The sequence below is a fragment of the Pseudorasbora parva genome, chromosome 25 (assembly GCF_024679245.1).
Source record: "Pseudorasbora parva isolate DD20220531a chromosome 25, ASM2467924v1, whole genome shotgun sequence".
Taxonomy (NCBI): domain Eukaryota; kingdom Metazoa; phylum Chordata; class Actinopteri; order Cypriniformes; family Gobionidae; genus Pseudorasbora; species Pseudorasbora parva.
Window position 1 is genome coordinate 24756515 of NC_090196.1, and position 288358 is coordinate 25044872.

General features: G+C 37.3%; 14 protein-coding genes and 1 long non-coding RNA gene across 26 annotated transcripts in view; 7 read left to right on the top strand and 8 right to left on the bottom strand.

Annotated features, from left to right (window-relative positions):
• Positions 1 to 6707, bottom strand: part of LOC137065031 (uncharacterized) — a 16256-nt gene extending 9549 nt beyond the window's left edge. The window contains exons 1-5 of the mRNA XM_067436598.1: positions 6480 to 6707; positions 2386 to 2640; positions 1932 to 2210; positions 1427 to 1708; positions 1058 to 1340 (exon numbers count right to left, since the gene is read on the bottom strand). Of these exons, the coding sequence (XP_067292699.1) occupies positions 1058 to 1340; positions 1427 to 1708; positions 1932 to 2210; positions 2386 to 2640; positions 6480 to 6630 (1250 nt within the window). The 5' untranslated portion in view covers positions 6631 to 6707. The remainder of the gene's footprint in view (positions 1 to 1057; positions 1341 to 1426; positions 1709 to 1931; positions 2211 to 2385; positions 2641 to 6479) is intronic.
• A 5463-nt stretch (positions 6708 to 12170) lies between these two features.
• Positions 12171 to 22013, bottom strand: LOC137065445 (aminopeptidase N). The gene is made up of 20 exons (XM_067437079.1): positions 21462 to 22013; positions 19736 to 19878; positions 19151 to 19284; positions 18887 to 19013; positions 18545 to 18699; positions 18336 to 18449; positions 17496 to 17639; positions 17337 to 17402; positions 17175 to 17240; positions 16793 to 16965; positions 16631 to 16707; positions 14969 to 15102; positions 14824 to 14879; positions 14564 to 14711; positions 14353 to 14444; positions 14078 to 14188; positions 13107 to 13274; positions 12888 to 13028; positions 12697 to 12778; positions 12171 to 12566 (listed from the first exon to the last, which is right to left on the bottom strand). Exons 1-20 carry the CDS (start codon positions 21989 to 21991, stop codon positions 12414 to 12416), a joined length of 2814 nt encoding a protein of 937 aa, XP_067293180.1. The 5' UTR covers positions 21992 to 22013; the 3' UTR covers positions 12171 to 12413.
• Positions 19808 to 52690, top strand: wu:fa25f02 (uncharacterized protein C11orf24). Of its 2 annotated transcripts, none has more exons than XM_067437081.1 (5): positions 19808 to 19933; positions 47028 to 47068; positions 47624 to 47800; positions 50375 to 50530; positions 51039 to 52690. In XM_067437081.1, the coding sequence occupies exons 3-5, from the start codon at positions 47653 to 47655 to the stop codon at positions 51956 to 51958; spliced, it is 1224 nt and encodes a 407-aa protein (XP_067293182.1). In that variant the 5' UTR covers positions 19808 to 19933; positions 47028 to 47068; positions 47624 to 47652; the 3' UTR covers positions 51959 to 52690. The 2 variants fall into 2 exon arrangements, with proteins under 2 accessions (XP_067293182.1, XP_067293181.1); XM_067437080.1 differs by lacking the exon at positions 19808 to 19933 and adding an exon at positions 46162 to 46453.
• anpepb.1 (alanyl (membrane) aminopeptidase b, tandem duplicate 1) lies at positions 22461 to 32077 on the bottom strand. The gene is made up of 20 exons (XM_067437078.1): positions 31487 to 32077; positions 31262 to 31404; positions 30292 to 30428; positions 30048 to 30174; positions 29173 to 29327; positions 28967 to 29080; positions 28721 to 28864; positions 28554 to 28619; positions 28379 to 28444; positions 28123 to 28295; positions 27923 to 27999; positions 26345 to 26478; positions 25140 to 25195; positions 24908 to 25055; positions 24735 to 24826; positions 24539 to 24649; positions 23454 to 23621; positions 23227 to 23367; positions 23056 to 23137; positions 22461 to 22970 (listed from the first exon to the last, which is right to left on the bottom strand). The coding sequence occupies exons 1-20, from the start codon at positions 32065 to 32067 to the stop codon at positions 22821 to 22823; spliced, it is 2865 nt and encodes a 954-aa protein (XP_067293179.1). The 5' UTR covers positions 32068 to 32077; the 3' UTR covers positions 22461 to 22820.
• On the bottom strand, positions 33789 to 45893 carry ap3s2 (adaptor related protein complex 3 subunit sigma 2). Its single transcript, XM_067436041.1, has 6 exons — positions 45715 to 45893; positions 45192 to 45283; positions 44941 to 45052; positions 43437 to 43508; positions 36641 to 36748; positions 33789 to 34287 (listed from the first exon to the last, which is right to left on the bottom strand). Exons 1-6 carry the CDS (start codon positions 45781 to 45783, stop codon positions 34162 to 34164), a joined length of 579 nt encoding a protein of 192 aa, XP_067292142.1. The 5' UTR covers positions 45784 to 45893; the 3' UTR covers positions 33789 to 34161.
• Positions 52691 to 58378: 5688 nt separating the features above from the next.
• Positions 58379 to 129861, top strand: lrp5 (low density lipoprotein receptor-related protein 5). Its single transcript, XM_067437271.1, has 24 exons — positions 58379 to 58598; positions 68695 to 68895; positions 69899 to 70118; positions 77019 to 77216; positions 81032 to 81228; positions 83276 to 83407; positions 86262 to 86658; positions 86759 to 86930; positions 109930 to 110146; positions 111189 to 111478; positions 113844 to 114070; positions 115442 to 115626; positions 115729 to 116052; positions 117957 to 118153; positions 119341 to 119543; positions 121193 to 121383; positions 123025 to 123234; positions 124587 to 124712; positions 124817 to 125053; positions 125831 to 125941; positions 126053 to 126286; positions 126389 to 126531; positions 126711 to 126808; positions 128193 to 129861. The coding sequence occupies exons 1-24, from the start codon at positions 58517 to 58519 to the stop codon at positions 128452 to 128454; spliced, it is 4854 nt and encodes a 1617-aa protein (XP_067293372.1). The 5' UTR covers positions 58379 to 58516; the 3' UTR covers positions 128455 to 129861.
• Positions 129862 to 134969: 5108 nt separating this feature from the next.
• ppp6r3 (protein phosphatase 6, regulatory subunit 3) lies at positions 134970 to 150601 on the top strand. Of its 9 annotated transcripts, XM_067435837.1 has the most exons (27): positions 135516 to 135706; positions 136585 to 136730; positions 139054 to 139232; positions 139328 to 139561; positions 139706 to 139892; positions 139983 to 140120; positions 141429 to 141494; positions 141679 to 141791; positions 141927 to 142040; positions 142127 to 142256; positions 142586 to 142738; positions 143044 to 143202; positions 143298 to 143362; positions 143479 to 143594; positions 143671 to 143756; positions 143878 to 143964; positions 144169 to 144266; positions 144633 to 144687; positions 144792 to 144922; positions 145008 to 145129; positions 145252 to 145426; positions 146173 to 146270; positions 146348 to 146531; positions 146842 to 146859; positions 147694 to 147804; positions 149855 to 149941; positions 150025 to 150601. In XM_067435837.1, the coding sequence occupies exons 4-27, from the start codon at positions 139335 to 139337 to the stop codon at positions 150074 to 150076; spliced, it is 2772 nt and encodes a 923-aa protein (XP_067291938.1). In that variant the 5' UTR covers positions 135516 to 135706; positions 136585 to 136730; positions 139054 to 139232; positions 139328 to 139334; the 3' UTR covers positions 150077 to 150601. The 9 variants fall into 9 exon arrangements, with proteins under 9 accessions (XP_067291939.1, XP_067291938.1, XP_067291937.1 ...); XM_067435838.1 differs by lacking the exons at positions 135516 to 135706; positions 136585 to 136730 and adding an exon at positions 134970 to 135119; XM_067435836.1 differs by lacking the exon at positions 136585 to 136730.
• An 18355-nt stretch (positions 150602 to 168956) lies between these two features.
• On the top strand, positions 168957 to 170901 carry LOC137065504 (uncharacterized). Its single transcript, XR_010901658.1, has 3 exons — positions 168957 to 169091; positions 170106 to 170230; positions 170522 to 170901. It is a non-coding gene; the product is annotated as an uncharacterized lncRNA (long non-coding RNA).
• A 725-nt stretch (positions 170902 to 171626) lies between these two features.
• gal (galanin/GMAP prepropeptide) lies at positions 171627 to 176913 on the top strand. Of its 2 annotated transcripts, XM_067436185.1 has the most exons (7): positions 171627 to 171770; positions 171858 to 171938; positions 172600 to 172654; positions 173002 to 173073; positions 174313 to 174399; positions 174578 to 174649; positions 176657 to 176913. In XM_067436185.1, the coding sequence occupies exons 2-7, from the start codon at positions 171858 to 171860 to the stop codon at positions 176716 to 176718; spliced, it is 429 nt and encodes a 142-aa protein (XP_067292286.1). In that variant the 5' UTR covers positions 171627 to 171770; the 3' UTR covers positions 176719 to 176913. The 2 variants fall into 2 exon arrangements, with proteins under 2 accessions (XP_067292286.1, XP_067292287.1); XM_067436186.1 differs by lacking the exon at positions 173002 to 173073 and having other exon boundaries at positions 171631 to 171770.
• A 67-nt stretch (positions 176914 to 176980) lies between these two features.
• Positions 176981 to 182289, bottom strand: zgc:110339 (uncharacterized protein LOC550490 homolog). Its single transcript, XM_067436184.1, has 6 exons — positions 182076 to 182289; positions 181928 to 181979; positions 178875 to 179062; positions 178569 to 178724; positions 178361 to 178471; positions 176981 to 177294 (listed from the first exon to the last, which is right to left on the bottom strand). The coding sequence occupies exons 1-6, from the start codon at positions 182217 to 182219 to the stop codon at positions 177181 to 177183; spliced, it is 765 nt and encodes a 254-aa protein (XP_067292285.1). The 5' UTR covers positions 182220 to 182289; the 3' UTR covers positions 176981 to 177180.
• A 140-nt stretch (positions 182290 to 182429) lies between these two features.
• Positions 182430 to 191090, top strand: tesmin (testis expressed metallothionein like protein). The gene is made up of 12 exons (XM_067436183.1): positions 182430 to 182703; positions 183280 to 183654; positions 183804 to 183911; positions 184008 to 184097; positions 185781 to 185958; positions 186404 to 186513; positions 188144 to 188211; positions 188303 to 188362; positions 188561 to 188663; positions 188769 to 188906; positions 188992 to 189110; positions 190701 to 191090. The coding sequence occupies exons 2-12, from the start codon at positions 183298 to 183300 to the stop codon at positions 190894 to 190896; spliced, it is 1527 nt and encodes a 508-aa protein (XP_067292284.1). The 5' UTR covers positions 182430 to 182703; positions 183280 to 183297; the 3' UTR covers positions 190897 to 191090.
• Positions 191091 to 199350: 8260 nt separating this feature from the next.
• Positions 199351 to 200857, top strand: cox8b (cytochrome c oxidase subunit 8B). Its single transcript, XM_067436187.1, has 2 exons — positions 199351 to 199710; positions 200618 to 200857. The coding sequence occupies exons 1-2, from the start codon at positions 199600 to 199602 to the stop codon at positions 200726 to 200728; spliced, it is 222 nt and encodes a 73-aa protein (XP_067292288.1). The 5' UTR covers positions 199351 to 199599; the 3' UTR covers positions 200729 to 200857.
• Positions 200858 to 202882: 2025 nt separating this feature from the next.
• psmd13 (proteasome 26S subunit, non-ATPase 13) lies at positions 202883 to 212619 on the bottom strand. Its single transcript, XM_067436754.1, has 13 exons — positions 212416 to 212619; positions 211829 to 211907; positions 211711 to 211745; positions 211224 to 211279; positions 211071 to 211114; positions 210901 to 210987; positions 207596 to 207767; positions 207315 to 207394; positions 206692 to 206817; positions 206533 to 206595; positions 206278 to 206358; positions 205770 to 205886; positions 202883 to 203104 (listed from the first exon to the last, which is right to left on the bottom strand). Exons 1-13 carry the CDS (start codon positions 212514 to 212516, stop codon positions 203009 to 203011), a joined length of 1137 nt encoding a protein of 378 aa, XP_067292855.1. The 5' UTR covers positions 212517 to 212619; the 3' UTR covers positions 202883 to 203008.
• A 1151-nt stretch (positions 212620 to 213770) lies between these two features.
• On the bottom strand, positions 213771 to 233611 carry ric8a (RIC8 guanine nucleotide exchange factor A). Its single transcript, XM_067436414.1, has 10 exons — positions 233380 to 233611; positions 229076 to 229123; positions 222848 to 223474; positions 221373 to 221467; positions 220219 to 220369; positions 218250 to 218345; positions 217853 to 217997; positions 214773 to 214917; positions 214563 to 214682; positions 213771 to 214482 (listed from the first exon to the last, which is right to left on the bottom strand). Exons 1-10 carry the CDS (start codon positions 233467 to 233469, stop codon positions 214350 to 214352), a joined length of 1650 nt encoding a protein of 549 aa, XP_067292515.1. The 5' UTR covers positions 233470 to 233611; the 3' UTR covers positions 213771 to 214349.
• A 13776-nt stretch (positions 233612 to 247387) lies between these two features.
• ehf (ets homologous factor) lies at positions 247388 to 257831 on the bottom strand. 2 transcript variants are annotated; one of them, XM_067436225.1, is made up of 9 exons: positions 257627 to 257831; positions 252987 to 253095; positions 251834 to 252091; positions 250786 to 250842; positions 250547 to 250606; positions 250334 to 250402; positions 248565 to 248594; positions 248164 to 248359; positions 247388 to 248066 (listed from the first exon to the last, which is right to left on the bottom strand). In XM_067436225.1, exons 2-9 carry the CDS (start codon positions 253084 to 253086, stop codon positions 247967 to 247969), a joined length of 870 nt encoding a protein of 289 aa, XP_067292326.1. In that variant the 5' UTR covers positions 253087 to 253095; positions 257627 to 257831; the 3' UTR covers positions 247388 to 247966. The 2 variants fall into 2 exon arrangements, with proteins under 2 accessions (XP_067292326.1, XP_067292327.1); XM_067436226.1 differs by having other exon boundaries at positions 250547 to 250603; positions 257627 to 257830.
• Positions 257832 to 288358: the final 30527 nt, after the last annotated feature.

The window sequence follows — 288358 nt, forward strand, 5'->3', positions numbered from 1 at the left end:
TCTCTTTTAAGCGGTGATGAAAGATTTATTATCTTGTAAATACGTGCAACCGTACGGTGCTCTGCAGTGGTCAAAAAGGATATAAACAGTTAATGTTGAAGCAATCTTTTCTTGAAAACTCGGCATTCGGACGGAAAATAAACCACACGATATCAACCTTGGTGTTTGTCTTAAAACAGTAGGTAATTTGGCCAGGGATTTTTATGCGGCTGGTGGGAGAAAAACACTGATATTCTGGATTTGGACGGCAATAAAATCACAGACTAGCCCTTATAAATAATAAAAATACCTTACGACCCCACGAGAAACAATTACCATCCGAATAGGGCTTAAGACATTTTTATACAAACATCTAAATGAATATGGTATACTACACTCTCAGAAAAAAGGTGAAGTGGAAGTACAATTTTGTTCCTTGGGGGGAAAAACGTATAAATGTACCTTTAAAGGTACCAAATTGGTCCTTAGGATACAATTAATCCATTGTTTTCTCTTCTTAGAGGAGGGGTAAGTTCGGTCTTAGTGAGCCACTGTCCTGCAGAGTTTGGCTACAACCCTAAAAGACATCTATAGAAACTCTTATGAACAGAGGTTTAGATGTTTATGTTTAATTGAAAATGTTTGGTCACCATTATGGTGATCAGTGTTTCATTTGGTTGGGCAGTTTGACTCTTGGCTTTTTATGTGAGTATGTGGTTTTTGTTATAGTGTTAACAAAACACATAATCTGTTCAAAATCAAATCAATTCTTCACTGACTAAAAATTTTAATAAATAATATTCAGCAACAATACTTTCTTGCCACAGACATTCTGAATTCTGATTTTTAAATACAGTCTAGGGGGAAAAGGTTTAGACGCACACAGATATCAAGAATCTGCATATGAATCTCAACAATGGTGACATATCTAATGCTGCAATGCATGCTGGGAGCCATGGGAGTTTTATACTGTGGTGGCTTAGTAGGGTTGGAGCTAAACTCTGCAGGACGTCAGCTCTCTAGGACTGAACTTGCCTACCCTTGCCTTAGAGGTACAAAACTGTACCCTTAAGGATACCACCCCAGCAGTGACAGCCAGTTGTACCTTAAAAGCTGCAATTTTGTACTCTTTTTTGAGTGTATATATACCAAATTTAGGATATATACATACCGTCTAATCGGAATAGCTGAAATTTCGATTATGTTGTTCTCTGAACCCATATCTATTTTAATTATTTTCTTACCTGCCCGTCGTCTTTTCCATGCAGTTATCGCAGTTGTAGCCCCAAACACCAATGTAAGAGCCAAAACCATCAGAACTGAAGGAATCACTGATTTAAATGGTTCCCCGTGATCATACTCTGAAACATGAACCACATACTCAGAGACTGACTTTAATTATTTTTGTTTTGATTGTTAAATTGTGTTTTCTGTAAGATCTCATTACCCAAAGTGACGTCGAGTTTGTTGTCCAGACTGAGGTGTGTGGCAGAGCAGGTGTATGTGTGTTTGTCTGCACCACTGATCTCCAGACTCTTCCTCATCTGGTACGTCCCGTCACCATTGGGCAGCAGATCTCCTCCAGTGATCTCATGATCGGATACAGGCTGCCCATCTCTCAACAGGGTCAGGTTGATGTGACGAGGGTAAAATCCTGTTGCCAAACAACTCACACGAAACCCTCCAGAATCAGAGTTTGCTTTCTGAATGAGTCTGACTCGCGGTTTCACTGCAGAAGGAAACAATAAGAGAATATACCTATACATATACAATATACCTATACATAACTACATAATATATGTAGTTAATTAATATTACTCAGTACTTAAATGTACAATTATACTGTAACAGAAAGAATTGTGTAACCATGAATTGTAACTGTATGTAATTATACTATCATTTCATTTAACTTCAGATAGTTTTTCTCTAAATTAAAGAAAATACATGAATACCTTTTCTGTTTACTTGAGTTCCTCTCTTTTTAAGGAAATTCTTCAGGGTTTGTATGCAGGCTGGGTAGAATATAGTCTCATGACGCCACATGGACAGTTCCAGAGATAGTTTTATTTGTTGTGCCGTGTAATTTAAAGAACTCTGATATGTGAATTTAGCGTCCAGAAAATGCAGTTCATCAACTGTAGAGCCTCTAAAAGCATTTTTGGTGATCATTTGGCCAGGTTTATCATTTTCAAGCTGTTCACAAAGAAACATCACCTGATAAACTACATGACCTGTTTGGAAAGGGGAGGGGAGGTATATGTCAACACGAGTCTAGCTTAAGATAACACATTTTATTTAATAACAAATAACAAACTTTATTTATTTTTCATGTGTCTGTTTCATTGTATCTATCATTCATAGACACACAACACAGTCACAGAATAAGCAGTGATATGATGAACTTACTTTCTGTGTGGTTGATGGGTTTCAGGTAATGTGATCTTCTCATAAAATGAGCAATCATATAATTACTTATGGTATTGAGGTGATTTGGGTCAACCACATCATCTTCATTTGTAGTATTTCCTCTTGTAGCATAGCTTCTTGTCTCCGAATCATAATATCCTACTATGATATCATCCAACATAAATGTGCCAGCTAATTTAGGAAACTGTGTTTCTCCCTTAATGTACGTTATAAGCACCCACAGAGAGTGAGAACCTGTACAAAACAATAACAGTGAAAACAACTAAAGCCTTTTTTTATTAAAACAATTTTATTGTCAGTAGATAGTGGACACATAACATATTTTTAGCAAATGATTTATAAGATTTTTAAGGAAAGTCACAGTCATTAGATATTATTGAGAAAACCTCAAACATAAAACCCTTCAGTCTCACTTTTTAAAAAACATTAAAAAAAAAAAACATTTTATTTTAAAAAGGCTTGCTATTCCTTTTTATTCATGGGGGCCACATCACAAGCGGGCCCCTGGTGACGAAGTAGGATATTGTGATAATAAAATATCTAATGAAATGTACTGATTTGAGATCCAAAATCACACATCATTCTTGCTCTACCGCTTACTGTTGACCATTTCGTAGTAAATCAGAGCAAAACAGAGTGGTGTGACGCTCTGCTCAATCTTCTGCTCTATGCCAGCGTGCACCACAATTCACTCTAAAATGTGAATTGTTTCATTTAAAATAGAAATTTCAAGCTTTCTTTAGACATATGTTTCATAATTGTGTGATAAGTATTCGCTGAGTTTCAGTTCATCTTTGAGATGTGTGTCAGAAAGATTCTCTCAGAGATCGCTGAAAACGCACCCTGTTTTATTTTATTACCCTGATTTATTTTACAAAAGCACAAAGTTTTGTTGTCATGTGAGTGTACATAAATAAAAGTTGACAATTTATGCCTCCATTAGGGTGGTCAGTGTTTGCTTTATTTGGGCTCGTGAACCTTTTCGTGAACCTTTTGCTCGTGAAGCAATTGCAGAAATGTTTAATGATAAACATTTGAGAAATGCAGAAGTGAAAGTTTGAAATCTGTCAGCATTTTCTGCTTTTAAATGAACATCATAAAGTAATATTTACCAGTAGTAAATTCTCACTTATATCTGTATTTTGTTTATTGACTGAGATTCAGGTAAGTCAAAGATGTAAAAAAAACAAAAACAAAGGTTTCCTATTAAACAATTATTCCCTTTTTGAAGATCATCAATACTTACAATCCTCAACAGTGCTGACTAATGAGTAATTATTTAAACAGCAGTGAATGCTGGGATTTTTTTATATGGTGATACCCAGCATGCATTGAATCATAAGATGTGTCTGAGTAAAACAGTAATTTGAAAATATTTTATGCACTACACAGTTTTAAAATTACACATAATAAATTATTGCTAAAAAAAATTTCTTCCACATGCTGTAGTTTCACAGGCTTGGTAACGCAAAACCTTGATGTAGTATTTATGACAAAACAATGATTAGAGATGCAAACAGGGCAGGTTTCTATGACTATATAGTCACTTTAAAAAATAACCAACCTCATCTGATTTCACTGATTTACAACATGTGTAGAGTGAAAGGTCAAGAGCCCAACTAAAAAAATAAACAGTGATCTCCAAATCACCATTATGGAGATCAGCAAACACTGATCTCCATAATGGTGGCATTGTATTTTTACCAATAAAACATCAACATCTAAACCTGTGTTAATTCGCAATAAGAGCTTCTGTAGACATCTGACAGAAATAAAGTCAGTATGGTTAGTAATGTGTGAAGCTGGTAATGCTGTTTGTGGAGTTGTTTAATCCTCCTCTGCTGAGATCTTGAGAGATTTAATGTCTTCTTTTATCTTCATTAGGTTTCTTCTAAAGCTGTGGTTGAAGTTGTAGTTCTTGTATTTCTCTTTTCTTCAGTGATTCTTGTTAACAGCTAGCCTTACGTGGTCATACTCAATTCTAGTCAGAATATGAGTCTGAAACTGCTCCATTGGGCTGTGATTATGGGGCGTGTTTCAACCAAACCAGGAAATACATCAATTGGCTAGACCTACAACAGAACTCAACTGCACTGTGTTGCCAAGTCTGCGTTTTTTTCTGCGGTTGTTTTCTATGTCCGCGGGTTAAAGCGACTATTATGTGATATATAGACCCATGAGTGCGAATTTTAGAAGGCAACCTTGCCAAAATAACACACATTTTACCCCCCGAGAAGCTATTGTTTAGGGCTAGTAGTTGGCTGGTTTTGTTGTAAAAAACTTGGCAACCCTGTCTGCGCTGGAATAAATGATCTTTGCTGGTGTTGTAAAAAAAATAAAAGGACTTGAGGATACACAGAGTACTTACCCAACATGATCATCATTTTTGAGAGAAATTGTGAAGGTGAATGCATATACAAACAAGCTCTCCGTTTAGGATTCGAACAAATATAATCCAAGCGCCTTTGATGACGTGCATGATTACGTTACGTTACTCTTGATCATCAATGATTTCATTGGTCCGAACAGTTTATGTTCGGAGATAATTACTCCTCTATGGATCGAGGCCAGACTGAACCGCCCGACCTAAAAATGTTGTGGGCGGGGCTAAGTTTGGCTGGTATCCAGGCTAGTTAACAGCATGTGTTCATCATTAATCATCACTTTATTATCTCTTTTTTTAACATTAGATAAGCATGCATTAGAAACTCAGTTAAAGCAGCCAAAGGAAAATAATGATTAGGAGTCAAGGGTCAAGAGCCCAACTAAAGCAAAAACTGATCACCATAACAGTGACATCAAACGTTATTATTTTCAATAGAATATTAACATCTAAACCTCTAAATTTAGTGCTCAATAAGAACTTTAGTGAAAGAAATAAAGTCTGGATAGTAACAAGTGAAGTTGCTAAGATCTTGAGAGATCTGTTAATGTTTAATGTTCTGTTGGGATTTAAAGGGTTTCTGTGTGGTCTGTTTATGGGTCACCATAGGTGAAGAGCACAGAGCCTGTGCTTCAGTCCAGAATGGGCCAGTAAACACGGCATAATGTTGCATGTTGCTTTATTTAATAAAGAGGCAATAACTGTGTAGTTGCTGATTGAGCGACAGTTACATTAAGTCATGCGTGTGATATTTCTAGTAAACTGCAAGATATTTTCATTTGTTTGTTAGTAACAATTTGGAAAATATTTTATAAAATAAGAGTGTTTGTACTTTATTTAAGTTAGGGTATTTTACATTCGTTTTATGGGTTGTGTTTGGCAGCACTGACAGTCCGTTGACCATTTTTTGAAGATTATTTTTTACAGTGAAGGTATTTGATTGTAATAATTCAGGAAACACCTTTAAAATAACGGTGCTTTTTCTCTAAAACACTCAAATTTGTTTTATGCACTTTATTTAAATTACTAGTTTACTTTAATTGTACGATTTTTGTTTAGCAGCTGTAGCTGACCTTTTTTTCCAGTGTAGTGTCACTGTAAAGTATGGGACATAAAACATTGTTTATATGTTTTAAAGATGTTTTGTTTGTCATGTTTTTAAAAAAATGTTTTTAGATCATTATCTGACTGCAATACCCTTGATCTTTGGTATTTGGTAAAAATAAAATAAAAAATAAACGAGAACCGATAATCGAAGCTGTGGAACCTAAATCTCTGTGAAATTGTGTCATACAATTTCTTTATTAATTAATCACATTCCTTAGTTATGTTTTATAATAAGGTAAAACTTGTACAGTTATCCCCCCCCCCCCCCCCCAATCCACCCGACCTCACGCATTAGGTGTCATTTTCACTTTCAGTTTTTAAATGTTCAGGGATATACTTCACTATAGCAACAATGCAAATGTATTTCTTCATGTCAAATAGGCTACAACATATAAATTAAAATAATAATAATAATAATAATAATAATAATAATAATAATAATAATAATAATAATAATAATAATACTCAAGGTAACGTAAGGCATTCGCTAAAAAGCATAATAAAGAAGATTGTTATCAGTGCTATTAAAGTCACCTAAATGTCTGCATACGTTTCATGAAAAAATTTATATCATAACACTTACCTCTTGGTGAAGCTGCTTGAAGTAAAATGCTGATAATCAAAAGAATTCTGTCCATAATGGCTGGAATTTTCCAAGGAGATGTGCGCTGTGCTTTTTTAATGCCAGTAAACCAATACTGTACTGTCTTGGTCAGTGGTGTAGTCGGGGCCATACGCACACACGCAGTATAACATTAGTTTTTGCCCAGGGCTATCTGCGTATTAAGACTTCTAATGATCTTTTTTTTTTTTTTTTTTTTTTTGCGTATACCCACTTGTTGCGTCGAAAGTCCGTGTCGTGTTAGCTTCCCCTTTAACTCCAATGCGGCTGCGTAAACTCGCTATGCGAAAGTGGACTTCACAGGGTATGCCGCTATCTTAACTGAGATTCCAATCCGATAGCAGTGAGTGTACATGTTCAGTTCGAAGGGTACTTGCTGCGAACGGCGTAGGGAAGAAGGGAACATCGATGCATCATTTCACAGGAAGTGGAGAGTGAAAATCACCCAACTGTCATTGCATTTTTCGCGTCTTAACTGCAAATTGTACTTTTTGTAATTCACAACCAGAGACTTGGTTTGAGCTTTTCATTTTTTTTGAGAAGCAATAAAAAATAAATAAAAAAATAAAAACGTTCTTTGATTATTTTGCTTGCAAAATATTTTATCCACAAATGCATTTTCACTATAGATTTACACTACCGGTCAAAGGTTTTAGAATAGCCTACTGAAAATGTTTTTAAATACGTCTCTTCTGCTCACCAAGGCTGCATTTATTTGAACCAAAATACAGCAAAATACAGTTTTACTGTAAAATATATTTTTACAATTTAAATTATATTTTAATATATTTTAAAATGCTATTTATTTGTGTGATTCAAAGCTGAATTTTTAGCATCATACTCCAGTCTTTAGAATCACACGATTCTTAAAAGTATTCTAATATGCCGATTTGCTGCTCAAGAAACATTTATTATTATTATTATTATTATTATTATTATTATTATTATTATTATTAGGCCTATTATTATCAATGTTGAAAAACAGTTTTTTTCAGGATTATTAAATGAACAGAAAGTTCAAAATAACAGCATTTATTTGAAATATAAAGATTTTGCAACATTATAAATGTCTATACTGTCACTTGATCAATTTAATGCATCCCTGCTAAATAAATGTATTAATTTCTTTAAGTTATTTCCTCAAAAAATATATAAATAAAATTCTTACTGGATTACATCATCAAATATATCAGACTATGGGTGCGTCTCAATCAGCTCCCTAGTTCAGTAGTCAGGGCACTGATAAGGACAATTCAGTGGACAGCGTAGAACCAAATTTTGGGCCCTGGGTACAAACCATCTTGTTGGGCCCCCTTACCAAATACTATAGTGGTACCAATGTGTGGGGTATTGCGTTTTTATCATAAAAACACTTAAAATGTAAACAAAATAAGCCACACTCTGATTAATGTATATGTATGTATAGAAAACTAACTTCTAAGGGCCACCCCTGCCTCGGGCCCTGGGTACTCGGTACCCTTCTCTGGTCTTCTGTGGGCCAAGAAGAATCGTGTCACTTCGACATGGGATGCATGCATCTCACTTGCACCTGAACCTCATCAATGGCGTCAATGATGCCTGGCTAGATAGATGTCTCCATCATATTTTATGGTGCACCACTTTTGATATCCCAATTTAGAAGAGTTTCTTAGAAGAGGGTTACCATCATGGTGGAGTAGAGCATGAGAATTCTTAGACTATACTATGTCACATATTAGTTCAGATGGATAAATGCAAACTATGAATAAACAAATTAATTAATAAAGTAATTAAATAGATCAGTTGATTATAACCTCAAAATGTTACAATATTAAAACAAACATTTAAAAATACCAAAATCTTTAATTTGCTCTCTCAGTACCCCCCGGCATCAACTGTCCTTGTTTCTCATCAAAATAAAGGCACATATGACACTGTATACATAGCCAGACAGATTCCCAAATGAAAATACATTGTATAACAGCAAGGACAATCTTGTATGAATCCACAAAACAGTAACAATCGAATATATAGCCTACACTGTAACGTACAGAATGAGCGTTCCTTAGAAACCTGTTTTGGGGTCTCCCAAATCTTGGAGTATGGATGAGGCTATGCCATTCTGGTTTTGTGTTTTGTAAAATATAAATCTATTAACAAACATGTATACTGTGAATCACTTCACACACTATACACTGTAAAAAAATAAAAAATATTTCAGGTCTCCAATTGAATTTTCTAGTGATTGATCACATCTAAATTTTTCAGTTGGCCAAATTTAATTTCTGTGAATTGATGCAATTTAATTCACATAAAATCAATTTGGCCAACTAAAAAATTTAGATGTGATCAGTCACTAGAATTTTTTTTACATTACAGTGTATAGGTTACAGCACCATAAAAATACAAAGTTACATTTAAATTCTTTGTCAACGTAAAAAATATTACATATTTACACAATCAGCACTTAGTGTTCCCCACTAAATTCACTATTCTCCCATCCGAGAATATAAATCTCAATTTAAAATCTCACAGTTTATTGAAAACAAATATTGCATTGGCTCAGATGGTGTAAATATACAAATCTCAGATTATTATTCCTTCATATGTGAAGGTGTCCAGTGAATATAATAGAAGATGTAAAGGTTTGATCTTCATTCAAATCGATGGCTAATGGATGGATGTCTTCAAGCTACAAAACATTATTTTCATCTGTAAATAAATATACATGTAATTTAATAATAAGACAATAATCTATAGCTGTTATTCATTTCTAAGGATTTTACAGTAATAATAATTTGTATCGAAGTCACAATGAGGTTTATAGTCATTTTAAGATTCAGGATTCAACTGTGATGTCTGTGATGCAGACATCAACATTTACGAATTAGATTTGGTTTCCTCCGCACTGATTAATTCTGGTTCCCTTCATTGATTTTTTGGCAACTTTGATCATCACACATATCAATATCAGGACAGCAACAACAACAGTGGCAGCAACTCCTATGTGAAGTCTGTATTCTTCTAAAAGTGGAAAAAAATAGAATATGATCAAAACATTTAAGATTATATCTGATACTTTCTGTTTCTGTAAAACTCCTTACCCAAAGTGACATCCAGTTTATTGTCCAGACTGAGGTGTGTGGCAGAGCAGGTGTATGTGTGTTTGTCTGCAGCACTGATCTCCAGACTCTTCCTCATCTGGTACGTCCCGTCACCATTGGGCAGCAGATCTCCGGATGTGACGAGGGTAAAATCCTGTTGCCAAACAACTCACATGAGACCCTCCAGAATCAGAGTTTGCTTTCTGAAAAATTTTGATAATTGGTACTGCTGTGGAGCAAAAAAAGAGAGTGGTTATACATCAAAGAACTATTGACAACTTGTTAATGTAAGGATTTTAGGTTAATATTTATCATGGCAGATATAAAAAGTATTTCATGGTCATCATAATCATAAAACGGAAACAAATAAACACTAAAGAAATTTATAGGATAAAACATTTGACACTTTTAACACAGTTTACATGTTTGTCATAAGAAAAATCCTTTACCCTTTCTATTTACTTCATTTTGTCTCTTTTCAAGGTACTTCTTCAGAGTATTTATACACACTGGTTGATAGTAAGTAACATATTTCTGCTTAAATTCTTCCAGGTGAGGTTTGAGCATATCTTGTGTAATATTTGAAATCACTTTATAAGTAAAAGTGTTGTTAAAGTAACAGAGCTCATCTGTGGTGGCCGCATCTTTTGTTATCATCTTTCCAGTATTGTTAGGGTCCAGCAGCTCACAGACAACCAGAGTCTGATAAACATCAAGACCTGTGAGGGAAATCAGGGAGAAGAATTTCATAGACTGACCTCCTTACATGCAAACTACTTTCAACAAAAGTTTCAATAATCACAAATTATGACAGTTGTCTTTTTTTTCTTCTTTTTTTTTTCTTTATGCCTCCAATAATATAAAATATTTTATTGTATGTGGCCTACATATGGTGTTTGGTAAGTTACTCTAAAAAAGTAATTAATTGCTAGTTACTAATTACATCTTCAATAGTGTAATAAGATTATTGTACAAATTTCTCTCTCCAAAAGGTTTTTAATTACTTTCGAAAACATCGATTAGTTAAGTGATTCAAGGATAGACATGAAACGGCTCTTTTAATTCATTCAAATACAAAATATAAAACTACATCAATTATTCTTATTAACTGACCAAAGTTTCAGAAGTGAGAAGGATAGATAAAAACATGCATTTTAACAAAAAACTAGTTTTGAGATTAATTCCACTATTGTATTATTTATAATTGTTATAGAGTCTATATTTAGTTCAATTACATGCAAAGTAACTGTAATTAAATTGCACAAAAACTAAGAGTAATCCCTTACTTTACTTTTTCAAGGGAAAAGTAATTAAATTACAGTAACTAATTACTTAGTAACTAGTTACACCCAACACTGGTGGCCTATAATCTGATTAATACAGGAAGACAAAAAATTGCGTCGTCGTTGGCTTATGTTTAAGTATACTTACTGTCATTTAGGCTGCCTTGGCTTATCAGTTTGGATCTTCTCAAAAAGGAGCTATACATGTATTCACTTATAAACTTTATGTTATCTGAATTATAGCCACATCATCCTCATTCGTCGAATTCCCTCTTGGAAAATATGTCCATGACTTATAGTCGTCCAAAGTTGTTGTGTAACTAAATTCAGGAAACTGTGTTTTCCCCTTAATGTAAGTTGAAAGCAACCACAAAGAGTGTCCTGAACCTGAAACACAAAATGCTTGTTGTTGTTTTAACAGTAAATAGTGATTTTCTATCTATTTCTCCATCTAAAATGTGATTTGACTTGACCAAGGACCATGACTATCACTTTCATTTTACATAATGCACTATGAAGATTAGTAGGGAGATAACATGAACAATAATCTTTAGTAGAAGTAGGCTATACATTTTAACAATTCAACCTTTTTGAAACTTACCATTTAAAGATGTTGGAGGAAAAAGCACAAGTAACACGAGGATTCTCTCCATGTCCTGCCTTCTTTCAGTCTCTCATGTTTTAGAAAAAGATGTGCACATTTTTAATCTAGTATCTCTCAATAGATAACACTGTGTACGTTTTTAATCGGGTGTTGCTGTCGAATACGAAAGAAATGGATCTTCAGGTTCCTCTTCACATTCTGCATTCCATTCTATTTTGAGCGTTAAATCACACATGCGCTGTTGTTACCACACCTGTCCGCACAAGCACACATGTCATTATTTGAGCGTTTGCTAAAAACTTAATAATTAAGTTGAAAGGCAATGCTACTGTTTTACAGTATTGTAGAACTTTAGTCCCACAAAACGCTTTCTTAGAAAAAAGAAATGCAATATGTTTAGAAGTGTTTAGGCCTACACAAGAATAGTTATAGTATAGTATAGTTATAATATAGTATAGTATAGTATACAGTAGTATAGTATAGTATAGTATAGTATAGTATAGTATAGTATAGTATAGTATACAGTAGTATAGTATAGTATAGTATAGTATAGTATAGTATAGTATAGTATAGTATAGTATAGTATAGCCCTTAGAAGGCTCTTGGTAGAAATATTTAAGATTTTATGTTATTTAAGATTCTTTTTCATACATGGTACAGGAATGTTCAGTAGCCTAAATGTGGTTCTTTTACGAATGTTTCACTCACATTATTTATTTAATTACAGACCAAATTTTTATTTAACAAACAAGCAAAATCATCTGGACAAACATTGAAATATTTGCAAAGTATTTTTTTCTCCACAATATACACAATCCACCTTTGATTTGTGGTTAACCAAAAATGTTATTAAAATGTTATTTTCTATATAATCACACATATAGATACATATGAGAATGACATTATTTGTGCAATGTGTAATATTTTAAGCAGATTCAGCCACCAGCCAGTCTGTGATTTCTCGCTGGTTTTCAGACACCCATTTGATATTTGCTTTAGTCTTCTCGATGGCCTGTTCCAGAGCTGCTGTCCCTGATCCAAAGCCGATCGCTGAATTGTCACTCTTAAACTGCAGAAGCTTTTCACATGTAGAGATATGTGGGAAAAAGATAGGAAGCCATGAGTTTAAATAGAGTGAGTGTTTCAAAGTTTGGTCAGCTGTTTGAATTACAATGATATTGTTTTGTGAACCAATAGAATATACACACCTGCTCAAGTTCTGATTCAGTTGAAAATGTTTTGGTTACGCCACTTATAAGGCTGGCAAAATTAAAGGACCCAATACCATACCTAGGGACACAAACACATTTGTTCATCACATTACTACATTTAAACTGTATTTCAATTAAATGTTTATGAACATTTCTGTATAAGCATGTGTGTAGTTCATAAAGCTCACTCTGTGAACATGTATGCCCAGTTCTTCCTCACAAAGTCCCAAGCCAATGTCTGACCATCTCGGTTGCCAGCAATATCCACGATGACAGATGTAGCGTCCTGTTTGCGTATCATTGATGCATTGAGCGTGTACCCAAGGTACCTATATTTATGACAAAAAATGTATTATTCCTATTGCTTAAAAGTCTTTGTATGTTCCCAAAAATACTATCTCGCAAACCTTTCTAAAAGCATGTGATCTTTTGCACAAGCCAGGGATGACATGAGTTTGTCAGCTTCTATCGCGATGGTGGCGTTCTTAAACATCTGCCAGCCAAAGTCCCACTCTTCGGCGCCCCCTGTGGCAATAGCACTGCAGTACACTGTAGACCTCAAGTTGGGGTGAATCCTTTCAAAAAGAGAACTTAATTACATCTATGGAAGAAATGTGGATGGATAAGACTCCGGGCCTTATTTTAATGATCCGGGCACATGGTCTGAAGCGCACGGCGCAGGTGCACTTAGGGCGTGTCCGAATCCACTTTTGCTAGTTTATCGACGAAAAAAATGCTAGGCATGGCATGTGCATGGTCCAAAAGGGTTGTACCTATTCTCTTAATGTGTCATGGGTGTGTTTGGCGTGTAACATGGAATAAACCAATCAGAGTCTCATCTCCCATTCCCTTTAAAAGCCAGTTGCACTTGCACCATGACGGATTCACTATTTACATGGCAGAATTTACGAGTGTAAAGACTGAACACTTATCCAGAGAAGAATCTGTTTATTTTTAACATTAAAAAATGTTTGTGTGCTGCTGCGCATCCCTGTGTGTGTAATAAGCAGAGTGTACGTGCGTTGTGTACCTGCTTATAGATGAATATTCCTAACGCGCCCTTTAAATAACACAAAAAATACTGCGCTATTGACTTTAGACCAGGTTTTAGTTGGTCAAAAGCACAGTTGATTTCAGTTGCCTCAAAATAGTAATCGCCCTGAATACACCTTGTTTTCAGACCAGCACGGCCATAGGCGAAAAGATGAGTGCGAGTGCATTTGCTATTTAAACATTGTACCGCTGGGCATGAAAATGATAATAGCCAAAAACACTTACGTCGCGCCTTTTGTTTGTCTTATTTCCTCAATATAACATTGGATTGCTTGCCTGGAAGATCAAAATAATAAGTGCCCTAATGCAGAGTGGGTAAACTTACGGGTTGTGGTTTGGTTGGTCCATCCACTGTCTGTACCAGTCTGTAGTGAGATTTTGACATTCATCTAAACCAGTGCTGCAAGCAAATCTAATGGCATTAACTTGATTGTACCTGCAGAGTTGAAAAAGAATAACAAATATAGGCCAATTATTTATGATGTACCCCAATACACAAAAATCATTTCAGCAACAAAAAAGACATAAATAAATTAAAAAATTGACATGAAATGAAAATGTCATCATTTATTAATTTAAAAAAAAGTTATGGACACTTACTGGTCTGTATGGCTAGTGGGCACACGGGCCCAATCTTCAGTAAGAGCCTTGAAATGTTCAAAAAGGGGGGTCACCTGCTTCTTGGTGTAGTTCTGCAACATGAAATTCAAAATTCATATTAATCTGAAATCAATATAGCCTATATCTCAGCCACATTTTATAAGGAAGGATATGTTTGTTCAATATACAGTATGATAAGTATTTTACAGACCTGTAAAAGTTCATAGACATCAGTTTGTGTAAACATGAGGTAGAAATAATCCAGATTGTTGAGAGCAGACTGCCATGGCATATATTCCCTTTCTTTAAATAAGTATTTCGTAGTTCTTAGTGCTAAAGTGACAGGAATTATCTTCGCCCTTTAAAAAGAATTATGATTTAGTATGGAACTTAATTTAAATGTGCATATATTATATTGTTATACAATTATAATTGTACCTAATTCTCTTTATTTTTGCTACATCTTTTTACCTTGCAAGGTTAAATGCATCATCCACTATCTGAGCTCGGTTTATGACTGGAATTACCTTTAAAAATAAAGAAAGAAAAAGATAAATATGGTCAAATGTAATAATTCGAACTTGGTCTGTGATTTTAATCACGTCTCCGTCTTTACCTCATGGTTCTCAGTCAGTTGATTCAGGAGACGCTCCCAATTCTCAGTGTCATAGTTCACTCTGTAATATCCTGTGATGTTCAGGTTCACCAGCACCCACTCATTTCCCGTTGTCTTCATTTCATTGTGAAAAGCTACAATTAGATAATTATTTTAATCTGTTAATTATGTTACAGAGCTGCCAACTCTCACGCATTGGCCGTGAGACACACGCATTTGATTGGTTTCACACGCTCACACGCCACACCCCTTATTTCTCACGCTGAAGTGTCAACCCTGTCGGTCAAATGCCTGAAAGATAAGTTTATCTATAGATCTACCTGATGAGCAACTCTTAATCAGAGCCGGTCGCCTAGGGCCCCGCCTTATCTTGGGATGCCCCGTCGAGAGCGCATTATTGCAGCGCGAAAGTACATTAATGTATGTAGTGCGCGAGCGCGAATCTCTCTGCTCGCGCGCGGAATATAATGCGCGAGCGCAAATTTCTCTCTTCTCGCGCGCGGAATGTAATGTGCCGAGAGCGAATCTCCCTGCCCGTACGCGAGAACTCTGCGTGCGCTCTCAGATACGCTGCACTTGGAAGATTTTTCTCTGGGCTCACTCAGAGAATATGCCTGCACTTAAAACGTGTCCAGTGCAATCGCGAATCTCTGTGTGTGTTGGAGAGAGATGCACGCAAAAAGAACTATACCAAACTAAGCTACTGATTTTAGTTGGTCTGAATCATGGGCGGCCAACTAAAATGGTCTAAATCAATTCCATTTGTTGCCTTCAGTAAATTAAATAGCTCAGTTTTTTTCTGCCTGTATTGGGCATAAGATTAGTAGCCTAATGAATGTGTGCATATTGTGAATTAATTTAATAAACGTAGTCACCTTTCCCAGTAGCCTTCAATAAATTAACGTGTCTGCAAAAATGATTCATAAAACATAAATATCAGTTAACCAGATTTACTTTCTTCACTGACGAAAATTGTCCTTGACATGGTTTTTAAGCTATTGTTATCAAATTTTTTTGGTCTTCAGAACATATTAAAATGCACATATGTAGATCATAGAAATCAAAATTTTCTCGGGGGTGCATGCCCCCGAACCCCCCTAACTAACTCACCTTTGGAATCTCAGTGATTATAAAACTGTGCCTTTATTATGATTAAGGGATGTAGGTCCTATACAGAATAAGGCCTTAATATTTGATTTATAAGTGGCAATAAACAGCCAATATCCTAATATAGAATTGGACCCTAAACTAAAGTTTTACCATTTTTGTCATACCCTCACTGGCCTCACTGGATCCGTCATTACTAAGTTACGCCACTGTCTCTATAGTGCTTTAAAATTGTGTGTGTCTATAGGATGTATACAAACCGCCATATAGATGCAAAAAACAAACAAACAATAGTACCCCATTTAAATGCAGATGCATATATAGAGAGAGCTATTGTTATTATTTATTTGTTTATTTATTTTTTGCAATTTTTGCTTTGTACGGCAACATTTTGGTTGGCACCACCAAATCTCACTCTAAGTTTTTTTGAAAAGTTGGCAGCTCTGATGTTATATAAGACTAATGACAGCAAGTTTGTCCTATTCGGTGCCAGTTGAAAGGACAAAATGACACAATAAAAACTAAATAATTGGCTATTTTTGTTGTTGTCCATACCAGTTCTTTCCAAGAGCCAAAAGCGTGACTGCTTCACATCTGCCTTCATCCAGTTGATTGGTATAATCCATTCATATCTATAAGAATCAGTAAAAATAGACATAACACTAAAGAAAACAACACTATCTGCTCAGGTAGCTTTGGAGATGAGTTTGGGCCTACTTGAATGGAGACGACCTCTCCAATGAAGACTCGGGATCCAGAAGGAAGTGCACCTGAGACACCTGGCCTGTCATAGTGTTGACTGTGACGACAGGGAAGCCCATTTGAAGAACCCAGCGGTCCATGATTTCTTTGACACTTAAGGGAAGAACTGTTCCAGTTTTATCAACAGCCTTGAGATGTTAAACGAGAGAGATGAATCAACCAATAGAGGGCAGTACTGACAAACTTTTTGAGTTTGTTTGGCGTTCTGAGAACATTTTATTATTATAGCCTATGTAAATATTAGTTAAATAATTGAATATTATTAAATATTAAATAAGCATGAGAATTTTTTTACTGTATTCTTGATGCGTTTTACTGTATTCTTGATGCAACTCACAGTTTGAAGGTGATTCCACAGATCCTCACCGACTGTATTTTGATAGGCGAACATAGTAAGATATGTCTTTAAGATAGGGGATATCAGAGTTATCAGAAATTAATTAGAATAAAAAAAGGAGTAATTATCTGATGGAACATAACTGCATTGTAATTTGCTCACATTTAATCCTTGTACGAACACAGACTCGGTAAGGAAGTCTGACAGCATTCTCAACACCGACGCCCCCTGCAGGTAAACAGGGGAAAACACTGATTTTCCTAGTAATGGTCAATGTAACTTATTTCAAACTCAAAGGGAAGGCTATCATACGCTAAGTACCTTACTGTAGGAGACCGTATCAAACTGCTCATTGATCTCCTCTGGTTTTATAATATCTTCCTCCTTAGAAGACAGTGGATGGGAGGAGGCCAAAGAATCCACAGCAAAAACACGGTGTACATCTTTAAGGATGATCAAGTCTTTCTGTGGGAGCGTAAGAAATAAATGAGAATATGTCTATGGTAAGTATTTTCTAATATACATGTTTTCATGCTTAAGAATATGTCCATAATATTGTTTTCATAACTTTCAAAAATTAGAAAAAATAGAGAGAGATGGTATAACGAGAAGAACTCCCAGCTGCTGGAAAACACCGAAAACACTCACATCAGCGTTTTATTTTTGTAATCTGATCAAATATTATATTGTATTAAGTATAGTGTTATAAATTTATATACGTACAAATAAAATAAAAATACATACCGTTACATGCATACAAAATAAAAAATATGTATAACCGTTTAAAACGTCATCACAGTTTGAGGAAAATTACAAAACGCGCGAATTTCTCCGATAAATTCCTCCCCTAAAGTTTTTTCCCCCATTAGTAGAATGTAAAAGGTCTCAACACACAGGTCACCAAAACAAAGATGTGTCACCATGTGTGTCACAATAGGCCGCATTTCATCGACGGTATGTACATTGTTTGCTTCAAATATTCAAAGGCAAACGGCTAAACTACTCATGTTGTCATGTGAACAGGAAATTTGTTTAATACAAAATGCACTTTAAAAGATGTAAATACATTTTTATGACTGGCAAATGCTCTCAATTGGCAACCCATTGGCAAGTGCAGCATTGGGTCTATTAAGTGTGTGAACTGTGAATGTGAACACTAACCACATTCCAGGACGGTTCAGCAAAGTCTGCACCAAGATACGACACATAAGAGGCGAAACCTTCATTCAGCCAAACTTCATTCCACCACTTTAGAGTTACAAGGTTGCCAAACCACTGACCATAAACACAAACAAGCCACATTATTATTATATTACACATATAAGCCATTTAAATCCTATTAGATCATATTTTTTTATAAATACGAGTACCATGTGAGCCAGTTCATGGGCTATAATGGTGGCCGTTCTCTCTTTGTTTGCATTAGAGGAGATGACTGGATCGTATAGAAGGTTTGTCTCCCTGTATGTCACCAGCCCCCAGTTCTCCATCGCCCCAAAGTAGAAATCGGGCAGGGCAATCTGGTCTGGAAGGTAGAGAATGTCCTTACATATTTTCACAGTCAATAAACTTCATGAGATTTAGATCATGGGATTGTCCAATCCTGCCAATTAAATCCACATGAACCAGCATGGAGGCTATGTGTTGAGGTAAATTGGAGCTAAACTCCAGGAGCAGGTTTGGATGCCTGTGGTTAAGATGTTTAAACGTACCTGATTTGGAGAGTGGATATGGTACACTGTAATAGTTTTCAAAAAACTTCAGGATTGGCCCAGTTATATTCAGAGCATAATCACCATGGCCGTCCTCAATAGCTTTCTTACGAGCCCATATTCGTATCTGTTCAGAGCAAACATAATTTAGTCATATGCACCATGAGCAGATATGCTGTAAAGCTCATTTTGTGGTCAATAAATGTCAGATTTTTATCTTTTAAAACGACTGTACTGCTCATGAAAAGCAGCCGTTGGCCGTACCAAGGTGTCATTCGCTGATGTAACATTTGTGTAGTCACTGACAACCAGTGCCAATAGATAAGAGGGCATGTTTTTTGTGGGTTCAAATGTTGTCACAGTAACAGGTTGTCCATCAAGAATGGTATCCACTTTCTCTGAATGAGGAAAACAAGCAGTAAATTAGTAAATTCTATCTATCTATCTATCTATCTATCTATCTATCTATCTATCTATCTATCTATCTATCTATCTATCTATCTATCTATCTATCTATCTATCTATCTATCTATCCATCCATCCATCCATCCATCCATCCATCCATCCATCCATCCATCCATCCATCCATGACATATGCAGCATTTAAACTTCAAGGCTTTTTAAACCATTCATTTTAAGATAAAACTTGAATTCAAAGTTTATCATGATAATCCTATAGCTGCCAATGACCCCCAAATATTTATATTACAAGTACAAAGTAATTGACTTTTTATTGTCATTGCACTTTTTGTGTATTATTAAAAAATTTATAAATATACATCGATATTGTATCGTTTACATTATATGGTAGATAACATAGTGTGTGAAACTGTCTTTACTAAAACTGACCAATTTCCATTCCATTTGACAGGGCCACAGTCCCTCTGTCATGGATGAGAGTGATGTGGAAAACCGCTCTCATTGCAGGCTCATCGAAACACGGGAAGGTCTTCCGAGCATGTGTGGGATGCATCTGGCTGGTGGCAACTATCCTGGAGGAAATAATTAGCAATATATCTCTAAGATAAAGTGTTCCTAACACCAGAGGTAGGTACATACCATAAAATAAGCCCTGCGTTATATGAGTATACCATTTTGAGAAACGGTATGTATTTTCTGTGTCCAAACAATACACTTACATAATGATTGAATCCCCCACACATGTGAAATCCTTTGATGTTTGTTATGTAATGTTAAAACGCATAAAAAGCTGCTTTATGGGTCCAGTAAGTAATCTTCCCCCTGTATATGATGGTACAAAGGTTAAACAGAAATAAAGCAGCAAGGGGACTCATCAAACAAACATGTGACCTGCCAACTGCAATAATCTTGATGCTGATCTGCCACAGAGTTTATTATGCACAAGTTCCTGACTGTTGGTATTGCATCAGTGTTCAGATCTTAAAAATCCAGACTGATCTCATGAAATGGTGTATGTATGACACTCCTATTCGTATGCCATTTTGGCGTGCTATCAAGACGCATAATCGCTTTTTTAATCGCGTTTATCAATGCCGTTTCATTCCATCCCCCTACACTGCCCATACCCATCACACACACAGACACACACACTGCACTGCCCCTAAACCTACCAATCACAAGAAACATTCTGCATTTTTACACTTTCAAAAAACATAATTTAGTATGTTTATAAATCCATTTACCTTGTGGACACACACACAGACACATTTTGAACGCGTAACTCAAACGCTTCCCTAAACCTACACATTTGTGTATAATAAAAAACAGGATAACAGGCAGATACGACTGCAGGCACAATTTATTCAGAAAGCACACATATTCCAAGTGTTCCGAGGCCAAACGATTGATTTGTGTGAAGAAAATCCACAAAAGCGATCAGTAACGTCGAATCCATCCGCCAAAGATTAATAATACATTTCAAAAATTGCCGCCTGAAAAAACGTCACGTCTGCTTTGACAGCATTGGCTGTTGCATGTCTCTTTTCTGAGCTATTTTTTAACCAATTATGTCAGCTTTGATTATAAAACGGCATTGGCTCTCGTGTGTCTCGTGACCGATCGCGTCATGCTAAAGTCTAGAGTCGTCTCGTATATCATTTGAATGAGAAATACGAACTAGTGCGTGTGTTCTCTTCACAAAGACCGATCATCATTTCAACGACTAAAACATTAAGATCAACTCTTTTCTTCACATGAAGATATCGTATGACTTCAGAAGACTTGGAATGCGACATGAGTTAATACTATTATACTTTTTTTGGTCAGTTTTTGCAATAAATACATGTGACTGTACATTTATTTTTCTGTTACGTGTTTTATATTGTTGAGAGGGGGTAGGTTTAGAGTAGGAGTGGAGTTGCTCCAAAATATAAAATTATATTGGTGGTATATTATATTAGGTTGGTGGAATCACACGGCATACATACACGCGGAGATAATTTTTCGTTTTAGCGTAGACCTACACGTGGAATCACACCACGTAGACATACACACGGATAGCTCAAAATGCGTACAGATAACACGGCACTTGGCTTTAGAAAGTGGTGTGTATGTTTACGCAAAGACATGTTGCAGAAATCACAGCTGGACTTACTTTTTCTCTCCATTCTCATAATATTCACTCCGGTAGAACCCTGCCAGGTCATCTGCAAGTTCTCCCACAAACTCTGTGTGAAGCTCATAGAGCTCTCCAGCTTTCAGTTTGCCCTTCAACTGTATGACAAGGTACTGCGTCGTCTCCTGCAACCAGGTTTTCTGTATTGAGGGCGCTACTGTGGTACCAAGCGCAGAGAGTTTGGCCAGATATCCATCTGTTGAGGTCAGGTTCAGCTTATTGGAGTGAATGAGGATGAGGTCGGTCTCCTTCAGACAATTGAAGACCACACGGGACTTTCCAGTGAACATAAAGAGGCCATAAATGTTCGGCTGAAGTCGAGGCCAGAGAGTGATGTTGTAGTAGTCTGGAACCAGAGTGTCTGGTAGACGATATTCGTTCCAGGGCTCAGCAGGAAGTCCTGTAGAAGGAAGGAGTTGAATGGTCCACAACCCAATAATGGTGGCCAACGATGCCATTCCCAGTAAAGTACATCCGACGCACATTGAAGTAAAATGAACTCTGGCCATGTTCCCTATCACCACAGGTCAGCAAAGATCAGACCACACTGTGATGGCACTTTATTTATTCTTCCCAACCTTCTCTCCTCCCAAAGAGTATAATGGCTCATCCATTAAAACTGAGACTGGCCAGTGAAAGAATCTGGTATCCTGATAAGTTGAGGTGCACTGAGATAATATATTATGGCATGTGTCTTCCCTGACATGTTTATGCAGCCATTACCCTTTAGTAGAATGTGATGCTGAAAATCGTGGGAAGAAACTTAGAAAAACAAGCATGGCAGCGGCACAGCATGTGAAATCATCTGATCTAAAATGTTTTCAATTAATGCAGAGTCGGTGTTTAAGTTTTAAATTATTCATAGAAAATAATTTTGCATTCTACAAAAAACTATGGATATTGTTTACCATCTGAAGGACATAGTGACATATAAAGTACTAAAATATAAAAGGTTAGATAAGTACAAGATAGTTCATGGATTGAGATGTTTATTTTCATTAGACAAAATATCAAAATGATAAATACCAAAGAGTTCTGTACTGTTTGCATATTCAGTTCATTTGAATTCATTCTACAAGAAGAATGAATTTTACAATAAAATAATCGAAGGAAAAAATTAACAATTATGGCATGAGGCACACTTGAACAAAATATATGTATATACTGTACATCATCATAGGAAGAAAGTATCTCTGGAAAATATTGCAATTTAGAACATCCTGAATAATAAATAATCATTTTCTTTAATGCTATAACCCTCTAGGTCAAGTGAAACAATGTCCCAGTGTTACTCTCCTCCTCAGAGCAAGCAAACTACAGTATGCTCAATTTTTAGGGTTACGATGGATTTTTTAACCATTGTGAGATGGCATCTTTGTTCTGTTCGATCCATTTGATGTTGGCGTTAGTCCTCTCGATGGATTGCTGAATGGCAAGGCTTCCTGAACCGAAACCTATGTTGGCGTTGTCGTCCTTGAACTGTATCAGCTGTGTTTTTAAAACAGATTCAGAAACATTCAGATGTAAGTTTCTGTTGTACAGATAACAATAAATAAAGGTGGCGATCACATACCTGTTGCAGTTCAAACTCAGTTGAGAATCTCTTTGTGACACCGTTGATCAGATTGGAGAAAGAGAACGATCCACCGCCATATCTAATGAAGAATAAAAAGTAAATATCCAGCTAAAGAAAACTGCTTATTTTTAAGCAAATAATAGCATAGTCCCCAGTATTTTTTCTTACTGATTGAAAATGAACTCCCAGTTGGCCCTAACAAAATCCCACGCCAGCGGTTGGCCGACCACGTTGCTTGCTATGTTGATGATGGTAGAGGTGGCATCTTGCTTCCGAATCAGTGTTGAATTCAAAGTGTAACTCAGATACCTAGAACATCAGTGAAAGGACATGTGTTTAGCTAAATGCAATGAGAGATGCATGCTATTGTCAGCATTATCCTGCAGTGAGCTCACCTGTTCAGTAACCAGGGCTGGGTGGCACATGCCAACGCACCTCTCAGTTTATCTTTCTCTGAAGCAACATTGGTTTTCATAAACATGTCCCAAGCAAAGTCCCACTCCTTATCACCACCTGCAGCAATGGCACTGCAGTACACTGTAGATCTCAAGTTGGCCTTAATACTGATGCAGAGGAAACAATTATAGTGACAGATTATTAAAAATTACAGTTAAATAGCAATCTGTTATTTCAAGGTAATCAGCTGATATTTTTATGATCTATAAAAGTACTGACATACTGCAAAGTATGATGGATATATTTTAAGTATTTGGACATGTATAAAATAAAATAAATTATTTAAATGCACCAGGTGTCAAGTGATTTTAAACCTTTTCTAAAAAAAATTCTGAGCCATTTTTTAACATAATTTATAACATTTACTGATATGGACAATGTCTGACAACCAAAATGTGACTAAATACATTTTGTATTACTTTTTTAAAGATATGTATTTCTTTATACTTTAAAAGCAAAAATATATCTATTTAGTTTCTAATGCAATGACAGTAAAAAACATTTTTAAGTGTGACTTAAATATCTAAATACTTTTTGGGGCAACTTTAAAATGCATTAGGACAAATACATTAAAAACATTTATAATAATAATAATCTTTTAAAAATAAGAAGTATTTTCTTCAATACATATACTTTACAATTATATACTTTAAAGGGATAGTTTACCCAAAAAAATTGTAATTATGTCATCATTTACTCACCCTCATATTGTTCAAACCCTTTATGTATTTCTTTCTTTTTTCTGTTGAACAAAATGATCATTTAAAAAATGTTGGTAAACAGACAGGTGATTGCACCAATTGACTTCCATAGTATTCTTCTCCTACTATGGAAGTCAATTGGTGCCATCAACTGTCTGGTTACCCACATTCTTGAAAATATCTTCTTTTATGTACAACAGAAGAAATAAACTCATACAGGTTTAGAACAACTTAAGAGTAAGTAATGACAAAATTAACTTCCTATGCAGGAAAGATCATCAGACACTCTTTAAGATTTCTATTTACTCCTGATCGAAACTCACGGGTTGACATTTGGATTGTCCATCCACTGTTGGAACCATTCTTTTACTAGATCCGTACAGCTTTCCAACCCAGTACTGCAAGCAACTCTGAGCGCATTTACTTGATTATATCTGCAGATAGGAAGGCACGAATACAGTGAATAAAGGCTTGAGAGCAAATCTAAGCATTTATCATCTCTATATGTGCATAACTTACTGGTCAGTATGTCCTTTTGGCACATCTGTCCAATTTGAACTAAGCTCTTTAAAGTATTCAAACAAAGGTTTCACCTGTTTTCCCAAATACACCTGCAGGTATGAAATAATCCGATGTTAGAATTTAAGGCTCAGTTCAGTTGATGTTCTGAAATATCCAGAGATGAAGCTTACCTGCATAGGTCCATATAGCTCTGTGCGATCAAACATGAGGTAAAAGTAGTCCAGATTATCGAGAGCAGCCTCCCATGGCATGTACTCGGTTTCTTCTGAGAGGAACAGTGTGGTTCTTAGAGCCAATGTTGTTGGTTTAATTCCTGCTCTGTAAAGTGTGGAGATGCTTTTTAGAATTCGGATTGACTGGAAATTAAACTCCTAACTTTGAAGAATGAAATTTGGATCTTACTTGGCCAGGTTAAAAGCATCATCAATTATTTGTGCCCGGTTAATAATTGGAATGTTCTAAATGAAAACAAATGAAAAAGTTGCTGTCAATTATTATGCTAAATGATAAACAATCCAAATGTTCAAACACTGAGGGCCCTATTTTAATGATCTAAGCGCATGGTCTAAAGCGTAGCGCACAGTGCAAGTGCACTTAGGGCGTGTCCGAATCCACTTTGGCTAGTTAAACAACGGGAAATGGTCCAGAAGGGCTGTCCCTATTCTCTTATTGAATCATGGCTGTGTGTTTTGGGCGTAACAAGAAATAAACCAATCTGAGTCTCATCTCCCATTCCCTTTAAAAGCCAGTTGTGCTCACACCATGGCAGATTTGCTATTTACATGGCAGAAACAGATCTGCACGTCCAAAGACGTCACACCTGCTTGCTCGTCATTACAGCAAATAGGTACACTCTTAGAAGAAAAGGTTCTATCAGCGTTACGTATTTGGAACCTTTAAAAGGTATAGTTGAGTATACTCCAAAGAACCTTTCATGCTAAAAGGGTTCTATAATGACAAGAAAGAACCCTTTTATGGACTTAAAAAGGGTTCTATATAGAACACTGCAAAAAGAAATGCATTTCTTATTTTAAAAAAAATGAATTTCTTATCTTAGCAAAAACTCACTTAATTTTGAGTTATTTATAGAACCTTTTCTTCTAAGAGTGTAGGCTAATTCGGATACATGCAATGACTATCCGTTAAGACATGTAGGCATTTTTATATTTATGTGCACAATAATAATCTTTTAAATTTGAATCCTTAAATTTTTCATATTTAAAAATGTTTGTGCGTTGATGCGCATCCCTGTGTGTACTAAGCAAAGTGTTAGCGCATTGTGGACCCTCTTATAGGTGCATATTACTAATATGCTCTTTAAATAACACAAAAAATACTGCAATACTACAATTTCAGTTGACTCAAAATAGCAACGCGCAAACAATGCACCTGAACACACCTCATTTTCAGACCAGAACAAATGGGCGCAAATGCATTTGCTATTTACAACATGGCACAGGACGGGAAAATAATAACTGCGTCAGGTTGAAACTATTAAAAAATACTTGCGTTATGTCTGACGCCGCATTGCACCAGGTGTATGATAGGGCCCTGTAAGTATCTTTAACAATATTTCCAGCTTTTTAAATAAATGAATTTCCTCTTACCTCTCTGGATGTCTGAAGAACATTAAGTAGGCGTTCCCAGTTATTATCATCATAGTTAACCCTGTAGTATCCGGTCACATTGATGTTAGCCAGAACCCACTCATTTTCATTTGTTTTCATTTCATTTACTTGATCTTCATTAGAAAAGAAAAGAAGAAGTACATGGGTTTATGTTAAAGCATACAATCGTGTCCTTTATTAACATTCAATGATAATTTGTGAATATAATTAAATGCAAAGTTCACGCAAGCTTGAAAAATCTGTCATTGTTATCATGGCTTTCCTTTCTCAGTGGAACATAAACAAATACATTTAGCAGAACGAAAAGCATTTATTGAAAGTGAATGTTGACCACAGCTTCCAAGTAAGATTTGCAGTCAATAATTTTAATTTCAATCTGTTTTTTAAACAAAGTTATCATTTGTCTTCAGAAAATTTGGAATATAGTATACAACTGTTATGGAATGCTTTTATTTAGCTTTTTATTCATTAGCGGGTATTCTGCTAAACGTATCCTGTGGAGTTCCAAAAAAGGAATGTGGGTTTAGAACAACAAAAAGGTAAATAAATAATGACCGAATTTAAATTTTTGGGTGAACTTTCATTTTCACAACAAATATAATTGTGAATGTCACTAGCCAGTTTTCCATTACAGGCTTTTGCAATATTTTCTAAATGTTGCTAAAATACAATCAATGTTGCAATATGACAGCATTTCCATTAAACAATGTTATGCGACTAAAACTAAATTACAAATCCTCTTGCGATAAGTCATTACAAATATCATGGCAACATTATGTTCGTAGGTTTAAGTTTATTGCCGTATTCCACTAGCCTAGAAATCTAGATGCACCCTATCGGCAGCAAATCTAATCTGCCTCGAGTGTCGTCTAGCAACTCTCAATACACTTTTGAGCTGTAAAAAAAACAAAACTCTGGTCGGCCCAATCTCATCGCGTATAGGTCGGTAGGTCGGTAGGCGGGGCTTAACATAATGATGGCCGAGTTGCGCTTGCGTGCTTCTAGTAAACACAGAAGCTGGCAAACGGCGGTCTTTCGAATCAGCTTTGACCCAGACTCTGGAAGACTTGGAGTAAAGAATGGCACTTAATTCATTCTAAAAAAGGGAAGATGTGTCCAGAGTTTTGCCGACCGGATACCACGAAATTTTAATCTGGCAACTAGCTCCACTTCACATTGCTCTTGTTGGTTGTAGCATTATCCAATCACGTGCAGAGGGAATTTGAAAGAGCCGTTTATCCCGCCCCTTAGATTGAGCCCTGTCAATGGTGAGTTTCCTATCTTGAAGTGGGTCTGGCTTGTCAAGCTATTATTTAACTCCACTAGCCATTATTTTTAACTGAAGGGAAAATCCAGTATTTCCATGATTCTTTTGTCTTTTATGAGTTTAATAAAGAACTCTGTCTTGTCTTATGTTTAAACATACCACAACATTGATTGACTTTTGGATTTTGCATTTCTTGCAAAACTGACATTGGGTGTATTTTCAATTCGCAATTTCAATTTGCACAGTTTGAAAGGTAATGGAAATGCAGCAACTGTCATCTTAAAACTCACCAGTTTTCTTTAGCAGCCATTTTGGGGCTTGTGCTGTTCCTGTCTTTGTCCATTGAATTGGTACAAACCATTCATAGCTAAAAAATAAAGAACAGTCTTTTATAGTAACAAAACCTCAACACAACCTTGTCTTAGAGGGTCCAAAATCGAAATCATTAATGGGTGCTTTTTGATGATTTTTTTTTTTTTTTTGTACATACTTAAACTCTGATGGCCTCTCTGGTTTAGAGTTCGGGTCTAGGAGGAAATGCTCCTGTGTGATCTGGCCAGTTGCAGTGTCAATAGTGATCACAGGGAAGCCCATCTGAAGCACCCAGCGGTCCATAATGTCTGCAACACTTTTGGGCAGGGAATGGCCAGTCTTGTCCACAGCCTACAGTATTTCAAATATGAGTGCTTGTGTTTAACAACAAATCCAGTAATTATACTTCTGAACATTGTTTAATGGCAACATACCTGTTGAAGATGGTACCAAAGGTCTGTGTACACTGTGTTGTTGAATTTGAAAGTATTCAGATAGGTCTGTTAAAACAAATTTGTTGTGAATGTACAAAAGCATTCTCCAAATCAAAAGCATATTCGATTTTTATTGTACGGCACAACAAGGAATAGCAATACAAAGGGAACTTACTGTGAGGCCTTGAGTAAACACTTCCTCAGTCAGAAAATCAGATAGCATCCTAAGTACTGATGCCCCCTAGAGGAAGAGATTGCATGCTATCAGACAAACCACATGCTATCAGCATGTTCTTGATTATGAAACATCACTGTCAACTTAGCAAACAGTTCCCACGCTACCTTACTGTAGGAGATCGTATCGAACACTTCACTAATTTGCTCTGGTTTTTGGACCTCCTCTTCTTTAGATGACAAAGGGTGAGACGAGGCCAGCGCATCTATGGCAAAAACTCGGTGCACATCATTAAGAACGATCAGATCTTTCTGTGGGATAGAAATAGAGGAGTCAGTTATGTTTTCATCTCCTCTTAGGGATAGCTTTTAGCATCTAGCATTATTGCCCTGGCTTTAGCTTCAAACACTCACAATGTTCCATTCCGGCTCAGCTTTATCTGCCCCAAGGTATTCTACATAAGATGCAAAACCTTCATTGAGCCAAAGGTCATTCCACCACCTGATAGTCACAAGGTTACCAAACCACTAAAAAAGAAACAAGAAGTTGGTGAAAAGGACTTCTCTAAATAATTTTTCATTTAGAGATTCAAATTGGAAAAAAGGACTCCTGATCGTACCTGATGGGCAAGTTCATGGGCAATAATTGTAACAATTCTCTCTTTGTTTCCATTTGAGGATATTTCTTCATCGTAGAGCAGCGCCGTCTCTCTGTATGTGATTAAGCCCCAGTTTTCCATTGCACCAGCATTAAAGTCTGGCAGAGCGATTTGATCTGTGCAACAGTTTGAGGAATGAGTTAAACTTCTAAAAACTAGGAGTGTACCGATATTCAAACCAAACGAAAAACCGCAATGCCCTGCTGCCCTGGCTCATTGTTGAGGTTGTCACAAAGCAAATCTTTCTTCTTTGACATTTGGTTAAATAGTATTTAGGAGTGTGACGGTAACAGATTTGTCCCACAAATTTTTGTGTGTCTTATGTGTACATGATCAATACAGTATTGAAGCATATACTGTACTCCGGGTTTTGCATACTCCGGGTTTTGTAACTTTCTGTAGACCTCAATAAAACAAGTCACTCAGTCTCCACAGATTATTAGTTTACTACAGAAATGAACTTTTCCACTAAATAAATGCACTATATTAGCCTAAATATTAATTATATTTTACTTAACTTGTTAGTGACGTCTTAATTAAACTGTGTAAATGGTTATATTTCAACTATAACATTTAGAAGTTAAATGCAAAAACTTCAATGTGCACTAGTTTACTGTACATGTTTGTATACAATTTATTTGAGTGTTGAGTTTATGTTTTAAGTTGATTTAAATAAGCAAGTTTAGTTTTATTCACCCGTTACACACCCCAACCAAAAACGGTCCAAAAGGTTTTAGTAGCATAATCTTATATAAAGAAATGTCATTACCTCATAAAATATAGGTCACAATAAAACTTTTTTCATAATTTCTTGAGCTCTACTCATATTCTCTTACCTGATTTGGGCAGCGGATAGGGGACTTTGTAATAATCCTCAAAGAATCTGAGAATCGGTCCAGTCACATTGAGCGCATACTCTCCTTGTTTTGCATCTATAGCTTCTTTGCGGGCAAAAATTCGAATCTGTTTGTATAAATGACAGTATGGAATTTTTTTAATAAATGAACACATGCTGTATTCGAAGTTATCTTGGTGGGCAATATAACTTTGTTTTCTCTGTAGACCTGAAAAGATAATTACCTGCAGATCTTTATCAATTTGTTCAATGAATTCAAAATCGCTGACAATAAATGCCAACAAATATGTTGACATTATTTCTGTGGGCGCAAATGTTGTTTTGTTTACAGTTATCCCATCCATTATCACCTGAACGTCGTCTGAAAGTCAAAAAGAGATATTTCTGATAAAACACTGTTATGTAAGTTTTCATTAAATTTTCTTGAACCCAGTTTAACGGAATAAAGCAAACTGATTAATCACACTTCTCTATAGTACAGTTAATCGTTTTTATAGACAGTAATGGACCCTTTTCATATTTTCAGGGTTTTCAGAAACGAAAGTCATTATAGTTGAGTAAACATCTTGGGTGAATGAGAGCTGACAGCAAATATCATTTTTGTATTCCCATTTGCTCCAATATCAAAAAAATAAATAAATCTGTGATAGCGTTTTCATGCCTTTTCAGAGAGAAAAAAATATCAAGATATACATTGGTCAGAAGAGAGACAGATGTGAGCTATCACTCACTTATGTTTTTAAAAACAAATAAAAATTTAAAAACTTGACTTGATTTGCGATAACTGATTTGTTGATAACTGTGGAAATGTGTCATCACAGACTGAAAAGGGTTCATCATTTTTTTCCAGTAATAAACTACTTTATCAAATGAGTATCTGTGTGACACTATTCACTGTCTATAAGCTAAAGGAATAATCAAACATGTTAACTGTCACGGTTTTCTCTCTTTTACATATAGCTTTACTAGTGGGGAAAAAGTCGAAATTCATTTGAGTGAGCAGGATTGTCCTGAACGGACATTGTAACTCTCATTGTAATGTCTAATTCATTCTAGTGTTTCTGTTAGAATAAATAATTAATTTGAACTAAGTTCAACTTTTTCAAATTATAAATAGCTTGTAGCTTGTGCAAACTACGTTTTCAAACCAGTTTCCCCAACACTGTTCCTATACCGAATAAAGCGTTCATTTACCTATCACGATGCCATTGGAGAGGGCTATGGTTGCTGGATCATGGAGAATGGTGATGTGGAAAACAGCTTTCATTGCAGGTTCATCAAAGCAAGGAAACGCCTTCCTGGCATCTGTTGCCTGCATCTGGGTTGTTGCGACCACTCTGAAGAAGAACAAAAAGATTTAACTATACATGAAATGTCTTTCAGAACAAGAAGAGCAGGCAGGACAGATCAACTTCTTACTTCGTAATGCCATTCTCTTCGTATTCACTTCGGTAGAAGCCGCCCAAGTCGTCCGCAAGCTCGCCCCTGAATTCTGTGTAGAGCTCGTAGCTTTCCCCAGCGGTTAATTTACCTTTCAGTTTAATCGCCATATACTGTGTTTTTGGGTACATAGTCTCTGAGTCAATGGCAGGAGCTGGCCTGCTTCCATGCGCTGTCAAGGTGACTTCCTTTGTCATGTTCAGCTTGTTGGAGTGAATGAGGATGAGGTCTGTCTCTTGCTCACATCTGAAGATCACGCTGGACATCCCTGTGAAGATGTAGAGTCCATTGTGATCCGGTGTGAGCCGTGGCCACAGAGTGACATTGTAGGTTCGTGGACTAAGAGTTTGAGGAAGGCGCCACTGGTCCCATGGTTCATTGGATGGTGGCGTTGTTGGAACGGATGTCGTTGTTACTTCAGCTGTAGGTTTAACCTCATTGTTCTTGGATTTCTCTTGGGAGTAGACCACAGAGAGGGCAATGATTGTGGCTACTGCTGCAGCACCTACCACAATCAGTACTATCCCGACAGTTTTACTGATGAGGAAACCCTTTCCCATGCTTGAGGATTGACGGGATGAGAGGAGTGAAACTGACAATCTGCACAACTTTTTTATTTAAAGAAGGGAGGTCTCTCCTCCCACATGACTTAATGGCTTATCCATTAACAGTGTACAAGAGGGCGTTTTATATATCAGGGGATCAGAAAATCATTGATGCCTGATGGGTTATCGAATGTGTTGTTGTTACTCACTGTTTTAGACTTTTTTAGGTGTTGTGATCACATCCATATGACTAAAAATATAAAAAATATATATATTTTAGTTTTTTTTTTTTAAATAATATGGGGGAATCACTAAAGTATACTAAAAATACATTCATATAAATATATTTTCTTGATACATGATATGAAAACATAAATGACATGTTAAATATATTTCTTTTGATTTTGAATCAGATGCCCCACACAGAATCACACAATATACTCTTATGGCAGGTCATACTGCAAAAAAGCATCTAAGTGCACTGTTTTAATGTAAATCCGTTCAAGTTGAATGCCATTTTCTGGCATAAACCTGCACTTTACAAAGCTTGTGAGACACTTGCTGGTGTAACTGTTAAAGGATAACTACACGTCACTGCCATACAACTATACAGTTTTAGTGGAAAAATACAGTTTAACTAAATTACCTTGCAGTTACAGGAGCAAAGGATGGGATTAGTAACAAATGAACTTATAAAAATACCTCTCTCTGTAGTCGTCAGGCTGGACTTTAAACTGCAATTCCCAAAAATTGTAAAAATTAAACGATGATTTTGGCCTTTGGAATATGTTTTTTATTTTTATGGTGGAACATTGTACTAGGGATGGTGTTCATTATTAAGATTAGTATCTCAATAACAATATTTGTACCTTTCATTTGTAAATGCATAGTTGTAATGCTTATCAGTCTTTATCATATTTCCCTATATCAGCTATAAATGAGGTATTCAACAAATCCAGCAGACACTATAAAACTCACCTTAGCAATCTCAAAGCTTTAATATTATCTAATTTTATTTGACATGTTATAAATTACCTATAACAGGCAATTTTAGACACACACACACACACACACACACACATATATATATATATATATATATATATATATATATATATATATATATAATTTTAAATGGGCTTCATCATTTTGTTATTTCCTGAATGCAATACATTTTCAAGAACCTCAGCAGCGACTTCCCCTTTCTTTGAACAGCATCTTTTTTCTTTTCTTTTTTAAATTGATAACATGAAATCTAGTCTTGCTATTAAACATTCTTCATTTCAAAAGAAAACTCGTAACTCAATGACTTCATCTGATGGCTCCTGACCTTTGATAGCCTGCTGTCTTCATAGATAACGGTATATGATATCAGAGATTTCTAGATATGCTATCACTTTCTTTGGCCGTATGATGTAAATGCTATCTTTGTACTTTTTTTGTTGACCACACCTTTAAGGACCTCAGTTTCCAATGCAATAAAGTTGATTTTATAACATTGCAAATTCATGGTGAAACCATCAATGCAACCATGATTAGTCAAAAATGTGCTGACATCGCATGAAACACACCTTGTCCATGATTGTTATATTTTCAGAGGCAATAAATAAATAAAAGTATTTCAACTGGTGACACTGCTGATACATTCTGTAATGTACATTCTTTAAATCATAAGTTTAAAAAAACTCTAAATTGTAAATAAAAAAGCCCAATTTTGAGAAAAACGAAGACCTAAATCTGGACAAAAAAACATTTTAATGATATAGTATAGTATAACATTAAATATAAATTATTAATGTGTAACATTTATAGTTTTAGTAGTTGGTCTGTTGGCAGAAATTACACGTTAGTATCATGAAATGTCGCTACATTACAGACAAAATACAAAACAACACTATAATCAAAATTGAAACACCGATATGTCTACAAACCACAGTCTGAAATGAAAGTTACGTTGTAAATGATTGGACTCTGTAGTGTGCTTTGGACATGTATGAGTCCTCATGTGACGGTCAGTCATGAGTCCATAAATGGCATTAGGGAGACGGTATCTATGGCAATGAATGTTAACAACAACAACAACAAAACACAACAATCAGACATGCAAACTCAAAACGGGGAGAGACTGGGCACTTTTATATTGATGTCCCCTATATTGATGTTACGGGGTATTTCAGGAAGGTTCATATTTTTCACAGCAGAAACGGCTCGTGCTGGTGCTGCAGACAGACCACCCTGCCAAAAACAAAAAAAATATCAAACCATTATTTAGTGCAGATTAACACATCTGTGTATAATATCAAGAAAGATCTATAGGCTACTCTTTAGTCTGTTAGTATGTCTCTGTATACTAAAACATTGAGCTATAATCTAAATTACCTCTAGTGTTCTCTTGAACTATCACACTGCAAATATTATATAGCATTAAATTGAAGCCCAAATGCGGCCCATAAACAAAATCCTGGGACCCAATGCAATCAGTCAAGTCCAGTGGAAATTTTAAAGTATTTTTTTTTTTTTACCCAAAAATGAACATTCTGTCATTACTCACCATATTTTTGCTCAAATCTGAGAGCTTTCTGACCCCTCCACTGATATTTACCCATCTACCACTTTGACCCATCAAAAACTTCATGGAGATCATAAATCTAATCCATATGAATTGAGCGATCCTACATTTCAGAAGAGACACGATCACTTTATATGATTAACAGATTGAATTTAGGTTTTTATTCACATAAATATTAATCAATTCACACATAAGTAAATGGAATCTCAAGCATGTTTACTTGACGTATGAGAACCAATGAGGTTCATTCTCGTGTTACGCAGCACGTTTGAGCTACGGCAAGAACCAATGAGGTTCATTCTCGTGTTACGCAGCACGTTTGAGCTACGGCAAGAACCAAAGAGGTTCATTCTCGTGTTACGCAGCACGTTTGAGCTACGGCAAGAACCAATGAGGTTCATTCTCGAGTTACGCAGCACGTTTGAGCTACGGCAAGAACCAATGAGGTTCATTCTCGAGTTACGCAGCACGTTTGAGCTACGGCAAGAACCAATGAGGTTCATTCTCGTGTTACGCAGCACGTTTGAGCTACGGCAAGAACCAAAGAGGTTCATTCTCGTGTTACGCAGCACGTTTGAGCTACGGCAAGAACCAAAGAGGTTCATTCTCGTGTTACGCAGCACGTTTGAGCTACGGCAAGAACCAATGAGGTTCATTCTCGAGTTACGCAGCACGTTTGAGCTACGGCAAGAACCAATGAGGTTCATTCTCGTGTTACGCAGCACGTTTGAGCTACGGCAAGAACCAATGAGGTTCATTCTCGTGTTACGCAGCACGTTTGAGCTACGGCAAGAACCAATGAGGTTCATTCTCGTGTTACGCAGCACGTTTGAGCTACGGCAAGAACCAATGAGGTTCATTCTCGTGTTACGCAGCACGTTTGAGCTACGGCAAGAACCAAAGAGGTTTTTTCTTGTGGATCAAGCAGGTTCGGTTGAGCTTCTGTATATATTCGCTGATCAATGTTTATATGTGAATAAAAGCCTAAATGAAATATGTTCATCATAAAGCATCATAAAGCAATCTGAAGTCTCTTCAGAAAATGTGAACTAAACTGCTAAATTTAAATGGGTTAGTTTTACAGTCTCTTTATGAATTTTTTGAAGCGTCAAAATAGTCGTGTAGCTGCCAGTGGAGGGACAGAAATCTCTCAGATTTCATCAAAAAGATCTTCATTTGTGTTCCAATTAGTAAATGATGATAGAATGACAGAACTAATCTTTAAGGCAAAACCCAGCACAAAACAAGATATAATAAAAATAAAATAAACAAATACTTATATATATATATATATATATATATATATATATAAAACATTATATTGATTTTTTTTTTTACAGATATTTCGAACACAAACCAGAAGTTATACAAGAGAACCTGGTCCTAACAGATCTGTTGAACGCTACATTTTCAGGTCAAAGTCTATAGTGGAGGTCATGAAGCGCCACCATCACGTTTCTACATCATTAAACTAAACATCATGGAAGTTCCTTTGTTCTTAGCCATGTGCACTTTATTGTCTCGTGTAACATTTCCTCATTTTTAACCTCTTCCATTTATACATGAGTGTGCGTCAAGTGTTGTCAAACATTATTGATCGCTTTAACTCCAGATAAGACATCAGGTGACTGTGAATCACTGATATCTATCTGCCCAGACACCTTTCCCTATTACATGATATAATTTTATGCCGTTCACATGATGTGCAGTTACCAAGAAATTTGCAGGGAAAAGAAAGTGATACTAATAAAGACAGATATACAAAATGTCTTTTGAGATATCATGCATATTTGTAGTTTCACAAGCATTCCTAAGGCTCTGGCAGTTAAAAATAAAATGTATGTTATTATGTTGATATGACTTTATGACTGTGTTGTTTGAGAACTGAACTGAGCTGGATGATGACATTTATTTTGCAGAACTGCTTTGTAGATTAAATAAACTATAATTGTTTATTTTTACAATGGAACAGATTAACCACTGAACTGACTTCAGCTGAATATGTAAATGTGAACTCACCTCCGATTTCTCCATTCTATTCTGAAGCTCCACTTGAGCGACTATTTCATTCATGTTCGTTTCCAGAACCATCCCACCCATCACAACTTCCTGGAGAATGTAATGGACCTGAAAAAAACACCCCAAAAATTCAACCTAAAACACTATGAGAATCCGGTTCTGCCTTTGCTACAACAATGATGTTTGAATAAAAGGCCTGGGTAAAAATACACATTCCCAAATTAGTATCCGTTTCATTAGGGTATATTAAAATACATACATACAATACAAAATACATTAAAATATTCTATTACTGGTGTCCTTCTGAATGATTCAGTAAAAGTACCAGCTTAAAAAAGTCACTTGGCCCTAAAATGGACTACACTTTGTGCACAGAATGTTTTTGATTCACTAAAAATAACCTGTTCATATGAGTAATTTAATCATGAATATACCTGTTCTGGTTGCACTGGATGTTTTTGATAATTAAAAAGAACTGGTTCAAAAGAATCATTTGTTCATGAATCAGACTGGTCACCCTGTGGCTGTGTTGGACATGAAGTGGCACTGAGCAGACCAATTGGTGTATGACATCAAAGTACTGCGAGAACAGTGCGGCAGTACGGTTTTACACAACGCCATAAACAGCTCAGCTGAGTGAATCGAAGCATGAAACAGGACTAGGCCATAACACTAAAAATGCACACGAGCACAGGACTACTGATGCGCTTTTTATCAAACATCAGAGGTTGTAACGAACATCTTTACTGGGGATCAATGTGCTCAACATCACACTACATCCGGTATACGTACACAGCGTATTACATCATCACGTATTACGTATCACAACATCCCCCCTGTTTAACATAAGTGTGTAACATTTCAGGTAACCAAGACAATTCGATTGATTTTTGATAGGGTGCACACTATGACAATAATGAACAATAACAACCTGTTTAGTTAAGTGTGCAGAAATAAGCATTCAGTCTCTATTTGGTACTATTGTATTGCTTGACATTCCATTCAGCTTCACACATAGTCCTTGTATTGCACTGGCTTGATTATGATCCGTCCAGATCTTGTGCATTTTGGTCTTGTTGTCTCAGTGCCTGTGTTGTCAGTTTTTGTTTCAAGAGGTTGTGTGACTTTGTTTTCAGCTGGATTCTTGTGGTTTTGTTCAACCACATCTTTTTTTGGTGTTTCGGCGAACTGTACCTTCTTCTGGATTTTCTGTGTGTGTGTAGAATACATTTCACGGAGGTGGCTCCTGGTACGTCTGATTGTGTTTCCATTTGGTGTTTGGATTAGGTAACTTCTTGGCTCCTTGCATCTCTCCACAATAGTCCCTGGGCGCCATGTTTTCCTCTCCTTGTCCAGTACTCTTACACACTGTCCACGAAACAATGGAGGTAAGTCTCTACCACTGCATTGATCATGATGTGTTTTCATCCGTGTCGTCATTTTTTCCAGGTGCTGTCTGTGTTCCAGCTTACCCGGATCTGCATGACTCGGTAGCAGTGTGGTGATAGGTCTACCAAAGAGTAGTTCTGCAGGGGATGGTAGCTCACAGTCAATGGGTGTCGCCCGAACTTGCATTAGAGCCACTTGTACATCTCCTTTGTGCTGTATTGTCTTTTTGATGATGGCTTTGATGTGTCTCACATGTCTTTCAATAAATCCATTGCTTTTTGGATAATGTGGTGAACTTGTGGTGTGTTTTATTCCCCAGTCGGCTATGAATTTCTTGAAAGGTTGTCCTGTGTACTGTGGTCCATTGTCTGTCATTATTTCATCTGGACGACCAAATAAAGACATGTAACTTTGCATTTTTTGTGCAACTGCATGGCTGCTTACTGGCATAGGCATTTCATCAACCAATGGATACTTGGAATACCTGTCCACGGTAAGTAGGTACTGATGTCCATGAATTTCAAACATATCAGATGATAGGTATTGCCATGGCTTTGTGGGTGTTTTGTGTGGAATGAGAGGTTCTTTTGGTTGTGCATCTTGATTTTCTGCACAGGTACTGCAAGATCTGCACATTTTTTCGATGTCTGTATTTATCTTAGTCCAATATACACTTTCTCGAGCCAACCTGCGTGTTTTTTCAATTCCTTGGTGGGCTGCATGGAGTTGAGTCAGGATGTCGCTGGTCATGCATTCTGGTATAAGAACTTGTCTGCCTTTAAATACAACTCCTGCTTCTATGGCAAGTTCGTCTCGGAAAGGCCAGTAGCTGCGTAGATCTTTTGGCAGGTCTTGAATCCTGTCTGGCCATCCCTGATGGATGATTTCTTTCAGAGCACTGAGCTTGGGGTCTTTTGCGGTCTCATGTCTGAGAATCTCCTGCTTGTTTGGGGAGAAGTTTACAATTGCAACAGTATGATGCTCAGGGTCTTCAAATTCTGTATCCAGCCCATCAATGCGTTCATCAAGTTCAATGTCTTCATTGTTTTCAGGGTTTGGCAGGCGGCTGAGAGTGTCGGCTAGAATCATTTGGCTTCCAGGACGATACACGATGTTGTAGTTGTATCCCTGTGTTTTGATCAGCATGCGTTGTAGCCTGGGGGGAGCAGAATGCAGAGGTTTTGTGCATATGGTGACGAGAGGTTTGTGGTCGGTTACTACGATGAATGATTTGCCGTACAGGTATGTGTGGTATCGCTGCATACCATACACAATAGCAAGCATTTCTCTTTCAATGTTGCTGTATCTTGATTGACATTCAGTTAGCGTCTTTGAACCAAAAGCAATGGGTCTGCTGTCTTGCACCAGTGCTACACCAATGCCTCTCTGTGATGCATCCACCTCCAGTGTGAGGGTGATTGCTGGGTTGTAGTACCGTAAGCAGGCATCAACAGTCAATGTTGTCTTTAGGTCATCAAAGCATTTCTGATAATCAGTGTCCCATGTCCACTGTGAGTCGCTTTTTAGCAAACCTCTCAGGTTGTGGGCTTTATCCGCAAACTTTGGTATGTAGGGTGACAGGTAGTTTAGCATGCCCATGAATCGATGCAGGTCATCTTTGCTTTGTGGTGTTGGCATTTTTTGTATATCATGGATTTTGGCTGGATCTGGTCTGATGCCTTTGTCTGTGTACAGGTTGCCGAAGAAAGAAATGCTTTGCTGTTTGATGACACACTTATCACTGTTAAACACCAGGCCTGTTTCCACAGCTCTTTCCATTAGGCTTATCAGATTCCTGTCGTGATCCTCTTCGTCAACTCCGCATACTGCAACGTCATCTGCTATGCTAATTACACCATGAAGACCTTCAAGAATTTGGTCCATTTTGGCTTGGAAAAGGTCTTGGGACACACTGAGACCGAATGGTAGACGTCTCCAGCAGTATCTGCCAAAAGGGGTGCGGAACGTAGTTAGAATTTGTGACTCTTCGTCAAGATGTATCGACCAGTATCCAGCTTTTGCGTCTAGTTTGCTGAACACTTTTGCGTTTGCAAATTTTGGGTTTAGTTCTTCCACAGTTGGAATTTTGTGAGGACACCTCTTCAGGCTCGCATTTAGTTTCTGTGGGTCTAAGCAGATTCGAAGTGAACCGTCTTTCTTTGTGCTGAAGGCAAGACTCGAACACCAATCCGTGTGCTCTTCAACTTTTCGCAGGACTCCCTGATCGATAAGTTTGTTCAGCTCATTTTGAAGCTTGTCCTTGATGTGGATGCTGCATTTGCGTGGTGGGTCGATGAATGGATTGGCACTTTCCTTGAGAATGAGCCTAGCTGTGCCGCTGAAATTGCCAATTTTGTCAAATTGGTCTGGATATTTCTCTTTTAGTTCACTGATGCTTTTTATGTGTCGTTGGGTACTCTCTTTTGATTGTCTTCCTTCATGTCCATTGTTTTCCCGTTCAGACATCACATCGACGTTTACTGTCACGAGGTTGAGAAGCTCACTTGTGGGTAGTCCAACCACAGCTGGTCCAGGTACGTCAACAATATAGAATTTTGCATCTATCCACCTGGAGTTTTTGTATTGGCATGGCATATTGATGGTTCCAAAGCAAGCAATCACATCACCAGTGTATGATGTTAATTTCACATTGGATGCTGGTTTTAGGTGCTCCATGCTTTGTGGTGATGCACCATACATCTGTTTAAATGTACGCAGTGGAAGTGTGTTTCCAGATGCCCCAGTGTCTATTTTCAGGCGAAGCGTATATCCATGACCTTGCAGGAGAGGTGGTTTAACATTCAGAGTTGTAAATGCCTCATCTCTGGGTGGTTTAACATGGATGCTATGCATGCACTTTGCACTAATGGTGATGGAGTAAAAGTGTTTTTGGTATGTATACTCATCATCGTTTTTAGTGCCGTCTACAACATTGATGCTGTGTTCGTCTCTGGGTTTGTAGTCTTTTCTTGCATTTGTTTGGCTTTGGTATCTGTTGCGTGTTCGTGACTTACTTCTTCTGAACTGACTGGATTGCTGTCTCGGTCGTCTGCTCTTTTTGCAGCATTTTGCCCAGTGGCCTCTGTTACCACACATAGAGCATGTATCATTGTATGCAGGGCACTGCCTTGGCTTGTGATTTGTGTCACAGTTTTGACATGTTCGTCCTCTTGTTATAGCATGGACATTTTCAGTGTGTGTCATGCCAAGCTGCTGTATCTGTTCATTACCAGCTGCTAAGGCTTCATATTTTCGCCCGTCTGCTAGTACGTCAGCAATGGGGTGACCTTTAGGCTTACTATATAGATCATTTCTTAAAGCATCAAAGGGAGTACTGGCAATGATAAGTTCAACTAGACGTTCATTGAGCTCTTCATCAGTGAACTGACATTTCAGTGCTAAAGTTCTAGCTCTGGTCACAAAGTCATCGATGCTCTCATTTGTTTTTTGTCTATATTGCATGAGATGGAGCCTGTGGATTCTGAAATTCACATTTATCTTTAGTTGTCCTTCAAAGAAATTCCACAAGGTGTCAGGTTTTCTCTTATCTGCATCACTAAGCCCACTCGCATTGAGTCGTTTTAATCCTTCATCACCAATGCCACGACATATTTTCCTAGCTTGTTTTGCTTCATCTGATATTTCTTCATCTTCCAGGTAAAGATTCATTTTTTGTCTGAATAAGGACATTGCTTCACTCAGATCAGGGTCAGACCAGTTCATCATTGGTAGGTGTGCTGCCATGTTAATGTTTATCTTTTACTCACGTTGAAGGTAGTTGTATAGTGTTGTGTTCTCTGGACCATTAGCAATTATCACGCAGACAATAGGCTTGTTTGAGATGCGCCTTGCCTCGCCTGAAATAAAGGCGAGACTAGGCGGCTGCAGTGAGGGGAGGAGTGAAAAAAGTGCAGGCAAGCCGGACAATTCTCTCTTCTCGTAGTGGATCAGACACCAGCGAGAGCAGGTGTGTGTGTGTGAGATTAGAGTTCTCTCTTCTCGTAGTGGATCAGACACCTGCGAGATCAGTTGCAGATATCGCGGGATTCACACTTGTGCGCTCTGTTGCTGATAAACTGGATGTAATTTAAGTTCTGTTGCTTTTATATGAAAATAAATATTATGAACAAGGCACCCAAAGTTTTTGTTATTTATTTCCTTTCGAAAGGCCTGCTTATCAAGCATTTTTACTTTAATTACACACATGTTTTTATATATTTATGACAACAATCACATAACCCACAGAAAGACCGAGAGTTTGAGAATATGCACACATAATTTATACACATAAAAACATGATACCAGAGTTTTAAATTCAAATATATTAAAAAAACAACCTTGCATCACGGTTATTTAAACCAATGAGCATTAAGCTGTGTCGTCAGCAAGTCGTTTCCCATCATGCTTTTGCTCCGCGCAGTCGGTGGAGAGCAACTGCGCTCGACTGCAGAATCCGACACATCCGCCTCGCCATCGCGAGAGATTTTTGACATACGTCGGCATGACATCAGAGCAAGGCGGACCGCCCTCGGACACATTTCTAACCGGCGTGCATCTCGCGCTGATCACCGGTGATCGATTCTGCGCAGATTTTGCTCATCTCAAACAAGCCTAATGCTCGTTCACGATCCCACAGACATACAAAAGACCGCGTCACGGACTGATCTCCCGTTTAGGCGTTCAGCACAGCTGGACACGATTAAGCTAGCGTCACTTTGCTTACGAACACAACATATGCGCGGATGATAATACGGTTGTTTACCGCTGCCACCATGAAGTATTACTGGACAGCATCAGAGGTTGTAACGAACATCTTTACTGGGGATCAATGTGCTCAACATCACACTACATCCGGTATACGTACACAGCGTATTACATCATCACGTATTACGTATCACAACACATGTCGCACCTGGTGAATTCAGAAACAAATGTATCACGTTACCGTAAAACATTTCCCATTCATTTCTCTCACTCATAAAACATTACTGATTAGATAACGAATGAAGCCAGCATAGTGTACACTACGCATTTTACAATGGTGCAATAATCCAACAGGCCATTATCAGAAAGGAAATTCTGACATGCATATAACCGTTCTCTTAAATGATGGATCGAATTATGACCCTCATTTATTCATGCCCTAATCTAATGAACATTTAAAGGGTTAGTTCACCCAAAAATGGGCATTTTGTCATTAATTACACACCCTCATGTTGTTCCAAACCCGTATGACTTCAGAACACAAAATGAAGGTTTGGTTTGGAACAAGATGAGGGTGAGTAATTATGACAGCATTTTTATTTTTGGGTGAGGTAACCCTTTAACAGCACCAAAGAACACATTTTAGCTAACCAAGGAGGTAAAAAGTCCTTATGAAATGAACATTGTAGACCTGAAAACTGACCTTATCCATGTGAAAGATTAAGTCCAGCTCACACACATTCTCAAAGCACTTGTCCAGGGTTTCCACAAAGACCTGCATGATGAAATTATACACAAGAGCGAATTACAACATGTTCTTTCACAGAGCTTTCCAAAAGACTTCCCAACGTTTCGTGTTACACAAAACAAAAAGCATCAAATCAACCACTCATGTAAAAAAGTACTGTGGCAGTAACATGGTATCAGATGGCAGTATTATATACTGAATGCCTGGTATTTAAATAGGACATAAAGGTAATATTAGTATTGTACAGTGAGCATTAATGCATCCTGATATTAAAACGAAGAGTTGCGAACTTTGCCTTGTTTTTATGTATGCCTTCAAAAAATATACTATACTGCCAAAAGTATAGGGACACCCCTCCAAATCATTGAATTCAGGTGTTTCAATCACTTTCATGGTCACAGGTGTATAAATCATGCACTAAGCATGCAGACGCTTCTACAAACATTTGTGAAAGAATGGGTCACTCTCAGGAGCTCAGTGAATTCAAGTGTGGTACTGTGAACAACAGCAACTCAGCTACAAAGTGTTAGGCCACGTAAAATCACAGAGCGGGGTTAGCGCATGCTGAGGTGCACAGTGCTCCGAAGTCGGCAACTTTCTGCAGGGTCAATAGCTACAGAACTCTAAACTTCATGTGGCCTTCAGATTAGCTCAAGAACAGTGCGGTTTCCGTGACTGAGCAGCTGCGTCCAAGCCTTACATCACCAAGTGCAATGCAGATGCAGTGGAGTGAAGCACACCGCCACTGGACTCTAGAGCAGTGGAGATGTTTTTTCTGGAGTGACGAATCATGCTTCTCTGTCTGGTAATCCGATGGACGAATCTGGGTTTGGCCAACTACATTGTGCCAAGTGTAAAGTTTGGTGGAGGGGGATTATGGTGTGTGTGTGTTTTTTTTTTAAGGGTTGGGCTTGGCCCCTTAGTTCCAGTGAAAGGAACTCTTAATGCTTCAGCATACAGAGTCCTTTTGGACAATTTCATACTCCCAAATTTGTGGAAACCGTTTGGGGATGACCCCTTCCTGTTCCAACATGACAGTGCACCAGTGCACAAAGCGTCCGTCCATAAAGGCATGGATGGGTGAGTTTGGTGTGGAGGAACTTGACTGGCCTGCACAGAGTCATGACCTCAACCCGATAGAACACTTTTGGGATGAAATTCGAGCCAGGCCTTCACGTTCAACATCAGTGCCTGACCTCACAAATGCGCTTCTAGAAGAATGGTCAAAATTAAACCTTGTGGAAAGCCTTTCAAGAAGAGTTGAATCTGTTATAGCTGCAAAGGGTGGGCCAACTCCATATTAAACCCTACAGAGGATGTCATTAAAGTTCATGTGCATCTAAATGCAGATATCCCAAAACTTTTGGCAATATAGTGTATGTAGGCAATATGAAAACCATAAAATACTCCCTGGTAGCTGTAAACCAGTACTATAACATGAGAAGTGCAGTATGTTCACCTGTATGAGATCTAGAATCCCCAGCTCACTCTCTGATGAGTCCACACAAAACACAAAGTACAAAGTGGCATAGTGTCTGTAGATCAGCTTGTAGTCTGAGCCGCCAATCAAACTAAAATGAAGAGCAAAACTACAGTAAACAACCTTTGACAGCATCCATCTTTATACAGCCATGGATACTGAAATATAGATGTAAATCGTAGCAGCAAGCCCTTTTGTGCAAGTTATTTTAGCAAAAACCCCCCTGTCACCTTCCGCCCTCCAGGAAATTGCAGACATTATCGTCTCTTTTGGACACCAAATGAAAGGTCTCCCTAATGATCTGCTGCTGCATGTCTTCTGCCTGTGAACGAATCATGATAAACTGATTTAAACACATAAACTAATTACATATTAAAAATATACAAAGGAGAAAAGCAAACACTAGAAGCATACAGGACAAATAAATGGTTTAATATTACATAGCAATGACTATTATAAACATATTATATCGTTAGACTATTACATGTATAGAGTGGATGTCATATAGGCCACTAATAATTGTAAAAAGTAGGAACCGACTTTCCTGTAAAAATCTGGAAAAACAATCAGATACGAGAATACATATTCCTTACCACGAAACATATTTGACATAAATACCTTATCTAAAGTTAATACTGTATGGTTAACTACAAAACATTAAATAATTCACAATTAATCTGCTAGTGTCTCAATGGTAACGAATGGCAATAGCTGGCAAATGCAGTTTCAGTGTCTTTTATGCACTTATCTTACAAAATATTGGTAGAATCTGATGAGCCTGGGTTTCCCATGGTTGTTAAAAATAAGAATAGCCTTGATCATCCTTGTTTTTGTTTTGTTTGGTTTTTATGGGGTTACTCGTTTATAGCGAAGCTTCTGCTTGTCATTAAAAATGACTCTGGGTACTTCCGTGTCACGTGCCTTCGGTTTTCCCATAATAAAAGTCTTTAAAAAGAATTAAAATTTCCAGAGTTCGTTATTATAATTATTAATTATTTTGTTCATTTTAAATTACGAATACATATTTAGTCTGCGTTATTTGCTAATATTCATATAAATCAAAGGTGGACATGTGATCCAACTTCAGAAACTACGACTACCATGGTAATTTTTAAACGATTTTATGTTAATCAATGTCCAGCTACGTACAATAAACTCAAATTGAATGATGAATTTATAAGACGAGTACCTTTATTTTGACGTGCTCACGTACCCTAACGTGACCAGGAAATCCTGCATTTCCTCTTGTCGCATCACCCGTGTGTCGTGTCTGTCAGCTAGCTGCTACTTACATAAACAGCCCGAATTAAAATATGAAACATTTGACAGGAGAGTGACAATAAACGCACTGCATGAGGAATGAGACGCTATTCATTTGCGTGCGTTTGTACACTACGGTAAAGCGAGTGCTCTGGAAACGCTGCTGTTTACATCTAACGTGTACAAGCTAAGTGTGTTGTTGGCTGAAAAAGAGAAGCTTTGTATTTGTTTGGTAAGTGCATCCTCGTGAGCTTTCTTTATATTGGACAATACTGCTTTAATAGCTAAGCTAATTTTATTGTGTTATATACAAGTGCATGTGTAATTAAGACAGTTTGTAAATCGCGTATTTAATGTTTATATTTTGATTGTAGGAGGATGGGTGTGTCTTTAAAAAAATATAAATCTTGATGTACGTGAGTTAGAAAACACATGTTCCATTGTAAACGACAAAACAATGGTGTTTTTTGTGTCTGGTCACACTCTGGTTAACTGACCTACATTGCCCTAACAATGACGTTAAAAGTGTTGGTAACCATAATACACACAGATAAGATATTATGTATGATTTTTGAAACCTACCAGCTTGCAATTGTATATTAACCTTCATTATGGTATATGTTTAATGACCCCAATTAGTGACAACCAGCACCATGTGTGTCTTAACCCTTTATATAAATAAATGCATATACCTGTTTTTATAAATGGATTCAATAAAGTATGCAGATTATTATTTCTGCGTGATTTTAACCCTGCTTGTTTTCAATAGCTACAAACAGTTTTATTTCTTGTCTGTTTTATTCCAGCTCAGGACGGACCATCCGTGAATAATCTGCTTCATCTCTGAGTGAGTTTCATTCCTTTTGTTTAAGCCTCGATAAAAGTCATATGATCCGTACATCCTGGAACGGGTTTAGTGAGCACTTCAGTGCTGTTTGCAGTGGCGGCAGTAACCAGGCGTTCTGATAGGTGTGGCAGAGATTTCTTCGCTGCACCCAAACCCTATTTATTCACTTTTGACACTTCCTTATACTGAAAAAACGGTCTGTATAACTGCAGCAAATCAGCACATTTTCTTGCACTTTCAGGATTTTAGACCTAATGTTACTTTAAAATGGGTGCATACATGAAGGACAAAGGTAACTGTATATGATCTTTGTGTTTTTATAGCACTTATGGGCTAGTCTTAGTTCAATAGGATTGTGAAACAGCCATTTGCAGGCAGACCAGAACAAATTTCAACATTTTCTCTTGTAGTGTTGTGGAATTTGTACTAGATGGCGCAATTGAATCACATTTATGTTCATTCTCACACTTCCCTGATTCTATCTATCTATCTATTACTAAGATACTAAGAAAATAGTTACAGTTTTATAAATCATTAATTTTGTTTATCCCACAGATGTTGGGGATGTGACCTTCTCTCACAATATGATCATGACTGTCCACCCTGTCCTGGTCCTGCTGCCCATTCTTGGGCTCTTTATGCTTCCATGTGCACCCATGCATTTGAAGGACGGCCTCCAGATTGTGGCTAATATGACTATGGATAATCCAGAGAATTGTACCACAAATCTTTGTAAGTCTGTTTCTAGGGCATCTGAAATATAATTTTGACTGATTTCTTTAAACTGCATTATTTACAATAATTGTTATGCATTCATTATTTCTTTTTCATTATATTCTTCTGTCTTCATTCAAGTACTAAATGACAGAATGTTGGGATTTTTTTTTTTAAATAGCATTTGCAAGATATACATGACACATCAGGGCTTTTATTATTTATACTATTTATATTTTATTATTTTGTAGTGATAGGTTTTATTTAATGTAAATCTTTTTTTTAATGCAAAAAGTAACTATTTAAAAATATATTTATATAACTTTAAATAATATGTAATATTTCAAATAGATAGTTTTTCTCACAAAACCGGCAAGCCATTTTATGAGGAATTTGCTAGAGCAATATTCATTATGTCTGAGAAAATGATGTTTAAAATGGATAGTTCACCCAAAAATAAACTCTAAATTCAATCACTAAACCGGTTTCTTCTGTGGAACGCAAAAGACAATATTTTAAAGAACACTGGGAACCAAACATTGACTTTCAGTGAATGGAGAGAAGAAGAAAATCGTTTTAAAAATTAAAATATCATCTTGTGTTCTATAGATGTCAGTCAGTTCTGTCTTGATAAGGCAAGTAACATTTCTGTGACCATCTATATTGTTAATCCCTACAAATGCATAAGACAAGCGACAAATGTAAATGAACAGATTTGTTTGATTCTTTTCCACTATTTCCAAAAGTTAAATTGGCATTTTTTTTCTTTGCATTTGATTTTCAGGCCCTCAAATAAACAATCTGTTTTACCTTCAGAGATGAAACCGGGTACCTGTGGAATATAATTTTTTTTTTTTTTTTTTTTTTTTTAAGTAAAGCCATATGTTTTGTTTTGTGTTTTTATATATCACGTCTTTCCCTTGAAGAACGTGCACTTTCAAAGAGGGCCATGTGTTTCGCATTTAAGATGAAAGAGAGGCCTGGGCTGGCTGTTCTGCTTATGCGCCAGGCGCTGCTTCAGTACCCTTCTACATGCTTTTTTTTTGTTGTTGTTTAATTAAATCACTTTCTTTTCCCCCTCCTCTTTCTTTGGCCACACACGTTGAACTTGACTATCTCGCCACCTCTGTAAACACGCAGACATCTGAAATGACCCGGGGCGAGCTGGCTTTGTGTTTGTGGGTAGAGCGGCTGGCCCTGCCCCCGCCCGATAACACGCGTACACAGTCGGTATTGAGTTTCCATCGCGTTAAGCGTATGGAGATCGAAAGCAAGGTCAGAATCGCCACCGCCATCTGGAAGTCTGAAATGTTTGGAATGATGGGGAGCTATAATAAGCATTCCACATTCCAGCGCAGGGAACGGTGTGTTTTCGACACGTCAAAGACCTGACGTACTATGCAGTGACCGGTGGCGACTGCAAAAATCTTGCCAGGTCCTCTACGACTTCACACCGTACTCCGTTCGCCTCTGGTTTCATGACTTTTCTTCTTCAAACAGCTGGAGAAGTGTTTAAAAGGGAAAAAATGCACACGATGCAGCTGGCCTGTCGATTTAGTGTGTCAACGTTGACCAAGAGATGATTCAACTGGGATTTTTCACCTCACTGAGGTTGGTTATTGATTCACCTGGAGCTTTAAACGCTGGATGAGTGTCCGTAGGTTCGGTCCAAAAAGGGAAATGGGGGCATTTTGGAGCATTCTGTGGTGCCAGCGCAAGCAAATTCTTTATAGCCCCGTCGGTCCTGCCGTGCTGCAGCCACCTGGTTAAGTAATCAGGGGAAGTGGGAATAAGGGAACGAGTGGAGACGGATGTGGAGGTTGAGGTGTGCTGTACCTAACGCACACATGGCTGCTGGGAGGGGATCAAAGAGAGGTGCGGCAAGGCCTGTTTTTCCTCCCAGACGTTGCTCGTTCCCGAAGACTGCAGAGCTCAGGATATGCAGTTTGACATCCAGTAATGAGCATTCAGGGAATGTCTCTGTCCCAATGAAAACAACTGAGGTTGATGAATCGCAGATTGCACTGTTCATTTTATTTCGCATTTTAGAGCAGGCTGTAAAATATATTTGGCCTTGACACTCTAAAAACAGACTTTAGAAACTTAGTTTAAGTTATCTGTCCTCTTGAATTTGTGTGGTAGCACAGTGTCTTTTTTCTCTTCTATTCAATCATTTATGTATATTGGAAATTTTGATGATTCTACTCTGGGAATTGATGTAATAGAGGAAGTAATGTACAGTATATTTCAGTTGTTTATCTCTTGTGCATACATTTGCATATGATACATTTAATTTAGTAACTTTACCTCCTATTTTGGAAGGCTTCAGACGGATATTAATTAAACGGGTAAATCATGAGTCTTTTGAACTTCATTTGTTTGTGAATTTAACTACAGGTTTTTGTTTTTTCACATTCAATTCAGTCTGTATACTCGCATCCACAGTTCTGGTAGGGTGATTCTTTTGCTGTGGCACTGATTCATTCACTCAGCAGTGACAATTCAGCAATTTTGCTTTGTTTTGGATTCAGTCGAAAGTGACTGCAAGCAAGCTTTATTTTATTGTTGATTTGTTTGTTCTTCATTTTTCAGGTCCTCCAAACAAAACCTGTTCGAAGGCCATTATTAATGAAGAACACTCTCTGTGTTTTCTGATCAGCTGCCCAAATAATACCCAGAGCTTTTGTGACGATGTCAGCAATTACAGCCATCTGTTAGATGTGACCACAACTGCTAATACCTTCCTTGGTTTGTCTGAATTTGTTTTGGTATTTTGTGCTGTCATCTTTTGTAAATATTTTATTTTTGTTCAGTAACTTTACCTCTTATTTTGGAATGATTCATTAGTAACAGTTACACTGATTCAAAACAGTCACTTGTGAGTCTTTCTGAATGATTCATTAAAGGAATTGACTCGTACGAGTCATTTTTTTTTTTTTTTTTCTCTCTTTTTTTTTTATTATAAATGTATGTGCTGGTTCTTTTTAAAGAATGTCTAGAACAGTGTAGTCCAATTCACACACAAATGACTCTTTAGAATCTTTTGTTTGCGACTCGGACTACACTAGTTGCATGTTATATGTTTGACGTATTTAAAAGAATGAGTAATTTTTTTTTTTCTGTGAATCTGACCACCACTCAATAGAATGTTTTCTTATGATGTATTCAAGTTAATAAATTTAATTGTGTTACAAAGATTTGCAATAACTTGTAACAGAATGTCAACCATTTACCAACTCAAATTTTGTTTTTGCAGAGCCTGTCCCTGTGGACAATAATCAGACTGGTGATTCTGTGCTTTCCCAACAGTCTTCTGGTGCCAAATCCTCCCAATCTTCATCTAATATCACACAAATATCAGCCTCTGAAGCTAACATCTCCATTTCACAAAATGACTCAACGGCTATAACAACCACCAACCTGCAGAACACCTCAACAGAGAACGCCACCACAGCTGATGCAGTGCCAAAACCAGCGACAACCGTACCAACAATATTAGCCATGGCAACAACCATTCCAACGAAACCAGCCGAGACAGCGACCATTCCAATAAAACCAGCCGAGACAGCGACCATTCCAACAAAACCAGCCGAGACAGCGACCATTCCAATAAAACCAGCCATGACAACAACCATTTCAAAAACACCAGCCATGACATCCAGAACCACAACTACACCCATACCAACCAGAACCAACTCTTCAGCAACCACCAGCACAGTCACCACCTCCGCAACAGTTGCACAAACCATAATTCCAAAAAAGCCACCTTTACCATCAGGGAGCAACATGTCCGACAGCATCTCACCATTAGTGCCTACAACACTTCCATCCAGTTCTTCCACTAAACCAGTAAAAACTTCTCCCATTCCAACATCCTCAGATAAGAAGCCAACGCCAACCACGCCAAAAACCTCAATGAGCCCCTTAGTAGTGGCACCAACACTACCTAAGGACATTCCCAGAAAGGACCAAGCCATGGTTGAGGCAGCCGGAGACACTTTGACCAGCCACCTGTTGAACACGAGCTCTCTTCTGGCCGTTCTTCTGTTTGGCCTCCTCTTTTTCGTGGTCACGGTGGCGCTGTTTCTCAAACAAGCGTACGAGAGCTACAAGCGAAAGGATTACACTCAGGTCGACTATCTCATCAATGGAATGTACTCCGATTCGGGGGTCTGACCGGGATTGAGTGGTTTACATTTCAGTTTTTACGTTTGGTAGCAGATTGACTTTGGTTCAAGACCCCTTGGTAGCACTCACTCGCATTTCAAACGCTCGAAAGCCCTGTAGTTATGGGAATCCAGCTGGTGCTTGAGTGAGTTGGTGTGACATGTATCTATTGTTTCTATGCAGATTTAGCTTCCATAATTCTTGGCACATGGGGCTGAAGCCTTAGTATTAACTTAGCCCTCAACCTTCGTGTAACGAATGTCATTATAAGGGATTCATAGTGCAATATTTGGAAATGTTTTGTCTAACCTGTCATGTTCAGTGTTTCATCTGCAGCTGATGATTTGGCTGCAATAATTGCCTTTTTATGTTTGTCCGAACAGTTCAGGAACATTCAAAGAATTATTAAATAATGCCTTTTTTGTTTCCTCCTACCCCCCCCCCCCCCCCCACTTTTTTTTTTTTTGTCCTTTTTTTTATTTGCTTTTTGTATGTGTGAGTAAGTGAGGAATAAATGCCAAAACATGAATTGTGGCACAGAAGCACATTATTGTAAAGCCAAGGGAATAACTCAGCCATTGTGTATTTAGTGTCTGGAACAAAGAACAGATGATGTTGATCATGTTAGTTGAGGATCAGTGTACGGTATGAACTATGAGAGTTTGATATGTGCCAAATTGATTTTGTAAGTCTTAATAGCTGCACTGTTAAAAAGATGTATAATAAAAAACTTACTTTGCCCTCTGTCTTTTTTTATTTTTGTTGTGTGAAGTATCAAATAGATCTTAACAGTGCTCAATGTATAGGTAAAATCTGGTCACTGGTTTAAAAAAAAAAAAAAAATTTTTTTTTTACTTCCATCTTCATGGAGCTTCTTTGTAGTCGATTTAATATATTATATTATGGAGATGGTTCACCCCTCAAAATTTAAATGGTCTCTTTAGTTACACATTGTCATGAAAAAACTATCAGTAAAAATCAATGTTTCACAAACCGGAAGTACAGAGTTTCACACAAACTCTTGGCTCATTTAAAATTAGAACTAACTCGGTTCAGTGAGGAATCGGGTTTTAGCTCAGTGGCTGCATCCAAAATAGCATAGTTCCCATATGCAAAACCGCTTCCAAAAATGTTGGGACACTGTACAAATTCTGAATAATTAACAAATCTATATAGTGCAATAGTTTACAAATCTCATAAACTTATATTTTATCCACTATATAATATAAATAACATCAAATGTTGAAAGTGAGTCATATCAAACATTGGCTCATTTTAGATTTAATGAGAGCTACGCATTCCAAAAAAGTTGACACAGGTAGCAATAAGAGGCCGGAAAAAAAGTTAAATATACATATAAGGAACAGCTGGAGGACCAATTTGCAACTTATTAGGCCAATTGCCCAAATGATTGGGTATCTAAAGAGCCTCTCAGAGTGGCAATGTATCTCAGAAGTCAAGATGGGCAGAGGATCACCAATTCCCCCAATGCTGTGGTGAAAAATCAGAAAGGACTTTCTCAGAGAAAAATTGCAAAGAGTCAAGTTATCATCATCTAAAGTGCATAATATCATCCAAAGTTTCAGAGAATCTGTCACAATCTCTGTGCGTAAGGGTCAATGCCTGAAAGCCGGATGAAGCCATACTGGAAAAATACTATGCACATCAATGGGGTCCCCCATGCTCACCTGTCTGGTTTCTGACATTCCTCAAAATATGTTCTTTTGTGTTCAGCAGAAGAAAGAAACTCAAGCAGGTTTAAATCTATTTTACAGAATTCAGATTTTGCTTTAAAATCAGCACAGAAAATGATTCTGTCTTGGCCTGTTCGTGACCAAGCAGAAATGGACGCACAAGTTCAAGGGCTCCATCGCCTCGCTTTTGGAGCCAGTGGGCCCCATGTTTCCCATGGTTTTAAAGTGTTTTATGAGTAGTGCATGTATCAGTCAGCCTTTGGAGTAAACAAGATGCCACACATAAACAAGCCACATCTGTCGGACAATAATTGCACCTTGGAAATGTGCGATGCACATTGTCTAATTTTAAAGGTCTGGAAGTTTAATTGGCGAGGAAGAAAATAACGAGTTGGAAGGAAGGTGGGCCGACACGACACCTTTACAACAAGCTCACCAGGGGACGGTTTTGTTTAGGGGTGGGGGAGCACAACAACATTTACGTGAAATGTGGGTTTTATTAGAGAAGCAAGAGACAGAACATGGAGTCCATGCACTGTTATCATCTCCAAGCGGTTTTGACTAGTTGCTGACCCGATTTGGCCTTAAAAACCATCTTTTCACAACCTATGATTACCACATTTCTTGTCGAGTGCTGCATGTTCGCATTTCTCCAAGGAATTGTCCCAGGCCTCAAAATTTCCCAATCTCTCGCTTTCTTTTGGCATTTCTACATCCTAATTTTTTACTTCATGCCAAAAGAGAAACAATACCGATGAATTTCCAATAAAAACGTTAACCTCGCTCTCCAAATAAAACAGTGGGCCTCTCGTTTGTTTTGATGGTTTGGTATTGATACTCGGTTATTTGCCGTTTATTTGCTACAACTTTCAGCACAATGTTGCTGTTTTCTATGGTTGTGTAACTAAGTGGCAGACACATATTTCAGCACGGCTTCAGGCCGACTATGAATTTCCAGTGAAAAGTAGGTAGCAAGCAACAGGGTTAGTGCAAAGCACATTGACATGATGCCTCTATAAACCCTTTGTTTTAAGAGGACTTGTTCCAGATGGCATCTGTTACGCGCAAAATATGTCTTGCATTAAGTCTTGGATGCATTAATACGAAGTCTAATATTCAAAAGTAACAACGGGCAGTGGAGAAAGTGATTTTTTATTTACGCGCCGTGCTCGGCGGATCAAAGAGAACGCCGAGAGCTAAATTGCACAGGTGACTGTAAAGGCAGGTTTCATTACAGCATATTTCTCAAGGCCCGGGAATTACTGCCTGCTTCGCTCACACGCACTACCGCGCACATATGCTTTCACTTTGGATTTGGAGTTGCTTGCAGAACTTTACCATTCAACCCAATGAGGGCTTTCAGTCCGCCAGGGGTTCAGTTTGATCCTTGATGTTTACAGCACCTTAGGACTCATGAAAGAGGCAGAGATGAATTTGCATCATTGTATTTTACTCTTTTATAAGATGAGCTTTCATATGAGCATAAAGAAATATAACAGGCTAGCAACGGAGAAGGCTGTTCCAAGCTTGGAGTGTTTAAGCTGCCGTTTTCTGAAGTACAAAGTGTTACTGAAGTGTCAGTAACTTACAAAGCATGTTTTGTGCATATCAAGAGATCTCTTTAATGTCTCCATTGTTTCTTAGATTGTTCCCCAGAGAAAATGACTCCAGAAGACATAATCTCACATTTGTCACTGTATAACCCGAATAAGTTGGCAAAACTCAAAAACATTGAGGCAATCAAACGATCAATTGTTTCAAGTGAAGACATTTTAAGAACTCATACTCTTAACTTTAAATATTTGAGTAAGTTTATCAACTTAAATATTTTTAGTAGTGGAAACATGGCTATCTTAGCTAATTTAATAAATGCAACCTTACTAATTGGTAACACAATGCTTAGCATTAGCGTAGCATAGCACATGTGACAAATACATTGTATGGGTCAAAATTATAGATTTTTCTTTTATGCCAAAATCATTAGGATATTAAGTAATGACCATGTTCCATGAAGATATTTTGTAAGTTACCAAGTATATAAAAATGCATTATTATTAGTAATATGCATGGCTGAGAACTTCATTTGGACCCCTTTAAAGGAGATTTTCTCAATATTTAGATTTTGTTTGCACCCTTAGTTGCATCTCGGCCAAATATTGTCCTATACTACCAAACCATTCATCAATGGAAAGCTTACTTATTCAGCTTTCATGTGATGTACACATCTCAGTTTCAACAAATTATACCCTTATGGCTGGTTTTGTGGTCCAAGGTTATATATATTATAAAAATCCTTCAGGGAAATAAAAAGAGACAGAATTGAGTCAATTGATAATATACCAGAAGAGTCATACGAATTTACTCTTTTTATTTCCCTAAAATATTTTTATAATTCTAATAATTCTATAATTCTAAATCTTGATGATTCTTCTACTAAAAATCCCCTGAAATACCAGAAGCCGCATGAGTTCAGAATACGCAATAAGGTCTAACATCACTTCACTTTCACTGAAATGAAAACATTTTATATTTCCCTTTTTTTTTTTTTACACAGAAAAAACTTAAATGAAACTATTAATATAGTCGTCATGTCATGCCTCTCACTTTCCCCCTGTAGGCTATACCATAGTGGACCTATAGTGGGCCCCCTTCATCAAGGCCCAGTACAAGAGATCCCATTGTCCTTCCCATTGACAATCTTGGCTAGAGAGTTTGCTAACATCTATATATATTCCATTGATATATATATATATATATATATATATATATATATAGATAGATAGATAGTCCTGTGATTTAAGACATCGCAATTAGTCATTGTACATTCTTATTATTAAATATAACTAATTGTGACTGATTTCAGAGCATTCTCAAAGACTTAACAGTATTTTAAATACATTATAATTGAGTATAACATGCTCTTTAATATCTTTTAATATCTTTTTAATATGCTCTTTTTACATTAAGGAGTTTATTTCTGAAAGTCAATTTCTGTGTAGACACAAAACGTAAAGTCTTGGCTACAAAGAAAAAAAAAAAAGAAAAAAGAAAAAGCCAGTGACAGTGTGGATGTTTGTTGACTATATTTATTAACTGTATATGTCAATAAATCATGTTAATACCAGCCTATTTGAGTGATTCCAATCTGTTTTTACTGTTTGTTCTGATAACAAATGTGATTAAATCAAATGTGGACACCCACATTATAACATAACGGAAGATCACGGTGATACACACACAAACATAAAACACCATCATGGTAACACACGACATTATAATAAAGCAGTAAATATTACCTAAAAAGTAAATACAGCATAAAAATAAGAAGATAAAATAAAAAAATATGAAGAATGACAAAGACATAAGACACTCTTTAAAAATTATATATATATATGCATGCTTTGATATATATATATATATATATATATATATATATATATATATATATATATATATATATATATATATATATATATATATATATATATATATATATATATATATATATATATATATATATATATATATATATATATATATATATATATTTTTTTTTTTTTTAAAGGGAAATATAAAATGTTTTCATTTCAGTGGAAGTGAAGTGATGTTAGTTATTTTATGGAAATAAAAAGAGTATGAGTAAATTGCTATTCTGTATGACTCTTCTTATCAATTGACTCAGACTCAAAATGATTTCAGCCTCTTTTTATTTCCCTTAAGGATTTTTACAATATATGTGACCTTGGACCACAAAAGCAGCCATAAGAGTCTTTTTTATGAGATGTATATCACATTAAAGCTGAATAAGCTTCCATTGATGTATGGTTTGATAGGATAGGACAATAATTGGCCGAGATGAAACTAAGGTTGAAAAACATTTAATATTGAGAAAATCTCTTTTAAAAGTTGTCCAAATATATATATATATATATATATATATATATATATATATATATATATATATATATATATATATATATATATATATATATATATATATATATTTTTTAAAGGGAAATATAAAATGTTTTCATTTCAGTGGAAGTGAAGTGATGTTAGTTATTTTATGGAAATAAAAAGAGTATGAGTAAATTGCTATTCTATATATATATGCCTATACAATTTTTTGTACAATAATTTTTAGAGCTTCTATATATATATATTTTTGTATAATACCATATAATAGCAGTCAAACATTTGGAAACATTGCTATTTTTAATGTTTTTGAAAGAAGTCTATTCTGGCCTGCATTTATTTGATAAAAAATACAGGAAAAAAAATAAACAAAAAAAAAATGACCAGTAATATTGTGAAATATTATTAGGCTACAATGTAAAATAATGGTTTTATATTTGAATGTACTATAATTTATTTCTGTGATGCAAAGCTGAATTTTCATCAGCATCATTATTCCAGTATTCAGTGTCACATGATCCTTCAGAAATAATTTTAATATGCTGATTTATTATTAATGTTGGAAACAGCTGCGCTGATTAATATTTTTTAAATACCTGTGATTTTTTTTTTAGGATTCTTTGGTGAATAGAAAGTTTATTTAAAATAGAAATACTGCTACTGAAGTAGCCTATTCATAAGTATTTTTTCTCTCTCCAAAATTGCAAACAGTGTGTGGGTCTTCTTCGGTTCGCTCGACTAGCCTACTCCAGTGGACTCTCCAGGCGAACGCGCCACAGCGCCGCACAATCCCACTTGATGACGTCGATCAGTTTCCGCTGTCAGTCATTCCCCTCCTCGTGCCTCCTCTACTATCGCTTGAAGAGTCGCTCGGGCGAAAAAAAAAGTCCGACTGATCGACCTACGGACTACAAACTTTCTCCTAACACCAATACCTCGAAGAAATGGAGCTGGGATTATGGAATTAAAGCCCGGAGCGCTTGCGATGGAGATTTTATTGCTGGAACTGCTGCTTTGTTGTAGTCTGACGGTGATTCGTGGTGAGTGAAGTAGTTTTTGTTGAGTTTTTCCTACAGCTCTGAGGTGTTGGAGTCATTATATCACAGCGAACAATGTGATACAAAGTAAAACGCAGGAGCTCGAAACTAACTAGGGCACGATTGGTTTCGTGCAAGTTTTTGCGTATTTTGTTTTGTCTCGCACGAGCATGTAGCCTATTTTATAGAAGATGTGTAAAAGTGCAACAATAGTTTGAGAAGTTACTTTAGTGAGTTAAGTCTGCGTATAGTTGATTTAAACTATTGTGTGCGACGGGTCTGTGAACCCAGATGTGCACTTCTTGAAGCTTTAAAACTAAATTCAACATTTTGTGATGTCTGCATAAAGTATTTTACATGTTTGGTCGGAGTTTTTTAGCTCTCATGACGCGTAAACTGCCCTGGTTGTGTGTTATGGAGGCCTCGGTGGTGTCGGATGTCAAACAGCGAGAAAACAGTGTAAAGTTATTAAAGTGAACTTTTAAAACCATTTTAAAGTCTTGTTTTACCCGAACTTCATCTAAATAATATTACTGTTGCTAAACTAACATTGCTGAAGTTTAAGAGTAAAAAAGAAAGTAAAAAAAGAGAGACTCTCAGAAAGCCTAGATATATAAAGAGCTAGATTTGTTTTCTAACACTTTTTAAAATATGAATTCATTACCCTAACTTGCATTACTTGTTCATAACCGGTCATTCATTTGAAAGTTAGACATGAGATAGTAGGTTATCTTAATGGGTAGTTAGTGTCCAATATTATTTTTAGGTGGAAATGTACATATTCTGTATAAATTGTATGTCTTGCCTGTAAATAGTCTCAATTTCATTTAAAAAGGACCTGCATAGGTAATAAGTGAATTTTTAAAACTATAGTCTTTCAATATCTTAAGCTGCATGAATAGTAAAGGAATAAGCTAAATATGTCTAAAATACTTTTGGTGTACTAAATATATGTCAATATATATGTCCTTTTTAAATATATATACGTCAAATCCCTATAAAGGCTATTGGATAAAGTATGAAATGTCTATTTTGGAAAAAAAAAAACCTGTACAAATGATTAATATAAGAAAGTTTCATAATGTTATTGAGCAGCATTGCTGAAAACTTTGCTGTTACAGCTACTGGTGAGAAATGGGCGTTCAAACAGGCCTGTGCTTAAATATTTATAGTTTTAGCACCATGTACTCATTATTGGTTTGCTGGGATGTTTGTATTCACGCCTAGTAAGAGAGAGAGGGACTGAACTCAGATTTGAATGCACATGAACATTTGAGCAAAATTCTGGTTAAAAACAACCCAAGTTGGGTTGGAAATATACAAACTCAGTGATTGGGTTGTATTAACCAGGTGGTTGGGTTAAATGTTTGCCCATCCTGCTGGGTTTGTCCATTTTCAACTCAACTTGTATTGTTTTTAACCCAGCATTTATATTGTAGTGTATGCAAATTCTTATTAAAAGTTATAATTTACTGTTACCATTGTCAAAACAACATGAATCCTGTTCATTCCAATACTATAAAAAAGTAAAGTTAGATCTAAAAATAAAATGTTTTACAACCTGATTGTATTGGATAACCTTCAATAAGTTCCACAAAGAGCATTTTACTTAAATTTTCTTAATTATAATCTTGGTTTATGGGTGCTTTAAAGCACACGTATATAAATGGCTTTCTTACAGTGCAAAAAGCTTGTAATAACAAGAATTTGCTGTTGAAGAGTACCATTGGAGGACCTTTAATTGTAAAATTGAGGGAACAAAACCTCCTTCTTCTTGGCTGAAATGTACCAAAATTATTGCAGGCTTCTTGTATGCAGCTGTTGTTGGATTATTACAAGCTATTATATTGCAATTATGAGAACAGACAGACCGCCATATTGTTTCTTTGGAGTGTGGGCTCTGTGTTCTTAAATGTTTGGTGGAAAACCTGATTTATTCAGGTCACGTCAATAGCAAAGTGGTTCATTTGTTGACATGCCACTAAGGTTGGTAATGTCTGCCAGCGAGCATAACTGCAAATGTCAGAGCCTCGACTCGTTCTAGCAGTATAATACAGTATGTGATTTTCAACCTTGTTTCAATTTTTATGAATTCTAAGATAAAAGTCATTGAGTAAAATCGGTTGCATGTATTTCTAATTTAACATGCGTGAACGGCAAAAGGCCTTGTTGAATTTTAGCATGACAAAACCCACAAAACTTTTGATGCAATTGTTGAGCTCCTACTGCCAATGTCAATCACTCCTTAAGCTAATTAAACTAGTTTGCATTTGAATAAAAGGAGTTATTGGGGGAAAATGAAGGAAATGTTACATCCAGTTCCTGGTTTTATCCCGTTATGGGTCAGTGTGTCTATTCTCGAAAAGATGCATTTTGAGAATTTAAACATGTCTTTTAGTGTGCGTTATTTTATTGGGATCATAAGAAGGTGTCACAGAGTTCACATTGTTTCGTTTTGTTTTTTAACGCTTTGCGTGTTTGCATACTTGGATGTTTTCTTTAACGCAATCTCTTTGCTTTACTGTATGGTCTCTTGCTGATATGGGTTGGAGGAAGTGAGCGACCGGTTTTGATCGTAATCAGACAGCTCAGGTAGGTAAAAGGAGATTGAGGACGGAGGAAGAAAGCCGAGATGGTGAATGAGCTGAGCAGCTTTTCATTTGAAGCTCTTTTACCCACTTTCCAGCACTCTTCACGTGTTCGTAAACCTCTAGCCTCCTTTGTGCTCCTCCCTTCTGTAGACGGTTAATTCTGGTGACAAGCTCAGACTCCTTCAGCTGTTTCTTTGTGCTCTTCTTCTACAAAGGAGGAGCCCGGTGGGCCCAGGTGCTCTCAACTACCCCTCCTGGCACTACAAAAGTCAGAGAAGAGCGGAAGTTCCTAAGTCATATGGGTGCTTGGTTATAGAGTGGAAATGAGTTCTCCTAGGGACTTCTGTTTAGGGAGATTAGCGATCTTTACACTGTGGCTGAAATTTATGGCTGGACTTTTGCTGGATTTTTGTTTCCTTTAGTAAGCCGCAGTGTTTAAATGTCTTTTGAAACCAGGCTCGCTTTGCTTTTGTCCTCAGATCTCTGGCCCTGTTGAAACCATCTAAAACCATTATGAAGTTGCTAATGTTCATCTGGTATATCACTGTCTTGTCTGTCTATCTGTGTGATCTATAATTCTGTCTGTCTGACTGTCTATCGTCTGTCTGTCTGTGTTAATCTGTCTGTCTGTGTCAGTCTATCGTCTTGTCTGTCTGTTTCTTGTCTATCTGTGTCGGTCTATCGTCTTGTCTGTCTGTTTCTTGTCTGTCTGTGTCTGTCTTTTGTCTTGTCTGTCTGTCTGTCTGTCTCTATCGTCTTGTCTGTCTGTGTCGATCTGTCTATCTGTTTCGGTCTGTCTGTCTGTGTCGGTCTATAATCTTGTATGTCTGTCTATCGTCTTGTCGGTCTATCGTCTTGTCTGTCTGTCGCTGTCTATCTGTGTCGGTCTATCGTCTTGTATGTCTGTCTGTCTCTGTCTATCTGTGTCGGTCTATCATCTTGTCTGTCTGTCTGTCTGTCTATCGCCTTGTCGTCTGTCTGTCTGTGTCGGTCTATCATCTTGTCTGTCTGTCTATCGTCTTGTCTGTCTGTCTATCGTCTTGTCGGTCTGTCTGTCTCTGTCTATCTGTTTCGGTCTATCATCTTGTCTGTCTGTCTGTCGTCTTGTCTGTCTATCTATCTTGTCATCTGTCTGTTTGTGTAGGTCTATCGCCTTGTCAGTCTGTCTGTCTGTGTTGGCTTATCGTCTTGTTTGTCTGTAGTTCTCATTCTGTCTGTCGTTTTATTGTTCTATCTGTCTCTGTCTCTCTGTCTGTCTGTGTCAGTCTATTGTCTTGTTTGTGTCGGTCTATTGTTCTGTCTGCTGATTTATTGCTCTATCTGTGTCGGTCTATCATTCTGTCGTATCTGTCTGTATCTGTCTGTCTGTGTTGGTCTATCGTTCTGTCTGTCCGTGTTAGTCTGTCTATCTGTGTTGGTCTATCGTTCTGTCTTACCGTGTTAGTCTGTCTGTCTGTGTTGGTCTATCGTTCTGTCTGACCGTGTTAGTCTGTCTATCTGTGTTGGTCTATCGTTCTGTCTGACCGTGTTAATCTGTCTGTCTGTGTTGGTCTATCGCGCTGTCTGTCCGTGTTAGTCTGTCTGTCTTTTGGTCTATCGTTCTGTCTGTCTGTGTTGGTCTATCGTTCTGTCTGTCTGTGTTGGTCTATCGTTCTTTTGGTTTATCGTTCTGTCTGTCTGTGTTGGTCTATTGTTCTGTCTGTCTGTGTTCTTCTATCGTTCTGTCTGTCTGTGTTGGTCTATCGTTCTGTCTGTCTGTGTTGGTCTATCGTTCTGTCTGTCTCTGTTGGTCTATCGTTCTGTCTGTCTGTGTTGGTCTATGGTTCTGTCTGTCTGTGTTGGTCTATCGTTCTGTCTGTCCGTGTTAGTCTGTCTGTCTGTCTGTGTTGGTCTATCGTTCTGTCTGTCCGTGTTAGTCTGTCTGTCTGTCTGTCTGTCTGTCTGTCTGTCTGTCTGTCTGTCTCTGTTGGTCTATCGTTCTGTCTGTCTGTGTTGGTCTATCGTTCTGTCTGTCCGTGTTAGTCTGTCTGTCTGTCTGTGTTGGTCTATCGTTCTGTCTGTCCGTGTTAGTCTGTCTGTCTGTCTGTCTGTCTGTCTGTCTCTGTTGGTCTATCGTTCTGTCTGTCTGTGTTGGTCTATCGTTCTGTCTGTCCGTGTTAGTCTGTCTGTCTGTCTGTGTTGGTCTATCGTTCTGTCTGTCTGTGTTGGTCTATCGTTCTGTCTGTCCGTGTTAGTCTCTCTGTCTGTCTGTGTTGGTCTATCGTTCTGTCTGTCTGTGTTGGTCTATCGTTCTGTCTGTCTGTGTTGGTCTATCGTTCTGTCTGTCTGTGTTGGTCTATCGTTCTGTCTGTCTGTGTTGGTCTGTCTGTCTCTGTCTTTTTTGTGTTGGTCTGTCTGTCTCTGTCTGTCTGTGTTGGTCTATAAAGGCATATCCTAGTTGCTTTTTGTCCATTTGTTTTCTTTGCACATATATTTCATTTGAAGACGACGTGATTAAATATGTGCGCATACTCGCTGCTGGTTCATGTTTAGAGCATTACTAGAGTATATGAAATATGTTCAAAAAGACTTGAAACGCGCTCGCTCCATTCCAGACAAACGCAAAGATAACCAATTTGTTTATAAAATGTATGAGTGCTTTTAGCATTTTCGGTGATGCGCAGCCTGAACATATGTCCACATCTCCATAAATGTGTTTTGGAGTTTCATGACCCTTTAAATATAGCCTAGCTATCCTTCAACTAATGTGTTTGGTTTTGTCCATAACTGGAGGTTGAAGTTCTGAAATGATGTAGAGTGAGTAATCTCATCTCTTTGGATGAAGATTGTGCTGGGGTGGCCGGTCGTGGTTGTTATGCATCATCATGCTGGTGGTGGTGGTGTTTCTTCTTGCACGTTTAGGCTGCAGAGGTCTGTGTGATCTCATAAAACAGTGCAGCTGTTGGGACGAGGTTATCTTTTTAATCCTCACTGCTCTGTGCTCGCCGGGGAAGGAGGTGTCCGAGTCCTCCCAGGCTCTGTCGGACCATTCCAAAGGCTTTTCTGTGCAGATGGAAGCATATGCTGCAATTATGCTGTTTGAATGGCATGTACTTTGCCAATAGTCTCACCAAACCAGCGCTGGCCGATTAAAATAATAACGATAGTTATCACGGTGTATTTTATAAGTTTGATAAGTGTTTGACATAAGTTAATGCACTACACAAATAATTCTGTGCGTGCTTGTTTCAGACCTTTGCACTGTTGACAATTACTGATAAACGCTGCCATTTCTGTTGCATATGAGAAACATTATATGGCAAATGTGGCAAAAGCAGAAACAGAGCTGAACCTTCATCAGTTGGGATGGAAATGAATACACTTGGTGCTTTTAACACAATGCACAGGACAGTGCTTACATCTGAATAAAAAGGGCTTGCACTTTGTCAGCGACTAGATATATTTAAAATAATGAAGGCCACTTTTTTACTGGTAACAAGACATTTGCCATCAGGGCCCACAAATGTTCCCCCATTACATTAACATTATATATAGTAATTTAATGTAACACTGACACAAACTCTGTAAACCCCTTACATAGTAAATATGCACAATACATATTGTCACTATCCAAAATACATACTCTTGCGTTTTTGAACTGTGATATGATATATTGTTAAACCCCTAATTTATACTAAATGTCTTTAGGCTGCTGTTTTTTTATATATAAGAATTACCATACACTGTAAAAAATATTTTAAATAAGTTACCTGCTTGCCTTAATTCTGAGATTATCAAAGAAAAAAAAATTGAGTTCATACAATGAACATTTTTGAGAATCGACAACCTTTATTCAAATATTATTAAACGATTTGGGGTAATTGTGTGTTTTATTTGTAATGATGCAGTGAAACATGCCAACTTGTGCTATTTACATAATTTCTCTTTTTTTTATGTGGTTCAGATACAATAGTATTTTGAGTTTCTATTAATTAAACCAGTTTCCTTCATTGTATCAACTCAAATGTTTTATTTTAATCAACACAACATTTTAAGGCAGCCAGGCAACTTATTGTTTTTAAGTTAATCCAACAATATTTTTTTACAGTGTAGAAACCATAAACCCTAGTTTCTGTTTACCATGGTTGTGAGGTGGTTTTCGCTGTGGTTAACATTATCCAAATACTATGGAAGACCAAATTGAACCCTATAAATCTTAATCCTTTAACAATTGTTACAATTTTTACAGCTGTTCCTGTTTTTGTAAATGAACATAAATTTACATCTGCACCCCAACTCAAGCTACTTCAAGCTGTCAAATGTGCATTTTTAAGAGAGAAAACATGGCATATTCATTTGTGAAATGTTCACCTGTTTGGCAAGCGTTTGTCATGTTCTGATGATAAAAGCACAATTAAATGCCTGGTTTCTACTACTTTTATTCAGGAGCAAAAGTCAACCTTTAAACTTGAAAGAGATAAAGATTTGACATTTATCGTGATAATTACGATATTGATATATATATATATATATATATATATATATATATATATATATATATATATATAATCTTGTCTCTTTTTTTTTACTGTGATAGCTTTTTTGGTCATATCGTCCAGCCCTACACCAAACTGAGTAATATGTAAATGCTTAAAGAAACTAAATGATAAGAAGAAAGAATAGACCTGCATCTCCTTTTCAGAGCGATTCCAGTTGGTTGGACTCTGCCTTTGATGTAGTTGGAAAGCTAGAAGAAAGGAGTTAAAGAAGTGGACCAAATGAGTGAAGGAACAATCTGTGGGCCAGGCGAAGTGAGGACAGACAGGGGCCTTGTGTTTGATGTCCGGGGTCTGTTGTTGCTTACAGCATGTGTACATTCACGCCTCTGTCACTGTTTAATAGACGGAGTGCTGTGTTTGTATGAAGTGTATACAACTGTAAATCATGCTAAAGTTACGTTTACACTTGCCAAATAATTGCAAGAAACTTCCTGTGGTCATAGCCGGCATTCAGTTTGTGAAAAGTAAGCTGAAAGGTGTTGTTTTGGTCTCATTTTGATGTGTCTACAGTAAATTTGTCCTGGAATCAATGGTCTTTAATAGAATGGGAAGTAGGATTGATTAAATCCGGTTTCTTAGACTAAAGTGTCGTATGTGGTAATTACTAAACTATATGCATATGTGTGTTCTTAGCAGGAAGTCAGTGATATTTAAATGATGTGACTAGTTAATGCTGAGCATCTGGTGTATATCTTCATTACTTTCAAGGTTTTTTCCTTTTGTTAACTCTTTAAAGTTGGATTTTCAAAATCAAACATTGTCACAACTATAGATTCAGGTTTTTAATCACAACCTTTTACACTAGTTTAATTTATTTTATTTAATAAATTGTTTATATTTAAATTAACACATTTAATAAGGCACCCTGACTTTTTATTTGAATAATTTCTATAGTATGCCTATTAAAAACTACTCACTTTTCTGAAGCCACTTTTCCTAATGGTTTTAGGAATATTATCTTAAGGACTTATGTTGCAGTTATGTGGCTTAAAGTATCTTCATTTTAGGCTCCTCAACATTTGGTACCACACTTTTTTTTAGTAAAATCAACCTATGAATAGCTTATTTATAGTTACCTATAATTTAAAAGACCTTGTTGTTTTATTCCTGCTGGCTAGTGAAAAAATATCCCTCAAGCCCAAAATTGCTGCGGTGTTTGCTTTTAGATAGCACCAAATCACATATCATGCACTGTTTAGTCTCGTAAGGCTGCTTGCTTAGTGGATAGCGGCCTGGGCAGAAAACTGAGATCACATGATTGAAAATGCCACTTTAGGACCATTAAAATCTCAAAGTAACCAATTGCTATTACTTTTGCTCAAACTTTAGGTTGGCATCTAAGCAAACCTCTAATCACAGGCATTAAACTTTGCTGTGTAACTCCTCCTGCAAAGTTGGTGCTACAGACATGAGTAATACCTGAAATTATGCAGTTTGTTTAGGAGAGGCTATTACGTTTGTAAGTGATGATCAGACTTCGTTTTTACCTGAGTGAAGAGAACTTTCTTTAAATAGCTCTCCTTCTCACAGATTTAAACCAATTTCCCAAACTCTCTAAAGCATGACACAAATAATAGTCAGAAATATATATATTTTTAGTCAGAAATATCATCTTTCTTTTAAATGGAACTTTTTATTGAACCTTTAGTCGTAATCTAAATAGGGATTAATGGCTCATATATTATGCTATAAGTTAGTATGGATTTTATCGAAGGAGGAAAAAACTCCAGAGGTCTTAACTGAACAATATGCATTATGGCCATTCTTCATTCTTGGTATTTATATGGCAAAAAAGTTATATGAAATTCTGATAGCTTGTATTGTTAATGAATGAGATCTTTATAAACGTATAACACAAATTTTATAATATATATATATATATTATATATATATATATATATATATATATATATCAGTTGTCACTATATTTTCCAAAAATATGTCTTGGTAAGTTAATATTTAAATGCTTAGTAAGTTTTATGGATAGGGGGGAAAATATTGCAATGTAATACATAGTTGAGAGATGTACAAAATGCTCCTCAAAAACCTGATTATAAACATTTTAACATGATTTAATAATAATATAATGTATGGATGGTTAACTAAGTGTTCACCCTGAAATATTACTGTACAATATCAAAGTTATTCTTGCATTTACATGCAAGACCAACCTTGAGGTGGATGTTTTTACAATTACGCTAAATTGCCTTTTACTTGCTAAAAAAGACTATAAACTATCAGAAGGCATGTACTAGATTGTGTACAACAGGTTTTTCTTGTTGCTAATTTAGAGGCCTTCGTAAATTGCTTATCAAATATAAATTTTGTTTGCTTTATAGGGTTAATATTAATCCTTGAGGAGTTTGAAGTATTGTTATTAATAGCATTACCATGATTCTCAGAAACCCGCAGTTGCTTGCCGATGGTGACATGGTTCTTAGTAAAGCGGCATGCTGGTAAACCACAGCAGGACGTCCCAACCCACAGCACTCTAACCATAGTCATTGTGTCTGCATCTAATGACATCATATGTCCTCCCCCCCACCCCCTAGAAGTCATTGACTGCGACGTGAGTGGCACTTGCTGGCACATGCGGACGGGTGCGAGGTGCCAACTGGCAGTCCCCGTGGAGATATCTGGGTGCCAAAATGAAGGGCAGACATTTCCGTTGTTTCCTCTGCTATTCCTTCCCTAGAGAGCGTCACATGTGCCTCTCATTTAGCGTGATGAGTTCATGAAAAACACTGATTATTTAGAGACCGGGAGCATGGATTGCTGCAGACAGACGGAGTGGATTACCAAACACGTTTTTTTTTGAAAGGGCAGATTCCTTGGTAGCAAAAATGCAGAGTCATAATTTGTAACGAAAATGTTATTGTCTGTTGGTCCGATATTTTTTTTGTAATGATGATTTAACCCAATGAAACCTTGCTACCATCTCTTTGGTCACATCTGAATTTTCACCACCAGGTTCTCCTTTGCTGCTCTTCGCCAACCGGCGGGATGTTCGTCTGGTGGACGCGGATGTGGGCCGGTTGGAACCCACTGTGGTCGTCAGTGATCTTGAGGATGCGGCCGCAGTGGACTTTCTTTTCTCAGAGGGCCTGATATTCTGGACGGACGTCAGTGAGGAGGCCATCAAACAGACCCACTATAACCTCACTACTATCTGTAAGATCAGTGTTTTGTGATTTGGAATTACTGTCAAGAAATTTTTTTGAAAATATACTTACCTGTGGGATTTTATTTCTTCGAGCACACTGCTGTTTTCCATACAACTACAGATGCACTGCTATTAAAATGTTATGTATTTAATGTAATGTTATAATGTAATGTAATGTTATAAATGCTATTAATGTTATCTGAACGATAACAATAAGCTGATAAATAGAAATGGCTTATATTAAAAATCTATACCCTTTTTCTAAAAATAACAGGCATGAAATACTCAAAAGAAAGTAATAAAGTAATAATAAAAAAAATTGCTCACCAAGGCCGAATTGGTGTAAAAAAAAAACCCTGGAAAAACAGCAATATTGTGAAATATTATTACAAATTAAAAAGTGTTTTTCTATTTTAATATATGTTGAAATGTAATTTATTCCTGTGATGCAAAGCTGAATTTCCAGCATTATTATTCCAGTCTTCAGTGTCACGTAATCCTTAAGAAATCATTCTAATATGCTGATTTTTGCTGCTTAATATTTTTCTGGAAAGCGTGACAATTTTTTTTTTCAGGATTCTTTGAAGAATAGTAAGTTCTGGGGGGAGCATGTTCTCTTCAAGAAATTGGATAATTTAGATGAAAAACGTAATGTAAAAATAGGCAAAGAACATTAAATATGCAATAGTAGTTACTATTAAATCAAATATTAAAATAATTTAAATAAATAAAAATTGGTCAATAACTGCAATGGTCCCAATATAATCTCATTCATGGTTCCACGTAGTAAAAATGTGTTCAAGTTTCAAGACAACTGAGAATCAAAGCTGTTTGGCATCCTTTCTCAGTCATTCAGGACATTATTTGAATATGAATTAATTTTCAAGGGAAGCAACCCTGCTATAGCACAGCAAAAATGTTGTATCATTATCTGGAGGCAGAATGAAACATTTGAGGAATGCTTAAACTGATAATAGTGTTATGGAACTGAATGGGCGCCTTGTTTTTCAGCTATGAAGGAGGCCACACTGGGCAGAGGGCAGACGGTGGTGGTATCAGGTCTGGATTCTCCCGATGGCTTAGCCTGCGACTGGCTAGGACGCAAACTCTACTGGACCGACTCTGAGACGAACCGCATCGAAGTAGCCAACTTGGATGGCACCTCTCGTAAGGTGCTCTTCTGGCAAGATCTTGACCAGCCCAGGGCGATAGCCCTAAACCCTGCTCATAGGTGAGTCCCTTCCTCTCTGGTCTCATTTCCTTTTTCTCTTATCCCCATTCTCCATTCAGTGGGTGGTCTTCACATGTGTCCTTCCACCCTTGACCCCCCAGTGTTCATTAATATGTGGCCTAGTTGTTTATTTATAGGCCATTAGAAACACCCCCCACACCCCCAAGGGATATTGGGATGCAACGTAGCGTTCAGGCTGTTTCCTGTTGTTGTGTGGCGTGAAGATCCTGCATGACAAACCTTCCCTCTTCTGGTGCCGTTTGTTCACCACGAAGTAGACTCCACTTGTGTGTCCACTCTGACTTTGCTGGCAAGTTGGTGTGTTTATATGCAGCTTGTAACTTGAGTTCTGAGAGATCGCTCTCACTTACATTACTTAAGCCGTGGCTTAGCATGTACGCACGTACTTGGCTTGAGACATGTTAGGTAATTTGAGTCACAGTCTGTGCCGTGTCTTGGGGATAGTTGGAGGCTAGTAACATTTTTAAGAATGATATCAACGAATTAACTTTTTCAGAGGTTTTTTTTTGGCTAGTTTAAGCCTGTTATGATTTTATGCTATGATGTTCACTGTCAAATACAATAATAATATTTCATCATCACTGTTCTCTACCAAGGTTTCGGCACGCTCTTGCACCGCGGTTCATCTTAAATTTGACGCAGAATCTGTAATATAGTTTATTAGAGAATAACAATGTGTGAAACAGACAGAGTCTGGTTAATATTTGTTTCTGTCGATGGAGACACATTCTGGCTTCTCAATACATTACAACAGTGATGATCAAAAAAGCTTAGCTGTGGCCGCTTAAAAGCGCTTCTTACTATGATACGAAATACCCGCGGAAGTGTTACTTGTATCTTATTTCACAAATAGTTTGTTTCTATATTAAATGTTTTAAATAATATTGTTCCTTTATTATGCTTGTTGTTGTCGTCTGCTGACATTGTATAAGCAGAATGTGACGGTTCGTCGGTGTGGTATTTGTCCCGCCCCTCCTCCACGGTGATGGCTGGAAAGGCGACAGTTATGAGCACAGAATGTTTTATCGAAAGTTGAACATTCTTCAACTCTCTGCGACCTGTAAAAAATGCAGAGAGCTTCGCGCTTCAGCATGAAATAGATGCTCAATAGACGCCACGTTGGCGCTGCTGCCGTCGCAGAGAGTTTAAAAACGTGGTGCCCCCATTAAAAACAATTGGAAAAATAGCCTTGAGATAATACACTTTGGTGGACACACAGCCTAGTCTTGTGCTCAAATAGACAAATTTAAACACAAATTGCCTTGGCGAGTATCTTAGCAAATGTAACTGGCCTGTTGTCTGCGTTGTGTTTTGTGTGTTGGCAAGAACAGGACAGCATTCGGCAGTTTTCTTTATTCCTGATAAAGAACAAATAAAAGCAACCTCTTGAGTCACCCTTGTTTCCTCTTTATTTATTTATTTATTTTATTTATATAGCACTTTTACAATCATAATTGTGTCAAAGCAGCTTCACAGTGTCAAACAGGACAGTATTGCAACAAAATTAGATTTGGCTGTACAGTCGTTCTGGAGAAAACAGTGAAGTTATCAGCTTATTTTAATTTATCATACAGCGACAATGTTGGCAGATCTGTATTATAGTTTATAGACTTAATTAAAACATAATTCATTAATTTTATTTGTATAATTAGTTGAATAACTGATCATAATTTAGTGTCCCCAACTGAGCAAGCCAAGCCAAAGGCGACAGTGGCAAGGAACCAAAACTCCATCAGGGCATGATGGAGAAAAATAAACCTTGGGAGAAACCAGACTCAGTCGGGGTGCCAGTTCTCCTCTGGCCTATTAACACGCCGTGTATGATTATTATTCTGCAACCTTACAGGTCAGAAATCATATTAGATCGGAATATTCAAAATTTCAGGGTATCACGCAAGAGACGGGTTTATTTAGAATGGTGCGTCGATTACACAAGAGTATGAATACATGAAAGATCGGAGTTATTGCGCCGGAGACTCTTCAGTGCATCACCAATGCAAAGATGAAGAGGAGGGGACAGAACAGGAAATTATATATTGACACATGATGTCATCGCCACAATTAAAGGGGAAGGCAATTTCATTTCAGTTAGGCAGTCATATCAGGTGTATATAAACCAACAATTTTGGGAGAATTGTAACTTAAAACAAAATGCATTTAAAAGGAACCTTTCCGTACCTGTTACACAAACATGGTAGGTTATGTCTTAAGTGAACGTAAACAGTGGAGAAAGACAATGCATGTGAACAGTATCAGCGTAATGGATCAGTGCCTTCAATGTCTTAATGCATTGAGAACACATGTTGTCTGTGTTTTTAATGTGAATCAAACAACAATAGACAAGGAAATCATTCTGTTCTTGACTGAATAGCTTTTGTAACTTAAATAAGGATTCATCTTTATTTATACAGTGAAGATTATATGCAATGTTATTTGACATTTGATTACTTTATTCAATGTCTGTACCTGAAACCATGATAAATTAAACCATAATTTTAATTAAAGTAATTTTAACCGTTAACATAAATAGCCCGGGCTGTTCTTTGCTGATAAAACGTCAAGGTCCTTTTTATCGTGACAGCTCAAGTCTAGGTTAAAAAGGCTAAATGCCCTGCTTCTGAACTGTGCTTTTCACATTTTTATCGTTCATCTAGTTGTGAGCACAGGGCTTTCAGCTCATTGTGTATTTATGACACCCAAGAGCTAGGACATTTTTCCCAGAATGCATTTCCCTTTGTACGGTGTATGATGAAGACATTAAAAATGGAGCCAGACACTGTTCCTGGCCTGTAGCCTAAAGAAACACATCCATACCGGTTGCTTTTTTTCAAAACATTAGCTGCCTGTTTTGTGAAGTTCATTGCATTTGAAAGAAATTGTCGGAGTGAGAGATCCGTTCCGATCCAAAGATCCCGTTACTCTGCAATCCTAAAGTTAACGTCTGGCATTTTTAGCAGACATGTTTAATATAAGCTTTGTGCACTTTTATTTTCTTATTGCAACCGCCTGAGAGCTTTGAGTTGAGATTTACCGTGGAGATCCAAGACCTCGGTCAGGGCCCTGCTTCAGATCACTGAAAGGGGGGCTCTGCTTTTTACAACCCCCTCAGAGTGAGAGCAACCGCATGCAGGGGCCCCTGAATTATGTTTGTCTGTTCTCGAGACACGTTCATTGTTTTCACATTCTCCAAAAGAGGTTTGGGAGGAGTGAAAAGATGAATTGCCATCAGATGAAAAGAATGGCTGTTTTTTTTTAAATTTATTGCTGTGTTAAGTTTGCTGACTCTTCTTGAATTTTAAAGTATGACCAAAAAAATACAGTTTTTATTGCCAGACAGACATGGCGCATCCAAATATCTGACAGAAGTGTTTTATTTGGAGTTATATAGCGATGAGGTACCTGATATTTAACGTTTGGAGACGTTCTGCCGTCTTCTGTGCACATTCCACCATTCATTTCATTCAGTTCATTGGGTGGCTCCGGTTGATGTTCTCTGTTGCGTGGCCAAGCGTCAGGTTTGTATCTGCGTATAACACACAGACAGAATCACAACAAACTCGCTCGCACGCACTCCAGAGATACCAAACGCTGGTTGTTTGTCTCCTCTGACGTCTTTGCATGAGAGATTTTCTTTATTGTGATATCTGGTTTTGGTAGCAACAGCAAAATGAGACTGCGTTGCTAAGCTACTTTAACTTCTTCACTGTCTGTGGTTATAAATAAGGTAAAATGTGTTTAAGACCCCCTGTGGTGAAAATCAAGTCTTTAATGTTTATATGTCTATGTGGTATTTTCAGACAAACCATGTGCAAATTCACAAGTTAATGTCGTTGATAAGTATTTCCTCATCAAAACTGCTGTGAACCATAAGCCAAACTTTCCCCAGGAACTAGAGACTTTAGGATGGTACTCTGTGTGTTCTGACTGCAGGAACTGGGGTCTAAATAAAGTTCCAGGAAAAAAAAATTCCCCTCAAAATGGCCTTTCTTATGAGGTAGTACTTTTTCAAAGTTTAGGAACTTTCCGCGGCGGGACTTCAGTGCTGAACATGCTGATTGGTTGAGTTCACGCAGCATTTTATTTCAACCTTTACATACGTATGTTGCGGTGTGTGCAGTAAGTGTCATTTGCTATTTGTATCAACAATGGAGTTACAACAGATTATCCGACGACTAGGTTCAGGCTTTATTAAGCTTATATGCGCAAGACGAAATCGAGTGGGAACTGGAAAGCCACACGCAGTCCTACGCCACTGGACTAATCTTCACGGTACTTTAGACCACGATGGAAAGAGGTCTCAGGAAAAAAAAAATCCTGGGACAAATTGTTCCAGGTAATTTCTGTGAAAACGGGGCTATAGAGAGTTTCAAAAACATGGTTTGAAATCGCTGGTGTTTCTGACCACACAAACTACCTTGTATCCAATCACGTCAATCAAATTTGCAAATGTATGTATCTGCAGATAATAAATGAAGCAGGGTGTAGTTACATTCAATATGTTTTAAGGCACGAAGAAATGTTTTTTTTTCACAGGAAAACAACATTTAAATGTAATTTTGGTGATCAAAGATGAGTTTTAAGGGATACAATTGACTACAGGGGGACTTAAAATGGACATGAGTACTGCTCTCTTTGTGGTAGCTAAACACATCGCGCATTAGCTTTCTAATGGATTTTTATATGGCTTACATTAGGCGTAAAACGTTTTATTTTTTTTTTTTTTTTTTTTAATGCTCAATCATAGTAACATGATCAAATTCCTGTAACTGTACAAACTAACTAGCCATTACACTAACTTCTGCCAGACTTAAGATTATCTAACGTTAGCAAAATCTTGCAGGCAAAAAAAAAGTGCCTATTAATAGTGTAGTGATGTCTAAACCACAGCTCACGCTGAATTTTCTGTTGGTCACCTTGGCAAGGTCCACGTTGGGAAATCTTTGGATTTCGAAATCACATGGGTTCCTATCAAAATGACTGGAATAAGAAAGCACAAATTTGTCAAGCAACAGTAAATGTGACTGCTTCACCACTGAATTGGACCACATAATTTCTCCTATTTGGTAGCTGTAGCTATGGTGTTTTAAAGGCCGTAAATTTCTCAGAGTGGTTTCTTAGATGGCTAGTCAATTAGTCGAGCATTGTGACTCCTCCCTAGCTAATAAGTTGTTCAGTTTGAAGCCAAAGTCCTAGTTATAAACCTCACTACAGATTAACATTCAAATAGTTATTGTCCTTGTTACGGCCTTCTTCAAAACCATCGTTCAAGCATCTCTTTGTTCTGTCAGCCGTCAGATTTCAGCAGTGGTGTAATGCTGAAGTTCCTAATTGAGAAAAATACAGCACAACCGTTGGAGCCGCAGGCAGGCTAATAGGATGCATCTCGGGGGAGGAAGGGCTGGTTGAGTTTTCATGCTTGGTCTCCCTGCTGGCATGAGGCTTGATAAGTGTTTCCGTTGGCGACACGCTCGCTGTCGTAGCTTGTACGCTACAAGTAATCACGGCTTCTCTGGGCGAATGCTTCCCTTGATGCATTTTTTTCTTCTTCTTGTCAGTTGTCTTTTTTCACCCCCTTCCCCCTGTCTTCATTCTCTTTTCTCCATTGGCGGTTTGCTTTTTTTGTGTGTGTGTTGATTAGAAAACTGGATTACATTTTGACACATATTATGGATGTAGTTTAGCCACACAACTGTGCCATAGCCTAACTTTTCAGATTTCATGTTCCCTCACTAATAGGCTAATAGTCTATACTTGACCTACAAGCTCACACACATGATGCTTTACAACATGAAAAAGGGCATTGTTCTGTTTAAGGAAAGCATAAAACAACTTAACTGCAAGTAGTTAAGCCTGTCGACACCACGTAACAATACGCTGATATGCCATCAAGTTCCTGAACTGTACTTCAGTTACAATATAAAGTATTGTAGCATGAGCTACCCATAATTCCATGAGAGGTGTAGTTTGACTTTACCTGTGATACGAGTGATATTCGTAAAAAACACTTTATTCAAATTAAAATGTACTCGTCCTCATTCTCTTTCTTCTGAGAAACACAAAAGGAGATATTTAGCACAGTGTCATTGCTGCTCTCTTCCATACAGTGAAAGTCAATGGTAAAGGTGCTTTCAAACTGCAACAATGAGAAAGAATTAACATAAAAGTGGTCCATCTCGATTGTACACTATTCCAAGTGCTCTGAAGTAAAAAAATGTAGCTTTTTGTGGAAAAAAATAAATAAAAAATATTGAATTAAAATTTATTGAAATCAAAATAAGATATATTTGTAATGTAATATTTCACGTGAGGAGCAGCATGTGCAAACCGAGCTGTCCTTTGTTGGTATATATTTGATATTTGTCAGGATAGTATGGCTAGTTTACGCTCCTTTTTGTTTTCCATGCACATTTGAATTGGCTGCTAGGATTTCCTGAAGACATAAAAAGGCCTTTTGCCAGCAAAGAAGATTATAGTTGTTGAGCATGTGCTTGGGTTTGGTTGCCGTGTTGTGTTTCCCTCATATGAAGTGTTTCAAGCGAGACAGGCTCTGGCAAATATAACGCTGATATGGTTTGCTTTGAAAACAGCCTGCTCTTGAAACGTTTGTTTAGTCTAACTCTAAATCCATGTTGCCTAACCTTGAGCAGCTTCCAGTCAATACGTAAACCGTTGCAAACTCAATGTCCCTCCACACTTGAAGTTGTGCATCTCTGTTCTTTTTTACTGATTGCATGTTATACTCCTTGCAAATAGGGATGTGAAAACTACATATTTTCATCGTCTAGTCGGTGGGTTGTCTGAATGACTGGTTGACTACTTTTGACTGTTTTCTCTCGGATAATGGAATCCAGCTGACGGACGCCTTGTTTTTCTTCTCAGGTACATGTATTGGACAGACTGGGGGGAGGAGCCGAGAATAGAGAGGGCGGGAATGGACGGAAGCAATCGACAAATCATTGTCCACAAGCAAATCTATTGGCCCAACGGACTGACCATCGACCTTGAGGAAGAGAAGCTCTACTGGGCGGATGCCAAGCTCAGCTTCATCCACAAGGCCAACTTGGACGGAACAGCTCGGTCAGTGTCCTTATTTTTTCTCTTAATTTATACGTCTTTCACTTTTCCATCCGGTTTTAAGTTGAATGGTATGGAGTCTGCGGCCCAATCCAAACACTCCCTGCACGTAGGCCCGGCTCGAGACCCCCCCTCCCTACTTCCGCCCACTCTTAACTTGAGATGACCTCCGTGCCATATACCACTGTAACATGATCCTGCCTGGCATTATGGGTATGATTCTGGCCCTCAAGCCAAAGGGTTACATTTCCTTTTGTGTATGTAGGATTTCATAGCAACTTCAATAAAGAAAGGTATGTCAGACCCTCTGCTATGTTGAGCTTTGCATTTCTAGTCAATCTGCCAGAGTCGTATGGTCTGACTAGGCCTGTAGTCCAGCAGACGTCATTGAAAGAGGAAGCTGACCTATATCTAGAGACCAGACTATCATAGAGACGTATATGATTTAGTCTTGTGATAATTACCACTGTGATAATTGATTCCTTCAGTTGTTGTTTTTTTCTAAATTGGCCTTCCATCCTTCGTTAAAAAATGTTTTTAATTTAATATATTTTTCTTATATACATTAATCAACTTTAGGTGGCATTTCTAGTATGCCAACAAACAAAACATATTAATAAAAAAAAAAAAAAATTTTTTTAAGTGGTATTCCTTTGTCACCTAAATTAAATGTCACCAAAATTATTTTTTCTTTTTGAAAAATATTTTTTTTTCATTTTTGTTTTAAGTGGTCTTCCTATTCTTATAGAAGAACTATAAGAAATCAGGCCCCACTTTATATTAGGTGGCCTTAAGTACTATGTACTTACATAAAAAATAATTACAATGTACTTACTGTGTTCAAATTGTATTGCAAAACATTTTTGCTGATATTGAGGTGGAAAAGGAGTAGAGTTATGGAAAGGTGTGGTTTATGGGTAAGTTTTAGGGTAGTGTTAGGGGTAAGGAAGTGCCAACTGTGAAATTAATAACTGACGTAATTACATGCAGGTATTTTTAAAAATGTAAGTACAATGTAAAAACATGTATGTACACAATAAGTGCATGATATCAAATGATTAATAAAAATGTTAGTATATAGTAGTTAAGGCCACCTAATATAAAGTGGGTCCAGAAATCAATATAATGTTGATTATAAAAAATGTTTTATTTAATTTTAATTCATTAAAAATTGATTTATGAATGTTTTTATTCCATAACCAGTCTTATATTTATCAATCTGAAACATTACGTTTTTTAAAATGTATTATTATTATTAAATTGATAGTTGGCTCCCTCATTTATGTGGCAAACCTTATCTGCCAAAAATGTAACAAATTTTGTTATTTTAATTTTAGAATTTCAATAAATAATAGTATATTCATTTTTAAATTCTGTTCCTAGTCATAGAGTTGTCAGTCTAAGAAAATGTAATGATGTAAATTATTTTTTTAATTATTAAATTGCTAATTGGTTCCTTAATTTTTTAAGACATATTCCCAGTCTTCCATCATTTATGTAGATGTTTTTTTGTTTATTCCATGTTTTTATACCCTTACTGTCTTCATGTTTACTTTCAATTTATAATTTACTCCGCTTGGTTATTCTTTGCCCACATTTGTGTAACCTGAAAAACAATGGAGAGGATCTAGTGTAATTCTCTCAAAGGTCTTTTTGACTGAATCAGACTTGAGTAATTGCAGTTATCTTACAGCTGTGGATCAGCGCCAGCGGTGCCCTCTTTGTTCCGTTTTCTTAATGACAATTGCGGCATTAAACCATTAATTTAAGGTACCGCTGTCCTCATGCAGAATTGGCTGGAGAACAGACGCTTTGTAGCGATTCTGCACACTGTCACATCTCAGTGTAAAATGGCTAATGCTTCTCTTTAAACATTTACCTTCAGTTGTTTTTAAAATGAAAAGCCCTTCGGACACCTTTGTTTAATAGGTGTTTGAGTTTGCTTGCTTCAAACGCTCCCGCTAATACCAAGAGCGCGTCAAAATCTGTGAAAAATCTGGTTGTAATTACATTTTGAGAGCACTGACCCCCCCAACTATACCTCCCCTCATTCTGCTGTTCGTCACACGCTATTAAAAATCAGGAGGGTGAACAACATGTCAAGTCTAACTCTTCCATGCACGCTCACGCACACGACTCCCTTGACCTAACCAAGAAAATTTATCCACTCTCGACCCACTACAGCTTGGTGATTGATGAGTGGCGTTTCTCTGAATATGGCGGCATTATGGTTCTGAACACTTGTTGCTTTGATCTGCGCCGTTTATTTATGTCAGAAGGCCGTCGTTTGGCCGGACAAACGCGACAAGCGCCGCTCCGATGGACTCCGAGGGAACTTCACTTAATAAGGGCAGCTGTACAGTTCGAGCACGGGGATGACTCCCTACTAACGACCGAAACAGATGTGGTCTTACAGGTCGATGACAGCCTGATTTGTTTAATTCCCCCCTCTTCTTGGAAAAGAAGTTCTATGGGCCCCCCAAAGGCAGGGGGGGTTTGGTTTCGCATGAGCTCCAGATTTCCTGAAGGGTCTAAAAAAGACCTCAGTCCTTGGTTGATGTTATTGGCTTGTTGTTGTGGTCTTAAATTCACGTTCTATATGCCTTTTTGGAAAGGGTAATACCTGTAGGCCTCCTATGTCTTTGAAATTAAGGCATGTAGGACAACCAGAGTCCCTAACTTACATTTACTGGAATTATTTCCCATATAAAGTATTCCGACTGGATTCATAAAGCATGCTGGCTTGGAATGTGTGTTCCCTGCTGAAAAGACCAGCTTAAAGCATGACATTTCAAGCTGGTCCAGGCTAGTTTACCCATTAGTGCTGATCTCGTTGGGAATTTTGGTTGAAGAAAATGGTTTTGAACAAGTAAAACCTGGAAGTGATAGAGTTAGGGTATAAGGGGTAGTTCATACACACACACACACACACACACACACACACACACACACACACACACACACACACACACACACACACACACACACACACACTAAATCAGTTCTGTTATCATTTGCTCGATCTCGTGTTGTCAAACCTGTTTGACTTTATCTTGTGTTATGAAGAATGTTTTTGTGGTCCAAAACAATGGAATTTAAATTGTTGGGTGAAATTACATATAATGTTTTTATTTATTTATTTATTTTATTTATTTTTATTAAAGGTGCAGTTGGTAATCTTTAGGAAGGTCTATTGACAGAAATGCAATATAGGCTAATATATGGTGTATAAAGGCCATACATAATGCCATTACCATCTACATACACCATGGGTCTCCTTACAGTGGTCACCATTTTGTTGCGCCATGTTTCTACAGTAGCCCTAAGCGGACAAACTGCTGCTACTCTCTGCTGTCTCAGATGACATCTTTGTCCTGTGTTGGTCACCTTAGCTTCTCTATGTGCTTCTAAAGTGAGCGGTGGGAAGTTGCATTTCACAACCTCACCTCTAGATGTCGTTAAAATATACACAGTGTACCTTGTAAATTAATTTTTTTGTGTTTTTGAAAGTCTCTTATGGTTTGCAAGGCAGCATTTATTTTATCACAAATATAGTAAAACAGTATTTACTATATTGTTATTTTTACTGGTTTTTAATTTTTTTTAACATTTAAAAAAAGTTTTAAATTCAAAGTTTTGCTGTTACTTACGATCAATTTAATGCATCCTTGTTGAATAAAAGTATTCTTTAAAAAAAAGAGAGACCCAAACTTTTAAATGGTGGTGTATCACTATAAGGAGATCAGACATCTAAAACGTAACTTATGTTGCCCATTGAAGGAGGCTGTGCATTTACATATATTTGTTGATGCTTACAGGGAGGCCGTCGTGGAGGGTTCTCTCACCCACCCATTCGCCCTTACTCTTTATAATGAGACTCTCTACTGGACTGACTGGCAGACCCGATCGATCCACGCTTGTGACAAACACACCGGAAAGAAGCGGAGAGAAATTCTCAATGGCATTTACTCGCCGATGGACATCCAGGTGCTCGGCCAAGAGCGGCAGCCCAACAGTGAGTCTACACATTACAAAAACTGAAAACACTTTTTGATAGATGGTCTTTTTTGTGTGTCAAACCAGAAGAATGTTTTATTTTATCCCAGGATCAATGAGTTATGCGCTGTCTAATGCGCATCAAATTTTCACAAATCATGTTTGTTCAGTGTTGCACTCAGGTCAGGTTCCCTCAAGAGATACTTCACATTCCATGTTTTAATTTTTTTGTCCTTCTTTCAACACTTTCTGTACAGTCTCTTTGTAAAGGTTTCGGCCTTTTGGCCCACGAGGCAATCTGAGTAGAATAGTTCTCAGGGAATGAAATTTTTCAAGTGTCCTGCATTCCACTCTGAACAAATAAACACAGCTCCTCAGTGGAGACAGGGAACAGTCCCAGGACGAACCCACCCCCACCTTAGTCTGTGTGTGAGGATGTGGGTGTGGATTGCTCTCAAACATTTAACAGCCTGCAAAAACCTCACTAGGTAAACGTTTGTTATGCTGTAGGTAAGATAATAAAGAAAGGATGAAGGGACCATCATGCAAACAAAGGATGAAGATCTAGACCAGTGATACCCATCAAGTAAGCCTGAAGCAGGTTCCAAGGGAAACTTGGAAAAAATATACACACAGAAAGCTCAAAAGAACAGTGTTTATTTGAAACATTTCATAACATTATAAATGTCTTTGTCACATCGATTTAATTCATCCTTGCTGAATAAAAATATGAATCTGACTTACCACTGACATTTGAACTATAGTATACATTTTAATTAAATTAAATGTAATCATAATTTGTGTGGATATTAACATAATGTCATTATTAATATTATTGTAATTGTATAGCATTGTTTATTTTAATATTAATAAAATGTATAAAACTGCTAAACAATTAAAGAAATTATCGGGATTAATATTAATTTAATCGTGATTAATTTGTGTGGAATGGATGACACTCATAGCAGAGTATGTCATTAATATTATCATTTATTATTAATATTAAATCTACGTTTGTATTAATAGTATTACTAAAAACACAGTTGCATAGCTGATCATTATACTCTGTCCTCAAAAATGTGCCAGTATCAATATTTAGTGAATTTCCTCATGTGTCCCTGAACTGTGGATTAGTCAACAGTCGATGTGCTGGGCAGGCACCACATCTGCAAGCAGCATGGAGAAGAAGGCGGATAACAAGTGTTGGGTCATCAGTATTTAGAAAATTTCCTCACGTGTCCCTGAACTGTGGATTAGTCATCAGTCGGTGTGCTGGGCAGACACCACATCTGCAAGCAGCACGGAGAAGAGGGCGGATAACAAGTGTTGGGTCAGGGACGCCTGTGTTTTCCTGATGGGAGCAGATGCATTTTCTGAGAGGCTACGGCGAGCAGAGCGTGACCTGGTGGAAATGGAAAAACCTGTCACAGGAAATAAAATGTTTTTGCTGCCACCTGCTATTGTTCAAGGGCTGCAGTTTTGTTTGCGGACTGAGCAATGCTGCTTTTTCGAGTCACAGGTGAAAAGGAAGTTCATGGCCGTTTGGTACCAAATACTGCATGATAAGAGGCGAATCTCAAAAGAGTTCCCCGAAAATAGCGAGTCCTCCTGTAGCAAAGGAAAATCACAAATTAGATCTGTTTATTATCGTAATGGTTTCTCCAAGACATAAATGTAATTAAACCGAGACCTGCTCCTGTTCCTGCTTCTGATATTCTCAGATTCGCCATGATAACATTCAGTTGGTATATCTAAATTAAGCAATACATTACTATGACCTCCCTTAAGTCTCCTGAGCAACCTTCGAGCCGGGTTAATCTGTTCAAGCCATGGTTATTTATATACCAGACATGTTATTTACAATATAATTCACTGCTCGAAAACATTAATCACCCTATCTGATGAGCTTTCTCAAATTAAGGTGAAAATGTGGTGAAACATTCACACAGTGTTCAGATCGCTCTGTTTTCTGGTCATTTTTTAACCTGGAGGTCATTGCTCTTTGCAGTAATGTCTAATAAACAACAGTTTTATAGCTCTGCTCTTTCCTTGTCATTGCTCCACAGTTCAAACTCCATGCAGTGAAAGAAACGGAGGCTGTTCCCACCTGTGTCTCCTCTCTCCCATGCCACCCTTCTACAGCTGTGCTTGTCCAACAGGGGTTAAACTTCAAGAGGATGGAAAGAATTGTCGACCAGGTAAAAAACATGGATGGATAGATGCATAGATAGAGCTCTTTTTTCTTGAGGAGAATGGAGGGGTTGTGTTGCATTTATAATTTTATTATGATGTCCCCGCTTTCAAGCGTAAAATTAGATTTTTATGAACTGTGGCCCTTAATGGGCTGGTTTTGGTATGAGGATTGGCATACTGTGCATCTATAAAACATTTGCATGGTGTCCCGCGCAGAAAACCATGACAGAGACTAATGTTTGACAGATGGCGGCCCCTTTGAGTTCACAATTCAAAATCACTCTCCTCGGATTCAGCAATCATGAATCATAACCTTGTTCCATAACATCTGACAAATGTCCCTCCGTTTTCTGATTCTCTCAAGAGTTTCAGCCTAGAGGAAGAGCTAGTGAAATGGAAAGTTTGGGTCTTGGTGGACCTGTGTCAAGGTAACGATTTAGGTGCTAACAATGTTAGTCAATATTTGTGTGTGTTTAGGTCCAGTTTATGAAATCTGTTAGTTTAATTTACTCAGGGTTTTGTGTTCTTTCCTAGCCTGTCGTGGTCATACTCAATTCTAGTCAGAATATGAGTCTGAAACCGCTCCATTGGGCTGTGATTATGAGGCGTGTTTCAACCGAACCAGGAAAGACATCAATTGGATAGAACTTTTTAGGTCTATCCAATTGATGTCTTTCCTGGTTCGGTTGAAACGCCTCATAATCACAGCCCAATGGAGCAAACCAATCAGAGCAACGAAGCGACATGTCAAATGTCAACAGAGCTCAACTGCACTGTGTTGCCAAGTCCGCGTTTTTTTCCGCAGTTGTTTTCTATGTCCAAGGGTTGAAGCGACTATTATGTGATATATAGACCCATGAGTGCGAACCTTGCCAAAATAACACACATTTTACCCCCCAAACACAATTTTTCCCCCAGAGAACCCCCCGAGAAGCTATTGTTTAGGGCTAGTAGTTGGCGGATTTTGTTGTAAAAACTTGGCAACCCTGTCTGCACACGCGCTGGAATAAACGATCTTTGCCGGTGTTGTAAAAAAATAAAATTATTTATTGATACACAGAGTACTTACCCAACATGATCATCATTTCTGAGAGAAATTGTGAAGGTGAATGCATATACAAACAAGCTCTCCGTTTAGGATTCGAGTAAATATAATCCAAGCTCCTTTGATGACGTGCATGATTACGTTACTGTTGATCATCTGTCCGTCATCGTCTAAAGCCCGCCCTGATGATTTCATTGGTCCGAACAGTTTCTGTTCGGAGATAATTACTCCTCTATGGAGCAATGCCAGACCGAACTGCCCGACCTAAAAATGTTGTGGGCGGGGCTAAGTTCGGCTGGCATCCAGGCTAGTTCTTTCCCATTCTCTCCACACTCCTTAAGGAATGCCCCTTTGCTCATTGTAAATTGTTGATGAAGTCATTGTGGGGTGCTTGGACTGTAAAAGTCTGTAAAAGTCATGGAAATGGATAAAATCATAGGAATTGTCTGTTCAAATTGTTGCTTTTTACCAGCTAACAAATTGGTCTGAATATTAAATTAAAAAAAAAAAGAAAAAAAATTGGGATTAAAAAAATCTTGGAAATGTCCTTAGTAAAATATAATAATTGTTACAAAACTAGGGACAACTGAAAGATTGAGGTGTATTTGTGTGTCCAAAAAGGACTCCACCAAAGTGAAATGTATTTGACTGATTTAAATGCAGTTTTATTGTTCTTGATCAGGGTGTACATTAAGAATTAAGGGCTACTCTAAAATCAGGCTTCACCCCTGGCTTGCTTAAGGTTTTTTTTTCCCTCAGCCCCTCCAGAACAGACTCATCCATTGTATCTGTGCACCCAGCCCGTTAACGACAGACTGCTCTTTTATTAGGAAAAAAAAAATTACATTCGCCCCTTCCCAAGTTGCTCTGCCTTTCTACTTGGATTTATAACTCCTTCATGTTTGAGGTAGTGTATTCCCAGGCCAGGAAACAATAAGATGTATTATTCAAGTCCTCATTCCAGTGGTGCAAGTGAAACATGTAGCTGTCCAGAATTGCGTTAGTGGAGGTCGTCTGGCCAAATGAAACATATTCCCACTGACCTCAGGATTAAGCAACCCTCTTGAAAAGTTGACAACTAATCAGAACTCAAACAATACCCTATTGTACTGGACTTTGATTAGCGGTAAAGCAAGGGCACAAGTGGGTCCAGTAGGACAAAGGATTAGCATGAGCAAACGTCCACACATCATACTTGTTTAGCTTGGGTGCCTAAATTGAAGGCATTTGTTTTGGTTTTGTCAGACGTCCACTCACTTTGATAACATGCAAGGCAGAACGAAGGACAAATTAAAACCAAAAGGAGCAACAAAAAAAACCCTAGAGGAGCTGTTTTTCCCTCTTCTTATTGGTGTCAGCGCTGATGGATGTCACTACTTATTGGGTGCCGTGGACCGCAGCTGGTGTTGTGGGTACTGGAGCGTGCTTGGTTACAAAGAGAGATTAAATAAGGACAAGGTTGGACCTAATTGCTTCCACAGATTGGGTCTAGACAGATTCTACTGTTGGTATTTAAACCTGGCATGCGGTTTTGTAATGGAGCAATGCGATCTTGCAGTGCAACGTTTGCAGGCACAACTCTGCAATTCACGCTACTAATTGCTACTGTCAGACTCTGTTTTCTTTGACGAGTTGAATTTATGCCCTAGGTATGATAGTGGTCTTAATGCACATCTTTGTAGACCTTTTTGCATGATGTTTTACCAATTCCTGTCATCCTAATTAAAGTAGACCGTGCAGGTCAAAGGCCACGGCATCTCAGGTACTTCATTATCATGCTCAACCATATGAGCAAATCTCAATCTTATTCCTAGGGGCAGAACAGGTGCTTCTACTGGCTCGCCGTACAGACCTTCGGCGGATATCCCTGGACTTACCTGACTTCACGGACATCGTCTTACAAGTCAGCGACATCCGGCACGCGATCGCCATTGACTATGACCCGGTTGAAGGATACGTCTACTGGACGGACGATGAGGTGAGGGCCATCCGCCGTGCCCGAATCGATGGAAGCGACGCCCATACTTTGGTCACCAACGAGATTAATCATCCAGATGGAATTGCAGTGGACTGGGTGGCTCGCAACCTCTACTGGACCGACACTGGCACCGATCGCATTGAAGTGACCAGACTCAATGGCACCTCTCGACGCGTCCTCATATCTGAGAACCTGGACGAACCTCGAGCCATTGTATTGGATCCCATAAATGGGTACTGAACTCCTGTACATAATTTCAAGGTCATTTCTAAGATCCCATTGGAGATCCGCTTTAAAATAACATGTAATTTACCTGTTGATTCTGTTGTGCAGATACATGTATTGGACTGACTGGGGGGAGATACCCAAGATTGAACGAGCAAATCTGGATGGCACTGACCGGGTGGTGCTGCTCAACAGCTCTCTTGGTTGGCCAAATGGTTTGGCCATAGACAGTGTCGCAGGAAAGCTTTACTGGGGCGACGCCAAAACGGATAAAATTGAGGTAAGTCAGCTATTTACTTTAAAGGAGATTTGCTGTGCTGTGGTGTCATACCTTCACTTAAAGCATATACGAGTAGAAATTACATTTTATGGTGTTCCATGCTCAACAAAGAGGTAAATTGAGACTCTAACATTGGTGCTGATTGAATGGTCTGAAGATGTGGAGTAATGAGAGGGAACCTGAAGACTGGCAGTGAGTCCAAGGGCGAATTCTTTGTCGAAAGTGAGCAGCTAGTCCTTCAAGTACTTCACTGAAGTGATCATCCTCATGGCCTTCGAAGGCCATCGAAGTGTCTCTCTCGAAAAGATCCAGTTGTTTATTCGAAACTACCATTCTTTCTGCAGTGTGCAAAATTGCATTTTGTAAGATTCTCGTGAGACTTGAGAGTGCATTAAGTGCACATTCTCCATTGACACTGTCAGTTTATCAAGCTGTTTCAATGTGAAGTGGTTTTGGAATCTCAGACTAGTTGTGTAATATCTCAAAAAAAGAGTGACACCAGACATCCGGTCAGTTCCCGCACTTTTGTTTTTGTTCGAAAACCCAACCATTGTGAAACCTCAAGTATATTTGAAAGGATTTCCTGTGTAAGGTTTCATATTTAGCGGGATTTTTTTCTTCTGTTTTAGCATTCTAACTCAGGCCTCAGACCAATCGTCTTGATTTATTCTGTCATAATTTCTCTCCGTATGTTTTTGTTTCCTCAGTGTCTGTTCTTTTGTGGCACAGGCTTCGTGGTCTGGGCGTTTTCATGGTTTTGGCATTGTGTAATTAGTCAGCTACCTGTAGGCACAGGTCCCTGGGTGTCATAATACAGAGGTTTTTTCATTCAGTCAATATGCCTGAAAGCCTGTCGTGTAAACACAAAAGAAGCTAAGGAAACATCCCCCTCTTATTTTCTCGCTCTCGTTTGCTTTTCTTCTCATGCTGACTCTCAACAGTCTTTCCAAACTTGGCTCTCTCAATACTTTGGCTAATATTCTCTTACGGATTCCATTAATATTTAATTTACTAACATTAGTTTCTTCATTAGGTATCACAGCATTTTCACAACTTTTTCATAGCATTTAAGTTGTTCACTGTTAATTAACTTTTGTTTAAAGCTGCAGTCCGTTGCTTTTCCTCTTTGTCGCCATCTCTGTTCAAAAACTGCATTTGCAGTGCGGACGAATCAAATGTGCAGCTGTCAGGAGAAGCGCTGTCAGTCACCCGGTGTGGATGCTGTCATTCACAATAACAGACTTTACTGTTTGAAAGTATGACCGACATAAGAATGTCATCTGAACAAGTAAATAGCTCATCCTCTTTTATTCTTACTAACTAAAGAGAAAAAAAGCCTTGCAATACATCGCGATGATTAATCTATCGATCGTTTATCATATCACGTCAAATTGCAAATTATACTTTTTCAAACTGTTAATGTTATCAGGATTGTGTGACTACATTTTTATATGTATGAGGGTTACCTGTAGTACAGTTTTCATTTCTGTGCAGCCTAATTTCTAATCGTCATATACCAACACATTAATGTGGAGTAGAGGTGACGCTCCCTCTCATAGCAAGCACAAAATAACTGATGTTACCGTAATGCACATAGCAAAACGAGAAAGGCACAACAAAACTCCTTAACTGCATGAATTAAGCGAACAGGTGTGCTACTGTTACATAGCCTAATTCAACCATTGAAATGTCTTACCTGTTCAGCAGAAAAAAAGCTGAAAAAACCCTTCAAAACACGGAGTTCACGCCACCTTTAATTATCCTTGTTTTCGCATCGCCCGGGTGAAGTCTCTCTTTTTTCACACCGAAGTCCGAAGACTTTTGCATTTTACAACGGATGAATCTCCAGTTGTCACTGGTGACTGTCGTTTGAACCTTTTTGGATCCGCCATCAAATTGATACGTTTAATTATATCAAGTGCTGTGAGAAAAGGCTAACTTCACTTCCAACATCCTCACATGCGATAGCCTGCTAACCGGGACACCTTCTTTATGTGTACAGATGTGACATAATGACGCAAACATATGCTTGAATTTCCCGGGGAAATCCACCAGTACCACTGGAATTAAAAATATTATTACAAGCTTACTGCTGTAAATCGAGCTACGGTAAGCAGATAGTTTTGAACACTGGCTGGTTATGTACTTACTCAAAAATTTATTTTGGACAATTTTTAACCCAAAAAAGTTACGGACTGCAGCTTTAAAATCTGTCTATAATTCATGATATTCATAATGTGTTTTTAAATAAAATTTTAAATGTCCGCCATTGTTGATATGCTGGAGCAGATTGGCGTCGAAGCGATTGTAGTGTTCTGTTCTTGGTTGTAATAATGAACACAGCAGTCATTTTGATGTTCCTATATCCGAACCGCTGACGACGCAGTGGCTGAGTTTTGTTTTCGTTAAAGCTTTTATGTTTACGCGAACCACAAAGCATTTCTCACCAGAATGCTGTATAACCGAGGGTCAGTGTAAAGCAGGTTTTGCTAAGAAGCTGCTACTGAATAAAAATCTGTACCAGCTATTTGTGTTTCTGCTGCCCCTCCAGAAGTGAGTGTAGTTTGAAATGCTTTTGAAACATGAAGAATGCAGCTAAAGTGGGTAAGTTAAATTACGGCATGCTTTCTATGTATGACGTTCTCAATATAATTCATAATCCCACGTTTATAATGAACAACGTGTTATGGTTATTGTGTTATTACACACTGTGTATGCTGGTGTTAAACTTTACGTGGACATGGTAACACTACACTAAGCTTAATTATGTAACGTTAGATGGTTTATAGCGGTGTCTGTTACTGTAAAAAAAAAAATTGTGTTGTAACGGTTTGTACAATGCATAGATAAGGTTACGCATCACTGACAAACCGACATTAACAGAAAAAAAAGTTTTTATTGGCATTAGGTGTAACATCAATCTCTCAATGAACTAACGTATACATCAGTAAACACAGCATTCGTTTCTCACTACGCTAACGTTACCCTGCCAGTACATAAATACAGATCAAAGTGACATTACATTAACCAACTAGTCAGAAACTTCCTGTTCAGACCTTAATTGTCGAATTTCGTTGGAGCTCTCGTCTTGTCCTCAAATTGATAGTTGCACAGATGTGTCCTCAGAGACTCATCGCCATTCTTTCGCCTTTACTGTTGTCAAGGGCAACGGGTGCTGGCCCACAGAACAGAGGGGCGGGGTGAGCAAAGCTCATTAGCATTAAAAGGCACATGCAATGATATGGCTTGGTGAAACAAGCTGTTTTTGACCAGGACAAATTAGTGTTTTCTTGCAATACTAATGAGAATTTTTAATTAAAGTAAATTACAAAGTTTTAATTTAGACACTAAAGAATCATAATAACTTGTACAAAAATTGCATAATAAGACCCTTTAACAGATTTATAACAAATTACGTGTATTATGGATCAATCTGGAATAAGTGCATAACCATACAGTTGATTTACATGTTATCTAAGCCAATAAACCTGTTAACCTAGGTGTGTGTGGCAAGTTTATGTAAGAGCACTCAAACTGTGCCATTAAAGGGTAGGTATTATTTATTGATGCACTGAACTCCCAGCGAGCAGCCAGCTTTGGACATTTTGCGGACAGTCACAGCTAGCAAAATGCCATCACAACTAACCTGTTTGTAACCCAGGGCTTTTTTTCAGTCTGTCAGGTTTCCTGCTGTGGCGTTTAAAGAGAAGGGGCAGTAGAACAGGCATGCCAAGGGTGAACAGCAGGGCAAGGGCAGCCTAAAAACCACCACGACTCTGCACGAGTCCCTGTTTACGTGCACTCTGCTTTACTCTCTCTTTGAGATGCGGAGGTGTTTTCTGTGGCCATCTTAAGGGAGGAGTGAGGTGGTGTTTTCCTGTGTTAAAGCCGAGCTGAATGAGTTGAGGATTAAGGCACTCCTGCTGACAGATCGAGTTCGGTAAAAGGCCAGATGCTCATTGAAGTCCACGTGCAACACCACCTATTATCCTCTCCAAATCATCCCAATAAAGGACTACTGAGTACTGTTACTTGCTTTAAAGCATGTTTCCTATAGAATCCAGAGGTTGCTTTTTCATTCCGCAGGAGATTTAAGGAAGAGTTGTTATATTTCATTGAAATTATAATCTTCTCTCAGATTTTTCTCAGATGTAAATGCCTTGGGAGAAATAAAATAAACACAAATAAGATATTTGTTGCTATAAAATGTATGTTGTTTTGTAGATAATGGCACATTATTTCATCTTGGAAGAATTTGATGAAAAATTGAGTTCTGCAGGCCAAACAAAGTTTGGAGGTCTAATTGGTGACTTCTGCAAACTGTGCACCTCAGCATGTGCTGACCCCGCTCTCAGATTTTTTTTTTTTTTTTTTTTTTTAGTGGCCTAATACTTTGTGGCTGAGTCGCTGTTTTTCCCAATTGCTTCCACTTTGTCATAACACCACTAACAGTTGGCCGTGGAATATTTAGTAGTGAGGAAAATTGATTTTTTGCACAGATGGCAACCTATCACCGTACCATGCTTTAATTCTCTGAGCTCCTGAGAGTGACCCATTCTTTCACAAATGTTTGTAGAAGCAGTCTGTATGCCTAGTGCTTGATTTTATACATCTGGGGCATGGAAGGGATTGGAACACCTGAATTCAATGATTTGGAGGGCTGTCCCAATACTTTTGGCAATAAAGTACACCTCATTTGTGATTTTTATTTTATTTTATTTTTTTATGCTGCTTTGAAAGTGTTCTGAGGGGAGATTCGGGGTGCACTCTTTCTCCTGCCTGGCTGAGGAGGGAAGCCCTGTGGTCATGTGTTCAGAGCTGACCCCCTGCTTACTCCAGAACAAAAGCTGCACAGAATAGAGGCAAAACCTCACGGAGGTCCTCCTCAATCCACACACGCTACCCCACCCCTGCACCAGATGCACTTTTTGGGTGGCTGCGCCACATTCCCCAGGCTCCTAGCAGCTGACAAGTGTGTTCTGTTCTCCTTTCTCACAAGGGTTCTTCAGATTCACCTTAATGGAGGCGGAGGCCATTCTTTAGCTGGCCCACTTACCCTCTGAAAGGAAGAAAAGCCCTTGAAGTGCTAATCGCCGGAGTTGCAGGACGGCCTGGCCATCAGTAATTTCTCATTAAAGATTCTCTTTTTTGCATACTGATGCTCGCTTACCTCATTTCAGCTGCCCTTTTTGTTTTGAAAGGGCCGATTCTGGACTGCCTCTGAACAGAGTCACATTTACATGTTACTGTTTGCCTTTTTTTTTTTTTACCCGCTTGGTTCCTTTTGGTTGATGGTGGGTATGAGGGAGGGTGTTTCTTATTTAGGAGCTGAAAACAACATTAAGTTTTAAATGAGGAGTTTTGAAAAGTGCCTTCTGGCATTTGGAATGTGGCTGCTCACTGCCTGAATGGTTATAAATAGAGGAATGGAGGCTTTCGGGCCCTCCTCCCTCCCTCTTGCCTTCTTGCTTTTTTCCCCCCTTTAACACGGCTGGTGATAGGCCATGTCTGAAAAGGCTTTCTTTTACCTTCCTCCTTGAAAAGTTGAATTGCATTTGGGGCTAAGGACATTACCATTGTTAATTTTTCGTGTTTGTGAAAGGACCCATGTAGCCGTTTCTTCAGTTGGTTTTTGAGACGTGTTTCTTTAAAAATGGTGTCAAGTTTTTTTTCTGTCAAAATGGGCCTAATAGGAATAATTTACACAAAAAACTTATATTGTTAAAACAGATTTGGCTGGTCACTCTTTTCCATGCCATGGCAGTTCAAGCTTTCCAGCATTGAAAAGATGCAAAAGCACCATAAAAGTAGTAGTCTTAAACCATTTAATAGTTTGTGTGTGTGTGTGTGTGTGTGTGTGTGTGTGTGTGTGTGTGTGTGTGTGTGTGTGTGTGTGTGTGTGTGTGTGTGTGTGTGTGTGTGTGTGTGTGTGTGTGTGTGTGTGTGTGTGTGTGTGTGTGTGTGTGTGTGTGTGTGTGTGTGTGTGTGTGTGTGTGTGTAACACTTATATTTACATTACTACTATTAACTGAAACTCTTGAATAAATTAGGATTGAATCACTTTGCTATTTTTTAATGGTTTTATTATTGGTGTTTCATGCCCTTTAAAGGTTTAGTTCACTTAAAAATGATTTGAGTTTAGTTTTTTGAGGAAAACATTCCAGGATTTTTCTCCACTTAATGGACTTCTATAGCAACCAACGGGTTGACGGTCCAAACCAAGGCAGCTTCAGAGGCTCTTCACGATCCCTGCCGAGGAATAGGGTCTTGTCTAGTAAAACCTTTTATATATACTTTTTAAACTCAAATGCGTGACTTCTGTGTTGTTCTTCTTCATGACGTATGATGCCATCACATTGGAAAGGTACATACATGGACATACATGGAAGTACCATCCCAGTGCCGAAAAACTCCATCTCATATTCTCCCCGACTTTAAAATTGTTCAACACCGAACATGAATCGCGCGTTTGAGGTTAAAAAGTATATAAATGTTGTTTTTTTGTGTGAAAATGGCCAATGGTTTCGCTAGATAAGACCCTATTCCTCCGCTGTGATCATGCAGAGCCCTCTGAAGCTTTGAAACTGCATTGATTTGGACCTTCAACCCGTTAGTTGCCATAGAAGTCTATTATGTGGAGAAAAATCCTGGAATGTTTTTCTCAAATTTGTTTTATTTATTTTCAAATTAAAATATAAAGACATGGACATCTTGGATGCGATGGTGGTGAGTAAATTATCAGAGAATTTTAAAGCATCTCTGCCACAATCATGCACACTCAAGCAGACATCCGAGCTCTTGTGTGCTCATGAAAGAATTAGCGATCTTCAAATCTATCTTTTAATGAAATAACTAGAGTCAGTAAATTATATTAAAAGGTTTTTCTGTTCCTCGCAACAAAGCTATTGACTTGGTATGTGGGGAATGAGTCATATGAACCACTTTTATGATGCTTTTTGCCTCCTTTTTGAAGCTTGAATGCTTCAGTCTCCTTTCATTGTGAATGCATACAAAAGTGCAAACTGAACAGTCTCCAGAATTTCAATGTAAGTAAATTATGACACAACTGATGGAATGTTCAGAGAAGCACATCCAGGGACCTTTGCATTCGCCGTCATCCACCTGAAATGTCCTCACCTTCACGATACAGAGCTCCAACTGGTGTTTCAGGTTCACAGCATGTTTTCAGATTGTATTGAATCCGTGCCAAGAGCATCCCCTTTCATCTCAGGTCCTGCATGTCTGAAAAGGAGACTTGATTATTGGCACTTTCCACTGGAAGTTTTTTTTTAAAACAGTATGGGAATTGTGGGGCTTTCATTTCTGTCACTCTCCGTGTGTTTTCGCCTCTTTACTGTGTAGTCAAACTCACCCCCTTCTTCACCCCGCCCCTTTGAACCCTTTAGATGTCGCCGCAGACCCCCTCAACTCACCCCCTCGGTGTAGAGATGTTTAAGATAACTCATTTGACTGATGTGCCGTCCTCGGTTTAGTGAGTCCCTTGCTTTGTTGGGGCAGTTATGTAGATTCTGCTTTCACAGAGTCTTTTGTGGCACTGATTGCGAAGTGCTATGGGTGCCTTCTGGGTTCCCATAAAGGCAAATATGTAGAAAAGAGTGAAGCAGAACTTGAGCAAAACAGGAGAGCTTTTTTGGGGGGTCATCTCAAGAAGATGTGTTAAGGGAAACGATTAGTTTATTTATTTTAATATATGTTTTTAATGGTATCGGGTGAGCCTAAAACCCTAAAATTTGTCGACTAAAATTCGTTGTACATTCCTTTTACATTTGCATTCTATAATAAATAAATTAAATTGTAAATTAAATTTGTTTTATACCAATCCCCTTTTATTCAGTTTATTGGTTCTGTATTGTCCAACATTGCTTAAATAGCCTGTGAAGTCTTAATACCTTCATTTTTCCCTTTTTCCCTTCTCCAAAAGTCTTAATTTTTCTCACAATAAAGCCATTTGACTACAATGAATCTTGAAGTGCATTTTGATGGCCCTTCAGTATGGCAACACCGTGACAATGAAAAGCAACAGCTTGAAAGAGGGCTTTTATTTGCAGCGGAACGATGTGAGGTGGCCGAGGGCTCGTCTACTGATGGATGCTGGCAAAAAAAACATAAGTGTGAAGAGGATCAATAATGCTTTTCTCTAAAGTCCCCCAAAGCGTTTGCTCCAATGGCCCTGGCACATTGTGGCCGGCGGGATCCGTGAAACTTGATTTGCACAGGGTTTTTCCAGCGAGGGGCCTCTCGCTAAAACATTGGCCATGCTAATGATTGTTCCTTTGTTAATGAGTTAGCGGCACATCCAAGGCCCATCAGAGCAAGTTCTGTTTTGATTTGGACGGTAGTGGTAGAATAAGCTGTGAGCTCCATATGCAGCTCTGTTTACATGGAGTTTGTACAGGTGATGGATGTCCCACACAGGTCTGGCAGACTTCCCAGAGAACTTCCTTCCCAGGCAGGAAGTTGGCATGCTATATTTGTATATTATATTATTATACTACATCCAAAATAAGCTATATATAACTCATTTCAGATGTTAGAATCCTAAGTAGTCATATTTTAGTGTTGTTTCAAGAAGTAGCTTTTATTTTTATTTTTTACTTTAAAATAAAAATGTCCTTCACTGGTGTTGCGTCTCCTTATAGAATGAATCATCATAGGGTAGGGGTGGTTGGGGTGATTGGGGTGTTTTTTATGAAGACTATATCTGGAAGAAAAAAAAACATTACAAAAATATATTAATACAATGGAACAAAAATACAAATTAAGTAAGCCATGCCTTATGTTTTTCTGGTAAATCTAACAGTATGTACATACAGAAATTAAATCTTTACTGTATTAAGAAAATATGTTTTATCTTTTTTAATCCTCCAAAGTGATTTCCTGTTTTGTTTGTTTAACATCGTTGACAAACAGCTGCGGGTATATTAGGGTACTGTCACTTTAAGGCGAATACACAAATCCAGTATAATGATAAGCATCTGTTTTCATTCTGTTATTTTTGGCACATAACCAACTGTATTTTCGAGAATACGCAAATCACCTGCATTCCGATCCGGGGAGCAGCTAGCCTAGACGGATCGACTACGATCCCTAGATCCCGATACTTGACATTGCACATACTGCGATTTGACTATCGCGGATGCGCGCACATTGCGACATAGATGCTAAAACGATATATAGTGCAGCCTAAGTTCAGTCTGTATTTCACACAGCACATTACATGAGGGTTCACACTCTTCAGAAAGAATCACAGAATGAATATTGGCCAGAAAAACCGTAACAGAATCAATGCCCATCATGTAGGTAACAAAGAGTTTTCTCACTAGAAACTGCTCAAAAGCAACAGAATTGCAAGTTTGCGCCTTTGTGCGGGCCAAATCCAGCCAGTGGTAGTCCAAGCCAAACAGCACTATAGTTAATTGCCTGGTAACAGTTTGTTGCTGTTGCTGGCTGTTTCACTATGAGGTCTTAAACTTTGATGTTCCAGGCTCCAAGGATACACGGTTTCACTTGAATTATAGGGGTATAAAAGACACCTGACTTTCGTAATATTTTCCATCTCCTGTGGCCAGCACTATGCACACAATCCAGCAATTCTTTCACTCATGCTGGATTTTTTTTTTAGTAATTTTGTTTGAGAAAACAAAAACGCTCAAAAGTAAGATTTTTACAGGCAAGCAGGGTTTTGACAGACTGCAGAAATGCTTGAGATGGATCTTAGTCATGGTAATGTAGATGAATAGATTGTGTGCGCATTAAGTGTATTATGTGTGCTTAAAAAGCAACAGTGGACAAGCTCTTTCTTTTATTATTTTAATTATAAATAAGTCAAATTAGCATGTGATGTTGCTCTTGACGATTCTTTTTCCATATCTATATACATTACGTTTTGTTTTGGCGTGTTTTAATTGGAATCATCTGCGCTCCAACATGCTGTGGAATTGTTTCATGCACTAATAAGCAAAAAAACGAATTATTTGGGGGCAGGAATAATTTTTTAGCAAGCAGTTGTCAGATTGGTCATGGGGTGGGATTATCATATGTGCATATGGACAAGCATATTTTACCTGTTGTATTCCAGTGCATTGCATTAATCCACCTGTAAAGATGCCCTTTTGGAGCTGTTTTTAGACTTGTTTAATATGCTGATCAATGTATACTAGAAAAGACCTTTCTAACAATATGACATTGACATTTTTATTACCCGTTTTACTGTTTATATTTTGTTACAGAAACGTTCACAATTTGAAACCAAATTAAAAAGCAATAGTTAAGACTTGATCAGATTGCTTGTAAGCATTGGGTCCAGTTTCTGAGCTTTCGGGAAAAGGGTTAAAATGCCAAATGTAAATGAATCCGTTGTCTTGCAGTTTATTATCTGCTATCATATTTTACCTAGAAATGCTATGGGTGCTTCATGTTTTTGCAACAGTTTTTTCTTTCTCTGTCACTCACATTACAAGTGAGACTTGTGAAAGTGTAACGTCTGCCACCCTTGGCCTGGTTTCACTCAGCTGTCCTAGTCGTTCCTGTCCTGTAGCTTGGTTATTGTCACCGCAATCCATCTCATTTCCTGAGGGATGTTCACCACTGTCCCACATCTGTCAGCGGGAGGGTGGTGAAGGGGAAGTCGGCCAGCTCTCAGCTCCTGTTCTGGAGATGTTCATGGATTATTAACGTAATACAGCAGCAGTCCCAAAAGGTTTTTTTTTTTTTGTTGTTGTTTTTTTTTTTCAACAGTAGCAGCAGCAGTGTTGTGGTAAGCAGTCAACGACAGCTGTCTGCTCACAATGCATCCCATATGTACCCCAGAGAAAACACATTGTTTCTGAATTTACAGCCAATTGAGACACTATTTCAACTTGTAGCGTTCTGCACGGTTTAGACAAACCTTTGGCTGTCCCAAACAGAACAGCATACTACTGTAGACAGATCTGCATGGGAACATTTCAATTTTACATGAGTCAAAGAACATTACGAATCAATTAATTTTCAGTGGGAGTTTCAGGTGACCAAACCATTACAGAAACACACAGTTACATCAGGCTTTAAGTTTACAGACATGTTGGATAACAAATGAAATACAAAAAAACTGTAATATTGTGAAATATTATTAAAATATAAAATAAGTTTTCTATTTAAATATGTTTATATATATATGTGTGTGTGTGTGTGTGTGTGTGTGTGTGTGTGTGTGTGTGTGTGTGTGTGTGTGTGTGTGTGTATACATACACCATTTTTTGGTTCATATTGAGATGTATGCATTTTTAGTTTACACCACGTTCACTGTAACACTGGTAAATCTGATCTTCATATTCATGTAATTTATTTTTGGCAAAGAGAATATGATTCCCTTTTATTGTTTCTGCTGCCGTAATGCTGTCTATAAACTGAAATGTAGCATTTGTGACAGTTTAGGTAAGATGAATACTTTCCTCTCGACTGTCTGACCTTCTCATCTTACTGCTCTTTGTCAAAACATAAGAGCTCCACTCCCTGAGTCTGGGTGTGTGAGGGTTTTATTTTTTTTCTCCCAAAGAAGCGTTTGGGCGTCTGAAAGTAATGTCAGATATCCACCGGATGTTGATTTATTTACTTATGTTGGCCTGTTTATGAATCGAGTAAACAGGATGCAAACATTTTTGTGAAGTTGGTCTACGTGTCTCCTTACATTCGGAGATGGTGCCAGCAAGATTCAAAAGTGTGTGTGTGTAGTATGTGCATATATGTTTTCCATATAACAGTCTCCAGACTGTTAGAACAGCTTTTTTGGCGTGAGAAAGTATTTAGATCGAATATCATTCTAATATTACTTTTATCTATCAAAACAGCCAAAAATGATGTCTCAAATCTGGCTCTTATAATAAATATCTGAGACCGACTGTTTAACATGCTGGTTTCTGTTGCCTGCTGTCAGTTAAGGCCATGGGAATGATAACTTCCCTCTCATGGCTCCAGTTGCCCATGGGAGTCATCAGTAAGCGGATGACCTGCAGGAACATGAGTCAATATTTTTGCAATTTCACAACCGTCAAGTCGCATCTTTCATTCATTTTTTTTGATCCGCCAGCATTTCTCATCAACTTTCTCAGCGCTCGTCTTCCCAAGCTCATTCAAAGTGGCAGGAAGTGCAGACGCAGCGCCGAGCAGAGCGAGAGATGAGGGTTTTGACACATGGGTTTAAAAAAAAATATATAAGAGAAGGAGAGTGGCCGATCATTCTGTTTGAATTAAGGCAGTGCTGTTCTTGGCCTAGCCAAGCAAACAACAGATAAAAAGATAATATCATCCACAGCTGAGTCGGCCTGTCAGAAGAGCGGGCCAAACCTCAGGTGAAATCGTATGATGTTTCAAAGCTCGCGCAGAAAGGGGAGGTTATTTTGCAGGATTTTATTCTTGACTGGGTAATTGAAAAAATCTGCCAGGTGACTCCTCAGGGTTTGGCATCCCTGTGCAGATGTGTATATTCTGTTACAAGGCTTCACATTCAGCGTCCCATCACACACTGTAGTCCTATAGACGACAAAGAAAACAGACGTCCCTCTCCTGTGTCAACGTTCTTGTGTGTTTATCAAGAAATCATTGTTTTTTTCCTCCTCAAATGGAATATCTATCTATTTATCTATCATTTGTTCTGTCTACTGTTCTGCTGTTTATTCTGTCTATCATTCTATTTATCTATCGTTGTATAACTTGTTCTATCTATCTATCTATCTATCTATCTATCTATCTGTCTGTCTGTCTGTCTGTCTGTCTGTCTGTCTGTCTGTCTGTCTGTCTAACCTCTATCTATCTAACCTCTATCTATCTAACCTCTATCTGTCTGTCTGTCTGTCTGTCTGTCTGTCTGTCTAACCTCTATCTATCTAACCTCTATCTATCTATCTGTCTGTCTGTCTGTCTGTCTGTCTGTCTGTCTAACCTCTATCTATCTAACCTCTATCTATCTAACCTCTATCTATCTAACCTCGATCTATCTATCTATCTATCTATCTATCTATCTATCTGTCTGTCTGTCTGTCTGTCTGTCTGTCTGTCTGTCTGTCTGTCTGTCTGTCTGTCTGTCTAACCTCTATCTATCTAACCTCTATCTATCTAACCTCTGTCTGTCTGTCTGTCTGTCTGTCTGTCTGTCTGTCTGTCTAACCTCTATCTATCTAACCTCTGTCTGTCTGTCTGTCTGTCTGTCTGTCTGTCTGTCTGTCTAACCTCTATCTATCTAACCTCTATCTATCTAACCTCTATCTATCTAACCTCGATCTATCTATCTATCTATCTATCTATCTATCTATCTATCTATCTATCTATCTATCTATCTATCTATCTATCTATCTAGCTATCTATCTAGCTATCTAGCTATCTATCTATCTAGCTATCTATCAAGCTATCTAACCTCTCTATCTAACCTCTCTATCTAACCTCTCTATCTAACCTCTCTATCTAACCTCTCTATCTAACCTCTATCTATCTAACCTCTCTATTCGTTCTATCTAACATCTATCTAACCTCTCTATCTATCTATCTAACATCTATCTAACCTCTCTATTCGTTCTATCTAACATCTATCTAACCTCTCTATCTATCTATCTATCTATCTATCTATCTATCTATCTATCTATCTATCTATCTATCTATCTATCTATCTATCTATCTATCTATCTATCTAACATCTATCTAACCTCTCTATCTAACATCTATCTATCTATCTATCTATCTATCTATCTATCTATCTATCTATCTATCTATCTATCTATCTATCTATCTATCTATCTATCTATCTATCTATCTATCTATCTATCTAATATCTGTCTGTCTGTCTGTCTATCTATCTATCTATCTACTGATCGATCGTTTGTTCTATCTATTGTTCTGTCAGTCTATATTTTGTAAATGTTAAAAAGCTTTTTTTTCAGACATCAACACCTTGAAAGTTTCAAAGCAATCATGGTACATTAAACAACCTTTATGAGTTTAACATCTCTGTATTATAGAAGTGTTTTATGATGAGCTCAGCCTTAATTTAATTCTGTCTGCTGTGTCCCTCTCTCTTTTTCAATAGCTCTCTGTTTTCAGAGGCCATGCTGTCACCTCGCTTGCCTTCATATTGAATTGGCTTGGCACCCTGGTGTCAGAACACTTTTTACAATCTGGCTTTGAAGAAACAAACCCAGCATCTTGACTTTTTGTCGTTATTGATGAGATTTTTGGGAGCTTTGTTGTGTACGTTTTATGTTTTCCTTCATCAAAATTAGGGTTTCGCACTCTCTATTCTCAGTGCATAATTCTCGGTGAAGTGGAAAAAAGGCCGTCAAAGAGGAAAAAAAGACACACCCTTCTTTCAGTTTCGATGGCCATGTCTAATTGTCTCTGAAAATTGAATAGCATTTTTGTAAGCAAAAAGAAAGACTCCCGCTGACAGGAGGACCATCAAAGTGCAAGTTTTTTTGGTACAATTTATTAGCCAGGCCATGAATGGAGCAGTGTGCAAAACTGATTTTTTTTTAATTATTTTATTTTTTTAACTTTATTGTAATACATCTTTTAGGTTTATTAATTATTTAACATGTATGCATATTACCAGTGCAGCATTTATTTGAAATAAATGGGTAAAAAATAAAAAAATACAGGCATACAAGCACATTTATCTTCTCTGTAAGTGTTCTGTGTACCACTAGTTTTTATCATTGTATCTAAAGCCTTCAGTCCCCTCAGCATTTGCTTTTGTGTGTTTGGGTGACCTCAGAGACCTTCCTGGGTTTGCTGGGGTCTAAAGGGGGTTCGGCAGCTGGCCGCTCCTTAAACACACACCGCCTCTGTGTGCACTGGCAGCCATGCGTTTCTATAGGCCTCACCTTCCCCCCGAAGGTTTCCCCTCATTTCACTCTCCCATCCCCCCCTTTAATACTCCAGGAACTTCTCTGGGGTTCCAGATTGATCAACTGCAAACTTGATCTCTTGAGCGAACATATATGGTTTTGCGAGAAGTCAGCAAATTAGTTTTGTAGCACTCCACCCTTTCCCTTTCACTCAACTCCCGCTGAAACGAGCGAGCAAGTTTGATTTCATAGAGCGGGATTTGAGGAATGCTGCTGGGATGCAGTGGTGGAGTGGACAGGAGGGGTCAGTGCAAGAGGAACAATGTCCAATGCTGCGCAGCAAAGGGGAAACAGATGTCGGCAAGGTATGCCATCCAATAAAACTCCTGATTACACAAGTGGAAAAAATTCCTACCTCACTCCAAGGCGGCCATGGGAAAACTGGACCAAACCTCGTTTTTTGTTGTACTCAAGCTTGAGAAAAGAATACGTTATGTGTTTAAGACCATATAAACTGTGTAAGGTTATCCTGTGCCAATTTTGATTTGTTAAAATGTTTGGGGTGTTTGAAAGAAGTCTCACAAGGGCTGCATACATTTAATGTAAAATACAGTAAAAACTGTAATATTGTGAACATTTTCAGCATCATTACTCCAGTCTTCAGTCACATGATCCTTCAGAAATTATTCTAATATGCTGATTTGCCACTCAAGAAACATTTCTTACTATTTTAAAGAGTTGTGCTGCTTAATATTTCTGTTTTACTGACCTCAAACTAAATGGTAGTGAGTATCATACCACACAAGGCCTCCATGAAAGTCCATGGGTGTGTTTTGTGTCTCCGTTGGTGCCATAGAAACACCATTTTGTCACGTCATGTGTCGACGGCTTTGTGAAGGAGGTGGGAAAAACCAAATACTTTTGTAGTCTGGGGCCCCTCCTCCGTTGAAAACCCTGTCGTGGCCTTTTCAGAAGACAGGAGGCAGCTTGAAACGCATGTTCATATCACCTCCTTTGGGGAAAAAAGTATTGTGGTGGTACTGTGTTATAGTTATGGTATCAGATGCAACTCCTGGGCCTGGCCCTTCACATCCTGCTTCTCTCCTTCATGCACTGCTGTAGGCCTCTAACCTTTCTCCAGGGTTGAGAAAAGTCTGCATCCCGCAGGAAGGCGCCCGGTTTAAACCCTCGAGACGTCTATGTGTTAGGAGGAGTATAAGAAAAATGCACCATTGTGGTTTCAGCCCACTGTCTGTGTCTGTTAGCATTCCTCCAGAGTGTCAGCGCCTCTGCTGTCTCAAACTGTGAGGAAAGAGGAGGCTTTCACAATAAGTTTAACTTTAAGTATTAAAACGCCTCAATCCATCCTTTTCTGTCAGAGACAGAGGCTGTGTTCAGAGTCTAGTACTAACATAGTATATTCTTAACAATATCTACCATAATGTATTAAAAAAGTAATATGTGTATGCAACATGGAACAATAATTTTTTTACATAAAAGCATTACACTCTCTTGTCTATAATTTACTATTTCCGGCTGCTCATTCAAAAAGATGTTGAAGATAAAATATGCACCCACAACCATCGGCAATGTGTTCATTAAAGGTGTCATGAACTGGCTTTTGACATTTATTTTATACTGTTGTTGGAGGTCAACTAATGACGTTTGTGTGATTTTTACATTCAAAAACATCATAACTAATAAGTAATAGGCAATTTTCTACACTGGTTTTAAGACTCTGCTGAACGCTGGGTTTTAATGGGCGTGCAGCACTGAAGACTTGGAAGTAAACGCCCACGGCTAGGATTGGAGAAGATTTGCATATTTAATGAGCTTCAGCTCCCCTGTCAGTTCAGATCACACGAGGTAGAGATTGTTTTTAAAACGGCTACCGGAACGAGTCTCTCGATAACAGGGGTCGAAAACGTCTTTATCAAACAAACACAATAATTTATTTCTCATCCACCCGCGATTGATTGAAATATTATTTTTGTATTACTTGGCCTGCCCGATCAGTGGATATAAGCGCGAACTGCACACGCCGCACTGGCCTGCCGACAGGCTTACGTTTTGGTAGCCTGTCTGGAAAATACATAGCCCTGGGACTACTATTGCATATAAAAAAGACTTTTACTCACATAAGTGTGTTGCACCATTCCTGTCGGATCCAATATAGTAGGCACAGAATTGTTTTAATCTCAATGGCCCTCATTTATCAATCTTGCGTAGAAACAGGCGTATATGTTGGCGTAAGATTATGCTTACACTCCTCTCACCGCCTGATTTATGAAACTGTGCGCACCTCTGCAATTCAGGTGTACGCAATACTTGCCCTTGATAAATCCCGCGGCTGAAAACGATCGTCATTAGAATAACACACCCCTATATATTCAAGTCTCCGCCTCCCGCACGCCCTCATTTTACGCCATGGACACACGGAAGACGGCAAAGAAGCGAAACTTCTCCGACGTGGAGATCGGGCGCGCTCTATCATCTCACTAGTCCACTAGTCAGGGCACTGATTAGGACATGGGGCTGACTAAGTCAATGGGCTGACTCCCTGATCAGTGCTCTGACTACTGAACTATTGAGATGATTGAGACGCACCCATCGAGATCACCAGGGAAGTGGAAAAAAAAAACGAAATTGTTTTATTTAAGAGTATAAAGAGTGGGAATAAAGGCACCCACAAAAACAAAATATGGACCCAAATTACGAGTAATTACGAGCTGAAATACGAGCTCATATGAGTAATAATATGAGTAGTTTGAAATACGTTATAACATTACGAGCTGTTAATAGTGTGGGGGTTGAGAAGCGCACCCCAGCAGTTTAAAGCTGTTTGGATAAGAAATTACCATCCCAATGCATTATTTTACAGCACGTTTTGAAACAATTAGGATTTGATTTCGTATTGGTGTGTACGACAGTGATGATGATGTGATGTGGAGTATTCATTCACATTAATAATTACATGACAATTTGTAAGATTCTTCTTCTTCTTCTTATTATTATTATTATTATTATTATTATTATTATTATTATTATTATTATTATTATTATTATTATTTTTATTATTATTATTAATGACGCTTGTTATTTAGAAGAAGAATGTCGTTTTTATTGATTTTATTATTATTTAAAAGAAGAAGGTCATTTTTATTATTTTGTCAGTCTGAATTATTTTAGTCCCAGTCCGTGCGCAGCTGCTGGGCCAGGCGGGCCGGTAAAGCGCACAGGCTCGCGACTGTAGGAATACATATGCCTACAAATCAAACTCTTTGGTAAAGTCACACAAATTAAACATTGACGTTCATGTTGCACAAAAATAAACACTGAATGTTGTTGTTGTGGTTTTTAAGAGTGGGTCATATAGCATATCTTGTCAGTGCGTTTTGTGTTAGGAATTGTTTTTCTGCGCATTTTCGCACTAACTCAAACGTGCGTACACCACCTCCTGAGCTGGCGTAGGATTTGAGCGTGCCGTACGCCAACGTCCATATTGATAAATCTCAAAGTCACCGTGGGTTTGGGTGTACGCAAGGTGTACGCTGGAAATTTGGTGTACGCACTTTTGATAAATGAGGGCCACTATGTCTGCAAATCCAGCTCAACCTGAGACATATTTACAAACGATTCTACAGTTAAATGATGCAAACACACGTCTTCCCCATGTGAGCTGGAACGTCATTAAAAATAAAATAAGTATCACACATTCCCAAAATTAGGATCCGAAGGAAGCTTATGCTGCTACTGTGTTCTTCCACTACCAGGAAAAGCTGCTTCGGCATGTTTATTGCTGTTGGCTAGCCCGATCCAAAAAGCTACATGAGTCGGTGGCCATGGCTTCTAGGGGTTCGACTTCCAATTTTTTTAAGTCGACATTTATGTGGTGAAAGTCAAGTCGACGTCGACTAGTCACTGATGACGTCATTAATAAATAAATAAGGCTGAACCTTGAGCTGAGACGCGAACACGGGTCTTCTTGTGCACAAGACAGCTATAGCATATGATATAGCACTGCCCATAAGGTTATTGGTCCTACATAACATCTTTTGTATCAGTTATTTTGTCTTTTGGTCATTATATTTCTTACAGATTTCTGTATTCTGAATAAGATACAAACAAAGTAGCACATTAAAGAGTACATGTATATGAATGCATAAGTAAGTATTTGCATGTGAATTCATATTACCTGCCAGCGTCTCTCTACTAATAGTGAAGCTATAAGTTTTAGTTATCAAGAAATAGATGCTAAAACTTTTCTAAGTTTTTTTTTTGTGGATAAATCACAGAACATTGTTGACAATACATTTCTGCACTACACTCTAAAAAATGCTGGGTTAAAAACAACCCAAGTTGGGTTGAAAATGCACCAACCCAACAATTGGGTTGTTTTAGCCCAATGGTTGAGTTGTTTTAACCCAGTGGTTGGGTTAAATGTTGCTTAAGACAACCCAATTGCTGGGTAAGAACAACTCAACCATTGGGTTAAAACAACCCAATTGTTGGGTTGGTGCATTTTCAACCCAACTTGGGTTGTTTTTAACCCAGCATTTTTTAGAGTGTATGGAAGGGTTTAGTGTGAGGCGCACGCGTTCTCAGCGCAATCGGCTATGTGTGTGCGTTGTAATGCAGCGCGCATTAGTTTAGCTCGATGATTAACTTGCATGTACAATAAGCGTGCATTCTCCCGATCAATTTTGAGCATCCAGGTGGTATAATCAAACATGTCTTGTGGAGAGCTCTCAAAGTATGCATTTATTTGTCATTTTTAACAGAGTCTGCATTAGGAAATTCCTTATCCAGTTGCGCCCTCTATAGGTCAGCGACTACTCAACGTCCATCTTAAAGCGCCATGGCTGAACATTAAAGTCGCTTAGTCGGTGCAACCCCTAATGGCTACTGAATTCGACCTGCTTATTATTCTGTAGAGGCGGTGTTTTGTCACAGGATGACATCAAGATGCGGCACATGATCATTTTCTGGACCTGGTGTCTATAAAAGCTTTTCTATGACTAACAAGGAAGTTTTCAGCTCTGATATCTTCTTATATTACCATAACCTTTTATATATCAGAAGCGCAAGGGAAAGTTTGTTTCTTAGTTCATCACCCCTTTAAGATGTTTGTTATACCATTTAAGAAATGTAAAGACTCTATGTAATTTTTCGCCACTAGATGTTGCTTATTCAAAACAAAGGCGTAGCTTGATGATGCCTGGATTCACAAAGATTTTATTATGCAGCAGGCGACCACATCTGCTGCTTCCGGTCATGCGTCTGTGAGTAACGCAGTGTTGTTTTATTATATTCGATAAAATAAATTTTATTTTATTTGAGTGTGCTGAAAGTTATGTTATAATGCTACTATGAGTCACTAATTGCATACTGCAGTAAACCAGCTCAATATTAGGAATGGTAAAACATGGTACTCGCGGTAAATCATGAAAACTAGATTTAAACACTAAGACTAACTGTGTTGAGTTATATAACATTGATTAGTTTTCTTTTGATAAATGTATCCAAACAGTTGCTCACCTGTATAATAAAAAGCTTAATATATTAAAGCATTCTTGGTGTTTCCATGGTTTATACAAAACAGAAAACCAAGGGTAATGTGGATATGATGTGTCCTCGTAAAAAAAAGGCTTATTTCCATGGATTTAAACATTCTTGGAAACATTTGGGATAAACTAAGTACACAAGTCGACAAACATAACATTGTTAAATTGTTCTTGTGGCTTTTGGATATTTTAATCAAAAAATCTTACATATTGTGCCTTTAAGACTTTTTATATACTTAAATTTCATAAAGACTTTTTAAGGACCCATGGAGTCCCTCAATCAATCAACTCTCAATCTGTTTGTTTGTGTGTGTGTGTGTGTGTGTGTGTGTGTGTGTGTGTGTGTGTGTGTGTGTGTGTGTGTGTGTGTGTGTGTGTGTGTGTGTGTGTGTGTGTGTATATGTGTATATGTGTATATATATGTATATATATATATATATACATACATATATATATATAGCGCTTTTACAATGACAATTGTTTTAAAGCAGCTTCACAGATCACAGTGTCAAACGAGACAATATTGCAACAAAATTTTATTTGGCTGTACAGTCGTTCTGGAGAATACAGTGATGTTATCAGCTTATTTTAATTTATGATATAGCGACAATGTTTGCAGATCAGTATTATAGTTTATAGAATTAAATAATTTAGTGTCATATCATAATTCATCATAATTTTAGTGTCCCCAAGTGAGCAAGCCTAAATGCATTTTGCATTTCTCACATAGTCAAAAAAGTGAGTGAAACAATTGCACTGTCAAGCATTGGGTGTGCATAATGCCTTCTGCAAAAATACTACTCATTGTGTGTTTTTATGCGACTTCCAACATAGTCTTTGCCTTCTCGGGGGTGGCAAATGTACCAGCTTCTCTCCCAACCCCCACGAGATTCCACCATATTGCCCAAATTACTAAGAAAGGAAGGTGCTAATTTAAAATAATGTGCACTTATTTCTTTTCCATCTCTCTTCATGCTTTCTTCATGGAGGAGAGTCAGCCACTCCGCAGGCCTGCATTACAGAAATAAATCAGGTGGACACTCCTCCCTGGCAGCCGCTGGCAACCGCCCCAATCTCAAACCCCCCTCCACCGTTCCTCATAGGAAGAGCTCTGCGTTGGGAAAGACGGCGCACAGGAAGTCTTTGTTCGAAGAGCTACTTTACCCTGGAACAATATGCTACATTAATACGCCCGTCACTCAATCTTGACCTGCTCGTTTGAGCGTTTATAATCTCATTCATCATTCAGGGAGAAGACACGATAGAGTAAACTGTCATGGGTTTCATTCGGCAAACAAAGACATCTGGCTGCAGGCGGTTTTAAAATAGTAAAAAAAAATAATAAAAGCCTTCTGCATTTCTTAGTGTCTGATTGCACAGGTATAGGATGTCAAAAACTCCCAACAACTTTTGCAACATAAAAAGGATGGATGCTTTCCCAGTAATGACTTCATATTGAGTATGTTGCACGTATTAATAAAAATGAATGTAATCTATCAACTCATAATATTAGTTCAATGAAGTGGTGAACCGGTGGTTTTGTTATTGGACAAAGACGATGCAAGTGTTTGAACTCAGATCAGTTGCAGGCTTTCGTAATAAGCCCGGAGAAAGTTGGTAGCTTTCGAGGTTTTTTCGTTTCAGTTTCCAGTTTTTTCCAGAATGTATTTGATTAGGTGGGCAGCATTTACTGCAACTGACACCCGTTCACTAAATGTGAAAAATGGAAAGCCGTCTATTTTGAGAAGTAGTAATGTCAGGACTGTTTCCAGAAACGGTAATTGCAACCTTTTCAGAAACAAACCCAATTCCCAGCAACCCACTTGGTTTCAACCTCCCATCTGTCACTTTCTCTTGCTCGCGCTCTCTCTCTCTCTCTCTCTCTCTCTCTCTCTCTCTCTCTCTCTCTCTCTCTCTCTCTCTCTCTCTCTCTCTCTCTCTCTCTCTCTCTCTCTCTCTCTCTCTCTCTCTCTCTCTCTCTCTCTAAAGATTCAGGCATGTCCTGGCTCCACTCCCTATATCAGTTTGCGTTATTTTCCTCCCTGTAATGCAACCCTTGTGACTGGAATCTTATTTTGTCACGTTCACTGGAATAGGAACGATTGTGTTGCCTTTCTTTAGTGAAAAAAACACTAAATGTAGAGATTCAAAGAGTCATGCTCAAGCTTGCGTACTCTGTAATGACTTAAAATAGCTACTCTTTTGGCAGTTACATATTTGGTTGGGGATTTTTTTTTTCTTCCACAATTGGGAAATCCTAGCTGGTTTGGATTAGGATACTGCAATTATGGCAGTTCAAATATCTGAGTATTTGGAGATCTGTCCAATGGTGCATGTGGTGTACAGCTGTTTGGCGAGCGTAAACCGATTCAGGCTGATTTGTTCATTTGTTTCCTGTTTTGTGCTGTTAATTGAAATCTTTTGATGTGGCCACATACACTTGTCAGTTTTTTTAAAGAGATAGTACACATAAAAATAAAAAATGCAGTCAACTACTCATCCTTATTACTGTAAGATGTTTAGCCACTGCGGTGCTCTTTTCCATTCTGTGAAAGTGAATGAAACGTGTGACTAAACCAAATTATTCCTTTTTATTCACAGGTCATAAATGTGGATGGTACTAATAGGATGACTATTCTGGAGGACAAATTACCTCATATCTTTGGTTTTACGTTGTTGGGAGAGTATATCTACTGGACTGACTGGCAGCGGAGGAGCATCGAAAGAGTTCACATTGCCAACGCCACCCGTGAGGTCATCGTCGAGCAACTCCCTGACCTCATGGGTCTCAAAGCCACAAAAGTCACAGAGACCTCTGGTAAGATCTCTTGACTTTAATGGTTTAATGGTCTTTGTAATAGGTACATGGGAAAAAAGGACAGTGAAATCAATAAGTTTTTTTTACTTTTGTATTATCTAATAATTATATTCTTTGTATAATAAAGTAAAATAAAATAAAATATGAAATAAATTATTATAAATATATACATAATTAATAAAGCAAAACTCGTTCATAACATAGTAATTTCAATATATTTGTTAATATAAAAAAAAAAAAATCTGTATTCCTTTCCTTTGTTTCAAGTTTTGCTTTATACATTTTATACTTTGTATAGTAAAGTAAAATGAAATATAATAAATATAACATTTTATTGTTTATTGTTTATTATTTTAAAGTTTCTGTTTAAATATTATATATAATATTATTATAATATAATATTAATATAATACAATTATTTTAATATTTAAATTATAACTATATATAATGTTCATTTTATTAATACCAATGTTGTCATTAACTAAAACTGTTAAATATGATTTCGTTATTTGATAAAATCTGGAATAGGTAAGGTTTTTGTAGGTATTTCAAAAAATAAAAATATTGGATAAAAACAATATAAAAATATTGGAAAGAAGGATAATAGAAATATTGCCTTAATTTGAAATGCTAAAATGACTAAAGCTAAATCTGAAATAAAAACTAAATTAAAGGTACAATCAAAAATAGAAAAAAAAATGACAAAAGTACAACAAAGTTACTAAACCTTAAACTAAAAATAAAATGAAATGAAAACTGAAAATATAAAAAGAAAAGCTATTTCAAAAGAATAATATAATATAATTAATACTAAAATAACACTAATAAATATAAATTCTAAAACTAATTGTAATAAATATTATTGTTTATTATTGAAGGCAATTTTGTGTAATATTTATTTAATTTATAAATAATTTATAAAAACAAAAATGAAAACCACTTTCTGCCTTAGCTAGGAGTGCTTCAAACTGCCAAAGTATATCACTGAGATCAATGCATGTCCATGAAGCTGATACGTAGATCTCCATCTGTGTGTGTTCAGGCACTAACGGCTGTGCGGACAACAACGGCGGCTGCAGTCACCTGTGCTTCCATCGGCCTCAGGGTCTAAGCTGCGCCTGTCCCATGGGCTTGGAGTTGCTGAGTGATCTGAGGACTTGTGTGGTTCCAGAAGCGTTCTTGCTCTTCACCAACCGTGCTGACATACGCAGCATCTCTCTGGGCACCAACAGCAATGACGTGCCCATCCCGCTCACCGGGGTCAAGGAGGCCTCCGCACTGGACTTTGATGTTTTAGAAAATAGGATCTACTGGACCGACGTCAGCACCAAGGTATGGACTACTTTTGTGTTCGTGATTTTAACTTGGTAATTCAGTGCGTCTCGCCTCATTTTAAAACAGAACGTTGTGGCGGCGAGTGATTCTGACGTTTTTAAGCGTATGATTGAACATTAAAATCAAAGTAATGGTAAACCAAGGATTATACAAAGTTTAACTGTCAATTTTTACCTCAGCAGTGGAGGATGATAAAACGATGCCATCAGCTTCTAACCAAAAGCAGCTGTCAGGCTCAGATATAAAACGTCAGTAGGAAAGAAGTCCAAGATGTTTCACCTCAAAAGATCTGAAACAGCATGTCTTTGAATTTTGTCAAATATTATATTTGTTTTATGATTTTAAGAAAGAGCATTATCTTTCCTTGTAAAACAGTAAGAATGATATGTCAAGCCCAGAAACATCAGGGCTTGACATTAAGCATGTTCATGTGCTTGTCCTTCAGACAAGTAAATCGTTCATTCCCTTGTCCGAGTAAAAAATTAGCTTGTCCTGAAAAAAGTTTTTATATATTTTATTTGCGTCTACGCGTGCGCGTGTGCGCGTGTGTGTGTTGTAACTATAATTTATTCTGAAGCAATATTCTCACCAGTGTTCAATCAGCTTTGACATATTTAAATCTGCATATTTGTGAATTTGTTATTTTTATTTTTTCATTGAATCATTTCAAATTTGTGTTATTTTTACCTTTTATAAAGGGCATTTCCCACCTTATCTTATTAAATATAGGCTATGCTTCAGGTTTAATTTTATATTGTTAAATTTGATCAATACCTTAAATTAAATTAAGACACTATAAGGGATGTTAACAATAAAATTAAATAATTTACACTGAAAAATTACAACTGCATTAAATAATGTTTTGAGATTAACACACTAAACCTCCAGTAGGTGGCAGCAGGTGGCCGTATTAATGAGTCAGCCATTGAGTCGTTCATTCAAACGATTCATTCAAACACTGAATCGGTCAGTAACACACTTGTTGCTGTGAGACGCGTTACGGTTCTGCTGTGTGTGAACGATTTTCGCTGCTGAAATCGAACAAAAGCACTCAATATTGCATCTAAAATGTAAGTGACTTTAAGTGAATGTAAATGTAAGTGAATGTTAATTAATTGTTTATAAAACTGTCAAATGAAACTGTCATTTTCAGTCGTGATGATATTCAGGAAACAGCTTAAACGCTCTAGAGTTGTAATTTCTCCTCGAGAGGTTGCACGAGCGTCAACAGCGTGACCTTATCGTCAGTTCATCTTATATAATTATCCACCAATATCGATCGCCACTTACACTAAATTAATGCACAATCATTCGTGCATTTTGGTGATTTGCTAGTTATTTTTTGTTTTCAGGCTCTTGTCTGTCGGGCAAGTAAAATTCTTTTTCACTTGTCCCTTCAAAAAAACCACTTGTCCCGGACAAGCGGAGAAGCGTTAATGTCGAGCCCTGAACATTGTTGTGCTGGTGAACTATATGGCAATGCTAGTCGACCAGATTAACCAGCGTTAACTAGCAAAAACAATCTTGGTCCAGCATGGAAATTCTTAAGCTGGACTTTTAGAAGGTATGGGTACTGACACGCATTTCATGATTCAATTCATTGCGATTAGTTTAGTTTACAAATTGTCTCAAGAAAAAATAATTCTCAACTAATGCTGTGAACTATAAATTAAAGTCATTTGCAACAATATTGGAGGTTATAATTCATTGATTTGTATACAAACACTAAAATTACACTCAAGGAGGTTTTTATAATAATAAAGTTATAATACTAACTTTACAACTACTTAATAATGTTTCTTCCTCAGTTTGTGGGTAAACATTTAAAGGGTGGCGGTCATAACCTGAAGGATTTATTCAAGCATGCATTAAATATTGAAGAACATTAAAAATGATAATGAATGATAGGGGTGACCCCGAATAGTCGAAGATTCGATGCATCGATATGTTTTCATTGAGTGTACCCACACGTTTGTGTGATGTGCTGTATTTCGATCGCGGCTTTAAAATGTTATGAGAGAACTCGTAATAAAATGAACATCATTTGGACTTTGTTTTCATAGCACAAAGATATTCTTGGGATTTAAGAATCGATAACGGTTCATAAAAATGAGAATCTTTTAGGCTTTTAAGACAAGAAAACCTTTTAAAATGTGTTTTAAAGTGTCTTTTACAAAGCAGCATTAATTCACTTTAATCAATCTCAAATGCTCTAAAACTGTTGGACCAATTGTTTTTTTGAATGTTACAATGTTACCTTTATATTGTATGGTTTTAAGGCACTTGCCTTAAGAGAAATATTTAAATAGTAAAAATGTAAAACGCTTGACGGTTTAGTCACTTGATTACTTTTCTTCCTCAGACTATCAGCAGAGCCTTCATGAATGGCAGTTTGGTTGAACCAGTCATTGAGTTTGGCCTGGACTATCCTGAGGGAATGGCTGTGGACTGGATGGGTCGAAACCTCTACTGGGCTGATACCGGCACCAACCGAATCGAAGTGGCGCGCCTGGACGGACAGTACCGACAAGTCCTGGTCTGCAAAGACCTGGACAACCCTCGCTCTCTTGCCCTGGACCCTGCCAATGGGTAGGATCACTGGCTTTAAAATCTGTCCTATTCTAGCGACAGTTTTGACCTTTACATTCATTGCATAGCACTTCGATCCCGTGTCTGCCATCTTACACATTCACTGCACTGCTAAGTGTTCACCCATCCGCCTGTGTTGGTTAACCATAGGCTTCCTACATGTTTTAGCCCTCTGGAAGTATGCTAATCAATAAATACCACTAGGTAAATATCTGATTTAACGCTCACATACTCAAACACAGACACGTTTATTGGTATTACAGCGCTTCCTCAGGCCATCAAGTTGTATGTATTGCAGAAGACAAGTGCCAACATGCCGCAGCCCCTGCATGTGGCTGAGAGGAGTGAAGTCATGTCCTCCAGCGCCCAGCAGGCATTCCTGTGGCTTCTGAGGCATGACTGCCTCTATTAGCCAACACATTCTTCTGCATTGTCTCTTCTCACCTTAACACTGAGAGGTGTTGACTAAGTTGACTCTTAGCCCAGTGGTGTAATGATGAGTGGGTTGAGGGATTGGTCTGGTGTGCCTTTCACTGCTTGCTTACCCAATTGGGGGAAAAGTAGCATTTGTGTTGTTAAGTGTAGGCAGTTTAGCCTTGCTATTCCTTTAATTTGTTGTTGTTAATTTTTATTAATTTATAGTTTTTTAAATAAAATATTACATTCATATCAATGTGTATTAATTGATGTATGATTAATAAATATAGTGTATAATTATATAACAAATAAAATGGCTAATAAAATATGTTTACTTTTTAATATATTGTTATATATTTAGTATTAAGTAATATTTTTAAATATGTATAAATCACATTAATAACGTAATAGTTAAATAATAGCATATTTTTAAAAAATGTTAATGCTTAAATGTTAAATATAATTAATAACTATATTAATTATACAGCAAATAAAAATATTAATATATTAATAGTACATGTATAAAAAAATTATATTTTATATTTAGTTTTATTTGATGTGGCCATATTAAACATTTATTCATTGTATTTGAATAAATTAATGTATACTTATTTTTTCAATATTCTATTTGTTATTAATATTATTCAATGTTTTTTATTTATTTAAATATATTAAGAATTATATGTACAAATGTATATAACTTTAAATATATACTTGTTTATGTAATTTATAATATAATTATATTTATGACTAATAAATAAATAACTTTATTTATTTTTATTTAATTAATATGTCTAGGATTTATAGAATCTGTCATTGTAGGGTTTTCTTGTTAATATCAACCTGCCTAGGGACAGCAGATCACAATAAATGAAATGTGTCCGTGTGATGTCTGATATAGTTTATTCTAGTTTTGGTAGATATGCAGTCTAGTAAATGTAATTGCGTTTTCAGGTACATGTACTGGACTGAATGGGGAGGTCGACCTAGGATAGCCCGCGCTCACATGGACGGTAGTAACATCGTGACTTTGGTAGACAAGGTGGGCCGAGCCAACGGGCTTACGATTGACTACATCGACCAGCGGCTCTACTGGACAGACCTGGACACCTGCATGATCGAGTCTACAAACATGCAAGGTGACTAAACATAGGTTTTGAAAATCATAAATGCCAGTTGAATCATTGACGGTATTACACCATCCTACCTCCTTTATTAAACTATAAAACCATTGTCCTCAGGTTTGCAGAGGGAGATAGTGGCCGACGATCTTCCTCACCCTTTTGGCCTGACCCAGTACCGCGACTACATCTACTGGACCGACTGGAACCTGCGCAGTATTGAGCGGGCGGACAAGCGCAGTGGCTTGAACCGAACGGTGGTTCAAGGGCACCTGGAGTATGTCATGGACATCCTGGTTTTCCACTCCTCTAGACAAGATGGCGCCAACGAGTGTTCGCAGAACAACGGCCAATGTGCCCACCTCTGCCTAGCATCGCCCTCTGGAGCCCAGTGCCGCTGCGCATCCCACTACACCCTGGAGTCAAACGGACGCAACTGCAGCTGTGAGTTTTGGCATAGAGGGTTTTTAAGTGTTCAGTCCCGCTACATTTGTACCATTGTTCTTTCTTTGGCTTCAAATTATTTTTGCACTCAACAAATTGGGCAGGAATTAAGATGTTATTTGCCTTGCCCATCACTTTTGCAAAGTGTATTATTAATAGTAAGAATTGTAAATATTATTTTATTGGATAATTTATTATTCATTATAAATATTATTTGAAAAAAATCTAAACAGTGCTTTTCAATCAGAGTAATGTATTATTAGTAGTAGTATTTATACTACAGGTTAATGTATTATTAGTAGTAGTATTTATAAAATGTTTATATGCATTAAAAATAACTGGGATAACTATGAGACATTTTTATAAATAAAAATAATAGCTATATATATATATATATATATATATATATATATATATATATATATATATATATATATATAATTTTTATTTTACTTTTTTTGTGTGCAATAGTAGTAGTAGTAGTATATTTTTTAATCATTATTATTATAGAATGTCTAAAAATGTATAATTATTTTATATTGTTATTTATAGAATGTTTATGTATACAACTACATTATTTAATAATAGTCATTTAATAAAGTTATTAATGTGCACTTATACCTTATATTAAAAATATGACTAAATATATAACTTATTATATATAAATAGTAGCAAGTATCAAGATGTTTGGTCTTTAAACGCACCATAGACAGGGCTCAATCCGAGGGGCGGGATTAACGGTTGTCTTTCAAACTCCCTCTGCACGCGATAGGATAGCGCTACACCAACCAGAGCAACGAAGGTGAAGCAGAGCTTCACATCTTCCCTTTTTAAGAATGACTTCAGTGCCGTTCTTTTCTCAGAGAAAAGCTTAACTCCAAGTCTTCCAGAGTCGTGGTCAAAGCTAATTCGAAAGACCGCCGTTCGCCTGTTTCTGTGTTTACTAGAAGCATGGAAGCGCAACTCGGCCGTCGTCATTATGGCCCCGCCCATCGACTCTATACATGATGTGATTGGCCCGACCAGAGTTTGGTTTTTACAGCTCAGAAGTGTATTGAGAGTTGCTAGACGACACTCGCGGCAGATTTGCTGCTGCTAGGTTGCGTCTAGATTTCTAGGTTATATAAATAGGTTGCTATTAATTTATTAGTCATTTTATTTGCTGTATAATTTATATCATTATTAACTATATTTATAGAATATTTATATGTATAAAAATAAAAATGATATTAATAGTTATTATATTTTTTTATATGAATTTGTATGCAAATAATAGTAGTGATATAGCTTTAAGTACTGTTATTATTTATAGAATGTTTATGTGTATTCCACTACAAATTATTATTATTTCATATTATTGTTATTTATAGAATGTTTATATATACTACTATATTATTTAATAATTATGCCCTTATTGTTGAACCCTGATTAAAATGTTTTAAGTTTTTGTATTTTAGCAGCCACAAAAGTTCATTGGGTTTTCACTGACATTAAAGTGAGTCATGAGTTTTAAGATGCAGTTGGAAGATTGAAACGGCATTAGAAAACAATGGCTCCCAGCCATGCAAAACTCAGTCATATGCATTTAATTCCTTATAAGCTTAAAAAGGACTGAACTTGGATTAAACAAGCATGCCAGGGAGCCCGGTGAGAGCATTTGGCCAAGAGTGCAGAGGTCTTGGCAATGCTAGCGTGTTTCTACATTTTAGTCCCTCTTGTTTCTTCATTCTTTCTTGGCCTGGAGGGAAAGGCTGATTGCGTTTAGTTAGTATGATTGCATTTAGTTGACCTTCACCTTCTGATCAGAGGAATGGAGTTGGCTTTAAATTGTCCATTGCTGACCTGTACTCTTATAACTCAGTCTTCGTTCCTTATTCTCACCTCCCTGTTGTTTTACTCAACAGCGCCCTCTAGCTTCCTGCTCTTCAGCCAGAAGAGCTCAATCAGTCGAATGGTTCTGGGAGAACAGAGTCCAGACATGATTCTACCAATCCACGTTATGAAGAACTTGCGCGCCATCAGCTTCGATCCACTGGAACGCCTGGTCTACTGGGTGGATGGCCGGCAAAACATCCGCAGGGCCCGCGATGATGGCACTCAGGTGACGGTTCAATCAAAGAGCGTTGATGTAACTCGATTATAATACTCACATGACCTAATGACTGACTGCAGCTAATATTTATTATTTAATTTATATGTTTTTACATTTAAAACAATTAGTTAAAACAATATTATTATTATTATTATTATTATTATTATTATTAATATAATTCAAGAAGGAAGATAATTTTTTTATGGAGAAATATATTTATATATATATATAATTGTATATGATTTTTTTATATTTTTAAGTGATTGTTGATTTATTATTATTAATATAAATAGTATTAATCATATTATTAACAAGTATTATTATTTGATAGATGATCATTTATCATAATGATAAGAAAAGAAAATATTTACTATGTAAAACCATTTACTGCTAATTTTTTTGGATTAGTTTTAAATGAGAAATATATTATTATTATTATAATTTATTATGTGGAGAATAAATGTTGTAATGAATATTAATACTATAATTTTTATTATTATATATTATATAATTATTATATATTCATTTTTAATATTATTATATATGCATTTTAACTGGATGTAATATTAACAAACGTTATTAATATAATATTATTTATTATTATTATTAACTATTACTATTGTATGGCACTAATAATATTTAGTATTTTTTTTAAAACAAAAACCTTAAACCATTCATATCCACTTTATGGATCAGTTTTAAATGAGAAATATTGTATTATTATTATTATTATTATTATTATTATTATTATTATTATTATTATTATTATTATTATTATTATTATTATTTGTTAACATGTAGATATATTGTAATGAATATTAATAGTATATTTGTTATTATATAATAATTATATATTCATTTTGAATATATATTCATTTTTAACTGGATGTGATAATTATTAATTATTTTTATATTATTATTAACTATTATTATTGTATGGCACTAAAAATATTTACTATTGAAAACGCCACTTTTTGGATCAGTTTTAAATGAGAAATATATATTAAATGTTGTTGTTATTATACTATTATTATGATTTTTTTTAACTTATTATTTAAAACCATTTTAATATCTGTTCCACTTTTTGGATTATCTTCATTTTGGGTCTTTTCTCAGCATATTGATAGGCAGTTTGATTAACCAGCATAGCATATGTTGACAGTCCTAATTTTAAATGATGTCATCTGATTTATCAGGCATCCACGGTAATGACCCCAACCAGTCTTCACCCGAAGCAGCCTCATGACCTGAGTCTGGACCCCTACAGTCGCACCGTCTACTGGACCTGCGAGAGCACCAACACCATCAACATCCATCGCATGGACGGGCACGTTATCGGAGAGGTCTTGAAGGATGTCGTGGACAAGCCACGCGCCATCGTGGTGAACGCTGAGAAAGGGTACGATTATTACTTAGCAGAATAAAGTATAGGGCGTGCTCATCAAGTCCAAACCCTCAGGGCCGGTTTTTGTTCTTCAGCTTTGGTTGGCTCGTTTTCATAAACATAACACCTTATCAGTTGTTTATTGATATGTGGCCTGCGGACCCGAAATTACAGCACAGAACTGGATACTCTAATGACGGGGCACTTAGCCATCGCTTTCGTATTGTCGGAAAACTCTTGATTCCATCCAGGCCTCTCCAATAGCCAAATATGTGGAACAGATGGCCCTCTGTGGTCCCCGTGCTGCGGCGATCGCTAGCGGGTCGACCATGCATAGGCGTTGGCTGCATGCACTGTAATCGTGTGTCCCATTGTTTGTGTGACCGTCATCAGTGGGTTTTCTATTTACGTCTCACCCTCGTCTGGGTGGGGTGGAGGGGCCACTTCTCCCATAATAGTGGCAGGATAGAAAAATGATAGCACAAAAAAAGATCATGTAATGTTTGTTTGTGTTTTCACTTTTTTGCATTTATTCCTATATTTAGCACTCGCATGTGATCCCTAAATTGTCCAGATTACCTTCTTTTGTTTATGAGATGTCTGTGTTCAATTTACTTCACGTTTTCGTGATTTTATGTCATTTTTATTAGTTTAAAAAATAAAATAGGTTTCGTTTTTAATTTACATGGTAACCCCGTTTCATTAGGTGTGGTCAAGGTCTTGTGCTCACCTTCTCCAAAAGTGTCGACAATTTATTTACCTATGGCTAGTTGGTGGATCTGAGGCCAAAATGCTGTCAAAACCAGATCAGATGACAGCTCAAAATGTCATTAAATTAATGAAGCGTTGTTTTACCTAGTTTTTCAGATGGTTCAGGATCAAAACATCTTCAAAGATAGCATAAGGTTTTGTTTAACATGCAGGTGGGAAATTTAATATGTGATATGCTACATTCCCCAAACTGAAGTCAGGCTTTGGCAGATGTTGAGTGAGTACACAACACTCTATAGCGCTCTGACTCAGAGAAGGCATCTTCAGATCCATTAGCCAAACCGATTTTGGGGTTTATTCCTTTCTTCTGTCATCCTTCATTGCATTGGATATATATCAAAAATATTGTATATCCCACCCCCCACTCAAACATTTCCCAGAACTAACTGTTTTTAAGCTAAGATATTTTCTCATTTTTAATGACACTCAGACACACCGATATCGATATCGCTGTTCATTTTTTTTATAAACCATTTTTAGTTTTATAAACTAAATTGCTAACAGATGCAAATTGTGTGTTTCTCAGACAGCAGCTGAAAGCAAAGGGGCAAACACACCTTTGAGAGTTATCACAAACTAGTCTAGACATAACATTAAGACTAAAGGCCTTTTGTGATGTGTGAAGATATACAACAATTCTCCCACACAGTCAAAGCAACATGGCCCCCATCAAAGGTGTTCTTTCTGTTCAGCAAATGAGTGTTTATCCAAACCTACAGATAATGTGTTGGTTATGCCATGCAATAACATAAATTACTACAAACTCTTTTATTGGATGTTGAAACAGTTTGAAAGACGTTGTTTATAGAATTCAATTCAACTCGCTTTGCCTTTACAACATGTTTCTTTATTTGGAAAATGGTGTGTAACTTCCAAACACTTTTTTCCCACAGCTACATGTATTTCACTACTGTCCAGGATCGTTCGGCTAAAATCGAAGGTGCGTCGTTGGATGGGACGGAGCGTGAATCCCTGTTCACGACCGGTTTGATCCGCCCCGTGGCACTGGCTTTGGACAACAAGCTGGGCAAGCTGTTCTGGGTGGATGCAGACCTGAAACGGATTGAGAGCAGTGATCTGTCTGGTAAATACTATATTTTGTTTGCATATCAAATGCTAGTTTTATGTGAAACTGAATTCAGATATCTAATATATTTAATAAAATAATAATGTACACACACACACAGTGGGATCCAAAAGTGAAAATTCTTCTGTTTTGCATTTTTTCTGAATTAATTTAATTATATTAAGTATTATATATGTAAGTAGGTAAGCACTGATGTAACAAATCTGGCCATTACTGATAAGTAATTCATTATTTTATGTTATGCCCAATATTAAATATCTACGCTATTTTATGAGAATATAATACTAAATGAAACACATTAATTTTGAGATTACATTTAACAGTGTTTTTTAATTTATTATTATTATATTCCTTTTAATTATAAATTAGACGTTAGACAACTACAAAGGTTATTTAAATTGAAGAATAAAGAAAATGAGAGTGCATTATTAATGTAAATATCCAATATCAGCAGGTACAATACATTCAAAAAATCACTAAAATCAGCCAATATTGAAGCAATCAGTATTTTTATTGGTTACTAATACTAGAACAATAATCATAAGGGGGATCATTAATTTAAGTAAATTCAAATCAAAAAGGTTTAAGTTGAAATAATTACATTTAATAAAACTACATCTGAACTAAAAATAGCTAAATAGATGAGATAAATAATTTAAAATAATAAAAAGGAGGATCAAATAAACATGGCAACAACACAACAAAACTACTAAAAGTAAACTTAAAATATAAAATAAAAGCCAATTCAAAATATAAAGTAAACGTAGTATATAAATAATACTAAACCAACAATATATTGTGCATCCTTAATTATCAGCATTTGAGTGAAATGTGAGTTTTGTACAATTATAAGACCAAACATTGTGTTGGCTGTAATATTGTACCAAAACGTACTGATTTAAGACATGATTTAAAGCAAAATGTTCCCATACAACTTAATGTTAGTCATTTATTTTGAAGTACAATTTTGATGCCAGAGCTTTGCCAGAAAGATTAGGTCTTTTTCCTCATCACGTAACCATTACTGTGTCTCATGCTCCGAATGGTTTTGTTTCCTGTCTTGTATTGTATCGTCCTCGGGAAAATTGATTGCAGTCAATTCTGCAGTATTCTGGAACACCGTGTGAAACAAGGACACATTCTGACCTCTCCAATCAGATTTGATCTACTAAACATGTCCAATGACAGCTATGGAAACCAAACAAATACAGACAGCGCGCGCAAGCCAGGTTCAATCTATATTTATGCTGTATATTTTCAACAGCTTCTAGTCTAAACTAATCAAAACAGTATAGTCTGTGTTGTCTAAACATGGTCTATACATTGACAAAGTAACTTAATTCATTCTTCTGAGGTTAAGTGCCTTCATAACTAAAAATCACTGGCTTGTCTGATTTCTCCTACTGGCCAATGATCTGCCAGTAAGCAAAGACTAACCCTTACCCAGATGCTAAACTCTAATGTTTGATGTTAACATGAGATGGATGATCACACCTTAAGCCACGGTTAATCTCCTTACACAACAGAATCCCTCTGCAGCCAACTGACCAACACAAAGGCTGCGTAGATATGATTTATAGCACGACAGAATGAAAAACCTGAATGATGACTCTGCGGATCTCTTTCTTTGCTTCCCAGGGGCCAATCGGATCGTTCTTCAGGACTCCAACATCCTTCAGCCGGTTGGCCTGACGGTGCTGGGCGATCACCTGTACTGGATCGACAAACAGCAGCAGATGATCGAGCGCGTGGACAAGCTGACCGGAGAAAAGAGGACCCGCATTCAGGGGCGACTCCAGTACCTGACCAGCATCCATGCGGTGGAGTACATGGAACCAGAGGAGTTTGGTAAATTCACAGTTTCTTTCATTTCTTTAAGATTAACACATTCTGTTCCAAAACCTTGTGAGCTCTGTGCATAATATAATATAATATAATATAATATAATATAATATAATATAATATAATATAATATAATATAAATGATATAATATAATATAATATAGTCTGTCCATCATCATAAATTATATTATATGATGTCAAGTCATTAACTATATTAATTTATTGATCTATACAAATAAATAAAAAAATAAAGAATACAGTTTTGCATATTCTATTATTTACTTACTAATCGGGATGGGAGGATTACTGGTTTCACAAAAAAACAATAAAATGTACTGACTGTTAATTAATGTTTAAAATTGAATTATCCTTAAAACCGTGTTTGATTATCTTGATTTTTGAAAACTCGGCGCAGCACGCAACGCTATTTATGTACGAGAACAAATGGTGGAAGGCAATGACTTTTGACAGCGATTTTTTTTTTAAACTTCTAATTGTTAACAGATATTGGACTTCTCAGGAGATTTAATTTATAGACTTCTAAAAGAACCAAATCTGAGGTGTGTCATATTTAGTTTTTTTACAAAAGTCCTTAATCGAGGATGCAAAAAATAAAGTCACGGCAATAGGAGGAACACTTCAAATCTGCAGAGTCTTCTTCGTGACCATCACCCACTGTTGTATCGCGAACACAAAGGAAATTAACTTTAACCTCAGTACCAAAACTATGTCTGAGAAATAATTGGACACAAAATGTTTTGAGGTGAATTATTTTATCTCTCTCACTTCAAAATGAACGTGAAGCTTCCGCGAAGAAAAGTTCACAGAAAGTGGCTTTGAGCCAAAAATGAACAAACGCGTTCAGACAAGACCATTATGAGTGACATTTTAGGGATAATAAAGTATATTCATTGTACACTTATTACACTGACTTATTTTTAACACACAAATAATTACAGGAACATATTGAACTGAGATAGTTTTAAATCTGTTTAGAAATCCATTTTGTACAACGTACAAAACAATCATCCAGATAAGATGATTACAACAATATTACAGTAGGATTAATAGTAAAGTCTGATTTCATTAAAATACAGTTAAAACGGAGATGCAAGTTGCATTTGAATGAAACGACTGTGTCCATAGTGATACATGGATGTGCGCCGTGTTATAATGCGTTGCTATTGACGATCGGTCATTATATGGAAGTGAAGGCCACAGAATATAATCTTGCTTAAAAAGGGCATAGAGCTGCTTGTTTTATTTGTTTATTTGTAAATTTACAAATGCATGTCACCTTGTTTGAGCTGAAAAAATCATATGTTGGCAAAAATCTGTCCTTTTAATCTTCTTAACAGCATCCCACCCTTGTTCCCGTGACAACGGAGGCTGCTCCCACATCTGTATCGCTAAGGGTGACGGGACGCCACGCTGCTCATGTCCTATGCACCTGGTGCTGCTTCAAAATCTGCTTAGCTGTGGAGGTACCTTTTTATATATACATTCATATCTGTGGTGTGGCATGAGACCAAGAATGCACTAATCGGTTTTGATGCATCTGCGTTAATCACATATTTACCCAAAACAGAACCTCCCACGTGCTCTAGCGAACAGTTCACTTGTGCTACTGGTGAGATCGACTGCATCCCCATGGCGTGGCGCTGTGACGGCATCGCCGAGTGCGCAGACCACAGCGATGAGATGAACTGCCCCATCTGCTCCGAGCTCCAGTTCCAGTGCGACAAAGGCCAATGTGTGGACTCTCAGCTGCGCTGCAACGGAGAGCCAGACTGCGCGGATGGCTCTGATGAACTGGATTGCGACAGTACGTTTGAACCTGCTGCTATACCAGAATTTCCACCTCTGAATGACATTTTTGAGGTGCACAATTTGACCAAAAAACATTGCTTTTGAGATTTGAGCAGCGATATGTTATTCGTTTAAAGGGATACTCCACCGTTTTTTTCATATTAAACTGTTATTCCCTTAACTAAGACCAGTTGCTACATACCTCTCTCGTCTCAGTGCGTGCACTTAATCTTTCTGATGCGCGGTGACGATCTGATAGCATTTAGCTTAGCCCACAAAGCCCAGTTCATTCACTATGGTACCAAACAGAGATCAAGTTAGAAGCGACCAAACACCTCCACGTTTTCCCTATTTAAATACAGTTACACCAATAGTTGAACGATCAAGTACGGTGACACAAACTAAAATGTGGCACTTTTCTACGCGGGTTAAAAAAGGGAACTATAATGTATGGCGGTATAGCACTTCTGAGAGTACTTCGACTCGGTGCAGTAAAAAGTCTCGGCAGAAAAATCCTCCCTCACATCTCCCCCTCCCCTTCTCATTTCTGTCAATAGGAGGAGAGGATTTTTCAGGCGTGACTACAATATGCTAATGTGAAGTTAATGATACACAACTGAGTTTTAGACTTTTGTTGCAATAAATTGTCTTTTTAAAGAAAAAAATCATTTTAAGGAAATGCTAATGCTGATATGTTCCATTCATAGATTTATGTCAAATCTTTTTTTTTTTTTTTAAATCTTGTGCCATTGGATGCTGTCTCTGATCCGTCTTCTCACTTTTCTCCCATCAGCCATATGCATGCCTAATCAGTTCCGTTGTGGCAACAACCAGTGTATCCTGAAGAAACAGCAGTGTGACTCCTTCGCAGACTGCACAGACAACTCTGATGAGCTTCTCTGTGGTACGTTGAACATATCATACCACAAAAGCATGTGGTGTTTGACCATGCATGCCATAACTTGGTAACTGTAATGAACCAAAACTAAATGATCCCTGTTTGGCTAATTCACAGATTTCCCCCCGCCCCCCAACGACCTTCCGCGTCACACCAGCACCATCGGCCCCGTCATCGGCATCATCCTCTCTGTCTTTGTGATGGGAGGCATGTGTTTTGTGTGTCAGAGAGTCGTGTGTCGCCATTACAAGGGCCCCAACGGAGGCTTCCCACACGAGTACATCAGCGGGACCCCTCATGTGCCCCTCAACTTCATCGCACCCACTAATTCACAGCATGGTACTTTTACGGGTAAAGATCTGCTGTTTGATAGCTTCTGCAGTCTCTTAAGGTGAATATTTTCTCTGCCTGTGATGAGTCTTGTGGGTCATACCTTGTCTTGCTGTGTCACAGGTATTTCCTGTGGGAAGTCCATGATGAGCTCAGTGAGTCTCATGGGCAGCAGCAGCAGTGGGGCGCCCCTCTACGACAGAAACCATGTGACAGGAGCTTCATCCAGTAGCTCTTCAAGCACAAAAGGAGCTTTCTACCCACAGGTACTGTTATATTCATCAGTTTATTGTCTTTGTTTGTTGTTTATAAGAAAGGACCAGTGTCTATTTATTTAATTCCATGTAGGAATAAATGGGTTTTCTATTTTAAATTAATATTGTCTGGATTATTGTGGTTAATGCCATATAATTGATTTTTCTTTTTCTGTCTGCTCTGTGTATAGATGCTCAACCCTCCTCCGTCACCAGCAACAGATCGCTCGCTTTATAACGCAGAAGTCTTCTATTCGTCTAACAGCCCTTCCACAACCAGGTCTTACAGGTGTGAGATATACTGAATATATTGAATACTGAGATACTGAGATGGATGGATGGATGGATGGATGGATGGATGGATGGATGGATGGATGGATGGATGGATGGATGGATGGATGGAATGATTCATTGATTGATTGATTGATGAGTAGGTGGATTGATAGTTGGATGGATGGATGGATGGATGGGTGGGTAGATTGATGGATGGATGAGTGGATGGATGGATGGATGGATGGATGGCTGGATGGATAAGTAGATGGATGGATGGATAAGTAGATGGATGGATGGATAAGTTGATGGATGGATAAGTTGATGGATGGATGGATGGATGGATGGATGGATGGATGGATGGATGGATGGATGGATGGAATGATTCATTGATTGATTGATTGATGAGTAGGTGGATTGATAGTTGGATGGATGGATGGGTGGGTAGATTGATGGATGGATGAGTAGATGGATGAGTGGATGGATGGATGGATGGATGGATAAGTAGATGGATGGATGGATAAGTAGATGGATAAGTGGATGGATGGATGGATGGATGGATGGATGGATGGATGGATGGATGGATGGATGGATGGATGGATGGATAGATAGATAGATAGATAGATAGATAGATAGATAGATAGATAGATAGATAGATAGATAGATAGATAGATAGATAGATAGATAGATAGATAGATAGATAGATAGATAGATAGATAGATAGATAGATAGATAGATAGATAGATAGATAGATCGATCGATCGATCGATCAAATATCTGGTATAGAGGGATAGATATGTGGACATACATGGATGGATGTAGATTAGATGGTATAATAGTATAATAGATATAGATGGATGGAGTAGATTGATGGATGAATGGATAAGTAGGTGAATAAGTTGATGGATGGATGTATGGATAAGTGGATGGATGGATGAGTAGATGGATTGGTTGGTGGATGGATGAATAAGTGGATGGATGGATGGATGGATGGATGGATGGATGGATGGATGGATGGATGGATGGATGGATGGATGGATGGATGAGTAGATGGGTGGATCGATGGATGGATGAGTAGATGGGTGGATTGATGGATGAGTGGATGGATGGATGGATGGATGGATGGATGGATGGATGGATGGATGGATGGATGGATGGATGGATGGATGGATGGATGGATAGATAGATAGATAGATAGATAGATAGATAGATAGATAGATAGATAGATAGATAGATAGATAGATAGATAGATAGATCAAATATCTGGTATAGAGGGATAGATATGTGGACATATGGATGGAAAGATGAATAGCTGCATAGATGAAAAAAACATGGCTGAGTATGACTGGATGTGTAGCTCAAATGTCTCATGTTACTGATCTCTGAATATTTCCCCTTGACAGGCCATATTTGATGCGTGGGGTCGCGCCCCCCACCACCCCCTGCAGCACAGACGTGTGTGACAGTGACTACACCACCAGCCGCTGGAAAAGCAATAAGTACTACATGGACCTCAATTCAGACTCTGACCCCTACCCCCCGCCCCCCACGCCCCGCAGCCAGTACATGTCAGCGGAGGAGAGCTGCCCTCCCTCACCCTCCACTGAGCGCAGCTACTTCCACCTGTGCCCCCCGCCCCCCTCGCCCTGCACGGACTCCTCATGACACCAGGCAAACCGCCACGCTTTGTAAATAGTTTTAAATAGTTAAAGAAGAAACAAAGAAGATTTTATTTTATTTTCCACACGCTTTGTTCAAGAAACATTTCAACTTATCGGGAGGTACATGAAATGCTTTCCGGATATCTTCACCCAGAGTTCCATGTACAGCGGTCGTGACAGGGACGATGCTTGCACGAGTAAATCTATTATGACGTTGTTTTTATAAGCCCCCCCTCCTCCCCCCAACAAAAAAATCACTACAAGCTCTTCAATATGTGAGAATATGAACTGAAATGCAATTTAATAGAACCGCATCACTGTTTCAAGATGGTTATGATTTAATCATCTTTTTTACATAATACCAATTCATTGCAAACCAAATCGTCAATCTAACACCAAAATCATCCGCTGCACAGGAGTTGTACATATGTGTAATTAAGTAAATAATTAATGTTTTTCATAATGGCAATGAGGTGTTGTTTTGATTACGTTGTATGTGAATATGATACGATTCCAAGCATATGTTTGGTTTGTCCTGTTTACCAAAAGTGTGTTTGCTGCTATTGTACATACATCTTTTACTGTAAATAATGACGAATGAAAACAGCCAGCTACAAATGTTTTGTTTATATAATGAGAACTGACCATAGACCATTTGTAAAATTGTTATTAATCTCTTATAGAAAAACGTACATGTGAAATGCCATTGCTTTGAAGGAGTCTTGTTTAAAATGCTGTCTTAAAGGGATAGTTCAACTAAAAAACTACGAATCTTGTCAACCCAAACCTGTGTGACTTATTTTCCCCTGTAAAACATTAAAAGAGACGTTTAGCAGGATGTGCAAGCTGCTCTTTTCATAATGAAAGTGGAGACCATCATAACAGTAGTCAAACGATAGCTATCTTGGCAGTCATGGTCACCATTTATTTTATGAAAAAAGAGCTGCTTGGACATTCTTATAGATGTCTGCTTTTGTTTTCTACAAAAGAAGGAAAGTCTTAAGGGTTTGCGATGACATGAGGGTGAGTAAATGATGAGAAATGTTTTATATTGGAGTGAATTATCCCTTTGAAGAAGCGGAAACTCACCTGCTTTGTAGTGAACTACATGGATTTGATCAGATCTCATGGAATGAACTCATTGTAGGTGTTTATTAAAAAAGTACAAAAAATAATTATAGTTGTAATAATAATAATACAGTTAAACTAAGCTATGATATGTGGTTACTTTTACCGTAATACTATGGTAACAAACTGCTTGTTTTTAAGTCATGAAAAGCAATTGAGAAAAGTGTGGTTTAAAAATTCAGATTTTTTTCCCTCCCTTTTTTTATGGTAAAGTTGAAGAATCAAACTTTATTTCCCTCTTTATAATGATAATTCGATTTTCTTGGTTAAAACATCATGAAATTAAATGTTTGAAATGTACTTTTTTCTCTTTGCCAAATTGAGCACTTATGGAAATTACATGTGCATAACTAGAATTCTAGATCTAGAAAAGACTACAAGATTAAATGAGTTTCGCGGACTGATTACTTTAGTTGTGTTTTACAAAAAGACATATATTGCATATATTAGATGAAAGGAAATACTCGTTCTAGAAAACTTTAACAGGTGATGCAAATCATTTTTCTCAATTATGGATCTCGTTAAATTGCCCTCAAGGTAACACTATTCACCGTAAATGTGACTGAATGGAGATTATTAGGATTTTTATACCACTTTGGCAGGTCAGCGCTTTGACTGAATCTGTTTGGATTGAACCATCCACTCACGCTGAGGAGCTTTTTGCTCTTCGGTGCACCACCTATGTCTTTGTTTTGTGTACAAAAATGCCTCATATAATGCACACTTGTGACAATTTTTGTATCAAAAGCATTTTTATATATAATAAAGGTTCTATTTTAAGAAATGTAATATTGTCTTCTTTAACATGGTGCTTGTTGGTGCATTGTCTCTCGTGAAAGGTTAACTCATATTTACATACAGTACCAAAATGCAGATAAAGCTGTATTATTGTGAAATATTACAATTTGAAATAATGGTTTTCTATTTGAATATACTTTAAAATAAAATAAAAATTCTGTGTTGCAAAACGTGTCACGTGATACTACAGAAATCATATAATATGAGGATTTGTTAATATTGGAAATATTTGTACAGCTTGATTTTAATTTTTTTTATAACGTGATGCTTTTGTCGGGATTCTTTTTATTAATAAAAAGTATAAAAAAGAACAGCATTTATTTAAAATAAAATTATTTTGTAACATTATACACTACACCGTTCAAAGGTTTGTGGTCAGTAATTTAATTTCTTTTTTTTGGGGGGGGGGTATACTTTTATTCAGCAAGGTATATCTTTGTATAATGTATAATATTATTTTGTTGAACTGATTAAAAGTAATTGTGAAGATTTATATTTTTTAGAAAAGATTTTTATTTTAAATAAATGCTGTTTTTTATTTTACTTTTTTTTTTTTTTACTTTTTTTACAACTGTTGATAAATCTTCATATTAGAATGATTTCTAAAGGAACACTGTAGTAACACTGAAGACTGGAGTAATTATGTTGAAAATTCAAAGGAAAAAAAAACATTTTAAATTGTAATATTTCACAATATTTCATTTTTTTCCTATATTTTTGATCAAATAAATGGAGGCTTACAAAATACAATTACAATTCAAAACCAATTACAATTTGTCATGTTTCCAAACTTTTACCGGTAGGCCTACTGTATGTAAAGTAACATAGCCTATAACTGGCTAATTCAGCTGTGTGTGTAAAGAATTCCTCCAATAATGTGGCTTGTTGAAAGCAGATGTGCTTTTATTTCTCTAAGTGATCCGGCAGGCAAAAAAATCCCAGATACAGAGAACACGAAGCCCGAGTCTTCAATAGGGCAATTGTTAATTAAATTGAGCATGGTGCGTCTCAGTCCAGTGCTAAACCAACAAACATGACCAAGAATGCAGAAACACTTTGGATTACTCCAAACAGAGCGTTATGAAATGTTATTGTTGAATGTGACATTGCTGTAGTGGAATTTCGTGTTAAGGTAATGAAATAAATCTGTGTTTGATCATTGCCAGCGGTTCGGGATTTCAGCCATTTTGTCTTCTGCTGCCCTCATGTGGGTAAAAACAACAACAAAACATAAATGAGGTTTGTGTGGCTATTTTTACCTCATATTTATATTCACATCTTATCACATCACGTATTAATGTATTTTTCTTTTTCACGTATGTGTTTAATCATGTTAGTCTCATGAATTAATTTATGGGTCCATTTTCACACCTGAATAAAATATAAATTAATAAATATTACAATTATAACAAATACTATACAATTTAGACTTCTGTTTGAATATTTTCAGGAAATAAAGAAGCCTACTTTTACAGATATACATAAATTATTTTAGTTTTAGTACTATCATTTATATAAAGTATACAATGATCAGGCATAACATTATGACTAATATTGTGTTGGTCCTATTTTTTCTGCCAAAACTTGACCCGTCGAGGCAGACTCCACTAGACCCCTGAAGGTGTGCTGTGGTATCTGGCACCAAGATGTTAGCAGCAGATCCTTTAAGTCCTGTAATTTGTGAGGTGGGGTCTCCATGGATCAGACTTGTTTGTTTAGCACATCCTACAGATGCTCGATTGGATTGAGATCTGTACGTTGGGCTCAAACTCGTTTTGCTCCTCATACCATTCCTGAACCATTTTTGCTTTGTGGCAGGGCGCACTATCCTGCTGAAAGAGGCCACAGCCATCAGGGAATACCGTTTCCATGAAATGGTGTACATGGTCTGCAACAATGCTTAGGTGGTACGTGTCAAAGTAACATCCAGATGGATGGCAGGACCCAAGGTTTCCCAGCAGAACATTGCCCAAAGCATTACACTGCCTCTGCCGGCTTGCCTTCTTCCAAAAGTGCATCCTGGTGCCATATGTTCCCCAGGTAAGCAACACACACGCACCCGGCTATCTAAGTGATGGAAAAGAAAATGTGATTCATCAGAGCAGGCCACCTTCTGTCATTGCTCTGTGGTCCAGTTCTGATGCTCCCTGTTGGTGCTTTCGGTGGTGGACAGGGGTCAGCATGGGCACCCTGACTGGTCTACAGCTATGCAGCCCCATACACAACAAACTGTGATACACTGTGTATTCTGACACCTTTCTATCAGAACCAGAATTAACCTCTTGAGCAATCTGAGTTACAGTAGTTTCTCTGATTGATCAGATCACATAGGCCAGCCTTCGCTCCCCACGTGCATCAATGAGCCTTAGCCGCCCATGAACCTGTCGCCGGTTCACCACTGTTCCTTCCTTGGGCCACTTTTGATAGAGACTGACCACTGCAGACCGGGAACACCCCACAAGAGCTGCAGTTCTGGAGATGATCTGACCCAGGCATCTAGTCATCACAATTTAGCCCTTGTCATATTTGTTCAAATCCTTACGCTTGCCCATTTTTCCTGCTTCGAACGCATCAACTTTGAGGACACAATGTCCACTTGCTGCCTAATATATCCCACTCGATAACAGGTGCCGTGATGAAGAGATAATCAGTGTTATTCACTTTACCTGTCATAATGTTATGCCTATGAATTATTTATATTTTTTAATAAATGTTTTAATGTATCCATTAGTTTATGAATGTATTAAAAATGTAGTTTCACCAAGGCTCTTAAGAAAATTAGGCAAATGCTACTTTACAACAGTTAGGAACTAAAAGTGCATTACCCTTTCTCATTTGTCATCTTAAAGGACTGTTTTCAGCACTTGACAGAAGTGAACACATGTTGTGAGGCTCCTGACTCGGCCGAAGGGGGAGGGGAGATGTCGACACCCCTCTATGTACCCATCTGTCTTTGTTGTTTGTGATCTGTGTAGTACTAGAGGAGCTAAAAAACACGTCTCCGGAAAAAGACACGTGAGAACACGTTTATGCATGTCAGAAAGGGAAAGAACACCAGAGCTAGTGGACCCATTGCATCCTAGATCCCCTGATTATACATTTGAAAAAAAATGTGTAGCAGGTCACATTTTGCCTAAATTATGGGGATCCATGAGTGGTTTCACAGTCAAGGCTTAAGCCCCAGACTAAACTGCATGATTAAGTTGTCTTAACAGAAACCAACTTGTCATTGTTTTGTCTTGAGATGCACACCGGTAATGTTTTTTTTGTTTTTTTAAATCAAAGGCACAGTTAATTGGAGCCAATGTTGTTATTCTTGATGAAAACTATTAAAATATGTTAATTTTCGTTAATTTAAATAAATAATAAATAAATAAAAAATACAATAAAAACATTAGATTAAAACATTAAAAAATCCCCAAAAAATAATATAGAAATAATTTTAATGAAGTAACACTGACTGGAGCCCAATATATAAGCACTATGCAAAGTAATCTTAATGATTGAATCCCTTGTATGAACATGCAATTTTTTGTGCGGAGCTTCAATTTTCATTCCTTTGAGTGTTGTTCATCTGAGAGCAGACGGTACATGCAGAAGATATAAGAAGAGAACAAAATACCTGACCAAACTGTGTAATCATGATAACTGCCTCTGTCTAATGAAAGATGACATGAGAAACATCTTTCGCACAGCTCCAGAAGCCCACAATGCATCTTAACATTCATTTTACACAGCTTTCATGACATGATCTCTGATTAGTAGAGGCAGGATATTGTTAGACAATCATATGCAGATGTTTGATTTTTTTACAGGGTAAAACCGCTTCAGTAGAGTCATGGTTTTTGTCATAGGAAACCCACATCAGCTCATGGCAGTCCATAATCAGAAACACAGTGGAATCATAGGGTTAATTTGACACATATGAAACACATTAAATATGGCTGATTTTCCTCTATACAATGAATCATTTGCAGATTTTGTTATGCTTATGGAACATGCAACGGAAAATAGATCTGAAATACAGCCGTCATCAGCTGTAACAGATCAGTTCCACAGCCTGATGCTGTAGATTTATGCCTCACATTTAACATAAGGGTCATACGTCAGATCCTATTTGGCATGCTACACTAAACCCATAATTGCCTGTCTGCACTAGGCTATAGAGGCTATAGAGCATAAAAATGGGGCCTGGACCTTTTGACCCATATTTTATTAAAAAAGCCCAAGAAATTGAAACACTTAAATAGATTAAAAAAAAGAAGGGAAAAAGAGAAAGAAAGATCAGGTTATCTTAAAGAGATAGTCCACACAGAAATAATCATTTACTATTCATTCATTCAATTATCAGTTTGTTTTTGTGTGAACTGTCCATTTAAAACACGCGTATGCTGTATTATATGGGTTGATTTGAATTAAACTCCTGTTTTATGTAATCAATTTCATGTTGGTGTGCAATTTGAAGTAGCCTAATGGCTTTCTTAAGGCAAACTGCCTGCTCCATTCAGTAATATGTGTTTCACTCACTCGTAGCTGATTGGACCATCGCCATGTCAATCACCGTGACGTCTTATTGTTGCTAGGGCGTTGCGAGTAACGAACCGGTTATGGCAATTCTGAAAGCGACATTGTAACGAGGAGATCTGTTTGACATTGTGAAGAAACTACAAACTCGTCATTTTTATGTTTTGGATATGTTGAAATTTAGGAACTCCGTTCAAGGGACAAACTCTCACAAAGAAGGTAAGATAAAGCAATATGTGCGGTTTGATATAGCCGTACTTTAGTTTTGAAATCGGCACTTGATTGACATTCTCGTGGTCCAATCAGACGAGCGATTTTAAATCGGCCTAAAATTCTATTGGCCCTAGCTAGTGTGGGTGTGCGCAATGATTTAGTTTTACTTAAATATTGCTTCTAAAATATATGATTATAATATTTTCATAGTTCCAACAAAGATGATATTGTTTTAAAGATCATCTTTGTTTACGTGACGTTTCTAAATCGGAGATTCACCTCACACGGTCCGAGATTACAAAAACGACCCGCTTTAACGGACATCCACGGTAGCCAATCAGCGCGCGGCAGTGGATTTTGATTGACAGCTCCTCTACCTTAGATGGGGGTTGGGGCTGTTGAAGTTGATAACGCCACCATCTTGAAAAGTGAACTCTGATGGTCTCTCTTTTCGCGCCTGTCACAATCTGTTATAAACACCTCATTTTCTCATACCTCGACCTATTTTTTCTTTTTTTATTCCGGTGACCGTTTTATCCAAAGGTTCGTCCGTCTTCATGCCGGGCTTTGGCAGTATTCCGCTTTCTTAATCGGTACGTATTTGTGTTGTGTGTGTCTCTGGTAGCTTAGCATTAGCCAGCTGCCACTACTCTCTTTTGTCGAGTCAGAATGGTTTATATTCCCACCATTTTCTCATTTAACTAAATTATTTTTACATATACTATGCCTACAGCGTATTCGAACCAACCCAGCCTCTATAAAAGTGACACATTTGTGATATTTCGCTGGCGGAAGCTCAGTGTCAGCTACCGTTAATGCCGGGGCCCGACATGCCGAAAAACTTCGGAAAGTGAGACACAAAGCCTATGTATCAAAACATAGAGAATAGTGCACATAGACAACATTATGGTTCGACATAAGTGCTTATGGAGGGTGTGTTGTAATGTTCGAACGGGGTTGTGGAGCCCAAAAATTCTGTCTAGGTAACGTTAGGCATCTCACTTGGTTTTGAGACGCAATCAAAACACCAACAGAGACCCGGTTTGAAAATGTTCATATTTTGTAGGCTGAACAAATCGAGTGTTTTGGGTACTGCTTTAATTTTCACATAAAAAGTTAAGTAATGCATTTCTTAAGGATCTTTCAAGGACTTTGGTTATATTAAAAAATTGAACCGAATGCATGTTTCACTCAAATATCTTTTCAGTTCAGATTTTAAACAGTCAAGCTCTGTGGAGCTGGTTACTATTTGTAAGTTACTGATCTCAGATCTTTGGGTTTGCAAAATGGCACATTCATTTAAACACCTTAAATCACATCTGTTTTGTTTCTGGTCTTGTGTTGTGATTTTACATGAAAGCACATACAAGACTGTTAGCATGTTAGCTCTTGTAAAAAAAAAACCATCTAACGTTAGTTTGTTTGACAGCAGCACATTTTTATAGTTCACTCAGGCAGATCATCTTTGCAGGCTCGGTTCTGAGTGCAACCGGAGGACTGGTGGTGTTGTTGTGGCCTCTGGGATGCTGGAGAGGTTTGGCAACACTTTTTATAGCCCCTGAAAGGGAGTCACGAGGATTTTCTTCAGCTCAGAGTTACTCAAGCTGAATGGGACAGGTATATAAGATCTAGTGTAATATGTTGTTCTTTGCCCTTTTGCTCTAGATAAAGTGAACCTGGAAACATTTGTACAGTGTAAATGTGTTAAAAATATCACATCTAGTTTTGTGATGAAGAGACAGTTTAATAGAAATGGTCTTTTTGGTATAAGGTGATATAAATGGTTGCCATTGTCCTCCTTCTTGACATCTGCGGTATACATTAAATTGAGCCTTTTACACCAGTCAGTTTGTTAGTGCATGTGGAATCTCCAGATTTTAAAGATGAAAGGTTATGCTTCACTCAGATATGTTTGTAAATCCGTATCCAGTCACCTTCCTTATCCAGAAGTGTATTGACTAATGGTATTTTATGTTTCTGTAAAGTTTTATATGTCTGCTATATACATAATATTAATATAAATTGTTGAGGTGGCTTAGGCTACAGAAAAAATGCCTGTGGTTTCTGTTGTCTGATGCATGCATATAATTATAGATGTTATTTTTTCACTACACATTAATTTAAAACTTGCGTTTGACTGTTGATTAGTAAGTTAATAATTAGAGAATGCGCTGCAAGATAATCATGATCCATCACTTTGATTGATATTGTTAATATTCCATGTTTTTTTTGTTCTGTTTTCATTTTCCTTGTTTTTTTTTGTTTTTTAACTCTTTTTTTTTTTATATCATGTGCTCACCAAGACTGCATTTATTTGATAACAATTTACAGTAAAAAATTATTTTCTATTCCATTTTAAAGTAATTTATTCCTGTGATGGCAAAGCTGAATTTGTAACTTGTCTTCAGTCGTCTCACAGGTTCCTTCAGAAATCATTTGGTTCTGAAGAAATATTTATCAGTGTTGTGCTGCTGCCTATAATTTTTTTGAAAACTTTTTTTTCCAGGATTTTTTTGATGAATAGAAAATAAATTTATTTAAAACAACCTTGTTACAATGTTAAAGTCTGACACATTGCTTCCTTGCTGATTGAGTTTCTTAAAACTGTTGTACTGACCTGAAACCTTTGTACTGTAGTATTTTGTGTGAAGATTATTTGTTGATATGCCCAGTGAGTATCAATACTATAATTAATTAAAAATTAAAATTAATAACCTGTGTGAGCACGACCTCCCCAAACCACATCACACATGGATGGTATTTGTGCAAAAGCAGTGATAATTTATGCCTTTATCAAATTAGTCTTTAACTGCTTCTCCTACAATGGGTGTTAATACAGATTTAAAGTAGTAAAGCAGGGTTGGTGGAAACTAAGTTCTCTTTAGTAACTTAGTCCGAGACTTGATTTCTATAACAAACTTTGTTACATTATCACAAAAGCTTGTATAGCAAAAGTTTTACGAATAATTTTTTTTTTTTTTGGGATGTTTTTTATTTATTTATTTTTTTAAGTCTGTAAATTGACGGAAAGCGTGTTTACTGGAGAATGGATGGAGGCCAATGTCAAAGCTCTTTTGGGTGAGCCTAGCCCAACCCCCTTAGTCTATTAATAAGCTTTCCTTCCTCTTAACCATTCATGAAAGTCAAGATGGCTGCTTGCCAGCTTTGTAACCTTTCACCTCAGTGGTGTGTCCATCCACCTTGTAGACTAAAAAAACCTTGCCTTGGATACCTTTAATAATGCATAGCTGCCTCTGTGTTTCTCCTCACTTATAACAATTTGATGCCTGAGTTGTCAAATGGACATATTTGTATTGAACCTTGTATAATTCAATCTCTTATTTTAGATATTACATCATGTGCCTTCCTTGAAAGGAACATTAAACCACAGTCATGAGCACATTGAGGTAGTAATAGACAGATACTGATTGATCAGTGTAGTTAGTCTGGTAAGAGTGCAACTGTGTGTGTTGTGTTGCTAGGTTGTCAGTGTCATAACAAGGAACTTGTTTGGTTTTCTTTAGCCTATTTTTCCCACAATCAAAACTACCGGTTGTTTTGTCATTGTAAACTGGTGCATTGTTTCTGTATTAAAGCCTGCTCTATTGATAGAACTAGACTAGTATTGATTAAACATTTTGGAGTTGTCTGTAAATGGTCTATTTGAGAACCTGACGAACTGGAAAAGGGTCTCTTGGTGTTATTGTTAACAGCATGTTTTTTGAAATGATGCTAAAAATGAATGAAATGCAGATTAAATTGTTGTGAATGCTGTGACTAACAACTAGCGAAGGTAATTTAAAATTAGTCAAGTCTGTTTATAGAAATGATTAACCTTTGATGGTTTGGGTTAGAGGAGAGATGCATTTGACTGTTTTTTTACCCATGGTTAAGATATGTTAGCTGTAACGCTCTCATTCCTGTCCGTTCTCTGTTGCAGGTGTGTGTTGAGTGTTTTTGCTGTGGCAGAGGACATTTCTGCTGCATGTGTCCTTTACTTGAGGGTCTGTCCAGTTTCTACCGCCTGTGGTGCCTGTAATGGGCCAGAAGTCCCAAAGAGCACAAGCATTATTTTATTTTTAATCAGAGTTTTTACTCTCTGGTCTCTGCTACACTCAGGTAAGCCTTTTTGTAATGAATCACCTTCAGTCAAAATGCAAATTTTTCAGTTCTTGCATTTAAAAAGGACCCCCTCCCATTTATTTATTCCTCAGCAGCACCATGTTTTGGAAGTTTGATCTGCACACGACGTCCCACATCGACACACTCCTGGAAAAGGATGATGTTACGCTGACGGAGGTAATGGATGAGGAGGACGTCCTACAGGAGTGCAAGGCTCAGAACCACAAGCTTGTGGACTTCCTGGTGAGGCCACAGTGCATGGAGGATCTCGTTGGCTACATCACCCAGGAGCCCAATGATGATGTGGAGGAGAAGATCAAATATAAGTACGAATGTTTGATGCTTGCTAATCCAACATAGGTCAAAATAAAAAAAAAATGTATAGCAGAAATGTTTGTCTAGTTTGATGTAATTAAGGGATATTTGGCGACTCATTTAGTTGTTTAATTTCATGTCTCTTTAATGGAAAGGTATCCCAACATATCGTGTGAACTCCTGACCTCAGACGTTGGCCAGATCAATGACAGGCTGGGTGAAGATGAAAGTTTACTGATGAAGCTCTACAGCTTTCTACAGAATGAGCCTCCCCTCAATCCGCTACTGGCCAGTTTTTTCAGCAAGGTCCTGAGCATCCTTATTGGGAGGAAACCAGAGCAGGTATGTGATCAGACATACTGGTTCGTGTTCAGGAGATATGGAGGCATGAAACTAAAGTGAACAAAAAAAAAACCTCCTTTCTACTTTTAGATTGTGGAGTTCCTCAGGAAGAGGGAAGATTTTGTGGATCTGATGATCAAGCACATAGGGACATCTGCCATTATGGACCTCCTGCTCAGGATGCTCACCTGCATTGAGCCACAGCAACTTAGACAAGATGTATTAAATGTGAGTTCTCATACCTACAGGACTATATATTAGGGTTTCTATGATGTTGCGTCTGTTTTGTTAAGGTAATGCGTTTTGTTTTTTTGCATGTACTAGTGCTGCACGATATACCGGTATTGCGATACCCTGCTATTACAAATGGTACGATATGGACTTGTATTAGTACCGGTACTTAGAGGAGGACAGTGCTAATATCAGCTGTATTTCTTAATTTGCATCGATGTGTGACAGCAGGTGAGGTGTGTGCAGAGCTCTGCTTCCTTCATTCCCTAAACATTGGAAGTAGACGAGTTAAATATATACGTGCAGCGCATAACAGAGAAAGCAAAAGAAATATGCGCGCATGAGAAGAAAAGGCACGGCGCAAAAGTTCTTTAGCGGATTATTGTTTGGGTTTGAATGGTCAAAAATATGTGCAAATGCATGGTCTGGCGAGTATTCAGGTAAACACAGTCGGATATGTCTTTAGTGAGCGTGTACAGCTGAGGTAATGAGAGCCGTGCAGGTCTTAAGGTAGACCTAATATTCTGTGTGATTAATGTTAATCAAACACCAATGAAAAATAGAAAACCACCACATGCTTGGCTAAATAACTAAATTTATATTTATTAAGAATCAGTGTATAGTTAAATTATAGCGTGAAGACTAACTAAGCAGTTTTATATTTAATTATTTATTCATTTTCTTGACTTGCTGTTAAATAGACCTAAAGTAGCTGAAAAAAAATCACTGTTTTGGTCATATTGTTTGTAATTTGCATTTTTTGCTTATTTTTAAAAACAAAGATACAATTAAAAATCTATATAATTATAAAATTACATTTAAAAAATATTAAATTACTCGTATCATGAAATAAGATTTTGGTCATCCCAACCTGTTGAGAAGTGAAAGGCTAGTGAATAATAACATGCTTGATAATGTGATCTATGTGAGGATGATCACATTGGCATGTAGTTATTATAGGAATAAGAGGGGGAATGGTCAAAAACCAGCGCAGGAACATGCTGGCCAAGGGAATTTTTATTAAAAAATAACAAAACAATGAATAATAAGTTATGTTGTCATATTCATATCTGTTTTTTTTAACCGTGGTATCGATTTAGTATTGGTATCAAGGTATTTTAGTCTGGTATCGAAGTCATAATTTTGGTATCGTGACGACAACTAGCATGCATAGTTTTTCGTTCTGTAGATCTAGATGTTTTTCATTTGAATACAGCAGGAAATTCATCAAGGATTACTCTTTTAATCCACTCACTGTCATCATAATACCACCTCACAGTTTCCTCTTGATCTGTTCTCCTGCAGTGGCTAAATGAAGAGAAAGTTATACAGAGGCTGGTTGACATGGTGCAACCATCACAAGATGAGGATGTAAGTGAAGTCCAATAAACCGATTAACGAAGATTTCAATGAATAATAATTTTTTTGGAAATAGATGGAGCTAGTCGAAGTGTTAAGTTGAAATGTGTGTCTGCCAGGCTCTAATTGTTGATTCCTGATGACCCATCCCTACTTGCTAGCTACATAACAGTAATGGTTTGTTCTCTTCACATAGAGACACTCAAACGCATCCCAGTCGCTCTGTGAGATCATTCGGCTGAGCAGAGATCAAATGTTCCAAGTCCAGGGCTGCTCGGAGCCTGACCCCCTGCTGGCCACACTGGAGAAGTGAGTTTGTCCATGTCAATACCTTTCTTTCTACTGACTTTATAAAGTGGCATTTTTGGAGGGATTAAGTTTGAGCTCTAGTTTCAGGCATGCTAATACCGTAGTTCTGAATTGACTGTTTGTCTTCCTATTCAGACAAGAGACAGTAGAGCAGTTGCTTTCAAACATCTTCGACAAAGAAAAGAACGAGTCTGCCATAGTCAGCGTAATTCAGATTCTTCTAACTCTGTTTGAGACACGGAGACCAGCGTGAGTGCATTGTAGCGCAAGTGCATTTTTCAGTGTTCTGTGTTTTTTGTTCATGTCTGAAAATCATTCTTGGTTTTCTCTTTCAGGTTTGAAGGCCATCTGGAGATTTGCCCCCCTGGAATGAACCACCCATCATTCTCTGTCAATCAGAGTATTCTAGATGCCGTCAGACCAAGACTGAAAGATTTTCACCAGCTTTTGCTCGAGCCCCCAAAGGTGAGTGTGAAAACACTACGAATGTGTGTTGCAACTTTAGCACATTATATCAGCTGACCTCACTTAGACCGTAATCTCCAAATACCTAATTACATTAAGCTTTAGACAACAAGACTTTGTTCCTGTACAAATATAACCTGGCAGAATCTTACCGTTTCAAATAATAGTCTTGCATACATAGCCATATATGTTGGATTAATATGACACGAGGGTATCAAATTCAACTTAACTAGTTAAGCCTCATCTTTAAGTAAAGGTCAGAAAAAAAGTATTTGTACGTCATTTAGGTCATTCAAACTTATCTTTGCTGTTTTTTGTTTACATATTAGAAAACTGTCTTGAACACCACATGGGGAGTATTGGATCCACCGGTGGGAAATACTCGTCTTAACGTGGTGCGACTAGTGACTAGCCTTCTACAGACCAACACGCATATCATCAACCAGGAGCTCATTGCCCTCAACACTTTGGGAGTCATTCTAGTGAGTGTTTCAGACACTGATTCTAGGTGACTAGAAAGTTCAAAAGAACAGTATTTATTTAAAATTAAATTAAAATATTGTGAATGTCTTTATTGTAATTTTTGATTAATTTAACACATCTTTGCTGAATAAAAGATTAAAAAAAATTATTGACCTACATTTTAAATGGTAGCTTAATCGGCTATCTTGTTTTACTTACTACATATGCAGTTTTACATTTAGATATGTCAGAAAGGTTATTATATAATCTATGCTTCAATGCCACAATGTTCTAAAATAAAGTCTTTTTTCCCCCTTTCCTGTAGGACATGTACTTCAAATACTTATGGAATAATTTCCTACACACACAAGTAGAAATCTGTACGGCGATGATCTTAGCGATGCCTTCAACCCAAAGTGAATCTCCTGAAATAAACAGAGAAAACGACCAAGAGCCCATAAGAGAAAACATCCTTATTAAACATGTGGGTTTTTCATCCCTTCCACTCATAATTTGAAACACAAGCTGTTTGCTTTACACATCAAAGTTTAATGTGTTCTTCTTCATTCTGACCTGCAGCTATTTCAGAAGTGCCAGTTAATACAAAGAATTCTTGATGCCTGGGGATCAAATGAGAAGGAGCAGTAAGTAACCGCTAAATCAGATCGGTTACATATGAAGAAAAGGAACTATCTTATTTACACATCTATGACTGTGATTGTTTGTAGAGGCCTTTACTGAATCCTCTCTTTTTCTTCAGGGCTGAGGGTGGGCGGCGGAGAGGTTACATGGGTCACCTGACCAGAATAGCAAACTCTATAGTCCACAACAGTGAAAAGGGCCCCAATGGGGCACAAATTCAGCAGCTTATCTCAGGTTCGTTTGACAGCATTAACATATTTTTATGCAGTTACTTTCAAAGCCATTTCAACTTAAATTTGCTTATTTGCAGAGCTTTCAGAGGAAGACAGGGAACGATGGGAAGCCTTTACTTCAGGACAGCTAGCAGATACAAACAAGAAAAACACTGTAGACTTAGTAAGTGTGCTCAGTCTTAATCACTGGCTTCTGTAACCGTTGCTTTTGTTTTATAATGCTTGACAGTTCCTTTGATAGCAACATTGGCATCTAAACTAAATTTTCCTGGTACTTTTCTCAGGTTAACACGCACCACATACACTCCTCCAGTGATGATGAGGTAGATTTCAAAGACAGCGGATTTCATCAGGACTCCTCACTACAGCAAGTAAGTCTGTGCCTGGATGAGCTCATAAAAGCTGTTATCTATATGCGAGTATGTTTATGGTACTATATAAATAAAACTAATTCCTTCTATTGAAACTTAATACTTTTTAAATAGTTTTAGTCCTTTTAATGTCTTTTTGATGCAAGATGAAGCTTCTTTGTAGTGTCAAGACTATATCATTATCATTGGTCCTGGGTTTGCCAGGCCTTTTCTGATTATCAGATGCAACAAATGACGTCCAATTTTATTGAGCAGTTTGGCTTCAATGACGAAGAGTTTGCCGATCAGGATGATGTCGGGGAGTAAGTACCCATCGTGCATGATTCTTTTCAAATTTACCGCCATTTCTGCTGGTAACGAATCAGTTGGGGAGGGTTTAGCCTTATTAGTGGGGCTTTTGGTTGTTTAGAGATTAGTTGCTTTTCAGTGAACTCACAAAGCCTGTTTTGGGTGTTTAAATCATGGATCATACATTGTAGATTTGATCTGATCACTTAAATGTATCTGTTCTGTTTACACATGGTCTGAATAGTCTGGTGTGGTGGCCTAGGTGACTGTAACACGCTTGATTGGATTCTTCTTTTGTGTTAGTCATGCTGTGGGGGACTGGGTGCTGCTCTGTTTTAAGGACTTTACCAAACTAAAACCTGTTCTTTTTAATCTTGCAGTATTCCCTTTGATAGAATATCAGACATCAATTTTTCCTTAAATACAAATGAAAGTGTAAGTATGTGATTTATTTAATCAAATACATTTTTTAACTATTAGCTGAATTTATTGAATAGCTCATGATGTGTTTTCATAGTTTGTTCATGTTGTGCTCATAGGCGAACATGGCACTCTTTGAGGCCTGCTGTAAGGAGAAGATCCAGCAGTTCGAAGATGCCGGATCAGATGAGGAAGATATCTGGGATGAGAAGGATGTCACTTTTGCCCCTGAAGCTCAGAGACGTCCCAGGTATTGTAAGCACTGGAACATGCTTTTGAAGTGCTTTTCCTTATACTGTTGGGTTTTTTATTTTTTATTTTTTCTTCCTACATAGGAGCTCAGGAAGTACAGACAGTGAAGAGAGTACAGACTCTGAGGAGGAGGATGGGAAGCGAGACCAGTTTGAGTCCACTAATGCCACCTCTGATGACAGAATGGAAGTGGACTCTGGGGATGGTGAGAATAGCAGTAATGCAGTAACTCCAATATGAGTTTCTCAGCTGCCGTGTCTGCCGCCGAATTTTTTAGCTGAAGTTCTAACATCACACATCCCTTTTCTGTGTTTTGCTTCCGATCAGGGCCGGTATGGACTGCAAATTTTGATGACGTACCCATGGACACTGGCAACTCCACAACTCAGAGCGCACCTGTGCCAACCTCACCGGCTGCAGCACCTGAACCTTCAGGCTGGAACTCTCCGAGCTCCGATGCAGAGACGGGCTGGGCTGACTTCTCCAGCTTCACACCCGTCAGGTACATTCACATGCTGTGTGAATACATGTTTAAAATTAATTAGCGCTGATTGTGCTTAAGGTCATGTAAACGGTCACGCAATGGTCTATGCAGACTTTTTTTGTGTGTAAATTTTAAATGGTTTTGAATGTAAAAGGCTCCCTTTTCTCCTTTTTTGATATTTATAATACATTTTATATATGTATGTGTGGTAACATTTATTGTCATTTTATAAAATCTGTATTAATAAATTATATTAATGCATTTGTATTCATTGTAGAAACGTATTAGACCCACACTAGTGAAGATATCCGGTTGTTAAGGCTGATGTCACGCGGTGGCACTTCCGGGTACAAACGCTCTCTTATACCACAAGAAAAACTACAAACAGTGCTAATATACACACACAATGTGGTGTAATACTACAAAAAAAAGTTATAATAACCTTTTTCTCCATACCAGTTCCAGATGGCCAGACAGTGATTCATCTTTTCTAAATCGTTAAAATATTAATGTCTGTAACGCTGTGACCATAGAGAATGTTGTGTAGACTGTAAGTATTTAAAATGTTTAACTTTTTTTAATGTTTAATGTTTAATATGAAAAAATAGCGTTCATAAACTGGCGTCGATGGCATTCTCAAGTGAAACGAGTTGAGGCTTGGACCCAGAAACGGCGTTCCTTACGTCACGACTTAACAAGCGGATACAAAATGCAGCTCTAAGCAAGTACATTTAATTAGATGTTCTTTTTTCCATTTTATTTAGTCCCAAGGATCCTTTGAGGAGCAATTCCCCTGTAGCCATGGAGACCAGCATAGAAGCGGTGGACCCTCTGGGAGTCAATGCGCCCATGCAACAAGAAAGTAAGACTAGACCATCTAACCATTTCTCTGTCTATGTCAACACGCAGTGGTTGGATTAAAACCATTTTGTTTTTTAGATGCAGATCAGTGGCTTTCCAATGAGACCACCCCGACTTCCCCTAGAGGGAAGGCAGGAGGCGGATCGGACCCAGAGGAAGAGCCTATCAGTGACCGTATCACAGAAACAGTCACCAATGGCTCTATGAAGGAGACGGTCAGCCTTACTGTCGACGCCAAAACTGAAACTGCTGTTTTCAAAAGGTGAGTCCTGCAGGTTTCTCACGCAGTGCCTCATCACTTCCTCTTCTCCCCTTTTGAGACACTGGCTTCACTTCACTCTGCATGTAGACCTGATTTTTCCTTGTCACGTATCCTCCTCCTCCTGTACCTAGAGCCAGCCAGGCCTTGGACCGCCCACTGACTCTTTTTAATGGGGCCTGTTAAGATGCAGAGCTTTGTAACATCTGTTTTGTCTGTTTGAGAATGCAAAAAAAGAACAATCTGTCCTTCTTGAACTGCAACTCTTACAACATGAGCTTCCTCTCTCTCTTTGGCGTGCGTGTGGCTTCAGAGTGTTGAAATCGTATCGGTATGTACAGCCAATCAGGGGGCGTGTCTTGTTTTGTTTGGTTTTTCCTATGTCAGCCACTGCGTTTTGGTTTGTAACCATGTTTTGTTTGTTTGTTCGTTTGTTCGTATGTTTGTTTTCTTTTAAACCGTAATGTATCCATCACCATTTGCATGTTAATATCAGATGTACAGGTGGTTAATGGCATGAAAGCCCCATACATCCTTAGATGTAGCTCTTTCTGAATCCAAAAGACTGAAGCCCATGTTTCCCAGTCACCAACCGCAGGTGGTGATTTATGGATTCCATCCTCATCCTCTGCTGAAGTTTGGTCCCATGGCTCTTTCACAGGGCTAAATTAATGACTACGAGCCGGCCTTTTAAAATCCAGGCTCTGCGTGAACTTTAATATGTGTAAATCCATCTTGATAAAGGAGGATGCTTCTCTGTAAACCTTCTCTTGACCAGAAATAAGCATATAATCGTCTTTACATATAACATTTTTTAGAGGAGGACATAGTTAAACACCTTTGTACTGATGCCACCCTGAAGGTAAAGATGGCTGGCATGCGATCACGTTGCAAAAATTGCTAGCTTTTTTTACACCATTTCACCCCCACATACTAAACAAGCCCATTGTCTAAACCAGTTTTTGTGTGGTTCATAGTTCGTCACATCTCATTTGTCCACTGAATCCCATTTCAGAACATTTTTCGTTTTGCCCCGTTGCTTTGAATGTGGTCTGTTAAACATTCTGCATGTTTGTCCAGGGATTTAAAATGGGGGTTTTATTTTTTAAAAGAGTGGCATTGAAAACTCCTTCTTAAAATCCTCTCTTCTCTGATTGTCCTCTAGCGAGGAAGAGAAACGATCTACCTCTGAAGACGCATCTGCAAAGTTGTTTGTTGCAGAGAGTGGTGAACCTGAGAAAAGCAATTGTCCTCCTAGCAACTGTCAGAAACCAGGGTAAGAGTCTTTACTGTATTTATTTATGAAGTCAGTTGGAGTATTAAACAATTCATTTTCTGTTAGTAGTGTCTAGAGACTTCAGTGGTGATGTTACTATAATGCTAACATATACATAATGCAATATCATTTGCATAAAGATGCTTATTTTCTTGTCTGACTATCACCCGACCAAGCTCAATTTAAGATTGAGCATTGGTCTGGGGAGTCTGCTCTGTATTTTCTACTGCACAAGAGGTGTGATCAACAAGCATAATTCAAATGACTCTGTACTCAATTGGATAGTCCTTCAACCAATCAGACCACAATAGGCATCATCAAAAGGCAAGGACCCACCACTTCTCTATCCGTCATCGTGTTAAACTCGCCAATCGTGCGCCAGGTTTATAAGGCTGCATTTACACTGTAGGTCTTTATGCACAATTCCGATTTGGTGACTATCCGATTTTTTTTTTGACGACCCGCTTGCATCATCTTTTTAAAAGTGATCCGTATCTGATATTTGCATTTACACTGTACACTGGCAAAACAGCCCAAGACGTTCTTAACCGGTGAAAGGGTAAAACAGCGCGATATGCAATGGATGCAGACAAAATGATTGTACAATGTTTTGCTGTCTGCACTGTTCCACACATCTTTAAAGTCGGCAAAACAATTCTCTCTTAAGGTGGAGGAAAAGAGGAGAGCCCTAGACAGGGTTGCCAGGTTTTCATAACAACCCATCCAATTGCAACTGAAAACTGTGTTAAAGTAGCCCAATTGTGCATGAAAACCGAGGACTTGGCAACAATGGCCTTTAATCGCAGTTTGTGTCCACCTGAGTTGACGTCATTCGCCTCCGTCCTTTTTTGATGTATGACTCGCATTTACAGGGAATATCCGCTCTGACCGCTTACATGGCAGACGCAAATGCACGTATCCGAATCATATCGGATTTATTAGCACATATGAGTGAGGCCTGAATCCGATCTGAGGATATCGGAATTCATGAGAGGAAAAAATCGGAATTGGGTCACTTGAACCATGCAGTGTAAATGGGGCCTAAGTTCCCACTAACAGAAGCAGTAGAAATGAATGTACAGGTTTCCAGGCTGAGTTGGAGGGCCAGTAGATCAGGCTGGCACAGTCTACTTATTTACAGTTTTTGTTGTTTAAATATAAGAGTTTCATTAGATTAAAAGTAGGTAAAACTACTGCTTTTTATTGGCCAAACATGTCTAATCAGCTGATGTTGATTATTTTCAGAATCAACGCAAATATATGTTAAATATCCAAATAAATTAAACAGCTTTCATTCTTTAGGCCCATCATTCCTTTGACTGTGTTTAAGCTTAGCATTAACATGCAATCACTGTGATCTGATCAAGAAAATCATCAGGACACTGCGTGTTTACATTCGTTCACATTAAGAGGCCTCTATCTGGATAACTGATCGGATTTCTGTTTATTGCATAATTTTTCAATTATGTCTGGTGCGTTTGATAGGCAGTGCTTCAAAAGGCAGTGCTTGTAAAATAAACATTCACTTTTAGCTATTCACTATTCTAAGGCAGTGCACACAGCACAGAAGTTGTGTGATTTGTTCAACAAATGTACAATCGATCACAAATAGAGTAGACCTACATAATATACCAATTAAATTTTCCCAACAATAATCTTGTATGATGAAAAAAGAGCCATTATTCTGACGCATTTCATGCTTAAAAATTGCGCAAGCATTTATATTGTTATCTGTAAAAAACAGCAGAATCTGAACAACTTTTGCATTAAAGAAATAAGATCACTTTAAAGAGCATTCATTCGAACTATGAGGTGGCCCTCTGAATGTAGATCAGAGGCTGGATTGTGTTCACATTACACTGATCCGATCACAATGTTTTGATAAGTGAGATTGCAGTCCTAAATTTCTGTCATATATGGAAGTTTCAGTTACACTTTAAGGTGTAATTTTATAGTGTAATTATTACACAAATACTGAGTAATATTAACAGCTTTTTTATTTATTTTTATTTATACATCTACATATCTAATTTGTCTTTTTCTACTTCAGCGTAAAGCACTTAGAAGAGAAAGCAAAAGCCACTTGCGAAGCTCTAAATGGTCCTCTTGAGGATGCGGCTGCTATGGATGAAGCCAAGTAAGTTCTGTGCCCTCCGCCTTTTTCTAGTTTTCTGTTGCTTTCACAAATCACATCCAGCCCCTCCCCCTTTCCCCAACCAGATCAGAGCAGTGCACGGCCAACCCCGAGGCAGCAGTGAATGGTCCAGCATGAGGAGAGTAGCGTTGTCAGTCCGCTCCTGCCACCGCACACCCCTTCTCCAGGACCACCGGGAGAGGCCAGTGCCAGACTGGAGCCCCCAAGAACCACAACCACCACCACCGCTGCTGCTGTCTCTTACTCCAGCACTGCACTGACGCCACCAGATCAGGACCAGCAATATTCATATTAGACAGTTGTACAGAAAATTTGAACTGTTATGAAGAGAAACATACTCTAATGATTTTTTTCAGTCGTTTATATACTATTGTTCTTATTAGGTGATCTGTCTGACATCTTGCCACTTAAGTGAATAGTAATGTTGCTAGTTAAAAAATGATTGTATGAATAAAAAAAAAATATTTTATAAAAGACAAATGTATACAGAAACAGAGGATTGTTAGAAACCGAACTATACCGATTGGAACGTTAAAGTGTGACCAAAATATAAGCTGTCTTTTTTGATAGGATTTTCCTCTTGCACAAAAATCTGCTATTTAATTTCCAAGTAAAAGCAACAGCTACCACAGGAATCTTAAATTGGCAACCTATGTCGGTCTGTTTTATTCTTTAACTTAATGTTAGATGAAACTGATTTTGAGATATTCAGAAATTTGATTTATTTTGCCAGAGGTGTTAATTGTTGTATCCTTTCAACATGAGCAAGATTTGGACAAAAGCAACACGTTTTGGTATAGTTTTTAACTTAATTTATTCTTAAAGAGATGATGTTACATACATGCCCCTCATCCCTTGAAATTCTAATCTGGAGTGAATGAACAGATGGGTCTCCATTTGCATGTAGCTAGTAAGAATCATTCTTACCTACGGGCCTGCATTAAACACAGCCCAACTTTTATAACTGTTATCCTCTCCAAACAAGTCAACCTTTCTACCTGAAGAGTGATGGGAATGCTACAATGATCATGCATCGCCTTTTTTTTTTCTTTTTGTAATAAAACGCTATCTGTGCCAGCAAGAAGGATAAGGTTCAGTCATTAAACGTGTATTTCTCAATGAGAGTTGATTTTGCCAGAGATCAAGCAAGGCCTGTCCTGTTCCAATCCAGGTATGTTGACTGCTGTCATCCTGCTCAGTATGGTGGAATTATATGATTTACTACCAGTTCTTTACTGTCAACTGGGCCACTTTCTATTTAGGACTGAATCTTCAGGCTTGGTCATTTTTAGAAGCCCTGTGTGAAGGGTTTCAATGTTGCACGCAGCTCAGTAAACGGTGCACTTTTGCTCTAACCCCATTGGGTGGCAGCAAAATAGCACGTATAAAAAGAAAAATTGTGGCCACATCCAGTAAAACTTGGTACCTTGATACAACTAGCTTTGACTCGAAATGTCCTTTTTAAAAAAATCTTTGGGAGCAGCAACAGCAAAATAGCACAGACATGGCACAGTAACATACTTGGGAAAAGGCTAAGCTTTCACAACTTAATTTCTCTTTATATTGTTAGTCATAGGTTGTGAAAAGACTAGCAATTAATTTAATGAGTAGTGGATATCCTTATTTAAAATATTTTTAACTGGTCTTCCAAACGTGTATATTTTTGGAGGAAGTCCGCTACAAACGAGTATTAAACTGTCAGTAGAAGCAACTGCTACTACTGAATTTATTTTATGACTGATAAATCATTTTATGTAATAATAATTTAAATCTATCATTACAATCCCGTTGTGTTCAGAGTTAATTATGAGTGACTTAGTTCCTAGTGGTTAACCTGGAAGCTAGCCTGACAAGCCGCCAGACCCACATAAAGATGTTTGACACTTGCGGGCAGATTAAATTTGCTGCCGCTAGGGTGCGTCTAGTTTTTTAGGCTAGATGGAAGCCTGTTTCCGCCACAAAATAAAAAGAGTAGTTGCGACTTTTTAATTTCAGAATTCTGACTGTTTTCCTCACAATTTTGCGTGATATAAAGTCAGAGTTCTGAGATCTAAACTCACAATTGCGTGATATAGTCAAAATTCTGACTTTATTTCTCAGTGACAGTCAGAGTTGTGACTTTATAATTTGCAATTACTCTTTATAATTTAGTGGCGGAAACAGGCTTCCATAACACAGTTGATCTAGACAAAGAATAAATAAAAAAATAGGCCTACTCCAAACATGAGCTGTGGAAAATAAGTGATCTAGGGTATTGAAAACAACTCTATCCCTCTCAGCCTCGCTTTCTGTCATGGCGCTACTTAAGGTCTATCTATACCAAAAGATTTTTGCAACATTTCATACCAAATTCCAACTACCATGACGATATACGGTGCATTCACAGCGCTTCACTGTTTCCACATTTTGTTAGGCTATATTACAGCCTTGTTCCAAAATGGATTCAATTCACTATTTTCCTCAAAACTACCCAATACCCCATAATGAAAACATTAAAGACGTTTGTTTGAAATCTTTGCAAATGTAGGCTATAGCCTATTAGCTAAATAAAAAAAACTTTCCGGATGCACTGTATATAACCTTGATATATAAGTGATCACCAGATTTAGCCCTACAAAGTGTTAATGGGCAAATTTACTTAATTTCCCCAGCACGAAATCAGGCCAAAAAAAATTAAATAAATAAATAAATGTCAGGAAACTCGATTCCTGGATGCATGTCAGTATCACTGGTTCTTTGGTAAGTTGTAAGGAACACTTATATAACTTTTTAGTTTAAACTGATAATTCTTTGTTTTACCCGTTTCCCCTCTTTTGCTTCATCTTCATCATTGCTAATTTTACATTGCCTCATTGATATACTCTTCTAGTCAAGGATTTGCTCTAAACATGGGACCTCCTAAAGTTGTTTTTGAAAGATTGGAAGGAAAATGATTAAACGGGATTCATTCGGAAAACATTCATTCATTCAAGGCTTATAGAATCATACAATTGAGCAAGCCTTTCAAATTTCCTTTGAAATTTGCTCTAGATACGTTCTTGTCGAAGAGACATACAGAAATATGTTTGACTTTTCATTGTCAGCTCATTGAATACCATCAATGAATACCATCAGCTCATTGAAGTGCAACAGAAATGCAACAAGCATCAAATACCATCAGAAAAAATATTTTATAGATGGATATACAGATTTTCCAGCTCATGGAGAGCACAAATACAGTGAAAGGAAATGGTTCACACACAGAACAGACGTGTGTCATGCACAGTGAGATGCAGTGGCAGTGATATCATTATTAAAGACATATTTGTTTCCTTTCAGCAGTGAGTCTGCGTCTGTCATTATAAGGAGGGTGACACTGTAGCTCTTTGATGTGTGTGTGTGAAAAGAGAAGTCAGAACACGTCTCACACACACTATCACATTCTTGAATTACACTATAATGTGTAATCTGAGGACATCAGCGCAGGTGGGTAAAACTAAAGTTTGGTTCACAATGGCAGCATCAGTTCGCAACTTTTGGGGTTGATGCACAAAGATCCATCCATCCATCCATCCATCCATCCATCCATCCATCCATCCATCCATCCATCCATCCATCCATCCATCCATCCATCCATCCATCCATCCATCCATCCATCCATCCATCCATTCAGGGTATTTATTGTTTGTTATGTCTTAAAGTACATTTGAAACTTTGCCAAAAAAAAAGTTTATGTTGATGTAGACTGTAGGCTAACATTTTCATGCAATTATTTATCCATCCACCCATATTTCTGCATAACTACTACCATTCTAGATAGATCATTCTATCGGTCCATCTTTCCTTCCATCCATCCATCTGGCAGAGTTGCAAAGGGTTACACACAGCTTCCTCCTGTGGAACAGCCCGCTGCTCTGCAACTGTGCCCTAACTCCACCTATAGGGGGAACCTACGTCTCACCTCCCGAGCCTGTAGGTACATGTTGGATCTGATGATCAGTAAGGCCTACAAGGCTTCTGGGGATGATACCTCCACCTTACACGCTATGGCATTGTTGCAGGTTCATCAGACCCAGGCACTGAAGAGCTTGCAGGAGGGTGGTCACGATCCTGCAGTTCTACACAAACTGAGGACCGCGACGGCTCTCACGCTTCGTGACGAAGGTCACAGCGTGATCGGTTGGTTTGTGCGATGTCACTATGGTGGTCTAGAAACACTGACTGAACTGGAACACCCTGGAATCCACATTGGAGTTGATTTATTATTTTTTCCCTTTAAGATATTGATTAATGCAGCATTCTATATGTATATACGTGTGTTTGGGTTGTTTTAAATGTTTTTAAAAATAATTCAAATATCATAGAGTTGTTTGTGGTGGGGTGAAATAAATCGCGATATGCGGTGACGTCACAATCGTGTTGCATTGTGCTATATGAAGCTGCCTGAAGTGTACATATGAAGTAGACTCGGTCCCTCTGTCAATATGGAGGGAGCAAGGGTCTGTCCATATAAACTTCCCTTGTCCACTTCACGAAGTGGAACGCACTTCAAAATGGCGGCAGGGATTCCCCCGAGGGGAAGTGCTTAGGGAAATTTGCAAGTGCGTGTCTAATAATGGAGTGGAACGCAGCAAGAGTGTGCGTCGATCCGCACTACGAATTCTGACCGGAAATAGTAAACCATTCGGGAATCTTTGGAATTCTCTTTTCAGTATACTATGATTTGGGAAATACTAATTCTATTTTCAAATTTATTATGGATAGTATGCAAATTGGGATGCAGGGCATGTCTGGCTGATTTCACTGGCACAACAAACATTATTTTTCCTGTAATGCATATACGTGTAACCCCTTCTGTTCGTACCGGGGCTCGAACCCGGGTCCGTCGGCATGAGAGTCGGACGCTCTAACAAGGAGGCTAAAGGCTGCAACCTCTAGTGTCAATCGCTACAGCATCTCTTGAGGTCAGAGGAGTGAGGTTTACTCGCACAGCAACTACTACTAGCTGGTCTCCGTTACATATGCACTCTTTTATTGGCATCTATGGTTCCATTAAGAACCTTTAACATCTATGGAACCTTTCCATTCCACAAAAGGTTCTTTATAGTGGAAACATGTTCTTCAGATGATTAAAATGTTCTCTACACTAGGAACTTAATCCGCATTTCCACAGCAGGAACTTTCGCCAGGAACTAGGAACTTTGAGGTGGTTTTGTGTTTCGACCGCAGGAACTAGGGTCTAAATAAAGTTCTGGCTAAATATTTCCCCCTTCAAACGGCCCTGCTTGCGAGGTAGAACTTTTTCAAAGTTCAGCAACTTTCGAGGGTGGGACTTAGGCGCTGAACATGCTGATTGGTTTAGCTCATGCAGCATTTTATTTCAACCAGCATTTTTAAAAGTCTTTTGCGAGGTTCGTTCTGCATTCTTGTGTTTCCTGTAAAAAAAAAGTTCCTGGTACAAATAGTTTCGGGTAATTTCGGTGGAAACAGGGCTTTTGTCTTTTAAAGAACTTTTTACATAAGGTTCCTTGGAGAACCCAAAATAGTTCTTCAAATGCATCACTTCGATCCTTTTGGAAACGTTCTTTTTGTGTGAGTGTTCAATCCTGTCAGCTGAAAAACTAAACAAACTAACCGGAGTGTGAAGAGTGTGTTTAATTTAGGTTAGGCCTAATCTCTTCATTTAACTTTGAGTCCACAGAGGCAAAGAAACAGCCACTTACTGTCTATGAAAGGAAAAAACATGATTTTTATCAGTGAGTGACATTAAAAAACAAAGCTGTAAAATAAATGGGACATCTTGAAAGCATCGTAGGAACAATGTTATGACATAAATCGCCATGGCATTACTGCCACACAGAAGTTTATGAGGTCGTGCAACATTTTCCCAGTGTATGTTGAACTAGCGCATCACGGTAAGATAAACGTGTTCGCAGAGTGTGTGAGCTATTATGCCCTATCTTTCCAAATAACCCATAATTGCAGGGTGACACTATAATGTTTTGAAATGGCTAATGTTACGCTCCATTATTACTAAGGTAGTAAAGAACTGATGAATTGGGTGTAATTTGCACATGTCAATGGTTTTTGCTAATATACTTCATGCCTTCTATCAGGGTTCTCTGGACAAAGAGTTATTTGGACAAAATTAGGTACACTCATTATTTCGTAAGAAGAAGGCAGAGTAGTATCTTAAGGTAGTTTCATAATAAATAAATATATATATATATATATATATATATATATATATATATATATATGTATATATATATATATATATATATATATATATATATATATATATATATATATATATATATATATATATATATATACAATTTGAAATCAGAGGTTGAAGAAATACTAGTTGTTTTTTAGCCTTTATATATTTTAATTGTCCATTTCTGTGACTCACTGAGTTATGTGGCTCATTTCTGTTCATTAGAATGGAAACTTTGACCTTTAACTCAATTTAAAACAGCACAGAAGTTAAAGCTACATTCGTAAAGACTGTTATGTCGATACTGACAGGAGGCAGACACACTTTGTGTATTCGCTCAGAATTACTGTCTGACAGAACACAATAAAGCTTTCATTAAAGTCCAGAACAAGAGGTTTAAGACACGGGCCATGTGTCATGCGTACATTGTCCTGATTCGATGACAAGGTTTGAATGTTCATAAGCTACTTCCCTAGGCCATATGGTTTATTTCTGTCTTATAGCCAATGGCTATGCAATAACTATAAAGATAACTATAATGTTACCTATATTAGTGTCCACACAGCGAACAATATCGTTCTATTTATTCCAAGTGAGAACTACAGTTTTTTGTCGTCAATTGCTTAAAATGCTTAAGCTTTTTAAAGCAGGATGGATTCTGATTTTAAAAAATGATTAAGTCAATGTTTTTATTGCTCATCAGCTGGAAAAGCTGTTTTGAAAGTGATTCCAATGATATTGTTCCTCTCTGCCATTATCGTTAGGGTGTGGAAACTAGATTTTTTAGTTGATTTAGTTGTAGCATTTAAGAAAGTGGTTACATTTAAAGGGATAGTTCACCCCAAAATTAAAATTATGCCATTACTCACCCTTATGTTGTTCCAAACCCATTAGACATTTGTTCATCTTTAGAAAACAAATTAAGAATTTTTTGCTTGCTGTCCCTCCACTGACAGTTACACAACTACCACTTTGGTGCTTCAAAAAGTTAATAGAAACCGTTAAACTAATCCATATGAATTGAATGGTTTACTCTAAATTTTATGAAGACACTTGAGAGCTTTAAATGATGAGAAAAATTAATTGAGGTTTTTATTCACATATACGTAAACATTGATCAGCCAACATGAAGAAAAGCCGAACCTGCTTGACACACAAAAGACCTTACTGGTTCTTGCAGAAGTTCAAACGTGCTGCGTAAGGCTGGAGACACGTTTCTGTTGCGTGTAAGCTGCGAGGCGGCTGCATGGCGTTTTCTCTGTGTTTGCACACCAGAAGCGTGTCTGACGTGGCGCTGCTGCTCCTATTGATGTACAGGGAACGCCTATACTTCATGTTAAACATAAATATAGCCTACTGACACAGCAAAGACTACATCAGCAGTAGCCTATTGACCATACATACTTATGGTATTGATGGCAAAATAGGCTACACAATATTTCGTTCTGTATTGACAAGTGCAATATTTCAAAATCGATAAATATGTTTTTTTTTTAAATTATTATTACAATTAGGCCTATATCTGCATTTATGTTAACCTAGAGACTTTCAAACTTGAAAATGTCATTTATTAATATGTATTCGTGTCAAAATGACATATAAACATCTTTTCCTTTGCTATTTTGTCTAAAAACGCTTCCAACACACTTGTGTGTCGATTGAAATAAAGGTGTCTCTTTTATTTCTAGCATGCACGTGTTTTCTGCGTGGCCCGGCCCCTGCGTGAGCCATGCAGGCAAGTTGCAAGCTCCAACCCGTTAACATGGGAGCCGAAATAAAAACGGACACGCCACGCAGCCGAGACGCTCACGGTACGCTTGCAGTGTGTCCCCGGCCTAACACGAGAATGGACCTCATTGGTTCTTGCTGAAGCTCAAACGTGCTGCATAACACAAGAATGGACCTCATTGGTTCTTGCTGAAGCTCAAACGTGCTGCATAACACAAGAATGAACCTCATTGGTTCTTGCTGAAGCTCAAACGTGCTGCATAACACAAGAATGAACCTCATTGGTTCTTGCTGAAGCTCAAACGTGCTGCGTAACACGAGAATGAACCTCATTGGTTCTTGCTGAAGCTCAAACGTGCTGCGTAACACGAGAATGAACCTCATTGGTTCTTAAGGAAACTTAAGCGTGTTGCGTAACACGAGAATGAACCTCATTGGTTCTTGCAGAAGCTCAAACGTGCTGCGTAACACGAGAATGAACCTCATTGGTTCTTGCTGAAGCTCAAACGTGCTGCGTAACACAAGAATGAACCTCATTGGTTCTTGCTGAAGCTCAAACATGCTGCGTAACACGAGAATGAACCTCATTGGTTCTTGCAGAAGCTCAAACGTGCTGCATAACACAAGAATGAACCTCATTGGTTCTTGCAGAAGCTCAAACGTGTTGCGTAACACGAGAATGAACCTCATTGGTTCTTAAGGAAGCTTAAGCGTGTTCCGTAACACGAGAATGAACCTCATTGGTTATTGCAGAAGTTCAAACGTGCTGCGTAACACAAGAATGAACCTCATTGGTTCTTGCTGAAGCTCAAACGTGCTGCGTAACAAGAGAATGAACCTCATTGGTTCTTGCAGAAGCTCAAACGTGCTGCGTATCACGAGAATGAACCTCATTGGTTCTTGCAGAAGCTCAAACGTGTTGCGTAACATGAGAATGAACCTCATTGGTTATTGCAGAAGTTCAAACGTGCTGAGTAACACGAGAATGAACCTCATTGGTTCTTGCTGAAGCTCAAACGCGCTCTTGTAACACAAGAATGAACCTCATTGGTTCTTGCTGAAGCTCAAACGCGCTCTTGTAACACAAGAATGAACCTCATTGGTTCTTGCTGAAGCTCAAACGCGCTCTTGTAACACAAGAATGAACCTCATTGGTTCTTGCAGAAGCTCAACCATGCTTTCCATTTACCACAACTGATGTGTGAGTTGATGAATATTTATGTGAATAAAAGCCTAAATTCAATCTCTTCATCATATAAAGTGATCGTTCTCTTCAGAAATGTAGGCTCGCTCAATTCATATGGCTTAGATTTTACGATCTCTATGAACATTTTGAAGTGTCACACTGGTAGTTGCGTAAATGTCAATGAAGGGACAGAAAGCTCTCAGATTTGATCAAAAATACCTTAATTCGTGTTATAACGATGAGCAAAAGTCTTACGGGTTTGGAACTTACCGGTAATTCTAAACTCATTTTTCGGGAACTTTCGGGAAGTTAATGTAAATAAACTAATCTTGATACGATTCAACTATCATTTATTTTAGAGTAGTATTGTAAACTGTTAAATTGCTTGATAAGCATCAAGCTTGTTTTCACACACTGTTGCATTCTGAAATGTGTCAGTCCATTACCGACGTAGTGACGCAGTCTCAGTGAAAACATACGGTTAATACTTCATTCATCTAAACTATTGTAGGCTACCAATTGTCATCATAAATAAAAGTATCATCTACGATGCGATGGCATGCTACAAAAGTTAAATTTGACAGGTAAAGACCACAAAGATCAATATTCAGCTTGCACTGTCTTTCAATGCCGTCTCTGTGTTTATGCTGAGGGAAACTTGTAATGTGGAAGAAATATTTAGCATGGAGTTCTCTTCATATATCCTTAGAGTCGCACTGACCCGTTTCATTCATCACACCAGAAATCATGACCATCCACTGAGGTGAAATCCAGTTTTGAATACATATTTCAAATCCCTAATCCCACTATTTAAATAGCTTCCACACAAGCACTGTCACCAGTCTACCATTGAAATGCTAATACTGTGTTATGTAGCTTTCGGAAAGATGCGCACTTCTGGGAAGCAGAGTGAAATGGAGCTTGGAGTTGATGTCTCCCACTGTGTTCTTCGAGACGTCACCCGCGTGCGTCCCTGTGCTGTTTTTCTCCTCTGACAATGGGTTGGTACATTCACCCAGCCCTCCTGATCTTAAGCCTCATTCTGCCTTACAACAGACCTAATCATTTATATTTTGTGATGTGTCCCATTTCCTTTGATGGTAGCATCAGAGGAGATTGCTCTAAAAGCACTAAAAGTCAGCAGGCTTTAGCTTGTAATTGCAGGAGTGTGTGAGAGGATATCTAACACTGTGTGCTAGTGTGACCTGACATGGAGGAGATTTTCCGCTCATCATGATGTAAGAACAGAAGAAATGTACGTCCATGTATGTACAAAAATTGTCCCTTATTATTGTCATCCAAAAGGATCATCAATAATGCGATTGCAAATAACAGAAGTTACATGTGATGACTGAATAATCAACTGAATAAATGTTAAATACGTTAAATATAAATGTTAAATGTAAATATCGCCTGGTGACGTTCCGAGATGGTCACGTTGTGGAGTTCTTTAAAGGGTTGGGCCACGTTATTTGGCGGACCTTCAGGGAACATTTAGGATGTTCTGGGAATATTTAGGGGAGCATTAGTATAGGACGTTCCCTCTAGGTCTTTACACTACATTCCCATAGCGCCTAAACAAAATCTCATGGAAACTTCAATTGTTGTGACTTCAATTTGGTTAGACAATTGGCTTTGATTTTTTTAGAGTAAAAAAATATATAGTAAAATATGTATTTTATATAAAAGAAAAAATATTTAGTACAGTACATTTGATTTACAGTAAATTTAAGTTTTAATTAAACACATTTTATGATTTTCTCTGCTGACAACATGGGGAAAAAATATCATTATACAATTTTTTTGTATAATAAGCCACTAGGATTATATGGTAAAAAGACATCATTATAACATTAAAATAAAAATAACCCATCCAGGGCTTATTACAAGAGCTTGGCGCTCTTGTTATTGCCTTTTTCATATCACACATTTTAGAATAGACATAAATTAGGTCAAACGAAAGCATACAATCTCAAAATACATTCTGTGAAAACCGTTTTTACATTGGACGCTGTGTTACCATGAACACAGTTCTCTAAATTATTTTAGTGGGCTCCTCCCCTATATTGGGTGGTGCTAGTTTTCATATTGCATAATTTATTTTAACTACTTTAAATCTTGACAAAACACATATGGTCGGAAAGGTCTCAAGGTTCCATATTTTGTGATTTATAATATATATTATATTTGTATACAATATTTGGACAGTAATGTTTAAATTTGTTACAGGAGAATGCATAATTTTTTTTTTAATCAATAAAATGTGGATGACACTCGGTAGCTATTTTTGGTATGGCGCATAAACAAAATATTATAAGAACAAATTTAGTTAGACATATGGCTTTGATATTATAGTAATGTTACAGTAAAAAATTATTTTGAAAATATATACTTTATATACAACAAAATATTTTGTTTAGTACATTTGATTTACAGTAAATTTAACCTTTCATAACTTTTTCAAACTTTCATCTTTATAATGAAACTTGGGTCTATATTCCAAAGCATTCTTTAATTACAACCCTTTAAGTTTTGGATAGTGCGTTTTCACATCTATTCACAAAAACGGGGGTGACAGAAAAGATACACGTGTATATTTCCGCAGTTTCTGTGCAATAATAATGATTTCTGAATCCTGAACACTTCCCCTACGATTGAACGGCAAAATTTGTAGTCTTGCCCCAAACACGAGGTGCATCTTAATTTACTTATGCACTATTCTATGTCGTTTTGTAGTCATAGAATAGTGTGAGTATTGTGTTCACGCTGAAAATTCAAAATAGAAAAAGTGTACTTTAAATACACGTCTGAATACATAGCACAAGTACATAATCCATTGACACGCAACTATTCATTATTGGTTAGGCCAATATTAATAGAGAGAGCTTTGATGATACTAAGCAAATGTTCAATTATAACAATATAAGTGTCTGCAACTTTCAGAAGGCATCTTTATTTTTAGCTCAACTGCCACAGAATGGAAAGCACAGGCTTGTGGGATATCAAAGGCAGCGAAGGATACATCTATGATGCCTCCAAAATTTGATCAAATGAAGGTCTCTCAGGAGACAGGAAGTGAAGCAAACATTGGATTCCGATGTGCCTTGCTTGATGCGTTTCTTACCATCTGGAATGTATCATACGAAGGCAGAATTTTGCCACAGTATTTTGCATAGTTTTCAGGGAAATTAACCATACTTCACTTTTAAATAATCAAAGGATAAAGTAGAAGATCTGAGAGCAAATTTAAAGACTAAACTGAGCAGCGGTGTAAAGTATTTATGTCAATGTAGTTAAGTTACTTTACTTAAATATCTTTTGGCTGTTAATTGACTGAAAAGTGTGAATGCGAGTGCATTAGAAAGTCTTTTTCCCTAAGGTATCATTTACTTAAGGCAAGATATCCCAGGTGAATAGGGTTAAAAATAAACAAAAACGACTAGATATCATCATACTTCCCTAGTTGATTGGCGTTTTCTAATTAAATGTGCACCAATTTGCATTCATTTCTAGAACAAAAACCTGAACATTAGATACATTCAGGTTCAAAATTCTGACATTAAAAATTAATTTTTACAGAGGGCATTTTGGATATCTTTTTTTATTTGTATCACTCCATAAATCAGAAAATAATGTCAACAGCCAGATTTTTTTCTTCTTCAAAAAAATAGGAATAAAATGTTGTATAAAATTAGGCAAATTATACATGAACAAACCCATCTGTAAAAAACCTTCAGCATATAGATAAAAATAAAGCTATAGTGTTACTGAAGTGTATATTTCTGGCTTAGTGTACTCTTTAAGACTTTTTTTAATATATGTACTGTAATTTAAATCTACTGACACAAATAGATAGAGTGCTATAAAAGATGCACTATTTTGGATGTTTTCTGTCTAATAGTCAGTGTGTTAAGTGTGGTTTTCAGGTACACTTTACTCTTCTGAAACTGAGCATATGGATTGTTATTTATCCCTTGTTGCATAAATAGGTGCAGTCCTTCTGAGCAAACCTGAACATACCGTCTCAGAAAACAATCTGCAATCTGGAGTGACGATCAGAGATCATTTATACTTAAACTGCCATCTCACTACTAACCACGTTATACAGTTGATTATGTTACATTTCATACAAGAGTTTTATCTTGCCCCTGTTTGCAGTATAACCTAATCATACCAACCTAATCAAATTGGAGTCAGACTAGTTTGGTACAAATTAACATCTAAATTATTTGTCTGTATGCCAAAGACAGGATAATAACCATATAAAGTGCAATTTTTCTTCTAAGCAAAAGTTATTGTTAATGCAGTTAATTGCAGTTTCCCCTTTAAAATACTGCGGTGAAAGGATGTACGTGACCACACATTCTAGTACAGAGTTTTAAACAAAGACAAACAAAAACCACAATACATTTTACATATGGTCACTTCATGATATCAACATGCAGGTTACATACCTCCAGATATGGCAGTGAAGAGAACAGTAAAAAAACATGTGTATGTGACAGATAAATTGAGCGCTAACTATAATGTTCAGCCATATTGCACCTCATTTGATGCATAACTATAACACTTTCAAAAATAAAAGTTCTTTATTTGGCATATGGCTCCATAAAGTATATAACATCCATGGAATGTTTCCATTGCACAAATAGTGGAGAAAAATATTCTTCAGACAAAAAAAAAAAAGAAGTGTGGTTATTTTAAGAACTGTTCTTTGGGGAACCAAAAATGATTCAAAACTCCCTTTTGGAGTTAATAAAAAGCCTGAATTCTCCACATTTTGGCATAAAGACTCTCGATTGAATCCTATTAGCTAGTCTTGCAAGTCTATTTAATCCAGTCCCTATATCTAAACACAACGTGACATCCAAGCAGAAGCGTATCTTTGGTTCTATCGGAAACAAAGCAAGCAGTTATGCTCAGAGGTGAGAAACTGACAGCTGTGTGGAACCACAATAATATCCATCAAAAATGACAATAATGTTAAATGGCGCAAAAGGAGGAAATGACCTGCCAGTTAGACTCTAAAATAAACTTATTTTACTAAAATAAAAAGGTTTATGGTACCTGCCAGGTTGGTTTCTAGGTTTCCCTAGAGACACATCTCACATCTGAATCACTATACAGGGAGTCTTCTTCAGATAAGGAAAGAAAGACCACCACAAATTGGATAAGTGTGATAAGTATGAGTCAGTTGTGGTCATCAGGACTGCGTCATAATGAGTCGAATCATGGTTTTCTTTGATCTCATAATAGACCTGAGGGACAAAGAGACTGTAATTAATGGCTGTGAATTGCTAACACACTTATTTAGGACAGAAAAAGTCAACACTCAGTTCTTGTTGAATAAGCGGGGGAAAAAATCTGAGCTGCTAACACATGTGGTAGTCAATTTGAAATAGATGCTTTGGAGGTCTATGAGTGAAGTCTATGAGTGAATAAAAATGTATGGCATCTAAAAGCTAATTAAAAATCTTTGTAAATAAATAGGCCTAAATACATAAATAATTTTATTTAAAGGGGTGATGAATTGAGAAATCAACTTTCCCTTGAGCTTTTGATATATAAAAGGTCATGATGATAGAAGATTATCCTGTACATTTCAGAGCTGAAAACTTCCTTGTTAGTCAAAGAAAAGCTGTTATTGACACTAGGCCCAGAAAATGATCATGAGCTTCATTCTTATGTCATAGTAGGGATGTTAACCGATGACCGTTTGACCGATGATTGACCGAATCAACGTTAACCGATCAAAGTTGTCGGTTGTCGGCTAAATTTTTTTTTTTTCTAAATTAGTCTATTATAGACAGTGGACTAAACGCTACTACAGTTAGCCATCTCATTTCAAAATCTTTTTGTCTGAAGTAAACAAATACATTTTTTAATAACTCGCCTGTTTGTACTTAATAAACCAGTAAAAACATTTTCCGCGAGGTCACAGCGTTTGGGTTTGTGCGCTCACAAGTTTTGCAAAAAGTAAACACTCGAGGGTTAGAGCCAGGGCAGACGACAGTATGAAGCGTGCATTCCGCATAAGATGTGCTTACATTTGGAAATATATTACATCTACATTTCAGTGGTAACACATAAGGTGTTGATCATCATCTTTCTTTATTATTGTTAACACTCCCTCAAACTAAAGCGGCGTCTCTTCAGAGCTGTCATTTTCTTAAATGAGCCGCGGCAATGTTTCAAATGAGCTTCTAACACTAATGCCTTTATTTTCAACGCGATCACCTTGTACCCAAACCATTTCGAAACTAAGGAGCCAGTTGTCCGCCGATTACAAACAAGCTCCCCGGGACAGGTGTGTGTGTGTGTGAGAGAGCGGCAGAGATATCATAGAGAGATGCGACAGAGTTGCGAAATTGCAGCATATTTTAAACTTATCGGTTAACCGGTTTCAACCGGCTAATGAGGCTCGGTGGTCGGTCAAGAAAATGTTTAGTTTTCGCCATCCCTGTCATAGCGCTACGAAACACGCCTCTACAGAACGTCTAATTCATTAACCCCGCCCACTGACTCATGGAGCTAATCGGATCGCTAGCCAGCAGCAATAAACATGCAGAAGAAGATAGCAAGATATTGTGGAAGAAGTCGCTGCATTAGCTTCCTTCGGATCATAATATTAGGAATGTGTGATACTTCATTTATTTTAATGAAGTTCCAGCTAATGTGGGGAAGACCGTTTGTGTATTTGCTTCATTTCACTGCGGAATCGTTTGTAAAGAAGACTCAAGTGCTGGATTTGCAGACACGATGCTGTGCCTTTTATATTGGATCCGACAGGAATGGTGCAACAAACTTATGTGAGTAAAGCATCTATTTTAATAGTACTACTCCCGGGGCTGTACCAGACCAAAACGACCAAAATCAAAAATTTGTTCTTGATCTGGGAGCGCACGTGTGTGAGTGCGCGGTTCGCGCTTATAATATCAACCGATTGTGTGGGTGTGGGTCATGTAATACAATCGCGGGTGGATGAGAAGAAAATCATTGTGTTTGTTTGATAAAGACAAGTTGCAGTTGCCGCTTTCAAGATAATCTCTCCCTCATGTGAACTAAACTGACAGGGGCTAGATATGAGAGCGGAGCTGAAGCTCATTAAATATGTAAATCTTATCTAATCCTAGCCGTGGGCGTTCTCCAGTGCGTCACACCCATCAAAATCCAGTGTTCAGAACACAGCCTCAAAACCAGTGTAGAAAATAGCCTACTTATTAGTTATGATGTTTTTGAATGTAAAAACCACAGAAACGTCATTAGTTGACCTCAGGCAACAGTATTAAAAAAGAAAAAAAGCTAGTTCATGACACCTTTAAAGTTTATTTTTATTTTATTTATTTTATTGTTTTTACGTTTATGCTCAGTAGAAGTAGGACTTGCCGACATCTTTAAAGTGACGTGTCTCGCTGAGGTCGTGCTTGATCGATGTACCACGAATTCTTGATAGGTTAGTTGTATTCGACTTTAGTTATTGGATTTTAGGTGTAAAATCCAGTCCACCTGTGAAATAGTGTCCGCTTAGGACCCAACATGGTAGCTGTTTTAAATGACTGATCAAAAGCTGTTTTCGCGATGTTTCTAAGTAATAGTACCAATACAAAATCATAACATGGTAAAGTACCCATGTAAATAAAAAAAACCCTATAATATACAGAACAGGTGCACAAAATAAATTGAACAGGATTTTTTAATAGGATAAATATTAAAGCGGGGCTAGGGCTTTTAAGATGTAGGGTAAGCTCAGACTATTTTAACACAATTTAAACGACAACAATCAAAACGTGATTTTGTAAGAATTGTAATCAGGCTCTGAACAGATTACCCATTAAAAGTTATTTTAGCAAACAGAATCGCTCTGGGGTCCTAATTGTATTTTACACTAAATTACACTAAATTAGTATTTTACACTATTTTACAGGATTTCTCATGACACCGGATGTAACCGTGTGCAGGCGGGGAGGAGCTGCAAACGAAGATGTGAAGTCGCTTTCTGCTTCCCATAGGGTCGCTCGTGCTATATTTGCATACTTTAACACAGCTGAAATGCAATATTTGTCAAATACACACTACACAGATGTCTCAGAAGACATTTTCATTCAATACTTTACGCAGCGTCTGTTTGTACAAGAATAAAGTTCAACATATAAGCCTACACGCTCAATGAAGTGGTATGTTTTGTATAAATTTTATTTTGATAAACATGACATTTGACGGTGAGAGAATGAAGGGACATGTTTTTTAAATTGACCAAATTAAGTGTGTGGATGTATCTTTCACGCTCTTGGCAGGAAGGCAGGACATATAATTACTTGACATGTTTAATCTTAGAGATTTCTTAAGTTATTCAAGCCCGCCGGCAGGGACGTTGTTTTGTTTTGCTATGGGAAGTCTAGTTTATTTTCCCTAAAAAGCACCGTTTACGAAATTGACAGTTAAGTTCCCGGATGTGCTGATAGCCCGTATTAATGGTGCAGGTATGACATCACTTTGGCTGCGTCCGAAAAAACCTAGGCAGCTGACTCGTTGAAATATTTGTCTTTATGGTGTTCCACATACCTCGCTGAAGGCCTTATGAGAAAATGGCTCGTAAGGCAGCAGTTTGTGCATTAAGGCACCTCATGAAAATGATTTCAGACAGACTTCTGAGGTAACAGTTTAATGATCTACAGCAAAAATAGAGAGTGCTTTGGTGAGAACTAAACAAATATTGAATTACTACATTAGTCATTTCTCTCTAGAAATGAAATGTCAAAAAACATACAATTACACATAAACTGACCAGCAAACTCAACTTTCGGACACCATCTTTTCCCCCCAGCTCAACTGTAACAGAATGGAACACATATAATTGTGGGATATCAAAGGCAGCGAAGGATACATCTATGCTGCCTTCAAAAATCGATCAGATTAAAGCAACTCAGGAAGTGAAGCAAATATTAGATTCGGACGTGGCTTGATGCCTTCCTGCCTTGAAATGTGTTTTCCATGTTTTTCCAGGTTTCGAACGCAGCCGTTTTAAACCAAACGCAGTGACAAGCATTTTAGCACTTCTGGTGTGGTCCTAAAGTATTTTTGGTCAAATTGTTGAAATAAGGTGACTGGTCTATGGTGAACACAAGCTCAAAACACTTTCATATTTTGTTCTATGTTCTCTATATCAGTATTACCCCACTTGTGTTACATGTCTTAAAAGGCGGTTGCTAACAAATGGATAAATGGGCCTACAGGCAGTCGGGGAGATTAAACGTTAGATATGGAGATAAACGCTTTTACAGCCTCATCATGCTTATAATTGTGTGCTTATAAACTATTCTAACTCAAACGATTCTGTAAAATGTGAAATTTTTCTGATATTTAGAGTTATCAGAAGCTTAGTGATAGTGACCTTGAACAAGTGTGATTGTGGTGTAACTTAGCTTTTAAAATCAGGCCACTGCATTTAGGGTTCAACCAGGGCACTTATGGTTAGGCCTCCTAAATTAGGCTTCATTTCGGTTTTATTCAACTGTGATAATTATCTTGATGGACAAAATGTCAACATTAAGTATCAAAAACATGTTGATCACAGACAGAGCTTGTTTTTTTTTTTTGTGATACATTATGGAAAAATTAAATCCTATTGGGTTTTTGTCGAGGGAACCAGTCTGCTAACTGCCGATTGGACTAACAAGTGGCAGAAACAAATATTTCAGAGAACCTTACATTACAATAAAAATAGATGTCTTTATATTTTAGGAAGGAGTTACGGGCAAGGAAAGTGCAATCAAACGTTTCAGTCTTCCCAAAAGATGGATTATTTATTTATTTATTTATTTATATTTGTCTGATAGGTTCAGTTGACGCTGGCGTGTGTACGACGCTTTCGCCTGTGGTGGTAACCGTGGCAACAGCAGCACGATGATTTTGAATTATGTTTCAGGATCAGTTGTCAAATCAGTGATTTTTGTTTAGGTCCTTTAGCAATAACACGGAAAACAAAAATGCAACGGAAGAAGGACTTGAAAGAGCAAAAGGCTAGTAGTTACTGAGTTTGATTCATAACAATAATATTTTTCTATATAAGTGGCTAACGTTATTCAGCAGCTTTTAAAAGTTTCAGTAAAGACAGAGGGTCGATTAATCGTGTCATGTATAACAAAAATAACAAAATGTTAATCAAATATAACAAAATGTTTAAGCCTTTTTGTTATCTATTGACGTTTAGCTGCGTCAGTTGATCCAAACCTCCAAATTTCGCGACTTCGTTATTTAGCGTTTTAAAATGCATTCAAAATAATCCTCGAACCCCTCGGAAAGTCATTTTTATAATGAATAATATAGCTGACACTATGGGTAAATAAATATGGGTAGTTGACAAATAAGCATTCAAAATGGTGAAGTATGATGTTTGAGAGGAGATAAGGGGTGACGTTAACGTTTACTAACTTTGTCAATCCGTTCACTGTTTTTGAACATTTTTACTGAAATGTGTCCTGGTGTGATATTGAAATAATTTAGAATAGGGGTGTCACGCCAAAGAACAACAGAACTTAACACTAAACACGTAGTGTCTCCAAAAATATTTGAACAATTCTGAGACAAAATCTTACCATATGCACATGGGCTTCACAGTAACATGACCTTGAATGGGGTCCTTCAAAGAATTAAAATTGTCAGTGTAATTGCCCGATTTAAAATCAGGATATGGCGTCACCGGACGATGACAAAATGTATCAAGTTCCTACGCTTTTAGGAATATATGGATGAAAAAGATGATTGTCATTCACTAAAATAGACACTTTCTATTTATTAAAATTTGTAAGTATGCGTTTTATTTAAATTGATACAAGTTGTAATTTACTGAATCATGCTTAAGACTGTTTTTATATCAACATGTCCATGTAAGATAAAGAAAGCTTTAACCATTTACAGCATTTTAAATGACGACAATACTAATAATATAAATGTTCATCTTGTGTGACAGTGAAAATGCCCTGTCACGTCAACAACACTGAATGGCACAGGTTATTAAAATGTTTGTCTCATAGGTCATTGATGCATCTTCAGCCATGAGCAAAGTCAACTGTAACTGCCGTTCTCGAGCGGTTTTCAGATTACTCATTAGGATGCATGGAACGACAAAGCCAAATTTAAACCATGAAAAGGTTGCAAGGTAGACTTTTTTTTTTCTTTTTTTATATGAATAACATATGTATTGATGCACTGCAGAATATATATATATATATATATATATATATATATATATATATATATATATATATATATATATATTAATCCTATGCAATAATAGGCCTATTGTAATGGAATCTTATGATTGTGTTTTTTTTCTGAATGAAAAGAAATTACCATTTACATTAGAAACCATAGTCCTACACAGTTGCATTAACTGATTTCTTTAGAAGAAAGAAGATGAATTGTGTGCACTCTGTTCCATTTCATCAAGGATGTCATCAGCCAAAGCTTCTTCCGTCATCCATCGAATTGTTCAGGGACGTTGTCAGAAGAAATGTGATGGAGGCACTCAAGAACGTGGCTCTCGAGAAACCAAGAAGCAGATGGATGAGACTGTCATACGGACTCAAACCAAACGCATGGAAATAGGCAAGAAGGAATCTGGGAGCCCTTTCTACCAGAAGGAACAAAGCCTTTTAAAAAGAGCTATCAGAATTCTATTCATCTTATTCATTATTTTGGGAGTAATTGTTATTTTCCTGACTGCCAGCCAGTATGTTTACTTGGAAACGGGACGTCTCTCAAGGTCTTGCATGAATGGCTTTGTAAAACTGCGCTTTGTAGGAATGTACAATCCACCCGTATGAACAAATAAACCCATTTGACTTTAGCACTCAATAAAGCATTTCAAATGGCCTCTTGTGGTTTAAAAAATGGACATGGAGAGTGACTTGAGCAGATACAAAGACCCTTACACATTGACCTGCGCCTCTATGGGGGTAAAATTACTGAAAACATTAGTACCTTTTTATGAAAAGGTGTGATTCGTGTTACATGAGTAATCTGTGATTAAAAAAATGTATATTGGTATATAATAAGTATTGCGAATATTACACTTACACTTATCACAAGTAATTTGAGTTATGCCATCAGATAATTTTTTTTCATGTAGGCCTAATTAGTAAAGTAACATTACTTTCGGATTTACAACAAACAGTCTTTCTTAGTTACTTTTTCAAATAAGTAACGCAAGTTAGTTTTTCCATTTATTGACTCACATCTCGCCTGTCTTCATGATGAGAGAAATCATGAGTTTTGTGTGAACATGATGGTTATTGTAGTTTTAGAATGAATGTGAGCACTTTACTCGTCTCCCTTGCAAAAAAAAAAACAAAACAAAAAACAGATCCATTATTTAAAAATAGCAAAACAATATATCTGTTATTATACAATATGTGAATAGCTGTCAAACTGGATAAATGTAGGCTTAAATCAATAATATCCTTACGGATCTGACAGGTAGTCGTTGAGTTATTTATGATTATACAATAATCAATAAGACGTTAAACAAATGAGCTCATGCACGGACAAGGACTTTTGACGTAAATACGTCAGAGGTGAGACGTTCCCTTTTCAATAAAAGCAGCCCGAGTCCAGGAGGAGCAGAGGACCACGGAGAAAAGAACAAGCAGGAATTTTACTAGTGTTTCTACTCTCCAAACAGCCAACTGAAACTCAGGGTAAGTTCTCAATCTCCGTCTCTCTGTTTTCCTTTTGCATGTTTGTTTATGCATGTTTTATAATGCTTCAATAACGCTGTGTTTCAGATGAACAGGTGTGTCGCTGGAGTTTGTGTCTCTCTTTTAGTAAGTGCTTTTCTCACGGAAACACTCGGAATGGTGATTGCGGTAAGAGATACTTTGCTTCAAAACGGTTCATTTCATTGTTTAATACTGTATTAAAGTTAAATTCGCGGTAAAGTTGAAAACTGCAGTGATTGAAAAGATCTTCCTGTTAGAAAGCAGACCGGGGCAAGTTGTCACTTTTAAAGTTTTTACTTTACACGAGTGAACTGTTCTCAGGACAGGGTGGCTTTTTTATTTTATTTAAGTCAGTTCTGTTTAAACACATGCCCTAAAGTTTTCACACACACACACACACACAAGAAGATTTCCACGGTTGTTGCGTGAGAAAAAAGGAGTGGACGTTTACCTTTGTGACAACATGCCCCAATACATGAATACATGGAACGGGACAAGGCATTATAAATAGACTATTATAGGGTATTCTGCAAAATTATTTAACAGCATACACTTAAAATGTAAAGTTAAATAGCAAACAATCGTTTTGGACAAACAGCTTTGGACAAAAAAAAACCAACAAAAAAAACAGCTTTTTTTTTTAAAGGTAAAATATGATATTTCTATGATTTTAGTTTGGATGGCAGATTTTTAAAAATAATAAAAATAATTATATAATAATATAATAATATTAGCGTAATTGCAGTTTTATTTTCAAATGTATTATATTTATATATAAAAATATATATTTATATATTCTATTAAACAGGCAAAAGAGAAGAGAGGATGGACCCTCAACAGCGCTGGGTATCTCCTCGGTCCTCGTGAGTTCTCCAATACATCTTTTTTTTTTTTTTTTTTTAAATGTCTTCTCTCTTTATCTTTCCCCATCTGTTTATTAAATGCAGTTGCGTATGATTTATGTGCTCACCGTGATTTGCCAAGTAAGACATGTTCTTATCATATTTTTCCCCTCAAGTGGAATGTATATATATATTTGTATTATTTGCTTTACTTTTGCTTTGAGCGTGCAGGTCTACTTTTTAAACCTTGAAAACAATACCTGTTTAGTTTCTCAGTGTTCGCTCTCTTTGATGAAATGTGTTCGGGTGCACTGATGTTGAGCTATTACCCCTGTGTAGGTCAGTTACAGAAGCTCCCTGTGTTTCAGGTCGTATTGATCATCTTATACAGATTAAGGATTCTCCCAGTACAAGGGGGAGAGAAGATCTGCTTGGTCAATGTAAGATAGCCCCTGCAGGTTATTGAAGTCAGATAAGGAATTGCTCTGTGATGTTTTGCTCTTTGTGCTTTCTGCTGTTTTGCATTGCCGGCAATGGTTCCATTCATGAATGAAAAAAATATCTTTTCACCTAAACTGGAAAGATGGATTTATCATGCTTTGAAATGATTGCTTTGATGCTATTTGGTATACATCATTTAGATGCAAGTATGTGTGCAAATGCATGAACTATTCTTCTTCGTGAACTTTCTAAATACTGTCATAGTCTTAAATGAAATGAATTAGAACTAACCCATTTAGCAGCAGGTTGTCTTTTGAATAAGCAATATCCAGCTCTATTTTTCTTGCATTAAACAGTGAGATTTAGACGATTAAGCGAGATCTCACTCTTTTTTACATCTTCTGTCTTTTGCTTTACCCAGTCTGCCTCTGCTTCTGCTGTCATTTTTGCAATCTGAATGCTCTTTTTGCATTTACTGGTATTGTGAAAAAGAAGTACACTTGAGCATACTTTTATTATGGAAATATTATACTTAAGTGTGAACTTAATGTTTTAATTCTATCTATCTATCTATCTATCTATCTATCTATCTATCTATCTATCTATCTATCTATCTATCTATCTATCTATCTATCTATCTATCTATCTATCTATCTATCTATCTATCTATCTATCTATCTATCTATCTATCTATCTATCTATCTATCTATCTATCTATCTACTTTAAAAATGTATTAACTTTAAATGTAATATTGAATAAGACACTACAGATAAAATTATAATCAAGTACTTCTAAATAAGTGTACACTTTTAATTTGACAGTACAAAGTTCACTTTTGAAAAGTGTTCTTAAACAGCGGACTATTTATGTTGCCTTTTATTATTGTAATATTATATGACATGCAAGTACAGTAAAAGTAGACTTCCAATATTTGAAGTACACTACAAGTGTATTTTCAATACAATCAAGTGGACTTCTTTTTCACAAGGGTGTGAGTGTGTGCTTTGCACTGCAACAAAAAGCAATTCCATGACTCAAGTCCTGCAGGTTGCTCTACCCAATCTGTCCCAAAACAACAAAAACAAAACAAAAAAGATATTCTTCGGATAATGGCTTGTCACATTAGGAACATATGTGTGCCACAGGCAGGTCTATGAATATCAGCCGGGGCGTCAGGGTTCTCAGCGGGCTGTTCAAATGATCAGTGTGATTGTGTGTGGTTTTGCTTTGTGATCAGATGCCATAGACAGCCACAGGACTCTTAGTGACAAGCACGGGCTGGCAGGGAAGAGAGAAATGCCCATAGAAGAAGATTTCAAGACAGGTAAGAATAATGCATTATTAGACTCGCTGAAGGCTGGCAAGTGGATTCAACTATCCATTTAGATGTTCATTAACTTTTAATAACGCTCTTTCACAGATGTTGTAGAAAGAAATTGCAATTAAAAGAATAAAGGATAATGACGGTATAAAATCTTGTAATAACGGTTTCTGGTCCTTAGGAGCTATGAGGATATCAGATGAGGATGTTGTCCATACTATCATAGACTTTCTTTCTTATCTCAGATTAAAAGGTAAGTATAATTGTTATTTGAAAGATTTTGCTAGATTTATATTTTATGTGGTGATTTTGGGGGAAAGGGTTTTGCATAGTAAACCGCATCGATAGTATAGATAAATCACTGAATTATCAAAAAAGCGTTATTATTTGCTTGGAAATTCAAATTGTGGATAATTTTAAATCTTAAAAGTTTAGGGTCAGTACAATTTGTATTAAAGAAATCAGTTTTTGTTCAGCAAGGATGCATACAATTGATCAAGTGTCAGTAAAGTTATTTTTAATATTATAAAAAGATTCTCTTTTAAACAATTGCTGTTCTTTTGAATGTTCTATTCATCAAAGAATTCTAAAAAAAAATATGAAGCAGCACAGCCGTTTTCAACCATAAATAATTTAGCACAAATAACAATAATAACCGAGCACAAATTCAGTATATTAGAATGATTTCTAAAAGATCATGTGACACTGAAGACTGGAGTAATGATGCTGAAATTTTACTAGTACACAGTAAGTAAAATGTATTTAATTTGTCAAGTTTTTGCACGCAACTAAATTTCACAAATGGAACTAAGTAAACTATTTAACTAATTTAACTATTTAACTATTTTTGGAGCAAAATATCCAAAAACCACCAGGCCAGTGTTATATATTTTGTTCAATTGAGTTCTTACAATATCCCAAATGTTTCCAACTATTTGTAAATTGTGAGAAAATTGTTATTTTAACCAATGAACTGGCGCGTCTGAGGAAGTCGCCTGTCAATTGAGTCATATCTGCGTTACCCTCGGTTTCCGGTTTTATTTGTCAGAAACGCTTTACTCTTAGCAGTGTGAACAAGTGTCACAGCAACCACTGAGCGAACGCACAGAGTAACGTCATAACATCATTTTAAACACACTTAAATGTATCTGATATGATAAACAGAGCTGCGTTACCTCATACCCATGACCGGAAAAGCGGAAATGGCGCCGGCGACTGTATCCCGTCATAATAAAAGTTCTGCTGCTCGCGAGCCGTGTGTTTGCGTAACAATCGCTCCAGCGGCCTTGCTCAGCTCCTCAACACTCGGTCCTTCTCTGCTTCATACTACAGTAACGTTAATAACCGCATACATGAACATGATTTCTGCCCGCGTCCTATCCCGACTCTTTTTCACCGGCTGTGAGGTGAAGACCACATGTCCCAAGATTCTGGAAACGTTACATAGTGTAGCTTTAAGTAAAATAAGTAATTGACTTGGCTAGTAAAAGGTTGAGTAATAATTTCTACTTAGTTTAAGTTCTCGGAAATAATTTTACACAAACAATATAACACCGTATTAAACCACGCTTTTAAAGTGTATGCTTTACTTAGAAACATCTAAAAATAACACAATGGATTGTGTAGACATCATATCTACATAATAGAAGTAACAAGGCATCTGAACACACTTGATACACTTGATACACAATAATGGTAACATTCGATAGAGTATGAATTTGAGTATGAATGTACCATTTTGAGCAAAAAATTAACTCCAGGTGTCACAAAATGGCAAGTTACTAAACCTAAGAACAAAAGCAATGACAAAACAGTGTAACGTCAACTTGGAAATAGCAAAAGAAAATATTATTCAAACCCCAGTGCATGATGGGAACACCAGTATCAGAAAAGAGTACTTTTACTTAATTTTATAATGTTGATATTTACGCTTAAATTTCTACAAGCTTGAATTTTGAAACTTTTTTTTTTTCATTCTTGCCTGAACTAACTTTCTCATTAGTTTTTTCTGAAATATTTACTTCACCATAGAATCATTTTAAAAGTGTAGCTTATAGCATCAAATTATCCATTATATTAATAAACAGACACACAAAGGACATTAAATATGTACACTGTTCAAGTTAAGTAGAAATCTGTGCATGTCTGAATAACGTCGGTGTAAGTTTAGGCAAATATGAGCAATATATGCACCAAAAAAATCTTGACTGCAAGGAAGTGAATTGTTCTAATTTTCCCATGTTTTTCTTACTTCTTGCAGAAATTGGGGCTCTCGACAGTCTGCCGTCCTCTCTCACATCAGAGGAGATAAGCCAACCCTAATTTTGACCGAATTCAGCATTTACACACCCTGACCTCCACCGCACTCGACTGACGTCTCTCTCAGAGGCTGTATTAATGTTCGACGTCTTCTCCACCGCACTGTTATCGACACCATGTCAGTTTTACCATGTAACTTTAATCTGTCAGAATCACTGATGTGGAGATGGATTCAAAAAATAAAACTCATAAATGGCATTCGACAAATTATTGTCTGTCTTAAATTTTATTTTTATTTTCATAGAAAAGACAATAACCATTACCGGCAGGTAGCAAAACCCCCTTTTTATTTTGAAAGTATAAACAAAACCCTCTAACCTTTTTAAACTATTCAATTCTCCTAAAACCTAAGGTTTTTTTGCTTCTTGGTTGGGACACACAGGTGGAAGCATGAATAATTTATCCTGCAGGTCTTAGCCCCTCTGTGGTCATCTGGCACTCAGACAATGTGACACAATATGGAGATCACCAGGGTAAGCTTTCTCCATTGTAGTCCACAAATCCACCGTGATGTTTCTCCGTTAATCCAGAAATGACAGACAACACGGATGATATGCTTTCCTCTGGACTCAAAGGTGCCTGTAAATGGCAAGTAAATTAAAAGATGGGTTCAAATTAATAGTAACAAATTATTATTATTATTATTATTATCCTAAATTATTAACATATTGCACTTGTTATTGCGTTATAAATAAAATATATTATTATTATCCTAGGGATTGACGCAAATTTCATGATTTAATGACTTTGGGTTACAAGATTGCAATTTGATTCGATTCCGATTCACAAGCTCGCGATTCCGATTCATAAGCTCGCAATTCGATACGATTCCGATTCATAAGCTTGCAATTTGATACGATTCCGATTCACAAGCTCGCAATTCGATACGATTCTGATCCCCAAGCTCGCTATTTGATACGAGCACGATTCACAAACTTACGATTTAATTCGATTGCGATTTTTAAGCCTGCAATTTGATTCGATTCCAATTCACAAACTCGCAATTTGATTCGATTCCAATTCACAAACTCCCAATTTGATTCGATTCCAATTCACAAACTCGCAATTTGATTCGATTCCAATTCACAAACTCCCAATTTGATTCGATTCCGATTTACGACATTGTAAAAACCAATTCAGTTCCGATTTAGATGCATTCAAATATTACACAAGGCAGTTTTTATAATAATGTTGTTTTGAAATACCAACATTTAAACGGTGGCTATTTTAATATTAGTGCATACATTTGCAAAATGCTCCTCTCTAATTTTAGTGTTCATTTTACTTTTAACTACAGAGATTTGGTCATTGAATGGCTTTTCTGAGGTAAATGTAATGTTAAAAATTGCGCTTTTGATATTGGTATGTAAATTATGTTATAAAAGAAAACATCCAAGTATCGTCAACTTACGTTTACCACAGCACAGACCTTATTTTACTCATTAACTGGAAAAAACATTATAAAAATCCATAGGAAATCTCAAGGGAACCCGTGGAGAATTAATCTTCCAGGTTTTGACGTCATCCCTGCATGAGAGGTGTGCTACAAATAATGTTTACTGAAGTTTTGTTCACGCAAGGAAAAAAATTATTGGGATTTAAGATTTGTTAATTTTATCAACTGAAAAACAAATTCACCACTCACCATTGGTCCGCCCATATCAGTGCGCACCCATCCAGGGTGCAGGGCGACACACAAGATCCCCTCAGCTTCCAGATCGGTAGCCAAACACCTTGTAACCATATTCAAGGCACTCTATATTTACAAAAATGTAAGTTAGTTAAGTATGCAAGTTCATAATGTGACTACAACTGAATAATTTCCCCCACAAAGCAAATAACGGGTGTTTTACCTTAGATGCCCTGTAAGCATAACTCTTGAAGCTTGCTCCTTCGCCCCAGTTGAGCTGCACAGAGCCCAGGAGAGAGGACACATTGACCACTGCGGCTCGGTGGATTCCCATGCTACTGCCTTCAGCTGCCGCCCTTCTCAACAACGGCAGGAAAGCCTGAAAAAGACCATACGGAATTCAGTGAAGAGGAACAGGAAGTTTCTACAACCAAAAAAACCCTATAATTACAGTTATAAAGACTAAAACACAGTTATGAGATGTATTAGTATTAGATTGGTTGGTACTCCATTGGTCCAGCCATATTACCTTGGTCACAAAAAGAGGAGCCACTGTGTTACTCTCGTAAGTTTTCATCATGGCATCTCGGCTGACTGTGTTCAGTTCAGTGGGGATGTTAATCGCCGCATTATTAATTAAGCAGTTCAAGCCATCAGCACCCACAATAGATTCCACTGCCTGTGCCGCCGCATCCACACTGCTGTCACTGGTGACATCTGAAAGAAAAAACAGACCCATCTGTGAACCCGTTTGATCCAATTCATTACAAAGAATGGACCACACAAAAGAAACATTCTAGTTCTAGTTCTTTTATTTATAAAGCACATTTAAAAACAGTCTGGCCAAAGTGCTGTACAAGTCAGGTTAGCACAGCAGAAAACACAAAATTATTAAGACCATCAACATAATTTAAAAGGTAAAGAAAACAAGTAGGTTTTCAAAGGTGGTCCTAGGAAGGGAGCAGCCCTAAGTTGAGCTGGCAGGCTGTTCCAAAACCTAGGTCCCACCACTGAAAAGGCTCTATCTCCTCTACGTTTCCACCTTTTACAAGGAACCAGAGTACGTTTTGGTTACCCGATCGTTAAACTGTGGACGGACTATAAGGATGCAGCATTTCAGATTTAACTTGTTGTGAGGTTTTGTAGACATTTGTGCACAAATAGGAGAATTTGTGACATGCTACTCAGGATATGCTAGCTGGCAACATAGGATTCCATTCATTATGCTAAGCTAGCGGCGACCCTGCCAACTAAAACAATGCATGCACTGAGACAAATGCATTTGCCCACATATCTAAATGTAGGAAAGAAGTTGAATAAGCCCCATTTCTGAAAACGATGTAGTGTTCCTTTAAAGGGATAGTTCACCCAAAAATGAAAATGTGATGTTTATTTGCTTACCCAGGACATCCAAGATGTAGGTGTGTTTGTTTCTTCAGTAGAACACAAATGAAGATCATGTCAATGGGGTGTATTTCTATGAGAGCCACTCTGAGAGTAAAAACACAGACATACGAATCCATATTAAGCCCTGTGGCTCGTGACGATACATTGATGTCTTAAGACACGAAACAATCGGTTGCTGCGAGAAACCGAACAGTATTTGTGTTATGTTTTTTTACCTTAGACAAATCTCATCTAGTATTTCCCAGCACGATTACTTCCATCGAAGAAGGTCAAAAACCAGGCGCAATCATATTCCACATTAGTGTCTGCGCGGATGGCACGGATCGGTCGAATGACGCATCTATGTAAATATGTAGCTATGATTGCGCCAAGTTTTTGACCTTACTTTAATGAAGTAATGGCATTGGGAATACTACATGAGATTTGTCGGATATGAGGTAAAAAAAAAAACAACAAACACAAATACTATTCAGTTTCTCACAGAAACCGATCGTTTGTGTCTTAAGACATCAATATGTCATCACGAGCAACAGGGTTTAATATGGATTCTTATGTCTGTTTTTTACTCTCATAGTGCCTCTCTATGAGTAAAAAACAGACATAAGAATCCATATTAAAGAAATACACCTCATTGACATGCATTATACAAAGCAACGGTTGGAGTTAAAAATCTTCATTTGTGTTCTACTGAAGAAACAAACACACCTACATATTGGATGCCCTGGGGGTAAGCAGATAAACATCACATTTTCATTTTTTGAGTTAACTATCCCTTTAATAATTCTTGGCTGCAGCATTTTGAACCAATTGTAGCCAAGAAACCTGGGACTTTGAGATGGGCAGAATTTGGCATAAACAGAATGAGAACATGGATCCATCATGCCTTGTTACCACCACTATGCAGGCTGGTGGTGGTGGTGTAATGGTGTGGGGGATGTTTTCTTGGCACACTTTAGGCCCCTTAGTGCCAACTGGGCATTGTTTAAATACTATGGCCTACCTAAGCATTGTTTATGACCATGTCCATCCCATTATGACCACCATGTAACCATCCTCTGATGGCTACTTCCAGCAGGATAATGCACCATGTCACAAAGCTTGAATAATTTCAAATTGGTTTCTTGAACATTACAATGAGTTCACTGTACTAAAATGGCCCCCACAGTCACCAGATCTCCACCCAATAGAGCATCTTTGGGATGTGGTGGAACGGGAGCTTCGTGCCCTGGATGTGCATCCCACAAATCTCCCATCAACTGCAAGATGCTATCCTATCAATATGGGCCAACATTCCTAAAGAATGCTTTCAGCACCTTGTTGAATCAATGCCACGTAGAATTAAGGCAATTCTGAAGGCGAAAGGGGGTCACAGTATCAAGAGTATCGAGAAAAGGGGTCACAGTCTAATACACAGTATTAGTATGGTGTTCCTAATAATCCTTTAGGTAAGTGTATGAAAAAGGCGACTACATGAAAGAGCTTGATTCATAATCAATCATTTGCATAATCCTGTGAAAAAAGTCGATTTCAACTTTTAAACAAGTATTTAAATGAGTCCAAGGTAGTCTGCGAGCGTGTCAGATGGAGCATGACGAGCTTAAACAATCACGATGGCACAGCGTGCACTCATTCAACAATAATAATAGTGTATAGTATATATTATAGTGGAGAAATTAAATTATACAGTGCATTTGTCACTGGCAATAACAATTTTATTTCCTTGTGATTGGTCACCACCTTCAGGACATATATAAGAATTGCACTCCACTGGGAATATTTTACTATGACATAATTTGTACTATAGTATCCAAATATCGTAAGTTCCTAACAAACCATCAGTAACCTATTTATTCAGCTTTCAGATGATGTATAAAAAATATTGACCCTTATGACTGGTTTTGTGGTCCAGGGTCACGTATAAGAATGCACTTGTAATATTTTACTATAATTTGTGCTATAGATACACTTAAACAAGGAAGATATAGAGATTAGTGGAGAAATTAAATGATAAAATATGTGTCAATGTCAATAAGAATCACATTTCCTTGTCATTGGGCTCCACCTACAGGACATATATAAAAATTGCACGCCAATTGAAATATTTTAGGCGGAAGTGAGCGTCTTTAAAATCTAAATGATTAGACAAGTGACAGAGTAACCCTGAGAGTAACTCACCGAGAGACACAACATGAACGCCTGGATTAGACTTGGCAAGTTCTTGCAGCTCCTGACAATGACAGAAAAGCATAATCGTTAAGCAACTTCACCACACACCGTTATTGTGCTATCTCGTGCACTGTGACAGTCTATGCGATAGCCTTACCTTTGCAGCAGCTGGATTCCGGGCGGTTGCGATGATCTTTTGGGGTCTTTCCGGGGTAGCGAGCAGCTGTTTGACCATTTGCAGTCCGAGCCCTCTGCTCGCCCCCGTGATCAGCATTGAATGACACTTTGTGAAATTAATCATTTTCAAAACGTCGCGAGCACGCCACACTAGCTCACTCTCTTTTTAAAGGGGTTTCGCAACGCTGGAGGCGGGGTTAGTTACACAAGCGTCCAATTTCCAAACATTTCACCAAATATGAACAATACATTAAAAAAATGACCAAGTATAAATGAGTGATGCTAAATTAACTTGCTTATTTAGTTACCCGATTCACTTTGCTCAAATCATGATTTATTTTACTAATTTAATTAAACGTTTCATAGAACACACCTATCATTAAATCAACCAAATGTATTGTTTATCAAGCCGATTTACAAAATAAAAAAAGATAATTATGTGAAATACAGATGCACGCGACGCGATCTCTCGCGTTTTTTACGGTTGATGCGCGTGAGCTCAAATCCTAAAAGGCGAACGTCGAAAACAAATCCAAAACTCAGTCTCTTATATAAGTCAATTTTGTTATTTTAAACTGTCAAAAATCCATTTCGTACTTATTTATCTGGTAAGTGTATTATAATGGTTGTAAATGTAATACTTTGTCAATATCTTGAGGTAAATTTAATGACTAGCTAAATCGCTAGCTTAACAAGTTTACCTCATAATAAATAAACTTAATCTAACACCCATCTAATTAACAAAACGTTTGTGTATATTTTATACATAGCAGCACTATGTATGCCTTGTTTTTACAAATGACATGTCGCCAATGAAATAGTTTACAGATGATGTTATAATTCATCTGTATGTAAGTTATAATTTTAATTTATTTATTTGCTTCCCATATTCAGGACCAGTATTGCGGTTAACTATCGTTATCAGTGTAATTGAAATAAAAAAAATATTAGATGAAAGCTTAAACTTTATTAAAAATAAAATAAAATATGTAATACATTTACTAAAACTGAAAAATATAGCAGGGAATGTTTAAAATTATATAAAGCTAATAAAATGACAAAAGCACATATACTTACTAAAATTGAAAAGAAGAAAACTGTTAAGATTTTAAAACAAAATCTGTAGATTAATATGCTTTTCTTATTTATTTATGTCCATGTGACTCCGGCACCATCTACATTAGCATTATAATTTCGGGAGAATGAATGAGTTGGAGGGGCAAGAATACAGCTACAGAGACGTATCCGAAGGTCTGGTCCCCTTACACCACACCCATGAAAGTCCTAGAAGGGCAAATCTCTTCAGTCATGGGATGCATTCAGGACTGGGATACCCCAGGATGGAAGAATCCCCGCGGGAGGATGACTACACCACTTACAGGATTCTTCATCCGCTATCATGTGATCCTTTGCCTCCAGTAGCCCACTTTAGTTCTGCACCCTATTCTGAATTCGTTCTGGCTCCGTCAAGCCATTATCAGCACACACTAGGCCAACCATACAGCTCCATTAGAAGCCCATGGCCATCCCAGGAAGCTTTTCATTATGGCATGTCATCAGTGAGTGTGCACAAATTGAAGTATTATGTGAAATCTGAAATGTCATTTAATGGTCAGAACCGAATACCTTAAGCATTTTCAGTATGTAGGTTACATTTCTAACTCTTTAAATAAGCTAAACTTGGCTCACTACTTTGTTTATCTCACAGGGAGAGATCTGTCGAGCCGTCAGCTCTATCAGCTCTGATGGTGATGGAGGTTATTCTGATGGTGGAATGGAGGGTTATTCTACACACCAAGGATTCAGACACGTTAATGTAATGTGCAGTCTGAAGATGATTGTGTGTATGAGTATATGAAGCATACGCTCGGTTCAAAGGGACTTAATGGGTTCTTCATAAATACTTTTTCAGAGAAATCAGCCACATACTCTTCTTGTGTCACCTCATGACCAGCACGAGCTGGGGGAGATGCTTCCAGCTCAGACATCCAATATTTGTCAGGTATCATCTCTCTCAAATATTCTGTTTGTAATTTGAAATTGTTAGGTTTTAGGGGCTTATGAACATGGTGTGTATTTAAAAAACAAACAAAAAAACAACAACAACAACAACAACATATAATTTCCCAAATCCCAGTACGCCATTTGGTAAGTCAACTTTCTGAAGAGGAAGTCATAAGGTTCTCAACCTCAATGTTTCTTGAGCACCAGCATATCAGCATATTAGAAAGACATAAATAAACACTATTTTAAAATACAAAATATTAGGGTTTATATGTGTATGGTATATATATAATTTTAAAGCATAATTTTTAGAGACACAAGCTTAGCCCTGTGTGAATTTAATGCAGGGGTGGCCAAATTATGTATTATTCATCTTGTTACAAACATTCTAATAATATAATAATTATTATTATAGTAACATTATATAATAATAAAACACATACACACACATAATGAATAAAAAAATGATCTATTACATAATTATTATATTATACTGTATATAATAATTATCTAAACACTTGTTATTCAGAAAATAATAATAATCAGTCACTGCTCATACATCTACTGTACAATATAATTTTTAATACATAACTGCATTTAAATTACTCCAGTAATGGACAAAGATCCTTGATTCCTTTTTATAAAGAAAACAATTATAGCTGAAAAAGCCGCGTTTCCACCGCAGGAACTTTCCCCAGAAACTAGGAACTTTGTAGTGGTACTTGGTGTGTTTCGACCGCAGGAACTAGGGTCTAAATGAAGTTCTGGGTAAATATTTTCTCCTCCAAATGGCCCTGGGTAACCCCTACTGTTCGGACCGGGACTCGAACCCGGGTCCGCCCGCATGAGAGTCGGACGCTCTAATAAGGAGGCTTCTCTTGAGGTCAGAGGAGTAAGGTTTAATCGCACAACAACTACTAGCTGGCCTCTGTTTCACTTGCTTAAAAGGTAGTACTTTTTCAAAGTTCAGGAACTTTCGAGGGTGGGACTTGGGCACTGAACATGTTGATTGGTTTAGCTCACGCAGCATTTTATTTCAACCGGCATTTTTAAAAGTCTTTTGCGAGGTTCGTTCTGCGTTCAATAAATATCAGTCTTGCTCTTTCTGTCTGATGGTGTGCGTTCGTCACAGCCATCTCACAGTCAATAATGTCCGTAATAGCTGATAATAACATAAATCTAGTTTTATAAGCTTTCAGAATATGCATTAGTATCGCTCTTTTCCGCCGTTTTAATTACCTCTTTAGTAAACCAATACATAACCAGCAAAAGCAGCACAGCTTGAATCTCCTCCATACTTGTTATTGTTGCAGACAGTGTCGCGCTAAAATGATTACTGTCCACCGCTGACTGGGAGGAGCATTTGCGCGCAGTCCTACATCATCGGACTAATTTGCCTAATCTTCACGGTACTTCAGACCACAGTGAAAACGCAGACAGTAGCAGATCTGGGGGGAAAAAGTTCCTATAAAAAGTTCCTGGTACAAATTGTTCCAGATAATTTCGGTGGAAATGGGCCTTCAGAAACCTGTTTGGAAATCATTATTTCTGCAGTTTCATTTTGTAATCTCAAATCTGTTGTTTTGAGGGTCAAGGGTTGATTGGGCCAATAACCTGGAGGGCTTTGATAAATACAAATGAAGCTATTTCAAAAGTAATGAAACAGGCCATCTTCTCTGAGATGTTACAGCCCGTCCAGGTTGTGTGTGATGTGAACGGTGGAGGGCAGGTCGTCGTGTTGAACCATTGCGGTCCTGATCAGATTCCTCACTCTATGATGATGGATCTCAACACAGAGTCTCTGCCTAAGCTATCAGTCCAGAGCTGCTCTACTGACAACCAATTACATCATGAAAAAGGTGAACTTCAGGGATTACAAAATTTAGATATTTTAATCGATTTAAAGGGGTCATATCATGCATTTTTTTTGCAAGTTTTTTTTCAGACAAAGCTATAAAAACTATAAATCCATAATTTAGTTTCATGTCCATTTTCCACACTCTCCATGCTCCTTGGAATCAAACAGGCCTTTTTTTGTTTGTGGTGCCTTTCCGTGTTCTATTTAAATAATACCTTTGCATGTAAAATTGATAACAGCATTTAATGTTGTTAAAACGCTGACATTCTTTCAACATCAAGAATTCATTTTTTAAGCTAAAAGAAATATATATATCTTATGATCTGACTCCTTTCAGATATTTATGGGGTTCACAGTAATCAACACACTTGCTTGGAATTTTTATTTTAAATTGGACTACATGTTTAGAAGTATGTACAATTGAAGCATTTTAATGTCTTGTCCAGTGTCAGATGCCGGACATTCAGAGAAGACTGTGTTTAATGTTCTGCCTCAGACCCACAAGACATCTGCAGGTGTGACGTTCAACCTAACGCCAGGGCCTTATGCTTCACAGGTAGTATTGAAGAAAAACATGGTTTTTCAGCCAGTGAAAGTCATTTGTAACCTGGACTAAATGTGTCATATAACACATACACCAATCAGGCATAACATTATGACCAGGTGAAATGAATCACACTGATTATCTCTTTATGGTAAATGGACTGCATTTATATAGCACTTTTAACAGACCCTATGGCCATCCAAAACCGCTTTACATTTTGCCTCACATTCACCCATTCATACACCGACGGCGATGAAAGGCGCCATCCAGCTCGTCGGGAGCAGCTGGGGGTTAGGTGTCTTGCTCATGTACACCTCGACACTTGGTCAGGTGTAACCAGGATTGAACCACCAACCTTCTGGTTTGTAGACAACCTACATGAGCCACTGCCGCCCCATGGCATCATGCCACCTGTTAGTGGGTGGGAAATATTACGCAGCAAGTGGATATATTGTCCTCAAAGTTTATGTGTTAGAAGCAGGAAAAATGGGCAAGTGTAAGGATTTGAGTGAGTTTGACAAGGGCCAAATTATAACTGCAGCTCTTGTGGAGTTTTCCTGGTCCGCAGTAGTCAGTATATATCAAAAGTGGTCCAAGGAAGGAACAGTGAACCGGCGACAGGGTCATGGGCAGCCAAGGCTCATTGATGCACATGGAAGGCTGGCCTGTGTGGTCCGATCAAACAGATGAGCTACTGTATCTCAAATTGCTCAAGAAGTTAATGCTGGTTCTGAAAGTTGTCAAAATACTCAGTGCATCGCAGTTTTTTGTGAATGGGGCTGCATAGCCACAGATCAGTCAGGGTGCCCATGCTGACCCCTGTCCTCCACCGAAAGCACCAACAGTGAGCATCAGAACTGTGAGCATCAGAACTGGATCACAGAGCAATGGAAGAAGGGCCTGGTCTGATGAATCACATTTTCTTTTAGATCACGTGTATGGCCGGGTGCGTGTTCGTAGCTTTCCTGGGGAACACATGGCACCAGGATGCACTATGGTAAGAAGGCAAGCCAGTAGGCCCAGTGTGATGCTTTGGGTAAGGTTCTGCTGGGAAACCCTTGGTCCTGCCATCCATGTGGATGTTACTTTGATGAGTACCACCTACCTAAGCATTGCTGCGACCATGTACACGCTTTCATGGAAACGGTACTCCTTGGTGGCTGTGGCCTCTTTCAGCAGCATAATGCACCCTGCCACAAAGACAAAATGGTTCAGGAATTTTTTGAGGAGCACAACAACAAGTTTAATGTGTTGACTTGGCCTTCAAATTCCCCAGATCTCAATCCATTCTGTCTAGTGGAGTCAATGCCTCGATTGGTCAGGGCTGTTTTGGCAGCAAAAGGGCGACCAACACAATATTAAGTCATAATGTTATGCTTGAACGGTGTACATATATATAGGCCTGTTTATACATAATGAGTACATAAAATAAAAAATTGTCACACTTTAAAAAAATATATATTTTGCTTAAACAAACTCATTTTTAACACTAATAAGATTTTTGCATTGTGACATTATTAATAGAGGAATGAAAACCATGAAGAAATGGGAATTTTGCTAAAAAGAAAAAAAGACCAGAACATTTCTTTTATAGTTTGTATATATATATATATTTCTTTCTTTTTTTTTACATTTTATTTAGCTGCATCAAACGCTTTGCCCTACGCCGACTGTTGAACGAGAAGAGGGTCAGACTAAAGGACGTGGACGGTACAAGTATTATCATGTTTATTCCTGACAACTGACCTATCATTTTTATGAAACAGTTTCAACTATAGCATAACTGTTCTTTGTTTATTAGCATGAAGTATGACAAATCAAAGCGGCCCTGCAACTGCACAAAATCTCAGTGTCTGAAACTGTAAGTATGTTTTTGTTTTTTAGCTTTTTATTTGGTCAAATGTGACCTCAACTGATTCCTGGTTGTATTACCCAACAGCCTTCATTTAACACAATGATCTGTTTTGTACTTGCTTTGGTCATGATGACGAATGCTTTTGTACAAAAATAGCCTACCGTGTAAAATCAGCTCTAAATTACCAAATCATTTCTCTGACAGTTATTGTGAGTGTTTTGCGAACGGAGAGGTCTGCAACAACTGCAAATGCATAAACTGCTTCAATAATACTGAGCATGACTTAGAGAGATCCCAGGCTATAAAGGTGAACCATGTAACAATAACTTCTTAAAATACACTAACTCAAATGTGTCTTAGACTAGACGCCACTGATAACCTCATTATATTTTGCATTTTTATTTCTCCTAAGACCTGTCTGGAGAGGAATCCTGGGGCTTTTCGGCCTAAGATTGGCAGTAGGAAACAGGGGAATGTGAAGGGACGTCACACAAAAGGCTGCAACTGCAAGCGTTCAGGCTGCCTGAAGAACTACTGCGAGTGTTATGAGGTAAGCTGGGATGTTTTGACCTTATGTAGAATATATTCAGTAGTGTGATTCTTTTAGAGCCAGTCTACACTGCAATTCCACGCAGGCCAAAATCATGTGCACATCCACCTGTAAGTGCGTGGGCTGTCGAAACTATGAGGAAAGCCCTTCAAAGAAGAGACCAGAGTGGGACAGGCCTGAATCCAGCATCTACTACCAGACCAGGTACATATGAGACCATTGCTGAACAGTAAAATGGCAACCTGTAGTAAACAGCAACCTTTTAAAAGGGATAGGTCACCCAAAAATAAAAATGTTATGTTTATCTGCTTACCCCTAGGGCATCCAAGATGTAGGTGTGTTTGTTTCTTCAGTAGAACACAAATGAAGATTTTTAACTCCAACCGTTGCTCGTATAATGCATGTCAATGAGGTGTATTTCTATGAGAGCCACTATAAGAGTAAAAAACACAGACATGCGAATCCATCTGAAACCATGCAGTTTGTGATGATACATTGATGTCTTAAAACATGAAACGATTGGTTTCTGCGAGAAACCGAACAGTATTTATGTAATTGTTTTACCTCATAGCAGACGAATGTCATCTAATATTCCCAACGCCATTACTTCCGCCGGAGAAGGTCAAAACCTGGCGCAATCATAGAAATATATATATATTTATATAGAATCCTCATTAGTGCCTGCGCGGATTGGTCAAATTAGGATTCTATGTACACATATCTATGATTGCAGGTTGAAAAGTTTCAAGCAGAAAATTCACCAACATGTTTGATGACGGAAAATTTTTTGATGTGGGTCCTCATCACACACAATGTTGTTATTCATGCGAGTGATGCATAAAACAAGTTATCCTGTGAGTAAAGTAGTGCGAGTAACGTGATGCGAATGTTATCTTGTGCACACAGCATTAGAGAATATGCGGCATTAATGCAGCACCAGATGCCAAAAGCTTGGTTAGTTTTTACTTTGTTTCTTCTGTGAATAATGACTGCTGTTTGAGACTTGTTCACAGAAATAACTCTCTTATCAAAGTTTGCTTTTCTTATTAACTTTCGTGCAAAGTTTGCACATATTACGATATATCACTGGCTCACCTTCATGATTTAAAATGTAAATACTTTCACTATTGTGATGTAGTGTTTTTCTTGACAAACAATTGTCCACATTTTGAGTACGTCATTTCCTGTGATAAAATTTAGTCAGTTATTAAATAGGCTAAATGAGTAGTCTAAAGATAAATAAACAAGTAACAAGCAAACTTAAACTAGCTCAAAAATGCTCTTCGGAAACCTACAGGTGACGTTACGGACACTACGTGAACAATTTTTACACCCTATGATATACATATATACAGCTAGCTTCCTTTATATTGTCCTCCATGTTGTCTTTTAGTAGGCGTTTCTCTCCCACCGCCACTCCCGCTGCACTGGACATGTGACATCGCAATCACATGTGCAATTAGAGTCACTCAGCAATGAGTGGACCCATCAGCAATGTGACAAACTAATGTCATACCGATTATATTTTAAAAGAGTAAACATTTTGTAAAAGATGGTTGCTGTGTAGATTTTGTGAATCAAAAGGCCTTCAATGTCACTTTCAAGATTGATTGGGCATGGATTTCTATGAACTGTAAGCCTACATTTGTGGCATCACTGTAAACCAGTCCAACGAGATTGAATTTAAAGACTGCTGCTTCTGTCGTGCTTTGTTGGTTGTTTTTCAAAAGGCAGTAAATGAGAGCAGTAGGGTTTTGTTATTCCTTTGGTCACTGAGGGTGTCTCTGTTGATAGGTGTCCTCTGGCGTGCATCACGCCCGATGTAGTGGAAGCCACATGCGGCTGTCTCCTCGTCCAGGCTGAAGAGGCAGAGAAGGAAGGGTACATTTCAGCTCACGCTGAGAGAATGATTTTGGAGGAGTTCGGCCAGTGCCTGACGCAGATCGTCCGATCGATATTCAAATCCACCGACGTGCAATTCAGTGCGTAGCTCAGGAACAAATGCTCAGTGTTGTGATTGATCCAGATGTGTTTTCAAATGGTTACCAACAAGTTTTTCTGTTTTTGTTTTCTTACTTTAATTGTACATTTAATTTATTTATATTTATTTATTTATATATAAATGCTGTTATTTAAATATTTAAAAATTTCTATTATTTAAATTTATATCTTTATATATTTATTTATTTCCATTCATTCCCACCATGTCACATCTGCCTGATTTTAAGTGAACATTTATATTTTTATAATATACATGTTATTTTAATATATAACTATTGTTTATAATTATTTCAGTTTATTTTTCTATTCATTCTCACCACTTTAAATTCTTGTTATTTTAATTGACCATTTGATTTATATTTAAATGCATAATTTAAATTTTATTTCAAAATATGTAAATTATTATTTATTTGTAGATCGTTGAAAATATCTTATATCATCTAAAGTCAAAAAACAATCCCGCTTTTAAACTATTTAATCAAAAGCTGTTTTTTCCACGTTGCTTGTTGCTCGTTGTGGAATGTTTTTTTGCTGTTCTGAAATTTCACCTTGGTTCTCATACCTTCTGTTGCGTTTCAAATTTAATATTGCATTTTCATTATTGTCCTTTGCAGTTGTGTTTACGTAATGGAGCTGTCACAGTGTTTACGCATCAGTGACTTTTATTTTGTCCGTTATATAAATTGATTGTCACCCTGATCTTTTTTTAAAAATCTGGTTTATTTTTTCTCATGTTTACTCTTAACACCTACCTACCCAAATCTGCCAGGCTTACTCAATTTGATTAATAAAAAAAGTCAATTTTACGTCACCTTTCATTCAAACCATTTCGGATTCAAGGTTTGGAAAAACGTGAATTTTTTTCTCATGTGCAGAATTTTAGAGACACAGCTGTAAGGAAAACCTCACCGTATTGATTTTCATTATAGCAGACGCTCTTGACGTCAAGCTTTTGTGCAGGTTAATGTAGAAAGCGTTCCCATGATAGGACAAGGTGCAAGCAAGTGATGTCTCTCGCAGGGGGTTGTATCGAACCTTGGGTCCTGTTGTTAAAGAAGGACATAAATAGAGGAGTAGGAAACTGGACCGTTCAGATTTGTTTAGTTCTTCTATCAAAAACAATTCTTGGTCCAACAAAAATGGTAAATATGCATTTTTATGGTAAATAGGAATTTTCACGTGCTTACAGAATATAATGTTTCTTCTGTTTTCTCTTTACAGATATCAAAAATGTGGGTTTTATGGACATGCACAGTTGCAATATTTTTACTGGTGAGAGAGTGTCGTTGCATTGAAAAGGTATGCTTTTTAAAAAAAAAAAAATGTTTTATTATAATTAATATGCTGTTACTTTTACTTATTTACCGTAAATGTCTTTTAATAGACCACGTTATCTAAGAACTGGGGACCACAGTCAATGCTTTACCTAAAGGGAAAACGTGAGTGTCGTCTGGCCTCTTTAATTCACTTTGAATAGTCAAATTGATTTCCTTTTATCCTGAGTGTTTTTTTTTTAGCTCATGATCTTCAGTTTCAGTTTTGTGGTCTGTTTTGATTGGTTGTATTTGTATTGAATTCCAGACGGAAGACGGTTTGTTCCTGACATTGATGACATTTTTTCAAATTCAGTGTTGGAAAGCTGGTATGCAGTTCTCAAAGGTGTGAATCAATAATACCTGATTGTTGCAGATACACTTGAGTTGTTTTATTTTCAATTATCTTGACTGTTGTGTTTTCTTCAAGGCTTTCAGAAACTCAAGTCGTTGAATGCAAGAAAACAATCAGGATTGTTCACAACGCAGAACTTTGTCCGTTAATTGGAGTGAAGGGTTTGTGTACAGTGTGCCATATTTTGTAATGTTTAAGTAAATAAATCTATTTGTCAAATATGAGGAAAGATTAGGTTTTTTTTTGTCTGCTTTGTTGTTCTTATTGTGTTGTTCTTATAGATAGGGCTATTTAATGTTTCACAAATGAAGGAAATAAATCATACTTTACCTTCACACTTAAGTAGAATTATATCCCTAGTTGTGGTCATATGTGCTTATTTTATGCTTCCGCATTTGTTTCAGTTGCTTTACACTTTTAGTTGTGCTTATCTTATTAAACAGGAGTCATTGTATGTACATATAAATCCAAGGCAGCTGAAGTACTTCAGATGACCTTAAATACCTTAGACTTGCTGCCAAACTCCAACAGCTGCCAAAAGGGAAAGATCATATCATGTGAGCCAGACGTGTTGCTTGCTCAGAGAGCAATGGCTCCTTTCGCTGCCCTCACATGCACTTCAATAAAAATGTTATTGGAGATATTCTCTCAATATGTTTTGTTTTACAGAGTTGAAAAATTATATTTTATATCTTAAATTAAAAAATTAAGCACTGCAAAGCAACTAGAATATTCACTTTCTCAAGGTCACATAACTGTAGTAACCCATTCTGAATATGCGTGTGTTGTATTTTTAAGTAGTGTTTGCATAAAACGGTAAAGCTCAGGCAATTTAACATGATCAGTTAGGCCTATAGCATGATTATTTACACCGTGGAAATCTTAACGGAAGCAAAGAATAATGAAGATCACAGAATTTATCAAATGTTGGTGTTTGTGCTATTTTTTCCCCCACCAAATATGTAAATTCCGGAAGGATGATGTCATTTAAGAACTTCAATTAGTTAAAGGGATCAAAAATTAACATATTTGCACACTTTATTTTCTTTAAAAAAATATTTATTTAAAACTATTTTTATCTTTAAAATTGCATGTAATGTATTTTCCAATATGTATCCGACTTGTTCGAGTTAAACACACAGGAACACAAAGTCATAAATACAGGTGGGAACTGGGAAGTTCGGAATTTACGAATTGTGGGCGTGTCAGTGAGAAACGTGGCGGAAGTTTTTATCATGGCTTTTCTCAGCGACACTTGCAGGCTTTTTACAACAAAATAAGCTGCCTATGCAGAATATATAGCATTATAATATAACAATGTAACGAAAAAGTCAGTGGCTTCATAAATTAGGCTAATTAAAAACATAAAATAGCAAAACACCTGAAGCCAATTATGGTCTTCATTTTCTAGAAGTAGGCTAGAATTACATTTTTTTCTTAATTGCTAAAACACTAAAACCCATTGGCTGAACAAAGTTCTCAGTTGTCTGGACTCATTTAGATAATTGTCAATACCTTAAACCATGTCACATGGTAAAACAATTTGCAGATCTCACTTAGACTTTTCAGCAAAACTCTAAACACGTCCTCATTCTCAAAACACAGGGTGCGTCTCAATCTGCTCCCTAGTTCAGTTATCAGGGCACTGATCAGGGAGTCAGCCCATTGACTTATGTCCTAATCAGTGCCCTGACTAGTGAACTAGGGAGCTGATTGAGACGCAGGGACATTCTGCACCCTAATGCACGTCATCCATACTGGTAACCTCAAGTGGCAACAATCAAACACAAATGGAGAACACAATGTCATTGATTGAACACAACCACTCACAATTGATTTAAACTGTTTCAAATGATGAGACACCAGTGCATTAATAAACTGTATAATAAACAATTAACAAATTGTATGGACATTTTGCTTTCTATTTGGTAACAGTATAGCTAGGCTACTGATTGATTTTGACTGGTTGTAGGTTCATATCAACAAAGAACAAGAATTACAGTAGGCCTATCACAGAGACAAAGGACAAGTTTGTGATATGCAGGCTAGGCCAGTACTGTAAAAATCAGCCAGATCTAATGGAAATGCATATAGCACAAATTGTAGGCCTATTCTTCATGCGATTTATACCACAAAAGATTTGTCTTTAACCGAAACGCGTGACTTTTGACCGTGTCAACACGAACAGTTTGTCCGTGTCAACGCGGCAATTTTTTACGTGTTTCTTTGACACGCACATTCTGGTTGTGTCAACACGCACGCGTTTGTCCACGTCAACGCGGCATTTTTTTACGTGTTTCTTTAGCCCCTTTCACACTGCACGTCGGACCCGCAATATTCCCGGAACATTGCTGGGTCGCCTTCTGTGTGAAAGCAACCAGCTTTGATTACCGAATTCGACCCGGGTCGGGGACCTAGTAACATTGCGGTATTCGACCCGGGACGAGCGCTGTGTGAACAAAAGCCGAAACTAATGCCGCAATGTGTACGTAGTTATCGTGCGACTCCTAGAGCTTGTTTCTTCAATAACACAACCCTGCTGTGCCAGAAGAGCTCGTCGGTGTTTTAAACGCAGAGTGTTCGTATACAAAAGAAACTAAAATTAAACAAGCAGAAATGTGCGCAAACTGGACACAACGCGAGACCACGGAGCTCCTTACTATCCGCGCTGAAGCTGAGATCGCTCGCCATTATACGTCACATCAGGATGTCACGTGTCAGCTCGACCCGGGACCGTTACGGGTTGTGTGTGAAAGCGCACATATTACGGCATTTCGCTGGCAGTGTGAATCGCATTATCCGTGTATTTGCCGGAATCGCAGTGTGAAAGAGGCTTTTGACACGCACATTCTGGTCGTGTCAACACGCAGTTTGTCCGCGTCAACGCGGCATTTTTTTACGCGTTTCTTTGACACGCACATTCTGGTCGTGTCAACACGCACTGTTTGTCCGCGTCAACTGGGCGTCAACGCGCCAACACGCACAGCAGCCAATGAAATTATTGTATTTGAGACTATATTTGCATGTGACGGTAGCCTACGTATGGCTCTGGTTGGTAGGCCTATATACTTATACAAATGACAGATCTCATGTTTATTCATGAAGGATGTCGTAATGGTGTGCTAGTATGTATGCAAACATCAAATGTTATAATTGTTCGCGAGGGATTGCATTGGTACGTTGTGTGTGATGTCAGCCTTGTGTCATGATTTGTCATGCCCTTTTAAGTGTTCCTACGTTCTTTCTCCGAATACAAAAGTCAACTGCTGTAACCATCATGGCCCATGCTATAATGTAAAGACATGATGGGTTATTTTGTATGTGTTAAATCCATGTGTCATTTTTCAGCTTAGTGACTGCTGTCGTGCTGTGGAGGTTTGGGCATGTTATGAGAAATTATACTAAACGATAATGAAGGACTACTGCAGTAAATCCATACTTAGGCTTTTGGTACCATATTAAATAGGCTATATGATTTGTAAATAAAATCCATGCATGTAGTTTTGCTTTTAACGTGGATAATTAAAAATTAAGTAGGCTAATTAAGCAACTTAAAATAGTTGACCTGTTTAGCTTATTTTAGATTTTGGAGCGAAATTTGAATTGCATTAGCCTACATTAAAGGTGTAGCAAACCAATCTGTCAATTGTGTTGTGTTGACCAGATACTTGTCCGAAGAAGATTGTTGTATTCGTCTTCATTTCTTAATCGATTGTCTAGCCTACTAATGCATTAAATATTGTATTTAAAGGCTCAAGTCTTCTCCTCAGTGTCATTATCGTGCTGGCGATGTCATTCGTTAATACTTTTCTCAATGAATGTTCCCGTTAATGTCCTCGTCTAGCTCATTAAGGCCATCTAGCGGCAATACTTTTTTTTATGTAAAATTTTATGAACTGAACAGTCAACAATTAGTAAAAACTAATTTTGCCTTATAAATCGCGCGATAAATACAATTCGTGCTATATACAAGCATTTCATGAGAACGATCTGATAGGCCTAGTGGTAACGCTATGAGGAAGAACAAAAAATTGCAAAGTAAAGGAATTTCTAAAACATTTTGAGCTACTAGAACATGTTTTCATTTATCTAAAGACAATGACAGAAAAATATGATATTTGTTTTGAGATTAAAAATGTACTTCTCCCTGAGAGTTACGGCTAGCTGTTTTGAACAATGTGTTTTCTATTTTTTGGTGTATTGTTTACCGACTGCTTGATATCATTTTGATCACTTTGTTTATAATTTGAGAGCAGTGTTTGATTTTGAACACAGGTAGACTATAACTGCATGTTTTAAGGGCGAAAGTTTAAATTTACCAGTGGCGGTTTTGTAAATCTTGAAGGTGAGGCCCAGATAACAATTTTTGGTTCCCAGAACGTTCTGGGAACTTTAGTTTCTAGTTACCAGAACGTTCCCAGAACAGACGTCCTAACGTTCTCTATTGGTTAGCCAGAAAGTTTTCTTCACGTAAATAGAACATTCCCTGTTGGTTTGGAGAACGTTCCCCTAACCTTCCCAGAACGTTCTCAGAACGTTCCCCTAACCTTCCCAGAAAGTTTTCAGAAAATTCCCAGAACGTTGCCCTAACCTCTTTCCTCCATTGATTTACCCTGCTGTACGTCAGTAATAGCTCAGCATTCGCGTCCCGTTAAGCGGCATGGAAGACGGATCAATGGACGTAATCAGCCTAGTAGGCTACTACAAACAATGTCATGTTTTTAACTTGTTTAATCAATATAAATATTGCAAGCAAAAAAAAAAACTTCATATGGAGGATTAAATAAGATCGAATGTAATGCATTAATGTAGTTTTGTAACTTGTAGTTAGGCCTCTCACTGACACTGCACAAACAGGTTTTACGTTAAGTGCCAAATAATGACTTCAATACAATAAAATATGGGTTTAAAAATATAAATTTTATTCACCGACATTAAAAAAAATAATAAATATTACTTTAACTGATAACATTTCATTAATTTCTTACCACCGAATTAACGGGACGTAGCCAACTTCTCTCTTTTGGTCAGTAACGTTAAACAAAAAATTCTGGGTCAACATAATGTTGTCTTCGTTTACGTGTAAAATCTCTCTAAAATAACACTATTTAAACTCGTATATTCATTCATTATAACTTACTATTCTATAAAGATCGATAAACTAATGTCAGTCAGTCGGTAAAAACGAAACGACCGTTATATTTTAAATTACGCGAGTGCGCGTCTTTCTGTAGAAGACAGAAGAAAGCGCGTGCTGGAGAAGCGCGTGCAGATCGGAGGCGCGCAGCAACGAAATATACGAAATACCCCACATTTATTATAAAAAAAAAAAATCTAAAAAAACTACCCTCAGGGAACGTTCTGGGAAGATTCTCTTTAGGTTATAAAATAAAACCTAAAAATAACCTACAGTGAACGTTCTGGGAAGGTTCTCTTTGGGTTTCAAAAACACAACCAATAGAGAACGTTTCCAGAACGTTCTTATTTGGTTGGTTCCCCTCAAAAATAACCAAACGGGAACCATATGGGGACGTTAGGGGAACCTTCTGTGTTTATTGGGGGTTTTGTGTTTAATGTTTTCAGAAAATGAAGCCAGGTTTCATAAATAGTGTTTTGGCAATTGAGAAACTGTAAAAATAATAATAATAATGTAGCCTATACTTTTTGTTGTGAAGGTAAACGATATTGCTCCGACGAAAGTGACGAAGCTGCATGCCTTCACGTAGGTTATGATCGTATAAATAGGCCTATTTGTTTCCTAGTTAAATAAAATGGACATGAACGCCAAGTCAAAATTTGAATGCTTTGAGCTCGTAATCACAACTTCAGAAGTGGGAATTATTTCCTAATGCACGTGAAGGAAACTTAAACACGCCTGACGTCATAACGCTATCTACTTTTGAAAGACCAAATTAAGGTAGCCTAATAAACATAAGATAAAGATAGAATATGAATTGTTTGCGATTTGCATGTGTTCTTTAAGATGCTTACATGCTAAAATAAAAAATAAAATAAAAAGTTTAGGGTCGGCAAGATTTTTTAAAATTTTTGTGTATGTGTGTGAAATCTCTTGCACACCAAGGATGCATTTAATTCATAAAAACAAACAAACAAAAAAACAACAGTAGACTAATATTATGAAATATTACAATTTTAAATAACTAAACCGTAGGCTGTGATAATGCTGAATACAAACATCCTTTCAGAAATCATTCTGCAGATTTGGTGCTCAAGAAACACGTTGTGACACGGTGTGTTTAAAATAGCTAATTAAAATTAGTTTTTGGATTGGTGAATAGAAAAGTTGAAAAGAGTAGGCTATAGCGTCGATTGAATGGTCAATCGTTGCTGAATAAAAATCATATAGCTCCATCTTCTGGTACATATTGATTAGACAGAAGGAGTGGTTAACCGAAGTTAACAGTTAGCTACTTGTTGAACATGTTTTTCAACAGTGCAAGTGTTTGATGAGTTGCAAGTTGCGTAGCCTACATTTTGCAGGTGACTGAGAGTGAAGACAGTATAGGCTACAGTATATCAGCCCTAAAATAGTGTAGTAATTTGTTGCAATGCAATACAACACGAATACACACACAACACGATACTGAAATGTAAGAAAACGTTACAAATATGGATAAAAATATAGAAACAAGAACAATACGCACGAAACAGCGCATTTTTGCCTTATAAATTCTGTGGTTCAGTGCTTTCGTAGAGAAGACCTTAAATTATAAGACGTCTTGCAGGTCGCATCCATCTGACAGCAGGCACGAAAACACTCTCCATCTTGCGTCCTCACGCAGACGGCAGCGGGGCAGCCAATTAAACAGACCGAGCTTATCAAAAGCGCAGCGGATTGGCAGAAACACACATTACTTTTTTTCCTCGCCCTGACCTTAAATAGGACTTGGCAGGTGGACAAGAAATTGCAGCTCTCGCTTTCCCTGTAAGGGCGCATTACCACTCGAGCCGCGCGCAAGTGGCGCAAATATACTTTAGCTTTTGGATATCCAACAACAGGACAATGTCAGCCTTTAACTGCTCTTTCAACCTGCTGAGGGCTGCGATGAGACATCAAATCATCCCTAAAGCCAACATTTCAGCCAAACCAGCCAAACATGTGCTGTCCACTGGGGTGAGTATGATTTGACTTTAACTGCGCACTTTGACCACCAGACTGACTGCGCGCAGCGCGCGAGAGTGTTTGACGCCCTGTGAAATGCAAGTTATGAATACTATTTAAAAACATGAATAGGCGAAGCTGTTCAATTCTGCTATGAATACATGTAAATTAAATGTATATAAGGCAATGTAATTAAATGTCAGGACAAATTCCAATAACGCCATTGATCGTATTTGCGCGCTCACGTAGCCTACTGTCTGGAAATGGCGCGCGGGCCAGCTTTATGTGATGTCGACATATCGATAGTCATAATGAAGAAATACATTTAAGAGTATGTAATGTAATGAATGTGTTTGAAGTGCGTCGCGCCCTTATACGTTTCTGGAAAACAGCCAATTTTATGACCTTGTCAGACAAATAAAGTTCATCCATGTTTGGAATTTTTAGCAGGTCATTCGCTATTCAGCCAAATAGATGGTTTCAAACATTGGTTCATTGCCAGCTAAAAACATTTTAGACCAGCTATAAATCATGTCCCAAAACACACATACCTCATTTTATTTCCCATCTGGGGTAGTTTTGGACTACTACTTTTTGCCCAAATAAATATCACATACATGATATAGTCTCTAAGGAAAAGGCTAAACTTGGATAGTCAGTCTATTACTAAAAACAAATACCTCAAATGTATTTTATTTTCCATCTGGGATAGTTTGGAAGTACTATCATACTAACTACTGTTTAGCTAAATAATAATTAAAAAACATGATATTCTCTAAGGAAAATAGCACCAAAAATAAGGCCAGCTTGATTTTAATGCATGGATAGAAATAATTTGTTTAGTCTATCACTAAAACATTTGTCTATCACTAAAATATTACATTTCTGCATTTCACAACTGTCACTGTTCTTGATGCAGGAGCAAGTCATTGCGATGGCGACCTTTTTCGTGACCATCCTGGGCCCTTCTGGATGGATCCTGTCACATTTGGAGGGCTACAAGAACCGCCCAGGTGCCGCCCAAGAATAACTGTCTCCGTCTTCGAGCATTCCTCCTTACGAAGTCTATTTAACCATTGAATGTTTAAATAAATGAATGTACTTGAACGCCTCATCTTGTGGCTCCTGGTCTGTATCAATTAAAATATATTAAAATGTACATGGCTATGTTGCTTTAATGTTGCTGTTAGATGATCACAAGTCAACGAACAGAAGGACAATCTATTCGGACACTAAGATGATTGAAGATGATTAAAAAAGGCTTACATACAAATTAAAAGTAAAGCTGACATTTTACATTTAAGTTTTTTGCAACTTGCAAGTGCCCAACTGTTGCAATAAGGACACATGTCAAAATGATTTTTTACTAAAAAGTATATATGTTTGAAATGCACTACAAATTTTGGGAAATTGTGACGTATACATCATCTGAAAACATGAATTAATAAGCTTTCCATTGATGTATTGTTTGTTAGGATTGGATGATATTAGAAAATCGAATCTAAGGGTGCAAGAAAATCTAAATATTGAGAAAATCGCCTTTAAAGTTGTCCAAATGAAGTCCTTAGCAACACACATTACTACTAATAAAATGCATATATTTACAAAATATCTTCATGAAACATGATCTTTACTTAATATATCCTAATGATTTTTGGCATAAAAAAAGGATAATTTTACACATACAATGTATTGCTGGATATTGCCAAAAAAAATACCATGCGACTTATGAATGACTGTTCTGACATTATTCAGCAAAAAAATAAATAAATAAAATAATGCTGGGTAAACCAGTTGTATGAATAATGCATGTTAAACTACATGATAAACAAATCTGGAATTATTAAAAAGGTAAAAAAAAGATTACCTTAAAAAGAGTGCATGATGAAGGATACTGATTTGATATTTGTAAACAGATGCATGGAAACCGTCAACACTAGAAATGTGCCTTGGATCTGATACAGTGGAATTGTGTAGCCAGGATACAAAACGAATTAAAATGTGCAGGAAAAGCATGTCGTCATCTACTCTCAGCAGTGTAGGATGATTTTGGACAGTTTTTTTATAGCACGGTCCATTGTCTCAGCACAGGATGTGGGAGTAACTGCATTTCATTTTAGATTTTAGCTCAGGGAGGACACACATTACAGTGCTGATCTAATCAGCCAATACAGATCCCTTATGATCATCATATTCATAAAAAATAGTTTAATGATAAATGTAATTGTGGTTCAGATGAATAGGGAAAAAAATCTCTTTCAAAGATCAGACTCAATATAATTAAGTGATAGTTTGGGCAAAACTTAAGATTGTCATCATTTACTCACCCTAATGTCAAAAAATTTTCTGCAGAACATAAAACATGACATTTTCAAGATTGTTGAATTTTCCTTTTTAGGTAAACTATCTTTAAATTCTAGCCTGGCGTGGTCATACTCAATTCAGAATATGAGTCTGAAACTGCTCCATTGGACTGTGATTATTGGGTGTGTTTCAACCGAACCAGGAAAGACATCAATTGGACAGACCTACAACCAATCAGAGCAACGAAGCAACGCATTATCAAATGTCAAGAGCTCAACTGCACTGTGTTGCCAAGTCCGCGTTTTCCCCTGCGGGTTGTTTTCTATGTCCGCGATAGACCCATGAGTGTGAACTTTAGCAGGCAACCTTGCCAAAATAAAACATTTTACCCCCCAAACACCCTTTTTTTCCCCCGGAGAACTCCTGAGAAGCTATTGTTTAAGGCTAGTAGTTGGCGGGTTTTTCTGTGAAAACTTGAAACCCTGTCTGCACACATGCTGGAATAAACGATCTTTGCCGGTGTTGTAAAAAAATAAAAGAATTTAATGATACACAGAGTACTTACCAATCATGATCATCATTTCTGATAGAAATTGTGAAGGTGAATGCATATACAAACAAGCTCTCCGTTTAAGATTTGAACAAATATAATCCAAGCTCCTTTGATGACGTGCATGATTACGTTACTGTTGATCATCATCTAAAGCCCGCGCTGATGATTTCATTGGTCCGAACAGTTTCTGTTTGGGGATAATTACTCCTCTATGAATCGAGGCCAGACCGAACCGCCCGACCTAAAAAAATTGTGGGCGGGGCTAAGTTCGGCTGGCATCCAGGCTATTTAAATTCTGCATTTAATACAAAAAACAAAAACAAAGGATTGTGAAAACAAGTTACTTTAATGACATAATGAAGATACTGACACGTATCCAAAAAAGAACTGAGGCATGTGAAGAATGCAATGTAAGGGAACGTTCGGATGGGTCAGACGACGTGAAGAACATTTCTAAGTGAGGATGTCCTGAGCCTGGTGTTCCACCAATATAGCCATGTTCTTAACATCCCCACACCAGAGGTCCAGACGATCCTTCATGCCTTTAATCTGTGGAGATGGGGGGGGAGTTTGTGTTTGACATGCAAAAACAACCAAGACATTGACATAAAATAATGTAGAAACCATCAAGAGTTTAAACAAATCAACTTTCCCTTTAGGTTTTGTTCATGGTAATATAAGAATATCCTGTAAGTTTCAGAGCTGCAAACATCCTTGTAAGTCAAAGAAAAGCTTTTATAGACACAAGGCCCAGAAAACGATCATGTGGAAAACTGCGCTTATATTGTGCATATTTTGCAAGATATTATATTGCGAGATATTGCACTTTTTCCTGGATGTGGAAGAACAAAGTTGCAGCATAAGCTTCCTTCGGATCCTAATATTAGGAATGAGCGGTTGAACTTTATTTTGAATGACTTTCCTGTTCAAGTGGAGAAGACATTGTATGCGTGTTTGCATCATTTAACTGTAGAATCGTTTGTAAACATGTCTCAGATCGAGCTGGATTTGCAGACATATTGAGATTAAAACACAATTATGTGCCTACTATATTGGATCCGACAGGAATGGTGCAACACACTTACGTGAGTAAAACGTGTTTTTTATATGTAATAGTATTGCATTGTTATAGATCATTTTGTTTGAGTGTGTGTGTGTCTAACAGAACATACCTTTAGCACGCTGGACTCAGACATGTATGGGCCAGGGCTAGCAAAGCCCAACGTCCTCGGGCTATGTGTTTTACAGACAGCTACCAAAACGGAAGCCCCTCGGCAGGCCGATGAATCTCATAATTTTTTTTGATCTGCGCTGTTCACTCTCTCTTGATTTGACATTTAAAGGGCGGTTTGCGCTTATATCGACCGATTAGGTGGGCCTTGTAATACAAAAATAATATTCCAATCAATCGCAGGTGGATGAGAAATAAATCATTGTGTTTGTTTGATAAAGAAGCTCATTAAATATGCAAATCTTATCCAATCCTAGCCGAGGGCGTTTACTTCCAAGTCTTCAGTGCTGCACGCCCATCAAAACCCAGCGTTCAGCTGAGTCTTAAACCAGTGTAGAAAATAGCCTATTACTTATTAATTATGATGTTTTTGATTGTAAAAACCACATAAATGTCATTAGTTGACCTTAGACAAAAGTATAAAAAGATTTAAAAAGTCAGTTCATGACACCTTTAAATGTATTTAATGGCATTTTAGTAAGTACTACGCATGACAGCCAGCATTACTGGTCCAATTCCAATAATGCAACTGATGTCTGTTATTCTCAATTTTAGCCATTAATTATAGCCATTCAACATTACAGTATAACTTAGATGTAGTTTCTTACCATTTTATAGGTGTTTAAAAAAATATAACTAAATTGAAGTGAATTTCAAACAATTTTCCCAAATTATAAATTGTATATGCATAAATCAATTGAACATTAGATCTGTTTAAAACTACAAAAGTTATTCAGTCAAAAGAATACGTTTTTTCTTTGGTTCGTTGCTCATCATTAATGGCAGACTGCAGCAAGTTAATTAGGCTGCTGTCACTTTAAGACCAGATTAATTTTCTTAGAACTATTTGCATTAACTTAAAGGGTTAGTTCACCCAGAAATGAATATTCTATCAATTAATTTACCCTTATGTTGTTCCAAACCCTTAAAACATTTGTTCATCTTTGGAACACAAATTAATATGACTGCTCTTGCATCAACAAAATGTATGCGTCATGGAGCTCTCATGAATGAGCACTGGAAATTAAAGGAACTGTATGTAAGAAATGTATTTTAATTAATCATAAAATGGCCCTGATATGTCACTAGACATTAAGAAATCGTTTTAATTTCAAATACTTATATCACTGACAGCAGTTGTTCCGGCCAGGATATTTTCATTTAAAAGTTGTTGTTGCAGCCCTCAACTGATGTTGATGTTGAAATGTTGTGTTTTGGCCTGAAGCTCCGCCCTCCACCTATCTACCAATCACAAAGTCAGTAGTGTTTCTGCATCCAGGTTGCCAGATCTGCTCTAGTTACCACAGCTGCAGCTACAAACGTGTCCTGCTGGATCCTGCAACCCTATCTGGCAACCTCGAGTCAGGGGGAAGGGGAAGAGGGATACACCGCTCTACAGACATTTGAAAGTGTTTGCAGTACCAGTTTTGGCCAATGGCAAATTTGGCAATCTTACATACACTTCCTTTAATATATTGTAAATAAAATGATTTGCGTCATAGGAGGAATTTTTCCAGAAATAAAATGCATAAATCTCTTGTCTCAGGGGGATAATGAGGGGGGAAAGCACACATTTGAATATACTCCAGGGTTTCTACTGATACAAAGCAATATGCTAATCGCTGAAGTAACCCTTTAATGATGCCTTTCTGGGGCTTAAGAGTGGTAGTTGCATACCTATCAATGAAGGGACAGAAAGCTCTCCGATTTAATTAAAAATATCTTCATTCGAGTTCCGAAGATGAACAAAGGTCTTATGGGTTTTGGAAAGACATTAGTGTGAGTAATGATATAACTATTATATTTTTGGGTGAACTAGCCTTTTAAGACTTTATAACTCATTTAATACTTCGCTTACGAAGATACTTGTGACAACAAAATCTGTTGAAAGAGAACCCAATGATGTACTGGAGCACTGTCTGAGAAGGGGCTTTCGGTGCAATGCTGTGTGTCGAGAGTCGAGTTTGGTTGAGGTGGACATACCTGCTGCAAGTCCAGCACTCTGGGTTGAACCCAGGTCATGTGAACTTTCTTTTCCACCTCATCGATGCTTCCCTTGATCAGTCCGACGGACAGTGCCTTCATCACCAGCAGCTCCACCTGAGGGAAAGGATAAAAATAAGAACATCTCCCAGACACAGATTAACTCTAGTCCTGGATTAAATGCCCCTGCACTTTAATGGTGACTGGACACTGAAAACATTTCATTAACACTAGCTTTAATCTGTGTCTGCTAATCTGCTTGTCTGAGTAAACATCTTAGCCAAAAGTTTTGCTAAATATAAACGATAATAAAAAATGTTTTCTATAATAAGTGCTTTATATATTTATACACACACACATATATATATACACAGTATATAATAATAATAATAATAAATTTTATTTATAATGCACTTTATATTAAACAAAATCTCAAAGTGCTAAAATATATACATGTGTTATATATGTAAAGTATGTAATGCAGTGTATATATATTACACACACATACCTCATTCACTGGGATTTTGGCACTCTGTGCAATTTCCTGGAACGTCAGCTGCCTGTTATTGGCTGGCCGTGTGAAAGTCATCTATGAAGACATCAATTATTAACTTCTTAGCATTGTGTTACTCACAGTAATAACTCTTCCTGTGCCACTTAATCATTTATTAGCAAATAATGATGTACTGCTGAACTTAATGATAATATAATGATCTTGAGTGATTTACCAGCTCATCACATTTGCAATAAATAGCATTTATACCTCCATGACGCAGAGTAGCTGGATCTTCTTCATGAGTTTGGGCTCTTGAGCTGCGAGATCAGGCTTTGGGGAGGAAAAGAAAAATTCATAACAGGTTCACATACTACTGGAAATCCTCCATTTCTTTTGATGACTTTTCATTTGCATTTATCTGCTCACCTGTTGGCCCCATGCGGTCTTCAGGGCTTGGAATTTCTCCACGTTGCCTGCATTAAATGCGTAGAGCGTGTCTATCAGCCACTGTTTATCTGTGTTCCTCAGAGACTGCAGGACGGGGTGCTGCAGCTTTAAACATCAAATCATGTTGTTAGAGCAACAATTCTAAAACTATATAAAAAAGAAAAAGTTAATAAAAAATAATAATAATTATTATTAATAATAATAAATATGATATACATATATATATATTTAAAAAAAACTTAAAAAATAATACAAATTGGCAAAAAAATCTGAAATGACTGATATAAAATGTGTAAATTGAAACAGGGTTATTATTTTTAACTAAAAAATTTTTTTTTAACCAAAAATATGTAATTTAAATAAAGTTGAAATAAAATAAAACCCCAACAAAAATGTAAAATGTTGACTTATCTATAAACTGAAGCTGAGGCACTTAAATTAATAACTGGAAATAAATAAAAACTAAAAGCTAAAATAGAATTTTAAAAAGTCAAACGCACATGAACTGACTAAAACTTAAATCAAACATAATAAATCCTATAATATTATATAAATACTAACTATAATACCAAAATAACACTGGCACAATGACAGGTACTAACCAGTTCTCCAAAGTTGTACACCCCCTCTCCGAGCAGGCCGGCCAGACCTAATGTGAAAGCTCTTTCTTGTTGCTCTGCTTCTGTTTATACAAGAAAAGCACAAAGCTGGAGTGAGCATAAACCCACTGCATTAGAATCTTCTCACATTTTCACCTGAAATTTTGCAGATACAATTCAACCATCTCATGATTTCTGTAGAGCTGCTGAGCCAACACTAGAAGGCGCCGTTTCTTTGAGTGTCCTGTCAAATGCAAATATCATGCAGAGGTCAGAGTATTTACCAGGCAGGTCTTTTGCTTCCACACATCCCAAGTACCGCAGGGCATCCTTGTAGTACAGAGCGTGGTTCCCAATGATGCGGTAATATTTGCTCGACAGATCGTAAAATCGCCCGTGAACTGATGTCACACCCGGGAGATTGTTCAGCATCTCTTCCACTTCTTCTATTAATTTCTGCAAAATTATTAAGTATTAAATAATTATTAAAGAATATATGAATGACAGTCTCAAATACAAGTGAGGGGGATATAGTAAAGGCACAGTCGCATTAACAAAATTTTGCTGGCAAAACAGGCAGTGTGAGGCAATATACTCCATGGTCATACCGTCAGCCTATGAGATTGCAGATACATGATATTAAGTGGGGAAGACATCGTTTACTTATTTAATCATTCATTTACTTGTTTACTTTTTCTATTATTTTGCGAGCAAAGACAGAGTTGGCAAAAAAGAGTCATGTCGCATAGAAATATTTGTTAACTTGGTAAAAAGTCTTAAACCAGTCAATTATTCCCTGAAATTAAAAGCAAAAACTCATCACACTAATTCTGACACGTTGAGAGCTGAATCTGGGATGATGACGGTTTATGAACTCTTAATTTATTGGCTTAATACTTAATACTCGTGGACCATAAATTAATAATAAGAATCAATATTTCTTGTTAAGCCGGTGTTTAAAGCAACTTTTGATTTTCATCGATGGCTGATTGTGCTGTGTTCGGACCTAAAGACTGCATTAGGCCTACATCATCTGTAATTTGTAATGTAAACTGCATAGGAGACTGACACAGGCTAGAACTAAATTGTTGAATAAAGTCTTTATTTCTGTTTGTTTATGCGCACAAAAAGTAGTCTCGTCACTTCATTAATTTAAGATTGAACCACTGGAGTCACATGGATGATTTTACTGATGTCTTTCCTACCTTTCTGGGCCTTGAAAGTGTTCATTAAATTGCTGTCTATGGAGGGGTCAGAGAGCGCACAGATTTCATCAAAAATATCTTAATTTGTGTTCCAAAGATGAACGAAGGTCTTTCGTCTTTGGAATCCATTTCAGGATTTTTTGGTAATTTTCTGAAACTTTTGGAAATATTCAACCCCTGTGCAACCTTAAGACTTATCGCAAAACATATAATTGTAGCTGAATACCATTAAGGAACTTTTTCCTATGGTTTAAAAATACCACAGCAAAAACAACTAGCCTAACTAATATCAATTTCAAACATTACTTAAAGGCACAATATGTAATGTTTCAGCATTAAAAATATAAAAGATCACTATATCTATGTTATATATTTTTTAAAGTTGTGTGTTTACATTATCCCGACAGTTCCAATTAACTTCTAAATCCAGAGAAATTAATATTTTAATTCGAAGACACGGACCGTGTCTTTATTTCCGTTATGTCGCCAGTCTTTCACGTCATATCCACGTTTGCGTCTTGCGTCTTGCTTCCTGCGGAACCGCCAAACTCAAAGAGGATCACTGACAGTATAAGGGGAACACCCGTATAAAAAAGTCTGTATGATAATGGATCATGACTACTCTTTGCCAGCTCAACAAAGCGCAAACGTACGAGTGAAAAAAAATGACCCGAGAAGATTTTGGGACAGTAGAAGAAGCAAGAGACGTGTAAACCTTGGAGAAGCCTTTGAAAGATGGCGAAATCTTCGTGACAAGCTCGGACTGCAGAGAGATATGCTGATCTCGCTTTCGTTTTAATAAACAGGTAATTTAAGTAACCATTCAGCTAACATAATAATCATATAATCATAACATGCTGTATGTTTGCATATTGCATAGCGATCTTGACCACATTGAGACGCGTTTAGCTGAATACGTATAACGTTACATTTTGTATTGCATCGGCTTTTCAAACAGGCGGATTCTGTGTTTTTGGAGACTGAAACTGAGACTTTTTAAAACTGATTCAAAAGTATATTTCTATCCGTATATTTTGTGACACGATGATGTCATGTGTAAAACGCAGATGGACTAGCTATTATTGGTTTTATATGTAGCTGGAGAAGGTAACGTTAGCTTCATAAGGTAATATGCCACTATCTTGGTCAATTAATATAAGGTGACCGTCACTTTTATCATATGTTAATACTAGCTACATATAATATCGATTTAATAATGATCTACTTATTCATATATCTCTGAGTTCCAAAATAAATGTTTATTAGATTGATGAATGTGGGGAGCGACACACCGCATGTTCCAATGAACAACGTATTGCTAGTGCTGGTTCTCTCATTTACTGTTTTATGTTGGTAATGATAAACTAAATTGAAATGTATTTCCTTATTGAACAGTTGATATACAGAATGTTCGACAATCGCGGATGCCATGTCAACATATCTATAATTTGAGTAACTCAAATTATGATGCACGGTTAATATGTCAACATAGCCTACCAACTTATAGGTGTGTTGACATAGCGACCGCCCGCACAACATTCTGACTCACACATTAGCTAACGTTACTGATAAGTTTGTTAAGTAACGGTAGCTCGCTGCTATTTCATTAGATTGGCATTACATAACGTGAAAAGCCGTAACTAAACTTAACAATAATAGAGATGTAATATAACAATTACCTTGTCAGTGAACATGTTTTCTGCTGGAGATGCCAGATTCGCTGGTTGACAGTGGCAATAATGACAACAACTCCCATGAGCACACGCACTTTCCCGACGTCATTAAAGTACGTCTGTTGTTATTATTTTGAATGAGTGACCCCTAGTGGCCAAAAGTTGCATACTGCACGTTTAAGACAAGTAAACTAAAAAAAAATTTGCAATCACACAAATACATAGAACTAAACAAAGATTTGATTAAAATAAAGATTCAGTTATTCAGGTAAAGAAACTGTAATCAAAACATTGCACTTTATAAATAAAATATCCATTACAAATATAGTTAAAAAAAAGTTATTGATTCATGATCAGCAAATTTTCTCTTTGTCTTTTTGTTTGATTCATGTTATTATAGAGACGACAGCAGGAATTTTCGGCTGCTGACACTTTAAGAGCTGCGGATCTAATATAATTAATAATAAAATATTATTTAATTATAAAATATCATTAATAATAATAATTTGTATTCATCGATACATGGTACTACCATCAATTGGCACAACCCTATAAAAAAGGTCCATTGGCAATAGTGCGTGGGGAAAAAAACTCACGCAAAACTCCTGATAATGTAGATTCCTATTGAAATGGCTGGATTTTGCCTGCAAAAAGAGCACCTGCAAATGTGACTGCACCTTAAGAAAAGAAACAGACGGTAATATGAATAACCTTTGTCGCTGGGAGGTCGCTGATGTTGAGCTTGAGGCTGCCGATTGAGGTTTTGCAGAGGATGACGGCCTCTTCGCTGGATTTAACCTGACAGAGGAAAACGACAATGATTTCAATATGTTGCCAATCCCGCTGTTAACTTAGAGCTAAAACAAAGAACAACTCGCTACCTTCTCCTTTGTTTTCTCAAGAAAGGTGATGGCTGTATTTGGATCTGTTAAAAAAAGACATATGCTATTAATATTACAATACATTTTACAACAAAGTAGCATTTTTGTTGCGATGGAAATCACTGATCAACTCTATTGAGAAACATGATGTACCTGGCATTTGTTTCGCAACATGAAGGATGATTTCTACTAAGGACAACGGGTTGATTCTGTCAAGAAAAAAAAGAGAGATGAATATATACATATATAGATTTTATTAAATCGTTTTCTAGAAGCATCAAGGTTAACTTTACAATAAGGTTTCATTAGTCAACATTAGTTAATGTATTAACTAACTATGAGCAGTATGTGTTACTGTATTTGTTCTTCTGTTAACGTTAGTTACCGTAATAAAAATACAGCCGTTCATGGTTTGTTCGTGTTAGTTCACAGTGCATTAACTAATGTTTACAAGAATTTAATATAGTATTAGTAAATATTGAAATGAACATTTACAAAGATTAATACATTCTTTATACGGGCAGTTCATGTTAACTAATGAACAAGAGCATCACAATGAGCTGAGGTTGAATGATTTTCTGCTTTATTATCACCAACTGGGAAAATCGCTTTTCATATGCATGGGGAATTTTTTTCTTACCTGTGTTCAAAATCACTGAGGAAGTTTTCATAGAGCTGTGGAAAGCAAATGAAACTTATAAATAAAATGTTCCACATCACATTTCTGAAGTGTGAAATGCTGAATTCTGAGCTGGTACCTGGATGAGACCGTCCCCTTTGGAGAAACAGGGGTCCTGCACAAAGTCTGTCAGCTTCAGAGTCAACTGATGCCACAATCTGACAAAAAAGGCAGAAAACTCTTAACATGCTATCTATCCATCTATCTATCTATCTATACATATACATCCATCTATCATGAACTGAAGGGCTGCTATTTTAAGACGCTCAAGCAGGTCAGTCACTGATATGACAAATGTTGCTCCATTTCAATGAATTAAATACGGGTTTAGCAGTGTATTATATGAGGAATCGGTCTACTATATAATGTTGTAAACCCTCAATGACTCTGATCTCAGATGAGAGACTTGAAAACAATAACAGTACATAACAAATACCCCACTTCAGCAATGACTTGCAAGCCACTTGAACTCATTTTACAAGAACTGCATCATATATATGTATACATACTATTACGCCAATAAACGGCCACCACTTTATTTAAACACTATTCAACGTGGACAAAGTAGATAATATCCATTTGAGTAAATAATTTAAGACTTAAGTTGCCTTTAGCTTAGCATGCTAAATGACTCAGCTAGCCAGCATTCAAGCACATCATTCATACTTTCTGTTGTGGAGGTCCTCCAGTGAGTGCCACACCGCGGCCATCTCGGGCGTCGGACTCTTGCTCTGCTGTTGTTTGAGGTATCCAATGACATCTTTCATCTTGAAAGTATTTTTTGAGTGAGAAAATAGAGAAAAATGAAGCTCTCGCTGCTGTCACGAATCAATCTGATTCTGCAACAATAAAATAAATGGACGCGGAGGAGAACCCAAGGCTAACGCCACCTAGAGCAGCGGATGATACACAGAAGCGCCAACGTCTTTTTTAGTCGTTAACGGACTTTTCTTTTGTGCAAATTAAAGGTTACATAATTAACAATAAGATGGATTTAATGGGGCATACGGAAATAATCACAAGAGTATTACACAAAGCAACACAATATAACATTTTGTTTATATGAAAAATGAAAGGTTCCTCAAGGTCGGGATCATAGGGTCATGTTATGTTTTCAAAACCTTTTGAGTTCAAAGCAGGTTTTGAGGTTTTGACATTTTCTTAAAGGAAGTAAAAAGGTACTTTATATCAGAAAACAGAGTTAATGTCAATAGATATGAAAATGGATAGAGCCACAAATAAAAAAATATTTAATATATAGAAATAATATATAGAAAAATGATATGTATAATTTTTATTTGTTTTATTATTTATAATTAATAAAAGAACAGTGCATACTGTACCAGTCAAAATGTTCTTCTGTTGTATGTATTTGTTAAATAAATACAGTAAAAACTGTTATATTGTGAAATATTATAACATTTTAAAATAACTGTTTTCTGTAATGTAATATATATTTTTTATAGTAAAATCAGTCTTCAGTGTCACATAATCCTTTAGAAATCATTCTAATATGATGATTTGCTGCATTCATTATACCAATGTTGAAAATGGTTTGTGTGTGTGTGTGTGTGTGTGTGCGTTTGTGTGTGTACTTTTATATTACATTGTGGGGACACAATATAAACCTGAGATCACCTACATTGTGGGGACCAGTCAACAGTCCCCACAATGTAAATGGATTTATACACATACTAAATTAAGTTTTTTTTGAAAATGTAAAAATGCAGAATGATTCCTGTGATGGTTTAGGGGCAGGGGCAGTGTAGGGGGATAAAAAAAAAATCCTAAGGGAAAGGCGCCACAAATCACAAATATATATATATATATATATATATATATATATATATATATATATATATATATATATATATATATATATATAGCCTTGGTGCATAAGCATGACAGACTTCTTTCAAAAATATTTAAACATATTTTTTTCATGACTTTCTCGGTACTGTGTGTACCGGTATATAAAATTATTAAAAGTGGGAATATAAAACATTTCAAATGAGACAATGACAAATTCAGCTCTTTAATTATCATCTCACAATACATTTCTTTTAACACAACGTGATACAAATCATACAACATTCCCTTCAGTCTTTCATACATAACTACAACAGCCACCAATAACAATATACAGCAATGCATCCCTTTTACCACAAAGACCGAAAGAAAAGATGATCACAGCAGGCTTTATATGCTTCTGCGTTTTTCCTCATAAAATAGCACATCTCAAAAACTCAAATGATCTATGTATCATAACTTTAAAAATGCCCCTGCTCAGCTCAACCTAAAACCAAATAAATAAATAAATAAATAAATAAATAAATATCTGTACTCCATCACTGCCATCATCCAGTGTAATGTTTTTTGTTCTCAGGCCACATTCTAAATGAAAAATTATATCCGTGTTCGCGATGTATAATACGTTGGGAGTTCCATTCAATTAATTCTGTATAATAATAAACTAGCACTGTGCAAACAAACCATGTTTTCACTGTCATTATACAGAAAATATTACCTAAAGACAGACCAAAACCTCAAATTAAATGAGTCTTCCGTCCTGTTAAAAGACTCTTTTAAAAGGATTCTGATTAGTTTGTGTCGCTGTCGCTGTCAGAATTATTGGACTCTCCGAACTGGCGTGCTAAATAACGAAGCTCTTGTGGTTCCAATGAAGTCATTTTCCCATCAGCTCCAATTTTCATTGGCTGGATCACCTGCTCCCTGAAAGAAAAGCATGTTTGCCATTACTTACAGTTGATGTCAAACGATTTGTTTTGGGTTCTTTGACATCGCTTTATTACCTAGAGAGTTTGTCGAACATGTTGACCAGTTTCATGGCTTCGTATTCTTTCTGTTCTTCAGTCATTCCCTCCATAGGGTTGGGCTGCTCCTCCTCCACACGGCCAGTCACTGGATTGATACTGTACAGCATAAAAACCCACAAATATCTCTGTTTTTTTCTAACATACAGATGGCGATTATGATATCTGTCAATGTTGTTCATGACATACTGAGGTTTGGCCTCTCTGTACTCCTCAGTATCGCTGTCCTCATCTTCTGAGTAATGTCCAGGGTCTCGACCGCCTCTCATCAGTCCTCGAGCGGCCAGTAGCCCTGCCGCGTTACCGTAACCCGTGTACTTGATAAACCTGGAAACTGATACACAGTGGATCAAGTGACTATTTCTTTTCAACTTCTAAGTAAAACCATATACACCCATTAAGCATAACATTATGTGTTGTTCCCCCTTTTGCTACCAAAACAGCCCTGAACCGTCGAGGCATGGACTCCACTAGACCCCTGAAGTTGTGCTGTGGTATCTGGCAGCAAGATGTTCGCAGCAGATCTTTTAAGTCCTTTAAATTGCAAGGCGGGGCCTCCATGAATCGTTTGTTCAGCACATCCCGCAGATTCTCGATTGGATTAAGAGCTGGGGAATTTGAAGGGCAAGTCAACACCTCAAACTCATTGTTGTGCTCCTCAAACCATTCCTGAAGCATTTTTGCTTTGTGGCAGGGCATATTATCCTGCGGGAAGAGGCCACAGCCACCAGGGACTACCGTTTCCATGAAAGGGTGAACATGGTCTGCAACAATGCTTAGGTAGGTGGTACGTGTCAAAGTAACATCCACATGGATGGCAGGACCCAAGGTTGCCAAGCAGAACATTGCCCAAAGCATTACACTGCCTCAGCCGGCTTGCCTTCTTCCCATAGTGTATCCTGGGGCCATGTGCTCCACAGGTATGCGACACACACGCACCCGACCAGCCACTAACATAAAAGAAAACATCAGACTAGGCCATCTTTTTCCATTGATCCGTGGTCCAGTTCTGATGCTCACGATCCCACTGTTGCCGCTTTGGGTGATGGACATATATATCAACGTGGGGGAGAGGACGCTGGCGTTGTCTGTTCGCCGCTTCTCCACCCACAAATCATGTTAATGTAGCCTACTATTATATTTAGATTTTATTTTATATCGTTATGTTTGTGACTAGTCTAACAGTCAGAGCTACAATTGGGGCTGTTGCTGATTGCTGGCAGCCCCTGAGAGGACGTTGTTCGTCTCTTCGCCGTTTTCCACCGCTTCTCTGATGTTTATGTTTGAATTGCTGCGGTTGGTTCTGGTTTGGAGGACATTTGATGTTTCTCGCCGCGACTGCTCACTGGTGGTCTCCCTTGGGCTTAAGATGCATGGTGGCTGAAGTTTGCACCGGGCTAGCGTCATCTGGGCCATCGTCATCGGCGTCCGGCATGATGTTGGGATGAAAAAAAGTCTACATTTCACTGCCGGTTGTATTCTGTATAACTGTGTATGTGACAAATAAAACTCTTGAACTTGAACTTGAATCGTCATGAAAACCCATCATCTGGTCTTCAGCTGTCGTGCCTCGGCGATGTCATCAGGACACACTGCCGCTGGGAGAAATTTAAAACATGGAGTGGACCACAGTGTGCTGCGGAGCTAACAGAGACTTCCACCATCAGCTGTTTTCTGTTCACCATCAGCTCTGTTTCTGTTCATCATCAGCTCTGTTTCTGTTCACCATCAGCTCTGTTTCTGTTCACCATCAGCTCTGTTTTCTGTTCACCATCAACTCTGTTTCTGTTCACCATCAGCTCTGTTTTCTGTTCATCATCAGCTCTGTTTCTGTTCACCATCAGCTCTGTTTCTGTTCACCATCAGCTCTGTTTCTGTTCACCATCAGCTCTGTTTTCTGTTCACCATCAGCTCTTTCTGTTCACCATCAGCTGTTTTCTGTTCATCATCAGCTCTGTTTCTGTTCACCATCAGCTCTGTTTCTGTTCACCATCAGCTCTGTTTCTGTTCACCATCAGCTCTGTTTTCTGTTCACCATCAGCTCTGTTTTCTGTTCACCATCAGCTCTGTTTCTGTTCACCATCAGATCTGTTTTCTGTTCACCATCAGCTCTGTTTTCTGTTCACCATCAGCTCTGTTTTCTGTTCACCATCAGCTCTGTTTTCTGTTCACCATCAGCTCTGTTTTCTGTTCACCATCAGCTCTGTTTTCTGTTCACCATCAGCTCTGTTTTCTGTTCACCATCAGCTCTGTTTCTGTTCACCATCAGCTCTGTTTCTGTTCACCATCAGCTCTGTTTTCTGTTCACCATCAGCTCTGTTTCTGTTCACCATCAGCTCTGTTTCTGTTCACCATCAGCTCTGTTTTCTGTTCACCATCAGCTCTGTTTTCTGTTCACCATCAGCTCTGTTTCCTGTTCACCATCAGCTCTGTTTTCTGTTCACCATCAGCTCTGTTTCTGTTCACCATCAGCTCTGTTTTCTGTTCACCATCAGCTCTGTTTTCTGTTCACCATCAGCTCTGTTTTCTGTTCACCATCAGCTCTGTTTTCTGTTCACCATCAGCTCTGTTTTCTGTTCACCATCAGCTCAGTTTTCTGTTGACCATCAGCTCTGTTTCTGTTCACCATCAGCTCTGTTTCTGTTCACCATTAGCTCTGTTTCTGTTCACCATCAGCTCTGTTTTCTGTTCACCATCAGCTCTGTTTCTGTTCACCATCAGCTCTGTTTTCTGTTCACCATCAGCTCTGTTTTTGTTCACCATCAGCTCTGTTTCTGTTCTGTTTTCTGTGTTGGTTGATTGTTTGTAGTATTCTATATTTTTACTTGTTATTCATTTTTTTTGTTATTTTTTCCCCCCTTTGTTGCACTTTGAGATTCTTCGGAATGAAAAGTGCATTATAAATAAAATCTATTATTATTATTATTATTATTATATATATTTACAGCAAGAAAACTAAAGCCATCAATAAATAAATAATAAATAATACAAAAATAAATAATAAATAAATTCTGTTCTTTTGAACTCTCTCTTCATCAAAGAATCTTGTAAAAAATATAGCCTGGATGCCAGCTGAACTTAGCCCCGCCCACAAAATTTTTAGGTTGGGCAATTCGGTCTGGCCTTTTTCGGTCTAGCAGTTTCAGACTCATATTCTGACTAGAATTGAGTATGACCACGTCAGGCTAGTAAAAATATGTATCAGGACCAAAATTACAAGTGTGAACATGCTTAGTGTACTTGCAATGATATTGTAGTATGTATCGTACCACTCTCCTTGCACAGAACAAACAGGAACTCAGCTGCACAGTGCTTCACGTCCGTGTCTATATGGGTCATTAGACGCACTAGCTTGTTCCGTAAAGCGTTACCGACCTCAGGTCTGTTTTTGACATCTCGTAATGGGGGAAGCACCTGCGTAGACACACAAACACACACCTTCATGTCCAATAAATTGTGTGTCTGACAGGGAAACAAATGCATATGCAATAAGATCAGCTGCAATAAAGAACCCTGTCCATGACTTTTCAGCGCTAATGTTTTACTGTGTGTCTTTAGTAAATTCTGACAGTAGTTTTTTAGAGTCAAAAGAGGGTTTGCGCTGACACAAGTAAATCTGGCCAACGTCTCAATGAAGTTCACAATCAGGTCTTCATCCAATCTCACCTTCATTCGTAAAAACTTCCTTGTCTCTCTGTGGATGCGAGCGCTCTCCGTTAGTAGATTTAATGAGGGCAGCAGGGTTTCCTTCAGCTTGTTTCCCTGGAAATACAACATCAACAGATGGAGATGGTGAAGAGTTAAATTGTTCTACATTGGAGCTCCAGCTGTGTCCTGGGCTAGAAATCCCTCAAAGTGTTCCCATGGCACCTAGCACAAAAACAATAACAAACCAGCCGGCACAAACAGGTGTAGAGAAAGCTCTCAGAAAAGAAAGAACACAAATTACTTCATCGCAGGTGTTTCACCTCAACCTAAGCAGTTAGGACACAGCAAAATGCTAGTCTTGGCAAATTTTGGCTAGTCTTTGAAAGCATATTTACAGAAAATCATGATATATCACCCTATAGTCGCATTTAGCAGATAAGAGCAGGGCGATAATTTATATGTTGTGGCAATATAAATCAAGCAGTTGAGATCGGCTAAATGACATTTATTACTTTGCATGAGTATACTGTAATTACCCAGGTAAGGTTGGATAAGGGATGGGCGATATGACCAAAATCTTGTGTGTATATTTGACAGTTTAAACCCAATAAGGTGATAAAACGAACTCAGTTCAGAACTCGCACATTGTATGAACAGCGGCTATACTTATAATAGTTGTATTTATATGTTATTAATTATAAATTAATGTAATACAAGTTATTATTTAATTAATAATACATTTACGTTTTTATAATAAATAATTTTACATTTTATGTTGGAAAATACAAAATAAATAAAAGTTCCCAATTCTATTTAAAGCTACACTGTGTGATATTTCCCCCCATCTAGCAGTGAAAAGGTAAATGACAATCCAGTGAATATTAGTTTCTGTTCCTCTCAATTCCGATTTCGTTTTAACGCCTACAGAGTCCGATTTAGTCCAAGATTAACATGGATTCCAGTTCGACCTCGTCCATGAGTGCCATCGAGTGTTAAAACGCGAAAGGCGAAGCTTGAATTTACGGGTATGTCCCTCTTTGGCTAATGTATTTTCAAGATGGAGGGGCAACATGGCGACCGGCATTCGAACCCCTCACCCGTATGTATTTTCCATGGCATATAATAAACTTACGAGAATACTTTATACCTTGAAAGAAGTAAATATACATTAATGAGCACATTATTTTTGTGTTTTTAGCTAAGAATAAACTAAAAAAGTTACACAGCGTAGCTTTAACACATACACAGGTGAATGGGAAAAAATATAAAATATTTTAAATATACAAAAATATTTAAATATCATGTAACTCACACGATTTCTATGTATATGTTTATAATTTCTATATTTACAAGGATAGCCAGGTAGCTAAGAGGCCACCTCCCGCGGTCTCTCTTGAAGCCAATACGGAAGTAACTTTAACTGCAATTGTTAAAATGCTCAGCTTTACAGCAGAACTATTTTTTTTCATCACTATCTATACGGCTAATTTTGCCCTTCATGACAACTGTGAGGGGGGTGATTTTTTTTTATAACTCATCTGTTTAAATAATATTAAGCCTTAAAGTTCTGCATAATTAAGGGTGTGGCCCTCAGCTCCCCCCCCCACATCGCACCTCTTTACCCATTTTCAGTTATCCGGGATTGATCTGGGCTGGCTCTGCTCACTTTAGGCTTCAAAAATGCTCTTCAGAAACTCATGGGTGACGTCACTGACACTACATCCATACTTTTTTTACAGTCTATGAAAAAAACATGTTTAATATATGTGGGATTTTGGACCAATGAGATTTCACTGTGGGCGGAGCTACCCACCAAATGACCAAGAAAATGTCTTTGTGCGAGACAATGTTCACATTTGCAAACAAGCACTCAGATCAACATTGAAGAAACGTGATTTATCGCTTGTCTCATTCTGCAGATGAACATTAAACTGCTTTAAATGTGTTTTAAACTTTATAAAGATGCTTTGAGTATACTTTTGCTCACCCGGTCGAGTCTTTTCTCCATAAACTCCAGCAGGACCTTAACGGCATCCATGTTGACGCCCATGTATTCAATAGAGCCCTGCTGGACTTTAGGCATCAGCAAGACGTCAAGACAAGGGAGTGGCAGGTTCCCCAGCAGGTTCACTGTGTGGCTGTAATACAAATTCACATCAGATTTAGCGTCCTTTTACAAATCGACTAATTAGTTGGAACTGAGGTCCCTGTGGATCTGCGCTAATTCGTTACGGTCTTTACAAATCAGAGCGAGACACGGTTAAGAATCTGTGCCAGTGTGTCACTGTGTCAAACTATTTTACTTGGTTCAGTTGTGTTTTAGTTCATTATCGAGATAAAGCTTTCTGCATCAAGATCTTCTGCCATGTTGTGTGTGTCCTGGTAAATCCCATGTTATGGGGTAAAAATATAAAAATTTTGGTCCCTATGAGGAAAACAGCTTTTAAAACATACAGAATTATGTTATTTTGAAAATATTTTGTTTAGGGTTAGGAGCTAGCCTAGAAATCTAGACGCACCCTAGCGGCAGCAAATTTAATCTGCCCGCGAGTGTCGTCTAGCAACTCTCAATACCCTTCTGAGCTGTATTCGCCTAACTCTTGCCAGGCCAATCACATCGTGTATAGAGTCGGTGGGCGGGGCCATAATGACGACAGCCGAGTTGCGTTTGCATGCTTCTAGTAAACACAGAAACTGGCGAACGGCGGTCTTCCGAATCAGCTTTGACCGTGACTCTGGAAGACTTGGAGTTAAGCTTTTCTCTGAGAAAAGAACAAAGAACGGCACTGAAGTCATTCTTAAAAAGGGAAGATGTGTTCAGAGTTTTGCTGACCGGATACGGCGAATGTTTAATCTATCAACAAGCTCTGTTTCACCTTCGTTGCTCTGGTTGGTGTAGCGCTATCCTATCGCGTGCAGAGGGAGTTTGAAAGACAACCGTTTATCCCGCCCCTCGGATTGAGCCCTGTCTATGGTGAGTTTCCAGACCAAACATCTTGATGTGGGTCTGGCTTGTCAGGCTAGTTAGGAGCCACAATATACAGGTTGTACTGTACAAAAATTATTGTGTATATGGAAAGTCCACATCCAACATGGAAACCCAACGCGCACGCATGTGTGTGTGTGTGTGCGCAAGCGCACCTGTGCATCTCCTCTGTGCGCTCCTCTCCCTCTGAGGTGCTCATGATGCAGTGTCTCAGTATGGCACCCAGGTGTCTGTAAGTTGCTGCTTCTTCCTGCATCCCACCCACACACACACACACACAGACACACCAGGACAATGCAAGTCCCATGAAACCATATTAGATCTGCTTCACTAATTAAACACTGTTATTTACACTAAGAGAACAGATCTAATTGCTGTAGGTGTACTGTGTAATGCTTATTCAGAAACATGTACGAATGAAATTGACATGCCTAGTAGTATGTGAGATTATGACAAAATTTAAAATCTAAAAATAACTTGTTTTCTTATAACAGTATTAAAAGGGCAGGCATCATTAAATAACATTTAATCTGAAGCAATGAATGCGCAAGATATCTTTTCTTTTAATTACATTACGTCTTAATAGGCAGATTAAAAAACATCATCCTATTTTTCCAGCTCTATATGATATGCATTTTTTGCTAGTCTAAAGAGGCTATTCTAAAACTGCTAGATTTAGACTAGCATCTTTTCTATTACACATTCAAATATTTTGATGACTGATTTGCACTGAAGCATTGGTTTGGCTTTGAGTGAAAAATACCCTTTTTTAATTGACAAATCAGTATAGAGTTATAAAATTGGCCATCATATTTTAGTTATCAGTCAATAACATAAAAATGTATATTAACATTAAAAACATTAATAATGTTAAAAAAGATTTTATGTAAATTCTTGAGAATCAAATCCCCATATTAGACAGATTTCTGATGGATCATGTGACACTGAAGACTAGAGTAATGATGGCTGAATTGATCACAAAAATAAATTAAAATTATTTAAAATTGTAATATTACACAATAACTAATATAAGTTAAATATTGGTCATATTTTACTATATTTTTGATCAAATAAAGATAAACTTGGTGAGAAATTCCTTCAAAAACATAAAATGTACAGACCACAAACATTTGAATGTTAATGTACGTTGTGTATTTTATGTTTTTTATTTTATTATATATTCCATTATATCATTTTTTTTGCATTGCGTTGCATTATTTTCCTGAGAATATCCTAAATATCCTGACATATACTGTCTCTTTTGCATTTTTAATAATTATATTAGTTGACTGTAATACATTAGTAATACAAGATTTTTAATAATAATTAAAAAAAAAACGTTTTACTGTATTGCCATAAAATGCAAAAAGAGGCATTGAACTATATCATGAATATCATATATATATATATATAAATTATTATTATTATTATTTTTACTTTGGATTGAAACAAGGCTGAACAAGTTCAGGTTTTGTCTTTTGTGAGATTCACCTATTGAAACTGGCCAAAGTTTGTATTGCTGCATATAATTAGGGCACACAAATTTCAGAAACCACAGCATTGTCACAGTTTGACTACATAATATTGTACTCACAGACACAGTTAAATATGCCAGCAAACACAGCCTCACCTCATCCACCTTGCGGCGGTTGGAATCAAAAGTGACGTTAAAGAGGATCTTCAGGATCTCCATGGCTCTCTCCGTCTCCTGCCTCCCTAACGGGGGCAGCTCTGAGCAGCCGTCAAAGCCCGAACGGGCCACCTCGTACATGTCGGGCCAGCAGAGGCCGAGTGTGGCGTCCAGAGCCTCTGACAGCAGACTAACACCCCGCAGCTCGCGTGCCAGCTGGGCCCTCACGTCCACGCGCAGGGCTGTGATCAAAAACGTGAGCCGCAGGTCAAAGAATCGCACGTCGTGGTTCCACTGCGGCTCGCGGCACTGTTTAAGCCTCTCGGCCAAACCCACGATCAGCTGGAGCTCCGCCCCCGCCTCCTGAGCCGCCTCACTGTTGAACACAATGTTACACAAGCACTTCAGGGCCTCCACGATCACCTCCAGGTCCGGGATCTCAGGCGTGACGCCCTCGCCCTGTACGAGGCCGGCATGTCGGATCAGAATCTGCATGGCGTGGCGGGTGGCGAAGGGAGACAGGCTCTTCTTGTCACGGGACAGGATGCGGATGGTTTCCAGGCAGGCCAGCTGACAGGACGGCTGGAGGTCTCTCTCCAGGAAGCCCAACACTAACTCACCCAGATGCTGAGAGACGAGAGAGAGATACGGTGAACTACAGCAATCATCTACAGCATCACCTCACGAGCCAGCGATTCTCAACTGGTTTTGCTTCAAAACACAGATTTTACAGTGCACAGTATCAAAATAGGTATTTTTTTTAATTCAAAATATCAGTTTAGTACAGTTTTTACAACTTAAAAACTACTTTTTAAATATAAACAACATCATATAAAAACTACCATATAAATTCAAAAACTACAAAATATTAAACATACATTACAGTTCATTAGTCTCTTATGCGCAACAATTTATTTTTTTTGTGAAATATTATTAGTTTAAAATATCTGATTTCTATTTTGCTATATTTTGAAATCAATTAATCGCGATTAATCACAGCAAAATATAAGTTTGTTTACATAATATATGTGTGTGCACTGTGTACAATATTTTTTTATATATATATATATAAAAACACTCATGTATGTTTATACATGAATCAGCCTAATCACCCTAATGAATCAGCAGATTGATTCATGATTCGGATTGCCAATGTCACATGATTTCAGCAGTTTGGCAGTTTGACACACGAACCAATGAATCAATAAGCTGATTCCCAACCGTTTGAATCTTTATTTGAATCTTTCTCTTTATTTTATGTTTTTTTTTTCTTTCTGGACATGGACAGTATAGTGTGTATACACTTGGATACGCTCTCTGACTAAATATAAAATATCTTAAACTGTGTTCCGAAAGATGAACGGAGGTCTTACGGGTGTGGAACAACATTAGTGTGACATCAGTTTCATTTTTGGGTGAACTAACCCTTTAAGAGATTATATATATATATATATATATATATATATATATATATATATATATATATATATATATATATATATATATATATATATATATATATATATATATATATATATATATATATATATATATATATATACACACATACACACACACACACACATACTATATACTATATACTATATAAATATATAAATAATACTATATAAATATATACTGACTAAATATATACTTACTGGCACCACACATTTAAACAGTAGCGTACACATTCTATATTTAATTTTATACAATTATAATTTACAATTTTAAAAGATACAACAATATAAAAAATATACAATATATAAAAATATTACATATAAATAGATAAACAAAAAAAAAAATACATTAAGATTACATACCTGCGAACCGTTCACCATTTTTTGTGTCCCACCCCACCAGTTGAGAAACACTGTCACAGGCCATGTGAGAGTTATTTTCATGCGATTCAATGTGGTTAAAATCTTTCAGCTTTAAATTCAAATTTTAAAGCATACTTAAACTAAATGCTCAAAATGTGTTTAAATGTATTTAACATAATTTTTTTTTCAACATTTCAAATTCGCCTGTGGTTCCATCAATATTTAGTTTTTCTTGATTTTTTGTTTGTTTTTCAATTTATGAGTAAAATAATGTCTGTGGTAATAATAAATTGACAATACTTGGATGTTTTAAGTAAATTAGACACTCACATACCACATGTTTTATCTCGTTACTTATTCGAAACAGACCAAGCATCTTGAAAAAGAAACATTTTTTAAAATAAACATAATAATCTTCTAAATTTGTGTTTTCTATATGGGTCTGTGTAATTTAAAATGTACAGCAAAACAACTCATCAACTCATGTTTACCACAGACCATATTTAGCTCATTGAAAAACCCCATTATAAACACCCAAGAAAATCTCGAGGGAACCAGTGGCAAATTAGTCAGTGTTTTGACGTCAGTCCTGCTCCACTCTATTTTTGTTCCTGTGAGGTATCATTCATTATTGTTACAGTGGACAGCTCGCTATACACAAGGGCGGATGATTGACAACTCCTCAAATTCTCCCTGACTGTGCCTCACCGCCAAGACCTCCGACTGTCTCACTGTGGAGTTTAAAGTAACCAAATTGGAGTCCAACTGTGACACTTCCTTACATAACCCAGTCAAGCAATGAACAAAAACAGACCTGATCGTCTGTTTGAAACCCGTCTGTGACATCACACACAGGGATAGCCAAATATAGTAGCATTGTGGGGCCCTATTATACACCCCGCACAATGCGGCGCCAGGCGCGACTCAAGTGTTTTTTGCTAATTTCAGCCCGACACAGTTTTCATTTTCACGTCCTGTGGCACGTCGTTTAAATAGCAAATGTACTTTTGCGAGTCGCGCCCATCTAGTCTGAAAGCCAATGTTCAGGCGCATTGTTGCTATTTTGAGGCAACTGAAAATGACTGCGCCATTGACCAACAAATACCTGGTCTAAAGTCAATAGCGCAGAATTTTTTTGTGCTTAAGGGCGCGTTAGTAATATGCGCCTATATCTGGGTGCCTATATATGCCCACACGGGGCAGCAGCACGCAAACTTTTCAAATATTACAAATAAAATGATTCCTCTCTGGGGAATTTTCAGTCTTTTTGCTCGCAAATTCCTTCATTTAAAAAGCAATTGGCTTTTAAAGGGAATGGGAGATGAGACTCTGATTGGTTTATTGCTGGTTACACCGAAAACATGACTCATTAAAAGAATAGGGACAAACCTTTTAGACCATTTTTCTCGTTGTTAAACTAGCAAAAGTGGATTCGGATACGTCCTAAGTGCACCTGCGTCGTGCGCTTTAGATTTTAGTGCGTTCAGATTGTTAAAATGCACATGGCTGCCCATGGTGTTCTAGTCTATAACAGGATTTTAAACTGGAGTCGCAAAAAACAAACACAAGAAATCATAGAAAAAGAAAAAAAAAACGTTGGTATTTTCTAGGTAATATTTAATGAATTATATTTGATTAATTTAATTAAATGAAATGCTAATTATTTCATTTGTATTCATTTTTACAAAGGGATAATCATATTTGGAGGTTTTTTAGCATCAAATGTTTTGAAAAACACTGGTCTGTACATCTCAGTGAAAATGTGATTTACTGAAGTAATGCTTTTCGTAAAGCGTTACACTGCTGCAGATGGGACTGCTGTAAAACAATGATTAATATGACAGGAGTCAGAGACCAGAGTTAAAAACAGCAGTGAAGGGTACTGTATGTCAGTTCATGTTAGAGACAGAAGCAAACATGTGGCGGCCAGCAAAATGTAGTTTAGGAACTAGACTAGAGTGAACTGAACACTAAAAATAATGGTAACACAATAAGGATCCATTTGTTAACATTCATTTTTTTGTTTTGTTTATATATCAAACAAATGTGTAAATTGTTAAAGGGGGGGTGAAACACTCAGTTTCAGTCTATCTCATGTCAAACAGTATTGCATCCTTCATATCCCTGAAAAGTCTTTAATTTTATTATATTTATAAAAGAAAGCTAGGCTGTACCGAGTCTTACCTGAAAAAAAAAACCAAGCGGCTGGAGGCGTATCGTGTGGGCGGAGCTAAAGAATCACGAGCGGAGCTACTGCATGAGAGCTTCTGAAAGCTGCGACATCCTCAAGCGTGGAAAAGAAAACGTTACACTAATAAACCATAGCTATCAATCAGATTCAACTAATACATATATGATCCAGAATCAGATCCGGACGCAGAAATAAATTAAACAGGAGAAGCAGCAGCAGGACGTCCGTCTCTGTGGTATGTACTGTATTTAGTGGCCTGTCAACATTTGTGTGTCTTTACTCGCAGATTATGAGGACATGATTCGGTTTATGGACTATTGTATGCGACTAAACCTTGGCAGTAGCAAGCAAAACGGTTTTGTACGTCAGACTAGTGTATAGAAAAAAAATGGAGTAGCGCATTTGAATTTGAATGAAGTTTATGTTTGGGGTGGTTCAATAAACAACCAGACACCTAGTGGTCAGCTAAACAAATAGCCTAGAAATCTAGACGCACCCTAGCGGCAGCAAATTTAATCTGCCCGCAAGTGTCGTCTAGGAACTCTCAATACCCTTCTGAGCTGTATTCCTCTCAATCTGGACGGGCCAATCACATCGTGTATAGAGTCGGCGGGCGGGGCCATAATGACGACAGCCGAGTTGCGTTTGTGTGCTTCTAGTTAACACAGAAACTGGCGAACGGCGGCGGTCTTTCGAATCAGCTTTGACCGCGACTCTGGAAGACTTGAGTTAAGCTTTTCTCTGAGAAAAGAACAAAGAGCGGGAAGATGTGTTCGTAGTTTAGCCGACCGGATACGGCGAATGTTTAATCAGTCAGCGAGCTCTGCTGCACCTTCGTTGCTCTGGTTGGTGTAGCGCTATCCTATCGCGTACAGAGGGAGTTTGAAAGACAACCGTTTATCCCGCCCCTCAGATTGAGCCCTGTCAATGGTGAGTTTCCAGACCAAACATCTTGATGTGGGTCTGGCTTGTCAGGCTACTAAACAAATGTATTTAAACTCACACACCATACATCGCATGTTTCATTGATAAATTAACTATACGATCGTGTTGTTTACTGATGTTTACTTATGCGACGATAGCCAACAACATAGACATTTGAAGCAGTTTTACTCACCGCCTGCTTCCAAAGCAGGACCATTAACCTTTATCGCTGGGACCGCTCCGTCAAAAACACACTTTTTGTCAAAAACATGTTTTTATGTTAATTTTTGTCATTTCATTGTGTATTTTTAAATATTGCTATTTAGATTTAATTTATTTTTCATTTCAGTTTTGGTTTTAGTTAGTTTTATTTATTATTTATTTACAGTTAATAATTTGACTGCTTCAAAACTTATTTCAGTTTATTGCCCAGGCAACTTTTTTTAATTTTCATTTAGTTTAAGTTTTTCAACTAGTATTTGTACATATATTTTTTAAAACATGATTGTAATAGTTTAGTTTTATCGAACGATAATAACCTTGCATTAAAAAAAGTTGTAATAGTCAAACACCCAAACATTTTTTTTTAAACGCTATAATTTTTGCACATTTTATTGTGTGCATTAAGAATTGATTTTATTAATTGATATTCGGGTCGTGTCCTGTCAGTTGAGATCCACTGGTCCTGATAGCATTGGCCATTAAAAGACCCATATCTATTGACCGTTTGCACAAATGGAAAAATATTACTGTGTAAATAATGCAAATGAAGTGGGACACCATACAGAGATTTCATTTCTGAACCACATTGATTCCCATGAAACCATCTCAACCATGTTACAAAATCCCAAAGTGTATTTCTTTAGATTTTTTGGAATATTCCCATTGTGTTAAATTATAAAACCTTCTTGGTTATACAGCAAATTCAAACCACCAGATTCATATGGCAATCAGTATTGAGAAATAGGCTTTGGGTTCTACGCTAATTCTATACTACGTCCAAAACATTGAGCTTCCCATATACCTCTTTCAAATGTCCATCCTATCACAAAAGGCAAGCAAAAAAGTGCACAAAGCAAGGTCACATCACAACAGCAGATCATCATCTGATATAAGCACAAAAGCTTCTTACATTTATTGCAAATCAATTGAAAACATTTGACAATGCAGTATTAATGAATACTTAAAGGGCATGTCTTAATGCATCTAAAACGGCTAGACAAAGCATTAAAAAGCTTGTTCTTTAGGGTTGAATTGCTGACCGTTTGCATTATGGTGTCGAGTAAGGCTTACCTCTCGTTCTTCCTCTTCCCCAGGGGTAAACAAAAAACACTGTGATTTCTAAAAGAGAAAAAAAAAATTCAACAACTGTGAAATACCAAATGCATACATTACGATACTTTAAGATATATAGGCTATATATATATATATATATATATATATATATATATATATATATATATATATATCTCCTGATTTTTATGTAAAGGTCTTGGACATTTTTGCAAAGACAATCAAAAGCATTCCCTCCAGAAAGCCTCTCTTCTGTTCTTGACACATGAAACAAATGCTTATACAATATTCATGATAATGCCAAAAAAGCCATTCTGTACTGTAATATGTCAGAAAACGGATTAATTCTAACTATAGTCTCACATGGCCAGATCTATATAGTCTCAAATACTTTATAATCAAACAATCATCTGTCAACCGGGGAATTGCAGAACAACTGCAAACATATCCACATCGCTATGATCAGATGCTTTCTTAACTGCTACTTTCTCACCGTGGATATTTTGTGTTTACTTTGTTATTGAGAGGAAAGCACAAAGCTCATATTTAGATATTCATCTGTATGTTGCTTCCTTAACAGTATATCGCTGCACAAGTTATTGGAAACTTCTTTTTATCTCACGAAGAACGAAAAAGAACATATTGGTTATGTATGTAACCCTCGTTCCCTGAAGGAGGGAACAGAGACGTACGTCAGAACTGACCGACTGAAAGGGAACTATGCTGTGAGTACATCAGTGAATTCAATCATGTTGTGAAATAGTTATTATCAAAATATTATAGATTTATGTATTCACAGTCTGTTATCTAACCTGGTAGGTATTATGATTATCATTGTTGGTATTATCAGAATTGCTACTGGCAGTAATATATGGTGTGTATCTAAGGATTGTTGTGTTATTTTTTGTTTGTTTTTGTTTTTTTCCTGCTTTGTTTTTTTGGGGGATTTCTGTTTAATGTTTTTTTCTCATATGAATATATATTGTATTGTAATTGAATGTTGGAGAATGTCAATAATTAAGGAAGCTTTTTTGTTGTTGTTGTTTTTCCTGTTTAATTGTAACCGGGGTGGGTTTAAATACGTTTTCTTCTACCCACTCCTTTTCGAGCAACAGTTGGAATTGTGATGTCATAAGTATGACAAATTTAACTTGTTGTACCGACTAATCAAAATGCTTCTTTATTGCCTTTGTTATATATTGCTCGAAATAAAATAATTTAATTCATTCATTCATTCATGTTCAGTCTCTCTTACGTTACGTGGGCATGAGTGCGAGCAAGTGCAATATGGGCCCTATTTTAACAATCTAAGCGCATGGTCTGAAGCGCACTGGGCAGGTGCATTTAGGACGTGTCCGATTCCACTTTTGCTAGTTTAACAATGGGAAAAATGGTCGGCCGACGCATGGTCTAAAGGGTTGTCCCTATTATCTTCATGAGTAATGGGTGTGCTTTGGGCGTAACGTGCAATAAACCAATCAGTCTCATCTCCCATTCCCTTTAAAAGCTAATTGCGCTCACACCATGGCAGAGTCGCTATTTACATGGCAAAATTTGTGAGCAGAAAGAATGAATGCTTCTCAAGATTGGAATCATTTTATTTTTAATATTTGGTATATTTTTTGTGCTACTGCATATGCCTATGTGTGTAACAAGCAGGGTGTGTACACTCATTGTGAATCCACCTATAGGTGCATTTGACTTTAGACCAGGTATTTGTTGGTCAATGGCGCAATCTATTTCAGTTGCCTCAAAATAGCAACACGCCAACAATGCATCTGAGCACACCTTGTTTTCAGACCAACACGCTCATGGAAAACAGATGGGCGCAAATGCAATTGCTATTTAAACAACGTGGCACAAGACATGAAAATGATATTGCGTTGGGCTGAAACTATCAAAAAACACCTGTGTCGCGGCTGTATGTAGGGCCCTATACATAGACCGTAAAAAATATGGACGACGCGACATCATCCGTTTCTGCTGAGCAGAGTTGAAGCTTTCAGACCGCCTGCACGGCGCTGACATCTTGGGACCGAGTCTGCGCAGTAGAGAATTCGGGAGCGGAGTTGCGCAGTAGAGAGCAGGAAGTACAGCTGTGATATCAAAAGCCCGCCCACACTCTCACAGATGCAGAACAATTAATTATTTTGGTGTGAAATAAACAGTTATGGAAATGTAGAAATTAAAGCTAAAGCTCCAATCTGCTCCCTAAAATCCCGGAAAAAGTCTGTTAGTGACAACTTCACTCAGAGAAGACGTCAATCTCAGCTGTCAATCATTACGCCACACTCCTTTTCTTATAGCATCAAATAACTAACTAAAACTAAACTTATTTAAAAAACAAACACTTGAAATGAAATCATCGTGACGATAACTGCCTTCAATGACATGAACTAACTTTGGGGAAAAAATATTTGAAGTATGATTTTATTGTTTAGTTTGCCTCGCGTCCATTAGAAAACACAGAGGGGCGACTATACTGGGGGACCTGGGGGTTGATCGAGGCGCGAAAACTTCAGTTTAATTTCCATACCGTCTCCATAGTATCCTATAGTATCCAGCACGGTCTGCCAGTGTAAGCACACACACTTAACGCACAATGCGGAGACTACATGACAGACTGTTTTTATCAACTAAATGCGTTTTTTTTACACTTGTAAATTCTGTAAATAGTTGTTTTAGTTATCAGGGCCTGCAAATGCATTATAATTAGCAGTTTATTGAAGATTTATTTGAATAAAACTACTCTTTACAATTACAAATGTTCTAATATAATTGGCCTTTTTTGAAAAGACGCCTAGTCTTTTTTTGACATAAAAGCTTACAGAAGCTACATTTTTGAGAGAATCGTCCTTAAATTATAATCAAGACATGATCAGACATTCAGTTTTATATGTAGGTTATTTTCAGGGCCTTAAAATTAAAATCTATTTTTTTTTATTCCATAAGGGAATAATAAAAAAAATAAAAAAACGTGAGTCACTTACATGCATATTTCCCCTTGTTTTAATCTGTACCTATACTACTTTGAGTTATTATCACTTTTGGGTAACATAATGTCAAGTGTCTAGCTTAAAATAAGACCAAATTTATGGCTATAGACCATAGGGTTTAAGAGCTGTAAACATTTTTATTTGGGTATGTCGTTTTTTTAATTCTCAAAAAAAGGGGCGCAGATTAAGAGGTTAAAATTAACTGTGTGATACTTTTAATGCAATGAAACTCATATATTTGTAAATCTGATACTGTATATGAGTCATGAAGTGAAAAAAAACTAAACTGATTTAATTGCAGAGGCAATAAGAAACAAAGCATATTTTTTTTGTACAGTCTGTGTATAACGTATAACCTCTTGATATACATCAGTGTCACATCAATTCTGTCCTAAAGTACGATTAGAGCGCTTAGCTGCACGAACCTCTGTGATACTGGCTCACGAAGCATAAGGATCATCCTAAGAAATCTATTTGTGTTGCTTGAGTGCTAATCCAGCTGACGTCACACAAAGTTCTTCAACTCATATGGCTTTTTAGGTAAGGTTAGGTATAATTTATCTACTAACCAATTGCCATCAATTGTTAAGAATTTAAAGGCCTCATTTTTTTTAATCCTTTTTTTATGATTCTTTCTTATGATTCTTATATATATATATGTAGTAGCCTACTTATAATAATTGTGAGAATGAATTGCTCTAAAGGACCCAGCTATTTTTTTAAGAGGGGTCGAGGTAAGGTCTGCATCACTTTTGACTTTGGATGATTAGCATGAGTCTGACCACAACATTAGAGCTTCAAACTGTTCTACTGTTGTAAAGAATTATTTGCTTTCTTAAGGCCTGTCAGGACAACAACATGAACAAATCCATTTACTGACTCCATACGGTACTTATTTTATTATTTATTTGAATATGATATTCCTCTCTTTTAATTTAATATCTGATTCTATTCTTCAGATAAACATCTATAAAGATAAAAGACAACCATTGTATTTCCGTTACTAGTGCAATTATTATGCTATGCATTTGCATTTATATCATCCCAACAAAACGTTCTGACTATGGGAGCTCCTTGCCGGTGGTGTTTTTCATGCAATTTTTATTGAAATGAGGATCTATTATTGTATCATCCAAATGTCACAGCGCAGCAAACTCCCTCTCTCTCACACACTTTAAATATTATATTATTAGTAGGCTAGTATTAAACAAGACACACTTTTGCTAGGCACAAAACAGACACTTCCTTCTAGAACATAGACATGCATCATCTTCTAACAGTCCTGATTTACATGCATCTGATATGTACCTCTTTATTATAGGTCTGTAAAGCTGTCAGTGCGGCGTCCTGGTCGCCCGTTTCCATCTTTTCTATGATGGCATTTAAGTCCATTTTCATCGCTGTTCCGCCCTTCAGCTTTCAGGAAGAGCCAAAAATCATGTAAACACAATCAGCTTCAATCCTCCAGCTTTATCCGAGCGATCCAGAAGCGCCTGGATGATGCGATTAAAGGAAGATTGCGAAAATCAATGCAGGGAATCATGGGATTTGTAGTGAAGCCTTCCATTCTAGTTTGTTGTGGTTGGCGCGGCTGTACGAACGACGTACTAAAAGGTCCAATCACAGACTGCGTGAAAGAGCTACACCAGCCAATCATGTTGCAGGAGGCGGGACTTGTTACGCTGCGGATGGTGATGGGATATATAGTTCATCAATAAAAAATATGTAAATAAATACGTTACATCGACCCTTTCATGTTTGAATTATGACAACCTCAGGCATTGTTTCCCTGTGTTTTTATTTATTTCAATGAGATTTTCAGATGTAGGCCTGCTTGAATGGACAGAATGCATTTTTGGATTTATCCTATTTTTTTACAGTCTATGGATTTATCTGAAGAGAAAGGTCTCCTGTAGGCTATTAAACATAACACTCTGTGTATTTTAACAAACCAATTAATACAATTATATAAATCTAAAATCATATGAAAACTAGTCATGAAAATTAGATCTAAACATTAAGACTAACATTAAAACTGTGAGCTACACCTACACACACAGCCCCATACTCAACAAATTGCGATGAACTGTGTATTTTGACATCTTTCCAACAGAACCAACATTAACTTAGTAATTTGAGCTACAGTAGCTCGTCTGTTTGATCGGACCACATGGGCCAGCCTTTGCTCCCCGCGTGCATCAATGAGCCTTGGCCACTCATGACCCTGTCGCCGGTTCACCACTGTTCTTTCCTCTGACCACTTTTGATAGATTCTGACCACTGCAGTTTTGGAGATGCTGACCCAGATGTCTAGCCTTCACAATTTGGCCCTTCTTAAACTCACTTAAATCCTTACGCATTTTTCCTGCTTCTAATGCATAAACTTTGAGGACAAAATGTTCCCTTGCTGCCTAATATATCCCACCCCAGGTGCCCTAATGAAGAGATAATCAGTGTTATTCAATTCACCTATGATTGGTGTATGTTCATTTTCTGTCAATAGAGGTATCCAAACTGTTGTAATAAAACATATATTATATTAAAGCATCTTTGGTGTTTCCATGGTTTCTACAAAATAAAATGGAAATCGAGGGTAATGCTGGGTATGATGTCATTGATAGGAGATGCACAGACACAGCCCGTGTCCTGGTTAAAATTGCTTATTTCTCTTTATTTAAACATTCTTGGGAACATTTGGGCTAAAGTAGCCTACACAAAAGTCAACAAAATATATAACATTGTTCTTGTGATTTTTACATACTGTGCCTTTAAAAATAATATTAAATAATGTTTTGTTATACATGCATTTTTGTATATATTTCAAATGTAAGCTTATTAATGTGTCACATGACAATTTTTTTTTATTGTTAAGGCACTGTAACAACTTCTTATCTAGAGTGTTTTACCAAAAGGGGAGCGATTTGTTGAAACAATGGCAAATTAATCCCAACTAAGCTATTTTCTTTGTTTCTTGAATAGATTAAGTAAATAATCTATTAAGGATACATTTAGACACCTTAAAAATCACCTTAACCTGCAATGCTAGGACAAATGAACATATATGTAATACAAAAGAAAAATGCATAAAAATGTGGAAAAGGATTACATTTTCCAGAATCTGAAAATGCCTCCCCTGTGGATGGAATTATTTTACTAAATTATATGAAAAACAACATAGCTAACAAAAACAAATAGATGTACTTTTTGACCAACATGTGATTCCTGTGGAGTTTTCTGATTACTACACTGACCTCTTGTGGATGCAAATGGAACATCAGCGTAGCTCTCGTGATCTGATCATCACTGATAAGGTTTCGGAAATAGTTAATGACTATAAATATGATTTTTTTTTATGTAACATTGCCAGTACGTTGCAAGTAAGGAAACTAATTCAAGGTAATGAAGGCCATGTTTCCCACTGACATACCCAAATTAATTATCTGGTTGAAACACTTCCCCATTCCACATTAAAGTTTCATAGATACACATCTTGTGGTTAATCGATTATTCATTCATATTTTGTCATTGGAGGAAGTTTTTACGTGTATAACATTGTTAATTGTGTTTCTGCAAGTGAGCACAGCATTTGATGTAGCTAACAGCCTAACACAGACAGCATGATCTATAGTCTATGGACATGTCTATCCGTCAGAATATGGATTATAAATTAAACTCATATAAGATGTCACGAAACAAGTTTGACTTTCTTCTTTTAAACAGTATGTTGTGTGAAAGGCAAAAGCTGTAAAAAGACTGACAAACAGCCAACATGCAAATTTAACATGACTTATCCTCAGCCAGAGCTTAAAGGGATAGTTCACCCAAAAATAAAAATTCTGTGTTCAACCCTTACCTTTCTTTCTTCTGCGGAACACTAAAGATATTTTGAAGTTGGTATCCCCTAACAAAAAAGGCGTTTAACCATGCTATTTTAGTATACTTATTTTAAACTAATAATCAATAATTCAGTCTACTTTTTGTATACTTCTCAGAAATACACTTGATGCACTTCTCAAAAATATACTTCAAATTGCACTTAAGTGTTCTTGACTATACTTGAGAAAAGTCAGTATAATTGTCCTATACTTGTACTCGATATTTTGATTAAGATATATTAAAAGTATAATAAAAGTCAAAATATACTTGGCTTGTAGTTGTGTTTACTCCTTTAAGCAGCCTATTAAATATATTTTCCCCCCTCATAGTTTTATATACATTCTTATAAAATTACATTGTTTGAAAATATTGATTTATAAAGAAAGTAGAATTGTTCCTAATTTTGAATATCTAAATTTTTGTGTAAGTGTAGCAAATACTACAAAAGCTAGTCCACTGGTGGTCGTATAGGATTAATGAATGAAATGAATGAATGTACATTTAACTATGAACTATATAACTTTAACTATATTTTTTACTCTTTCCCCATTGACTGAATTTTCCTGCTATCATTGTCTTCACTGTTATTTGGTAGGGGACGCTATTATTCATCCTCGGAAACAACACAGCATCTCCTGATCAAAACACAGGTGAAGAAGCAACAGAAACAAGTGATAGAAAAATGCTACAACGTGATCAAATGTTAATCAAAACTGCCTAATGTTAAAGAACTAAATGTTAACCCATGAAGAGGAAACAAGTGTGAAGTTGTGGTTGGACTCAATCCCATTTGTTTTGATCGTCGTTCTGAATCTATTTTTGACCAAAAAAACAAAAAAAATTCTCATGCTTTTTTTTTTAAATGTTGCCTTTTTAAATGAAACTTACCCACATTGTACGTACACCATAATTTAAAAAATAAATTCTTTAAAAATCAGACAATGGGATTTCTCTCATGGTTTAAGTGTACTTATGATGAAAATGACAGGCCTCTCTTATCTTTTTAAGTGGGAGAACTTACACAACTGGTGGCTGACTAAATATTTTTTTGCCCCACTGTGTATAAAGTAAACTATATATGATGTTGTTTATGTGAAGAAAACTAAGTATACTTGCAGTATATAACTACTAAACTAGTAGTTTAACTGAGAGTACACTTCAAAGTGTACTTTTACATGTGAAAATGGCAAACTACTAGTATACTTATAAGTTCACTTGTAGTACAGATGCAGTATAAATGATGTAGCTGTGCACTTAAAGATGTTACACTTATAATAAATATATACCTTTTATATACTCAAAGTGGGCAAATACATGTCCCAAACAGTATTAAAATAGCACACTTACACATTTACTATTAGTACATTGATATTAGTATAGCCTACTTGCTACATAAAGTATACTTAAACTATACTTGAACATTATAGTTCATAAAATGTAATGACACTTTTTTCGTAAGTGTCCGTTCCCCTTTGACTTCCATAATTTTGTTTTTGTTTTGTTTTCTTGCATACTATGGAAGTCAATGGGAACCAGCAACTGTTTGAATACTCTGTTTGAATACTACTCCATAATTTCTTCTTTTGTGTACAGCAGAAGAAAGAAAATCATACAGTTTTGGAACAACTCGAATGATGACAGAATTTTTATTTTTGGGTGAACTATCCGTTTAAGTCAAGTGCTTTAACTTGCCTTCATTCATAAAATAATACCACTAAAGTGTCAAACTGAAAAGAAGAAATGCAACATTTTATAAAATACAATATCTCAGAAAAGCCTGACACCATGTGACTCCGGTTCTTTGCCATTTGTTAGTATTTTTGTGTGAAATAAAGACATATTTGAGTCATCCTGATACTGCAAATGCAATAAATTGTCCCTTTATATAACTATAACACCCCCCTGTCATCTCAAATCTGCTGTGGACAGAAACTGAATAAAAAAATCTTTCACACATTGTCTTCCTTCACAGCTAATGTCTGTCTTTTTCACGTATTTTCTTTCTTACAAATTTCCAGTCTGTCATACTGTTTACTTATTAAGTTCGTCTGTTCCACCGTATCAAGTGTCAACAAAGTGTGAATGCCAACCTTTGTGTGATTGTCTCAAACACTTATGACTCACACTTAATTTAGGTGTTTCTAGTGTAGTGTTACTGTCAAAACGCTGTTTGGGTGTCTAGTTCAAGAATAACAATGTGAGAGGGGAACATGGACAATCTCAAAAGTCTTGAGACATTTGGTTCCCTCAAAGTTTCAGTTGCATTATTGCTTATCAAAACTTAATGTTATTATGAGCTTTTCAGGAAGGAAGACAATATCCCTTTGATCAGTTTAGCACTGATGTTTTTTTTATTTATTTCTGGTTATGTGTAATAATCTATTTTGATTCTCTGGACCAGGAAATAAGTAGTCCTGATGTTAATAAAGATATTTGCATGGTGGGTTATTGCATTTTAACATAGTATGAAGGGAAAACCCCTCTCAGTGGTATGAGGCTTATACAGGAAACTACAGCTTCTCTGCACAGGTTTCACCAGTTCGGTGTGCAATCACTTGTCGTCAGGAATTTAATTAAGCAAACAGCATGTTGAGTTTCTACGTTGATGTGTTGTGCACACAAATATGCAGCAAATGTATATGAATAAATGTTACTCTATTGCATTGTTTAATAATTTATATAAATATAAAAAAGTATAAACGTGTGATACTGGAGAAGGAAGTAGGCCCTATGCATGTAATTTCATTGTTCATTAGATAGGACTCAGTGGAAAGCATATTTGACATCTTAAGTAAATTTGTATTAAGTCATGGAACAATGACTCTTATTTTTTTACAGTAGATCTGCGGCACTTATCCGGGTCTTAGGGTAAAGTGGGGAAAACACCACATTTTGAACACAAAGCTTAGACTGGGGATGTACCTGAGTGAATTTTTAACAGTAAGCAAAAAGTGTTTTAAAGCCTGCTGTTTTTATATATGATATAAGAAGAGGAAGTCAGTCTGCGGGGTAAAACACCCACAGCCACTGGGTAAAATGCACCCAGGTGGCATTGCTTCCTACTATCATAATTACTACCATGTAGCCTGACAAGCCAGACCCACATCAAGATGTTTGGTCTGGAAATTCACCATTGGCAGGGCTCAATATGAGGGACGGGATAAACGGTTGTCTTTCAAACTCCCTCTGCACGCCGTGCGCGCAATTGGATATCGCTACAACCAACCAGAGCAACGAAGGTGAAGCAGAGCTCGTTGACAGATTAAACTTTCCCCGTATCCGGTCAGCAAAACTCCAAACACATCTTCCCTTTTTAAGAATGACTTCAGTGCCGTTCTTTGTTCTTTTCTGAGAGAAAATCTTAACTCCAAGTTTTCCGTCGCGGTCAAGTTGATTCGAAAGACCGCCGTTCGCCAGCTTCTGTGTTTACTAGAAGCACGCAAACGCAACTCGGCCGTCATTATATTAAGCCCCGCCCACTGACTCTATACACGATGTGATTGGCCCGACCAGAGTTTGGTGTTTACAGCTAGGGTGTGTCTAGATTTCTAGGCTAACTAACATGTTCTGAACATCACAATCTATGTTTTTCCTTTAAAGGTAATCTAACTAGGTAGTTGAATAAAAATATTTGGACTTTATATTTAAAAATTACCTCACATTATCATCAGCTAGCTAGTTAGCCAGCCAGTTAGCATCCGCTAACACTATATATTTTTAAAAGGTAGAATTTTTTTTGTTTTTTTGCATGGTTTATTAATACATTTTTATATTTATTTTGGCTTGTCTTTTTTTCAAGCTAAAACATGCTTGTACTCTGATTTTGCTGTAAACATAAAGCAAATGGCTTTCTCAGAGTGGGGGCATTTTACCCAACCTGTGGGGTAAAACCATAGACTGTAAAAAAAAAATATGAGCGTAGTGTCCGTGACGTCACCAGGATTCTGCAGAGCAGTTTTGAAGTGTAAAGTAGAGACGAGCTGGCCGTTGCCATCTTGGCAGAGCGTCATGGCCGGATAACAGAAAATGGGCCAAGAGGCGGGACGGGAGCGGAGCTGAGGTGACGCGATGACTAACAGACAGCAGACAAATGGCTATCCACCTGTCACTCAAAGTGGCCACGCCCTTAATTATGCAGAACGTTAAGGCTTTATAAAATGTAAACGAATGAGTTATAAAAAAAATCACCCCTCACAGTTGTCATGCAGGGCAAATTTAGCAGTATAGACCAAAACCACTATTTGTACCAGGCTGTAAACATTTTTTTTCTGCTGTAAAGTTGGGCATTTTAACGTGGGGCATAAATCCTCACATAACCCCATAATAATAATACATTTCATTTGTACCTGTGCTCTTCCTACCTGCATAACAACTTAACAAGTAGGAAATATAAATAAATTATCAGTTTGCACTGCTTAAGTTATGAATTATATATAGATTAATCCTTATTAAAGGTACTGAAGTTACCTGAAAATACTAATACGGGAGGACGACGGGAAAGAAGGGTAAAATACGGGATTTTCCCGGCCAAAACGGGATGCTTGACAGGTATGTCCTCTGAGTCCGCACTTTCACGACGTAATGCCGCTTTGACTGCCGGGAAGAAGTCCGCTGCGTAACCCGCACCAGTGCGGACTCGGCAGAAGTGCACATCGAGGGCGCATATCGGCCGCAAAGGGGGCGCTCGCGAGCACCCTTCTGAGACCTAAAATGACAAATGAGACACCCTGCAGTCTCATGGACTTAACAGACACGCGCGCACAGCGGCCTTTGTAAGTCCACAAGACCGAAAGTGCACATGAAGTGTGCCATTTGGGACAGGGCCATAGAAACTTCCAGCAGGTGTGCTGAGGCAAACTGGAACTAAACAGAACAGCAGCCCTCCAGACAAACCGACTTTTTGGGACTTTAGCTTAATCACCGTATCCCCCAGAGTTAGATAAATTCATACATACTATTCTCATATCTGTGCGTGTCATAACTCTGTTTGACGCACCCACCGCTAGTCTAGCTTAGCACAAAGACTGGAGGTAAGCAGCTCCATCTAGCCTACTGCTTAATAAATGACAAAATAACGCCAATCATGTCTTGATTTGTATAGTTACATCGTGTAAGACGACGGAAAATGAAAAGTTTCGATTTTCTAATCTAGATGCCTAGGAAGTATTCTCTCATTGCGTAATAATCCAGGAACTTTTCTCCTGTACTATGGGCGCAGGTGCAGCAGCGCAATGATATTATGCAGCGCCTGAAAATAAGCTAACTTCCGTCAACAAAACCAACGTGACAATCCCTTGCACAGAGAGCGCTGGGGACTATTTTCATGCCAGAAACCAAATCCTGCTTTAAAGTGCTAGAGCATTTAAAGCGACAGACAAAAAATGCAGTGCGCACTTATAATAAACAGAATGTTATCATGCGCTGGTGTGGATGCAAATAGTTATAGTTCTTGTTGTGAACAGGCCGTTAAACAAAATAGGCAAAACTTGACAAAACATTACATTGTACAACATGGCTGACACACAAATGTCTCTAATGCACCTCACTTGAGACCTCAAAGGAGTTTTTTGAATGGGACCCAAAGAGATAAGATGGATCCAGACTACACAGAACAAACACAAAGCCTCCTCTGACCTGATATCAGCTGATAGGTTCCCCTGTTGCTATCTGCCATCACTTCCTTGTTCTGGATGTTGCATCTGATGATCAACCTGCTTTAAATAATGAACCGTCTGAGTAAAACACACATGGCACATTCAAATAGGCTCATAATCAGTGTAGTGTCTAGTTCAAGCATGTAAAACAGAATGCTACTGCTATCTTTCGCTAAGGATAAAGGTGTGTTTGGGGTGATTTTTCAAGTGTGTGAGCTGCAAAAATCGTTTTAAATCAGAATTTTGTATTGGTTTCCAGTAAAAAATATCCTTTAATGCAAGATAAATGTGATTATCTATAATGTGAATTAAGTACTGATAAGTTGGTATAAATGCATTCAATAAATTTAAAGTGTCTTCATTTGTATTTTAATCACACACTCTTGCATGCAGTCATATGCAACAACATTTTTGGCCGAAAATATGAATCTGCTGGGTACGCGGTGCGACCCCCGGCCCAGATCTGAATTTATTAGCACGTCGGCCTGTGAATTGGCCGGGCAGCGTGTTGCGACATGCACCGAACAGCTGGCTGCCTTTCATTTTTACATTTTTCCTGTTCATTCCAACACCAGACAGTGTGAAACATAAAACGCTGTCAGATACCATTCATTTTCTCTATAACAGCCTCTCTTCTCTCCATGCCAGGGCCTTTGAGCATGGTATAAGGATTTCATGTGGAAAAGTTACGTTTTATGCAAAACCCGGTCTCTGTGGTTCTAAGAATACATATTTTTTATTATTTACAAATATGTCCAACATTACTAATTTTATTCATGAATCATTCTATTAAAATTAGATCATTTAAAAATATACCATTGTTCATCCATGATACATTACCTAATATTAAATTACATTTAAACATTTATTTTGTAGTTAACTTAAACTTACTCTTATTTTCTTAAGTGTGTGTTAAAAATTAATAATATTGATTTGAATTGAATTAAGTAATATCTGTGGCTCTTGAAACAGATCAGTTTAAGTCTCCATTCTTAAATATTTTGAAAGAAATTTCACAAATATATTAAGTATATTTTAAATAAATAATTGGCTAAATTCAATTCGAAAACTAAATTCTTTTAGTGAAAAAAAACTTAAATATAACTGCAAATTTTAGATAAAATGAACTGTTGGATTTTTTGCAAATTATTTTATTATTCATTGTAACTCAAACTATCAAATAAATTATATTTTATTAAGATAACTATTACTGTAATATACTAAGCTTCTGAATTAAATTCAGAGTGAATTAAATGAATTAAAATTCATTAAATGAATTAAATTCAGAGTGGTACATGTAGTTACTTAATATTATGCAGTAATTAAATATGTAATTACAGTTTTATAGCATTTATTCATCTAGTTTAATATTTGTTTTTTATTAGTTACACATATTTGTCCAATATTACTCATTTGATTCATTAATCATTTTATTATGCTAAAAAAATACTATTGGTTATTGTTCATTCATGATCATCCACGACGCATTACATAATATTAAATTATTTTAAAACATATTTATTGATTTATTTTGTAGAATTATGTATGTTAATTAACATCAACCTAGAATAAAAAATATTGTTCATTGATATGTAATTTTGGATATTTGATTGATTTCATATTATGTAGGCTATAACCTTATTGGAAAGAGTTAAGAAAATGTTTTTTTTTTTTAAATGTTGCTTTTATTCTAGACCTGGCATGTTCTGTGAAGGTTTCATTTTATTTTAAATTAAAAACAAAAAGTGGCTAATTTTAACCATAGCTGTTATTAATAATCAGTAGTTACATGTACACTGTAAAACATATTGTTGGTTTAACTTAAAAAGTAAGTATCCTGGTTGCCTTTTATTATTGTATCTGAACCACATAAAAAATTGTATAAATCATGAAAATAGCACAAGTTGGCATGTTTCACTAATAAAACACACCTAATATGCTTACAAAAATCGTTTAATAATATTTGAATAAAGGTATTTGATTCTCAAAAATGTTCATTGTATTAACTCAATTTTTTTATTTCATTGAACTGAAATTTTTAAGGGAACCGGTAACAATGTATAATTATACTGTAACCTTAAAATAAAGTGTAACCTGTTGTTGTTATTTTCTTTTTTTTCTTTCTCTGGTGTTGGTAAACACTTTATGGTTATAAAAAAAAAAATTCTAAAAAAAAAAAAATAGATTAACAAATGCTCCAAAACACTGCAAGGTGTTTCCTATCATGACATCATTACACTCTAAAAAATAATTCAGTGGCTTAGTAAATATCACAGTAATAATAAACTTTATTAACTTAATAAAATCTCTCAATGTCATTTACTTGATGGTTTTAGTTAAACATACCAAAATAATTGACTGAAAATCCAACAGTTAATTTTGTCTAAAATTTATAGTTGTTTTAAAGTTTTTTTCACTAAAATAATTTAGTATTCAAATAACCAATTATTTATTTTAAATATACTTAATACATATTTAGTGGCTCAGTGGTTCATGTAGGTTGTCTACAAACCGAAAGGTTGGTGGTTCAATCCCCGGTTCCACCTGACCAAGTGTCGAAGTGTCCGTGAGCAAGACACCTAACCCCAGCTGCTCCCGACGAGCTGGATGGCGCCTTACATGGCTGACATCGCCGTCGGTGTATGAATGGGTGAATGTGAGGCAAAAATGTAAAGCGCTTTGGATAAAAGCGCTATATAAATGCAGTCCATTTATCCATTTACATTTGTGAAATTTATTTCAAAATATTTGAGAATGGAGAATTAAACCGATCTGTTTCAAGAACCACAAATATTACTTAATTAAAATCAAGATTATTAATATTTAACACACACTGAAGAAATTGAGTAAATTTACTCGATTAAAACAATGCACCCCTCCCCCACCCTCTGACGCGACGACAGCTCGACGGTTGAGTGCGTGCGGATATTTGAATTCTCCTCAGTCACCAGAGCAGTTTCTTTCTTCTCAGCGTAGCAGAATTGGGGCATTTCCTCTGTGAAATTCAGGTTTGTATGTTTTGTTTTATCTATATAATCATTACTGTGCTAAAAGGCATTTTATTTAATTAAAAAAAACATACAGGGACAGTGTGAGTCACCTTAAGTTAACGTGTGGCGTTGGTCTTTGAAACGCCTGCTGTGTTGCTCAAAACACACAACTTTATTCGTAAAGATAATGAATTTGGATGATAAAATCTTATTAAAACTGGGAACTGTTTGTTTATTGTCAGGTTATGGAGTCTGGCGCCTCGCAGCATCTTTCAGCTACGAATGAAAGGCAGGACAGAGGTCTCAAGTTCAAAGTCCACCCGCAGACCGCTAATGTTTGTCCATCTCAGGCTCGAGAAACAGCGCTGATACGGTGGAAATGGGATAACAGACCGGTTGATTACACTTGAATTACTTTTAAATGTTTAATTTTTACTTCTAAAATGTTTGTTACATGAGTTTAAATGTTGTAAAATAACTGTTATTCTGTCAAAACAGTAATATATGCTGTAACGTTAACGTTATTGCTGTAAGTTACTCGTCGACAATAAAGGCCATGTCAGTGTGTTTGTGTGGACTGTGGAGTATTTTACAAAGGTTTAGAGGAAATTAAAGTTATACTATAAGTACAAGTTAGTAATACTCATAAATAAAAACAGTTCATATTAGTCATAAATATTGGTTTTTAAATGCTTTTTACCCATTTTTTTCTACTTAATTGAATTTGTTAATGTAACAAATGCAGTTACTCAGATCTACTTAATTTTTTTACTTACATTTACTCAGTTCATATGCTGTCTATAATTGATTTCACTGCTTTAAAATGTACTCAATTTTTTTAGTGTAAAAATGTTTCACCAAAAAAATTGAGTAAATCATAGTATAAGTTTTTAGAGTGTAGTTAATGTTCATTCAAATAATTAATAATTATAGTTATCTAAAACTAAAGCAATAAAAACCTTGTAGCTTTTTAGCTTTTAATTTTTATTTCAGTATTTTTAGTTTCAGGAATATATATATATATATATATATATATATATATATATATATATATATATATATATATATATATATATATATATATATATATATATATATATATATATATATATATATTCCATTTCAGCTTACCCAGTAAACATTGTTATTTTGACAAAAAAAAAAAATTAAATATAGAACTGAATATTAAACTGAATATTTTAAGAAAATGTTGTCTTTTCTGCTGAGCTTGTGGAGTTCCTTCTCAGAGGTCCATCATGGTTTGAAAACACTGGGACTAAAGCATTAGTCACAAAATGCCTCAACCAATGGTTTAGGATTCATTGTTACAGAAGCTATGTTGTCTTAAGCGGATTATGTTGACATACTAAACTTGTTGGCACGCATTGATCACTCCAGCAGTGACGCTTCAGTTATTCCCATTTGCAGCTCCGTTGTTTTGTTTCCAGGTCCCCTTCCATGGTAGAAGCCCGTTTTCTTTAGTTGGAGATTAGGAATGAGATAACACTACCAAGCAGTGGCAAATTTTGTGGGTGTGGATAAAGATAAGGATGAAACATATCTAAATAAATCCCTGTGAAATCACATTTATGAAGAGGACCATAAAACTCCAGAAAGTGATGAGACAGAGTTGGAAGGTGAGAGATGGATTTGCCTATGACAAATCAGACAGGAAGACAAAGAGTGAGGCCAGAGAGTGTCAGCGGCTCTTATCACACGGAGCAGCAGGGAGCCGTTTATCTATTGTCCGGAGGTGGCAGCACTGTGGCCGTGACACGCACGGTGGAACAATTAACTTGCTGGCATTTCGTCTTATCTAACATAACTCAGCACTGACAACATCTTTGGCCACAGCTGCTGCAAATCATTAGCTATCACTGCCATCCGAGCAACGAAAAGGAAAATAAAAGACTTGCTTGATATCCAGCATTGTCCCTGTGTGTGAAGGGATGGACCGTTCCTAAACTCTCGGGGACATTATTGACCACTGGTTCAATCAGGTTGACATTAATCTTCTATGCAAGTACAAGTCAAGTCTTTTTTAGAAACAAGCTATATTTTTATAATCTGTAGTCTAAGACTTACAAAACACTGAAGTACATTTAAAAAATTTGAAAGTAACCTTGATCTTTCTTGCATTCTTTTGCCATCTTCCCATAGTGCATCCTGGTGGTGCCATGTGTTCCCCAGGCAAGCCCCGCACACGCACCTGTTGGTGCTTTCGGCGGTGGACAGGGGTCAGCATGGGCATCCTGACTGGTCTGCCGCCATGCAGCCCCATACGCAACAAACTGCGATGCACTGTGTATTCTGACACCTTTCTATCAGAACCAGCAATAACTTCTTGAGCAATTTGTGTTTCAGTAGATCATCTGTTTGATCGGACCACACAGGCCAGCCTTCCTCATGCATCAATGAGCCTTGGCTGCCCATGACCCTGTGGCCGGTTCACCACTGTTCCTTCCTTAGACCACTTTTGATAGATACTGACCACTGCAGACCGCGAACACCCTACAAGAGCTGCAGTTTTGGAGATGCTCTGACCCATTAGTCTAGCCTTCACAATTTGGCTATATCATAATTTTAATATTTAGGACTCCTATACGTCATAGAAAATGTTTTATTTTCACCAATTCAGCCATCTGTGGGTTAAGTTTTTCGCCATCTTAATCTGGCAAATTGTATCAATCATTGTGAGTCAGTGCTAATTTATGTGTCTCTCACAAATAAATACAAAAAGACTCAATTAAAGGTCCTGTGTTCGTCCCGAGAGAAAAAAAAATGCTTCATTTAGTGTTTAAAAAAGTTTTTTTTATTAGTGTTTCATTGTAAAAAGCACAGTCTATATACAAGAATAAAAAAAACTTGACATTGTGTTTTTTGTGGTTCATGATGTGTATTGACAGCCATATCAATAAAGACCACAACCTGCGATTGCTAGTGCTTTTTTACATGTTAGTCCTTCATTTCAACTCTTTTGCTGTTTTACCAGGGTAAAAGTCCACTTTTAAGAGTTCCTTCTATTTGCATTCAAGACAAATGAAGCCGTTTACAAAAGCCAAACTGGAGTCGTCCTCTGGAGTTTTCTCATTTTTAAAAGCCAGCTAAATAGTTTTTCACAGTATCTATTCAAAACTGTTACGCTTTAAATTCAAATTCATACAAAACATTGGTACAATTTTAATGTAAACAAAGTGTTAAAAGAGCATCTAAAAATAAAGTCAAATAACAACAACAAGGTGACAGGCGAGTACACAATTATTATAAACACAACCGCATAGTCCCATCATTTCAAAAAATAAAACTAGAATGACTGTAATGTTATAAATAAGAACTACAATTTCACTTGGAAGCTACATGTAAAAGCAAAGTCCTTCACTTTTCAGACTCTCTCCAGCCTCGAGCGTTTCGACCAAACTTATAGACAAGTCTACGTCCATCCACCCGTTCCAGGATCTCTCGTTTATAATAATACCTTTGGAGGTGAAAACAGAGAGCGATAGAAATGTGAGTAGCTGGGAATACTAATCAGAATCCTTGAAAAAGTTGCAAAACTTTAAGGAAAATGTTACCTCATGGCTCGACTGAGTTTCTCGTAGGTCATACTGCTGTTATTTTTCTTCTTGCCCCAAAGCTGAGCCACAGCTTCCGACTTAAGGAAGCGGAAAACCCCCTCGGAGCGATCCTCCCATTTGATTAGGCCAGGGTTACGCTCGGGGTTCAGGAGGATGTCTCGGATGAACTCCCACAGGTGCGTCCCACGAGGATCTGTTGAAATATGAGATCGTATGAGCGTAGTGAAATGAGAAAACCAAAGGAATCTAAAGCAGCTTCAAGACTTGAAAAAGCCAGAGTGCCCGAGGTTTTGGTATGTGCTGCTTAGTCAGGTTTTTCAACGACAACTTTCTAGTGAAGCTCAGGACACGTTAAAAAACCTTTAGGGAAGTAAAATCATAAAAACCTGTCAACTTACTGTGTCTTTTGACTTGTGACCGTTTGGGATCTGAAATGAGAAAATTGAAACAAAACTATATTTATTAAAGAGACAGCTCACATTTCCTTTTATACAATGGGAAATTTGGTCAATAATAACTTCAGTTTGGGCTTTAAAACATTTTTAATAGCTTTCAAAGACTATATAGTGCATGAGTCATATGATTCGAAAGCTTAAAAATGGGGGGATGTATTCCAAGGCACGTAGCTTCATTTCCTATCTTCTTAGATACCTTCATCTCAGCAATTTTTGAAGGCAGCATAGATGTATCCTTCGCTGCATTCATTGTAAACCTTAACGCTCACAATAATTCATTGGTTTGAGTACAGCCAACTCAAATTAAACAAATTAGTTCAATAAAATTTACTTTTATGAGTATTTCTCTTTCACAAAACTGACACTTTTTAAGTAATCTGAATTGTTTCATTGTTTTGAGTTTTATGAACTTTTCATTTAGACAAACTTAAATTTAAGTGAAACTGGGCATGCTTTGCCATGACACTCAAAAGGGAGAGGAAATGCTAAAATTAAATGTTGTATGATGTTTTTTGTTCAAGATTAATGTTAAGTGGGAGATTTACCATCAGGGTTATGCTTAGTTTGAGAACAGATATATATTAAATTATTTATATTGCTGTACTAATTTAGCAAGTGTTAGGCTTTGCCAATTATTTCAAAGCATTGTGTTATCAATTAGCAAGGTAACATCAGTTTCTACTACTAAAACTATATCAATTGAGATTACATGTACATTTTAAGTAATGTGTATGAGTTAGCTTACTTAAATATTTCAAGTTAAGATACATAATTAAAATGTATGAGTACAAAATAAAACTGCATTCTGCTTACTTAAACTTTAAATTTCTTAACTTAAAAATATGATGTAGCTGATTACGTAATTTTTTTGAGTCTTGCCAACTTATTCAGGTTTCAGTGTTTGCTTTCCATTTTGTGACAGTATTGCTAAAAATAAAGATGGCGACTGAATGGTGCAGTTGGTGCTCAGTTTGTATAAATGTACATGTTTGACCTACATTTGTAATTCCTAGCGAGAAATTAGTACTGTAGTAATTAAATATTCGCTTAGTTTTCACTAAAGCTCTCTCCAGTTTGTTGTAGATAAGTTCATGAAAGTCAGCTGCCTAATCTTTCAGATGCAGCCATGGGGGCAGTAGTGGCCTAATGGTTAGAGAGGTTCGATTCTTGATACCGGCTGGAAAATGTAGGTTGGAGTGAATGAACAGTGCTCTCTTCCACCCTTAATATCTACTACTAACCCCAAATCGCTCCCCAGACGCCACAGTGAATAACTGCCCACTGCTCTGTGTGTGCGTGTCCATGATTTGCAGTGTGTGTGTTCACTACTCACTGCTTCTAATGTGTGTGCACTAACTTGCAGAGGACAAATTCAAAGTATGGGTTACCATACTTGGCCTTCACATCACTTTAAGGGTAATTTAATGACCTTTTGTAGTCCCATTACTAGTTAAAACAGACCTATTTATGCATTTATATGTATGCGTTTGGCAGAAGCTTCTATTGAAAGCGACATTTTTATCTGTTAATCCATTCCCTGGGATTTGAACCCACAACCTTGTTGATGCACTAATTCGATTTTATAATCATCAGGATAATTGAACAATAAATGTAAGCATTACCCCTATACCATACCATAATATATTTCATAGAGAGAAAGAAATACTCTTTTTAGGATTAGCTTTAGGACAGTTTAAATTAAGATTATTCACCTGGACTTGAGGGAGCTGGTGAGGTCAATATGGCGTTGGGCTGGAATGAGCTTTTGATATCAAACATTTCTGAGGAAAGAGGAAATATGACACGATTTTGTCAAACCATCAGATTAATATATGCACGTATAAACACATGTCGTCTTGGCTTCATAGGAAATATGTAGATCACATAAAAATCTTTAAAAAATCTTCAATGGATTTCACAGGTACCTGAAGTGCTGTAAAAGCTGGGTTCTTCCTTGAAGGGGAGCAGTGAACATGGGAAATCTGCTAAGAAAATTGATGCACTTGGTTACAAAATGGTGAAAAGTCTACAATTCTTTCAAGAAAATCAGTAAACTCCATTTTCAGCATCATATAGGGCTCCATGTTAAAAGCCACTGGAATTATGTGAGATTTGTGCTAAAAGGATTTGAATGAAGTCAAAAGCTTTGTGTGTGGTAACTCACCCTCTATTTCTGTTTTAATGTCCCCGGGTATAAACATATCTGTTTGACCATACTGACCTGTGAGAAATTTAAGAAAAAAAGAAACAGAAATGAGTGTCTGAAAATGTCTTTAAAACAGAGTGCATGTTTTGCAACGACTATCATCAAATTTCCAAGCCATTCCCGCATCATGTTGTCTTAAACCAGTTTAACTTGCTAGTATTGCTCTCACATGTCACCTCTATAAGTTTGTCTGGATTTAGTCATACACTGTAATGGAAACTGCAACAAAATTATAGCACTGACTGTTTATGAAGCTGTGGGTCTTGTTAGCAGCACCCTGGATTCATTATGCTGTAGCATAGTACATTGATATGTACAATCCATTTCATGCGTTTCTCTAAAACATTTTCATCAAAATATCTATGGGTGCATTTTCCCATGAAAATGACTTTAAAAAGAAAAGTGTAAAAAATGGAAAGCACAATTTCCATGTACTATACCATAATGTATCCAAGAGGGCCAAATGCTCAATGGCTAGAATATTTCCAAGCTCATACTTGTGAGAATTCACTAAAACAAACAAAACTTTTTTTCAAGAATGCTTCTAGTGAATAAAATTGGGATTCCCAAATGACAAAAACACACTACTCGATGGCAAAATATTTTTGGTCTTTCTACCTTTATTTTCATAGGACAGTCGAACCACTAGACAGGAGAAAGAGTATGGGATCAGAAATAGAGCACGAGTTGGGACTCGGGTCATCCAAAGTACTGTTGCACCATGATTGATGATTCTCGCAACAACATTCCTCTAAAAAACAGTCAAATCTAAACCCTATCTGTACCCACACAAGCCCAACCCTTATCCCTACCTCAAAACTCCTAACCATAACATTCTCCGCATCAGAAGGAATCAAAGGGAAACTTCTGACTGTGACTTACAAGAAGTCCTAACCCAAAGTCAAATTAAACCCAACCGTAACAATCTGATATCTGTTTGATAACATTGTTTATCCAGGACCAACAAGTTTGTTGATCCAGGAACATGTTCTACATGACATCTTACCATTCCACTTGAGGTCAGTCAGGCTCTGGAAAAGTATAGATCCTACTGATCCGGCCGCCCGGGTGAAGTCTTGGAAGCTCATGTTGCACAGTTGCCTCCCGTCAAGATCAAAGTTCTGGAAGGGAATGCTGGTGGCGTCAATTTGGTGCATGTCCAGCGTTTGTTGGAGCCATTCCCACACCTGGTACTTGGTCCAGTTCTGTGGGTGGAGATCCTGAGACCAGAGCCGGCTTGTGTAACTAGATGTTACCATGGAAACTGGGGATGCAATTTGAAACAGAATAGTTTCAAAAGGGTTTAGCGCATATATCCGCTGAAAACTGGTTTATGCTGGTTGGCGTTGATTTCTGGCTGGTCAAGTGGACCAATACAGCCACATTTGACTAAAAGAAAGACTTTCTGGTTTATCTAGAGGCACAGGATTAAGCTACTAACTGGACTAGGATAAAGTGAAACGGTTCTATGCTGTTCAAGATGGAGGTTCAGCACAATCCTTGGTTGAAGTCTTTGCTAAAGCAGGTTGACTAAGGAAGTCTTGCTGGTTTAGCCAAAGCAGAGGTCTTCAACACTGCTCCTGGAGACCCACTGACCTTCAATGTTTATTTCCAACTTTCTTCCACACACCTACCTATGATTTTCAAGCAATCCTAAAGATCTTGTTTAGCTGGTTATGGTCTGTTTGATTGTGGTTGGAGCTAAACTCTGCAGGACAAGTGGGTCTTCAGGAGTTGGGGTGAAGACCTCCAAGAGACTAGCATCACATGTGGGGAAATTTAGATCCAAAACATAATGTGCTGTTGAACAGCTGAACTAATCTTTTCTGCGGTGGTGAAACTACTATTTATTTCAAAAGATTCAGTTACACACTGTAAAATGTATAAATAAAAGTAGTGCACATGGTTTCTAGATAAGTATGAATCACTTTCACTATCTGTATCATGGTCCCCTGTGCATGCAACTGATAACCTGGTAACTTCAGCAGTGACTGCTAGAGTAAATGATTAACCTGTCAGAAAGAGTCTCAACTGATTACCGATAAACGAAACCTACAACCTTAAATCGCAACTGGAATTACACTGGATGGCAGAACAATCATAGATGCACTTTCTTAGACTCCTTACTTCACGGTGTTTCAGAAGAGAAAGAAATTTACCATCAGCACAGTTGTAGTGGGCCGTCCAGGAAGCAGGAAGCTGGTTGTCGACACTCACAGTAGCTGGGATACTCATGACACCGCTGGCCTGAAGGACCATGATACAGTGCTGTGGAATACAGGATATGGAAAAGAAACTTTATTAGCTGTCACACAACCAGATATGTTCTACAGCTTTCACCCAATGCAACTTTGGAATATCAACAGGGACTAGAAGAGTCTAACTTGTAGCCTCTGACAGAAAGTTGATGCCTTGTTGTTTTTTCCTGGTGGGAATTAACCCAACAACTGATTTTAGCCCAAAGCCTTATATTGCACCATCAAAACTCCCTACAGCACACTAGACAACATTCTTGTAATGATAAACATACAGACATCAAAAAATGACGTGTAATTGAAATACAGGCGTTATACCAGTTTCCAGGTGTGATCAGTAATGGAAAACAAAGGTCTTGTATGTTCAGAGGGGTAAAGGGAGGGGGTGAATGTTGCGTGGGTGTCCTTCGTGCCACATTCAACCACACATGCAGATACATTTGCACAGGAATGTGTTAGTGTGTCTAACTGCTTTGCATACATAAAGGTCCACCTGTCCTTCAGTTAAACAGTTAGATCAATGGTGCAGTCATACCCTGTACCATATGAACTTCTGTCAGCATTATACAAAGCATTTTATTTTTAAGTAATCTGTCAATGTGAATGCATGTGTGTTGTAAGTTACAGGTCAGCTGAAAACTACTGCACAAGCATAATTTTGTTTGACTTTTAAAGTTTTACTGTAAAGTTGCTGCCCTTAAACATCCAAGTTGATTGTACTTAAAAATGTAAGTCATTTCAACTTAAATTACATTAAACTCACTTAAAATGAGTTTAATGTAATTTAAGTTGAAATTACTTTTTAAGTAACCTCTATTCAAATATTATTAAAAGATATTGTAAGCATATTGGGTAAATGTGTGGGTTTTATTTGTGATGATGCAGTGAAACATGGCAAATTGGGCTATTTTCCTGATTTATCACATTTTTTATGTGGTTCAGATACAATACAATTTTGAGTTTCAATTTGCACTCAAATTTTTAATTTCAATAAACTCAAAATTTTAAGGCAACCTGGTTACTTACTTTTTTGAGTTAAACCAACAACATTTTTGTACAGTGTAGGAGCTTATGAAAAACATGAGCATGATCTAATCTTGATCAAGTATTCTGAAATCGTCGTTTGACCTTTATAAAATGCTATTCTGATATGATAATTAATAATAATAAGCATTTAATTATGCAGCTTCCAATGATAAATCCAGTGAAAAATCTAGGTTGGTTGATGGGGCAAGAGATATGCTGATTATAAATACACTTTTAAAATACACATACAAAAGTATTTTGTGCCATATTTGTGTATGTTGTGTATTTTTATGCTAGCATTTACACTGTTAGTTTAGCAATATGCTAGCATAAACCCCCTGCAAAAAAACATAATAAGTCCCAATAAAAAGTGCAATTTTTGTAGTGCACAGACTTACTATTTATGTAGCTTCTCAAATCGTTCCTTATGATGTTTCATGATGTTTCTTTATGAACTATTGGATTTTCTAATTTTATTTGTGGGATCAAATGAGAAAAATAAGGGTAACACTTTTTAGTTTAGAGTCCAATTCTCACTATTTACTAGTTGCTTATAACTAGGAAATTGGCTGTTTATTAGTACTTATAAAGCACACATTAATGTCTGATTTTGCATGATCATATTATTGGATATGTTGATCCTTGATCTTAATCCCTTAATCCAACATAAACTCAACAACTACCATAGGCCTACTAACTATTAATAATTAGGAGTTTATTGAGGCAAAAGTTGTAGTTAATAGTGAAAACTGTACCCTAATCTAAAGTGTGACCAAAATAAGATATACTTTTATCTTCACTATAAGTTTCATTGCTGCAAAACAAACAAACAAACAAACAAACAAACAAAAAACAAACAAAAAAACTATAAATGTAACCCTTATATTAACATAACCTATACTCAACTACAACTGTATCTCACATGACATGGATCACATGAGCTCCACTGATTGTAGAAGAATCAGGATGCTGCTCATTTGCACAAATTATTGCATTGCTTGACATGCCTAAATCATATAATCAATGTCGACTTCCGCTCAAGTTGTTATGTCCGGTCGTTTTGACGCTTCGAATCTCCCCTAAAAAGGGCCCCTAAAATCAGATAATGGTCATAATCATACAGAAAATATGTAGGGTATAAACATGGGATGAATGCATGATGCACAACATGGTCAATGACTTTGTCAACTAAAAAAAAAGTGATTCAGCAGGGTGACAGTAGTAATATAACTTAATAACTCAATTATTTACATGGAGTTTATTGACATTCCTGGGAAAGCTTGTGAACCTGTTTAGTTTGATTTCTTTTCAACTGTGGAAAATGATCACATGCATGTAGGTTACAGTGCTGTATGTGAACAACTGTACCCGTGTTGTCTGCTAACTGACTTCCTACTTGTAATCTGACCTATATTTGTCTTTTTATAGCTCCAAAAACGACCTAGCACATCATTTTATGGGATGTTTATAAAACTGGAGGGAGCTATGCCAACAGTAGATAATGTTCACACCTAAAGCAAATAAAGGATATTAGAAACTTAGCATTTGTATCGTCCTAAAAATACTTCAACCACAGTTTATAACCTAAGCTAAAATTAACATTAAATGTAAATATTGTATTTATATATATAAAAAAAATGAATTTATGAAAATATGAATGTACTTTTTCAACGCACAGATCACGCATAAATCAGAATCTTTACCCAATAAAGGTTCATTTGTTATCATTAGTTTATGTATTTACTATGAACAAAACATTTGTTACTGTTTTCCTTAATCTTTGTTAATGTTAGATAATAAAAATACAGTTGTTCATATTTATTCATGTTAGTTCACAGTGCATTAACACATGTTTAACAAAACTTTTGATTTTTATGTATAGTAGTTGAAATGAACATTAACTAAGATTAATAAATGCTATAGAAGTATTGTTCATTCTTAGTTCATGTTAACTAACTAAAGTAGTTAACCAATGAAACCTTGTTAAGTGTTATAACTTCATAACTAATGAATTGCTCTTTGTATTTTTAACTGGAAAATCAGGTTGCTAGTTTCTTTCCACTATTATGAAACGCATCTGATGTATTCCATCTCATACTGGTGTGTTACTATGGTGATGTCTACTGTAATGTATGAGGAAAAGAAATCTATAAACACATATTTTGGTGTTTATGACATTCCTTACTAACTGACTGAACGAGCTGGGATACAGCTAGTAAACATTTCCTTAACCTATCATTTACAGAGCAATAGAGGCCATTGACACTCAATTTGGATGTGCTGTTTTACGCCATGCAAAAGTTACAGAGGCCCCATAAAGTGTTTAGACACTTTCACATTTAAAAATGTATGAATGTCATTACATTGCACTACATAAAAATAATCAAACCAAATGGCATCTGCATTCTGCAACAAATTATGCTTTTCACAACTAGTAAATTCACATTCTCAAGATTTTTTTTACAACTTTAACCAATTTAGTGAATGCATAATGTCAGTTCCACTAAATTTGTTTTTACTGCAAGGTGTCCAATTCAATTTTAACAGTATATTGTTATATTTAAAACCTTGCTTTTTGTAGATTAACCCAAACTCTTAGAAGTCTTTTTAAAATTCATTAGTTATTTGGGTAACACTTTCCAATAAGGTTTCATTAGTTAACTACTTTAGTAGTTAAAGTAAATGATGACAACATATGTTTTTACATGCAATTTTTTTATTTATGTTACAAAATATCCAACTCATTTTAAGTGTAAATGTAATTGAAGTTGAAATGACTTAAACATGCAGGTTGATTGTGCTTAACATTTTTAAGTTGCCGCCAAATATACAATTTTTTTGTCATTTCTACTTAAATTACATTATACTGATTTATACAAAACAGTTGAAAATTGCATTTTGATAGGTTATACAAGATTCAACTAGTTTTTTAAATCAGTATAATGTTATTTAAGTTGAAATGACTTAACATTTTTACAATTGTTGATTGTACTTAAAGCAACGTACATTTTTAAGTACAATCAACTTCGATGTTTAAGGCAGCAACTTAAAAATGTAAGTACAATCAACAATTGTACTATTTTTAAGTCATTTAAACTTAAATTACATTATACTGACTTATACAAAACAGTTGAAAATTGCTAAACTTATTTCAATAAGTTATACAAGATTCAACTCGTTTTTTGAGTTAAAGCAATGTAAAAGCACGTTGTCATAACTTATTGATCATCTAATTTTTTTAACATTGTATAAAATAGTTCTTGATTTTGAACTTGTTTAACTATCTATGTTCAAAAAAACCTCAGATAATGCTGCATGCATGCAAGTTAATGTTTCAGCAAATGCCGAGAGAGTCAAGGCAAAAAAGAAATCTAATTATTTTTTCTACAACTATTGAATGTCTCTTGTTAAACTGAACTGATTTGCATCATCATCCGAGACTATCATTGAAGTGCATCAGTGAATGAAACCTGCTCCGCAGAGAATCAAAGAGAATTAAAGTGTGTCATATTGCTCACCAGAGATGTTGAATGTGATCCAGATGGACTGCCACTGGTTGAATATTAAATGTTTCTTTCTTCTCTCTCTAAAGTTTTCAGCGTCTGTATAGGAGAGAAGATTTCAGTTTAATGGAGGGACTGCGTTGTGTACCTGTGACACTGTTTAGGCCTGCCAAACTTTGGTGACAGAGTGTGACCTTGTTCACCAATGAGGATTTTTGTTCCGTTTGCTTCCTGTTTCTTTGATTGGCTTCTTTCAGGGCAGGTAGGTCATTTGCATACCGTACTGTTGTAGCAAGTCACTTTCACTATGAACACACTATCAGTGTCTATCTCTCTCTCTCTCTCTCTCTCTCTCTCTCTCTCTCTCTCTCTCTCTCTCTCTCTCTCTCTCTCTCTCTCTCTCTCTCTCTCTCTTTCTCTCTCCCCCACACACTCACCCACATGCCTCAGCGATCCTGCCAGTAATGAATCTATTGATGTTTAACAAGAACTGAACTATCCAGTTGTCCTTTTTGTTTTAACGTCATTTTCTTGTTATGTTTATATGAGTGACAATTAATAACAGAGCCTGAAAACAAAAAATCTCATTTAAGACAAAAATTATATTTTTAGCATTATTTTCATGGCAATTAAACCAATAACCCTGCCAAAGATTTCCCTGGAATCATCATACTGTACATTTAAATTCAGTAAAACAAAAAAATATATTTGTTTTTGGCATTACTGTAATGAGTACTGAAAACAAAACAGAAAAATATTTTTACAGTGGTCCTAAAAGTTAGATTTTCTTTACGCCATTAAATTTTATTAGACTTTATTTTATGGTGCATTGTTATTGTACTTACTCAAATAAGTACTTAATATTAATTAACTGCATGTACTTACTATAGAGTTATGGTGCGGTTAGGGTTTGGTTTAGGGTTAGTTACTTGTAATTAATAATAATTTACTGTTATTTCTATAATAAATATAAAATTGCAACCATGTAACCTAAAATAAAGTGTTACCATTTTGTTTCTATTGCAATAAAATATGATCTTATAGCTAACAGACAGCTTTACTGAAATTCAAACACACACTGTTGAATCGATTAATCGCTATTAAACACATACAAAATAAAAGCTTGTGTTTACACGATACAGTTAGGCAAATAAGTAGTTAGCGCAAGTTCTCCCACTTAAAAAGATGAGAGAGGCCTGTAATTTTCATCATAGGTACACTTCAACTATAAGAGACAGAATGAGAAAAAATCCAGAAAAATCACTGTAGTACAGTTTGTGTGTGTGGGTGAGGAAGAAGACAACAGGGGTCGGCTGGCTGGAACTCGAGGCTGTATATTTCTCAATAACTCAGGTAATCAGACAATTTGCACTTCGCATAGTTCAAACTCACTCTTTCATATAGTTCTCTGGTTTCTTTAAGCAGATCCTCTCTGTATTCTTCCAGCTCGAGTCCCAGATTTTTTTGCATATCCATTGGAATCCAATCGTATTTAGCAAGTGTGAACGATTTTTACAAATCTGCTTTGAGCTTCATTTATATGTGGTTTGAAATCCTATTCAAATTGCATTTCTGAGAATTGCATTTCTGTATCAGTTTGATGACTTATGGATTTGCCTGGTTTGTGTCACTTTCTCGTACCATGTAAAACGCAAACAAATCAGACGTTGATATAGAAAACATGCTGAACGTCGCTGCACTAACAAGGTTGTGTTGTTGCAAAGACCAGCAGTCAAATGTTTTGAGACCAGCAGAGATGACAGCATGGAATAAAGCATGCATACTAGTCTCCTACGTTTCTGCCGCTGCCTCAGAAGACGCAGTAGTCCAATGTGGCGGCTACACATTGTCAGGTTATAAATAAGACAATGTCTGTATTGCAAACTCCTCCACTTTGCTGTTGTTTTTGCCGTGTACTTACCCACACAATGTCGTAGAAGCCAATGCACATATTCTGGAAAACGAGAGACAGACAGGACACACAAATCAGATCTGAACAGTTGCGATACACAGTGTGGACACTCACGTAATTTAGATCAGATTCCAATTGGATATGCAAATTATCAGATTTGGACTGACACTTTTTTAGTTCAAACTGAGGATCGTAATGGGGAAGAATGGTGATAAGATGATATATGTTGGTGGCAGCTGGGTTTCAGAAACTGCTGATCCCACAATTTCAAGGGTTTACAGAGAATGGTCTGAAAAAGAGTAAATGTTCTGTGAGCGAAACAGCCTACCTAACCGTGCGTTCACACCGCCGCCGGCGAAAGCGTCAAAATTCGCTCTTTCCGCCCTGACAACAACGCTGTAGAAAGCTCCGTGGACGTGCTGCCGCTCTGACGTAGATCGAATGTTTTTTCTTTTTTTAAACTGTATTTAAAGAGGCCGCAAATCAAACAAGCATGTTGATGGATATACTAACCACAAGTAGGGTATAAATTAACTTCATGAAATCGTTTAAATGTGAAAGTAAGAATTAATTGCATACCCGCTGAACAACGAGCGTTCTAGCGCCCTGTAAAATAGTGTTGCGCGACTTCTTAACAAATTACACATCACTATGAATGATCTTGTCATAAATGATAGGGAAACCCGCACAGCAATGATCAACCTTTCCTACAATTTGCTTGGGAACTAATGTGGTCGGAACCAAAGTTTACAGGCCTGCGTTATCTGGATTTCTCTCAAGCGGAGCACTTCTACATTCTGACTGGTTGCCGCCGAACCGCGTCATAGCTCATTACCATAAAGTTGAGCTGATTTCAACTCTCCTCGACGCCCAAATCGTCCAAGACGCGCCGCTCTCGCCGGAGCTCGCCACCTGGCTCCCATTGAAAATGAATGACTTCCGGCCAGCTTGCCGCTCTCGCCGCCGGCGGTGTGAACGCACAGTAAGTATTGTTGCTGACGTTATTCATCCTTTTATGACCACAGTGCACCTGTCTTCTGATGACTAATTCCAGCGGGATAACACGCCATGTTGCAAAGCTCAAATCATCTCAAACTGATTTCTTGAACATGATAATCAGTTCATTAAACTCAAATGGTCTGTACAGTCACCAGATCTCAATCCAATAGAGCCAATTTGGGATGTGGTGAAGCAGAAGATTTGCATCATGACGTGTCACACATGTTAAAGTAACATCCACATGGTTGGCAGGACCCAAGATTTTCCAGCAGATTATTGCACAAAGCATCACACTGCCTCCAACGGCTTGCCTTCTTCCCACGGTGCATCCTGGTGCCATGTGTGACCCAGTTAAGAGATGCACACAGCCGTTCACCTGAAGTAAAAGAAAATGTGATTGAACAGACCAGGCCACCTTATTCCATTGCTCTGTGGTCCAGTTCTGATGCTCACGTGCCCACTGACTCCACCCATGATCCTGTCGCCGGTTCACCACTGTTCCTTCCTTGGTCTACTTTTGATAGATCCTGACCACTGCAGACCGGGAACACCGCACAAGAGCTGCAGTTTTGGAGATGCTCTGACCCAGTCGTCTAGCCATCACAATTTGGCCCTTGTCAAACTCGCTCAAATTCTTACGTTTGCCCATTTTTCCTGCTTCTAACACATCAACTTTGAGGACAAAATGTTCACTTGCTGCCTAATATATCCCAACCACTAACAGGTGCTGTCATAATATTATGCCTGATCAAATATTGAAAATCTTCTCTAATAAGACCCATCATTAACTTTCTACATCCAGACAACCTGTTAGCATAAGACAAAACAACCTCGTCACACTGCAAACTCCATTGTCTAACAAAACATGATCAAAAACAAGCCGCAAGCCTCCTGATCTCAGTTCCATATGATCGAGATGAACATGCTGCTTCCTTGATCTGAGGTCTGGATGTTCACCGACATACACAGAAACAGCAGGCAGCGAGCGCTTTGGATAGCGGGTAGCTTTACGCCTTTGATTAAAGAAACTCCAAAGCTTTAAGACACATAATGGGTAAATCACAGAGGATCTCTGCTTCATGCCGACTCAACCATATGTGCTGAATATTATGTACGTTCGTGGCTGCACACACTTCGGCCAATGCAACATTTCACTTATTGTGAAAAATTCTGAGTGCAGTGAATTTTTGTTTTGTTTTATTTTCACTGTACTGTTTTAAACACTTTCAATATTAACGTGTGTGTGTGTGTGTGTGTGTGTGTGTGCCTGTTTATGTGGTTTATGAGGACACAAATTTGTATAACTACATGGGTTTTACACTGGTATTACACTATAAATGTGGTTTATGAGGACATTTTAAATGTCCTCATAATTCAAATAGCTTTAAAAACATACTAAATGATGTTTTTTTGAGAAAGTAAAAATGCAGAATGTTCCTGTGATGGGTAGGTTTAGGGGCAGGGGCAGTGTAAGGGGATAGAAAATACGGTTTGTACGGTATAAAATCAACTACGCCTATGGAGAGTCCCTGTAAACCACATAGACCAACATGTGAAAAAAAGTTACGTCACTTTTTTAACTTTAGTTAGTATGTTGCTGCTTGAGCATAAACAGTATCTGCAAAGTTACAGCACTGAAAGTTTAATACAAACGGAGATATTGTCTTTTAAAGTTATGGCAGATTATTACCTACAAAAGTCATTAGACACACTATTTAGTTTTGTATGTGTAACCCTGTATAAATTAATACATTTATTTATAAAAGGGAAATAATTAAATAGTCTATTAAAATAATAAACTAACTAGAAATGAATAGAAACATGTAAAATAATTACGAAATCAAAGCGAAATGCACGTCAGTGTGATGATTGACATCTCAATGATTGACCAATTACGTGAGATTTATGTTGAAGGCCCGCCCCACCACGCTAGCTGCTGGATGGGAGAAGCCATTTTTTTTCCCTCTGTGCGACTGGTGAAATGAGCAGCAGCATAACTTTGTGTAAAAGTTATAAATTGTGCAGAGAGGTTTAGCAGAGAGACACATATGGTCGATTTTCTTTGGATTTGGTGAGTACACATTTTGAGATGTGTAAACTGTCATAAATGTGATTTAAATGAGGAATGATGTGTTCAATTGTGAGAGATTGAAAACGTATTTCCTTATCAGAATGAAAAGCTGATAAGATCTGCTGTTTAACATGGTAAAAGAGATGCAATGGTATACTAATTGTGTAAATGAGTTCTTAATGTTCATATTTCGTTGTTGATGGTGATGAAAGAGCATCTTTGGTTCTCAAGCGATGTAATCGTTACCTAAGCTGTCGAATTACGATGGAAGTTTAACTGCTATATGTTAAATAATGTCAAAATTGTTACTATGTGATTGTTGTAAGACTAGAAGCAGTTAATGTAATGTGTATTGTGAACTGAAAACTGCCTGTTGCACATGCAGGTCGGGTTTTTGGCCTACGCTGGAACTGTTCAATTCAGCGTGAGCTTGATGATTCGAGATGGCGAGCCTTTCCCAGCGAGATGAACATTGTGAGCTGTGAGATTTGAGTTCAAACAAACACCTGAGGAATTGGGTAGGAAAGATCTGATTGTCTGTTAGTTTCTTCTTTCCCGAGAGAGAGACTGCTCAATTATTGTTTTATTTTTGCTCAGCGGATTTTTCTTTTGAACTATTGAATCGTTTTCAGCGATTCTACGGACTTTCGAATCTTTGAACCAAATCTTCGAACCGAATCTTCAAATAGACCTTTCTGAACTGAACCTTTTTGAACTGAGCACTTTTGAACTGATCCATTCAAGAAATCTTTTGTGATTTATTGAACTCTTATTGTGAACCATTGTTTTTCCTTGTTTTATCAAGGATTTATTTTTGAATGTGAATTGAGTGAATTGTCCACATTTATAATTGTGAAATTTGAAATTGATACTGTAGGTGTGTTATTCTAGGAAGTTTGTTTAGCCTAGAGGGTGCACCCAAACCAACCAAGAGTCAAGTGAACTTATTCAATTATTCAATTGAATTGAAAATTCATTTAACTGTGATTCACTTATTGATCAACAAACTGTGACATGGTTTGAATTTCATTTTGTTTCCATAATTTTATTTTATTTTCCCTTGAAAGAAATTTCTATTTTTTACTAAAGATTTTCTTTACTAATTCTAGTGTCTTTATTACACCTCTATGGTCGAACCTACTGGCCTATGAATAATACTAGCAGCAAGTGCAATATTATTTGACGCATGTGCTACATATGGTATTTGGTGTTTCCTATTGTTACTGTACTAGCATCTTGCGTTATCTAGACAATGCTGTCTCTAAGAAACTTTCAATTTAATCAGAAATTGTTTAAACAGTCAATAAGTGGATAAATCACTACTTACTGCTTGAAGGAATATAGTTGCCCCTTTCTTCAGTTTAAGACGCTGAGCGAAGCTTGCTTGAAATGGGCTGAACAAACGAACGATTTTAAAATACATTTTTGTGGTATCCGATTATAATAAACCTCAACCAAGACTGTTGACTTATGAAAAGTCCTCACGTCCCCTGCACAGCCTGAACGTGTGTCCATGAGAGTTGCCGTTTTTGCTATCCTCCAGTGTCTTGTTTACCTGCAGTCCCAGTTACCGTCAGTTCCGCCTGTTTGGACAGATGCAAATGTTGGAGGCGTGCATATTAATGATCCCCAACACTTGCGTTACGTTATGTTGAGAATCACTTATTTTTCCGTGGTGTTTTTGATTCATGAGATTTACATATGAAGGAGGAGGCAATGGTGTTTGACACTCACAGTATGTGATGTCCATGTACTGAACTCTTGCGCAACGAACGTAGAACGTAGAGTCACACGCAACAAAGTGGCCGAGGCTACATCACAGTTATTACGGAAGAGAGAGAGAGAGAGCTGTTGCAGTAGGCTAGTGTTGCAGACATGCCATCGAAACAATGTTATTTTCACCCCAAGTCCACTACTTCTGTGTTTGGCCTTTCTAGGGACGCTGGACTTCAGGAACAATGGTTACATTTGTTTTTAATTCAGTTCCTGCTGATTACAATGTAAATTTAGCCATCTGAGCTGCACATTTCACGGAAGAAAGCTTCAAGAATCTTCACAAGTTCAATGCTGGATTTGCTCAAAGGCTCATTCTAAAAGATGAAGCAGTTCCTCCAAGCTGCTATTTATGGGCCTAAACCTGTAAGTACACGTCTTTGAAATGTGTAACGTTAGTTTCTGTGTGTTTTTTGGTTGCATCAAGATCAACGCGGTTTGGCTACGCTAGGCAGTTAGCTAAATTGTTTCATACTTCTCCAACAAACAGCTACAGACACCAACGAACTTAGATGTACTCACACCCGCGAACATTGTTTATTTTAATTTTTTTGACTTTCTGTTATTAGTGTACAACGTTTGTTGTGTTTGACCACATGCTATTTCAACTACAGCCATGCAAAACACATTTGTGTTTCATTTGGCCAGTAGAGGCATGGTTAGGTTTTGTAACGGGCTCATCATTTTTTTATTTTTTTGTGAAACATATTTGGTTATATTCATTCTACAATAATAAAAATTGGTATGGCAATATTGACGCCATTATTTACACCACAGATGTGACTTAGCCCGTAATGGTAAGGGGCGTGGCCTTTCCAGACAACCTGTGCTTGGCACTTCAGCCAATAAAAATACAGGAAACTACATTTGGCCATCTAATCAATCTAAGACCATTGTGTTTTTCGGAGGGATGGGCTTCATAGAAGCAGGAAGCAAACCACCCGTTCAAAGGACAGTGGAGACAGCTGTGTGGAATAAAGCTAAAATATATGAGAAATACAGCGTTTTTAAAAGAAAAAGAAGTATTAAGACATGTTATACTGTGTCCCATAAACACAACCAAGCCTAAAAAAACCCACCCCTTTAAATTAAGATCTTATCTACTGTAGCAAGGCTCAGATTTAAGATCAGTATTTAGGCTGAGTCATGAGGAATCATTTCCAAAAAACCTGTTTTAAAAGCGAAACGATTACTTAGTCTGCAAGTGGTGCTACAGCTCATACACTCATTACAGACGAGAAATCCTTCTTTCCTTCCTTCCCTTCATGTTTCCAGATCCCTTCACTAGGCTCTCATCAGCACGTTCAAAGCTGTCATCTTTAATATTTCACACGAGGTGGAGAAAGAGACAGAGAAAAGAAAGAGAGTGGATGATTTTATTAGGGTCAATTACAGCTACAAATGACAATTTCTCAGGCTAAATTGCAATTTTACGTCCTTTTTGTGAGAGAACAATGACTATGTAATTAGAGTAATGAGCACCGCATCAGCCGAATGATTTGTGCTGAATGAAGGGATTCGTGTGTGTGTGCGAATATGCACGTGTCTATTTGTTGAACATTGCACGTGATGGGTCGAGTAATTACACGTAATGTCTAATTACACCAGTTGAACTAGAGAGTCCTATGTCGCGGTGTGTGCCTGCCGACTAACTCTCCTCCTCCAGTGCATTCTGGGAGTATGGGGGCCAATGAGCATGCAGTTCTTCTCCAGGCCACTTGATGGCACTGTGAGCTCACTAAAGTGAAACCACATGGCTGGAACAGCACAAGTGCTTGTTTAAAATATGAAAGCTGTCTTGTAAACCACTGCTTGGCACGTCGTTTTTTCATTTGAGATATATATTTTTAATTTCACTTGTTTTTACTTTTACAAAACAAAGACTTAAGCTACCATTCTGTGAATTGACCTGTGAGAATGGTAAATAAAAGGACTTTGTGAGATTGTGTTAGTGAGATTGCACATATTTTGAGAAACAAAACAGAAAGGAAAAAAGAAATGATTTGAGGTTTGTAGCGTGCTAGTTATGCATTACATTTTTAATACTTAAAGGGATAATACAGCCTGAAAATATAATTTCATTTACTATTGATTTCCATAGTATGGACAAAAAAGCAGAACAACCTGAGGATGATTAAATGATAGATCCTTTTAAGGCTAAAGTTCACAAAAGCACAACAGTATAAGTGCTTTTTATAGAAAAATCTATTTTCTGTATAAGCGGCCTTGTTCTGAAGGCCACCTGCAAGTCTGTGTTGTTGAATTAGCAATGCTCTCTATAGAACCATAAGCCCCTGTTATCTGTTACATGCCTGGCAGCCTGCAGGCTACGGCCCAAGCAAGCCTCCTGTGACCGGCATCTGCTGTCCAGCGCTGAAATCAGGACTGCCATGGATTTCTCTGGCTCTGCTTGGGCAGAGGGGCTCGGGGAAACCAAGCTTCTGATTGGCTGGACATCTGTGGAGAGGCTTAAATTGGACAACAGAGGCAGAAGCTCTTCTGGAATGATAGTTGCACTAAAAGCCACAGGGTGTGCTAAGGTTGTAAATACTAGGGCTGTAACGATATGCGATATGAAATCGAAATCGCAATACGCAGGTCCACGAACCTGTATCGCGATGTGAGAAGGCAGAATCGCGACACACCCCTTCCAACTCCCAGAATTATCCTTCCTGTCCATGTCCAACTTTTAAGTCAGCAGTATGGCAACATTTCAGCTACCCGGTGGAGAACAAGGATGGCAATCGTGTAGTTGACAAGACCCACACAATTTGCCGTAAGTGTTTCAAGAAGCTTCCCCAACCGGCTGGCAACGTGGTGTGAGCGTGGCGTTTCTGTTGCGTGTCATCCGCGGGGCGGCTGCGTGGCGTTTTCTCTTTCTTTGCACACCAGAAGCGTGTCTGACGCGGTGCTTCTGTTAGTATTGATGTACAGGAGGCCCTATACTTCATGTTAAATATATATTGCCTATTGGTACCACAAAGAAAACGTCGGCAGTAGCCTATTGACCATACAGATATATGGTATTGACGGCAAAATAGGCTACAGAATACTGTACAGAATAAAACTGTTTTGTGCCCCCCATATCGAGGTTTGTATCGTACCGTGTGTAAAAAATCGTGATACGAACCGAATCGTGGGTTTGGTGTATCGTTACAGCCCTAGTAAATACACAGACCAGGTCACATATGGGTAAATCACACACACACACACTGTGTGTGACATTAATTGGGGGAACTCACGAGTTTTTACGCAGGAACGTCAACGGGCTTTTGCAACAATTATAGCGCTCTTTTTTTTTTTTGTCTTCGGAGGGGTTTTGGGAAACAAATTAATTCTGAAAGACTCTTTCAGACAGAACAGAACGCCGCTCCAGAGCTCAGCAGAGGGGAAGTGAGCTGTTGGCTCCGACATCCTCTGGCAAACCATGGAAATAATGATAAAGAACACGAGCGCGCAAACAAACAAGCTAAATCGCATGATTACACCAACAAAGCAGCACTTTTAGGTCGAACGTATCCCTCTTGTGGAACATGATGGGGATTATGACTCACTAAAACGCACTGTTCTCACAGGTTCCTTTCTCCCAAAATAAGGTTTAGTCACAGCCAGGGTCACGATGTGTCTTTAATTGGAGCGCTTTACTATTTTAGCATTAGTATACAGCACCGGTGACTCATCGCTCTGAGGTGACTTGGTTAAATTGAGCAGTGTATCTATTCCAGTGGCAGGTGTTGGAGCCAGATGCAGCCTTCCTTTGTAGATTTGATTTGAAGTCTATTAGCATCCTTCAACTCTAATCTTAACGTGAGAGACCTTGTTGGGTGCTCAAGCAATACCTATGTTATGCTGTTATGCATGATTGTGCCTATGTGTTTAGGGCCTTTGATGAGCAGTCATTTAGCTGACGCTTTTAGCAGCAGAGTTTCATGACAAATTACAGCGACAAGCCCCCTGGAGCAACCTGAGGTTAAAAGAATAGTTTGAAGAAACATTTGTAGGCATTGTTTACGCAAAACCATATGCTTTTCCTTCTTCTCGGAAATGAAAAAACAGGTATTTTGGAGAATGTTCGCACATTTTCTTTTAGAGGACGAAAAATGGACGAATAAGGGATATTATGGTGAAAATTAAATTTCGGTCCGATCCTTATATAAAGCTAGCCTAGAAATCTAGCTGCATCATAGCGGCAGCAAATCTAATTTGCAGCGAGTGTCGTCTAGCAACTCTCCATAGACTTGCGAACTGGAAAAAACTAACTCTGTTCAGGCCAATCACATCGTTTATAAAGTCTGTGGGCGGACTTAACATAATGATGGCAGAGTTGCAGAGGCTTGATAAAAATGACAAAAAAACTATTAAAAAATAAATAAAAATAAAACAAAATAACATAAATAGAATGAAATATAAATAAAATAATAACAAACTAAATAATTTAACAAATTAAAAAGAATAACAACAAAAGAATAAAATAAAAAGTGAAATACAACAAAAATAAAAAAAAATTTCCAGACATCATAGTATGATTTTTTAGGTTAGTGCACTTATGATGGAGGCTATAACAAATTGAATGAAAAACAAAACAAAAACAAGAATAACATAACATTAAAATTAAAATAATAATGTTAAAATTAACAGCATAAATATTAAGAACTAAAAAAAAAAATAGCATGAAAAAAAGAATAAAATAAAATAGATAGCATAACATAAAATAAATTGGTAACACTTTATTTTAAGGTTCAGTTATTAACTATTAACTAGTTGCTTATTAGCATGTATATTACTAGGATATTGGCTGTTTATTAGAACTTATAAAGCACATATTAATGCCTTATTCTGAATGACCTTATTCTACATCCCTTAATCCTACCCAATACCTAAACTTAAATGCTACAAAAACTACCTTACTAACTATTAATAAGCAGTTAGGAGATTATTGAAGCAAAAGTCGTAGTAAATAGTGAATATGTGTTCCCCACACTAAAGTGTTACCAATAAAATAAAAAAATAAAATGAAAGAGGTTGAGACGTTACTTTATATTAGACATATATTTATATATATTTCTGAGATTTCTAGATCAGTGCGCTTATGATGGAGGAGGCTATAAACGAAAACTGGGGGGAGAGGGAGAGGGAGAGGGAGGGGGAGAGGGAGAGGGAGAGGGAGGGGGAGAGGGAGAGGGAGAGGGAGAGGGAGAGGGGGGGAGAGGGAGAGGGAGAGGGAGAGGGAGAGGGAGGGAGAGGGAGAGGGAGAGGGAGAGGGAGGGAGAGGGAGAGGGAGAGGGAGAGGGAGAGGGAGAGGGAGAGGGAGAGGAGAGAGAGAGAGAGAGAGAGAGAGAGAGAGAGAGAGAGAGAGAGAGAGAGAGAGAGAGAGAGAGAGAGAGAGAGAGAGAGAGAGAGAGAGAGCAGGAGGACAATTAGCATTCCTGTGGTCGTTTGTTTGACTAATTACATGTGAGTGATGTGACATGTGGCTGCTGGGGTTATTAATGGGATTCCTGCTGTTTAATGAACATGTCGCACTCCTTTTGTACAAGCAGAAGGAAAGAGACTCCGCTGATGACCAGCAGCTATCAGGCTGGCAGGGGTGTGTTTGTGATCAGATCACAAACTATACTGCATTAGACTGCACTGATAAACAACGAAACACTAAGAACTACCCAATGTTGCTTTTTAGGGTTTACATGTTTTCTAGCCTGAATGCCATCCGAACTCAACCCCGCCCACAACATTTGAGCTTGGGCAGGTTGGTCTGGATTTGATCCATAGAGGAGTAATTATGCCTGAACAGAAACTGTTCGGACCAATCAAATCATCAGGGCGGGCTTTAGACGATGAAGGACAGATGATCAACAGTACCGTAATCATCCACATCATCAAAGGCGCTTGCCTTGGATTGAATTTGTTCAAATCCTAAACGGAGAGCTTGTTTGTATATGCATTCACCTTCACTATTTCTCTCTGAAATGATGATCATGTTGGTAAGTACGTAACTGTGTATCCTGAAATTCTTTTTTTTTACAACACCGGCAAAGATTGTTTATTCCAGCGCGCATGCAGACAGGGTTACCAAGTTTTTACAACAAAACCCGCCAACTATTAGCCCAAAACAATAATTTCTCGGGGGGTTCTCCGGAAAAAAATGTCACCTGCAGTGTAAAATGTGTAAAAAAAACTTCAACCCGCGGATATGGAAAACAACCCGCGGAAAAAACGCAGACTCGGCAACACAGTGCCGTTGAGCTCTGTTGCCATTTGACAACTTCGTTATGCGTCGCTCCGTTGCTCTGATTGGTTGTAGGTAGGGCTGGGCGATATGACGAAATATATCGTCTGGACGATAGAAAATGTCTATCGTTTTATTTTAGGCTCTATCGCTTACGCCACGATAAGGCGTTTACAGCAGAATTTTACGTCAAGATGCACCTCACGCCACGGCATGCCCATGCACGCTGTAATACATAAACAAACATGGAGGAAGACGGTAGTAGACGCGGTTCAGACCAGGGTAATAATTATGCCAGAGTGGTGCATAAGCGCGCAAAACAAACTTCAGACACAGACGCTGCAACGGGCTTTTACGTGTGGCACACCATAGCCATATATTGAAATATTTTAATGGCAGGTGTAGGGATGGCGAAAACTAAACATTCTCTTGACCGACCACCGAGCCTCATAGCCGGTTGAAACCGGTTAACCGATTAGTTTAAAATATGCTGCGTTATTTGAAATAACAGCCGCGAGCCGCGCTCCCTCTCTCTCTGTGTCTCTCTGTCTCTCTCTCTCACACACACACACACACACACACATACTCACTCGCCTCCCTTCCACTCACGTCACGTTTTTAAATCCCCCACAGCGCGAAACACGAGTCCCGCAAACGCGCCGCCGTGGAGCTTGTTTGTAATCTGAGGACAAATCGGCTCATAGTTTTGAAATGGTTTGGGTACTACAAGGTGATCGTGTTGAAAATAAAGGCATTTGTCTAGCGTTATGAGCTCATTTGAAACATTGCCGCGGCTCATTTAAGAAAATGACAGCTCCGAAGAGACCCGCTTTAGTTCGAGGTAGTGCTAACAATAATAAAGACGATCAACATCAACGATCATGTTACCACTGAAATGAGATGTAAAATATTTACAAATGTAAGTCCATCTTAAGCGAAATGCACGCTTCATACTGTCGTCTGCCCTGGCTCTAACCTCGAGTGTTTAGCCTGTTTACTTTTTGCAAACCTTGTGAGCGCGTGCCAAATGTTTTTATTGGTTTATTAAGTAGCCTACACACAGGCGAGTTATGAAAAAATGAGTGCGAGGGATATGTTCCCTTCACACAAAAATATTTTGGAATGAGATGGCTAATTGTAGTAGCGTTTAGTCCACTGTATAATAGCCTAATTTAGAGATCACTTTTTTTTTTTTACTGACAACTTTGATCGGTTAACGTTGATACGGTCAACCATCGGTCAAACGGTCATCGGTTAACATCCCTAGGCAGGTGTTAACTTTACCAACTGTCTTGCTTGAATAAAAGGTTCTAAATGAAAAAAAAGTGTAGTCCATACTACCTTTATTTGTTTTTTTATATCATTTCAAACTGCATTTCCACATTGCAATTTTGTATAGACTATTCATAAACTGAATTAACAGAAAAATTGCTATATCGTTATGTATATCGTTATCGGGATATCAATTGAGCTATATCGGGATATTAAATTTTGGCCATATCGCCCAGCCCTAGTTGTAGGTCTATCCAATTGAGGTCTTTCCTGGTTCGGTTGAAACACGTCCCATAATCACAGCCCAATGGAGCACTTTCAAACTGACTAGAATTGAGCATAACCACGTCAGGCTACATGTTTTCAGTTGTGGTAAGCAGAAAGGAGGCAGAGGTACCGTGAGAACAGGGCAAGGCCGTTGGCGTGAAAGATAATGAGTGCCAGCTGCGTACCGGACCGGTCTCGTATTTCTCACGGAGGAGCTACAGGAGCATAATAGGAGGAGCGACGACTAGGGTTGTAAAGATATATCGTTGAACAATATCTTGCGATATGAAAATGTGACGATACACTGTAACAAAAATTCTGGTCTCCAAAGTGACTGATCACATCTACATTTTTCAGTTGGTCGAATTGGATTTCTGTGAATTAAATTGCATAAATTCACAGAATTTCAATTCGGCCACACACATCTGAATTTTTTACATCTGAAAAATTTAGATGTGATCAGTCACTAGAAAGGTTTCAATTGGAGACATTATTATTATTTATTTTTTTACAGTGTATGTATCATTGATGGAAAAGATATGATTCACAATACAGAGTTGTTTTCTGTCCCTCCATTTAAAGTCCATTTTTCCTCTCAAACTTAAAAGAACCCCCCCAAAAATGTCATAAAGGCATTGTAAAAATAACTATTCGTGTCTAATCCAAATGAACAAATGTCTTACGGGTTTGGAACGACATGAGGGTGAGTAATTATTGACAGAATTTTCATATTTGGGTGAACAAACCATTTAAAAACGTATGTTCATTTAATAAATAAAGTAGGACAGCAGTCACATGCTTCATTTAGACCTCAGAGAATCAAGCTAATTTGTCTGAAGTTCTGTTTTTTATCCGGTAGCTCTGTATATTTCTATGGCATCACCGTCGAAGAGCAATTAGCTGGTGAAGTGGATTGACTTATACTAGAGTTAATGTAAGTTATCATGAGCATTGTAATGTTTGAAGCGGATGCCATTACAAATTACAAAAAGATTTTAAAATGAGCGGTTCATTCATAAATCCGTAAGATCTTGGAGATCACTCCTTCATACTGTGGAAATACAAAAGACAGAACACAACGACATGTACAATGTACAAAAAAAATACCAATTTTACTATTTCTGCACTATTTATACTGTATCTTGCAGAAGTAGCAAGCGCAGTAAGGTATTCTGAAGATAGCGAGAGGATTAAGTGAACGAAAAATGACAGTACATTAATAAAAACGAAATATGTAGGCAGCACCACAGTCTCGCATGTAGCTGAATAGACCATCCATAATTGTCAAAATGGAAATAATAATGATCTGTGGGTGTTTTTTATTTTGTTTTAGTAATTTAAAGTCAAGCCTTTCACAGACATTTGTTCTTTCCACACGCACAACACAATGGATTTGCAGTCCTCTGTGGAACACAAATAAATTCTTCCCATCGGCTTTTATATGGTGTATAATTGAACCCACTAGAGTTTGATTTTGCCCTCTGAGAGTCATTGTATATTTTCAAGCGAGATGGCCCATATTTATGCATTCATAAATCTAAACGGTCGCACACGCGGAAAACAAGATCATCACGACGCACTACGAGAGCGCCAATGGCTTTCAGTGAACGTGTCCCATCATGTGTCCTTGTAGATGATCTGCATCTGTAGGCTATTCTTATGGAATAATGATGCTGTCATACAACACTGCAATGATGATAATGCCGATAACGATCATGATCAAAATTACGCGAATGGTGGTTGTCTAAATAAAAATTATACAGCAATCATGACGTTTTGTTTGATGTTGGTTTTACTCTGAAGCCTGCAGTTATGGTGTTTTAAGTTTGATTTATCGATCTCAGCGGTACGCTGATTAGGTTTAGCTTCGTTTCATACATGTAAATCCCCCATGGATTGACTTCTATGAACCCTAACAGCAAACACTCTTACCCAGAATTCTTTGCAACAGCAGGAGACTTCTCCAGCAGTTAAGGGGTGATGTACTTTTTTTGACAAGGGCACTCACAGTTTGCCACTTCTCTTTCAGGTTCAGGAACGCCGAAGAAGCCAGACTTCTAGGAGATCTGAGAGGTGCAGAAAAAGAGAGAGATGTTATCACAAAAAAATAGACTTCAAGCTTCTCTTGTTTTAACATGACAAATTACAAACTTCATGACAAGAGGACACCATAAATATACCACTCGAGTACAAAAATACTTCTTCTGTTTCCAATTTTGTGCCAATACTAAGCAATAACAATGAAAGTTCTTAAATATCCCCATATTTTTGCTATACTTTTTTCGAGAAATGTAAGATTAATAAATCCAATATTAAATTTAAGATTAATCTGCTCAAAATGTTACCAACTGTGATGACGTCATGGCAAATTTGCTTGGTACATATTGCATCAGTGTGTAGACTAATTTATTTGAATCGTTCATTATATTGATTCGTTCAAAACACACGCTTCATTTACATTCAGAACAGCATTCTTACTATTTCTGTAAAGAAATTAAACAAATAAGAAAACTATTATTCTACTTCAAATTCAGCCACTGTCTTAAATGAGTCAGAGAACCATTATCTTAAACGATTTGTTAAAAAAACACTGATTAATTCAGGAAAAAAATTGTGTCTGTCTTTAGTGAGTCAGTAAATCCTTCTATCAATCGATTCATTCCAAAATACGTAATGCCTATTCAATGAATGCAACAAGTGACTAGCTGAAGATATTCCAGAAACAACCTAAATGTATGATTGAATGTTATTCAGCCGCTGTCTTTGAATGAGTCATTGAATAATTTAGCCAGATGATTCATTCAAAAACACCCATTTATTTAGTAACATCACTACTGTGTGTTGCTGGAGACTTTGCAGCTATAACAGCTTCAACTCTTCTGAGAAGGCTTTCCACAGGACTGTGTTTATGGGAATTTTTGACCATTTTTCTAGAAGCACATTTGTGAGGTCAGGCACTGATGTTGGAGAATGCCTGGCTTGCAGTCTCCGCTCTAATTCATTCCAAAGGTGTTCTATCAGGTTGAGGTCAGGACTCTGCAGGCCAGTCAAGTTTCTCAACACCAAACGCGCTCATTCATATTTTTATGGAACGACGCTTTGGCCATCTCCAAACTGTTCCCAAAAAGTTAAGAGTTCCTTTTAATTGGAACCAAGGGGCCAAGCCCAACCCCTAAAAACAACCCCACACCACAATCCCCCTTCCACCAAACTTTACATTTGGCACAATGCAGTCAGGCAAGTACCATTCTCCTGGCAACCGCCAAACCCACACTCATTCATTAGATTGTCAGACAGAAAGCTTGATTTGTCTCCAGAGAACATGTCTCCACTGCTCTTGCGACGTGCTTTACACCACTGCATTGCACTTGGTGATCTAAGGCTTTGATGCAGTTGCTCAGCCATGGAAACCCATTCCATGAAGCTCTCTACACACTGTTCTTGAGCTAATCTGAAGGCCACATGAAGTTTGGAGGTCTGTAGCGATTGACTCTTCAGAAAGACCATGTGATATTTACGTGCCCTAATACTTTATGGCTTAGTTCCTGTTGTTCCCAATTGTTTCCACTACTGTTATAATACCACTAACAGTTGACTTTGGAATATTTAGTAGTGAGGAAATTTCATGAATGGAATTATTGCACAGGTGGATCATTGTAACACGCTTGAATTCACTGAGCTCCTGAGAGTGACCCATTCTTTCACAAATGAATTCAATGATTTGGAGGGGTGTCCCAATACTTTTGGAAATATAGTGTATATTGGTTTACTTAATATTAACCAAAACACATAATGTTATTTAGACAAACAGTTAAGTACAGCTACCGTTTTGCCACATTTAATTTACAAAGAGCCAAAATCTGAGCTTACCTTAAATCTTAACACAATTCTTTTGCAAGCACTGGTATTGCCTTCAAGAAATGCAAATCTAGTATAGACTCATCCCTCAGTTTGTCAAAACGAATAAGAAGCGTATTTACAGTAATCCACTTACAATGTAGCAGGCAAACAGGGGCAATAAACCTTTAAAATATGCAACTTTCACACTATTGTGGCACACAGACATTAGGTTGAACCCTTTTAATGAGTGTTGTGTCTGTTCCAAGAAGTGCTTATGGGGATATTTCATGCCTTAAGGACATGTCAAATAACACTTTGCCTTGTCATCCTCAATTAGGGCTCAAAAAGGTTGTGGCAAACCAGAGTGCACTTAAATGTGAGCGCGATTCTCCCAGCAGGTGGTCAACGACTGCTTTAACAGATTGCAGAAAGGAAAGGCGACTCACCAAAACAAGCTACTATGTCTCTTTTTCCGCTCTTCCATTAGACCCCCACCCCATACACGCACATCTATTTTACTCTTCATTAGGGGTGAAGAGTAAACTGCATTTCTGCAGCTAATCAAGGAGAAATGAGGAGAGGCGCTGAGGTGAGACAGCAGATATTACAACCGCTGGTTTCCCAGCACTCCCCTCTCGCTCACTCCACGGGGCTGTTTTACATTCACACCACATCACCTAACAGAAGAAGCACTAGTCATGTTATGAGTAAGGCAAACCTCTCTTTCTCTCTCACACACAGACAGAATATGAAGGAAATTGGCAATAAAGTGCATGAGCGTGTACACACTTAGGTTAAGCAGAGGCCGTTTACATCTGGTGTTAAGATGCGTTTTGGTCGATCGGATTGGAAGTAGACGATAGAGACAAATTCCTTTTTACACCTGGTGTTTTAATCTGTCTCTTTTGTCCACTTTCAACCACGAAGGGAGGGTCTATATGGGCAAGTAAATGTATGGCCTTTTTAAAAAATCTTTTGATCTAATGGACGAAATAAGCTAACGCAATTTACACAAGAACTCGACCGGAGAAAACAGAAAAACATCCAGAGAGCATCAGCTTTCGTTTCCGCTCTGACAGCCACAAGGCTATGCCCGGACACAGTGAGTGTGTGTTAGAAATCAGGAATGCGAGAGGATATTCCACTCTGTACATTTTTCGTCTTTTAACCAAACTTGGGTCTCCAGACAAAGTTTAAATCCCATCTGACTAGCACACTTCCTATTTTTTATGCATTAGGTCAGTAGGTGGAGAGTAGGCGTCTTGTGCGGATGTTCAAACGCATTCAACCACATGGAAGCGGTCAAAAGCGTTTTAGACCCCGTTTACACCTGTATTTAGCACATCCACTTGTGATCTAATCGACCAAAACGTTTACTGCAAAAAAATGACTTTTTTTCAAGTCCAAATATCAAAAAATTCTTAAATCAAGATGCATTTACTAGATGACATAAGATATTGTTTCTTTTTTCTGGGGGAAGAAATCTAAATGAAGTTAGTTTTTGCTTAAAATAAGCAAAATGATCTGCCAACGGGGTAAGAAAAATAATCTTATTTCTGTTTGGTAAAGAAACAAGATTTCTATCAGAAAGATGATTTAAGATTATTTTGCTTGTTTTAAGCAAAAACAAACTTCATTTAGATTTTTTTCTCATTTTACTTATCTAGTAGATGCATCTTGATTTAACAATTGTTTTATATTTAGACTGGAAACAAGACAAAATCACTAAGTAAGATGAGCATTTTGTGCAGTGTTCTTAAAGCAGCACTAGGTAACTTTTCAACCTTCATAATATATTTTTTAAGACTCTTGTGATGATAAATCGACTTACAATAGGTTGAATGACACGTCTGCCATAGCCTGATGGGGTCTGTATCGTTTTTAATCGTACTTTTAAACTTCGGGTTTCGGGTAGTAACCCGAGAACAAAAAGAACTACAAAATTCGACTGCTTTACGGCATATACGTCACTTCCACCAACACACACACTTCCTTACATTCAGACGTGCGAGCACAACTTTGTTCGTCGGATAATATAGTCATGTCCGAAGCAGCACAGACACATAAGAAAGAAAATGTTTTGTTGGAGGAAAGCAATAAGAGGAAACGAAAAAGTGATGGGATTAAAGGCAGGACTAGGATCAAAATGTGACCAGGGTTTGCTCGTCGGCGTGAGCTGGAGGAGGCGTGCCCGACCGATGCTGTCCTGCTTGTTACGGTGAGCTACCACTCAAACATTGAACTGAAGTATCATATAGATTCTGTAAAACGGTAACCAATAGACTACTATAATGACGCTGGCTTGTAAACGTGAGCATCGTGATTATTTGGCGTTTAAAAAAAATAAAAGCCATGAAATTATATTCATATGACATGCTGAAGCATATGCCACTGACTGTAACGTTACCTGGGATGAAGACATTTCACACGCGCCGCCAGAAGAACTCGAAATCCTCTTGCAGTGTTCAGGGGAACTGTTAGTGCTGCACCATGTGCTGCACCGATCCGCAGCGCCACTTTTATGAAGTTATTTGGCCGGCACCGCACCACTGTATATATTTTTACAACCCGCCGCGCACCCGCGACCAATAAATAGACATACGGGGTCCGCGGGTTATGAGACGAACCGCGCATCACTAGTTCAGGGCTATCAGGGTTGTCATGTCAACAAATGCACGCGCGATGGCATCCCCTGTTGTAGGATTACAGCGCTTACGACAGTAGTTGAGGACATTATTTTTCCCAAACTGTAGGGGGACCCCGAGAGCAAAAGTAGCCAAGTGGGGCTTTAATACCAGCTGTTAAAAGGGCCAGAGAAACCCCCTCATACCGAGAAATATTCTGTTTGCTGTCTAGGTTTGGTTTGACCATAAGAATCTTTTAAAGTAAAAAAAAAAGGCGGTCTTCATGTTACAGGTTCTACAGATCTACATATTTATTCTAGGTATCCCCTCCTGGGTTCTTTGAAGAACCAATACATATTTGGTTTTCTAAAGAAGCTCTTAAGGTTGTAAAAGGTGTAGCATAAGGTAGGAACTAAGAAATACCTTTTCCGTGTTTCCACCAATTTCTATGGTGCCTTAAACTTTATATGACTTCATTTGAACGTATAAAGGTCCTATAGCATCATTGGAGCTTAATACCATTATAACACCATTGGAAGAATGTTAGAAGTCCCAATGAAGCCATAGAAGAACATTTTTAAGTTCATCAGTGCTACTCCTTTTTTTTTTTTTTTTTAGCAACTAACTTTTTTAGCCACCCCACCCTTTAAAACTTAAAACGAATCTGCCACCCCCACACCTCTGCCTACCAAATAATTTCACTAAAATGATAAAAACTGAAATTGAAAAACGTGCTGTGAAAAACACCTGCAATAGTTTCAATTTGTAATGTTGTTGAATAATTCATATATTGATTCTTATCTGCCATTATGGTTTAATGGCACAGAAGAATCAATACATGAATTATTGGAACTTATGACGGTTCTATGGCTTCACTGAAACTTAGAAACTTTTATGTTCCAATGAAGCAATAAAACAAACTTAGAACCTCAATATTTTCCCATAATGCCTACTGTAATAAACATCATAGGAACTTGTGAAGGTTCCTCAAACTATGGAACCTCAAAAGAGCCTTTAAAGGTTCCAATGAAGTAAGAACCTTTTTCATTTTCTTATACACTGTAAAAGAAAATGGTTGGTTTTTGTTGGTTTAACTTAAAAAAGTAAGTAACCTGGTTGCCTTAAAATGTTGTGTTTATTGAAATAAAAAATTTGAGTTGATACAATGAAGGAAATTTGTTTAATAAATAGAAACTCAAAATATTATTGTATCTGAACCACAGATTCAGATACAAAAATTTGATAAATCATGAAAATAGCACTATTTGGTTTCACTGCGTTATCAGAAATAAAATGCACACAATAACCCAATATTCTTACAAAATATTTTAATAATATTTTAATAAAGGTTGTCGAATCTCAAAAAAATGTCATTGTATTAACTCAAAATTTTAATTTCCATGAACTCAAAATTTTAAGGCAACCAGGTAACTTTTTTTTTTAAATAATTTTTTACAGTGTAGTACAATATAAGAATTATTATATGACATCATATGAACTTTTAAAGATTCCTCTAAGGCATTATAGGAACTTATTAGGATTCCATAGTAACAAAAGAACTGCAGCTAAATCTGGCTGTCAGTTCACCTTTTACAGCTTAATCCTGTTCTATACACACACTTCATAAATTTAGGGGAGTGACAAGTCCATTCTGAAAGTAAATTATCTCACGAAAAATACAGGCAGTGACAACCACATTTACAATAATTCTACGCAGTGTGTATGGAACCAACGTTCGTCATTTTCAAGAGACTGCTTTTGATTTATGGGATTATATATAAAATTGAGAGTGGATTTTCAACAATATAGCTGGTTGTTCTCATCAACCCAATCACATGTAAATGTGCAATGTCGTGGAATGTATACGCCAAAATGCGTATGTTTTCGCGTGCATATGATACGCACTTTATGGTGTGTATATGACACGCTCTTGGGTAGGATTAGGGTGGTGGGTGGGGGGTTCGTATGTATAATACCATCATATGCACGTGAAAACATATATACGCGTTTTGGCGTATACATTCCACGACATTGCACACTCGTACTATTTATACGCATTTTCGTGAGATCCGCCTGTTCTCATACACTGCGGACACACATCATTGTTTCAAACACCTTATTAAAAGAGTATTTTGCATAACAGGTCCCCTTTAAATGCAATTGGCACCCCTGAAACTTTACAGTGTTTGTGTGTGGCCTATATGGCCTCATAGTAAATTTGAAGAAGTATTATGGTGTCATGGGAAATTTTAAAGGTTCTATGGCATTAAAGCAACTTTTAAAAGTTCTTCGATCAACACCAAGCTATAAATCTCTAAAATCTCTTTTCAAGACCTTTATTTTTATATGTCTTGTAAAGTTTCTGTGACTGCAGCAAGCTAAAGCTCACATCATCTCTTTCTAATGCACCAAATAAATTACCATGATGTTTTCAAATAGTTCATTTTCAGATGCAAGAACACTCAGTTGCTTTTCATCATCAAAACCTCTGAGCTTGAGGGAGGCGAGCGGGGCTCTCGAGCTTTGTTTATGCTGCAGTATACTTTGATCACGCGGCTTTGTTTGGGTTGATTGCGCTGGTAAGGGGAGATCCCACAGAGATGTATCTGCTCCATAGGACTAAGGGAGAAAAGACACGGAGCTGGACTGACCGGATAACAGAAACACATTAATTGTCCGGGTTCTGCTGGCTGTGGGGGATTATGCATCTGAGCTGAAGAGAAAAGGTAATTTCGGTACAGAGGTGGGCCACACACCATGCGTTGCTCTGTAAACATGTTCTCTTTCTTACCATTGTTATGTGGTATTCTCTCTTTGTTCCCACTCTTTCGCCATCTCTATCCATCATACATTCATTGCTGCCTTTCTCTCATCCTTTTTCTCTTGTGTCTCTTTGCCCCGGCAGCAATTCCAATGACGCAACTAAGAAAACAGATTGGCACAGCGTAACATTAGATAATGATCCGACAACTCTGAAATGGAGAAACACAGAGATGTGGACATTTTAGCAAGATAAAATTGGAGACTTTTGAAGTTAGATTACTGAGAACTTCTCATAGATGGCACTAGAGGCACTGGTTTTCACGACAACCCAGCTACAGAATGCTCTGGTAACATTTGTTTTGGTTTCCAGAAAGTTCCTGGAAAAGACATTCTCTGTTGGTTAGCCTGGAATAAAAATAAATAAAATAAAAACACAGAAATAGAACATTTCTTTTAGGCTTGGAGAATGTTCCCAAAATGTTTTTGTAATCTTCCATTATATTTAATTTTGATAACATTTTACAATTAGGTTCCAGGTAAAAAAAAAAATCTATTAATCTTAATTAATGTTTATTTTTACATTCACTAATACATCGTTAAAACCAAAAGTTGTATCTGTTAATGTTTTGTAATGGCCTAAGCAAACTATTTAGTTTACTACCCTTGCAACCCTTGCGTGACCCTGAACCAAAAAAGTCATAAGGGTCATTTTTTTTAAATTGAGCTGTATAATAAATAAATCTTCAAATACATCTTATTAGCTGAATAAATAAGCATTCCATTGGTGTATGGTTTGTTAGGATAGGACCATATTTGGCCGAGATACACATTTTTGAATATACGTAATCTGAGAGTGCAAAAAAGGCTAAGAGAAAATCTGCCTTTAAAGGCCACATTCTTTCGAAGGCTCAATTGTGTTTGTGGGGTGCACTGTAACATGTGTTCATGCTTACTTTTCATACATTTGACCCTTATTTTACACTGCTCTGTCCCTCCTTGTAAAAAGGTTCTGTTGGTTTCCTGGTTGAAGCTAGTCCCTCAAAAGTACGCAATGGGCTCTGATTGGTTAACTGGCTCAGCGGTGTTGTGATTGGCTAACCGCCTAGTGCACTCCAGCCTACTCTTCTCTCCAGAAATAAAAAAGGAGGGGTGTATGTAAATATTGGAGCTGCTGATGTCATCGAGGAAAAGGCTGTAGTTCCCAACCGGCCGTTTGCTGTAGTCTTTAGAAAGTGATTTCTTTAAAAGCAAATATCTCCCTTTGCTTTAAACTTTGAACATTGTTACTTTGCAAATGTTGTTTATGCTCCAACGGCAACATTACACACTAGCTAAAGTTAGAAAAGTGAGATCGTGTTTTACCACCCCTTTAGTGTTGTCAAAATGAAGTCTTTAGCATTGCATATTACTACACTGTAAAACATTATTTAGAAAATAAGTTACCTGGTTGCCTTAAAATTCATTTGAGTTCATTGAAATTAAAATTGAGTTAATACAATGAACTTTTTTTGAGATTCAACAACCTTTATTTAAATATTATTAAAAGATTTTGTAATCTTTACAAAAATCTTTACCCATATTGGGTAATTGTGTGTTTTATTTCTGATGACGCACTGAAACATGCCAAATAGTGCTATTTTCATGATTTATCAATTTTTTGTGTGGTTCAGATACAAAAATATTTTGAGTTTCTATTTATTAAACAAATTTCCTCCATTGTATCAACTCAAATGTTTTATTTCAATCAACTTAAAATTTTAAGGCAACCAGGTTACTTACTTTTTTAAGTTAAACCAACAAAAAAACAACAATATATTTTTTTACAGTGTACTGATAATATATATTTTTATATATTTATGGTAGGAAATGTACTAAATATCTTCATGGAACATAATCTTTTTCTTAATATCCTAATAACATTTGGCATAAAAGAAAATTGCAATGAATTGTTGGCTATTGCCACAAATATACCCATGCGATTTATGACTGGTTTTAAGGTCCAGGTTCACATATAGTCTATAATATTTTGTACTGTATAATACTTTATACTACTTTATACTACCTAATGACATTGGGAGCAAAAACATGATTTGGCTAATAAATGAGGTGTTCAAATAGTAAAGTCATTTTTTTTCTCTACACGTTCTATTTGTGCAGACATTTAAAAAAAATACATTGTGTGTGTCTCCACACACAAACCGCGACACACAAACGTTCCCACCTCCTTCACAGCTTGCAGCTGCAGGCCTTGAGGCTGATCAACTGTTCTGACCCAACAATGACAGCCTCCTCCCTCCCTCGTTTACCAGATCGCTTCTCGCCTTGTCTCTCCATATCAAATCTCTCTGTGTGGCCACAGGCTGAAAGAGGTTCAGATGGTTTAAATGCTTCATTATCTTTTATTTTAACGGAGATTAGAGCGAGCCTGCGGTGGAAAGCGCTGCCTGTCGGGTCCGTTCTGCACAGCTTCATTAAACGCCAGCCACTCGCCTCCATAAATATACAACATGCCTGCAGAGGACCAACCAGCAGAGATCGGCCCCTCCTGAGTCGTGATGCCACAATAAAGTTGTAATGGAGGATGATTGACGGTTTGATCTCTGCATGGAAAGGATAGTACACCAACAATGTAAAATTCTATCCTCATTTACACTATCGGTTAAAAGTTTGGAATAAAAATACATTAAAGGAATACTTCACCGCTTTTTCATATTAAACTATATGATTCCCTTAAGAATAAGTAAAAAATGTAATATTTGAATGAATGTGTTTTATTCCTGTGATGCAAAGCTGAATTTTCAACATCATTACTCTAGTCTTCAGTGTCATGATCCGTCAGAAATCATTCTCATATGCCGATTTGCATATTTCATTACATTTTAACATATTAAGGGCCAGATTTACTGACAGCTTGCGCCAGTGCAAACCCTCTTTTGGGTTGCAACCTAGCGCTGAAAATGCATGGAAAGGGCTATTTTTGCTGCTGACCTTATTGCATATGCATTTGTGGGAGTTGTAGCTAAATTTATGGGAGGAGTGTATTTAAATGAATCACGCAAGGTGATTTACTAAGGTTTGCGCTCGTAAATGTACTGGTGTTTGCGCCATTATTTACCGCCCATAAAAAGACGTCTTAAAGCAGATGCTAACTGGTAGATTGCTCTGGTCATTATGGAAATGATCCGGCTGGTCTGTGTTCTTTAATTTGCGTGTCAGTAGATCATACGCAGAACTTCCCACTCCTATCTGCACTTTTATGGAATGTGCTTTCATGCTAATTTGCCCTGTTTAGTAAATCTGGCCAAAGAACACAAACACAAAAGTCAGGTTGTGTACTATCAGTTGTGAACTATGTTGAGAGCTAGAGAGAGAGAGAGAGAGCTAGATTTTCAGCGAATAACAAATTAAATGTATCTATTTTCTGGGTGAACTGTCGTTTTAAGTATACGGTTCTATATGCATGTGTAGAGCTCACTTGCAAATCTCAGATCTTCTGCTCATTTCCTCTGAAAAAGCTCTTTAGGCTTTATTCCTTGAAAATCCAAAGGAAAGGCGGCAAATCCTTTGGGAGACGGAAAACGGAGGAGGTGAACTGAAGAGATCTAGAGAGGGAGATAGGAGAGAGTGAGCAAGTCATTTTTTCAATCAATCAATCAATGCAAAGATCCCGTCACAACATACAGCACTTAAAATCACCCTAAACAACAAGTGGCATCTGACTGGGCCGTTTTAATGCTCGAGTTCTCCTGGGATTTCACCGTAGCACTTCCCCATCTGTTTTCCTGAAATAATGAGTCTTCAAATCAGTGGGAAACCAACTGTGAGATGTTGTACACCTGCGGAACAAATGCGCATCCTATTGCTTTCACTGCATTGCACGCATACAGTGGCCTATCTCTGTTGAATGTACAAAATGAGCCAGTCATTTAACAAACATATTGTCAGTTGCAATCCCTGATAGCAGCTATACAACAACACTGTTTGATGTGTCTTGTTTCAAATGATGGTCAATTTAAAAAAAAAAAAGACTAATTTGATGTTACAACTACGTACATTCATGATGTCATGATGATCTCTCTCTCAATCTATATCAAGTTTCGACCTAGCTTGTTTGGATAAGCCAGGACTACCCCGGGTGCTACCTCAAATAAATAAATAAACTGTTGTTGGGAAAAAGTATAACACTGCGTCCAAAATTGAAGACTTTCCTATTATATATATATATATATATATATATATATATATATATATATATATATATATATATATATATATATATATATATATAGAGCCAACAGAGCAGTATGTCCAAATTCATAGTATTCGAAAAACAGTAGGCAACTACTTCCACCGAGATTCTGAAGTGTGCTTTTAATGGACACTTTACTATCCCATGAGGCCACAGGAGAGGATTTATGAATGGAGGTGAAGCGACGCAGCTGACGGTCATATGATAATGACAATATGGCGGATGTAGTACGTCCGGATTACATTTATATTACACACACTCACACTATATAAAATGTACTTTATTAACTCTTTCCCCGGCCAGCGTAAAAAAGAAGAAGGTGCCAGCCACCGCCAGGGTTTTTGACTATTTTCACCTAAACTGAATAGGCCATAAAATATTTTTTTATGAATATCTGAGCATGCAGTATACCAAAATAAAGACCCTCTTCTTTTAAAAAAAAAACAAACAAAAAAAACATTCTAGCTTTATCCATTTCTTTTTTTTTATCAACGCTTGAATTTGGGTAAATTATCATTAAAAAAGAAACATTATGAAACAAAAAGCTGAGGAAATGACCGTTTTGTGAAAGACTGTCCAGATCAGATTCACAGCGATGGTCAAACACAGATGGAGTAGACCGAGTCCATCAACAGTCCTAATGTTTGCAAACCTGTAGCTCGTCCTGGGTCCACATTTCATTCACTAACATCAGGCAGTTTTGATTTCTATGATGTTTAATGTTGATGATCACGTTATTTTTCATATGCATATGATTACATGCGATCGCTTGTTTTACTGCGTCTTCCTTGTAGGGTGACCACCTGCTAATAAGCTCAAGGGGGGACAAAGGTATGTTTCTGAGGGACAATGTGGGACACTGCCACCCCACGGGCAGACGGGCAGATAGCGGTTTACCCATTTCTAGCACATAGCACCTTACATGGTATATTAATAATGCCCTATTCCCCTAAACATGTAGGCTAATTGCTGATGTATGCTCATGAATAGGCCAACCAATGTGTATTTTTGACATAATATTTTGAACATTCAATGAATTGACAGATGCACTTCGACTTACGATTTACTTTAGCTATTTTACTTTACTTATTTTTCATTACAATTTATTCACTTTAAATCAATTATAATATCAAATTATAGGATTAGCACAATTTGTAGTTGCTCAACACCACAGGAACAGAAAAATAAATAAATAGTTAAGTTAAAGTTAAACTAAAAGTAAAGTGAACTCTAGAGGTTCACGGAATGAGAAGGAGGGGAAGGATGGTGAACTTCCATGTTAGTATAAAGTCTGCACTGCAAAAAAAATTAAAAAAAAAATTCTTACTTAGTATTTTTGTTTTGTTTTAAGTCTAAATATCTAACAATTCTTGAGTTAAGAAACAAAATAATATGCCAATGGTGAGAAAAATAATCTTGTTTTCTGCTTGAATTAAGATTATTTTTCTTACCCCATTGGCAGATTATTTGTCTTATTTTATGCAAAAACTCTTTAAATAGAGGTATTTGTTCCCAAAACAAGACAATTACCTTTGTTTGATATTTTTTATTTATATTTTGGCTAGAAACAAGCGTAATACGAAAATACTAAGAAAAGCATTTTTTGCAGTTTGAGTCTGTGTCGTTTGACATCGTATTTGATCCATGTCCGATTGAGAGAGACGTTTTGCAAAGGTCAAAAAAAGCTCTCTCGGTCAACACCTTTCAGTCACAAATATTCATTTTCCCAGTCTTTCTTGTACCCAATCCTTCTCTTTTTAGTTGATGATTGCGGTGCCTCAGACTCCATATTTCGAATAGGAAAGTGAATCTAAAAAGTTCCAAGTGTGTCTGGTATGCACGTGCGTACGCTGTCATGACAACAACGAAAAAGTTGACAGTTCAACTGTGTGTGTGGCAACGCAACAGTAGTGTGCTGAACTGTCAAGTAATGTTGGTTTGGCTACCTGAGGCACGAGGATATAGAGTGACCAACTTTTTGAGCAAGCATGCCTGACACGGTCTCAATTTGCGGGACGCATAAATTTGGCTTCAAACGCTGTGTGCGCACGCGCTACGCGGGACGGGTGGTCACCGTACTTCCTTGCGTGTGTTTTGATCAGGAGATTCAGTACTCATTCAGGAGATGCATAATAGCGCCCCCTAGCATCTAACATTGAAAACAAGGAAACCCGGAAAATTCCGTTTTTGGCCTGGAAGCGTTTTTCTCAAAAATAACGGAAAATAACGTGTTTGGCAAGGAAAGAGTTAACAGTCATTAAGTAAGTTTAAATTTAAATGTAGTACAGTACGCGTTTCAGATGCATCGGACTAATAAATTAAGAAAAGCGAGGTCAGCTACTAGTGCCACCTCACAATTAAATAAATAAATTAGTTTAAAACGTGTAAAGAGAACTAGAGGGGTGCAGGTATGACATCACCTTGTAGGCCAAATCGCGGAAATGAGTTAGCATTTTAGCCCTTCGGGTTCCCTCTTCGCAAAGTCAATGGGTTTTTTGAATGGGGTCCTGGTTAAATGGCTGAAATAAGGTCTCTGGTGAACACAAGCTCAAGGCATTTTACGTTTTATTTTATGACAAAATACTTCAGTATTACCCCACTCTTGATTTTTACGTTGCTAACAAGTTGCTAAATGGTACCACAGAGGCCGTTGAGTAAATAAACATCATCAGGTCGAACAGATAAACTCCGCTATTACAGCCTCATGCTTATAATTGTGCTCTTATTAGCAATTCTAACACAAATGTTCTA

Coding starts and splice junctions, on each gene's coding strand:
- LOC137065445 (XM_067437079.1), bottom strand. CDS start 21,991: ATGGCCAGAGTTCATTTTACTTCAATGTGCGTCGGATGTACTTTACTG. Junction 17,403..17,495: donor ATACGGTCTCCTACAGTAAG/GTACTTAGCGTA, acceptor GTTTACCTGCAG/GGGGCGTCGGTGTTGAGAAT. Junction 13,275..14,077: donor GACCAACCAAACCACAACCC/GTAAGTTTACCC, acceptor TCTTTTTGAAAG/GATTCACCCCAACTTGAGGT.
- anpepb.1 (XM_067437078.1), bottom strand. CDS start 32,067: ATGGGAAAGGGTTTCCTCATCAGTAAAACTGTCGGGATAGTACTGATT. Junction 30,175..30,291: donor AAATTGATAAAGATCTGCAG/GTAATTATCTTT, acceptor TTATACAAACAG/ATTCGAATTTTTGCCCGCAA. Junction 24,650..24,734: donor CCAAAAGGACATACTGACCA/GTAAGTTATGCA, acceptor TCCTATCTGCAG/ATATAATCAAGTAAATGCGC.
- ap3s2 (XM_067436041.1), bottom strand. CDS start 45,783: ATGATCAAGGCTATTCTTATTTTTAACAACCATGGGAAACCCAGGCTC. Junction 45,284..45,714: donor TCAGATTCTACCAATATTTT/GTAAGATAAGTG, acceptor ATTCGTTCACAG/GCAGAAGACATGCAGCAGCA. Junction 45,053..45,191: donor AATTTCCTGGAGGGCGGAAG/GTGACAGGGGGG, acceptor TCTTCATTTTAG/TTTGATTGGCGGCTCAGACT.
- wu:fa25f02 (XM_067437081.1), top strand. CDS start 47,653: ATGATCATGACTGTCCACCCTGTCCTGGTCCTGCTGCCCATTCTTGGG. Junction 47,801..50,374: donor GAATTGTACCACAAATCTTT/GTAAGTCTGTTT, acceptor TTCATTTTTCAG/GTCCTCCAAACAAAACCTGT. Junction 50,531..51,038: donor AACTGCTAATACCTTCCTTG/GTTTGTCTGAAT, acceptor TTGTTTTTGCAG/AGCCTGTCCCTGTGGACAAT.
- lrp5 (XM_067437271.1), top strand. CDS start 58,517: ATGGAATTAAAGCCCGGAGCGCTTGCGATGGAGATTTTATTGCTGGAA. Junction 125,942..126,052: donor CTCTGATGAGCTTCTCTGTG/GTACGTTGAACA, acceptor GCTAATTCACAG/ATTTCCCCCCGCCCCCCAAC. Junction 126,809..128,192: donor TCCACAACCAGGTCTTACAG/GTGTGAGATATA, acceptor TCCCCTTGACAG/GCCATATTTGATGCGTGGGG.
- ppp6r3 (XM_067435838.1), top strand. CDS start 139,335: ATGTTTTGGAAGTTTGATCTGCACACGACGTCCCACATCGACACACTC. Junction 141,495..141,678: donor AACCATCACAAGATGAGGAT/GTAAGTGAAGTC, acceptor CTCTTCACATAG/AGACACTCAAACGCATCCCA. Junction 146,271..146,347: donor TGCGCCCATGCAACAAGAAA/GTAAGACTAGAC, acceptor TTTGTTTTTTAG/ATGCAGATCAGTGGCTTTCC.
- gal (XM_067436185.1), top strand. CDS start 171,858: ATGAACAGGTGTGTCGCTGGAGTTTGTGTCTCTCTTTTAGTAAGTGCT. Junction 173,074..174,312: donor AGAAGATCTGCTTGGTCAAT/GTAAGATAGCCC, acceptor CTTTGTGATCAG/ATGCCATAGACAGCCACAGG. Junction 174,400..174,577: donor AGAAGAAGATTTCAAGACAG/GTAAGAATAATG, acceptor TCTGGTCCTTAG/GAGCTATGAGGATATCAGAT.
- zgc:110339 (XM_067436184.1), bottom strand. CDS start 182,219: ATGATTAATTTCACAAAGTGTCATTCAATGCTGATCACGGGGGCGAGC. Junction 179,063..181,927: donor CGTTCATGTTGTGTCTCTCG/GTGAGTTACTCT, acceptor TTTTTCTTTCAG/ATGTCACCAGTGACAGCAGT. Junction 177,295..178,360: donor CTGATATGGGCGGACCAATG/GTGAGTGGTGAA, acceptor TGCCATTTACAG/GCACCTTTGAGTCCAGAGGA.
- tesmin (XM_067436183.1), top strand. CDS start 183,298: ATGAATGAGTTGGAGGGGCAAGAATACAGCTACAGAGACGTATCCGAA. Junction 188,363..188,560: donor AAATCTCAGTGTCTGAAACT/GTAAGTATGTTT, acceptor TTTCTCTGACAG/TTATTGTGAGTGTTTTGCGA. Junction 188,664..188,768: donor AGAGATCCCAGGCTATAAAG/GTGAACCATGTA, acceptor ATTTCTCCTAAG/ACCTGTCTGGAGAGGAATCC.
- cox8b (XM_067436187.1), top strand. CDS start 199,600: ATGTCAGCCTTTAACTGCTCTTTCAACCTGCTGAGGGCTGCGATGAGA. Junction 199,711..200,617: donor AACATGTGCTGTCCACTGGG/GTGAGTATGATT, acceptor TTCTTGATGCAG/GAGCAAGTCATTGCGATGGC.
- psmd13 (XM_067436754.1), bottom strand. CDS start 212,516: ATGAAAGATGTCATTGGATACCTCAAACAACAGCAGAGCAAGAGTCCG. Junction 210,988..211,070: donor TTGAGAAAACAAAGGAGAAG/GTAGCGAGTTGT, acceptor TTCCTCTGTCAG/GTTAAATCCAGCGAAGAGGC. Junction 206,359..206,532: donor AGCTACTCTGCGTCATGGAG/GTATAAATGCTA, acceptor ATGTCTTCATAG/ATGACTTTCACACGGCCAGC.
- ric8a (XM_067436414.1), bottom strand. CDS start 233,469: ATGAAAATGGACTTAAATGCCATCATAGAAAAGATGGAAACGGGCGAC. Junction 220,370..221,372: donor CGCACAGAGGAGATGCACAG/GTGCGCTTGCGC, acceptor TTTGTATTACAG/CCACACAGTGAACCTGCTGG. Junction 214,483..214,562: donor ATGTTCGACAAACTCTCTAG/GTAATAAAGCGA, acceptor CTTTTCTTTCAG/GGAGCAGGTGATCCAGCCAA.
- ehf (XM_067436225.1), bottom strand. CDS start 253,086: ATGGTCCTTCAGGCCAGCGGTGTCATGAGTATCCCAGCTACTGTGAGT. Junction 250,607..250,785: donor CATTAAAACAGAAATAGAGG/GTGAGTTACCAC, acceptor CAATTTTCTTAG/CAGATTTCCCATGTTCACTG. Junction 248,067..248,163: donor AAACTCAGTCGAGCCATGAG/GTAACATTTTCC, acceptor TCACCTCCAAAG/GTATTATTATAAACGAGAGA.